Here is a 288,358-nt window from a genome sequence, read left to right as displayed (position 1 = left end):
TTGGTTAAAATTTACACTAAATTTGTAGGGAAACCTGGATGTAAGACTTTTCACCCCTTTTTCAACAATCCTACAAAGCGTATGTTATGTACATTTGTCTGTCTGAGTTTATATTCTACTCAGACAATGGAAGCTAGCAAGTTGGAAAATTAGTCACCAAATATTATTTTATGTTATCTCAAGGCCTGAGTTGCCAGGAACTCCCACATATTTAGTGTGGTGTGCTAGCTAGCGTTAGCCATTTATCTTTCGTGTGTCCAGTTATGGTGATAGCAAATGACCAGACTGTGAAAACGCACAGCAGTGAGTGTAAACTTAGCACTTTGTACATTGCCCTGTGATTTAGGGAGTGCTCACATCAAAGAAGGGACTAAGCTACAGCTAACAATGTTAGCTTTCAGCTGCCTGTGTGTGGGTGGATCTGTCTTAGGCTGTCGGGGACAAATTTCAGACTTAAGACCAGTTAATTGGCGGTGGCTTGTTCAATTGTGGACAAAAGTCGTGTCCCTAATTGGGAAAAAGCTGATTCTTGGGTCAGTGGTTAAGGTTAGGGTTAAGCAAGTAGTGGTTATGGTTAGGGTAAGTCTCCAGGAAATGAATGTAACTCCATGTAATGTCCCCAAAAGTGACCTAGGACAACGTGTCTCTGTGTCTGTGTGTGTGTCATTAAGTATTTTTAGTGCTTGCCCACACATATTGCACAAATCAATGACAGCAGCGTCAGTCTAAACCAAAAATTCACATACTTCTTTTTGGTAATACCAATTTTGACCTAATAAGTACACAAGTCAAAACAAACAACATGGATATGCAGTAAGCTATATACTGATTTCTTAGCTAAAGTTTATTTTAATTTTAGCTCGACTTTAAATAATGACTTTATTCATGTAGCACTTCTTCAAACAGAGTTATAAAATGATTTACAGTAAAAGCCAACAGAATAAACAGTAAAAATGCTAAAATAATTAGATTACAAGAAGTATTTAAAAGTACAACGCAGAATGAAACAGTAAAACAATGAGGGGCATAGAAAAATAAGACCAAAACAAATTAAAACAATAGTCATGATTTAAGAAGAGGCCATCCAAACTCAAACCTGATAGTCTCAGAAACTTCAAGTGATAGAAAAGTAGCTTTCCAGGTTGGATTTTCACTTCAGGTGCAGTTTAGTAGAACTGTACAGCCACTTCCTGAGGGACAGAAACTCTTCATGTGCTTTGTTACACTAAATCCCAGCTAAGACAACACTTCTCCCCACCAAAAATCTTCACATAATAAGATTTATCTTTGTCCTTGTTTTTTAGGTTCTGCATGGATTTGCGTAATATTTTTGGTATGTGGCTTTTCATTCAAAGAAACATCACTTCATAACAGGCAGTGGGAGTGGGGGGGGGGACAGTTAGCTTTGGGTTTTATAAGTAAGAGACTCTGTGCTCATCTCAACACCATGCTTCAGAAAATTACATTACCATCCTGGAATATAGATTTAAGATGGAATTAAGGGTTCTTCCATCTGGCAGAAGGAGGTTTTTTTTTCCATCAGTGAATGATGACTCTCTGTGTCAACAGTGCATAGATTCATATTGAATATATTGCCTTTTCTGTTTGAATAAGTCACACTGTATGTTCGCGTTTCTGTGTGTGTGGCCGCTCTTCATACCCCATTTCAATATGAGAACAATAAAACTGATTACAACACTCAAGAGCAGTGGTGTATGGAGGAGGGCAATTTTCTAAAAAACTGGATGGTGTTGACAAAGATTAGAGGTATTGTGAAACAGGAAATGTGTGTGTGTGTATAGACAATGTGAAAAGCTTCTGTGCTTTCCAAAATGGTAGATTAAAGGCTGATGATGCATGTATGAGCAAGTCTGAATGGTGGGTAAGTCTCCCCATGAGTTCATGTCTTTTGTTACCCAGACACTGGTCATCAAAATCTTTACATAAGCTTATTTGTCTTATTCTGTTTTTACTGTAGGATTTATAACTAAATCCTATAACTAAATCCTACCGTAAAAATAAAAAATCCTGAAAATTCAAAGGCCCTGAAACCTTTTTTCTCAATCAGCTTCTCACTATGAGAAATGTGGCCCTACTGAGCACAAAACTCTTTGCCAAAGTTAGAACAGTTTTGATCATTTTGTATGTTTTTGTATGTGTTCTTCTCGCTGGTTTGACGCAGGCAGGCTGCGTGTCAGTTCGAAAAGGTTGATGTCACGTACGTCAGTGCATCAATCAGGATTTATCAGTATTTGAATCAAAATGTGATGACGGTTTATGCCTCCAGGCCATTCAATCACATCTGATAAAACCACACAGTCCTGATGATGCAGATAAGCAGCTTTTTTTGTTGTTGTTGTTTTTAAGAATGTAATAATTAACATCTACAGATGTTTTTTGTCCCCCAAACTTGAACTCTGATCATTGTGTATTTAATCATTAATATTTATGGTTAGAGATAAATGCTCAAGATTCAAAACCCAAGTTTGCAGAAGCTTTAAGGCCCCTTTATGTCGCAATTTTGGGCTGTAACAGACAGAAGTTGACAAAAGTGAAAGAAATGTGGCAAAAATCTTTGGTCTTCAATCACTTTACATCAATGAAATTAAACTAGTGTCATTGATTTATTCATTTTTTGTTGTGATGTCTTTATAAACCTATTTTTATTTTTATTTTTTTCATTTCCAAGCACAATCCCTGTTTAATCCTTTAGCATATTTTTGTGTATTTTATGTTACCTGTGCATAAACTAACAAGGCCTAATTAAACTAAACTTAACTAAGCTAAAACAGTAGTCTTATATCATAATGGGTAAATTCACTGATGGCTGACTCAGAGCTTCAGCAACCAAAAATTGGCTGAATCACTGTCGAATTTAGAACCAAATTCCACAATGTGACAGTTGCTGTAACTCACAGTTAGAAACCAACCAATAAAAATGTTACACAATGCTACTGCTAAAAATAAAGTTACCAAAAACTCGATTTGGAACATGGGAAATGACAATTTCCCATGTTCACAACCGGTTTCACAATCTTCTTCGGGTTTTTTTTTTTATACTTTTATTGGTATTTCCATCATAGCGTTACAATTCACCAGGCATCCATCCCATCACATAATCTGACATGCCTCAAAACTGTGATAGTTTAATGTGATGCAGATTAAGACCAAGGCCATAGACCCCCATATCGTACAGTCTAAAGGCACCATTAAAGCAACATGTTATCTTTATTTAATTACGTCAAGAGACTCTGTTAGAGCTTCATCACAAGTAAAGTTCCTGAAAGTTCAAAATCCATGATGATAGTTTTGTTTACAACTGGAAAACAGTTTGTAGACAAACACACACCAAGTGGCTACACACTCTCTAAGAGAGCCTGTTGTTGTCCGTGAAGGGAGTGGAAACACAAGAGCCCTAAAGTTTGTGTGCGTGCGTGTGTGTGTGTGTGTGTGTGTCTCTGCTTGTGTACTTGTGTGTGAGCATGTATGTGTGTGTCTGTGTTTTGTTAGTGAGTGTGTGTGTGTGTGAGCCACTGGGGAGGATAAAGAGCCATTGTCTGCAGCTGGTGCATCCCCCACTCCTCCTCTCTGCAGCTGTGAGGAAATCAAACGCTCCTCTTTTCCCTCTCTCTGCCTCTGTCACAACCTGCTGATGCCTTATTAGGTCATTCATGGTGAAACGTAGCGATGACCCAGTGATGGTTTGTGTAATACAGCAGGTACACCAGCACCATTGAGTTGTTGTGAGTGGAAATGTGTTACATAACATCACCATGATACCCAGCATTAACAATAGTAATAAACTTTATCTATACAGACACTTTCATTGGAGAGTTATGACATGTTAGTTAGAAAAATGAAGAATGAGAGGGAACAGTATTTGCAGTTATCAGCATTTGATGCTCTGACCATTTAGCTTTTGGCATTTAGTTTAGCGACAGTACACACAGCTGTTGGCTAGGGCTGAAATAATTAGTCAATCTATAGAAAATGTAATTAATCAATGATGATTTTGATAATCTTCCAATAGTTTAAAGTCATTTATCAAGCAAAAATGGCAAACATTCACTGGTTCCAGCTTCTCAGATGTGACAGTTTGCTGCTTTTCTCTGTTTCATATCAGTTTTAAATAGAATATATTTGGGTTTGGACTCACAAAATAAGTGATTTAAAGACATCACCTTGGGCTCTAAGTACACGTGATGAGCATTTTTCACAGTTTTTGTCTTTTTGTAGATTAAAAGTAGTAGTTAATTGATTCATCAGAAAAAGTAATGGTCTATATGAACAGAAACACTGTGCCTGAACTGGTTAATCAGTTTAAAATATTATGTTAGAAAGCACCTGTCCTGCACTGGTTCAGACATTAATTCCTCACCAGTTCCAGTACCTCAGCTGCTGTAGTGGACTAGACTACCCAGTTCCCAGTGTTGAGGAAGGCCCTGTGGAAGCACCTTGAAAAAGTACACACACAAAGAGCTGAATGCTACCTGAAGAAGAGACTCATTTCCTATCCGCATGTTACATTTCAACCTGTGGTTTTCTTTCTTTTGCTTTGTGTGCACTTTGTTGTTTTGTGAGCACCAGAAGTACAAAAGAAAAAAGAAGAAAGACTCATTTTGCTTTTCCTCAAATATATACATATATATATATATATATATATATATATATATATATATATATATATATATATATATATATATATTTAAATATGGTATAATTTCATAGGCCTGATGATTTTGAAACAAAGTTCAGTTAAAATCTAAAAAAGACAGCAGCTGTTCTGTTACCAAGAGACAAACCAGAACAAACAAGAGTAACATTTGGCTCAGGTTTTCTCAGTGAGATAAAAACACAACAGTCTGTACAGACACACTCTTAAAAATTTTAATAATCGAAAAGATTATATGAGACAAATATGACTCTGAGACTCAATTAGTGTTGCCTAGTAAGTGGTAAAAAGCCAATTTTCAGTCAGGAAAATGTCCAGTAATAAATTGGTACATAAATTTATGGAAATGTATTTAAATTGTTTGTTATAGAGGAAGTAAAGGCTGTGAGGAGATAAGAGGAAAATGAATCAGAGTCATGTAGGCCGGTAAGTCTGAGCTTCACCTCTGTCCCCAAGTAATTTATTAAAACAGTCAAACATTGAAAATATTAAATGAACAGAATCACAATCCCACCTGAATCACTGGTAAACATGCAGTTTAGTGGTTGCTGAGGACGGCAGGATTACAACCACATAGTTGAAGTTACTGCTTATGAGCTGGTGAGCAATTTATTCATCGTTTCCTTGTCTGCGCTCTCAGAAATGATTAAACAAATTTTTGCCTTTTGGAGTTGTTTTGACACATATTGGTGAGCAATATAATCATGAATGGATTAAAGCTGCTAGGTGGCCCCGTGGAGGCCCCTGTTAATTCCCCCTCTCTGTGCCGTAGGGGTTCTACCGGGGACCAGGTTTGCTGTTTGGTAATTTGATTAAACACATTCATTTAGAAATCATAACAGTATCCTCTCAGAGCTTTAGGTTTTGACACAGGGCCCTTTTTAAGACAAGATAAGAGACCCCTATACCCCCTATATATATATATGATCCATCCCACATGAGATTACATGACATGCAATGATACGGCATATAAATAACAACTTCTGGCGATTGGCATCATGTGCCAAACACAAACAAATCCACCTACTGTATGTAATATGGGAGAAACATGTTTTACACAGATAAACAAACATATAAATATAAACACTATCTATATCAATCATGTTTTCTTGATGACCAGGTATTGCCCAAATACTCATGCAGAGCGAAAAAGTCAATTTGACAGTGTTTTCATGATTTCAACATCTTCCATGAGGAAGTAATTGTTTTTAGTTTTACTGAATAATCTCTTTGTGTTATTATAATACTGAAGGCAAAATGAAACAAAATTTCATTTCATTGTCTACATCATTTAGCTCACATAACTGACACCTGATGTCCTGTTTCCAAATGATACCCTTTAATGTCAGTTGATATTGTGCTTTTGTAGTGCATATTCACATATTCCTAAACCTGTTGGTAATCCAGCCCAATCTGAGTACAGCAATTAACTATTCTCATACAGTTTCTTAGAGTGACCATGATGTGAATGTATTTGGTGTTTCTTGTAGGCCTGCCAGCAATATAAAGCATCATTTAATAGTGTCAAACAGGTGTGCAGGTTTGGGAACATTGTTGTATTCTAGGTCTGCCTCAGCTACTCAGTGTTATTGCCAGAGTTAATAACTCTTATAGGATGTAGGAGGATGTCCCACTGAGCGCAAAATAAAAGTCATGTTTGGTTAAAATATACTTCCACATACCTCCAAAAGTGAAAGTTACAAACATTTACTTTAAGTCCCCCTATTTAGCATTCATAAGCGGCATACAAACAGTTAATAAATTGGTTTATACACGCTATAATGTAGCTGTAAGCGGATGTAAGTGCTTATTAGTGTATCTGTCAACAACTATGATCAGGATGATGGTATATAAACATTTAATGAATGACAAAGTAAAACACAGCAGCAATAATATAAGATGTGTCTTCACTGGACTTAAAAAAAAGATTAATGAGCCTTTGACAAAAAGAAATTAACGTAAAATTTAATTTTATAACATACTACTCTACATGTATTGCATGCTATTCACAATAAAATAAAAATGTCATTAAAAAAAAAAGACGTTTAAAAACTGAAAGGTGACTGTCATCTCATTAATCGTGATCATATTTTGATTGGGAGGTTTCCCAGAAGTCACATGTGTTATCTGCATTGAGGACAGTCTATCAGTGAATGGGCAGCAGGGCGTGAAAACAGGCTGAGCTGGTGTGAAGCTCTCGCAGCTCTGCACCTTTAAATCTCTCCGCTCCTCCCTCTCCTCACTGAGGAGGCAGAACCTCTTTTAATGCATCCAGTGGAAATGACAAACCAGAGGCGCTCCACGGGGCCAGCATGTAATAACAATAATCATGGGCTTTAGCGACAGCAACTCATCCGAAACTCACATCCTGAGACGCTAAAACGAGGCATCTCTGGGCCGGTCTGTCGCTCCGCGGACGCCAAATGGACGTCGATGGACTGGAATGAAACCTCCACTTCTGCCGGACTGAAGCTGGAGGAAGGAGGGAGAGAAACCTCTGCATGTTTAAGTTTCCTGCTCCGACCACAGGGGCATCGCTGCGTGCGTGTTGGATGTGTGTGTGGAAGTGTGTGTTGGGTGCGTGTGTGCGCGCAGCGGCAGCAGCAGCAGCGGCGGCGGCGGCGGTGGTGGAGGTGGTGGCGGCGGCCGCGGGAAGGGAAGTTTAGCGCCGTGATTTTTCTTTTCCTCTGTTCCGTTGTGTTGTTTTTCATGTCGCACCAGGGGACCGGCGGATTAACGTTTCCCTGATGAAAATTAACCATCTGTGGAGAGGCTCTGTGATCGTGACTATGATGATGATATCGAGTAAGAGCGTGGAGTGGCTGCAGGAGGAGCTGGAGTCCGGGGCCACCTCTCTGCTGCTGCTGGACTGTAGACCCCATGAGCTGTACGAGTCCTCGCACATCGAGTCGGCCATCAACCTGGCCATCCCGGGCCTCATGCTCCGCAGGCTGAAGAAGGGGAACCTGCCGATCCGCTCCATCATCCCCAACAACGAGGACAAGGAGAAATTTGTCAAGCGGTGCAAGACGGACGTGGTTGTGCTGTACGACGAGGCGACCTCGGAGCGGCAGGAGTCCGGGCTGGGGAGCTCCGTGCTGGGGCTGCTCCTGCAGAAGCTGCGGGACGACGGGTGCAAGGCTTTCTATCTGGAGGGTAAGATTAGAAACAACCGGCTTTTAAAATCTGAAGCTCTGGCTGTGTGTTCAACTCCTTCTAGGTTTTTAATTCATAAAAAAAATCTCTCTCTCTCTCTCTACTGACTCCTTCCTTTCAAACCAGTTTAATTTCACTCTGGTTCAATTGTCCCAGTTAGATTACATGTGTTGTTTTAACAGGCTCACTCTCACCACATAGTAGACAATTAAAACATAATTATTTATCTGGCCTGGGATAATTGAATTAATGAACACATTATTGGATTTTGTCTCCTGATGTCTGTGTCTGTGGCAGGTTTTGGAAAAATGTGACACATATCCGGCTCTACCAGTTTAATATACGTTATTATAGGTTATTAAATTGTTTTTATGGCACTTAAAGTGTCACACTGTGGCATGACTTTAAACAAATGAACCGTCTACTGAGTAAGTTTGACTTATTTTTTATTTATGTATTGTAACAATGAAGCAGCAGCGGCGGCGGTTCAGTCTGTGATGACATAATAGATACAGTAATAACATAATGTCACATACTGTCAGTGTGAAGTCATAATGAACTTTGACAGTTTCATTCACTCACTTAAATTATTGCCCTAATTGATATTCTTATTTTTAGGACAGATAATCACGTCAGTTATAAGCCAATCAAAAAGAAACCTACAACAATGTCTCGTGTCTTAATACATGAAGCTGGGTCAAATATGTTTTCAATTAAATGCTGCAAAAATGGCCCCGCCATGTTGTGCTCCTTCAGAAAAAGACAGGCGTTTTTTTTCATGAATGAACAGGGAAACGAGGAGACCATGACGCTGTCTGAATCAACACGAACAGAAAAGATAAGACAGCCAGAAACGGCTAAAACAAGTATGAAATATGGTTAACACTAGAAGGTGTGTGTGCGTGCGCGCGCGTGTGTTTGTGTGTGTGTGCGTCTCTGTGTATGTGTGTGTGTGTGTATGTGTGTATGCGTGTACGTGTGTGTGAGATCTGTAGATAAACACAGAAATGTTTCACGGGAGTCACAAGCCGAGCTGCCATTCACAAAAAGTCCACTGAGCAGAGTAGTGTGGTAGCAGAGCTGCTGGTTCTCCCCAGGGCTCAGCTTTTCTCAATGGAGCACATCTGTCCGGCATGTTTGCCTATTCATAATGACGTAATGTCACGTTATTATCCCGTTATATGACATATTGATGTGTGATGTAGTGGTACAGAAAAAGACATAACTATAGTTCAACAAAAATGTCTTTTTTTATTCAATTAAGAAGTCATTCATGAGATAAAATGCAAATTTAATACTTCTTATGATATATAACTCTTCATGTAGGTTAAAAGTAAAGTATGTACACAGATTTTATTTGGGTTAGCCTCCACTATACCCCTACCTGACTATAGTATATCATACTGTATAATGTACCATAATTAAGAAATAATTACCATGTTGTAAAATGTGTGTTTAATAGGCGAATTTACCACGACCATTGTAATAGTCCAAATGTATTAATTTTTCCTCTTTTTTCTTCTTTTGTTTCTAACTTATTCATTGTGGTTCAAAAGTCCAAAAGGTTCATTTCTAGTTATTCAGATTAGAGCTGCAACTAACAATTCATTTCATTATCAATTAATCTACCGATTATTTTCTCCATCATTCAATTAATTGTTTGTCTATAAAATAGACAGTCCAAAGGTTACATCTTCAAATGTCTTGTTTTATCCAACTAACAGTCCAAAACCCAAAGATATTCAGTTTACCATCACGTACAACATTTATCATCGCATATGAGAACCTTAAACCAGCTCATTTTTGGCGTTTTTGCTTTAAGAAATTGCTAAAATGATTATTCAATTATTAAAATAGTTGCCGATTCATATTCTGTCAAATGTGACTAATGGACTAATCACTGCAGCTCTAATTCAGATTCCTGACAGCCCTCTTGTATCTTGCAGACTCAACGTTCAGCTGCCATTTTGTAGTTTTGAATTACACATTTTGCCACACAGTCAGTAACCTGCCTGTCGCCATGTACTGGGCACATTTCATAAAGCCCCGAGTGTAATGATTTTCTTTGCTTTATTCTTATATTGACCCTTTTCTGGTCTTTTCTTGGGTCTCCAGGGGGCTTCAACAAGTTCCAGTCGGAGTACCCTGAGCACTGCGAGACCAATTTGGACTGCTCCTGTCCCAGCAGCTCCCCGCCAGCCTCTGTCCTCGGTCTGGGAGGCCTCCGCATCAGCTCCGACTGCTCAGACGGGGAATCTGACCGCGAGCCGGGGAGCGCCACTGAGTCAGAGGGCAGCCCGCTACCAAACAACCAGCCAGCGTTCCCCGTCCAGATCCTGCCGTACCTTTACCTGGGCTGTGCCAAAGACTCCGCCAACCTGGATGTGCTCAGCAAGTACAACATCAAGTACATCCTCAACGTGACGCCCAACCTGCCCAACATGTTCGAACACGAAGGCGACTTCAAGTACAAACAGATCCCCATCTCCGATCACTGGAGCCAGAATCTCTCTCAGTTTTTTCCTGAGGCCATTTCATTCATTGGTAAGTGGAAGAGGAGAGTGTTCAGATTTATGTGTGTGGTTATTTTCGTTTGAGTATCGATTAATCTGTTCAGTATCGTCTCAAATGATAAATCCTTCTGTCTATATAAAGTTAGAAAATAGTGAGAAATTCCCATTATAATTTTCCCAGAGTCAAAGATAACGTATTTGTTGTTCCAAAACATTCGATTTGCTAACATATATGACAAATCTTCACATTTCAAAACAAAACAACTTGCAATCTCTCGTCATCGGTTGTATGTCAGCTGTTATCAGTTCAACCAAGGTACGATTTTCTTTTCCTTTTTTTATTGGAATTACATCCTGAAGAAGGAAAAATATCCAGTAATTTAAAAGAAAAAAGCAAAGATTCGAGGGAGGTTTAAAAAAAATAACCATAATTTTTGTGTAGCATCATTTTTTACTCATGACCCCACAAATGTATTTTATGACCCCTTGTTGGGGGTCCCGAGCCCTAGTTTGGAAACCACTGGTTTATTCTACAAAATGTCAGGAAGTAGTGAAAAATGTCCTTCACATATCCTCAGAGCCCAAGATGAAGTCTTCAAACTGCTTCTTTCATCCGAGCAGCAGTGAAAACTCAAACTCGTATTCAGTTTACATCATTGAAAACAAAGAAAAGCAGCAAATCTTCATACTCAAGAAGCTGAAAACATCAAATGTTTTGTATTTTTCCTATAATAAATGAGTTAGACGCCATTATATTTCAGCATTAGTTTGTTATATTATATCTACTCTCCATTATTCGCTTCTGCTTTTATCCAAGATTTTAATCATAATTCACAAAAAACATCTTTCTGGCATTTTCATGGTTTTCTAAAAAACAGTTTTAGACAGAATTAGTGGTAAAAATGCGTCACTGAGCCGCACTGTGACATTCAGCTGCCTGTATTTCACTATCAATGATTAAATATGAATTCAATGTCACAAAGCAGCGTTATGAATAAAACATGGAAAGGGATTCTTTGAGAATGGGGTCATACTGAAACCACAAGAATTTACAGTCTCCCGCATCCTCTCACCCCCGTATTCAGTATTTCCCATCATTCCTTCTGACTTAATTCCCAGAGAATGAGTGAATTCCCTCTCCGATGAATCAATGAGAAACGCCAAAGCCTTTGTGTTTATCTTAGATCGTCCAGACAACTGACATTTCACTTTTTTCTTTTACTTTCTTCAGAGTAATGTTACTGTTTAGGTGGGAGGAAGCGTGACACATGCCAGAGCCAGAGGTCATGGCAGATTTGGGTCATACTGATGTTAAACGGTGCTGTCTGGCTGGCTATAATATACGGGGCTTACGTCACATCTTTTGGGTAACATCAGGGTAATTATGGTAAACGATAGACCCAGATGTGAACTCACGCTGTTCTGTGGAAAGTTGTGGATTCCTTAAATATCTGAATCGGTTGTTTAAACATGTTTTTATGTATTCAAGTATGTAGAAGAGGAAGGATATAATTATTTTCTGGCATTTTAACAGCTGGATAAATGGAAGAGTCTTGTTATTTTTATTAAAAGCAAAAGTAAAGTGATGTAATCTGCACAATCTGAAGATCTGTTAATTCGTGGATTAACTACAGAGGTTTACACGGTTACTTATTTGACGTCTGAGTCTTGTATAGTCGGGTTTGGGTTGTTCTGATGAGGACTTTTGGCCCCTTTTATAGTGGAAAGTGAGCACACATCACATATAAATTTAATTTGGCATCCGCTTGGCAGCTTGAGCTCGTGAGCCAACTGACCTCAATCCTACAACAAGAGATGCAGGCAGAGAGAGATAAAGGAGTGAATGAGAGAGAGAGAGAGAGAGAGAGAGAGAAGGAAGGAAAGAAGCACTTAACTCTCGCTTTAATGGCCTGTAGTGATGCAAGTGCAAGGACTTGAAACTGACAGAAGGTGGATGGATGTAACTTGTTAATAATGTAAGATGTGTTTTTTCTGTGTATGGAGAGCTAGAAAGCAGAATGAAACAAGAAAGAAAAAAAACCATCTCTATGACTTTCTGCTGTCATTGAGAAAGGTCGTTCTGGATTAAACATAAAAATAAAAATATAAGGTTTGTTTTCATGTTTCGAGTTGGGGTGGGCTTGTGTTCGATGGTGAATCCCTTTGAATTAGGGCTGCAACAAGCAATTTTTTCATTATCAGTTAATTGGCTGATTATTGATTAATTAATCGTTTTTTCCATAAAATGTCAGAATATAGTGAAAACTGCTCATAATAATTTCACAGAGCCCAAAGTGACGTCTTAATATCTCGTTTTATCCAACCAAAGGCTGTCAAAACCCAAAAGTATTCCGTTTTCAAGGTTATAAAACAGAAAGAAGCAGAAAATCGTCCCATCAAAGATGCATGTTTGCTTGAAAAGCAAGTTAAAATGAATAATTGATTATGAAAATAGTCGCCACTGACATCAGCTAATCAATGAATCACCTACTTGTTTTGACTCTACATATCATTGCATGATGTCATTGTTCCTCAAATTTCAGTTTTTAAATTAATAATTCTGAACTAGTTTTTACTTCAAAACTTGGCTGTTTTGAGTCATTACTTTTTGTTTTACATATATTAGAAGTTTGGTCCAGTGTAATGAATAACAGTGAAACAGTTCATTGCTTTGAACATCAGGTGAATGTTTTTTATGTGAATTTGCATACTTGCCTTACCATGATTTATACAAATATTGTGAATTTAATTTCAACCATATTACGTAACCCTACTTTAAAGCTGCTATAGTCAATATTTTTTTTTTATTAACAATGGATCAAGTGTCGCTTGTAGCTTTGAACCCACAGAGGATTATCACCGGACTTTGTGATCCTCTTTAGCTCTTGTGTTTCAGCATCTTTTAACCCGTTGTTTTGGTTTTACAGCCCGCAGCTCTCTCACTGCTCTCAGAATTAAAGCTCTAAAAACTCACTTTACGCTACCTGCCGAGCACCAAACAGCAGCTACTAGCTGGTGAACATAGTGGAGCATTTAGCAACTACGGAGCCAGATGTTTCCCTCAAGAGTTGGTGGAGACTAAAGCAGAGCAAAAAAGAATGAATATAGTAATGGCAGAAAGACAACTGTTTGCTAACATGTTAGCCATAACAACTTTCTAACTGTAGTTTTTAACACTTATCTAATCCTCTCTCTCATGCTTTTCTTCTCTTCTCTTCTCTCCCTTCACTCATCTTTCCTCCTCTGTCCTTCCCTCTCCTCCTCAGACGAGGCCCGCTCGAAAAAGTGTGGCATCCTGGTCCACTGCCTGGCCGGGATCAGTCGCTCGGTGACCGTCACCGTGGCCTACCTGATGCAGAAGCTCAACCTGTCGCTCAACGACGCCTACGACTTTGTCAAGCGGAAAAAGTCGAACATTTCCCCAAACTTCAACTTCATGGGCCAGCTCCTGGACTTTGAGCGGACGCTGGGCCTCAACAGCCCCTGCGACAACCACGCGTCCTCCCCGACACACGACCAGCTCTTCTTCACCACGCCGACCAATCACAATGTGTTTCAACTGGACACGCTGGAGTCCACATGAAAATTAAGGGAAAGGGGAGACTGTCCCATCCAAAGGGTCGAAGTGGTGTTGTTACCATGGTAACAAGTGGCTGCACTGGAGGGAAGCAGCCAGTTTTAATGAATGTTTTAGCCTCCAGAGGCTCGTTGTCTGAGAGCCTGGCCACGGAGCAGCTTTGAAGGGAGAGGGGAGGTCACAGATAAAGGGAATGGGGGAGTTTTTTTAACCGAGAGGGAACACTGACGGGTGGGTTTACGACGGCGTCCTCCTCGGAGTTCATTGAAATCGAGGAAAAAGCTCAACTTGTCTTGTAACGAGAAGCCAAGGAGACTTAACTGACTGAGAAACTGGGCGAAGTTCCGCCGCAGGACAGACAGCTTTATACAAAGATGGGAACACGGAAAATCTACCGTGCTCGACTCATGAGACGACATCATCCTCTCTGTCTTTCTGTCTCGGCTCTCGAGCTGAGCTGACTGGTGCCAAGTGGAGAATCTGGGATTTACTCGTAGGAAATCTCACTCTACTGAATGTAGAGTTTTTAAAAACCAAGGAATTAACACACACACGCACACACACACATAAACAAAGTATGTATGTTTGTACTGTATGTACTGTATGTATGTTAACGTACATAGCAGAAAATGTATGGGCAGTCCTTAACAAATTCAGTATGTCTATATGCATTTTTGTATATTTTTGTGTACATTTACGCACAAATCTATACCTTATATAAATATATACACATAGAAATCTTATCTTTGTCCAAAAACAAAGTAATCCAATCCAATAATGGCTTAAGAGATTGTAAAACTAAAGAAAGGGAATGAGTGTGGTGACGCCAACAAAGAGGAACGTTGTTGTGATATTCCTAGTTGTCTTTTTTTTTTTTTTTTTTAGTTTAGTCTTTCTTTTAGGTTCGTAATGACCTAATGCAGTTTGCACAGTGATGTAGCCATTGACTTGTTGGCACTCGGAGCCGGTGCTGGAAGCAGGCAGATAAAGAGACATTCAGAGAAGATGAGCGGAGAGGAGAGGCCAGTCCCAGGCTGCGACGAGTCCTGACAGCTGCACGGTGAAACGGGGAGGGAGCAGGAGCAGGAGCAGGAACTGGGCCCCGAGCAAAGGACGAGGTTCAGGGGTTCGGATTGGGTCAGGAGGGAGACAGCCTGCGGAGCAGGACAAGGAATTAGCAGTAGAAGTGTGGCTGAAGATACTACAGTAGATTTGACATTTGACCAACTGTTTGCAAGACTGCAGTTCCCGGTTCCTACTTCCTTCCCCATATGATTCATCAAGTTGCCTAACGAGAAGTACCAGTTGTTCCAACAGCTGTTTGATTATTTTAGTCGTTTGTTGCAAATCAACTTGGTTATTGGTTTTTTCATCACAGCATAGTGAGGTTTGCCAAACTGGTTCATAATGGCTCTGACTTTTGTACTTTGAGGCAGAGGCATGAAAGGTTAGGGTTAGCGTTGGGGATACCAAGACACCTTTTTGGGCAGCTTATCTTAGCAACCTTGTGGCAAAGAAGTGCCTCAACACTCTTGTATTACCCACATTGCAAACTTCTTTTTGCCCAAGAGGAAGTTGTTCAATTGTGTCACATCTTAGGTTCCTTTAAGGACCCAGTTAGAAATTTGCCAAAAAAAAAAGGACTCTGGACAGGACCAGGTGTCAGGGCTGAGATTGTAACCTGGTCTCAGTGTTGGCATCGCAGTGTTGTGGACTGGGACTGACCTCAGATACAGACTGCACTTACTTACTTCAATAGCTTCGTGTCCCTTAACTGCATTTGGAGAAAACGGAGGGAAGGTCTCTCTGCGAAGGGGATCAGCCATTTCATCAAAGAAAATTGTCTGAGTTGATTCACCCTTAAAGCCTTGGGTATATTATATGAAAGAAATATTAAACACAAATGGATATAAATATATATTATAGAGCTAATAGTAAACAGATCTATATTATTTTGTATACCTGAGCATGCTGTGGTACTGTATGCTCTCTAACAGCAGACTTAACCATGGGTTGGATGTTGCTTTACCAGGTGGGAAGACGAGCGATGAGGTCCGTTTTTTTAACTGCTGTTGCTGCTGAACACAGCGGTACACAGCGTGTGGTCAATGAGTTTTCTGGGACCCTGTTCACATCAGGAGCACTTCAAAGGCATTTTGAAAATGATTGGAATAGTATGTAGAAAAAAAACAAATCAGAAAATCCATGGAGAAATTTTCTTTTTAAATCCATGAAAAAATATGTTAAAATTCCGTTCTGCTGTCCTTTTAGTGTCCGTTTCCTCTTATGGGTGAAACAACACTGCAGCACATGGACTTATGGCAGCATCTATAGATGCACTGAGCCTCATGCAAGAACATTTTATCTTTACTTTTTTGCTCTTACTTTTTTCTGGAAGGTTTGCTCGTACGAGTGTTCAAAGTCAAAGTCAACAAACTCACTTGTTTCAATTTCATAAATACATCTGTTCATGATTTGGTGCACACTTGTGGGATGTGATCATTAGCATTATCGATGCCTCAAAAACAGCTTTGTAAGGCTTTGTATGTGTTCTGCTCCATTTACTGGCAAATTTCATTCACAAAAAAAAAAGATTAAAAAGCAGAACTTCACATTGCAGAGCCTGAAATTGAAAAGACAAAAACAACTAATTTAGCAGTGTCAGTAGTGCTATTAGTGTACCCAAAAAAAAATACAAAATACCAAGTAGGCTGTTACACTGTCACAGCAGACAAAAATAAAAAAGGGAACAGTTTGATTTGAAGTTAGATGCTAAAAAAACATCTTGCTAAAGCAAAGTGATCACTGATTTTTAAAGGTGAGAGCAGAATATTGATTAAGTTTAATTTTATTTATTTTGGTTGATGTCATATTTACATATTTAAATTATAATTCTTAAGTATAGCACCATTTGTACATGACTTGTACAACATCTGAGCCGATCATCAATTTTGTTCATATTTAAGAAAAAAATTCTAAATATGAGAAAATTGGTAAATCTGCTCTTAAATCACTTGTACGTGTCATATGAGAAGTAATCTGTTCCTAAAAGTGGTTCTTGCATGAGGCTCAATTGTCACAGCAAACTACAGAAGTGTGTTTTTAAAGTGGTGATGTGGACAGGGTCTAAACAGAAACAAAGAACTGGGTTTCAGAGGGGACAGCAGTTGAATCTGAACAGGGTTGGTTTTAGCTGGCCTTATATAATCTTTCTAACTTGTTTCTAATGCTGACTGTTCAATACTCTTTGTATCTCACTTTAGAAAAACATTGTGTAAAAAAAAAAAAAAAAAGATGAAACGTTTGTTATCTGTTATTTGAATCAGAACACGGTAATTATAGACGGCGAGCTGTCTTCTACCGTAACGGGTCACACAAGGTCCTCTTTGTTACTCTGCAATATATCAGAACACCTTTTTTGCAGTATTTTGTAGATCCAAGACCTCAACATTTTTAAATTCTTCTTCTTTTGTACTATATCTATTCTATATAATTATACAAGATCCAGCTCCATATGGCTTGTGGACTGAAGTAACATTTCACCTGGGGTCTCCAAAATGTAGGGCCGGTGAGCCCAGTAACAACACACACACATACATACATACTCACACACATACAGCCAGAGCTGTGTTTCAGCATGCCAGTTATGTTTCACAATAGATGATTACACCACCCGGCTTAAATAATGACAAGGTCTTTTTCCGTCTTGTTTTGATATAATGTGCTCTATGCTATTCCTGTGGCCTTTCAATATGAATATATATCTGAGTATATATATGTTATGAATTTATATGCAAAAGTTCCTCTCCTATTATAGCATCAGAGATGAAAATAATACTACCATGCTTGAATGGACTTCCCTTATCTGGAGTCATATCCCATCTACAATAAGGAAAATGTTGAGGACTTGATCACTTGCACCCAAGGATTGAAATATATTTCAGTACGGAGCTTTTCTATTTAAAAAGAATATGGTTGATTTCAAGCTGCTTTCTTGTGTTTTTTGTGTCTTTGTAACAATGAAAGAGAAATCAAGTCTTTTTCTCTGTTTGTAAATTTGCCAGACCACGGGAACGGCCGTTTCTGTGTCCTTAAACTTGTAGCTACATATTGGTAAGAATGTGCTCGAGAGTGAAAAACGTGAATGAGCAAAAGAGGAGTGGAAGAGGAGTGGTTGGCGGTGTCAAAAACAAAGTGAAAGAAAAAGTGAATGATTTAAAAAAAAAAATTGTTACCTCAGTGAGGAATTTTTCAGGGATTTTTTTGACAATGCATCTTGCATCGTGTTACAGCTTCAAACACACGTTGAATAGCTGTTTTGTATTGTGCTGTAAACAGTTTTTAAAAAAAGATGCAATCTGTCTGTGTATAAAACGGGGGCATGTTAACCGGGGCAGTTTCACCTTTCTGTCTACTGAAGGAAACACGATTGACCCTATGTATTGTACAGTATATGGAAACAACACAAGACATGTTTATACCGCAAATAAATATTGAAATATTTTTTTCTTTAACACCTGTTTCCTTCTTATTTCTTTCCACAACACATTAACATCAAGTGCTAAATCTTCACCTGCCAATTTCAATGAATGGTTCTGAACCTGAGGGCCGGGACCACAACAAGGTCACAACATAAATCTGACAGGTCATGAGATAATTAACAAGACATAGGAAAAATCATACCTTTATGTTTATTTAAACTTTCCTCTTATACTTGCTTTATTCTTGTGAATTACTGGATAGTTTTATCAGTTCAGGTCTCTATGAATTATTCAAATGAAACAGAAAAAATCACATTATCCAGTTGACATATGGTGTCGTAGGGTAGCAAGATGTTTTTTTTAAGAGGTAATATAATATAATATGAATAATTGATACGAATTCCTCTCAGATATTCCTATTTCCAATAATCTGGCTGCAAAATTACAGTTTGTCATCTGTTCTAGACTTGATGGTAAACAAGCCTTTCTGAAAGTGATTGAGTTTAGAACACGATAATACAAGTGCTGTTTCTTGTTGGGTTTGTTGGTTTTGCTATGTCTAAGACTTCCCCTTACTTTATCTTCTTCCACAATCTCAAACACACACACATACATAGGGTTTGTCTCATTGTGTCTTTGCAGTGGTTTCGAAGGCTTCTTACACCGAGATATCCGATTGCTTAAACTGAAACTCTGCCACTTCCCTTCCCATACACCCTGTCTGTTTGTGCGGTAGAAAAAGGAACATGCTGTTTGTGCTTACCATAAATAACTAGGAAAAAAAACAACCCACCTCTACCACTTTGATCACAATCTAACACTGTTTGTAGTGTAAAATACTACATGCTTGTATTTCAGTACACTATTAGGGGAAAAATTAGACTTATGGGAAATACACTTAAAATTATGTCTGTACGATAACTATTTAGTTTATATGGAGCCAACAGCCAGTTACCTTAGCTTAGAATCAAAGGGAAACAGCTAGACTGGCTCTGTACAAAGATAACAATATCTGCCTACCAGTATCTCTAAAGCTCAATAATTAACACTTAATATCTTGTTTGTTTATTAAATACAAAAACAGAAGTGTAAAAATGACAAAATCTTGGTTTTATGGCCGTTATGTATCCAACTATTTCTTGGCAGGGAGCAGCCACTTCCTGGAATCTTTACTGGTTGCTCGGCAACTGCTCCTAGCCAAGAAATAGTCTGGCACATAACCACCGTAAAACAGCAAATTGATAAATAACGCTATAGTTTTTATATGAATTTAGATATAATGTGTTAATTACAGTGGTGGAAGAAGTACTCAGATCCTTCACTTAAGTAAAAGTACCAACACAGAAATGTAAAAATGATCCATTAAAAGTAAAAGTCCGACATGAAAAATCCTACTTAAATCCTACAAGTACATAAGTATTAGCAGCAAAATGTAGTTAAAGTATTGCAGTAAAAGTAGTGGTTTGGTGATGTTTTCAGGTTTTGGACTTTTTCTCTAATCTTTGATTTTTGGTGAAATATTGGATCATTTGAACATTTATTGAAATGAAAGCATGTGAGAAGTTTAGAGGCAAAAATCAGTATTTGGTGGAGCTGTTAACAACTCATAGACATCTGAAATGTGACCCCGACTACACACTGCTTTTTGTAAGACGTCAAAAGCCCAAAAGGTTGGAAACCACTGGTTTCATCTTTAACAATGTGTTGTATTTTAAAAGCTTGTTATATTATCCATTGTGTCAAATCTTCATCCGTAAAGTAACTAAAACTGTCAAATAAATGTAGTGCAGTAGAAAGTACAATATTTCCCTCTGAAATGTAGTGGAGTGGAAGTATAAAGTAGCATCACATGGAAATACTCAAGAACAAGTACCTCAAAATTGTATTTAACAGTGCTTGAGTAAATGTACTTAGTTACTTTCAACCACTGGTTAGTTAGTTAACTGTAGGTGCTGGTAAGTGAATTTTGTTATATGTGGACATGTGGTCATGCTGTTTCCAACTGTTACTGTTAGTCTAAACTAACTGGCTTCTGACTCTATGTTCACCATACAGACATGAGCAGTATTCATCTTCTCATCTAACTCTTGACAAGAAAGCATATTTCCCAAAATGTTGATTCCTTTAAGTAAGTACATGATTATTTTTGTGGTAATAAATACCAGCAAGAGGTTTCTAATTCTATATATTGACAGTAGAAATCCAGCTGTACTGCAGAGAAATGAGAATAAACTCTCTTCCTCCGAGTGGTTTTCTGTCCGATTCCTGTGTATCCATTAACTATGCTACCAACATAACCTTTCCTGCCGTTTCTATCTTCTCAATTAGTGGGTACTAATGGCACATATGCACATGAAAGATGACAGTCAGGGAAGGAGAAACAGCTAAGTGAGGAAGCAAGAAGGAGGGTTGGAGAAAAAAAAAAAGGAGCATCTTAAAAGACAGTGCTGTGAGCTGAGCTGAGCCGGCTATAAATATCTCTCCTCTATCTCCTCGTCTCTTCCAGTGTTGCCCTCACTTCCTCTTCCCTCCCTCTACAATGCTTCTCCTTGGTTTTCGCTATGATTTTTGCCTGCTGTCACACCATCAAGCAAGCCATTCACCTCATGGTAATTCAGACAGGATATTACAGTGGCAGCGGAGGTGAAATAACGGAAATTAAGGCCCCACCCTGCTTGAAGAGAAAGATGATCGACACCACCGACTGATTACTCTCTGGTTTCCTGGCAACATGATGAGGGTTTCCCGCATGCCTATCATCATCATCATCATGAAAGTTCATGTAACACAGGAAATGCTTTCAGCTCTAATTTGAAATGATTAAAACAGAGTTTATCATGAACTGTGATAGTAGAGGAGTTAATCAACAGCTTGACGCAATTTCCAATGTTGTCTTTTCTGTTAAAGAGCTGAAAACATGTTCCACCCTGCACACTAATTAAGATATTTCATCCGGGTGTCCAGACATGTTGTTGTTTACAAGTTGACAGATAATTGCTGACAAGTTCTGCTACCCGACAAAGTCTCAGGCTTCAGGGCAGGTTTGGGCAAAAAAGATTCAAGTTTGGTTATTTTTAAATGTAGTTTATTGGGAAATTTCTCTTTTTTTCTCTCTGACTGTGCCAATCATCTGTGTTGGTGCATGTTATGTATTGCAAGTAGATATGCAACGCCAAGTGGGAAGAGCTTAGGAGACCAATGTGTTGCATTAGCCTGATAAGCTAACAGTCAATAAGGGATAAAATAAAGGAAAAATATAGCCTCCGGTCTCAGGTGAGGTTCAGGACTCAAATTTGGTAAGAATTGATTTAATAAAGGCTTATAAATGGAACTCAAGTACAGTTTTTTCTTTTTTATACAACTTTGAGCCCATGGTTCTCATGTTCAGAAAATAAATTTAAAAACTTAGCACTGAGATATAGGTGTTTCTGTGATATGTAGTATGCTTTTTATGGAAGGAAGTGATTATATATGACTGTTCATTGGTAGTAGTTTTTAAAAATCACATTATTTTCCTTTGCTTGCAATTTTTCTCAATTCCCACAATTTTACTGCAATAAGACAACATAAAACATCACAAATTGTGTTGCAATTTTTGAGAAAAGATGCTGCAAAGTCAAGCATTTTTGGCCGCAAAAATCACAAAAAACTCACAAAATCCTGGAGGGACTGATAAACACAAACATGGCATCGACTTTAAGTCTAAGACTTTAAATCTTAGTAACTAAGATAATTTCCAAAATGACTACCGGCACACTTATTAGAGGGTCTGAATTTAGCGATTGAGACCATAATGACTAAAATTTTGACATAATATTTCTAGAGGGAAGTTGACTCTTTTTGAATGTGAGTCAGTCAGAGCCAGAGATTTTTTGGAGCCAGCATCAAGCAGTCGTAGGTGGCATTGCACTTTAAAGTACTTCCACATTGTCTTCAGCCTCAAACCGCGGTAGTTGCTGCTTGGTCAGATCTTAGTACTTTTCTCCCATCTACTGTCACAGTGTTTCACATCATGACAGCAAGTATATTTGTGTATTTAATAGTCCCATTGTTTGATATGTATACAACCATTTTAGAGAAACCGTTACCACTGCTGATGATGATACATTACTGCGGTGACAGTGAGCTGAAGTTATCTCAAAGAGAGGTGTTCATTTTATTGATTCATTTATTTTCCAAAATATATATAAATAAAAGGTGTTGGCAGCAGAAAATCGTCTCTGTATCAGTCAGTGGTGACACCAGTGCTAAGAATATGCACACTCCAGGGTAAAATCTGTAAATCAAGATTATGCAACTATTTCTCATAGTGAAACTGCGTCAACCAAACTGTGTCTGTGAAGGAATGTGGTTGATTTCCACCAGGTGTTGCAGACAGTATCCTGGGGTGAGTGAAAGTTCACAGCAGAAAGGTATTTGATCTCAATTCGTCCTCCCCTAGAGAAACGGCAAGTGCCAACATGCCTCAGACATAAAACTGGAGAATAATTTGTCTATCTGTCTCTATATATGTGTGTCATTTGTAGCTTAAAAAACATGAAACACATATGTGTTAGCTCCATCATTTCTCTGTCAGCTGTCAACGTGCGTATAAAGACAGCAGGTTTAACACAAAGCTTGAATTTCCTCAATGTGAGACATTTTTATTCGCCTGAATGCAGCACAGACTTATTTCAGTAGTGGCCCTACTTTTCCATTTTCATTTAATAAGAATCTCAATGTGTTCTCTCTCTGTCTGAATGACAGAAATGAAACTCAGATGCAGATAAATTACATCTGCTACAGTCATGACATTGACAAACAGAGGGGTCCAGGTCTGGGCACTTTTACAACAGCTCCACTTTTGCTGGCTCCTTTAATGGGCTCAAATAATTGCAGTAAATAGCTGCTATGACTGCTGCTGCAGCTGCTGCTGCTGCAGTACTTAGTCGAGCACTGTCCTCCCACTGTGAGTGCTACTGTACTGATGCACTGTACTCTCTCAGCTCTCTTTCACAGTTATATAATGAACCAGTGCAGCACTCTCCACAGAAACGCACCACTTCAAGAGCATAATGAGAGGGGATCAGCGAGGGAGCGGAAGTCGAGGGAGGGAGCGATGTTCATGTTTCATCATGTCAAGGCCTCTGTACCTGTAAAATGGAAACTTTAAAACCAGCAGTAAGGCAGAGACAGACAAATGCTTCAGCTACGGTACTTATTGATCATGTGCCATGTTGTTTTCATCACTAGTTTACATTTTGAGTGTTACTGTGTGTTTGTTATCTATGTATCATTAGATTTATATTGTATTGATGTTAAATTTCCATTTTCCCACTGAAACAGCGTGTGGACCTGCTTTTGAAGCACACTCCCCATCTTCAGTGATGATTCTTCATTGGTGGAAGAAATACTCAGATCCTTTACTTAAAGGTGCTATGTGTAAGAATAGCCAAAGCCCGTCCTGTCTTGTAACTCCACTTTGTACCTCAAGATGCAATAGTGAGTCACTGTAGCATCCAGTCTGGCCTCAGTCTAACATGAGAGAATGAAAAAGTAGTGCTGCCCTGAGCAACTGGCGGCAATGGTGGAGATTTTGAACCAGGCTAAAAGCTGTTGTAATTTTTGATCTAGGACCATTAATATGTCACTTTATTAAGTTTTAATGTTTTCAGGTGAGAAAGTAACCATTTAGATTCCCAATATGTGGTCAGTTTATCCAAATAACATCTGTTTGGAAATTTGGTCCAATGTTTTCAGAGATGTGAGGAGCCGCTGGCCGGCCGCTAGCAGCCGGACTCCTGAGATGATCGGCTGGTTAACGTCCGTCGTCATACCAGGGAGAATATGATCTGATGAACTGAACTGTGCAGCTCTTTACCACTGGCTCTAATGTCTCTATAGCATTTTGAAGTTTTGAAGACACCATAGCACAGATTCACTGTGAACAGCAGGCTTCTTCATCCTCTCATGTTAGCCTGAGGGCAGACTGGACGCTACACCGACTCGCTATCACCTCTTGAGTTACAAAGTGGTATTACAAGACAGGACGGGCCAGAAGTATTCTTACATATAGCACCTTTAAGTAAAAGCTACAATACCACAATGTAAAATTACTCCATTACAAGTAAATTCCTGCATTTATGTTCCTACTTAAGTAAAAGTACAGAAAAATTCTCAGCTAAATTTACTTAAAGTATTAAATCTAATGACTGATATCAGCCAGGAAATAAGTTTTTATTCATTTTTCAGACTTTTCTCTAAACTTTTTCTCTAAACAGCTTAAACCAGCTGTTGTGAGGTGAAAACCTGTGTAGCCTTGCAGGTCAGTGGCACATGGCTAATAGCAGCTGGCGAATACACATCTTGTCAGTTCACCTGTGTCAGCCGGTGAACTTCCTGTACCGCAGATGGCTCATTAAACACAGACCTGAACGAACTTTGAACATAACAATTCACTGACATCATCTCAAACAAAGTGATTGCTGCCATAAAAGCAAAAAAAAAAAAAGACAGACATTTGCTTATAAATCTGAAACCACCCCCACCTCACAAAATGCTAATATTTGGGATATTTTGGGACTAAATCCATGTCTTCATTGTATGGAGCAGCGTTATTGAGGCCAAACGTGGCTTGCAGGTTGCTGGAGCTTACAGCAAAATCCAGATTTTTTTACACTATGACTTCAACCACCCTCTCAGAAAGTGTGTGTGTGTGTGTATGGGGGAGGGGGGAGGAGTTTGATACAAGTATATGCGCATGGGCAGCCACATGTGCGTATACATGTGAATGTTTGACTTTGATCCTCTCCTTGGTGAGCAAACATATTCAGTCTGTTCTTATCTCTTTGCCCCCTGTGACATTACCTAAGAGGCCACAGTTGTATTTGTTTAATTCTCATAATGTTGGATGCATTTCTGAACAGTGTCATGGTCACAAATACACTTTACATAACTCGCTGCTGTCAAACTGCATTATAGCATTATTTGATGATTATAACCATATATTTCAGTAACAATCACCATCTGTCAAAATGTTTGGCCACAAAGTATAAAATGGAGTCACCTTAGGTTGAAAAAATTTACCACCCAGTGAAATATGTGATTCAATGTAAAGTCTGGCACAAAATGACCATCCTCTCTGCACATGGTCTTTCAATCCATCCTCTCTGTCTTACATTAAACTTTCTCCTCCTTTCCTTCTCATTATCTTTTAATCCTCTTCCATTTTCTCTATCCTGTTCTTTCCTCTATCACCTCCGCTTGATATCTATTTCTCCCCTCCCTCACCTCTACCTACCCCCCTCCGGCCGCTGTAACATGACCTCAGATGAGGTAAGGGTGAGGTGCTCAACAGGCTAATAAAACGCGCCGCACATCCGCTCGCAAGTTAAAGAGTAACAAACAACAGGTGATTACCACACAGCAGTCAGTAACCATACATGAGTATTTTGGGAAAGAGTGACAATAAGTATATATATGTATATATATAAGTCTAAATCACTTATGATCCAAATATTTTTTCTTATCTATTACAAAGGACTCTCAAAAAAAAAGACTTCTCAGAATCTATGTAGTCACTTTAAACTGCAGCAGATCACTGTAGTAGAAAAATAAAACCGATACAAGCTCTCGCAGTAGAAGAATAAGTCATAGTTCATATTTTCTATATTTTGATACCTTAATGGCTACTTTGAGGAATAGAATATAACCATAATATGGTTATGTGTGACTAGTCTGTTAACTCTACAGCTGATCAGATAAACAACAGGTTTTCTCTTTTGTCATTTGTTTAAGGGTTGACAAAACAACACCAGGAAAACCCGTAGAATGAAATGCAATCCAGCAATAACCTTTAAATAACATTTTTTGATAGTAAATGGATGATAAATGGAATGTATTTATGTATACAGTGCTTTCACTCAAAGTGCTTTACAATTTGCCTTTCATTCACTCATTCACACTCACGTCAAGCATCAGGAGCAACTGGGAGTTCAGTGTCTTGCTCAAGGAATACTTTGACATGCAGTGATATTATATTTTATGTGGCATCCTTTAAATTCAAAATAAGCAGCATCCAGTTTCCTGTGCCATTTTTGGACTTTACAAGGTTGTACCCCAAACACTCGCAACATGTTCTTACTACTTTACAGGTACATCACAGCATGCGTTCATATCCATTCATTCATGTTGCTACAAGATATCCAGTAATTTTACAGCTTACAAGTAATATGCACCCATAAAATAATCAGCGACTAGACACACTCTTTGCTCTGGTAGTCATGAATGATGAATGAAATGTTGTAGTGTGCTCCCCAGAGCTGGATTAGCGGACCATTAGCACGTTGACTCCTTTTAAATTGCTGGATTGTCCTGGGAGCGCTTGATTGGCCTAAGATCATCTCAGTGCTCCTCTTTCACCCAGGCTGCTCCGCCAAGACAAACGGTTAGATTATAAATGACTGCCGGATGTGATACAGGCACCAGACACTTGCAGGAATGAGCCTCTTCATCATCTTCTTTACCCCTGAAATAATGGCTGTATTTGTATGTAGCTCATATATCAGTCAGACAGACAAAAGGCCACAATCCCCAGTCTGTTTTTCCTTGAAATCATTACGATTTTTATTATATCAAACCACATTTTTGCTAGTATTTCTTGCATTTGTCAACAATACCCACTCAATGTATTTACATAGTGTAATTACTTCTCTACATACTGCTTTTTATTGTTACTGGTACAGTCTTTTCTTTTCCAGTGTAGTAATAATGTGTGAAAATGATCAAAATTGAATGACTTCAATGGGTTTTGGTGGTTTAGATGTTATATTTTGCAAACAAACCTTGTCACTATTGGCTGATATTTTCAGTAGGTGTTCTATTGAATTATGGTTTCAGGCATGAAATTATTTTTTCAAGTCTGTCTTAAAACAACAGTCAGGAGCCCAAATGAACATTGAAAAAGGTTTTGCTCACTGTTCATTCTGACCATTACAAGATCCCCTCCTAATGAGTTTATAATGTAAGTGATGGGGGACAAAATCCACAGTCCTTGTTTTGAGCAAAAATGTGCTTAAAAGTTCATCTGAAGATAAAATGAGGCTTCAGCCAACTGAGATATACAAATAAAGTGGATATCTTCCACAGTTACAATCTTTTTAGTAACAAATTCCTTCTTTCTGTCACAACTGACAGCGTTTTCCTGTTCAGCTGCGGTGGAAGGATTGTAACAAAATGAAGGAATTTGGCACTAAAAAGATGGTAACTTTGAAAGATATCTACTTGATTTGACTTATTTGGATAGCTGAAGCCTTTATATTATCTTCAAATAACCTTTTTAATCCTACCCTTTAATATCATTTTTGCTGCGGTTGCTGTGGTTAAGAAGTTATTTATTTCATCGCTGCTTGAGGAAACACATCACTCGCCTATCTTCATGTTGTGTTCCAGTTGATACTGTAATGTTCATCCTTTGCTGTGTGTGTGTGTGTGGTTTTGTTTATTTTTCTGTATCTGAAGCTTTAAGAAAATATTTATACTTTTAGCAAGCAAGGAGCTTCCGATTGTACTTATCTCATTTTAACTTTGGTCATATTAAGTTGAAGCAGCTTCACACTCCAGCTGCACTGTGAGGCCTGTGAGGACACTCAGTCCCCTGGTTATATGAGGCAGAGAGATGGGGAAGTGGAGATAAAAATAATTTTTGCAGTCCGATCCATCTGATGACAACAGAGTTCTCCTTTGCTGTTACCATGGTAACCGGGAACAGGAAGGAAGTGAAATTGTTGCCGAGCTCAGCAGGACAGGCTGAACTACTGACAGGAACCAGAATAAGTGATTACAGCATGTGGAAGATGTGTGTTTGTGTGTGCGGTATACTAAAACACTACACAACTGGCATGCTGCTACTTAGAGGAAAGTCTCATATTACTGGGTCTTCCTTATAAGTGTAGTAAGATGTTGTGGTAGTAGTGGTGCACTATTATCATCGCGTTCTGGACTCTAGCCAGAGTCTTATCTGACCCCATTAGATTATCTATCAACTTGCATAATCAGCCTCTGCAAACTCCTACTGACCTGAGCTGCACTGTACTGAACCCAAATCTGCTGAACTGTGCACACTAGACTGTGTCCTGATTATAGAAGTGGTGAGCAGGGTGGCAAAAATGATTCAATCCCCCTTCACAGCTAACATGAGCTCTGCTGAAGTGTCCTTGAGCAAAGGGAATGAATCTCTACTTGCAGCATTGTTGTGTTATTCTGTATCAGAGGCTGTACTTTGATCTCACTGTGGAAGGGGCAAAAGATGAATTTCTTTGTCAGGGATCAATAGTGTAGCATAAAAATATCTATTTTCTGTATTTAGTAAGTAGAAAGACCCTGTAAAATCACAATAAATCATAAAAATACTATTTAGCAGTGACTACTTTAAAGAAATTTCACATTTCATTTTTTTAACAGGAGAAACAGAATATAGGAAGTGTGATTTTTACAGTGACCACATCTTTAAATGTCTAAACCATGTCTCTGACAGGTGTGAATCATTGCGAGAAGCCAAACCACTTCACCTCTGAAGACTTGAAAAAGTATGTTTCAAGCTGAGATCATCATCTGGGAGCCATGAATGTCTGCGCTTGACATGCAGACATTCATGGCTCCCAGATGATGCAACTGGATGTTTCACAGGATAAGGGTGAACTTCCTCGTCTGGGTTGAAAAGTTCCCTGAGTGATTTAAGAAACTACTCTTTAATCCTCCAATAAGCACTTCTCTCTGATGTGCTGAAGCTGAGGGAACATTCCTCTTCTGGCCTAAATTTTAAACTTCATGCTCTGTTCATTGTATGAAAGCTTGAACTACATTGAGTTATGTCACATAACACTGCGAGATTCCCTGTAGAGCAGTCTTCACACACAAGAATGTAAAAAATGCATATTTGTACAACTTCTACTAATTATTCAAATGTACCTTTGTTCTTCTCATATTTAAACACAGGAGGTTGAGTTTCATGCTTCTTGAATAAATGCATTTCCCAGAAGCTTAGATAACATCTTTCCTATCACATAAAAATCCTTGAAATCTTTACTTTTGTATAACATTTACCCTGCAGATTTGATCGAAACCTGGTTCTATGCTCTAATTCAGATACCTTTAGATGTTGTTTAATAACTGCTCAGAGTAACATAACACACTGACAGAAAGGCTGACCCTGAGCTGTGTCCTTCAGAAAGACTCACTGAAGGCTGTTTATTCATAGTGCTGTTTTAAAATAGCAGCTCTCATGAAAAGAAAGAAACGTAGTATTTCATAACCACCACTCTCTCAGCTCCACTGGCCAAAAAAGTCATACAATATGTAGATGGCTGTTAGACAGAGATTCAACCAGGGATATTCTCTGCCCTACAAGCAGCAACATGTAGAATTTGTCTTAAGCTGCTACAGGAGGAGGATCATGTGGAGGGTAAGTTTTAAAATAACAAGCCTGTATGAATAAAGTGAATTTAAAGGGGCAGTCCACCAACTATACATATCAAAGTCAGCCTGTGAAAACAGATGTTTTATGTCTTCTGTGGCCCTGGAGGAGGAAATGTGACATCATCAAGGCATCCAGGTCATTTTTGAGAAGGCCTATGTTACAAAATGGGGATGTGGTGTTTGAAAGATGACTGTAAAGTTGCATTGTGGGAAGCGCAGGATCCAGCTTTTTTGGAACTTGAAAAAGTGACGATATGTCAGCCCTTTTTTTTCTTTTCTATCTCTTGCAAATCCAATGCTGGATTAACCTGCCAGGGGCAACAGTTAGCTGCTGGCTTCCTATTCTATCCTATCTAAGGCCTTTAAGTCAAACCAACTTGAGCTCTGTATAAAGAAAAAAAAAAAGCAGCCTCCTCATTCATTTAAATTAGGCAAGTCCATTGATGCAGCGGAGGGCCAGTCATCCAACAAAAAAGTTTAACCTGTTCAAAGGACCACAACAACATCCACCAAGGCACTTTGGTGGCCGATCAAATATGTGCAGCCCCATACGGCCAAAGTAATCTACCAAGTATGTGCTGTTTTACAAATTTGTAATATAAGAGCAGTATTTTCCTGCATATTTGCTTCACTATTGTCACAACAAAAGAAAATATGATTGCCGCCATGATAACTTTCCGGAGTTGTAAAATCTTCATGTTAGAGTATTATAAACTGCTGAGCAGTGTTTTGATGTTGAATAAGCCTTTAAGCTAGAGATGTTCAATACATGTACGAACACATCTTTATCAACACATCTCGAAAGTGAACTCACAACACTGAATCACTATTGTCACTGACTGAATCAGAAGCTTTTAGCAGGACAGCTTCCCTCACTGGTGACTGAGAGCGATGTTGTCAGCCCAGTGGGGATTCACAGTGTTTTCTCCTTATAAAATCGTATTGAAAGACAGCAAAAGCTCTAGAAACATCCATCATCTGGTTACTCTGTTGTAAGTAACAGGCTGCAGAGCTATTAAACTTATGCACAATGCTGGTAGAGGATAGTTTTGAACTGAACATTTGAATGGTGATGTGTTCACTTACTGACGTAGTACATGCTGAAGTGTATTTGTACGGTGATTCAACTGCTAAGCTTACAAACGACATAGTCAGTGACTACGAACCTTTAAACTGAACAAAATGATTCGAATCAGCAAAGTGATTCATGCATTCCACCTCTTCTTCAAACTCATGGATCTATTATTCAAGCTGGACTTCCTGGGTTGTGTCACAACATCACGCCACCACTCGCTTTGATTTTAACACCCGCCCTTATGTCGGTTGATATTGCTCTTTAGTAGTGCATATTCCTGTCATATTACAAACCAATTCCTATATTAAAGAACCTGGGTTTTTAGGGGGGCCCTGGGGGTCTAAGGCCCACACACTGCTTAACCCAGTTGGTAACCAGCCATACATAAAACCCACAAATTTATGTAAGTGCAATATTAAATCGCTGGAGAATCATATTCTAAACAGCCAGTTTCCAAATTATATAAAAATGGCTTGATTTCAGTTTTATGAGCAATGTGAGACAAAAATAAATTCTAACTCTGCCTTTCTTGCTCAGACTAAGCAAACGTGCACAGACTGCATGTCAAGCGCTTTATTACTGAGAAGTACACGCTTTTCAGAATCAACGGGGATGCGAGCTCTCCGGTGGATTCAAAATAATCATGAATGTTCTTTCCGCATTGTAATCTCATTACGTGCTCACAGGGTGTTCTTATTTCATTCAAACGCTCTTAATTGTCTCTGCGGCTAATTCATCCCGTGTCTCTTTTTTTTCTCTCATGTTCTCGATTCTTTCTTTTTTTTTACACCGACCTCGCTCTTTCTTACTTCTTTCTTTTTTTTAATTTCTCCTCATCTGATGTCATCATCTCTACTCTTCTCCCTCTGACTCTTTGCTTCTGTCTTTCGGGGCTACTAATGAGCTACAAATCCCCCAGTCGTGTTGCGACCCAGGCTCCGTGTCAGTGCTACTTATTGGCAAACATGAATCTGGGCTTTACAGCACAGCAGCTGAGATGAGCGCATGTGATTGTGCACACACATACACACACAGGCACAAACAGATTATTTCCTATCATCACACTGAATGGGATCCCTTTAAGTAGAAGAAGGATTCCTGCTCTATAAGTAACATCTCAGTAAATTACACCTGCTAAATATAGCCGTGTAGAAAAACAGTTTATTGACTATTGTTTCTTAAAATGCAGATAACAGGAATGTGTTTCTTCCTCGTGAAAGAATTACATGAAGGAGAAAACAGGCTGACACTGAAATAGTGCACTGTGATCCAAGTAGTGAATGGGGCACAAATATTTGTGCTCACCTCAGTTAACCTGTGTTCAAGTCATTTGAACTGGCACTGTTTTTATGCCATGGCTGAAGCAATATCCTAACCATGTTGTTTCCCCAAAAAGGACCCAAAGAAAATCTAAAATTATGTATATTTTTGTGTAATATTTACCTTTTTTTTTGAAAAATGCTGTAAAATGTTGAAACTTTTATCTCTTCAGACCTCAGAAAATCACTCTTTGGAGAAATGCAACCTGTGATGAGGGGTCACAATTGGAAACATTGCTTCATTTTAAGGAGTCCACACAACCAAAAGGTTGGAAACCACTGTCCTACACACACATTAGGCTGTGTACCGTTAGTTAAAGTTTTTTTTTAACTTTGTTTATATTGTTTAATAACATAACATTCAAAAAGCTTGTAAATGGACTGTACTTGTATAGCGCCTTTCTAGTCTTCCGACCACTCAAAGCGCTTTTACACTACAAATCACATTCACCTATTCACACACATTCATACACTGATGGGCCACAGCCGCCACGAATTGTAAATAAAGCTTTAATGAAATTTCAGTGAGAATGACCTTTTCTTTTATGTTTTGCCATTCTCTGCTATTTCTTCCTGCTCTAATTTTCTCTGTCACTTTCGCTTTTCCACACTGTCTTGGTTGCTACTGTACATTCACAATCCTGACGTTGCCATATCTGACACAATCTTTCGAGCTATACAGTCCCGGAATACTGTTCTTCAAATATTCCGATTCTGTCATACTCCCCATCATCAACATGACCCCCAGGATGTTCAGGGAGATTCACAGTTTCCACCAACTCCATCGCCACCATCGTCCAGACCAGCTAATCTCTCCTTATTGGTCTTATTTTACTTTACTAAACCATAAACAGCTGGCGAACCTTAAAGTACTCCAGATGGCTTGATGTAACATTCACATAACACAACATGCAATATATGTTCATATTTCATGCTCATTTTGTGATTAGTTTTAACCCGAATGGCTAAAAATCAGAACCACAATGTGATCATCACTAAGTGGCTTTTACCACTAACAACAAACTACAGATGTAAAAATAGAAAAAGAAAAGTGAAATGTCTGGTTTTCCTGTTGACTCCCACACATTTTTGCATTTTATGACACATGTTGAATATGCTTTTTGACAGTGATTGAATCTAACACATGAATTCGAGTGTCTCTCATCTCTTTGGCAGGAGGGTTGAGGGTTGTGTTATCGTGTCTGCCTCTTCGTGTTAGTGGCGGCATGTGACAGGGTCAAGTCAAATCTGCCCTCTCACTCTCTCAGCTAACAAGCCCCATGACACTTTTGACAGTGACACATGGTGTGCTCTTTCAACTGAAAACAGATCATAATTGGAGGATTTTCTGTTGTAGGCAAGAGAGGAGAGGAGAGGAGAGGAGAGGAGAGGAGAGGAAAGGAGAGGAGGATCCATTTTTCCACCATCTGTGTCGTCAACTGTCACCCCGTCTCACCTTTTCTCTCCCAAATTGAAAATTATTGGCATTGCCACAGTTAAGTGGATTTCCACAGCAGGCTGTATAATAATTCAGATATAATTCAGAACATGTACACTACACATTAACTATACACTATACAACATACACTACTATATCAACTACATTACTATACTACATGTTATAATGAAAGAAAAGATATTGGAAATAAAAAGTGTGCAAGACAAGCTCTCCACATAGTCTATTAGTAGGTGTTCTGTAGCTGTCATTTGAACGTGATCTTCCTTGGCAGATGTTTTTTTGTTTTGGTTTGGTTTTTTTCAATCTTTTAGGCCAACATGGATGAGAAGTCATCAAAACATACAGAAAAATGGCAATTTTAACATCCAGCTCCATGACAACTGGGCAAACTTCTTTTTTTAAAGCTTTACTTAGCAAACTAAAATACAAACTTTCAGACAAACAATGAAAAATGACAACCCAACAACAACAACAACAAAAACTAAACTACTGCAGACTTTATGTGGTGCTTTTTCCATATGCTTCAGATATTCTTGACCTTTTTTTTTCAGATAATGGATTTCAATCCATCTTTGTATTAAGATAATTTTTTTTCAAAAAACTTGAGATTTGGAAAATTTCAATTCATGTATGCGAAAAATGCCTAATAATAAAACTAAATTAATCATATGTTTTTGAAAAGGAAGGAATTACAATCAACTGGGCAAACTTTATGTACTGTAGAAGGAAGTGTTGCTCTGTCTCTACCTCATGATGTTGGCAGAACTGACAGAACCGACTGTCTGTCTCTCTCTGTCTCTCTCTGACTAATTCTCTGACTGTGGGAAAGTCTTGGCCTGTCCTTGGCCCGGTGCGACAGATTCCACCATGTGATCGGAGGCGACAGATTCCCCACATATCAGACGACTCGGGTGTCCACGTCCGCTTCCTGCCCTCTCGGACACACGCTTACACACACACACACACACCCACAAGCACACACACACACACACACACACCCACAAGCACACACACACACACACACACACACACACACACACACATACTGGACACCTAAACCCCAGTGTCCAATCTGCCTTCCTGTCCCTGTGCTCAGGGCTAGCGGCCCAGTTCGGGTCCACACAGCTGCCAGCCATCTCAGGTTGCAGCACTCAGCCTGAAAATAGATGCTATGACCATTAACATCCAACATGCTAACCACGAGCTTCCTGTTAAAGTAATGATGGCTGCATAGGGTTACAGAGAGAGAAGAGAAGAGAAGAGAAGAGAAGAGAAGAGAAGAGAAGAGAAGAGAAGAGAAGAGAAGAGAAGAGAAGAGAAGAGAAGAGAAGAGAAGAGAAGAGGAACCATTTATGCTCCTTATGGTCAAACAGAATAGAACAGAAAAGGCTCATGTGACAAACGTTCACATAAAAATAAACAGATTTTTTTTTTTTTTTTAAAATGAGTGGATCAGTTTAAACTGAATTTCACCCAGCTTGTTTAGTTCCCACACGATCAAATGTTATTGTGTTTACAAGAGACTGATAACTGTATTTTACAGATGACAAGGTCTCCTTCTGATGACAAGCGCTGCTAAGAAAATCCTTCCAGTAACAGAGAGTGATGAGAAAAACAGCAAGATAACACAAATTATCTTGTCATGGTGACCAGTTCATAATTTTCTGCACCTTTAACCTCTGTTATTTGTCTGCCAACCGCGCTCATCATTTCAGAGACTGCTGTATAGGCCTTTTTCACCACAGACATTTAGACTTGTAGTTAGAAAAGCACAGGTGTTATTGATAATACTGTTCCAGTAAGCCATGAAAATGTGACCCCATTTACATTTCATGAATCCTGGGTTTATCAAACAGCCATCCAATCTCAAACAACATATAAATCAGATTGCTAAAACCATATGAGGAGGTGATTTTGGGCCCCGTCTCCCCCAAAAACGGACCTTTTCCGAAATGCTGGCTTGGTGTCATAGTATGTACAGGGAAAACTGAACTTTGTAGAAACGCTGTCATATCAATGACAAATGGGGGCAGTAGTGCAGCATTTAATTGGAAGATGAAGAAGAAAAAACACAACAGTAACTATAAACATGGTGGACGGCCTCATGTGAGCGTAGTTCTATCTGATAGCTTGTTTAGAGTTAAACGTAGCTATCTTCATAGCTATCTTGCACAAAAACGAAAATAGTATACCATTTCTTCTTCGCTGGTTTTCTGTGCCTGACTTGCTCATCTGTCCTCCGCACATGTTCAGTAGGAATAGAATTACCCGTTATGGCGTTTTAATGTATTTGCAGAAACAAGATGAAACTGCTGTGGGCGCGTGTTGCTTTTGTTTGAAAACGGTGTTTTACAATTTAGACGTAGTCTAACGATGTTGGTAAGTGTTCTGTGGAAATTAGTCACTAACAGGTTCCGTCTCCTGTGATAATGGCAGCTGAAGTTACACGATCGTTACTCACATGAGTCACATGAGACAAGGAGAAAAGCAGCTCCAGCAATTTCAATGCACACGATTTACAAACGGTAATACATTGTTGTATTATCTGATTCCTGATCAGATTGACCATTGAATGATATGTGTGATGGCAGTCGACAGGTGCTGTAAATTAGCGTTTCGTTACAAACACTAAATACATTGCATATGGTGCCTGTACATCACTGTATGTTGCAGTTCCAATGCTGTAGTGATGTCCAAAGCAAATAAAACAAACTTAACTTTTGTTCTGCTCGTAGTCCATTAATGGGATTCACCCATATGTTTGTGTTAGTTGATGGATAGTTATTAATTATCTAGCTTCACTATTAATGTTGTAACCATGAATGTAAACTGCTAAAGTTCACAAGTTATTCTTCTTTTTCAAAAAGTTTCAGATGATTTTCACAAAACACAATAAATCCCTTTTTTTTTTTTTTTTTTTAAAAATGACTTAAGATGGATGTTTTTTGCAGTGTAGACTAAATGTCTTGTTCAACATGCTTCACCTATTGCAGTTTAATTGCCTAGTTTAGTATTTTCTTCTGAAAGAAGTTTTAAAGTAGAGCATCATTTTGCAAAAAAGTCTGATCTCAGCTGGTTGATTCAGGGGGAGAAAATGAGTAATTTTTGAGTCAGAGTGGTCAGAGTGATTTTCAGTCTGGGGCTCAATGGAAAGAGGCTCTTATCTGGTGAGTAGGTGTTCATCAGGCCTATTTCTGGTTGGAGTGCCGACAGACGAGCTCAAGTGTTTCCTCTGTTTTGACATTTACACACACACACTAACACACAAAGTAACTCACACAAACTAATGTACACACTGAGACACACACACGCACACACACACCAGTGCTGCGGCAAAGCACTGATGAAGTCCTCACAAATCAACACTCAACACGATCTAGAGGAGGGTGAAGTGTAACAAAACACACACACACACACATACACATACACACACAGTCTCTTCTGTCACCCTGTCACTATGGCAACTGTGGCACAGCAATAACTAGTGGGGCATAGTGTGTTTATGTGCAAGAGTGTAAGTATCTCTATGCATGCACGGATTTGTTTATGTGTGTATGTCTACGTGTGTACAAGCACATGCTTGTGCGTTTAGGTGTCTACATACAGTATGTGTGGCAGTGATGATGGGATTAACCTTTATGGATAAACAGTGACATCTCACCCCTCTTTAAGCCTGTGGGAGAGATAGTTGAGGGGGTTTTTATTAGATACTCCAGCAGCTACTGTGGGAATCCTTTGATCCCACATGTAAAAAGATGACAGTCTGCTCTTTCTAACAGCTAATGGTGGTATTCGCACCCCAGGAAAGCTGGTCCCAAAGGTGAATAAGGCTCTTTACCTTACACTTTTAACCAGGCCTTGACTTTTGACCAGCATGTCAAGTGTTTGAGTGGCTCCTGCTTTTTATCCAATTGAAGGACAATTTAATAGGTACGCTGTATGCCAACCCCAGACAAAAATAATACTGAGTCATAATACAAGAGGTTCTCTGATATAAAATAAAGGAAAACAAAGTTTAAGATGAGAATCAGTCAGACAGTTGCTAGCCAATCAGAAACAAGTGTTTTTAGGGATGGCAATGCTAGTTGGTTGGTCAAAGACTATGGTCCAGACTAAAATATCTTGACAAATATTGAGAGGATTGTAAAGCAGATGAATCCTGATTTTGATGGTCATCCTCTGACTTTTCCTCTAGTGCCGGCAGTGGGTCAAAAAATTTAGTAATCCAGAGAAATATCTCGACATCTACATGATGGATTGGCCACGCCATGCGACATAATTGCAACATCCACGGTTCAGTTCAGGCAGCAGACCTTTGTTGTATGTCATTCTCCATATCTCTCTCCCCTTGTTTCCTGTCATCTCTCAACTGTTGCTGTATAATAAAGGCATTAAAAACAACACACACAAAAAGAAAATCATGTTAAACATAGCGGCTAGACATAAGCATATTAACATTGTTGTTGTGAGCTTGTTAGCATGCTGACTTTAGCATTTCACTCAAAGCACCACTGTGTCTAAGTTCAGCCTTTCAGAGTCACTAGCTTGGCTGTAGAGAGGCTGCAAATTATTTAAATCTATTGCTATTCTTTACAAAATAAGGGATCTGTTAAATAAGAAATGTCTGCATATATTGTATTGTTTATTTATAATGCCATATATGTCATACTGTGTTGAAGTCTGGGGAAATGTATATAAAACAAACATAGACCCTATAATAAAACTCCAGAAAAGAATAATAAATAAAGCGTGCTGCTGTGAATCCACTAATCCATTATTCATAGGGTCCTGCACGTTAAAATTCTCAGATATTGTATATTTAAAAACATTGGAATTACTTTTTCAAGTTAGGAATAAAAGCCTTCCCATTTGTATTCAACATTTTTTTAAATTAAGAGTTAGTGATGAGTTGAAATTGTATATCTCTCTGTTGAGTTTCAAAAAAGCCTTAAAATGTAAACTAATAAAGGATTATGATGTAAAATGATAAAGATGTAAAATAATTAGGATTACAATTTAGAGTAAATGCTAAAACTGCTGATATTCTGGGTTATTTTATGGATTGTATAGGATAGGCAAAAATAAACATTGGCTTCAGTCTATTCCTTTTTCGATCACTGATTGTGTGATTTTTTATTGTGTGAAATGGTATAAACATGTATGATGTTGTTTTCGTCAGTTGCATACCCACACAAATTGTTGTTTTGTTCCTTATTATGTATCACCGAAATAAACTATTCATTCAAACTATTCATTCATTCATAGACTCTCAGTCTTGTTTCCATGGCCATGGTATTATCTTGCATTTATCTCATCCAACTTGGATTACTCTAACTCAGTTTTACTTAGCAGTACTTCCTTGGATTGTTTTCAACTGGTCAGAGTGGAGCTGCCAGGCTTTTGACAAGGTGCACACAAAGGTCTCACATTACACCCATCTTAGTATCACTATCAAGGCTCCCATTTAATTTCAGGATATTTGTTTGTGTGAAAGCCCGTGAAGGGTCATGTCCTTGTCACTACACTTGCATCTCCTGGTTGGTTGGGGGTAGCTTTGTGGTGGGGAGGTATAGGCAGAAGTATGGCATGACCCTTGCCTTGTGTTGCACTCTGCCCATGAGCCCTTCGGCTGTCAGGTGAAAAGAAGCAGCTGGTGTCTCGGTCTTTTATAAGAGGAGACACTGACTATGACAAATTTGAGATAATATGATATACAGTATCTCTCTGTATCTACTGTATCCTGTCAGTCTGTCTGTTCAACTCAAACAGTAAGGATATATAGCAGTTTGGATGTGCATGGATGATTAAAGTTAAAATGGGTGAGAATACTGGGTTACAAGGGGCTCTCCCTACTTCATCAATAATCCATAGGAGACCAATTCACCTTCAGACAGCAGGAATACTAACTAACCTCACCCATCTTCTTCTTGCCATTCACAGACTCTCCCTTTTTATGTCTCTCTATCTGTGCTTATGTCTGTCTCACCTAATTTTGAATGTGTGAGTATGTGTCATCTACCTTTTTTTATCCTTGTGTGTGTGACTTTATAAATGACCTCTAGACGAGACGTGTCTCGTCTAGAGGTCAGCTGGGTGAGGTAGAGGAGTCTCCTGTTTGCCATCTAATAGGTTTGCTTAATTTAGCATGTGGCTGGTGTTGTCTAGATTTCCTTCACCTGTGATATGTTTCTTTTCTTGTATTTCCTAAAATGTAGGATCACATGAAAATATATTTAGTTATCACTCACTAAACTTTTATTAAATTGCATTCCTCAACTACTGAAAAAGTGATTTTGTAGATGAGTCATAGTTTAATCAATCAATGACATACATATTGTGCCTTTAAGGCAAGTGGTAGTAGTTGTAATAGTAGTAGTGGTGATACAGAATTCGTAGTATTATGTAAGTAGTAATAGTACCAATATTGTCACTGTAGTTGTTGTATTGGAAGTAATAATGGTAGTGGTGGTGGCAGAGTTCTTAACCAGTGCCATACAGTAATAATAGGAAAAAACACAGAAATAGTAGTATACTATAACAATGCTGATAATGGTATTTATTTGTGGTAATATTAGTACTAGTACAAAATAGTAAGAACACATGTTGTGTAATGTTACATTGCCTATATGTAGCGTATGTTATTAAAAGGGCTGCAACTCCATTTTCATCATCAATGTCTTTTTTTGATGAATCATTTAATCTATAAAATCACATTTTCAAATATTGTTTGTCCAACCAACAATAAAAAACCCCAAAATATTCTGTTTACAATTGTATAAATCAAAGAAAGCAGCAAATCCTAAGATTAGAGGCACTAGGAACAGTAAGTGTTTAGCATCTATGCCTTATGAATTACCTGAAGTATTAATCAGTTAGTTTTGTGTCAATTGATTAATTGATCTATCACTTGAGTCCTTGTTATTACGATTACCACTACCTATAAAATGAAGATAAAATACCATAATCCGAGTAAAAGTGATGAGATAGAATCATTAACAGGGATACACAACCAGATAGACCAATAAATCATTGCAAAAAGCTTAAAAACATGACATAACAGCATAGTAGTAGTAGTAGTAGTAGAAGTAGTAGTAGTGGTAGTAGTAGTGGTAATGGTAGTGGTATGTAGTGTATAGCTGCTTTGTGTGATTGAGTCTGTTTTGTCCAATTTCTCTTCATTAGTCCACACAACATCACCAGCATTTAAAACCAGTTGTTGTTGTTGACAAACACGTTGCTTGGCTTGAAGGTGCCCCCGTCTGTAACATCAGACTGGACTGAACCAATGGAGGCAGGATGACATTAATGATTCATGGCTGGGGTCTGGTTGTTGTCGGTTACTGGCAGAGCGCCTGATGTCCCTCCAGACAGGCTAAACGATGATGTCATGCTTTAGAGTATCGATTAAACTCTCCCTTCTAACACATCACTCTGTCTCTCTTGTTCTCTATTGTTCTCTGTTTTTTTTCTCTTCACTCTTGTCTCCCTCTCCTCTCCCCGCTCCCCCTACGCTGACCTCATCAAGTCCATCATGAGAAACCAGATGCGGCCACTAAAACAATAAAGCTCCCATACAGAGAGTCATAAAACACATCATAATCAGAAGGTCCACGCCTGGATCAATAATTTCCAGTTAGACCTGGTACCCTAGAAGGCAGTTTTGGATGCTGCAGTGGGATGCAGAGGAGGCTGAAAGGATTGATGGGGGCCAAGAGTTGGGTTACATCTAAAGTGCACCGGAGAATCGATAGTTTGTGGAGGCCTTGGCACACAGTCAGATTTATGGACTGGTCTCTCATGGGATCCGAAACACACAGGCCTGCTGTGCAAAACAGCCCTGACAAAAACAACAGATTGTGTTTCACTTTCAAAAAGCATTACACTCCTCATCAATTTGAAACATGGACAAAATGCTCTGACAAAAACTGTGATGGGCCATGTTTTGGATATGATAAAAGTAGGCTTTGTGATTTCAGAGACTGGCTATGATTGCACCAGATATTCGAAAATATTTTACTAAGTTTGTGTTACTTATGTCCTTTCTAAGTTATTAACTTCTAGCTAGTTTCTAGCTAGAAGCTCATTTCAAATGTTTTCTTCACTGGGTTGCACCTTAAAGTTAGGAAATTAGCTATAAAATCAGTAAATCAGTTGCTATGACTCCTTTGTAAATGTAAATATAACTATATGGCTGTATTTATACCTGCATACATGGAGAAATATTTGTGTTTCAGAGTTAGTAGTACTCATACAGTTTAGAATGCTCACCTGCCCAATGCCATTTGGTCATTGTGGCTAACGTTACTAGCATGTTTTGAAATCTGAGTATAGCCTACTGTGTCATTTTTGTGAAATAAAATTTAAATTCTTACTACAGTAGTTTACATCATTGTAGAAACAGCATGTGTCAGGTCTGATATGTCAACCATATTCCATTCTTTTACTATTCAATCTAAATGTGTCCTATTAGCAAGCTAATGTTAGTTTTGTCAGTTAGTTCAGTTAGCTACGCAACTTTTACACCTGGCAGTTACTGGGTGTTAATATACTACATATATATAGTAACAGCAAAAATCTATGTAAGATTTTGTTTGTGTTAGTGATGAATCGTTCAAAACAAACAACTCTTTTTACTGACTCAGGAGTGACTCATCTCCACTAACTTGTTCACTCGCCCCTCCTACCTCCCTCCACTGACTCTTATATTAACTGTATTTGTGGAGGTGTATCAAGTTAATTAATGTATTAACCTAGCCCTGTGAGAAAAGCAACCACTTTGGCACTTGGTGGTACATCTTGTTTTAATGTAGTGATGTGTTAATCTCCATTTAAACACTGTATGTTATAACTAACCATGTCTCAAGTTACAAAGAGCTGGTGTAACTGGCACTCACTAACATGGTCAAGGCAACATTTATTTCTGATGAGTGATTAAGTCCAAGATCCAGCCAGAAAATAAAGACAACGTGATACAGTCCTTCATGACAGCAGAGATAACCATGAGTTGTACAGAAAGAACGAAAAATGAAAGAATTTAAAAAAAAAAGAAAATGCATCACACTGGCTCTGTTTGTCTGTTTTCCAGATGGACCATGGCCTCAGGAAAAACTTGTACCTCTGTGCTTCTGCTGTAGTTCATGCTGCTTCTTTCACGATTTAACCTCCAAACACACACAACCCTCAGCTTACCAAGGCCTCTGTGGGATGGTGAACGACAATGTTAGCTGCCACCGTGTCTAAAAAAATATATGGTTACTTTCATTTTGCAACTTACTGTGGAGGCCTTGCACACCTCGAAACCCATGAAAAATATTATTGAGACGTTTTAGGGTTTGTTTGTTGTTTGTTTCAAGACTTAACAAAACTAAAATTAAAAATAGACCAAAAACCATGATAATCATCCCAGAATTTTCACCTTTACTGACATATTAAGGACATTTTAAGTAGGTATAATGGTTTTAACAGGGTTCTTAGGTCCATAGATGAATCCATTAACACAATATCCATTAATCCATTGATGTCTGGTAGTTCCCTTAAGAATCCCAATAAAATGCCTTAATTGCATCAATATTAAGGGGTAAATAAATTAGTTAGTTAATTGTAACATTTTGGTCATCTAAAAAAGTCTTGTCCAGCTTTTAGTTGTACTATAAGACCCTCAAAGGAGTCAGCCGGTCAGTTTTTCTGGTAAGTACATTTAGTTTTAATGTTTTTAGACCTGTTTTTCGCTAGCGAAATTAGCATTAGCATTATCACAGTTAACCATAGACTGTAAATGCACCGTGCTAACCAAGCTAGCAGCTAGCGCTAGGGTCAGCTCCACCCTCTCGTCCAAGTATGGTCACTTCTGGCTCCAAAAATGACAGATGGCAATGGTCAAATCCAAGATTGTGATAGTCAAATAGCTCCAGGTTTCAAAACAGCAGTCCACAAACCAATGGGTGATGTCACAGTGACTTGTCCAATTTTTTTTTTACAGTCTATGATGGAGAGATGAAAGACAGGCTATTTATTAAACATTGTCATTCTTAGATCCCTACTGCTACCAAGGCAGGTTTGGTCTGACAGTTGATGTGATTATTTTAGCTATTGAATGTTAAAACACTGACATTTACCATGTAACCCTCTAACATTTAGAACTGAATGTTTACATTTTAGAGCTTCAATCTGCCAACATGCTATGCTCACACTTAACATGTTAACATGCTTGTAGATAGCATGTTAACATGTTAATGTTTACTTATTTTTGCCTTATTGTGCCTTATTTTTACATGGTAGAAAGTTTAGTACTGTATGTTATCATGTTAGCATGCTGTTTAAGCATTAATCTCAAGATACAGCTGAGTTCTATGGATTTCAGTCATTAGTGTTGGACATTTTGGTGGCACTATGAAATATCCCAGGAACACAAAAGTCAATAGGATTATTAATCTAGTGACTATGGATGTCTGTACCAAATTTCTTGGCAATTCATCCAGTAGTTACTGAGATATTTCAGTCTAGACCAAAGTGTTGGACCCTCAATGAAATGTGAAAGATAAGAGAGGGTAACAGGTGCCGATGACCCATTTATGATAGATAATATTCTAATGGTTGAAATGACCTTAATAGTGGCTGAATGTGCTGCACATGGAGGGAAAAGATTTCAGCTCCACACTAAGAGATTTATATAGCAGCATTCACTCCAATATACACAACACATCAATGTACATTCATGATATTTTGCTGTCAATGACACTTTAAAAGTCATAGAGAGGTTGTTGGTTGAAAGCTTTTAGAATGAAAGTGAAAAAGTGGAAAGAAAGGAAAGATTTATGTCATAAAATACTTTACAATCAGACTAATACTATGGTTACTGCATTTTGAACTTGGGTTTGTACTGTTGCCTATTAGTGCCTGGAGACAGTAAAAGACAATAGTACAAACTCTCATTCTGTCCTGTAAAATCCAGCATTGTAGTACAATCCAAACATTTTTATGGGCTTTTTCTTCTTTTCTTTTTCCCTCTCCTCGTTCTTAATATGAGCCTTGCTACTGCTGGAGTCCTGACTACTACTGTAGTGTGTGCTCCTCAGAGCAGAACTGATCATGTGACTTTTCACAGATCACTGTGTTTCACTCAGGATGTTTGGACACAGCCAATGATTCTGCTCAACCACGACTGTGTGCTCGGGTACACAATGGAGGCCAAACCGAAGCACTTCACATGCACACACGTGCATACACACACACACACACACACACACACACACACACACGCACACACACACATACACACACACAGTGAGTGCCCTGCATTTGCCTTGCTGAACTGCACTGCTGAGCTCCATTCATAGTTAATCAATGGAGAGGAAATGTTGATCCTAGATTCTAATTATCCTTTGCAGTGGCCTCTTTCCTCCTATATTCCCTCTTTCTCTCTATCCTGTTTTATCCCTCTTCCATCCCTCGCTCATCTCTCTCCTTCCTCGCTCTCACTGCCCCTCTCATATCTCTTTTTTCTTCCGAATCTGTCTCATCTCGCCTCGCTTCATCTCTGTCAGCTCCACTTTTCTGCCTCGATCGCCGTCGTTCTCTTATCCCCTCCCTCCCCTGCACCAAGACTCAGTTTTAGTTGAATGATATATCAAACGGTAGCTAGCTGCTGAATGAGAGGGATTTGCTAACACCCCCTCCCTTTCGCACTCTATCTCTCACACACACACACACATACACACACATAGCCTATACAGCATTCTATAGTACAGAGTGATCTGTAAGAGGGGATCAAAGGGAGTATTAATTCCACTATACTCAAGACATACACACACATATATGCGAGCACAAACACACACACACTATACTGTGACCTATTCATTCATTAATGGAGCCACATGCTGCACATCTCAGTTTCACACATCAGTGGCCTTTAGTCAGTGAAAGAGAGGAAGCAACTGAGAGGAGAATGCATGTCTGCGTATACTCTCTCAATATGTTGTTCCTCCTGGTACGTGCACATGATTTTGTTTGCACATACCCATGAGTATTTGTGTGTGTGTGTTCACTCACAAGCACACAGAGATACATTAGCAAGCGCATGAATGCATGCATAATTGTGCATACATGCTCCTGTACATTGCTGTCTATGCACTTGCTCTCCGCCGCCTGCTTGTTTAGATCTGCTGTCACATGGCCTCTGCTCACGAGGCAGCAGCAGTGCAGAGGAAAATTATCACATCTCACATTGTCAGGATTCTTTTAACTTCTACACCTGTATGTGAGAAACCTTTTGGTGGGAGAGGGGGCTGATATACATCATTTTTTGTTATAAACTCTCTTTAGTTATAAAGGTGTGAGGGATATTTGGAGAGTAATGGGTCGGGGGGAAATTAATCAAGTGAAATAGTAAGAAAAAGGAAAGGAAATATGTGTTTCTTTAAATCCTGCACCCACCAGCTCCTGCAGGATTTCCGATCATCGCAGCCCAAACTCCTACAGATGCATCATCCCACTCCCACCCACTCCTGTGGAGATCCTGATCACTCCCACCCACATCACCCTTTGTTTTCTGCTGGAAGTCTGTCCACCTCACCCTGCAAGAAAATAAGAAACATGTAGCCCTGATGGATTATACTTGAAGCAGTGGGACCTAAAATTGGATAAAAATGTTATGGATTGGGTCCCTGTTTCTCTGATATTTTGTGCTGTTTCCCGTAGCAGCAGATGCAAACCAGATGCTGGAATGTCAGACTTCTCGGAAGCAGTGATAGTGTTTCTGTTTACAGATCAGATTTGGATAAGAGATGGCAATTTTTTTGGTCTTTAAATGAATTGTATGTAACTGCATATTGTTTGTCCATGTATGGAGCAGAATAGAGATAAAGAAGGACAAACTGAAAAACTTATTTGGTACCCTATTTTCAGGATGGCTTACTGGAAGGCCATGCATGTACATGCATTGTTGAGCCCAATAATAATGTCTTCTTATATTTTTATATATTTATTTTCTTGAGAAAATATAATTTTTGTCCTGCTTGCCTACTAACACCCCCATTAGAGTAAATACTATTCTGTGCCCGCAGCATTTGTGTCCACCAGCTTGCAGTGATAAATGTGCCTCATCCATCTAACAGGGGGTTGGTGAGTGAATGTAAGTGAGTATCTCTTTTTTCAATATTTTAGAGGGATTTTATGCATAAAATTAAAGAAACATTCTATAACAATAACTATTACAACTTGGGTCTTATTTTTTTATAGGTTGGGCTTTCATACCTCATTTTTTTGTGCAATAAGGGATTATTACCAATATTTTGGGCGTGCTCACTTTTGGTTTTACCTTCATATAAAATGGTTTAATACTCTGGATAAACTATTGGCTTGTTTGCAACCTGTCTGATCGCCTGACTGCTCGTTTTCCTTGCCAAAACCACATCACTATGTTCCCAGATCTCAACAAGTACACTGGAGAGTACAATGTTATGAAAATGATTAGAAACTAACTAAACTAAAGAAAATACTTATGAAAATAAGATCCCAGTTGTAATAAACTGGATTTATCCTTTAATTGACACATTAAAAGTGCAGGCATCTTGAAAACAGCATCATTAAAGAAATAAATACAGTAAATATAACCCTTTTGAATGGAAAAGCACTTTTTTTTCATTATTTTGGATGCATTATTGGCATGGCACAGATTATTCTATTAAATTTTATTTTTATAGCCCAAAATTACAAATCATAAATTTGCTTCCCTCAATTCAGATAAGGAAATAGAGAAAGGAAAGGGCAGGAATAAGATGGGTCAAACGTCCAATAGATGTCATGTGTACAGACTAGACTGAAACAAAACTAGTAAAATTACAACACGAAAAATCCGGGTGACAATATTATTGATAGATTGCAGACATGTATGAAGATTATGGATCTTGGAGAATGTTAAGTAACTTCCAAGTGGTGCCAAACAGGCAGGACCTGAGCCACACAACCTCCTCAAGAGGTCAAGACAAGACGTTTGGCTGGGTCTCCTAGAGGACAAAGATCCAGATCCAAAACATCTGGAATCTGGACACTGATAGCCAAAGGAGAAAGAGAGGTCCCAGGACATCTGAAAAGCCTCAGTGCTGAAAAGAGAGGACAAGGAAGAGAAACAAAGAGAGATTAGCACACATCTTGGAAGCTCATGTGTTTGTGGCAAGCAAACAAATATTAGCCTAGAAATTATTGGGGGGTTTTTTCAGGATTTTGAGTCAGCAAATCACATAACTTTGAAATTCTACCATGTAAAAGGATGGACCTGTCTAAGGATATTTGTGAATGTAAATCTAAGAATGCTTTCCACCACAAGGAAAAAAGTCTGCAGCAAATCACAACACAAATATCTCATAAGCAAAGAGTTCTCCCACAAGATTTTTGGACTGACCTGAAAATCCCCTCACCATAAAAATCATCAGGCAGAGCTGCAGCTCTCTTTTCTCTTAACAACGTGTTTAATCAACACCTTCATCTAGCAGCGAACTGCATATGTGTGATTAACAAGATGAGAGACCTACTTTTTCCCCATCACACAGACAGCAGCGGGGTTCCAGCTGTAAGCACCGCTCTCGTTCTGCATCAAGTGTGTGTGTGGGTCGACATGTACAGGCCAACCACCGTTAAGCTTCCACTGTAATTACACACACCCTGACAGCAGATTAATTCCTGCTATGAAAAAGAAGAGAGAGGAAAAGAAGGAGAAGAGATTCAGGCTGCTACCGCGTCTCATAGTGTAACAGATATGTGTGAATACATTATTGTGTAGCCGAACCTTGTTGCCGTTATTGACACCATGTTTATCTCCTGCACCCTCCACACGACCTGCCACAATGAACACTGAATAAAACCTTTCTCTTAAAGGCCCGCTGTGGAGATATTGACCATTAGTGGCACTGTAGAGCAATGTTTTGATGATCTGGTGGACATAATATTTGTATCACACGTTCTACCAGCTTGTGCTATTGATCATATGTGGCCTGCACATTTTTGCAGTTGTTCCATTTCCAGTTTTGTCTTTTAAGTTCTGGTTGCTGTTGCTGGATATTGATCTTATGTGATTCAGCACCAAGGAAGTGCTTTCAACTTCCTGTCTGCACCAGACGTGGGGATATGTTGTGTTGTGTACATTGCTGCTGGCGAAAAGATGTGTTTCAATTTATATTGAGAAATCAGAGAAATAACAGACCAATAAAGTAAAAACTAAAAATAAGTGACTATTTGCATTGTTCACAAACAATCACAAAACCAGCTGATTTTAATTGTACTTGTGATGTGAAACAACTTAGATAGAGTAAAAGTAGGTGGTGACCTAAATGCCAAGGTAATTTTGATGCAATTACATAGAGGTCTGAAAAGAATTACTTGGAAAATGGTTCAGTATGTACTGTAGGTCCTCGGAGAAAGGGTTTGAAAACCACAAATATACAGCAGCCCTCTGAATGAGACTGGCGAAAAGAAAAGAAGCAGCCCCATCAATGGACATGACTCAAGTCTCTGAGGAGCCTGTCCTTGTTAGAGAAGCTGTGTATTCTTTTTATTATCATTATTATACTGCATCTCTTCAGAGGTTTAGCAGAGAACACTGGAGGTCAGAAACAATACACACCAAGCAATGGCCATCAATGGAAAACAGTTTCACATAACAGCTCTTTCATACACACATATATATATATATATATATATATATATATATATGTGTGTGTGTGTGTGTGTGTATGTATATATATTTGTATATATATATCAAACCAGCATCTATCGGGTCCGATGTGACATTTGAATTATGTTTACCTGCTGTTTAATGTGCTGCAGCTGAGCAGCTAATTACTGACGTTAGTGGTGAATGTTTGTTATCATCAAGTTTTGATGATGTGGACAGAGGCTGTTTCATTCACTGTTTAAAAGAGGAAGGTTTCGTGCCTCATATTGCAATAACTGAGCATTGAATATTTTATATATTTTATTTTATTGTATTTAAACATTGGACATCTTAAATGTTGTTTTCATTTAAGACCATGGGCAAAAGTTCCTTGCTGTTCCTGTCTGTAAGTGTGTTACAGAATAAATGGAAAACAAAGTTTTATTTGTCTCCCCCCTTTTTTTTCACTGATCCTAATAATGATCTGATTTGTGACTCAAATCCGTGATACGATACGAGCGTGAGTTTCATGTTAACAACCCTAGTGTTAACATGTCAGCTTTGTAGACTAGCCTATACTTTGTATATAATACATATAGATAAGGGTGTGTAAGTCATGTATTTGATACATGCATTAATACTTTCTGATGTGAACCTACACTTTTAGATCTGTGAATGTTTTTAGTGTTCAATCTTTCTAGTATTCAGCACTGATCTGAACCTGTGTCACATTATAAGCTTTGTGCTACTTTATATATTTCTGTATACTAAGAAAATACATAGGAAACACGTGTAAATCATGTGATATCTTGTCTGTTTTTGATGAGAACATAAATTTGTTGTCACAATAGAACACTACTATAAATTTCACTTTGTTGGTAAAATGACACATTTGAACCACTCCATGGCTAAAATGAGCACTTCTTTGTTTAGAGACATTATGTATATGCTAAATGTCTTTAAAGAAGCAGCCTTTTCTCCACTCAGGGTTTTTGTTTTTGAAAGCAAATTGTTTTATTGACATATAAAATTGCCCCCCCACCCCTCCGATTTCATCAAGTGGGACAATGATATAGTTTGATGCAGTTTGTTGTAAGATTCCATGTTGGTTTTCCTCCAGTCCTCCCCAATTTTTTGAGTCACCAGCCGCCACTGATATATATATATATATATATATATGTGTGTGTGTGTGTGTGTGTGTGTGTGTGTGTATATATATATGTATGTATGTATATATATATTTAATCCAGATAATTAAGACACGGTGTCCAGCGACAAATTCAAAGTGGACAACATTTTCACTAATGCACAGTAATTCACAATATTAAATTAACTGAGGCTCACCATACGTCTCAGAGCAAAAACATGATTCATTTAACTTGTTTTGAGCTATCTAGTCTCATAGAGACAAAGTCACATCATTATCAAAAAATTAGCTGTCAGAGATTTCATAGAGACAAGCTGTTTTTACTTTTAGCCATTTGTCGCTGCTTTTCCCATGGTGAACTACTTTAGAAACACCAGTTAAGTGAAACTTCAAATACACATTAATTATACATTAAGTAATCCTGTAAATGTAAGCGCACACACATTTTCCTCAGAAAACTGATTAATTAAAGTTAATACAAAAACTTGTCTTATTACACCGTCATTTGGAAGGAAGACACATTATACATATAAGGACATGTTATATCACTTCCCATTTGTATCAGTGTGAAGCTGTGACAGTTAAGAGAAGTGTTATTTAGACTCAGGGTCAGTCAGTCGCTGAGGGTTTAGCAGCTCTATTATATGGAGGAGTTTAGGAAGTGGGCCAGGGTGTGAATTGGTGTTAAAGTGACGCGCATGCTTTGCTTCTGACATAATTGTTCAGCTATTTATGGCTTATTCTACATGTTTATTTTTGTTACAGTGTCACTTTGTGCAACACCCACCATCAAATCTTTCATATGAGTACAGTGTGTTGCTACGCTATACTTTATGTTTTCTGTAAAGTGTCACAAAGCTATGTTTGAAATGAATTCTCCTACATCACAACCCAATGCACAGGTGACAAAAATGTATCTGTTACATAAGAGTTTTGGCAAATGATTGGCAGAAACGGCACAGCAAGAGGAGGAGGTCACAGAAACAAGTTATTAAATGATGATTATATATTTAGACCATACATGTAGTTCCAACTATTTATGGTAAATGGATTGCATTTATAAAACGGCTTTCTAGTTCTTGTCCGACCACTTCAAAGTGCTTCACACTGCATGTCAGCGTTCACTCATTCACACACACATTCATGCGCTGATGACAGAGACCTCCGTCTCTGCCGTGCAAGTTGCCAACCTGCTCATCAGGAGATCTAATCTAATACTCATTCACAGACACTCACACACTGATGGTGCAGCCTTTGGGAGCAATTTGGGGTGCAGTATCTTGTCCAAGGACACTGTGACATGCAGACTGGAGGAGCCGGGGATCGTACCTGGTGGTATCTTATTCCTCGCTCCCTGGGTATCCTTTATGAGAGGAATAGTGAGTCTGAGGCTGAAGAGTGTGAGGAGAGACAATGTGTTACCACAGTTCCACAATCTAGTTTCTGTCTTAATAATCAGAAAACGTAATAAATGTTGTATTCCATCAATAATATACTTTACATACTGTAAGGTTGTGCTAGATTGTGAGATACTGGCACTGCAGTGTGTCTAAAGGTCTCATCACAGCATGTCTCTGTGTTACTGTTTAATTCAAAACCTGCTTTTCTAGAGCATTAACACTTCAAAATTATATTTTCATATCGCCCCCTCAGTGTTTTCTTTCTGCAGTGTTTCATTTTATGGTTGTTCTAGTATCTAGTCAGTAATTCAGTAGAAAAGCCCAGTGGCACAGATGATAACTTATAATCTTCATCTCTCTCTCTCTCTCTCTCTCTCTCTCTCTCTCTCTCTCTCTCTCTCTCTCTCTCTCTCTCTCTCTCTCTCTCTCAGGAAAGACAATAGTGAGTCGTGCCTGTTTGTGAGGCCAGTCTTCCCACCTTCCCACTGAGACAGAAAGCAGGTCAGAGTAAGACTGGCTGTCCCTGAGACACATATTGTATAACAGGCTACCCAACAACACTGTGTTCAAAAATACCCAATGCCGAGCCGCAGTGTGTGCAAGTGTGTGTGTGTGCGCGCGTAGGTGTGTTTTGAAAACACATGTATGTGTGTACTGTATGTGCAATAAATGTGTGTACAAGGTGTGAATTAGAAAGAGTGTGGCAGCGATACAAGTGAGTCACCAGAATATGATTAATACAGTTTTGGGTCTGTTATTTAATCGCTTTACGCACATCTTTGTTATCTGCGATAAGTCATGATGAATTTCTCCATAAATCACTTTTAAGGATCCCTTTTTCTTGTTTTTTTTACAATCTTTGTCTCATTGTAATAATTTTGACAATAGCCTAGCATAGCATTGCAGCTATATTACAGAGTCCAGTTCAGCCAAGATTTTCTTTTGCCTCAACAACATTTAAACAGTTAAATCTTAACCCAACTAACAAAAAGCTGCTGTTTGGAAATCTATTCAAAACAATCTAAAGGAATGTGAACATTTAGAGGTTGCAATATATCCAATAATCCATTCACAGCTTCTTTTGGGTCAGTGTCGCGATTAACCCAGTTGACATAGCTTGATGGTCTGTATATGGTCTACGAATAGTTTTGTTGTTGTTGTTGTTTAAAGAAAAGGCTTTAGGTTTGTCTTTGGATTCTGTTGTAAAGTTTCCAGCAGAGTGCAAGTGTCCACAGTCTCTACTCTGCAAGCGCAGTTTTATGCTGACCTGTATCAGCCAGAACAATGACAGTGGCACTCAGTTTGATAAAAACTTAAAGATCCCCACCATATGTTTTACATATACATAAAACACTCTGCTTTGAATAATAATTTGTGTGTGATATGATTTTTCCACAAAAAGTTTAACTGCTGGATACAAGATGTCTCCTACTTCCCTGTAAAGTCCATTCTCAGTGTTTGTGCACTGGAGGCTTCACATTTCCACATCACACTTGTGTAAGTTTCATACTGGACCATGATTGGCTCCAAACTAGTTGTGATGTCACAAATCATACGCTTTAAACTTGGATTTTCAATGAGCTCAGAGAAACTTTCCACCCTCAGCTGATGAATGTGAAAACAGTCTTCCAGTGTCAAACTCTGCACATACATCATTCTACACAGTGAAACTCATACATCCAACTAAAGGAACAAAAAGGAAAACACATTTTTTTGAGTGGAGGTGGACTTAAAATTTTTCTACAGCAAACAAGTTCATACTGGTGCTCAGACTATTAGTCAATTAATACAGTAGATTGATCAATTAACAGAAAATTTTCATACTTTGGGAAACTGTGATAGGCACTTTTTTGACATTATAAAGATTCAATAATGAATCCACTAAGTGAAAAAATTGTTTTTGTTATTATTAGTACTAGTATGTAGTGTGTGTATATTACAGTGTAGTATGTGTAGCCTATATTGCACATATATTACATGTAACACTGCTGTATACATTTTCATATACTGTATTGTATGTATCCTGCATGTATTATTCATACTTAAATACCTATATAATCTCATATGTTGTGTAGAACATACACTGTAACAACCTGTTTCTACTTCAGGATTTCTGAGTTGTACTGCTTGCACATGTGTACTCACACACATATTTGCACCATTTATTATATAGTCTATGGTATTGTGATGTATATGTTGTATTTAGATTTATTTGAATACTATTTCTTTGGTTTTAATATGTGAATTTGCCTCCTGGGGATCAATAGTCTTATTTTATTTCTCATGTGTGCATGTGTGTTTTAATACAATACTCTCTCCACCAGAAATAGAAGAAAGTAACTGAAACACTTAATAGAAAGAGGGAGAGAGCTCAAGTAACCTTTAGGTAGCAGAAAATAAATTAGTGTTGAGTCTCGCCCGAGTGTCCGATAATGAGACAGTGTCTGATACTCTGACATTGTCAAGACGCTACAGTGGAAAAGTCTCTGCCCCAAAGCTGTCTCTTTCAAAAATAACAATGAACATGTATCCTGTGAACAGAGTCGCTGCTGGCTTGTCGGGTGCGAGTGAATCAGTGACACATTGTGAGGTGAGGCAGTGTAATGCTTTGGTAGTTAGAGGCAGAACTTTGTAATCAATATGTGCATTCACAATGAGCCAATGAAAAGAGACTGAGATAATGTAATCATATATACTGGCTCGCATTCATTTTCTGGCTGCTGAGTTTTGAATTAGTTTGATTGAGAGTGGAGCGGGGACGCCTGCGATGAGTACATTACAGTAATTAATACTGGAAGAAATAACAGCATGTCTCAGTTTTTCTAGGTCATTTAAGCAGAGGAAAAGACTCATCACGGGTGTATTTCTAAAAATGTTGGACACGTTGGATATTACATTGATATTATTTTCAAAGAAAAGGTTAGATTTTTGAAAACGATTTGATTTCTGATAAATGAGTTATCAGGGTTACATTGAGCTCTGTCTGATTTAGCTTTGCATTCAGAGGGAAAAACAAAACTGTCAAATATCCATCTCTTCATATGTAAGGATTTAATATTTTTGCTTTTATTTCTATTTTAGGTTGTGTTGAAGCATTAATGTGCATGAGCATCAACATATTTTCATGCAAAATTACCAAGAAGGTATTACAGTTATATTTATACCAAAAATGCATTAATGTGTATTTAGTTTCCATCTTTGTTTCCACATTTCCTTACTGATCTTGAGTTTGTTTCTCTCTTCTGACTGATTTCTATGAGGTTCTGTTTGTGTTGTTGTACACTGTTTTAGGATTTCATAGCACATAATTACTGTATTAACTGGCATTTGTAGGCTGTCTGTCTCATGTCCTGGCTGATGTCGTTTAATATGGGCTGACATCTGTTGTTGTTTTCTTTTCCCAGAAGCAAATGGATGCACAAAGTCAAACATGATGTGCAAAGTCAAGGCCAAGAATGACAGCGAGTAAATATGTAAACAATGTAAAAACTCCAGAATAATAAATACTATTCTAAAATAGAATTTGGAAGAAAATGAGCCTCATAGGCTACTGTTTGTTACAGATTACTCTTTATTGCTCTGCATTGAACCTCAGTACTTTTTTTGTTATTGACTGAAATGAGCCTGTAGCACTGAGTCTCAAACAAGACTGCAGCCATGCTAGCAGCTCTGTGAGGCTGCTCTTAGACACGGGGACGCCTTTAGCTAAATGCTAACATCATCATGCTAACATGCTCACAGGTATCAAGTATACAAGGTATCAGATATATTACGATTCATCCTGTGGGGCACCTCAAATGTCATGGAAATCCATCCAATAGTTGTCAAGACATTTCACTCCAAACCATAAATGTTAACCTCATGGTGGCGCTATAGGAAAAGTCAGCAAATCACCAAATTCATTAGGCCTCATCCTCTGCACACAATGAATGTCTGCAGAATTTCATGGCAATCCATCCAGTAATTAATGAGATATTTCAGCTGAAGCCAAAGTGGTGGATTGTTCGACTGACGTTGCCATCTGTACAGCCATGCCTAAAAACATGGTGAGTATTTTAATGGTTGATTCAAGCAGTTTTAGACTCAATATATTTGAATTTGACTTATTTTAGACCATAAAACATAAAAACAAGCAGACAGATCGAATTCTGTGTTTGAAACAGACTTTCATTTTGAGAAATAGATTTTATTGTCTGGTCAAAATATTCTGAGGGTTGGGGGCTCATTTGTTTGTTTGTCCTTAGTCTTTTTTTCCCCTCTAAACTCTCATTTTGATATTCAACACATCTGTTGTTCTGTTCTGTAACTTGTACTGTGGTGTGTGTGTGTGCGTGCCAGCTGAGCCACAGCAATGCAGAGGATGGAGGGAGGAGAGACGGATGGACAGATAGATAGATGGTAGGACAAAGAGGGAGAGAGAATGACTCATACTTCTACCTCCTTCCTCCATCTCTGTCTGTTCCCTCCCTCCCTCCCGTCATCCCAGTGGTGCTTCATGCCCTGATGCTCTGTGACATCTGGCCTTCATTCAAATCAGCATCCTTTCATTCATCTCCTCCCATTAACCAATGAGGAAGCTCGATCTTAGCAAAGGCCACCCACTTCTCTTCTCCCAGCACAAATACACACACACACACACACACATACACGCCCTCTTTCTTCTTTCTCATTCGTTCATTCTCGTATGCTGATCACTGTCCTTCGACCGTAATGAATGAAGTCAGTGCGGCAAAGCAAGCGAGGAGTCAGGGACAGCGGAAATAGAAAGATGAATAGATAGACAGTGAGAGAGCAAGAGTATCTTGAGCTTTGTGAAAATGATGCACGTTCAGGACAAAACACAAGCTCATACATACACACATACACATATCCACACAGCAAGAGCCACAGAATCACTCAGTGAATAATTATCGGTGTCAGTTTGAAGAGGAAGCGGAGAGATTTTACAAGGACCTGTAATTTCTGTGAAGGAGGACAGTCAGTCACTAACAAAAATGAAGGCATGACTGTCATTTTTCATTTTTAACCAAAAGGGAAGATGTTCATCGTACGTGTAGCATCTGGAGAGGGAGGATTTACACAAACGCACATTCCTCCTGTTGAGCAGCTAAACTTGAGCAACTGGTGGTTCACTGTGTTGCTCAATAGCACTACTGCAGAAGCTTAGAGGAAGTCTAAGCAGGTTTTGTCACTTCTGCTATTTTAGAGGTGATTTGCAATCTAATTCTATGAAATCTGTTGCTTAAATCTTCTGTATTATTTTTTACTTGCATTTTGACATTTCCAATGAACCACTGTGACGAGAAAACCTTGGCATGCAGATAAAGCAATAAGTTGATCAAGTCTGCTGATTGTTAGGAAGCAACGAGAGATATGTATGTATGATTATCATCAATCTGTCTAGATTAGCTACCAATATTGTAATGGAAATATCAAGTAAAATGTGTATTATACTGTAACTTAAACCTTAAACCAATTTGTATTTTAGGAAATTAACATCGAATGGTTTAATTAAAACAACCGTGATAAACACAAAAATTAATAAGTTAGAGAATGGTGGGTTAACTCAGACTGTGTCCAAAATCATTGCAATCCGGTGAGAATTATTATACTCTGTATTGTGAAATTATTCCATAATGCAACATATAAAAGTAGTGTATAACTAATGGTCACTAATGAACAGCTAATGCTGTACTCATTTCATATCAGAGTTTCATAATTGCTTGCACATAGCGTTCATGTCAACTTCCAAGTTGTAATTGTGAATGGGAAGCCCTGATATATCTGACTTGAAGTGCCTAAAACCAAACAAACATGGACAACTCACATCCTCCGAGGTCTGTCGTTCGATTAATTATATTAAAACCACATTTACAGTAATGGATATTGTTTTATATTGTCAATGCACATTTTTTACCCTTTAAATGAGTAGCTGTAATCATATAACTGTCTTGAGTTGTCCAATGATATAAATGCTCGTTAACATGGGAATCTTTCCCATCTCTTCCGTCCATCCCATAAAACATGAACATGGCATAAATACCATCATGCGTTGTGAAGACAGAAAAAAAAGGTAAATTCAGACAACTGCTAGATGTGAGTAATCTGAGCAGTGTACAAAATTACAATTTTTTTTATTTTTCAATGTTAACAGAACAATCCAAAGAATTCCTATATAGGGAATAGAAAACAGTGATTAAAGGAACTATTTTGGACACAGACACAGTTGAGCGGCTAGCAAAGGGGCCCAGATATTTCCCTCAAGACTTGGTCCAAAACGGAGCTAAAGTGAGAGTGAACATTGACCTTAACATTCATCAGATGGCCAGAGTCACGACTCAATGCTAATGTTGTTCTGTGTCTGTGGAAATCAGCATTTTTTTGTCCCATTGGAGTAACAATAACAACTTGGTGGTTGCTGTTTATCTGTCAGCAGCCGCCAAGTTATTTTGACTCATTTTTAAGAATCTATGCACATCCTCTCTCAAAAGGGCACATTTAGTCACCTGTATCTGTTGCTCCATCATACTGTAACACACTATATAGGAAGTATGTCATGAAATAAGATTTTTCCAGTTTTTCTTACACATGCAATTGTCTCCAATGGTGGAAATCTCACAATTTAGTGTATTTCAGGCCTTCACTGAGCTGATTTACTGCACTGTTAAAAAAGTGACAAAGACAGCAATCATTCGACAGTAAGACTTGCAGTAGCTCCCTTGATTATTGTATGAGCAGTAAACAACATCAATGCTAACCACTGGTTTATGGGCTTGTGGAAATTCAACTCCTAATTTAAAGCCAAATAAAGAACACAATACATATTCATAACCACTGTCACTCTTCAAGTCCTCAAGATCCTGTTTTGTTTTGTTGTTTTTTTCATTCATTTGCACTTATTTATGTGACACTTAATGGATCTCTCCATGCTGTTTGAATGTGCCTGCCTATAATGCCTCCAAATCCAGCGACATAATAAGCAACCTCTTTCATGTTGCTGAGGTGAAGTGAGTCCCTTGGGGGACTGACTCTGTGCTGCTCAAAGAAGAGATTTCCTCTTACAGATGAAAAGGAAATGAAAGTGGGTGGGGAGTTGTGCAAAAGAGAGAGCAACAGAAAGAGAGTAGCAGGAGAGCAGTAGGGTGACATCAGGGGTAAAAGTGGGAAAGAGATGGGGGAGAAAGCAAAAAGACTGAGTCTGAGTGAAAGAAAAAGAGAGCAGGAGAAAGAGGATAAGTCATGAATGAAGGAGATAGTCACACCCTGTCTGGACTTTGTGTGTTCTTTGGGGTCTCCTGGTTTGCACTTCTGTTTAGTCCTTCTGGTCATATAGGTTTTCTTGTTATATTTGGGTGGTGGGTTTGGACTGCCTTTTGTTGTTTAGCCTGGTTTGTTGTTTAGCCTGGTTTGTTGTATACTTTAGTTTAGGTTCATGGTGGTTCTTGGACAGGTTGGTGTGGGTTGTATTTAGAGTATTGTGTTTTCTGGGTTTTAGTTTTGTTACTGTGTTTCCCTTGTGTGTTCATGTACTCCTCCTCACCTGCCCTGCTTCACCCTTGTTAGCCCTGCTCTGCTCTGTGTCTTCCCCACACCTGCCCTGTATCAGTCTCGTCAGCCGTGCCCTGCTTCCTGTGTTTCCCTCAGCCAATCACTCCCAGTCTGCCCTTGTGTCTCGTCACCTGTTCCCCATTCCCTGATTAGTTTAGTCTATATTTAAGGTCTGGTTTTGAGTTGAGTCTTTGTTGGATCATTTGTTTTGTTTCGTATGCTAGTTCTGTTCAGCTCTGTTTGCCTGTTCTTGACCATCCATGATTAAAGGAGATTTTTGTCAAATCTGCATCTGGGTCCACTCCTGCTACTCAACCTGACAGAGATAGAGGAGAGAGTGAAAGCAGGGTGGAGGTTAGAAAGAGGATTGTGAGAGAGATAACAGCAGTGGTGGCAGAAGTGTTCACATTTACATAAGTATCAATACAATTTGGTGTTGCTACCAACAAACTGACAAACATTTTACTTGTAATTACGTAAAACATTTGATTATAAGAAAAACTCAAGTTAATTAAACATGTTCTTGACTTAAAGTACAGAAGTGTCATGATTATCAGTACTATCATTATGCAGAATGGCTCAGGATACAGCAGCCAAATGGATTTTTAGCCACGCTAGCAGGTCAGTCAGGCCACCATCTCAGTCCAGACTGAAATGTCTCAACAACTGTTGGATGGAACAAGATGAAATTAGGTGCAGACGTCCACAGCACCCAGGGGTTGAATCTTACTGACTTTGGTGATCCCCTGACTTTTCCTCTAGCGCCACCATGAGGTTGACATTTGTGGTTTTGAGTGAAATGTCAAGACACTTATTAGATAGACAGATTCCCATAAAATGTGGTTCAGATGTTCACGTCCCCCTCAGGATGAGTTGTAATGACTTTGGTGATCCGCTGACTTTTCCTTGAGCTCCATCATCAAGTCATCATTTTAATCAAATGCTTTGGTTTACAACCACATACCTGCAAAACTAATATCATTCCCATCAGCCTCAGCTGGACTTTGTTTAATGCTAACATGTTAAACTAAGATGGTGAATATTACCATTTTTAGCATTGTCATTGTTAGCATGTTAGCATGATGGCCTTCTCCTAGCTATCAAATTGTCCTTGTATATTGATGTAGGTGTTGTTATTTTTTATTTTAATTGTGGTGATGTGTTTTTGGATTTCAGGAATTTTATTGTTCAGTTTTATGTTGAATGTCTTGTGCTTCTTCATCTTTCTTTGTCTTTTAACATCTTGGGACCATGTTGGAAATACATTTTTTTTTTTACTTTAACATTTTATCACTTGCATTTTGTTTTATGTAAATATAAATATACATTTCCATAAATAAATCATATCATATCATATCATGCAGCTCAATGCACTGCTGTGCCTAACAACAACCTCACAGAGCAGCTAAAGAATGAATTATTTAGTTGTATTTGTATAAATAAATGAATTATGTATTTATATTTACCAATTTGTTATATTTTCAAAATAAAAAATACTATAATATTACATAATAAAGCCATAAGATTCAGTTTACAAACCCTTTATTAACATGGTTAAGTGTGTTATAATTTGGAATAACTGAAGTATTTCTGGGTAGTTTATTCTACTGCAATGCATCATATTTTATAACATGTTTTTAATGTAATCTGCAAAGTCACTAATAACTCTTTATGTCAGATAAATGCAGTAGAGTAAAACATATTATATTCCTGCTGAAATGTAATGGAGTAGAGATATAACGTAGCACTTAATGGAACTATTCAATTACAGTATATAAGTACAAGTACCTTAAAACTGTTAAGTACAGTACCTGAAGTTACTTTCCACCACTTGGAGAGGAAGAGAGTTTCAGAGAAAGAAAGAAGGACAGTAAGGATGACAGACGCAGAGACAAAGACACAGAGAGGCAGCAGCATATGATGTCTTCTGTTCTTTAACAGCAACAGAGCGGAGCTGGTGGTCCCCTGTCGGCTTGTTATAGGGTTGAAATGAATTCTGCAAAAACCATCATTTTGTGCATACTGCAGCTTTAAGATGATACATAATCCTGACATTAGATCGTACTTTAGAGGCCTTTAAACATTTCTACCCCGAGCAAAAAAAAAGTAATTACAACAAACTGATCATGACTTGAAATGAAAATGCAAAGATAACTGAATTTTTCTTTGCTTGGAAATGGGCAAAGCAATATCAGGGAGACAATACAGAAGAATGTTTAATAAACATAAACGATAATGGATTTGAATATGAAGTGTTTTTTCCCCTCGTATGGAGAATCAGTTAAAATCTAAATCTGAAATAAGAGCTAATATCAGAGATCAGGTTAGACAGACCTTCATATTCGGTAATAGAATCAGTGTTTGTCCCTGGATTACTGTAAGTGTGTGTGTGTGTGTGTGTGTGTGTGTGTGTGTGTGTGTGTGTGTGTGTGTGTGTGTGTGTGTGTGTGTGTGTGTGTATTGTAGATATTCAGATAGACCATTTTAACTTAGGTACTTGTGCTTACTTTCCTTTCCTTGAGTATTTCCATTTTATGATACTTTGTATTTTTTAGCTCTACCACACACATGTTACTTTGCTAATTATGATTTTTGCATGATGATCAGATTATAAATGATGATGCATCATTATAGATTAAACCACACAAATGGAATATAAAGTAGTTAAAATAGCTCCATGCAACTGGCTACGACATCTAAATGCTGCTTGCACAGTAATGCATCAATATTACAATCCAATAATATCAAACAAAATAATATGTTTGGAGTTTGATACATTTTTTTAAGTACATTTTGTTGATGATGCTATCTATGATGATGCAGCTTTTTTTTGCAGCTTTATTTAGCAAAGTTATTCCAAAAAGAGCTTAACAAGCAAAAGGAAAACTCAGATTTGTAGACATTTACTTTATGAAAATGTTATAACTGTCAACATTTAATATCTCATGAGTTGTCAGGTTAGTGTGTGTCATTTGTGTAACAATGATATTTTGTATTTGGCTTCTTTTAAATATAAACTCAAAACATACTTTTATCAGTCAGCCATCCCCGATTTTACTTGATGCTCATTTTATCCTGTTTTACTATTTTTATTCATTGCTATTTTATGTTGTTCTTTTAGCTCTTTTATTATTTTACCGTTGTGTGTTCTTACCTGCATTTCTGTGTGGAGCACTTTGTAACTTTGTTTTGATAAGCGCTATATAATTAAAACAATTATAATTTCATATTTTTTATTTTTAATTGTAATATATATTGTAAATATAGATGTTTGCATTTCAAATTGAGAATGCCGTCATACAAGAATTTCATTATATAGATTCCTGTGCCTCCTGTTCAGATGACAATAAACTTGAAATTGAACTTGTATGTTTGTGGTCGAGATGTATCATATAAGTGGAGGAACCATAAGGAAAAGAAATCACAGAGGAACAGACTACCATCCACAAACATGAGCAAAAAAAAGCAATTTATAGCAATTTACTCATATTATGTCCTATATGAGAGAATACAATATTTCACTTCTTGTATAAAAGGTTTAAAAACATCTGAGTTTAAACAGTTGTAATTAAAATTCAGCTCGCTTAAGGAATTTTCTAATGTACTCACTTGTAATGAGAGAGTGGTGGTAACTGTGAGTCTCATGTGAACTCAAGTGAAATTATCTCGCCCCATTAATAAAGATTTCACACAGATAATACAGAGAAGAAAAAAAAAAGACATATTCAATTTTGCAGTATAAACTCACACTCCCACCTCCAAAAAAACTGCCATGTGTGAAAGATCTCACAGGAAACGGAAACCAGTCCTCCTCTTGACCAAAATCAAGATCAAGGAGGGAATATGACATAACATATGTACACAAATCTGTAATTGACTGAGCAGAGCCGAGCGCTGCGGAGCGAAGAGGCTCGTATGATCAAACGGGTCTAAATATAGGATTCTGCTGCATGATATCTTCTGCTTGAACAGGGATTCACCCAATCTCAGCTGAGGAGAAAGGAAAGGAAAGGAAAGGAAAGGAACGGAAGGCATAGGATAAGATAGGATGGGAAAGGAAAGGAAGGAGAAGATGTAACAAAAGAGGAAAACAAACCTAAGACAGGAAAGAGCGACAGCAACTACATGACTGAGAGGCAGCAAAGTAAAGGATGGAGGGAGGAGACCAGAGGTTAGGGCCATATTTAGAGAAATCTCTGTTTTTGTCAGTGTTTGATTGAGCGTTTATGTGTGTGTGTGTGTGTGTGTGTGTGTGTGTGTGTGTTTGTGTGAATGAGTGAGAGAGATGTAAACTCAGTCACATGTCTCTGCATCTGCTCCCGTCCATCACAAGCAGCACTGTAATCACCATGGATCTGTCTATAAATGCTGGCTGCTTTCCAATCTGTCCATCATCTCACTCACTGTGCCGGTCGCAGTGTTAAGGCCTCGGCTGAAAGTGACAAACAGAAGCGGTTGGTCTTTAAAAAGCATCAGGAATGACTCTTAATCTGTATCGCTACAGGTTTATCAGAAGGAAGAACATTTCCACCAGACTCCGTTCACATTTTTAGCAATTGAGGGCAATTTTGTGCTAATCCAGACTGAAATTTGTCCAGTGTGGTCTTCTATCATAGTTACATTGTAATGAGCCAAAGATGAGAATGAGTATGAGAGCTTTGATGACTCACAGATACACAGAAAATGCACACAGGAAAAGAATTTATGACATTTTTAGAAATGACAAAACACTTATGGTTAAATTAAGATTATGAGATCCTAAATTAGAATTATGAGATTATAAATCAAAATCTTGATTTACTTGTACTCATTTTGTTTCTTTGTGTTTTTGTCCATTATAAAAGGCAAAATTAATAAAATATTTGTCATAAAAAGTCTTGATAGACTCATCAAAATTGATAGTAGATAGTAGATAGTATAGTAAGCACAGTAAATCAAAACTTTGATCTCATGATGTTCACTTAGTGTCTCATAAATTTTACTTTTGTTGTTTTTGTTTAATTGTTTCTATCATAAATTTGACTTAGTAACTCACATTTCTCACTTATCTCAAAATTCTTACTTTATACCTCATAGTTTTTACTTGATATTTCATCATTTTGAGCTATGAACATTTTGTTTGTTTCTATCTTTACTTATAATTTATTTTTCTGTCACTCTTTTACTGGAACTTGGTTTACTGGTGCTTCCAGGTTAACAGCTGGAGACACAGGTGGTGGTGATGTCATCCTCTCAGAGGCCAACGCAGACATTAGTTGGGTCCCATTCACAGGTTTTCTTGTGTAAGTCTTGCAGTGGGTTCACGAGAAATTCAAGCTCTGTTGCAATCAAAGGTTAATATTTTTGTCCAAAAATAAAAATCACACATGCTGTTTGATTTTTGAACTACATGAAGTCAATTGAAGTGAAGTGAAGAGGCTAACATTACACAGCTGCACAATCCACGGGTGACATATTAACAGGAGTTATTCATGTAATAAAAGTGTAAAACCCTGTTAAGGTAATATGTAATCAAAAAATGTATTCAATGTAATTCAAAGGTGCTGCTGTACTGGCCATATTTTTGTTAGTAGTCTTCACTGTGGGGCACAAGGAGGCAGGATAAAAGAGTGAACAAGTGTAACAGAAAATCAACATTAATAGCACAACACACTCTATGTGGGGTTTTTTTCTATCGCAGTTGTTTTTTGGCTTGTGACCCTTCAGAATGAAGTAACATCTACAGCTGAACCTCATCACAGGTTTGCATTATGAGATATTAAGAGTTCAACCAAAGAGTGATTTTAGATTCAACTTTACTGTCATTACACACAGTAATTAGTACAATAGCATATGTGATTAGATAGTGCAAACAGCAGTAAAGTGCATATAGAGATACATACAGATACATGAATATGTTATACAGTTTAAACAGCAAATATAAACAACAAGCAGGTGATGTATGTACAAGGTAAAAGAGGCTATTATGTACAACATTTCAGAGTTCATTATAACCACAAATAAGTTTGTTCTGATTCATTTTTAATACTTTTAGTAACCTTATGAGATAAATCCAGTATTTCATAATACAAAAATAAACGCAAAAAAAAAAAGATGGCTCAAAGATGAAATCACAGCCTTCCAGGAGGTCTTGTCATTTCCACACTTTCATTTCTAACTAAAACACCAAGAATAACAGCCTTAACTTTTTGCACATATGACTCATACATGTGTGTGCGCTCGCATACACACATAGTCACGCATGCTTCATTTTTATCAAGTCAAGTCAGTTTAGTTTAGCTTTAGAACACATTTTAAAACAACAAAAGTTGACCAAAGTGCATTACAGAGACTGAAAAATACAATCAAATAAAAACACAGATATAGTTATGAGGATTGAGGGTGAAACTAATAAAAGTGTGGAATAAAAAAAAATAAAATTGGGATTAAATCCTGAAAACAGCACTGCACAGCAAATAAATACATGATGAAGAGAAATGCTTTCATGATGACTATTAAAAGCCTGACAGTGATGGAAAGTAACTAACTAACTTAAGTACTATTTTAAGGTACTTGCACTTTATTTGAGCGTTTCCATTTTATGCTACTTTATACCTCTACTCCGATACATTCCACAGGGAAATGTTGACTTTGACAGGTTTAGTTTCTTTACAGATGAAGATTTGACACAATGGATAATATAACAAGCTTTTAAAATACAACACACTGTTAAAGAAGCTGCTATAATTTCATGTCTGGAGAGTGACTCCCTGTGGCTCACGGCGGACTCTCACCTGTAATACCACAAACCACCAGCAGGCGACAGTGTCGTGGTTTTAAACCGATTTTTTCCCGCTTGACTTCTTCTCTTGAGCTCGGAGCGCTTTTCTTCTCTTCCTGGTTACGTTTGCTTTCTCTTCCGGTTGTCGTCCGTTCGTGTGGCAGGTATCTAATGTTTTCACCCCGGTGGACTTTTTAAAATCTGAATCAATCTTAGTGTAATTTACGTGTCCGCTCAGAAACAGCTACTTATTTTGATAAAGCACATCACTGACTATAAGTTCATCCCAGTATGTTGCAGAAATGATCCTAAATAAACGCTAAAAATGACACTGAAGTGCTGTTAGCTCTGTGTAGCAAAGCTACATAGATTCATAGCAGCTAACAGCCAGGCATTACATCAATATATGGCTGAATAATGACTTAAATACTTGAGTAAAAGTGCTTAACTTTTTGTTTGATATGTACTTTAACATAAAGTAGCTTTCACCTTACAAACGCAGCTTTGTTTACATGATATTTAGCTTGTTTTCTTGCCGGCTAACTAGCTCCTCAAACTGAATTATCTTAGCTAACATGAAAGTGATTTAAAATACAAGTGATACTAAATGCAGATTATAACGCCCCTCACTTTCTCATGTTTCCCTTCATTAGATAAACCAGAGTCGAAATGGCCAAGTCCAAGAACCACACAACCCACAACCAGTGTAAGTATGATTGCAGTTACCTGCTGGTTTCACTTGTTGAATGGCAATTTATCAATCTAATGCAAAACTGACAGGAGAATTATGCTCAGCTCTAGTTCTGCACAGACTGTAACTTGCATGCATTTGTTGTTTTAAAAAAGCTGCTTGTTAGTAATTGATATATATGCAGCTCAAGGGTTTTTTTGTGATTATTTATCCAGAAAAAGATCCTTTTTTGTTCAAATTAAGGACACTTTAATGTACATTAAGAAATGTGTACTTTGCAGTGTATGTGGTTACATCCATAGTCTATTTATTACTTAAATAGTTTGTTTACTTAGCTACTGTACATGATTTAAGCTTTAAATGTCTTTTCTTTTACTTTCCTCATTGTTCTTGTATTTTGTGATGTTAAGTGGCTGCTGTAACACTGTACTTTCCCTTTGGGATTAAGAAAGTATCTATTGTGAAAGGGATGGATGAATTTATATTTTCTCCATTGTTTTCCCTCTTCATGGACACAGCTCGGAAAGCCCACAGGAATGGCATCAAGAAGCCCACATCTCAGCGCTATGAGTCACTGAAGGGGGTACGTACATTTACAGCTTGGTGTTGACAGTATGTTGATTTTACATGTGTAAAACCAGGTGACTGCTATGCAGGGAATTGCATTATGTTCCAGTAGAAACCTGGTCAGGGTAAAATCTACACATGTATGCGTCAGATCAGTAGTCAGTTTCCTCCTCTACCCCTGACCTCGTTTTGACACCATGGTCTACTTACTTCATGAATATTAGCAATATGAGATGCTTTGTACTCTCAGTTTTTGTGTATCAGAGCATTTGGATAGAGGGGGAAGTTAGTTTTTCCTCAAAGTGCAATTGTGTCTGATAACTGCACAGATGTGGAAACGGACATGTTCAGACTTTCAGAGAAGGCTAGACATTATTTTGAATATGAAGATGGACTGCTACATATAATTTATCTTTTTATCCTGCCTCATGGTTGTCACAGCGACATTTTCCCTGACTGAAGTTACCTTGTGTTGTGTTTCTGTGTACGTAACATTTAAGAGAGCAGACAGCAACAGGTTACTTCGTTACTGTGTGACGAGGAGATCTTTAGTTCAATACAACCCTACACTTGTGGTTTAGAAAACACTTTGATAATGCAGCCTTACCTGGAAAGGAATCTAAGTTCTGTTCTTGTTTTAGCCGTTTTAAGAAACATTGAAATTCTGCAGATGCTATCATTGTTGCAGACACACCGGTCTCTGTTGCTCTGTTCAACTCAAAGCTACCATCATCTTGTCTCTCTATCAAAAGTTCATGTGGATTGAGGAGAGCCAAGAGCCAGAATTAAAAACACTTAAAGCATTTTTGGAGTTGATGCCCCCGTTGGGGGCTAATTATGAGAATTTTGGCTCATTTTTCAGAATTGTAGTTGCTGCCGCTGGTTGCTGTTTTGTTCAGGGTACAGTGTAGGAATGTTTCCAAAAGTTTAATACTGAGAACAAGACCCTCCGGATTCTCCACATTATAGACTGGCAGGAAACATAATTTGACTCTGATTAACAGTTTTCTTCATCTGAGAAGATTTAGTACGGGTAACTAGGGCTGCACTATTTATTGCAATACAGTACTCGGTTCAGGCATCTTGTGATCTCATTCACTGCACAAAGTTTCTCCCTGAGCTGCATCAACAAATGACTAGTGTGCATTACGTCATGTGACAACCTGCACAGAAAGAACAGGACAGATGCAGGACGTCAGTGTTAACAAATCTAACCTGAGAAACGTTGAATGAAAAGCTTTTTATAAACAAGTGTGTCAGTTGTGGAAACTCTGCAATGAAGATTTGAAGATGATGAGGTTACTTAGCAACCAAAAGTAACATCGCAAATGATTACCAAAACCTGAAACGTCACAAAAAAGGCCAGGAAAACGCAGTCGCATCCAGCGTAACTATGACAAGACTACGAAGGCCAGGACTTCTTACCTAAAGTGATCCAGAGATATGACTCTGTGTTTAGTTTGTCTTTTGTCCCTCATCTTGGCCCCATGTTTCTTCTGCTTTATTGCAATTCATGTTTGGTTACATTTGTAAAAAATATGTATCTTGGTAGTGCACCACATCCATACGTGTGCTCCTTTTGTTCACCTGATCTGCTCACTCAGTTTGTTTTTCTCTGCTGCAGGTGGACCCTAAGTTCCTGAGGAACATGCGCTTCGCCAAGAAGCACAACAAGAAGGGCGCAAAGGCAGCACAGAAGGCACAAGCGAAATAAGCAGCCATCCTGTCACCCCCGTGTCTGTCAGTGTTCAATAGACTGTGTTACCACCATCACAATAAAGCTATGCTTTGTTAACAAACACATCAGATTTGGCCTGTTTCTATTTTTTTCCTTGGTTGTAATATCTTCATCTCAGTCTGATTTTATTGATTGAATCACTTTAAGGTGTGTGTGTGTTTGGAGTCAGTCACATGAATAGAGGGAATGAAAGTTTAAAGCTTCAAATTTAAAAAAAATTGATTAGATTTCTTCATTCACAATATTATGACTTCTACATTTCCCTCGCTAGTTACATATAGCCAGTTAAATTAGGAGAATAAAGTTTTAAAGTAGCACATTTACCTTCTCTTCTCTATGACAGTTCTCAAAAACCCAAAAAAGTCAGTTAATTTTCTGTTTTTGTCTTGCTGTTCTCTCATACAGTTGCCATCATCACTAGAAAGTTACTCTGCTCTACTTGCCTGCACAGTGCAACTAATGTTAAACAAGTCTTACTGGCAAAGAAAAATAATGGATTATTCATAAAGCTGTATAACTGATTTGCTGTTTTTGGAATACTCTACTCTCACTTATTCATTTACAAACATGAGGTACAGATCAACTGGTAAAGCACATAGTCCACTATTGATCCCACAGTCTGTCTACTTTCTTCACAATCTGCAGCAGAATTCTTGGGGGTTTTTGATCCATGCTTTTCCAGCTTGTGCTTTTTCAACCAGCCCTCTTCCTGGACAATTTTACCACAGGAGTAGCTGGACAGGTAGAAACAATAAAGTAGAGATGGTACAAAGTGTATATGTGCCATGGGATGTAAACAAGAAGAAAGTACTAAATTCATCAGTACCCATCATTAAAAGCAGCATCTCTTTTTTCATACTTTATTGTAGGAGTAAATTTGCTTTTACCTCTTTAGTTTGAATAAGAAGTTAGAGATAATTAAGAGTATTCTTGAAACTTGAAGACTTAGAAAGTGATGGAAAATTTTGGCTGCTCAAGAGGTATAAACAAAGTCAAATAGTTTGCATCAACTGCATTTACTACAAAAAACTAATTACCAACATGCTATTAATTATTCTCTGCTTTTTTCCATTTATTTTTAGTCTCAATCAGTGGTGAAAAAAGTATTCAGATCCTCTACTTAAGTAAAAGTGCCAATACAGCAATGCAAAAATGCTCAACTAAAAGTAAAAGTACATAAGTATTAGCAGCAAAATGTACTTAAAGAATTAAAGTAAAAGTAATTGTTTGGTCCCTCTGACTGATGTATTATTATATATGACATCATCAGATTATTAATACTGGAGCATCACTGTGTAAACAGCATGTTACTATTGTAGCTGCTGCAGGTGGAGCTAGTTTCAACTACTTTATATACAGTTAGCTAGTTTAGTCCAGTGGTCCCCAACCTAGGGGTCGGGCCCCTCCAAAGGATCACCAGATAAATCTGAGGGGTCTTGAGATGATTAATGGGAGAGGAAAGAAGAAAAAACAAAGTTCTGATACACAAATCTGTTTTCAGTTTTTGGAATTTTTTCTCTAATCTTTGATTTTTGGTGAAATATTGGATCATTTGAACATTTATTGAAATGAAAGCATGTGAGAAGTTTAGAGGCAAAAATTACTATTTGGTGGAGCTGTTAACAACTCATAGAAATCTGAAATGTGACCTTGACTACACACTGCTTTTTGTAAGACATCAAAAGCCAAAGGGTTGGAAACCACTGGTTTCATCTTTAACAATGTGTTGTATTTCAAAAGCTTGTTATATTATCCATTGTGTCAAATATTAATCTGAACTAACTAAAGCTGTCAAATAAATGCAGTGCAGTAGAAAGTACAGTATTTCCCTCTGAAATGTTGTGGAGTGGAAGTATAAAGTAGCATCAAATGGAAATACTCAAGTAAAGTGCAATTACCTCAAAATTGTACTTAAGTACAGCACTTGATTTAATGTATTTAGTTACTTTCCACCACTGGTCTAATGTAGTATTCTCTCATACACAATTGAAATAATGTGCTGTACTGTGGCATACAGATAACTGTTAAATAAAGATGTATAATGAAAACCATGGGAGGAACAGAGTATAGTTTAATCCATGATTTAGTATGCTGGTCCTTTTTTCTAACCGGAAACTGCAACATAATTGCGCTAAAATAGACTACAGTTGGCTGCAAAAAAGTCCTTTTTTTTCTTTTTTTCCAATAAATTTTGGACAACAAACAAATGTACACAATACAGGTGACATACTGATACCATATATCATAATATAAAGTCATGATGCCTTCACACTAAAGGTCCAGTCTAATAAGAATAACATAAGTCAATAAAAATATTTGAATAAATATTAAACAGCTAAAACCAATGAATAAATAACAGAGAGTGCAGGTTTTCACTCAGTCCAGTTTGTGTACAAAATAATAATCAAGTAAATTTTATTTTCATGTAACAAATCAGTTTGCGTGTCTTCGTCACTTCCGCTCACGCTGACTCCAGCTTGCATCATTTCTCGTCTCTCTGGCAGCCGGGGAAAGACACCATGTGAGTATATCCATTCAAACAGAAAAATCACAACATAAAGGTTTGACTACAGCCACACCGCACTGTTCATCTGTGAACATATGTGAGTTTTTAAACGCTGCCTTTAACAAACGTTGCAATCCGTTTTGTTACAAGCTAACTAACTCAAGCAGTGACCGGCTAGCTTAGCTTAGCCTGCTAGCTAACAACAAGTAGGCGTCATTCTTGTGAAGTTGCTGCTGTGAAAAAGTGACTTATTGGACATAATTATCTAGTCTGGACAACATTTCTGAAATTCCACGCCCCATTTGGATATAATATATCAAATAGACTTGACCTTATATATAAAATATTAAAAGGGACTGTATGTTCTGTTGACAAACTACCGAGTAACAGACAGCTTTGACAGGTCCATAAGGATTTGTGGACGGTGACATTGACTGAGAAAAACGATTTTATAATGCTTATTGTCCATCTCACACAATTTAGGTTAATTTCCTTAACTTGACCAAAACTTAATTCAGTATTGTGGGTCAATTAAAGGCCGGGTTCACAATTTTTCTGTCTTGAGACAACAGTCAGGAGCCAAAATGAGCATTGAAATAGGTTTTTCTTGCCATAATTGTTCCTCCTGTTCATACTGGCTGTTAGAAGATCTCTTCATAATGCACTTACAATGTAAGTGATGGGGGACAAAATCCACAAGCTTCCATCTATGCTAAAATGTATTAAAAAGTTTATCTGAATAATATGAAGATTTAGCTGTCCAAATTAGTCAAATGAAGAAGATATCTTTCATCGTTACAGTCTTTTAAGTGCCTAAGTCCCTCTCTTTGTTACTATACTTACACCGCAGCTCATCAGGGAAACACTGTGCGAGGACACACAAAGAGGGAATTTGGTGTCAGATATCCACTTGATATGACTAACTCAGCCTGCTGAATATATATAATATATAATATATATAATATATATAAGCTTCAGATAAACTTTAAAATGCATTTTTGCACAAAATTACTGTGTGGACTGTGGATTTTGGTCCCCATCACTTACATTGAAAGCAGATTTGAAGGGGATCTTTTAATTGCCAGTATGAACAGGAGGAATAGTTACAGAAAGGAAAACCTTTTTCAATGTTCATATGGACACCTGACTGTTGTTTTAAGACAGACTTGAAAAATTGTGAACTTATCCTTTAATATGTGCTGAAAGTGAGATTTAATTCATTACCCTGCATCTACTGTGCATGGAGTATCTTCATTTTTTTGACTATAAACAGGGAAATATTTACGTGGAGGAAACAAAAGATTTATCATGCGATCTTTGTAAGTTGTTGTCTTTCTTCCTGCTCCACAAGTCTGTTAAGTTTCTTTCTTGTTTTTCTGTTCTCGGACAGACGCCATGGTGGAGCCGGTCCCCGAGTCCATCAACTTTCCCTCTGAGGAGGAGAAGATCCTGCATTTCTGGCAAGAAAAGGACTGCTTCCAGGAGTGCCTCAAACAGTCCAAGAACAGGCCCAAGTAAGTCCATCTATTACTGGTTCATGATTTTAAAAAGTCACACCACATGTTGTCAAAGCTGTAGAAGAGTGTTGTTAAATAATCTTTGTGTCTTAACATTTTGTTTTAGGGGGAGAAAAAGGAAAATCAATATTGACAATCTAATATGATACCCTATGCATACACGCTGACTCCTTTTAACCAACTTTTTTAAACTACCAGTAGTTTTCACATTTAATAACTGTTAATTATCATTTTAACAATTTTAGTGTATTCTATTCTGACATATCTTGGTGGGAAAAAGATTGTGATTAAAACAAGAGCATAGTCACATTGTTGAGTCTTCATTTCTGGTTAAGGATTGTTGTTAATATATGACACTTGTGCTGCCAAGTAAAGACGTTATGTTTCCTGGTCAACCAGTTGTCCTTTGGCTGCATTCATAACAAATCAGATGGTGCGGTGTTCACCGGTTTTCTTGCTATCACCGCTCCCTCTCTTCATTCACTCTCTAGCTCGCTTGACCACAGCTGCTCTCTCTCTCTCTTTCTCTCGTCTTTTTTAAAATAAGTCGGGAAGCCGACAGCAAAGTCTAACTTAACTAACGTTATCAAGCGAAGAGAAATGTCCTCCCCTCGTCCTAGTAACGTCTTTGTCCTCCCTCATGGCAGAGTTTACAACTCTTGTCAGTCTGATCTCCAGCTGTGATTGGCCACCGCAGCCACTGCCGAGCCGCACTACCTCCATTCAAATGAATGGGATGACTGACGTTTTCACCGCACCGTCTGATTTGGTGTCAATGCAGCCTTGGCTCCATTGTATAATTTATCTTAGGGAGTATTATTATTGTCTGTCCTATGAAAAAATAAAAAATAAAGAAACAATGGACCATTATAATCAGTTTTAATGTGTGTTAATAGCAACATTATGTTTTAAAAGTCAGTCGGCACAAACATTAAATGTTAAGTAAAAAGACAATATGGTTGAAGTTATTGAAGTAGGAAAAACTTAATGAACTTAATAATTAACCAAAAATGTATGAGAAAATGGTGTGAAGAAGCATCTACAACTTTGTGTCATAAGTTCTTCTTTATGTCATTGAAACAAAATTTAACATCTCTACTCACATCTAGCATTCAAATTGTAGCTACAGGGTCTGAACATTAATTATCCTTCAATTATTTTGTCTTGTTAGCCAACAAAGGCTCAAATATCATGATGACGTTTGCCAAACAGAGCAAAATCGCATTTGTAAAGAGAACCTTCGGTCACACACAGACACTCATAAGCATCGACTGAACAGGATATTTGTCTCATATTGTTTCTGTTCTGCCGCACTCACTCTTGACAGCGTTTCTAGTCACGATAGTCACCCTGTTATCTTATTTCATGTGTGACAAAATGCTGTTAACAGATTTTGGAGGAAAAAAAAAACACTGCCGAACTAGATTTGTTTTAATATTAATATTTTTGCTGCCCATTTCACAACCAGGTACACCTTCTACGATGGCCCTCCATTTGCCACAGGTCTACCCCACTATGGTCACATCCTAGCTGGCACCATCAAGGATGTTGTCACTCGCTTTGCCCACCAGAGTGGCTTCCATGTGGACCGACGCTTTGGCTGGGACTGTCACGGCCTCCCTGTGGTAAATATTTGTCTCAACTGTCTTTTCCCAGAATATTGTTCAAATCTAATATTCTGTGAAAATTCACAGAATCAATCATAACATTTTATTAAGTGCTTTTCATCAACCGTGTAGTTTTTTTATCATTTTGAGGTGACATCATTGTGAGTGTGTTTGTCATTCTTTGTTTATTTATGTGCCTTGCGTCTTTTGTGTCTTGCAGGAGTATGAGATTGATAAGACTTTGGGGATCAAGGGCCCTGACGATGTGGCCAAAATGGGCATCGCAGAGTACAACAAGCAGTGCAGAAACATTGTCATGAGATACTCCAACGAGTGGGAGGTGAGCATAAAGAAAAGAACAATGATGCTAATATAAGGAAACTTTGTATCCATACTTGTGAGATCAGTTTAGTTTTTGTTTTGTGTATGTGTTTCCCCTCAATCAAATTGCAAGATGTTTGTCTAAGAAAAGTGCATTGAATCTGCGCTAAAACATAGAATAGGTGCTCATGGTGCTGTCGATATGGCATCCGGGCATATTTTAAAGGAATGATATCGGCTAAAATAAAACTGATAAAAAGCTGATCCTTTCATTACTGTGTTTGGCACACATCAGCCTGCTAATGTTGCAGTGCTGCTCCCCTTTAAAACAGCCTACAGTGCAGACACACTTTCTCATTCAAGTATGTTGCGAGTGACTCTGAATTCTGAGGTCCTTTTTAGCAAAATACACAGATTTACTAAACTCCGATTCAGAAGTCTACAAAGTGTACAAAACGAGGAGCCTCCACCCTGTAACCCTGCTGTTAATTTTAAGTGCAGTGTTTCTGTAGTTCCAACAACTTCTCTTTAGTGGATTGCGTGACGTCTATTTCAAAAGTCGCATTCTGCAGTTAAACTTTCACTCATATCATATCAATAATTAAATAAGTTGACCAATTTAGTAGTTGTGAACCAAGACCTTAGGTATTTAGATTTAGAAGCTTGTGAAAAGTGTCTGCCAAACTCAGGAGGCTACTCCTGTTATTTCAATGTGAAGACACGTTAAATCGACATTGCATATCTTCTGCTGATATGTAAATATAAGTATTGGATCGGACTCTGTATCGACAGACTCGGATCAGGGTCAGAAAAACTTGATCATGACATCCTGACATGCTTATCCCACATGAGTGATGAATGCTTTTCTTTCATTGGAGGTGAATGTCTCCTCTTGGCATTATTGAGCCTTAACATACTGTCCTAAATATTACAGTTCATAAAAACTCGTTCTACAAGATTTTGGTATGCGATCGTCATGGTTTTTTTTTTTTTTTATTGTAACACATTTGAATGGCGTGTGTGTATGTTTCTTTTTGTTCCTAGACTTCAGTGAAGAGGATGGGCAGGTGGATTGACTTCAAAAACGACTACAAGACTCTCTACCCGTGGTTCATGGAGACTGTCTGGTATGTATGTCCAGAAAATTTGCGATCTTATTTGTAAAAATTTTAAAGATACATAGTTTTTACTCTACTTACTTACAAAGAATTACATTTTCCATTTTAGGAGGTTGTAGTAGTATTTCATATACTTATACTTGGATATTTGACATAATTAACATACTAGTAGTCTGAGTTCTCTTTTGATATGAAGTCAGGTATCTACTTCACCATATCATTTCTTCAGCTTGATCATTATCTTGAAGGACATTTGGTTTGCAGCCAGGCATTAAGCACATAGATCACATAAGTAAACAGATGACAACGTTAATTGGCAATCGACTTACAATAAAACACTTAAAGCAACATATAATGAAAAATGCAACACAAACCAGATTTGATCCGTCTCCATATTTATAGTTTTTGAATGTGTCTTTTTATTCTTCTAGGTGGGTGTTTAAACAGCTGTATGACAAGGGTCTGGTGTACCGAGGAGTCAAAGTCATGCCTTTTTCCACTGCCTGCAACACCCCCCTCTCCAACTTTGAGTCCCACCAGAACTACAAGGTATGCACACAAAACATGACCGCCTCACCCCTCAGCTGGTATGATACACCTCTGCAGTATTCTTTTCTCTAAGCAACATGATAAGATCACCAACAGCGATCTGACTGTAAAAACAAATCCATCACATCATATCTGTTTCGTTTTTGTCTCCAGGACGTTCAGGACCCATCGGTGATCGTTAACTTCCCGTTGGTTGAGAATGAGGATGTGGCTTTGATCGCCTGGACAACCACACCCTGGACACTGCCGAGCAACCTGGCCCTGTGTGTCAACCCAGAGTTCTTGTACGTCCAGGTCAAAGGTGAGAGACAAAACTTTCTCTAATGACGTCCTTGAAAAGTTAGGGTTATGTTGATATCAACAACTACTGATGCGCTGACTGGGAATGAATTTTTCTCTGCTCAGCTTGTTGGTTTGAAATGTTTTGTCCAGTTAGAATCATGGTTCCAGTCAGGATACTATCAGATTATTGCAAAAAGAAAAAAGAGGAAAAAGAAAAGAAAAGAAGGAAATATCTGCTCACACATCCTGCACACAAACATGTTTTTTGGCTACTTGAATTACCAGAATTGGTCATTTTGTTGAATGATGTTTATTAAATGCGTAAAGCCTAAGGCCAAAGTTTTCCCAATGAAAATCTTGTTTCCCATGTGGGTTTAGTGTTGTGGACCTCAGTATGAGCTGATGGCTGTTTTTTATTCAGAAGGAACAAACAAGAACAAATTAACACAAGTGCTGCCTCACTAAACTACACCCAGAGGAAGGGATTTTTTACTATAATTTGTCGGTGGACTCACCAGCCTTTGGCTATGTGTTGGCTGATAAAATAGAATGTTTTTAGTTGTTTGACAATGGACACTGACTGGAATACAGCTACAATGATTAGTCAATTATTTGATTAGTTAATCGACAGAAAATTAATCAGTAACTAACTATTTTCTGGTCTTGTTAAACTAGTAAACTAAATATCTTTGTGTTGTGGACTGATAGTCGAGACAAAAGAAGACATTTTAGGTTGCATCTTTGGGAAATAGTGACATTTTTCTCCAATTTCTGACATGTTAAAGACCGATTATTCGAGAAAATAATTGACATATTAATCAGTAATGAAAATAATCATTAATTGCAGCCCTAGCCTGGAATTTAGTTTTATCTACAACCAACCAGACACTCCACATTCATGAGCAGTAACTTGATGCTAAAGCATAACTGATGGTCATGTAGGCTCATTCAAAACATTACCTGTCCTCCAAGCATATGTAAACCATGTGAAATGGACCTCTCTGATTTAAACAATAGACCATTATATAGTTGTGTATAATGTAAAGGTGGAAATAACAAATCACTGCTGATTTAAATCGCTGCGTTCATTTCAAAGATTTATTGTCACTGATGCAGTTTGTTCACTTCATTCTAAGCGAGGCAATTGCATCACTGTTCAAATGCACTTCAGTATGCACAACACTAAATTAACACATAAATTAAATCAAACTTAGATTCAGTTCAGTGCAAAACTAGGCCCATACAGCGACTCAGCAGCCAGCTAGTACAGCAGTTATCGCATCACGATTGTTTCTGAGGGTCTTAATAAGCTTTGTAACGGTGAAATAACACACTGTGTATCACAGCTGAGCTGACAACAGTGCTTTCAGTCACCAGTGAGGAGCTCTGCTGCTAAAACCCACTGATCCGGTGGGTGTCAAAGATGATTCTGTACAGTCAGTTCACATAGAAAATTCTGTGTTAAAGATTTGTTTCTACATCTACTGAAGACCTCTAGTATAATGCTTTATATATAATGTGCTAAGAAATGTCTTAGCAGTACCTCATAAAAGGCACAATTTCAAACTTAAGTCTTTGTAAAGGCACAATCTGATCCAGAATGAACCTGGAGTCTCTGTCATACTGACAGGTCCTTTAATACACAGCAGACACAAACCAAATTTAATACCAAAGCAAAGTCAAACACCAAAGCAAATTCAAGACATTAAGTGTCCTATAAGAATGTTAAAACTGTTCCTTTATCAAGTATTTGTGCATCGGGATCACAGTTTAGCTACCAGTTAGCTAAAACACACGCAGTCTAACACCCCAAGCCTTCACTAGATCCTCCCTTCATGAAGATGATGATGTTCAGTTTTTGATGAAACTGTTTTTTAGAGGTGTTGATTCAAATTCATGGTAATTTTGGATGCTATAGTTTGTGGTGCTGTTAATTTGTATTGAGTTATATTGAGAGGTCTTTCTAATATTAGATTCACCCCCATTTAAAAAAAAAAAAAGAAATTATTGCAGGATTGATTGCATTAGCATGGTGTACCTAATAAACTGGCATCTTAGAGTATGTTACTTCCAAAACAATTAGTTTTGATAAACTTAATAAATGACAGTTTTGATAATCAGTTTATTGCTTAAATTATCTCAAACATGAGCATTTGCTGCTTTACATCATTGTAAATGGGATATCTTTGAATTTTTGGGCTTTTCAGACAAAGTAAAGAATCTTAAGACATCACTGTAAACCTTGTTGGGAATTGATCATCATTTGTTTTACCTTTTAATGATCAATATGTATAGTTTTTTATATGCTGTATAAATATTTCTCAACTATATAGTTTACAGTACAAAACTGCCAAGTTTTTGTAAATGTCTTTATTACCATATCTTTATATGGGCATATCTCATTTTTGCAGCAGACATTTTGTCTCGTCATTATAGGAAAAGCGCAGGTGTTACTAATAACATTAATGCTGGCTCCGTTACGTTCAAGTGTCCCAGTAAGCCATGACAGTGTGACAGTGAGCCGGCGTGCACAACACCAGGACCCTGAAACTGGAGCAGCTAAATGGAATTCAGTCTCATTAATTGTATTAAATATCATCCATGCAAAAAAGGCCTAATGCTGCAATAGTTTTGTGTGTGTGTGTGTGTGACTCAAACTTGCTAAATGTGATGAACCTCAAATCAGGTCACTTTTAAAAGTGTTGTCCTTGTTCAAATATGAAGAAAAAAAAATACCCCAGATAGGCGGCTAGTGTTTTTCTGTTGCCCTCCTCCTGTAGTTTTTGGTTCCCTGAGAGAGAAACTGGTGGGTTTTTAAAAGGATGACCTAGATTCTTGTCAGCTTGTCGTATCCCAGCTGATACTGCAGGGGGCACTGTTGAAGCACAGTCTGAACGAATCTGCCCTCCTAACTGCACCGCCTGTGCTATGCTGCATGGGAGACCGCCTTGGAATACCAATGAATGTTTTCTTTTTTTTTTTTTTCTATCAGCTCACTCTCTCTTTTTATCTCCCGTCCTCTCTCGCTCCATCTTCATCTTAATTTTTCCCCCTCATTTTCTTATCGCTCTCTTTGCCTCCACATCCACCTGTTTTTTTTTTTGGTTTTTTGTGTCCTTCGTCGTTCTTATTTGCTCTCTGTCTCTCTCTATCTGTGTCTGTCTCTTTCCCTCCATGCCTTTGTCGCTGTCGGAGTTGAGAGCTGTCAGCAGTGGCAGTTCTGAGCTGTGCAGTCATTTGTCACACCACTGAGGGGAAGAAACATCTTTTATTGATGCTGCTCCCCTTTCTCTGTTTTTGTGTCTCACCGTCTCAGGCCATTTGGTTTTTGCCCTCTTCACAACTACTGTCCCTGCTGTTCTCAGCCTCTCCACTGTTATTTTTCCTAAACTTCCCATTCGGCCATTTTTTTTTTCTCCCAGGAGGGCTCACATTCTCCAAATGTCTCACAGTTATCCTACATGAGGTGGCATCTTTTCCATAAGCTCAGTTGCTGGTTGAGTGGTTGTAGCTACATGATGGGGTCATTACCTGACCTTGACTTATGGCTGACTGTATTATTATGAAGCAGGACTTGCTCTTCTTGTTTAGCGGACTTATATGTAGCATAGCTAATAGTTATGTGGATTTGAACCATGTTTGATGTGTTGCTGGTTGAAATTCTGATCAATAAACATAAATCATAGACCAGAGCTGCAAAAAATCATTTCACCTCATAGTGATTAGTATCTTCACTCCCACGTCATTATGAGTACCATGAGTGTGGAAAGCTTAGCAGAAATAAACATTTTTTGGTAAATGACCAGTGAACATTATGCAACATTTTCTTGACCTCCAACTATATCAAAGACATAGAATGAAGACTTTGGGGGATCTTTGCTATTTTTGGCCTATTTTTTAGGTATTAGCTACGTTATCACAGCCAAAATTGCGTTTCTACATATTTACTAAATGGAAAATAGAAAAGCAGCACCACTGAAAATTGCGTGTTTGGACTTATGCAATATGTATTTTAAGGCACTCCTGTTTAGAGGTGTAAAATGTGGAAGGAGGGAATGGAAATTTATACCAATATCCGCAGCACCTGATTTATCACCGCAGACTGACCACTGCAGCAGAAGAACCTGCGTCTGAAATTTAACGTTTGAGAAAAGCAGGTTTAAAATCTGCGACACACAGAGGGTGAGAGACTATAGCGAGGAGAAACAGGGTGACAGAGAAAGACGCAGTTTAAAAGAGACATTATAAAAGCTACTTTAACAGATCAGTTACAGGTATCAACTGTTATATATGATTTATACACACATATATGATTTATATACAGGAACAGTCGTGTAACAATAATTTAAAAGTTTTACTAAAAAATCTCCCACTGTTTTTTCATAACGTGTTCAATCACTGATATTTTTGTTGAGCTGACATCAGGATATTTAATCATCTTCCAAATTCAACAGCAGAAAATACTTTTGTTTGTGCTCCGTTCCTTTCCAGACATCAGCTCTTACTTAGTGGTACTTTATGCAGATTAGATGCAGCTGGGCTCTTTTACATTTCAAATCTTAGTAAAAAGCCCACTAGATCAAAAGATTGCAGTGACAAAAACTTTTTTCAGTAATTTGCAACAGACTTGGTAAATATCCTTCTTTGTGTTTATCTTCATTGTTGCAGGTGAAAAATTATTTTGCCAATCCGTCCTTTACCTTTTCATGACCACTGTAGCTTTACCATCATGCTTATTTATTAAATGTCAAAAGCTTCTTCTGCCATTTACCGTTCTGTCTGTTTGACATCCTTTCAGTGGCCGTACTATGTCTGTATATTTTTGTAAGTCAGTGCAGAATGTAATATCAGTAGCCTGATGTAGACGCTTTGCATGAAGGTGTAAAAACCTTTTGTTACATCTCTCAACAGATGCACTCACATCTCTTTTCTCTGCGTCTCTCAGATAACACCACAGGCAAGACCTACATCATGATGGAGGCCAGGCTGGGAGCTCTGTTTAAGACGGAGAGTGAGTACACTCTCCTGGACAAGTGAGTACATAAGACCCTATAGTCACATATAAAACATGAGTGAAAAAGACTAATACTGTAAATGTAGATACTTTTGCCTGTTGGCAACCAAAATATAATTTCTCCAAAATGACATGGAAATACAGGTTTGTCCTATTGCATAAAACCTTTAGGGGGTAGACAGAATACTAAAATCACCACTGTAAACATAACTGAAAAGGTTGGAAATGTTATATTACAAATCACATTATCATAGTACAGTATCTGTCAAGCATTTTTGTAATATCCCTGTTGGTTAGTACCAATAAGATTACGTTCTTTTTGCCAGTAATGTTGATTTTATTTTTTCCAGTTGATGCAGCTGCAGTTTGATGGTAACATGAGCTCATCATGCTTTGAAAACTCATAAAAGCACTGATTGTCAGCTCTCCGCTATAGTTGTGTACTTCCTTTAAAAACTTTTGGTACGTTGTTGGAAAACTCATACCCAGCTGCCGCTCAGCGAGTGACAAACTTGTATTTCAAATATACTGTGACAGGATTTCTCCCGAGTTTTAGAACTTATCTGCCAGAGTTAAGAGATAAAGTTACTGACAGGAGCATTAGCAGAGCTCTATTTTGCCAGCTGAGTGTTGTTCTATGCAGCGGAAAAACAAATCAAATTCCCAATTTCCCAGTTCAGTGGATGACTATGGAGCAACAGAAGAGGGGAAAAAATGAGGTGAGATGAAGAAAACACCTCAGTGAATAAAGGATACAGAATGTACTGAGCCCAGATGGTGCACATTTTCAGGCATGAGTTATACCAACTCATCCCAAATATTGGACAAATTAAGTGGCAATAAAAATGACATGTAGAAAAACATTGTACTCTGGCAGGAGCTGTTCTTCCACGAGGACAAAGTCTCCATCCACAGATGCAAAGATGTCTTTATTTGAATGATTATTACAAAAACAGAAGATCTTTCATGACTGACTCAGGTGCCAAAACAAACTTAGACCTTTAAATAGAAATCTCAAGATATGCTGAGGCAGTTGAAATACATTTTCCAGGATGCTGTGGTGCATTGTAGGTAGATTTTTGTCACCTAGCATTTATTCAGCTTATAAAGTTAAAAAGAAAAAAAACCAACCAAAACTTAGTGTTTGAATTCTATATAGCTGATGCAAGTTTTTTTTAAATTTTTTATTTACACTTCAACAAGACAATTCAAAGAGTTTTACTTAAACATAAATTACATTAAGAAAAGAAACACAATGCAATATAAAAATACATAAAAAGAAGATTTCAAATAATATAAATAAAATAGGAGAAAAATAAAGTAAAATAGAATAAAACTGATTAAATATAATAAAGGTTATATACATATATGCAAATATGTAAGATGAAGGAGATAGCATTCATATACTTTGAGATTTTTTTCCTTCATTTCATAATGATGTGTTTTTAATTGATTCCTAAGTACATACTTTATTTAAGATAAATATTGTATGTGCGTCTTCACTAAAAAGAGCGTTGCTCTTACTGCCTTATCTAATATTTTATTGATGGTCCCCTGTAGCATCTTTTTAGGAGAATCCTGACTGTGAATAGATAAACTCTGAGTACTGTCTTCAGTCTTCCTGCTATGTAGCCTTGCAGAGGCGAAACCTGGGGCAAAGAAAGTCCTCTAATCGCTCTCTTATGCTCCTAAAGTGTGTTGCTATGAGCTAATAGTGAGTGAGTAATAACAGTACTGACATGTTGATCAAATCCTCCTTTCTCTCCTCTGGATTTTGACAGCTGGACAGTCAGAGGACACTGTTAAGAGATGGTTTTTTTTAATACTTTATTTACAGTTTTCAGTTTTACAATGACAATATATATTGAAAGGATGTACAAAACAATATAAAGAAAATACAACACCAAGTGGAACACAAACAGAAATAAACAAAACGGCTTCCAGACAGTTTACAAGATTACATGAATAGTCTTTCAAAAATATTGTCATGGTAGTAACAATCTCGGGAGCAACGTAAAGTAACATGAATCAAGTTAAACAAGACACCCACTCATGTAGCCAGGTGGGTCAAAGTCCTTATAGATGCACTGTGCCAAGACAGGTCCCCATATTCTCTCAAATCTATTGTGTATTGGGTTTGTTCAGACGGAGCATTTCCATTTGTTTAATAGACAACATTTCTTTGAGTCAATGCACAAAGCTGCGTGGAATTGTCGACTTCCAGGTCAGGAGAATAAGTTTTTAGCAAACACCGTTCCCAGGTTCAGAGCAATCTGTATGTTGTACGGCAGCTCAGAAGTCTCTGCAGAGCATCCAAAGGTGGCCAGATCGTAGTTTGGCTGAATGTCTCTGCATTAGGCTTTTGAGAGCCACTCAATAATTGCAGTCCAAAAGTTATAATGTAGGGCGTAAATAGGATTTTAAAAATTGATGTGGGATATATCCTCCCCCATCCCCACTGGAAATGATGCCCTTGGTAGCATTGTGTTAAGACACCTTTTTTGGTCGGTGTTTCTTTTATTTTAAGTGTTATCTGTATGTTGTCAAATGTTTGTGCGAGCCCCCTGCAGGTTTGTCAATGCAGGGGCGGTGGGAAGAATTATGGATATTTACACAAGGATTTTAAAGTGTTTTATTGTTTTTTTTAATTTTAGATTTCCTGGCAAGATACTGAAAGGGAAGAAATACAAGCCTCTTTTCCATTACTTTGAAAAGGTTTGTAGACTCTATGCTCTTGTTTCTGGCTGCTACACAGTTTCATGTATTGTTTGTTACAAAGTGAAGACAGACCTATGTCTCGCTTTAATGACCTGTCCGAACACAAATTGGCATCTCTGTTTACGTTCTTTAAATCTGTCTCTTAATCTCTCTCTTATTATCTTTGCCTCTACTACTTCTGCTTCTTCGCCGCCCTCATCTAACTCCCCTCGTCCTCGTTTCACTTCAGTGTGGGGAGAAAGGAGCCTTCCAGGTGGTGATGGATAACTACGTCAAGGAGGAAGAGGGCACAGGAGTGGTCCATCAGGCACCTTACTTTGGAGCTGTGAGTTCTTTTTTTTTCTTGGTCACTGTTGTAACTACAGAGAATATTCTCTTAAGTAGTGTCCATTACCACTGTTATCAATTATTATGTTAATAGTTTTTCCGATCAAGGGATTAATCCTTTGGTCTATGAAATGTCAGAAAATAAAAATACCCATCACAGTTCTTAGTTGACATCTAAAGACACCTTAAGGCATCTAAAAATATTTTTAGTTACAGTGACAAAATCAGAAAAAAATTCTCACATTTGAGAAGCACAAACTAGATCATGTTTAGCATTTTTGCTTAATAAATTACTTGCACCAAGCAAACCCCCCTTACTTCAGTGAAATGTCCATTTTCAATGTATGTACAATTAAGGTTTCACATTTCCATATTACATTTGCATAACTTGCATATTGAACCACAGTTGGCTTCCAAACTCAGTGTTTCCCCTGTATTCATTCAGCAGCGACGCACCGCCACTGCAAAATTATGAGCGCCGCTGCTAAAATGTCAGACGATCATTAATATCAACGGGCTACTAATGATTTTCATTCGCACACTGTGTGAGCACAATAACACCCTACGTTATTGTGGATTTTCTTTAGTCATCCTCCCTCTCTTCGTTCTTCAAAGGACATCTACATGAAAGGTACAAGAGTAGCGTGGCTCCGTTAAGGAATAAGGAAGTGCGTGTGTGTGTAAATGTGCGTGTGTTGTTGCGCAAGCGCAGAGGGCGAGCGACAGAAACATGACGTGAACACGAGCGGAGCAGAGGAAAAGTTTAGCAGTAAGTTGTCAGTCTGACAGTAAATGTACAGTACAGACTGTTTGTCAGTTAATAAATGCAGCAGCTCCTCAAGACAAAGAAAATACTCACCTATTGAAGGGGGTTAGCCCCGAAGTTAGCAACAACGCGTTAGCTTAACTTGACCAGGCTCACTTAAGGTGGACTGACTTTTAAGGCGGACCAGCAATTCTCATTTTAGTGTCAGTCTCAGCCGCTCTTTGACAGAGAGCGGAGAAATGTCTGGCTGATGAGTCTCTTCATATGCCCCCCACATATGACGACAACAAGCCCCCCGCCGCCGCCGCAGCTCCAAAGCAGTCAACCTGGGGGAAACACTGAAACTAGTTGTGATATCATGTTTGTTAAACTCAGATTTAACGTGAGCAAAGAGACACTTTCCTTGTCTGTTGTTGTCGCTGCTGATACATTTTCAGACTAGTCAGATACTAATGAATCATAGGTGTAATTTTAACAGTTTATCAGAAGCATCAGGACTCTCAATCGAGACCAAGACCAACCAAAGGCAACTTAAAGTCTCAGCAGGCCTGCCCTGCTTTAAATTATAATGTGGACCACTTCTTTGTATGATCTGGAATGAAGAGAAGGAAGAAATGTACCTGTACTTTTAAAACGTTGCTTCTAACAAGCTTGTTTATCCAGCGCTGCTGATCACATATAGCGCACTCAGGAGGAAAACAAGGTCACCTTTTGTCTTGTGCTTGTCAAGTGTAACTTCATGGATGGCATCACTACTATCCTATGGAGAAAAAGTCTTTTATGTCCTCCCTAGAAGCACTTCTTCAACACATGCACACGTTGGTTTATACATCACTTAAAAAAGGCGACCTAGCATTAAGGCTAATTAAATATTTTTTCGGCCAAAAGGAAAATTTTGAACTGTGGTCCCTTAACTTTAATGTAACCTTAAACAAGATTGTTCATGACGGTGACAATAACAGCCACAACATTTTTATTAATCGTTAAAAAAACAGGGGGTTCGAAACTTCAAAAGGTCAAGGCCAAGACAGCACTGATGAACACTGATGATGGCCTACGGGTCTTGAGTACTACAACCCTGGTTGACAGTTTTATTAGATTTTTGTCTTGTGATACTTTTCCTCTTGTTGTCTTTAAATTTTTTATATTTTTAATAAATGTAAAATTCAGTCTCATGTCTGACCATGTAGAATACTTTAGACCCTTCATGGGTACCAAGTTTCTCTTGTATACAAACTTTCAGTGTGTACATATTCATATGCTTATCGAAAAATATGTTATGAAATATTTGTATTGAATACATTATCTGTGTACTCTAAAAGTCTATAAGCCAATGTTGCAGTGCTATCAGAGGTACTGGGTCATTGCTAATAGGTTAGATGCCCTTGTCAAGGGCAGATGGATACCCCTGTGGCTGTAGCCAGCTGTGGATATATGCTCAGTCTTTCTCAGTCTTGGCTCTCTCTTCTGGCCTCTCTGCTTATTTTACTGAAGCTCGCTCCCCATTGGACTGTTAACGAAACCCTTAACATCAACAACTCACTGGCACTTGCATTTAAATTTAACAGCATTTGCATTTAACCGTTCCGTTATTTAGTGATCACATTTGCATTTATTCGTTGGTTTAAAATCTGAAACACAGATGCCTTTGCTCTGAAGACATACAGTCAGAAGAAATGCACTACTGAACTACATTTTTCAATTTTTATGTTCTTATGACTAGGTGTGAAATGTCCCTGTGAGCTATCTGTCTTAGATCTTGACAGGGTGTTTGAATACAAAATACATTTACAGCTGGACAGCACTCAGATCTTTCATGTATAGCTGTCACATACCAGTAGCGCTCGCTCCGGCTCTGCAAAGCCGAACAAGGAATTCAATATGGAGTCATAACATGTCTTTAAACTAGTGACACTGGCTGCCAAAGGGGTTAGAGTTTCATCTGTTTAGAGAACATTTTTGAATCAAATTACACAAATTTAAAATGAAATGGGTCACTGTATTAGTATCAAGATAATGTAACTTAATTACAAATACATTTTCAGGATGCAGTCATAGGCTACAGTAGATGACTTTGTTGCAATGGAAATTTTGCTGTGAATTACATCATATAATAAGGTACCTTTTTCTCAAGTCTCTAAACTGTATATTATCTCCCCTGTAGGATGATTACAGGGTGTGCACTGAATACAACATCATCCAGAGAGACCAGGCTCCTATCTGCCCTGTGGATGCCTCGGGCTGCTTCACTTCAGAGGTCACCGATTTTGCGGGACAGTATGTCAAAGTGAGTGACACACCAGACATTTACATGTAGATTAGGTTAGCAGACATTTCAGGCATTCTACCCCTGGTAGGAGCCACTGGTATGATACAGGGGATAAATCCCTCAACGGTATCGATAGCCGGTTTAATTCAGCATTTCATTTTCCGCATCCTGGGCTCCACTGACAGATGACTCCTCCACACGCTCTCGTATTGCTCTCCATTTTTTCTGTTTATAGCTAGGAAATGCATTTCCACCGAGTTTCCGTAATGATTTTTTTCCCTCTTTCATTCTGAATAATCTGCTCTGAAATATGCCATTTATTTTTTTTTATTATAGGCTTATCATTTATTATAGGCTTCTTTTCTTTTCTTTTTTTTAAGTTATGTTATGTGGTAACTGGGTGACACTTTACTTTGACCCCACTTATTTAGCATTTATGAGCAATATATAAGCATTTAATACATGGTTAATGACACATTATAATGTAGTTATAAGCACTTATAAGGACATTTATTAATGTACAGTATTTTGTCAACAATTATAAATTTTCCTGTGAAGACACATCTTGTATTACTAAAAGTGTGTTTTACTATATTTTCACTCAGTATCTGTTTATGGGTGCCCACAGGAAGAGTTATAGTTACAAATACATTAATTAACACTTATATCTGCTCACAACTACTGTATAATAAGTTATAAATCACATTATTAAATGTTTATATACTGCTAAAAATGCAATAGAGGGTAAAGTGTTGCTGGTAATGGGAATCAGAACATGAAATAGTAATCATGTTTTTTTCAAATGTTCTTTTTTGCTGCATGACTTGTTCATTGATATTGAGGGAGTTGAATCCACGTCAGAGCAGGAAAACCTGCTGCCAAAGCACATTGTCACTGTTTACCAGTGCACTGGTTGCCCTCTTCCTCCCTGTCACACCCAACTTCATTACCATTCTAAGTGGATAGTGAGTGTAAAATAGCAGTCATACATGATCAGATCACTATTTCACATCCTGGTGCAAAGGCCAGGGAGTGGGCTCGACCTGCCTGGCCGCTAACATTACAGCGTTATCTAATAACGGGCATGCAGCCACAGTTCTCTGAAAGTCTGTCATAGTCCACTTTTGAAATATGTAAAAACTAAGCGTGAGTTTCAAGGCACTCTGAGACATTCTTTATTGCCGCATAAAAACTTAGAGGTGATCTGAGAGCGTGTCAGTCGCTACGTGGGCTAAGCAAAGAGAAGCCGAGAGAGCAGCCGTTCCTCTCTAAACTGAAAAACCAACCCAGTATTGTAGGCAGCATGAGAGCCGCATCTTACACCCAGAAGAGCCTGCAGGTTAGCGGCTCTGGCGGCAGAGTAAGGGTTCAGAGCCCATCTCCGTCCCGATGCCGTGGATCCTCATACGACAGCCGCGGACGCACTGGTTTCCGTGGCACTGCCGTTGAGCTGGGAACAGAGATCCACCAGCAACATGCCAATGAGAAAGAGGAGATGCAGGAGCTCAATGTCAAGTTTGCAGGATACATTGGGAAGGTCCAGGCTCTAGAGCAGAGAAATGCTGCTCTTAAAGCTCAGCTGGCTGAACTGCAGGGCCGCTACAAGGGAGGCCCCGCGGGCATCGGAGAAGAATATGAGCTCAAGTTTAAAGAGGTGCGGGATCTGATTGAGGCCCTGACTAATGAGAAGGGAGCAGCTGATATCGAGCGGGGCTACATTGAGGAAGAGATTGAGGTGTGGAAACTAAAGCTGGATGAGGAGCTGGCACTCAAAGAGGAAGCAGAAATGATCCTGAGAGAGTTTCGCCAGGATGTCGACAACGCCACACTGCAGAAGGCTGAGCTGGAGAGGCGTATAGAACAACTGGTGGCCGAGATAGAGTTCCTCAAGAAACTGCACGACGAAGAGGTAGATGACCTCAGGAGGCAGATTGAGGACGCTAAGATTACTGCCGAGCTGGACGGAGATCGACCTGACCTAGCCGCCTACCTGCGCAACATGCGAGCAGAGATAGAGGCCGTCGCTGCCCGTAACGTCCAAGAAGCTGAGAAGTGGTACAAGAGCAAGTTTGACACCCTCAAGGAAACTGCTGGCAAACATGAGGACCAGATGAAGACCATGAAAGACGAGATCACAACCTTCCACAACCAAGTGACAGACCTGCAGAATCAGATTGAGGGGCTGAGGGCTCGCAATGTCGCCCTGGAGCAGCAGCTGGAGGACATGGAGATGTCCCACATGGATAAGGTGGGGAGCCTTCAGGGTGTCATTGCTCAGCTGGAGGCTCAGCTCTGCGAAACCAAACTGGAGATGACCAAGTATCTCCAAGACTACCAAGAACTGCTACACATTAAGCTTAAGCTGGATGCGGAGATTGCCACCTACAGGAAGCTGCTGGAAGGGGAGGAGCAGAGGCTTGGAATTGCCAAAGAAGTCTAGATGTCCATGGTGAGAAGAGCTGCAGGTCCAGAGCAGAGAAGACCAGCAGAACATCGTGGAGCGGAGAATACTCATAAAAATATTCTTTCCCTACCTTATCCTTCATAGTCATAGGGCTGGGTATTGTTGGACATTTTGTGATGCTTGTGCTGGTAAGACACCTGAGTGTGCCCTCTTAAGTTTTTAGTAACAACACCAAAATGATACTTTGTCCCAAACCTTACTTTTTATGTATAAATATTTTTTACTCCAAAACTTTGGTGTCTTTGACAAAAGAAGCCAAAGTTTTCAAATGTTGAATGTAGAAACACAAACAGCCATACAAAAACTTGGCCTAAATCTGTTCTAAAACTGACAAAGTCTTTATTTTAATAATGTTTTAATAATCTGACCAAAGAATCAGACAGCATGATTATAAATCTGACCAGACACTCATGTCAGTTTTCTGTATTTGACAGTTATTGATACTGAATGAATGAATACATTTTGCTTAGAACAAAAAAAAGAGCAAAGGTTCGATACCCAGCCCTACTGACTCATATCATTTACCTTCCCCACACCTTAACCCCATTATCCTCATGCATTTGCTTGCTTCACAATCCTTCCTCAGTCCTTCCTACTTGCAAATCGGACACCACTTTCTAAAATAGCCTTCCTGCCTTTCCCTAACTCTAGTACTCCTTTCACTCCTCCATCAGCCCTACTCTCTTCCTTTACTCATTTTTCCTACAGTACACCCTGAAAATGTATCTTCCTTCCTTTTCTGCCAAGTCAATCCCACACCTCTCTTCACCATTTCTGTCAGTTCCCTTTGCTACAGCTGCTCACTTTTCGCAGCCACTGCTTCTTTTGATCTAAGTTTAGGATCTGACCTCCTTCACAAAGAAACACGTTTGTTCTGCTGTGATGTGTCACATCTCAAACAAAGCAGAAAAAAAAAGAATTCATTTTCTGACAATGTCCCCTGATCATTACAAATGTTTGATGAGAAAACTATTGACCATTTACAGGAGTGTTGTCCAACTGTTCCTTAATAAAGATTGAAGTGAGTGCATACAACATAATGCATTGATTGTTTTTTCTCCTGTGAGTTGCCTGTTGCCCTCTTTCCTGATGTTTTCCTCCTGGTCTACTTTGTCTCCTTCTGTAATAACTTTATTTTTCCATGCACTCTTTATCTGTCTCTTTAACTTCTCCTACCCTCATTTTAAGCTACAGAACAGGAAATGTGGAGAGCAGTAGTCTACCAAGTGAAGCACAGTGAATTACATTTATTTCAGTATTTTGCTTTTTGCTTTGTCCTGTAAATAAATTCTAGACACTCTATGTGCCACGAAGGAATAAAATGGCTATGTGAATCGAGCATTACGTTGATATATCTTGATTATTTTCCACAGCAGGCAGGCTAGGTGTGATAGTTTTGCTGGGTTATTTCATATTATTAGACACAAGAGTAAAATGTCTGTTTTGGAACCAGTAACTGTGCTGATTAATTATTCCTTGTGGCCCAGAGATTCTAAAAGAGTCACAAATACGTGTGTTAACAAATCAAGTTACCCTTGTTTATACTAGATTGACCGGGTGGTGAAAAGGGTTGGTTTCTCTCAATGGGTTGCTGGAGCAGTTCCAATGAGTCTCTCCACATTACAGGTGTACTTTCATGTTTTAATGAGCTTGGGTCAGGACATAACAAAATTTCCTCCTGGCTGAGAAAGTTTAAAACCTCTCTCTTTCTACAAAGAGGTCATGACCAACAGTCTGCTGAGCACCTTGCTGAAAAGTCATATTTATGAGCTCGTGGTGAATTGCACTGTGAGCATGGTTAGAGGGAGATGAAATAGTGCGCGATAAGGCACAGGGCTGATTGCATATTAGATTGTTTGCCATAAACAATGAGCTGGATGACAAAACAGACAATTTCTCCCTACCTGTTTGGCGATATTTATCATAGCTGTAGGAGCAGAATCTGGCCTTGGCTGTGAATTGACCTTGTTTTTTCTTCAAGGTGAGCATAAAGCCCAGATGTGTTCATACCTTTTCGTAGTGATAAAGATATGGTAGGACAAATGTTTAGCTATAGCTTATGAAACACACTACTTGTAAATTCGGTTCATTTCAAAGATGCATAAAATGGTGTGATGTCACCAAAAAGTTATTTTTTTCCACTGCTGTGTTTATTAGTGCTGACCTGTTTATGGCAGAATGTGTAAGAAATATGATATAGATATTAAATGAAAAATATTATGAGCAGTAGACACGAAGAAAAAAGATGATAAAATGTAAAATTGTGTGTTTAAAGGATAAGGCTAGTGATATTCTATATTTTTGTTGTTGTCAATAAATCTAAAACTTCCCTACCATCTGTTGCACTCAGCCCCAAGCCCACTGGATCCTACTGAAAACGTAAATCTTTCAAAATGGGCCATGAATATATAATTTAATTTTTCTAAAAAAAGGAGAAGTAATTTCCTGAAACAGTTAGGTAATGTAGTTTTTAACGAACATTGATCGCTCAAGCAGCGGTAAGTAGTGCAGTCAGCAATGGATATGATGCACTAGTAAGCTATTAGTGGTTGTAGGACAGTGTATCGATATCATCATAATGAAGAAACATCCTACCCAGTGCACCCAGTGTGAAAAATTTAAATGACCAGCAGACTTATCCCTTTAAGTATTTGCTGAATGGAGGAACTGTTCTCTACAGCTTACAGCAAACGGGATCCACATATGGCAAGGACAGCTAGAATGCCCGAAATAGAAAGTGATGAGAACAATGTGGTGATATGCAAAAGAGCGTTGCGGTTATGTGGCAGATTATTCAGTGCTTAATTTAAAAAAAAACAAAAAAAAACGGTTAGGATGCAAATTTGATTATCTGGTTTTCACCTTGAGTTATTTTATTTCCTTTGTAGTTCATATACTGATGAATTCCCAGACTTTTTTTTTGACATTAACAACAAAGCAGCATTTGTTTTATAAAATCATGTCTAATATTTTGGTCTTCATTGTGTAGGATGCCGACAAGAACATCATCAAGTGGCTGAAGGAGACAGGCCGCCTCGTCAACGCCAGCTCTTTCAAACATAGTTACCCATTCTGCTGGAGGTGAGACGCAGACAGAATTTAAACTGAGACAGTAATTTTACCTCTGTGCCATTTTAAAGTGGCTCCTTCCAACTCATTTAAACTAACAGCTTCACTTTGATTCTTCCACTGAGGGCCTTTGAAACAGTTGTTATAGAATAACCCCATGTGCTGGAGATGAAGGTTAGAGATCACAGATAATAGGCCTGCACACATTAACTACTGTTTAAATACTTGCAGCCTTATTTAGTGGGAGAAGACACTGTACTAACATCCTATTTCTGTATCCTGTTAAACTATAGTGCAGTTGGTCAGGTGGTGTCTGCACAGAATAAATTCAAAAAGCCAAAGTCAGTGTGGTGGCACACATATAACCCCTCAAGGTCCCACGTTATCACATCGTAACTAACAGGCACACACACACACACACAGAGTTAATTTTTGAGTAGACTAAATCACTCTGTCACTTGGAGTAGCTGCAGCCTGACCTGAGCAGGATTAATTAACCTCAGTAAATATGCAGAGATGTGCTCTCTAAGCCACAGGCTCGTAGAGATGAAACTGTTGCGTTATTAACCCCTCAGCATCTGTATAGTTGACCTCAGCTGTGCTTACGACTAAAAATGGTACTTTCTTAAACCACAATTTGAAAAAGTGCAACAGGATTAAAACATAGCAGATAGAAGACAGCACAAAATACACAATATGGACACAAAAATATTTTGCACAAACAAAAGTGTTAAAACTAAATTTCAGGATAACTATTTAATGTTCTCATATTTAATACATATTAACCTCTTATCATAACCCTTATTTCTAGTTGTGCATCTTACAGGAATGTGTATTCTAACTAAAAAAAAACCTTAGCTTCCAACTAGAGCTGCAACAGTTATTTACATTATCGATTTAAACTTTTAATTATTTTCTCCATTAGTCGTTAGTCGATTAGTCGTTGGGTCTATAAAATTGTAAAAAATGTCAATCACTGTTTCCCAAAGCCCAAGATGCAATCAGGTCACACACAGTCCACATTTACTATCAATAGGACTTAAGAAACCAGAAAATATTGACATTTAAGAAGCTGGAACCAGAGTTTTTTTTTCTTTAAAAATTAATTAAAATTATTATTATTGAATATCATAACAGTTGGTGATCGTTGGTTTTCAGTCGATTAATCGATTAGTAGAATCGTTGCAGCTCTACTTTCAACCCCAAAATAAATGCTTGCTTTATGAATTAGAATTTGTCTTACAGATACAATTTTTACTGGTTTTGTTTATCAGTCAATATGTAGCAGCCTTATGTTTTATGCAATGTGTTCATGTTTATTTACTTCCAGGTCTGACACGCCGCTGATCTACAAAGCCGTCCCCAGTTGGTTTGTTCGAGTGGAGCACATGGTGGAGAAACTGCTAGACAACAACGGAAAATGCTACTGGTACGATGTTTTCTGAAACAAGTGATAACTAGCTTGGTGCTAGGTGCTTGTCACAGTTTTGAGCTCTGCAGCCATCACTGGGTATGATCATCTTAAATGGGAAGATATTAGATTTTAAGGATTTTTTTTCATCTGTCATGAAATCAGGTTTAAATTCCTCCTAGTAAATGATGCACATGGGACTGATGCTGTATAGAAAACATTAGCATGATGCTAATTTGTAATGGCAAAACGTGGAGTAAAAGTAAGCGTCAGCATGATGGCTTAGCTAAGTGGTATTACCCCTGGTCCTCCCTGTGCTCTTTTGTGAGCCACAGTAGCTGCCTCTGGTAATGGGACTGTCAAACTGAGATGAATGACTAGCCGCTAGGAAGGTGAAGACGCACAGACACACATGTACACAGAGACCCAAACATACACACTACTTTAAAGGCCAAATTCCTTATCTAAGGGGTAATAGTGTCACATGTAATTCAGGACTTGTTAAAGTAATTTACATATATTAAGCTCTTCTTGTGTTATTTGGAGTAGAATAGGACTGCAGCTAATAACGATTGATACTGATTAAACTGCTAATTTTTTTTGATTAATTGATCGTTTGGTTTATAAAATGTCAGAAAATAACTTACCAATGCTCCAAAACTCAACGATAACCAATTTACTATCATATAAGATTAATAAAATGAGCAAATATTCACATTTGAGACACTGGAATTAGAGAATTTTTGGCTTTTTTTTTGATTATCACATTTGTTGCATATGAATTTTCTGTCAAATGACAGCTCTAGATTAGAAAGCAAAGGAAAGTGAGATAATTGTGGAAATGGTGAAAATTTATGTTGATGATGCGTGTCTGAAGAATTATATAGTTTCCATAATGATGAATTTTGCTGTCATACTTCAGCCTTCAAACAGATGAGGAAAATGTGCATGTATACACACTCATGTTTCCTTCCTGTGTCTGTGTGGCTGATGCTCTTATGCAGCCTTCTAATTAAGCTTATTCAACCCTAATTATTTGATTTTGTTAAGACTCTTTTTGATTAGACTCACCACTTTCATACTTGAGTTTTGGTCCCAGGAATATTGTCTGTCGGGGAGGACTGCCAGCTCATCAGCACCCTTATAAAAAGCAAAACCCCCGCGCGGTTCAGTACCTCTATGTGAAGTTCATGTTAGCTGATCAGAGGCTTAAAAGAACCCTTCAGAAAGCAAAGTGCTAGTTACCATATTCTCAATGCGATTTGTTCATTTTATCTCTTTATTCAAATGGTGCAGTGGGTAGACGCAGGCTAAGTATCTATTGAGAGAGTTCAGACTGATTTCTCCAGATGTCTGTCTCTCTGAATAAATTAATGACTGAATTAATGAGTGCTCAAAGGGGAGCTGGTATCTTCAGGGGCAGGAAGCTCGGCCGCTGGTGCCTGATTTCAGCACAGTTTCTTGGCCACAAGGAAGAAGAAAATGTGTTGAGCACAGTGACTCAAGTTGCAAGAAGATCCCCTTTTCTCATGTTCATCTCTGTTTCAAACTCAATTGACTGTTCACTAAGCCCTGCCCCCCCCCCCCCGTAGTTACTGTTATTACGCCTGTCAAGCGTTCCATGTCTACGGTGAAAAGCTTGAAAGTCTTGGTAAGTTTTTGAAACAGTGGATATCTGAATTCAGACAGGAGTAGACTTATATACAGGCAGAATTTTTTTCAGTGAAATGACAACTGCCTGTCTCTCTCAGGCAGGTTTCATTATGTAGCTATGTCACTGCCCCAATTTGAACGGCCGGCCTAAAGATTTTGGATTGGTTCTACAATGCAAGATTTTCTGTTTTTTTTTTTTTTAAATCTCTAATTGTTTCCACCCAGTTTTAACAACAAAACATGCGAGATTGTTCTCACTCTCTATGAGATAAGCATTTAGAAAGTGACCTGTGAGTCTACAGTTGATGAAACATGTAGTAGACATGGAAATAAACTTACTAGTGTACAATATTACAGTATGGTAGTAGTATTATTGTACGGTATGACGATGGAAAAATATCATATTAGACTGTTATTTCTTTCTAACATAATGCTGTTCAGATGTTTACCATAGAAATACAAAAGGCTAGATTTGTACTTTTTTTTTATTATATAACCTTTACATGAGAAAAAGATTTGAGGATCTGAACAAACCAATTAGCTTAGCAAAGTCATCTCTGGTAAACTTCTCCAAATCTATTACGGAGCAAGACAGACCTTCTAATGCAAGCCTAAACTCTGACATAACATTTAGTAGCACCTGGGAGGTTTTTAAATATCATTTAAATCATTAACATGTCATTTTCTAGTGTAACATGTAACACCACATAGTTAGCTAATGATATGCTAACTCTTAGCCTTGTAAGTAAAGCTAGGTTACCATTGTAGGTAATGTTAACTGAACATGCTAATGCTAGTGAGCTGCTTTAGTAGCAGATAAACACACAATTTAAGTCAATCGTTACACTTTTGTTCTTGTATTTCTGGTTTTGGAAAGGCGACAAAAAAGACCTAACCCTCTAAACTCTTAAATGTCGAATTTAATTTCGCTCCTAATAGCCCCAATTGCCCCATGCACAATGATTACATTAGAAGAAAGCCTTTATTGTCATTGTACAGAATACAACAAAATTAGGAGCTTCAGCGTGTTTACAAATCCAAGGCTTGACAAACCTGCCGTGCCTGGTTACGGTTGCTAAGCCATAATTGGACAATTACTGATTGGGGGAGGGGTTTAGTTAACGGTCATTTGCCAGATTAGTCGCACCTTGTCTTCTTTTTCATCCCTCTGTTTTTCCAGTGTTCCCATCTTCTTTACCTTTTTGCCTTCTGCACACTCTTAATCAGACCACAACCTCTGTCCCTCTGCTGTCTCCCTCTTGTATCCATCCCCAGTGTCTCTGACTTATTATAGAAGCTTGTACATGTTAAATGGCTCCTCTGTGTGTCTCCAGCACAAGACAGCACACTTTAAATTCTACATTTAGCGTGAGCAGAGAGAGGAAGGGAGGGTGAGGGATGGAAGAGGGATCCGGGGGGGGGGGGGGGACGGTAGTGAGCTGCAGTGGCAAAAAAAAAAAAAAAAAAACATTAAATTGATATATTAGGGGCCTAAATAGAAACGCCTCCTACAAATGGGAATTGATGAACTCGTTGCTTAGTGCGTGGATCCTGACGACGATTTATACCCCCCACCAACCCCCCGTACTGTTCTCCTGAGCAACACGGCCTGGCACAGCAAGAGATGGGGACAGAAAAATTGAAAGGAAGAGGAAGGGATAGCGGATTAAAGCGAGAAATCGGTCGAGGCAAAATAGGAAAAGGGGGGAGCAGAAAAGGGGTACAAAGGAGGAAGATGCCTCGGAGGGAATGTTAACCTTTGCAGTTGAGCTTCTTAAAAAGAGCATCACAGTTTATTTTTATGGCTAAAAATGAGGAAGAAGTGGAGGCTCAGTAAAGGAATAATAATTATAAAATGCTTGCTCTTGTTGTGAGAAAAATGCATTGCCCATTAAATTAAATGTTTCTAGGGAGTAGTGGTGGTTGCAAATGGCTGTTAAATTTAAACATGACTGATGGGTTTGACAGCAGTATTCCTGTTGTGTGTCATTTCAAGCAAAAGTGGAGCAAAACAGCCACCTCCTTCCATGTAGGCTTGATTGTCCCTGTGGTCTGAATCATGTTTTATATGTTTACGAAAATAATTAAAACTAGAACACACACCATAATCTCTCCATCTCTGCAGGGTTCCAGAGTTCGTGCGTGAGAAGCGTTTCGGGAACTGGCTGAGAGACGCACGTGACTGGGCGATTTCGAGGAACCGTTACTGGGGCACACCGATCCCTCTCTGGGTCAGCGATGACTTTGAAGAGGTCAGGAAAACACACAAACACGCACTTGTGATACTTTAATGGAGTACTTAATACTTCTAATGTGTCTTTCTACTCCACAGAGATCACACTATTTGTCTGTGTCATGACCAAATACCAAGATAGTTATTCTTTTCACAGGGAGCTGATCACATCTTTGGCAGCGCTCACAAATCAATCTGAGCTAAGCGTGACAGGGCGTAATTGGAAAAATTGAACTCTGTGTAACTCATTTTTATTTACCATAGAAGTGAGTTTTGGCAATAATTTCTTGTGTCTCACCAAAGGAAGATTGGCCTACTGAGAGGGTACAGAAATCCAACCTTTTCTCATAAATTGGCATAGTGAAATTTTTTCTCGCTGACCTCCCTTTGACACACATATTTTAGCAAATCAGACCCCTTTTTTTTTGTGTGTGTGTGGAGGCTTGTGTAGGAGAGACTTTCTGGCATGGCAGAGTGGGGTGACCATGGTGTCAAACCAGAGAGCGTAGCGTGACTTTATACTGTAGACAGAGTCAGCTCCCCTCAGGCACCATTACCGAGTGCCTCCATAAACGCGACACATGAATGATTCATTAATGTAAACAGCAAATAAACATGAACCAAAATGTGTTTGGTTTTTGCTTCATACTGGTTAAGGCGACTTCAAAGGTCCTCAAAACAAACAGCAAATGATGGGGAGGAAAGGAAAGAAGACACATGAAAAAAAAGGGGGGTGGGGGCAGAATAAATTAGCCAGTGAAGAAAATGAGGAAGTTAAAGACATGAGAAGGAGGGAAAAAATAAGAGATGGAGAGAGGGGGTGGAAAAACGGACGGAAGGTAGAGAAGCCAGCCAAACTGTAAATGTTCGTCTTGTTATGAGTGTTGATTGCCAAACCAGGCTGAGTGCGTGAAGTAGACTGAACTGAATAGAAATGTCAGAATTAGGTTGTTTGAGCGTTTGAAAAATGAAGTGTTGGTCCCCCAGCTGAAAGAGGGACAGCTAGTGACCTGCTTGCTGGAAATAGCATTGTGACTGTATCCAGAACACTTGCGCTCCCTGGTGCCTCCCTCACACACCCCTCAGCAGCAAATCACACCCAAAACTAAAGCTGTACACGTGTGTCAGTCTGTGTGTGCCAGTATGATTTCTATCTGTCAGTATCTTTTCTTTATGTTGTCTCCCCTCTGTCCCCGGCTTTCTGGATATATTCCTTTTACTCTGTCTTCTTTGGATCTCACTTTGATGTATCAGACTCTATCTGGGCCATGTTACCTAGTGCTGTGGTAAAACTAGAGCAGAGCCTACAGGTTAACTCTCTGAGGAGACCAGATAACACACTTAACCATACTTTCTAAGGTAAAGTTACTCAGGAAGTGTGTTAAAGTAGGTCTACTTTTAAGTCCTGTGGTGTTGTGATAATCAAATACAAAAAAACGGGTAGAGAAATGTGATAGAATTATTGTACTGTAAGCCTAATCATTTTTTATATTAACAGTGGATCAAATGACTGTGTGTAATGTGAAACAGGTTATTTAAATTCAACTTATAAGGGAATAATGCCTCAATGTTAACAGTTTGTCATGCTGCCCCCAAGAGGCAAAAAAAAAACAATTATTGTAGATTTAAATAGGTATCTCTTAATTAGGGTAACAACAACTGGCTTGGTTTAAATAAAAGGAACCAGGAAAAAGGGAGGATCGAGTCCCCTAATGTACATTATCATCACAAAAGTTGTATTCGTCCCCTAAAATTTGAAGTTTGCTTTTGGCGCATTTTGCAAATTAACCCATTATCAATTTTAAAATGCAACTAAAATTTCTAGTAAATTGTGGATAATGCTTATTGTAATTTTCCAAAGACCAAGGTGATGTCTTCAGATTGATTAATCAGGCCAACAGTCCAAAAACCAATTTACAATGATATAAAACAGAGAAAAGCAGCAAATCCTCACATTTGTGAAGCTGTAGCCACATAATGGTGAGTATTTTTTGGGTGTTCCTAATTTAGGAATATGTTACTGTTAATGTCATCTTGTGATATTGCTTTTTTTAAGATTAGAGCTGAAACTATTGTCAACTGCTGTTAATGGTAATTGATTAATCTTTTTAGGTAATTTTTCAAGCAAAAATGTCAAATATTTGCTGGCTACAGCTTCTCAAATATGATGATTTGGTGCTTTTCTTTGTTATATATCATTGTAAATTAAATATTTTTTGATTTTGTACTGGTGTCTGGACAAAACAAGTAATGTGAAGACATCACCTTTGGCTCTGAGAAATGCCAGTGCCTGAGTTATGGGACTAAATTTCTTGGACTAAAGGATTCATAGAAAAAACTATCGGTGGATTAATAGATGATTAATTGTGTTTGCGTGTGATCTTGTTCATCAGGTGGTGTGTGTGGGGTCCATGGCTGAACTGGAGGAGCTGACCGGAGTCAAAGTAACCGATCTGCATCGGGAGAAGTGAGTCACTGATCAGCCGCTCAGATTATCAGGAAACCACTCGAACATGAACTCAGTGGTGTGTGTCTGCTGTGACAGTGTAACATCATCAGATTCACAGGCTGCATGTGCGTACAGGGGTGGACATGTGATGGGAAGTTAGTGATGTGGTTGTGTGTTGGTGTATAAATTTGTCCATTTAAAATCTGCCCCGTGTGCCTCTAATGTGACCTGTCTGCCTGAACCAGATGGGTGTTGTGGAACACTGATCACTTTACTCTTCCGATGTTCATCCGCTGATTACCTTTAATCACTTCCTTGGAGCTGGAAATCTTTAATTGATGAGGGAGGAAGAGGTTGCCTCATCCTGCTCCTGTGTGTTGAGTTGTATGTTCAGGGTTGCTATGCAGGTCTGGAGCACTTGGAAAAGCACTCAAAATTATTCCAGCTATTTTTAAATCTAGAAGTTTAAGAAAAATTAAACATGCCAAAGTAAAGAAGAACTGTTTAGCTAAGTAAAAGTTTATCAGATGTTTAAAATTGTAGTTTGAATGTTTACAGTGTTTGAAATTTAAAATTAAGGAATGTAGTATAAGTCGTTGACTATAAATTATTTCAAGATCATTAGGAAAAAAATCCATTACTGCAAATTAAGACATCACACAGCAGAAATGTAGCTTGCTTGGAATGCATTTTGTATTAAGTTTTAGCTCCTTAAACAGTACTTTAGGTTGGTTTGTAGAGGTATTTGTTAGTGTTAGCTAGCAAGCTGTTGTCCATTAAAGAAGCTAATCAAGGAGCCTGAGAATTGAGATTCCATCATCTAAATTGATGCTTAATTGTGTCTATAAGTCATTGTCACAACTGTACCTCGGAGTTTCTGGACTTAAGATGAATACTATTATTATTCTTTTTGTCGGTGTGGACAGGTAGTAAACAACTTCTGAAGGCAAAAGTGTTAAAGCTGTTCTGCAGGACCAAACTCAAAGGCGGGGTGAAAATCCTGCTGTCATAGAGTGTAGTGAGATGCAATAAGTCAGTTAGGGGTAATGGTGAACTCTCCACTCTTTCAGACATTCTTTCCTTGTCTGTGCACAAGAAGAGTGACGAAAGTAGATTTTGTGAAGTAAATAAAAAGCTTGACAGAAATTCAGGCCCTGCCAGGTTTCTGGTCTCCTCACACCCAGCCTATCACTTTGTGAAGTGGGCATGATTGTTGGATTATTGGTTTCAGAAATGGTTGGATGCATTCCCCTTATTCTGACGTCGAAAGGGTATGGGAGTAGGCGTTTCAGATGCTGTTCAACCATCCTACAGGCGTTCTGATGCTTTAAATGTTAGATTAGGAGAATATATTTAGTGCTGCAAGTTGAAAGACTGATCGACAGAAAAATAGTCTGCAACAACGCAGACAAATTTCCAATGTTGGAATAAAATCTTAAGGGACAAAATAATCTCAAAAGCAATCTAGTATTAGTCTTGCAAATAGTGACCCTGCAAGATCCCCAGTCTTTGCAAAATTATGACACATTGTCTTTAGATGTGAGAGGATGTCAGACTTTAGTCTTTGAAAAGTCTTTTCAAAGTATTCCAGTGTATGTTAGGTATAAGTGGATAAACTGTAATTAGTCCACATTATAAGGTGTGAAGTGGCCAACCCTTGACAATAATAGCTCTGCCTGGATTGTAGGAAAATGAACATTTTAGCTACAGTATACCTTGTGCATAACGCAGCAAAATGACATATCGAGCTACTGAAAATGTACTCAGCAGGTCTCTTCTTTTTGGTAAATTCCTGCTTAACACCCTCTTTTGCTCAATAGGCCCTCTTAAGAGCAACAGAGCAGCTTTAGTGGCCAACAGTAGATTACTAAAGGTGTAATTGGCAGTTTATAGACCTGAGTGCCTGTAATTGTATAAATGTGTAGCAGGTTGTTGCTCAGTCAACTGTCATATATGAGGATTTGATGTAAATTTAATGGACACATCATGCAGACTGACACCACAAAAGCAGGTCCATCTGTTTTCCACCAGCTTAAGTAACTTTTCTGAGGAAACAATTATTTTTGATCACATGTTGAATCTGAGCAAGTCGGTATACGGAGTAAATTAATCCATATCCTTGTGCTTGAAATTTATGACCCAAAGCAATAACAGACCTTATTCTAGTGGGTGTCAGCATAACATGAACACCACTGCTCTTTTCTTTCACCTTATACCCAGCAGTGAAAGACTATAAAATAGTTGTTTTGGACTGCGGCCATAAAGCCCATAAATCCATGGGCAAGGATCTATGTTGTATAAAAATGTTTAAAAAGTTCCTATGGCCCCAATAAAAGCCTAGAATAAAACCAAACTGGTCAAATTGTTTTTGCTGCCATTTGTCAACTGTACTTCCTGTCTATTTGTTTTCATCTTTCTGTCCACTTTTCCTCTGTCCAGCATCGATGCTCTGACAATCCCATCACGGTGTGGTAAAGGTGTCCTGCGGAGGGTCACGGAGGTGTTTGACTGCTGGTTTGAGAGCGGCAGCATGCCGTACGCCCAGGCCCACTACCCCTTCAAAAACAGGAAGGAGTTTGAGGACACTTTCCCGGCAGACTTCATTGCTGAAGGCATTGACCAGACCAGGGGATGGTAAGCTGAGGATGGATGGATGGATGGAAGTACTGGAGGGAGAGATGGAGAGAGGGTGACAGATGAGGAATAGAGACACAGAGACCTTCCCTGCTGACTTCTTTGAAGCATATTGACAAGAGCAGAGCGTACATGGGAGGATGGTCACATAGAGAATCAGGCAGATGAGCAGGAAAGATTTAATAATTCATAGTTTTTTAATTATCTGGATTAGTATCAAATAAACAGCAAATGACTGAATCAAAAACAAATTGTTAAAAAACTAATTTTCTCTTTTTCAATTACACTTGAGAGAAATGAATTATTCAGTCCCGGTTGTTACCCTGACCTTGTGTACTCTTTTTTTGTATCCTCCTCTGTAGGTTCTACACCCTGTTGGTGCTCTCCACAGCCCTGTTTGGCAAACCGCCCTTCAAGAACGTCATTGTCAACGGTTTGGTGCTTGCTAGGTCAGTCCATTGACTTATTAAACAATCCTTTGTGCTCTTTTTTCAGTTGCAAAAAAATGTATTTTCATTAAAGGATAAGTCTGTATTATTCTGTATATTCTATAATTAAAAAACTACATAATATTGCCAGTCTTACCTTTTAAGTCAACATGTTTCTAAGGTATTTTGTGTAGACATCTTTTTACTTTTCCCTTTTTTCCCTCTTCTCTTGACTGCCTCCACGAATTCACTCTTTGCCCTTCCTTTTTCTCAACATTTTTTTTTATTCATCTCGCCCTTCTTCACCTGCCCATTCATTTCCTAGCTTTTCTTCTGCTTCTCATGATTAGTGTGGTATATGTGCTGCAACATTTAGCCCTTGGAGCTGCTCCGCAATAGGGCTGCTTGTCCTCAGCCCTGGGGTCTAAACAGCACTGTGCTCACAGGCCTGCTGACCTGGAAGGACTTGACTAATTTGAATACCAAGTGCATGGTTACTAGCATGCACTTTAGTGCATGCATGCGTGTGTATGTGCATTAATGCCTTTGACTGTCCTATTCCCGCAGCGATGGACAGAAGATGAGCAAGCGCAAGAAGAACTACCCGGATCCGGGCCTGATAGTGCAGAACTATGGAGCTGATGCCCTCAGGTCAGCTCTGTGCTTGAATGTGAGCGTGTGTGTGTGTTTCTGAAGCATGAATGCTTGTTTGCCGGTGGCAGGGTTGTGTGTGTTAACCTACCTTATGTTATTAGCAAGCATGGTTTTAAAAGGTTTGAATCACTATCTACACTTAACTACGAACTGTCTCAGTTGTACATACAGTACTCACCCCATACACTATATACACGTGCATATACACGTTTTCCCTCCTCATACATTCTCTCCTTTGCCCTGAGCAATAAGAGTGCCATGGCCATATGGCCTAATGAATAAAGCACTATGCAGTTTCTCCATATGTTCATATATACACTGATGAAGAATGAGCTGTAGAGATAAAGAGAGAAAGGCGACAGTCTTTTTCTCTTCATGGCTTCCATTCACAATAGAATATGTCTCTTATGTTTTTTTTAAAAAACTGTAATTGGACTTTATGTGCTTCGCACTTTTTTGACAGCAAAAAATTGAGCCTGTGACAGTACAGACTGTGCTGGTTTTGAAATGATGAGCCTCTATGTACATGTTTGCTCATTATAAAGTGCCAAAAAGTATTTGAACAGTTGATGGTTATGTCTACTCTGCATTTATTTCAAATGTATCTTAGAGGCATTGCTATTAAAATTGCTCATGGCTCATTGCATGGAGTTGCATCATGTCAGTTTTCCTCCAGAATCATCATAAAAGCTTTTCTAACCTGACCAACCCAGTGTGGTGATGCCTGCCACAGACTATTATATCGATATGGATTATTTTGTTAGATTTTCTGTCATTGTCATGCCAACAGTGTCTCTGTTTTGCTTTAATGGAGAGAAGAGATTAATTTACACTAAGATGCTCGCTGTTGGTAAAATTAGGTTTTGGCTAAGCATTTGTACATTCAAAGTGGACATTTAGCCTGAAGTAAGTCTAATTTGTAAAGCTAATTCGATTCAGATATGTTTGACAACCGAATAGATGTGTACTAAAAAAATGCAGCCTGCTTTCATACGGTTCTCTTTCAACAGTTTCCTTTAAATGTCCAGTAGTGTTTTTTATAGCATCCATATAGAGAGGTTTTAGTCTCAGTCTGTTGTGGCAGCTTTCAGTCATTAGCGACACTTACAGGTGTCTTGAACCTGCTTAATGTCGAAAAAATAGAAGTCAAACAAACAAAGTGGCCTTCTTAAGGCCGAAGCAGCTCTGCTTGCTTTATTTGCTGATAAACGCTGTCAGTGCTACCGCGAGATGCAAAATGCATGATATTGTTCACTTGCTCAGTCTGTGCGTGGTTTGCTCACTTACAACCCTTTGTGTTGGTTCTAGTTTTTAACAAAGCTCAATGGGCCATTATTGACAGCTGGTGTACCCAGAGCAGAATGGTTTACAGTTTAATATACAGGAGAAATATACTCTGATCAGCCCAGATACTACTCTTGAATAGTGGCTTTGGACTTCCATATCATCATTAGAGAAATCAACATAAACCAAACAGTGACATTTAAAAAAATCCATTTATTAAACCACCTGCCTTGCCTAGATCTCTCAAGTACAGTTGCACAGAATCTAGTCCACTGCATCCCATACAGTATATCAGCCAGGGCTTCATGGTGCCACCTGAAGCTGTCTGTCATGGTGTGCATGCACAGACTAATAAGATGTCATGCCAACTGATTACTTTGCATTATCATGTATATATTTTATTTATGCATATCCCATCTTACAGTTGAATTTGTAAAGAAACAAATCATAACATTAATATTGAGTATTATGGCATTTGACATGTTTTCTAACCTTGAGGTTATTTGTTGCTATCTCCTCAAGAATGACATGATTTTCTTTTATTTCATTTTAAACCAGCTGTTTGGGTCTGTATGCCCTGTATTCCTGTAGAGAACATTTAAAGTAACTCTGGAGATATGAATGTGTAACTAGGGCAGTTTTGCAAAGTTTATTCTGACTACTGCTCTGTTTTTACGTGTCTCTGTCCCCTCAAGAGAAGCACATTTTCTTTTGTAGGTCCACGTACACATATAGCGAACACTCATATACATGCACACGTTTCTGCTTCTATGCTTCTAAGAATTATTTACCTGTGCACACAATGTATAGACTCTCACTCGCTTATAATCAATCCTGTCACACACTCTGAGACTCACCAACACCTTCACTGTCTCTCCCTGCAGACTGTACCTCATCAACTCTCCTGTAGTGAGAGCAGAAAACCTGCGTTTCAAAGAGGAAGGTGTGCGAGATGTGTTGAAGGATGTCTTCCTGCCATGGTATAATGCCTACCGCTTCCTGGTGCAGAACGTTCAAAGGCTACAGAAGGTACATATATAATGAACAGAATAAAAAGTTATTACTTTCACAGCTCCTGCAAATGTTCCTTTAGCTACCCCTGGTCCAAAAAGTAGACACATTTTTGATAGTGTAGCAAATTCTTACTGTTATTTATTTACTAAGTCATTGGTCATTTGTAGAAAAAAGGTAATTACTTGTGATAAATACCATGAAATAATGTAGCAAAAGGTGCAGCAATTACTTAGGCTCTATGGCATTGTTTAACTGATAACTAGGTATTTAGGTGCAATTTTAAAAAATTTAGAAATAGGAAAAAAGAAATTCCAGATTGCCTGTTGTGCACATTAAAAACAAATCCCCTGAGAACATTTTTAAAAGTGAGAATGTGTTCTTAGTAAGCTGCAGATTCTTGACAAAGAGGAACCATTCGGTCTTTGTCCACAACCAATTTTACACCTCTAGAACTGCAGGGAAACCCGCAGGTGCAAACCTGTCAGTGTTGCCACCTACAGGCAATAAAAGTGACATCTAGTGCAGATTTAGCTACTTGCACCACCTGCAGGCTATGCTTGTGGCAGTAAAGTAGCAAATGTTTTAAAAGATTAAATAATCATTTGTTTCCCTTTCTAAATGTTAATGACCAGGCTTATATCAGGCAGTTGACCATCAGATCAGGGAACATCGGATAGAAAGAATATCTTATTCTATTAATAGATATTTTATCAATAAACAACAGATATGTGAATTATTTTTACAGCACACACGTTTATAGTTATATAGAATATTTCGAAGGACATTACCTAGAAACACAAACATACAATACCTTCAAAAAGTATAAAAAAAGGGGAAAAAAATCATTTATAATTGCATAAATAGGTGGAACAAGTGTCCACCAGCACATCTCCATCTGATTCTTCTTGCTTATGTATGCTACAGGTTTCAGGTCTGGTTTTGGCTTCTTCACATCAATGATATTTTGTGTCATTGTCTGTTTATCAAATCAAATTGTCAGAGAAGTGAAAAAGTGTTCATTTGTGTTTATGTCTCTTTGTGCTTGTGTATTATTAATGTGTCAGGAGGATGACATTCAGTTCCTGTACAATGAAAACACAGCGAAGCAGAGTGACAACATCATGGACAAGTGGATTCAGTCCTTCACCCAGTCGCTCATCCAGTTCTTCAAGGCTGAGATGGATGGTGAGAAGACAAACATGCACAGCTAATCTTTACTTGCAGGATCTTCTCTTGATATAGACAGAGGCAAAGAAGATGACTGTTTCATAACTCGAAATCCATCCGTGCTGCTCGTATGTTCAGTGTAAATAAACTGACAGTTGTTCCTTGTTGCAGCTTACCGTCTGTACACCGTCGTGCCTCGACTGGTCAAGTTTGTGGACATGCTCACCAACTGGTATGTCAGGACCAACAGACGGCGTCTAAAGGTGAGATCACAGCTCTGAATTGGTGCTTGTTTAGTGTTAATGTTGTTTTATATGCAGGTTTTAGTTAGTAGCTGATGATTTATGGAGTCCTGGGAGTGCCAAATCTGGAGTAGTACTCTGATGAGTAGTAATAGTATAGTAGAAAAAAGTATAATAGTAAAGTAACTGTACACATAAAAGGATGAATACAGATGATGCAAAGATTAGTCAATTAATTGATTAGTAGTAGATGGACAGAAAACTAATGTTTTGATAATCAATTAATCATTTAAGTAATTTTAAGTAAAACGTCACGTTTCGTTCTCAAAGTTCTCAAATGTGAAAATTTGCAGCTGTTGTAACATTTTAGTAAATTTGATATTTCTTTGTTTTAAATTGGTTGGACAAAATAAGACACTTGATGACATCACTTTGCAATGGGCACTTTTTTTTTTTTTTTTTTTTTACTGTTTTCTGATATTATATAGGCCAAACGAATAATCGATTAAATAATCAGCAGATTAAAATGAAAATAATTGTTAGTTGCAGTCCAACAGATGATGCCATTCTTTATCGTTCATGTCATGTATCTTTTTCAGTTTTGTTAAACGCATACATTATTAATTTATTCAGTGGGAACAATGATTTAAACTACCAGTAGGTTTCTTGGCTTTCATTATAGCCTCATTATTTTTGGAAATTTTATAGTAATCAGTTTGTGGCCCTTCGATGATTGGGGGATACATGCTGTCTGTTAGGACACTTCTCTCTTTTCACTGTTCTAAGGGGACTAAGTGTATTGGTGTGTGTGTGTGTGTGTGAACTCTGTAGGGAGAGAGTGGCACTGAGGACTGCCTGTGGGCGCTGGAAACCCTCTTCAGTGTTCTGTTCTCCATGTGCAGGCTGATGGTGAGTCATACTGTTCCTGTGTGTAATTGTGTGTGTGACTGAGAGAAAAAGCGATTGTATGGAGGGAAATTTCTTGTGATGAAGTTTTGCTTTTGTGTATGCAAGACACAAAGAAATAATGCTGGTGTGTGTGTCTGTGTGTGCCTGTGTATGTGTGTGAGTTATGAGCTTGCATAGCTATGAATAATGCATGAGCTGTAGGAGTTTTTATTTTTAACACATTGAAGATGTTTGCATGTGAGGCGAGAGGCACACTAAGAGCCAGTTAGCCTAACCCAGATCAATGCAGATCAGCTTTGAGCTATACAAATTAATTAGCTGTGGTTGAAATGGTGGAGAATCACATTAGAAGTAACCTCACTCTGGCACAATCCTGTTTGAACTTTTATACCATTTGAGGAAAAAGCTGAAGAAAAAATGTGTTTTCTATGCTGATTTTATAGCTCCTTCTGACTTTTAGACCTTGATGTCAGAAAATGTAAATTAACTACAGTACTGTGCATCAAATAATCTTCCTCTCTTCTTTTTTTTCTCACTATCTATCTCTATTTGCTTTCTTCCCTCCTTCCCCTCAGGCTCCCTTCACACCGTTCATTACAGAGATGATGTACCAAAATCTGTGTCACCTCATCGACCCTGCCTCTATCGAAGAGAAGGACACCAGCAGCATCCACTATCTCATGATGCCCCAAGTCAGGTTGGAAAAATCCCTTTAATAAACTTAAATTATAGGGAAACTAACTGCTTCATGCCACGTTGAACAGCTAATATTAATGTTGTTTTATTAAAGGATTTGGCTGGCAATTTCCTATATTTTTCTTATTGTCAACAAACCTCATGAGCAGAGCCAAACCAACAATGAACTCATCCTACTGACAAGTATTGTGTGTGTGTACAAAGCCTGATATATATTTCTAAACCAACCAACATGCTGTCCAGTGCAGCCCAGTGCTCATTGACGTGTTTTTAATAGTTTTTGGACAATAACCGAGGTTATCAGCACAGAGGAGTAAGATATATCAGGCTTTGGATACACACACAATAATTGTAAGTAGGATGAGTTCATTGGTTTGGCTCTGCACACGAGATTTGTTGACAATAAGGAAAATATAGAAAATCACCAGCCAAATCCTTTGACAATGGGTCACATGTCTACTTGTATTTGAAAGGAATCGCTTATATTGACGAATCCAAAGAGAATCGTCACCCGACTCTGCATTTCCCCTCAGCTCTGCACAGCGTTTTAGCGTCTTTCAGCTCATTGTTTTGGTCTTCCAGCCTGCAACTTTACTGTTTTGGTTCAATCTCACCGCCCAGCTCATCATTATTTTTGTGCAGCTCATGAACATATTTGAGCATGTAGCAGCTTATGAGATATTTTTCCGTAGGAGTTCTGTTTCAAAGTAGCCAAAAACAGTTATTGCAGGATTAAATTAAAGTTACAATGATAATAAGCATTCATTGTAAATCTCTTCTGAGAAATTCCCTTGTTTGATTCCCTTTAATACACACCATCAGCTAGAGAGCAGCAACTCTAGATCTTATAGCCTCGTTTCTCATAGGATATTGACTGCTGATTCAGAGCCTTATCAGGTTCGGCCAGAGTGCATAGTCTTACGGCTTGATCCCATCATCTCTGTCTGTGTTGCGTTCCAGCTTCAACGCGGCCACCACAGCTGATCACAGCCTCTCTAGTCAATGCTTGTGAGCATCCAGTCAATTTTCAAAATAAAGCACCCTGTGCAGACCCCCGATCGTATATATCACATCACTACTTCAACATTACGTTATAACCGGGGGCACCAGGCCAGAAGTCAACCGGTCAGAGGATATTTGTCACTGTGGATGACAAGAGGTTCATCTTGGAAGTGGAAAATTACAAGATTTTATGACAAGATTTATGATTTTATGGCTTCCTCTTCAGGTAGAGGGGTGGCTCTCTTTTCTCTGGTGCTGCCAGAGCAAAACGCTCTGCTTCTCAAATGCTCCCGGTGGGGTATGACACCGTGCAGAGAACAGAACAAAACCGCGTTGCAGCCAGAACGCAACACAGACATGCCCGAAGGGATCAAGACATTGCTTTATCCCAATCATGTCATACTCTGAACTCCTCAGAGTAGAAGCTTTTGAAGCTCAAGAGTCCACGGTAGTTTCTAGATAACTGTCAGCCTTCACAGCAGCTGTTCTCTTTGTGTCTTAACCGTTCTTTCTCTTCATTCCCGCTGTTCTTTGTTGTCAGGCTTTTTTTTTTTCATGTTCATCCTAGTTTATATACCACCACTCTTGTTTTATTGTGGTTTTAGGAAATTATCGAACCTTTCGATTTTAAAGTTAAGTTTTGGATGAATTGGGTCTGTAAATTAAGGCTTTTGAGGAGTTCTTGAGCAGATTTTTGCAGCAAGCACATGTGTCAAATGCAATTCATAGCTCTTTGTTTCTGTGTGATAAAAGTGAATTGCAGATGATGCATTTTCCACAGCAGTACAAAGTCAGTTCCAACCAGCAACCAGGTCATCTGATATGAAGAAAACTTAGAGATTGAAATCCTTATGTACGGCCTCCCCTCCACTGCTATCTTCTCTAAAAATCAGCTATTTGTATTTTTTGGGTAGAAGCTGTTGATATCTTTAGTAAGTGAGAGAGCGAGAGGGAGAGAGAGAGGAGTGTGTACACTTTCAGTAGAGAAATACTCTCACAGAACTGATAGTCAGCCCTGCAAATGGATGTTGGTCATAAAATATGATCATCTCATTTCCCTCACTTCACTTACTTCAGTTAAATGTGTGCCCCGGTGGCTGATCAGTTTTGCTATGCCTGTGAGGAATTTCTAATTGCCCAAACTTAATTGCATCATCTTGAACTATAAAAAAAAAAGTTGTGACATGATTAAATATCCATTTGATTTCGCATAAGGAAAATAGTTTGTGTAATGGTTCATATAATCTCCCCTGTCACTTAGGCAGCACACAGTGCTGCTGCTTTATTAGCCGCTTGTCCTTCCTGCTGTCGAATGAGACTACTTCACCCCCTCCCAAAGGTCAGCCACCAATCAGGCGGTGGGAACAGCTGCTCCTCAATCAGCTCATTAAATGATTGGCTGTCCCCGGTGTCCTCTCCTCTCTCATTTCACTCCAGTGTTGTATGCACACTTGGGGAAGCACACTGCATGAGTAAATGAATAAGCGTTGTGCATGCACGCACACACACATTCACACACACACACACAGAGTCTGTGTTCCTGCAGACAGTTAGGGCTTATATCACTATTATGTGTGATTACCGGTGGCTGTGCAGCTCTAATTTGAATTCAGAGGAGGAAGTCTCAGTGTACCTTATTAGTGGATGTTCTGGGTTAAACTCTGGTGCTGATGGTTCTAAACTCTGCCTTTATTGAGATGTGTGGTACCAACCTTGTTGTGCTTTATTAATTTCCCTCAGCAGAAGATCCATTTAAACTTCCAAATCACCATTAACCAGAAGATGAGTCACTCTAAAAATGCTCCTATCACCCTGAAATCGTGCAGAATTTCTCAGAATACAGAATGTGTTTTTATGTTCCTCTCATCCCTCTGCATCTTCTCATTTTAAAAAGGCAGCACGGTCAGGTGGTACCTTTGCTATTGCTTTAAATAATAAAAGTCCCATGCATGTATAGAGTTTTGGATGAAACTTGAGAAAGTAGCACTTTACCACCTCATCCTCTTGTATGACTATGAAACAGTGGAGTTCAGGGGTTATTTAGACACTCGTGCTCTGACATTTTAACAATACGTGTTGACTGTGGTAATACTCAGGGTTTCTTTGCTCATCTCTCTGATTTACAGGGAGAGTTTGATTGACAAGCGCATTGAGAGCGCTGTCTCTCAGATGCAGTCTGTGATCGAGCTGGGAAGAGTGATCCGAGACAGGAAGACACTGCCCGTCAAGGTAAATCATCAACCTTACCCAGTTCACTTGTACACTCCAGTACATGAGGTACAGTTGACTAAAAGTATAGAAAACAAGGTCTTCAATTGTCACATTCAATCTGTGTATATTTACATTACATTTAAGATCATTGAGAAATGGGGTCTCCATTACATATTTTGTCCACTGGAAAGCACTGTCAAAGTCTTTTTTTAAAAACTGTAAAATGTCCAGTACAAACACAATTGGTCACAATTCCTTCAGGGATCCTTATCAAAAATGTTTGTGTATGTTATGCTTTTATGTAAAATAAACATTGGCTGATATATTGTTTTCAGATTTTTATAACTCTCAATTCTGCTTCAGAAATCAAGTATCTGTTTATGATATTTAATGGACTGCAGGGAGTTAAAGTTACAAATATATAACTTCTTAAAAATATGTGATTGTAAATTCAGTATTCTGGGTTTCCAATAACTTTAAGTGTATTTGGTTTTGTGATATTGCTGCACTGGGTCTAGTCTAGTCTAGTATGTATGGTTGTTGTGTTGATTATGACAACCCAGTTTTTTTGTACTTTTAGATAGTGTACTGTTGATCAACTGTAATGTTTGTGTATTTCAGTACCCACTGAAGGAGGTGGTGGTCATTCACCAGGATCCAGAGGCTCTGAAAGACATCCGATCCCTGCAGAAATACATCCTGGAAGTAAGTGAAGTGTCTTTTGTATTTTTTTTTTCACAAGGAATAACTTCTTTATATTTTTGTGATAATTGTACTTTTTGTGTACTTGAGAAATTGCAATTAAAGTATTAGTATTTGCTGTTAATTCAATTTACACAGTTATTGTACCAGTTTCAAGACAAGAGGTGCATCATCTTATCTTTCCCATGAAGTGTTCCCCTGAAATCTCACTTTGTTATTCTACTGTGCTTTGATTTGAGCTATTAAATTCATAAGTCAAATAAGGGGCTCCTTGATGGTCTAGCGGGTTTAAGGTGCAGTCCATGAACCACAACACCTCTGGCTCGTGTTTGACTACAGACCTCTGTTACAACACATTCATTCCCTCTTATCGACTCACTAATAGATAGGTTTAAAATACACTAAAAATGTTTGTAAGTCAAAGAGGAGAAACATCCCCTGATCGCCTTTGACACTTCAAAGTCACTACTGTTTGTTGGCTTGATAGAGGGGATGTAGAACAGGAGAACATCTTTCTTCATATGCTGTTTATCTTTAGCTGTGAAATTTCTGTCTGTTGCATTTAAAAAAGTTGGTGGAGCAGATGCCTAAATAAGAATAATTTCACATTTGATCTACCTCACACCTCATTGAATGTAGAGTGCAAATAGGAGTAGTATGTGTTTTTTTTCCGCTTTAGTACAGGAAACATTATATTTCTGTTGGTTTGTTTGCAGACCTCATAGTGACAGTAATATACATCATTGTAGTTTAACTAACTCTTCTTGCCCTTTCACATACTGTGGATTTTCTGTATGGAAAAATTCTGTCGACCACCGGGCGTCTGCTGTTTTAAATATGTATCATATAATGTTTTTGTCAAAGTATCATTATCACTGTATGCCTCTGCATTGAAAAGCGTAGATTACAAGATAACATTTATCTGTGGTTCATTCAAGTGCTGTTCAAGATTGTAAAAATGACGACTTGGACATCAGACAGACTAATTGTCACAGCCTTTTGGCACAAGAAGCCATTAAACTGAAATGATCCCTTCGTCTTTGCGTTTGATTCTCCAACAGATATTCCCACTACTGTCAGTATCAACCCCATTGTAACCTTTTCCATGCTTTACTTGGGAATGTTGCTGCTTTTGTTCTGACTAGAGCCACAACAAAAGATCTCCTGAGATGTATTGGGTCCCGAGCTGAAAATATTACCGATACACCTTAGATGAAAAGTTGATTCTTGCTCTTGTTCCCACATGATGCTGACCAGGAAAACTGACAGAGCATTTACGGATTAATGTTCGCGAGAGAAAAGGGCTTCTGTTGCAGCATTCTGTCGGACTCTGTGAGCTTTATCTTAGTTCTTGCCACTTCTCTGTTTCATTTCTGTTGGGGAAAACGTTTAACCTCACCACCTTCTAGCTTCTCTCCAGTAAACAAGGTTTATTTGATCAGAATTGAGCGCAGTTAAGGTCTCACAGCCCAGGGAAGAACCTTTAAACTCTGTGTGTAATGTAGTTTCAGTTGAGGGAAGGTTTTGGAGGTTAGGTTGACTAAGTCTGCCTAACCTCTTATTCAAAACTGTCCTTTTTATCTTTGCTTTTACTTAGATTACCAATCAATTAAATTTCTTTCAGCACTACTTAAATATGCATCAACGGGACACCTGCAGACAGTTTAACATTTCTATTCAAAATGTCAAAAATGCTCCGTGATGACTTTTAAAATAAAGTATTTACTTTTAAATCTTTACCAGTATCGCTGATGTCGACTGGGCTTACTGACTCGCTCTCTGGGTGAATTACTCTCTCATTTTTGATTGGCCCTTTACAGCAGGTCTGAGGTAATTAAAGTTTTTTAATTTTACTCCAACAGGATGTAACAAAGCATTTAGCTTAACTTAAGACCACTCAGAATTGCCTGTTGTGATATAATGAGTAGTAGATAGCATTGGTAGCAATACTAGTACTGACATGTTTGATGGGATTGCCACCTGGAGTGTTTGACACTGGACTTATGCAGTAGCCAAGTCTCAAATTGCAAACGTTGTGATATGAGACACAGCAAATGATCATTTCACACCAAGCAGTGGTGAATCCTGATTTATGCTGATTGAAGTTTCATTGTCTATTTCTTGAGGCAGAACATGCGTTAAACAAATTGTCTCTACATTCAGAAAGGAAGAGAGTAGGCACAAAATGTGATAGGCTGTTAATGGCCACCTATATTTTAGCTTTGGTCAGCTTTTCTTAGCGGACAAGCTTTTTTTTTTTCTTTTTCTTCTTTTTTTTGATGCGTCGCTGAATTCATTGTAATGCACCAAAATACTGTATATTGCCACTTTATTATGCATCACACACACACGCAGCTATATATGTCCTCAAGGTAAAAGAGATTTGTCTTGTGGACTTTGGCATAGATTCAGTCCTATTTTAAAACCAAATTCCACTCAAAACAGTAGCTCGAGTCGCTATTTTCAACCCCTCAAGCTGTTATTTTCAACACCTCACTAGCCTTTCTGTCAGCAAGTCAAATATGCTAGAACTCGGCAACAACCTGCAATTTTTCAGCGTGATTGACTGAAAGAAGCCGTGCATGGCAGGGCTAGGGTGGGTGTCAGTATGGCTAAAATTAGTATCAGATATGACTGGTTCACATATTTCTCCCTCTCCTTAGATTGAAGAATAGAACGTATTGAATTGAAAGGCACTGAATAGGAGGAATGGCTTGCAGGGTTACTGGAGACTTAAAGATCGATTGGCTTACTTGGCTTACTGACTGTTTGATTTCGTGGCTGACTCACTCCCAAAGAGAATTACTCTCTGTGGTCATATTTTGATTTGCCCTTTAGAGTACACGCTTGTGGTAATTAAAGTTTTCTCTTTCTATGTTAGATTGTGTTTTTATCTAGTTTGAATGGAGTTTTTTATGGACTCAAGTTTTTTTTTTTTTTCAGTGCATTTACAATTCAGTTTCACTTGACATGTTTCAGTTTTTATTTTGTTTCATTTATTGTATAATAATGAGAGAAAAAAAACATATGAATCCAGACAATGTTAGTGTAATTTATCACTATATTTCAAGTAGTTTACATTGCATTTGGTTGGGGTGGACAGGTATACATGCTGGGTGCAGGATTAACTTTTTAAATGTTTAATTGACCAATTGCATTTGTTTCACTGAACGTTTGAGGTGTTGTCGAGGAGAGCTTTACTGAAAATGTAATTGTATGCATAATTTAATTGAACTTTTGTTAGTTTTGCAGTGTTAGTTTCATTTTAGTTGTTTTTTTGTTTTCTTTTGTATTCTTTTTTCTGTTTGTCTCTGTTGACGCTGGTACTCATTCACTGACAGTTTCTGTTCGTACCTGGGTAATAAACACTCTCTACAGGCAACTACAAGACTGTGACTTTACCTTTTCTAAGACATACTGCGACTATTTTTCACTCTCCAGGAGCTTAATGTGCGTCAGTTGACACTGTCGACAGACAAGGACAAGTACGGTATCCGCCTGAGAGCTGAGCCAGACCACATGGTGCTGGGCAAGAGACTAAAGGGGGCCTTCAAAGCCGTCACTGCGTCTATCAAGGAGCTCACCAGCGAACAGCTAGAGGCCTTCCAGAAGACAGGTATTGTTGTGGGTGGCTGTTTGGTTGTCTGTGCAAAAAGTCTGTGAACTCAGGGAGCAAAGAAAATTAACAAAAACCTTTCAGCAATTTCAATGCACATCAGCACATTTTTACTTCTCGACACAAATGACACAACTACTTCTACTTATTTAGTTTATTGAAGGAGGTAAGTGTTAGGATTTTGCTCGCAATTACACAATTGTTGCATGTTGTGTCAAAATCATATTTTTTTTTTTGCCAAAAAGTAAATCATGAATCCTTGTAATGAAAACCTTCTACAGACAAACAGTCAGTTAGTTTATCCCCATAATGCTAACCCTAACCCTTCTGAAACTATAATCAGAGCTAGAGTCCGGATCAAAGGAGCGCAAGGTATCTTGTCTCTCCAATTATAGAAAGACGAGGAGAGCCCCAGAGTCTCTGGGGAAGGAAGCTGTGGAGGTCAGCTGGACTGTGGGAACTTAACATTTCCAATCACTTGGACGTTTGAAGTCTAGCCAATTGGAAGGAAGGAGTATGAGGGATGGAAGGAAAATGGTAACTGTGGTAGAGGAAGGTGGAAAAAATGATGAAGAGAGGAGACACACAGATGAAAAGGTGCACAGTGGCACCAAGTAATAGTTCATTGACTTGTGATTAAAGGCGAGATGTGATGTTTGAATAAACTAAACCCATTTTTTAAGGGGCTAAACTGTGTAATTCAACACCTTTCTCTGTTTTAGAGGACAAGGTTTAGAGATATTTGGGAAGATGGCAGAAAAAGGTGGAGTAAAATAAGACAAAACAAATGTCACTGATAATGATTATGATCCGTTTGATGGATTGTCTACTTCTATCGCCGATGCAGTAAAATAACGGAAAAGCTCACATCCAGTTGAGAGCCTACTTTTAACCTTTTGAGCAATTTCTAGCTGCAGAATTCACGAATCAAAACCTTTATAATTTAGACTTAGAAGGGTAGCAGTTTGGCCAGAAACTTGATTGTGGGTTCACAGCAATTGGTTGTATCATTCCTTACCTGTAATTTCGAGCCCATCGTTTTGACGCTGTAGAAAAGAGGTGACGAAAGAGCAGAGAAGTGAGGAGGGACACAGGAAATCAAAGCGTGGAAATCTGGGATTAGAGAGAAATGGAGTGACTGTTTCACCCGGCCTCTGGGTGTGGAGAAGTGAAGAGGAGAGAAGAAACATGGTCATGGTTTTTAGTCAGAACACAGACATGGGTAATTGCTGCCACTGGCAAAATCGAGATATAAACCTGACTAGATTGAGTTTGCTGTATTGTTTAAAAGCTCACATCTCATGTGAATGTGACCAGAAAGACTGCAATGTAAGGAATTTCAAAATGCAAGCAAACACTAGTCCACACCCCAACTAACTCAAAACAGAGCTTTGGTCTGCATGCAAGTTAGGAGAGGACTTTAATCTGAATGATTCAGTGTAATTGAAACCTTTTCTAGGATCTTTCTCCAAAGATAACTCCGGCCGAATGAAGACTAATTTCACACAATCAGCTGGCAATTATTCAAATTTAATGAGGAGGGTGGAGGGGAATTAAATTGTTTATCATCACATTTTCACTAAAGTCTGTAGCCAGCATTGATTTAATCATAATAAGCATCAAAAAGCCTGAAAGTTGTGTACAAATATAGACATCTCTCTACTTGCAAGAATTCGATTTTTCACAGGAAAACATCTGAAACCTTATACTCTTTATGTTTTCTTTTTGTAGTAAACCTCAACCATTTAGTCAAACACAAATTCCAAATATTGTTTGACAAATTGCATGTTTCATTAAGTATCTTTGATCAAGCTTTGGATATTTGCACAAATGATAGTAATATGTGTGTTTGGGTGTTGTGATTGATCTGAGTCCTAATCTAATCTAGTCCCTTCAAAACAGTTCAAACATTTCCCTGAATAGATCTCATTCAACACCCAACTCTCTTTATATGAGAGCAGTCCTCCTAATTGGCTCTCTAGGTCCTACAACATAACTTTGTCCTACATGATTGTTATTGAGAGTATCCCAACCCAAAAGGAAAATCCTAGTACAGTGATCAACCACTTAATGGATCAAAAAGCTTGGGACAGAATCATTCCTATACAGATGCTGTTTAAATAATTTGCCTGTAGTAATCAAGTAGTCTGCTTACAGTGTTCATTTGGGTCTTTTCATACATGACAACATATGGAAAAAAAATATTAAACTATGGTAATTCTATTTTTTTGACTTTACTGCCACAATACACGTATGATCTGCTGCAGCGCCATTATTACTTTGCGGTAACCCGTCAGCTTCTGGATGGCTACCTGAGACTGGTGCTGCATACACTTTGTAATCATCACAGGAAAAAGAAAGTCATTTTCTCTCAATGAAAAACATTCTATACGAAGCTAACGACAAAATACCAAAAACGAGCCAATGAGATGCAGCAGCAAAACAACAAGAGTTTAAAACAGCTATACTGTATTCTGAAACAATCAACTGAAGCTGTCTGTTTGATTACTTTATATTCATGTAATAAATATACAAATGTCAATTAGATGGCAATCTGCGTGAGAAATAACGAAAAAGAAAAAAAATTTGTTTATAATAATCATCTGCTTATAGTGCTCAATTTGAGCCAGAGACACTTGATCATTCTAAGCGGTTTCCACAGACCACAGAGAGTATAATTTATGGTAATTCAGAAATATGGGCTGATGGTGCTGAGATACAGTTGGGTTCCATGTTGTTGAATTTCGTATGAACAGCATGTTTATCATAATAAAACCACATTTTTTTCTATGAATTGATCAATGGTATTGCATGCAGCCATATAATGATGTGTATTTTTAGGTTCATATAAACAATTGTGGTTATGAATGTTTTCTTATTGTTGTGCTTAATTTTCAGGATGCATCACGGTGGACGGACATGAGCTTCATGAGGAGGACCTCAGGCTGATGTACACCTTCGACCAGAGCTCTGGCACAGCTGCGCAGTACGAAGCACACTCTGACTCGCAGGTATGCTTCTTAAATACTGCTTCTTTGCGTGCAAATTCAACACTATGATGGACAATGTGACCTTCAGGAAACATGGAGTCAAAATTAGATTTAATACTTAATAAAGGGACATTGTTTGCAAGACAGTATGGGACTCGTTCAGACAGAACAGCTTTCAGGCAACTTAAAAAAGGCCCTCTGTTGTAAGAAATGGATATTAAAATATTATATTCAGTCACTGGATCCAGTGTAAACTGTACAAAATTTAGAAATTCAGTCAGATTCATGAGAATTAATGCTGGTTCCTTAAAGGGTCTTATTACTGGTTAACAAGAAATTGGCTTTAATATGCATTTTATGTCTAAGGCCAGAAACATGCTCCGTACAAGTACACGAACATACACTCACATATTTAAACAACTATTAAGGAACCTTTCCACTTATGCAAACAGCAAGTTGACATTTTTTCCTTTTAGTGAAAGAATAAACTACTGGATGGATTGCCATGAAATGTCTTCAAAGTCCCGCTCAGGATTAATTGTAATCATTGTGGTGATAAAATCTAATCTAACGCCACCATCAGGTCAAAATTAAAATTTGTACCTGCAAAACTAATGACATTCCCATCAGCCTCAGCCATACTTCGTGTTTATTGCTAATTAGCAAATGTTAGCATGCTAACACTCTAAGTTAACACCTGGTAAACATTGTACCTGCTGAATATCAACCTGTTAGCATTGTCATTGTGTACATGTTAGCATGCTGATGTTAGCATTTAGCTCAAAGCACCGCTGTGCCTAGTTATTTTAACTGGTAAAATCAGCTCATGGGAACAATTTCAACAATCTCCATTATTTCCGTCCTTTTTGAAATTTTTCCTTTCTGTCTAAAATTCTAGTAACATAATGAATAAATTACATGTACAGTACATTCTCCCCTCTACTTGCCATCTTTCAGTCTGTCTCTTTACTGATAGATTACCTGCTGTTGTTGTCTAGATTGGGTTACGAAGTGCAATGTACATTAACTCGATCTAAGAAAATAAACACTTCTCTGCCGCTGCTCCTGCACCAAGCTGCCATATACCATAAATGCGTTTATGTGTCTTTACTAGGAGTGTGATGTATGAAATCATTTCACGGCTAAGTGGAAACCAGCATGTATGCGTTTCCCACAGGCCCTCTCTAATCAGTGCTCCTCCAACCGTATACACACCACACGGCTGCACCTTAATACCAGTTTACTGAGCTGGCTTTTTAATTCTCTCTGTTACACTCGCTCACTTGCACTGACTCCTCAGCTCCCATTTGTCTGCCTCTCTTTGTCTGTCTCTTTCTCTGTTGCCTATGTGTACTTCTCTCTGTCACCTTGTCATCTCTTTCCCTCCTCCTCTCCAGTGTTCAGGGCTGGCAGCAGCTCAGCCTTACACATCATGTCAGTCAATTTACTTTTACTGTAATGACTCAAACTGACAACAATATTATCATTATTACTGCTTGGCTGAAAGATTCTTTTTTTTTTTCGTTTTGTACAGTACAAACAAATGGTTCACATTACAAGACAGCTCTGTATTTTAAAGGTTGCACTTGTCGTCTCCAGATGTTAACCTACTTTCTTAAGATTGTAGCACATAGCTGAAGGAGTCTGTATTACCAAGCAAACTCATATCAGGAGATTAATATTATTTAAAGATCTTCATGTCATGTTAACTCTCAACTGCATGTTGCAGTAATTGTTGGATGTGCACGATAAGAGTGATTGAAAAACTGCTGATTTTTAAAACTCCACCTCCACAGGAAAATATTAGATTCATTCTTAACTTCAGCACTAAAACTAGAGAGTAAACAAACTTTTCTGACTAAGTGTACCAACCTGGAATTGACTCTTATTTAGTTGATTGATAAAAAAATAAAGAGAAGGAGTATAGGGTCAAATACTTTTTCAAGAATGTTTCTGAGCATTACATATTCCTTTCTGCCCAAATCAAAACTTTATGTCCTGAGGAAAAATCAATATTTGTGCTCAAGTAGCTGCTGAAACATTTCACCATGATTTATCCACTTAAAAGTTTAATGATAATGATTGCCAGTAATCTATGTTTTTCACCTTACATAAAGGATCTTTTGAAACTTTTGAAAACTAAACCTTCACTGACTCAAAATTCAACCTATTCTTGGTCAAATGTTGTAGCCAGCTTATGGCATTCATAAATGTAAATAAACTGAATGTAGTATATGATGCAGTCTTGTCTGTCAAAATGAAGAAATCCTTATCAGTCTTTGGAAACAGAATCAGAACAGTTCATCGCTCACATTTCTCATCAGTTTAACATTTAGCTTAACCTCCCCTGTTGTGTTTTAGGTCCTGGTGCTTTTGGATGTCACCCCAGACCAGTCCATGGTGGATGAAGGCGTTGCCAGAGAGGTCATCAACCGCATTCAGAAACTACGCAAGAAGGTGGGGCAATTATTTCAGGAGCACTACTCGCTGTGGAAACAAGAGTGACACCTAACACGCTACAACTGAATTTTGCAATCCAGTGCTTAATGAATATAATCTGACATAGTTGAAAGTGTTTGCCAATACATGTAATCAGGGCAGTGTCAGGGTGAGCTCAACATGCCACTGAGACAGTGTGAGGAGAGGTACTGGAAGACAAAATATCTTCCAAGGCTATTGTTTGCATGTGTAATGCATGACTGTTAAGCAAATTAAATTGAATATGAGAAGTATTTAGGGACATGACACAGTGGGATAGAAGGATTTACACTAAATTCCCCCATAAAAGGAAAGAAAAACACAAAATGCTGATAGCTGGTTTCTATTTGAAGGCCAACACTAACCTCCTGGCAGTAGAAATTCACAACAGATACAGTATATCCAGTAGAAACTAGAAGAGGTTTCGTTGTTTGATATCTTTAAATAATCCTATTTTTGTTGCCAGTCATATTGAGTATCCTTTTTACAGACCCTGCATTCATATAGTTCGTTCAATATAGTAGTTCTGATTAATCAACCAGCCCTCAAAATTATGGATGTCCTGTTGTCCCAGGGACAATAAAAATAGCACCTGAGACACAAAGATTCGGTGTCTGGGACAGTAGAGAAACTTATCGTTACAAGTGAAATTATTACATTTATGCATCATGGAAAATATCTAATTTTAATTGTTAGGTGTTCAAATGACAAAAAAACTACGTCACTTGAGCGCTTACACACACAAAATTAATCAAAGGGCTTTCTCAATACAAAGTACGCCAAATTTGAATTTCCGTACTCGCTAGTTTGGACTTGACACGTTTGAACTCAGAAGTACAAATGTCCGAGGACAGGAGGACGCAGTATGATCGTTCTGCAATTGGAACAACAGCATACTTGCTGATAGCAGCAGCTCAGCTTCAACACACCTACCTGACTGTACTGTGATAAAAATAATCTTAACTCAAAGCTCCACTAACACTGTTTTTCTCACAAAAAAATAACCTCATTGACAGAGAGATGCAGTAAATTGTTATTCAGTCTGTAATGTAGCTATAATGAAAATCCAAACTGTTATGTAGATTAATAAAACAAAATGAAATTTAATATAGATAATATATTAATAGATGATTATAATTAAGGGTACTATGAGATATGTTCAAAGTGTGTGTACATTTCCATCACCGTATACCAATCAGAAATACAAAAGGTTTGCATTTGCACTGCAGCGATGCATTTATTGATCAAACAGTTAGAAATAAACAAGAAACAGTAACTCAACCAATGACTAAAAGAATAATGAAAACTAATTGTGGCCAAACACCCAGGGCAATTTTTTTATTTAGATACAAGTGCAGGGAACAACTAGCAGAACTTCCATGGCGGAACAGAGTGAGTCAATGAAGTGATGCAAGTTACTGAAACAACGTTATTAAACTATATTTTTATGTAGAATGAAAAAAAATAACTTCAGTTTGGGACAATGGTTGTTAAATCTGGGATAGTTGAAAGTAGAATTCAAGACAGTTGCGGGACGCTGAGGAAAAAAAAAAAATATATAACTAAACTTTGATTTTGATTAATCAAGAGTAATCAATAATGAAACAAATTATTAGTTGCAATATCGACCCCCACAGCATAAAATATTTTCTGTATTTTTGTTACATTTCTGTCCCTTTGATCACCCTCCTCCTCCCCCCTTCCCTCGTTATGTCCCATGCTAATTTGGTCGAGGCAGTTTTGAAATCTTTCCACTGCAGCGTCACAGTTAGAAGTTTCTCCATCATAAGGCAGGCTTAATGGAAGCTTAATTACAGTCTGGCCCCTTTCAGATTCTAATGTTAGAGCTTTGAAGTGGTCTGGGGAGTAAAGACGGATTAGCCAACAGCCCCTTGTTTTCACAAGCAACAAACAGTTTTTTCCATCCCCCTATAGCAATGGTGTGCACTGGCTCCCAGCCAGGCTAAATTCCTCCAGTTATTTCGAACTGAGATCTGTTAGGAATTTTCCACCCCGGGGATGGGAATTAATTTTTTAACAATTCTTTGACATGTTTGGTAGTAGTTTTGTGGGTGTGCATGTGTGTCTTTATCAGTGTTTGTGTTTTGTGTGTGAGCATATGCAGGATTGAGAAACAGGGGTCAACATTTCCTTTTTTTTTTTTTTTCTCACAAGCTGGAGTTCTCTGTAGCTCTATCGTGTCGACGCACGCACACACACACACACATATACTGTACTAGCCCCTTCAGGGTAGGGTCAGTACCTTGACTTGGCAGGAAAAGCCTATAAACCTTCCTCCATTGATTGACTGCTCCTCTGTATCTAGCTAACGTTATTCCTCTGCCCTTGAGCCACATACTGCATTGGGAGTGTGTGTGTGTGTGTTTGCAAGTGTACACGTGTGTACTACACAACCATTATATGCATGTGTGTATGGCTGTGCACACGTGCACACGGCTGCACACTGCAGATTAGGATGAGATCAATGTGTTTGAATGTGTCAAGGTTAGAGGAGGCTGGCAGCACAATGCAATGCCAATGCTTTCATCCAATAAAAATCTTCCCTTGTTCCTTTCTGACTAATTTTTTTCCCTTGTACTGTCTGGTTTTTTGCTTTTTAATCCCTCTCTTCTTTTTTTATCCCTTCCTTCCTTCCTTCTTTCTTTTCTTCCTTCAGGTAATTGTTTCTTCCAGATTTCATTTTCTTATAAAAGAGGAAAAAGCATTGAAAATAATTGCTTGCGGCAAAATTGGGATTCCTTGCATCCTTGACAATCATTTTAATTGGATAACAGGTTTTTCTGAAGAAGTACAGCAGCACTTTTAGCATATTTACATGGCCAGTAATTCCAGTATTTTTTTTATTTATTTTTGAAGTAAAACAAACTCACTTAGTTTCTGGAAAAGGCTGCACTTGCTATTTGTTTACATATCTGCAAGTTGCCACTCAATCTCTTGTCCCTCAGGGCCATTTGGTGCCGTCAGATGAGATTACTGTGTATTACCGCAGCCAGCCAGAGGGGGAGTACTTGGCCTCTGTGATCCAGGCTCACACTGACTTCATCCTGGCTACAACTAAGGCTCCACTTTTGCCCTTCCCTGTCCCCAAGACTGCCAGCGTCATCATAGAAGAAAAGACTCAGGTAAGAAAGGACACCTGTGGACAAGCAAGATTATTGCTTGCTGTACTACTGTGTAGTAGAAGCTCAGTTTGACAAGCAGCTTGTTATATAGCACAGACTTTCCACATTTATAAAACATGCTAGTTGCAGACAGTCTGTGTTATCATAAGTGCGAGTGATTTTATACCGAAATTATCTTTTTAAATGATGAAGTTTATGTTTCTTTATTGCTTCAAAGTTTTCACATTCTTCTTATTACCACTCTGAATAAATTTGTGGGTTCATACAAGTTTGATTTTTAGTTTTAAGGACACTTTAGTAAAAATTATGAAAAGTCTGTCTCACTCTCTCTCTCTGTGTTTCCTTCTTTCATGCTCTTTATTTTCTTTGTTGTAGCTGAAGGGCTCAGACTTGGAGTTAACTATTGTAAAGGGATCTTCAGCTCCTCGGGCTCCTCTAAATGGACCAGCTTGCACCTACGTGAACCTCAGAGTGAAGGTCAACAACAAAGAACAAGGTAGAGCATGCAGGAGAATAAAAATTGATTGACTGATTGATTGAGGATGTCTGGCTTTCCAGCCTGAAATATTCTGACAAGAAAATGTAAAACTGTCAATAGAAGTTGCAGATAGGTTATTTTTGAATTTTGGTGTAAAGAAATCATCTGCTAATAGGTGAAATAATGAAATATGTTGAATGCCATGTTTTCTACAAAACTGAAAGTTCATGTAGCTTTTCATGTATAGAATGAGTTCCATCACCTCGTGTTATCCGTAATTAACTGTATGAACTGTTTGGCTCTGCAAGTAATCCTGTTTCTTGTTCAGAGGGGATGGTGCTGTTGGAGAACCCCAAAGGGGATAACTGTCTAGATGTGGACAAGCTGAAGAAAGTGTGCAGCAGCATCTTTGGAACCAATAACACCAAGCTCCAAATCTTCAATGGCGGGACTGGTGAGACCTCATTTGACCAGTCTGACAGAAATAAAAGCTCTTTCTGAACTATTTTGTGAGGCCAGTAAACCATTGTCACAGCAGACACCTCTGCCACGTTGTTACATGAGTGAATGTCGTTACCTTCTTGCAATTACCTCATAAAAACACAACTAGTAAGGGACATTTTTATAATGATTTGGGTAACTTATAAAACTCTTCCGTGTGTGTGTCTGTGTGTGTCTGTGTGCTGTCTGTGTACACATGCTTGTGTGCACGTTTGTGTGTTCATTACAGAGCTGACCAGTAAAACAGACCTCCAGGCTTTGAGTGGTAAAACGTTGTCAGTGACGTCAGGCTCCTCCTCCCCTGGGCCCGCCCCCACCACCGACACCCTCCTATGTCCTTATGTGAACCTTCTGCTCTGCAACGCACAGCCAGCTGGTGAGAGATGCAGGAATACACACATGATCATGCACAAATAATAAGTCACTTCCTAAAGTTAAGTTCTAGTATAATGCTGCCATTACTTAACTTTATTTATTATAATCAACACCTCCTCTGAAGTGACCAAAAACAACATTGAATTTGTCCTGCGAACAAGGTTAGTGTAGTCAAAACTATATTTTACTTAACACATATGGCATTATGGCCCCACATTTCTTTTTGTGTCATCCAGCTGGGTGTTCAAACTTGACATACTTATTACTGTCAATTTCTCAGCTGTTCTAAGTCCAAGTTATCAGAAGATAAGTAGCAGAAATAAACTATGAAAGCAGTGTAAACATGCAACAGCATCTCTGAGCCTTTGCAGCGATGTCTACCCTTTCCAGAGATCAATAATAGAGTCACTGTTATTAGATTATGAAGATGTTTTAGCATCGGAGCTCGGAGATCTTAGCAATACCACTCCATAAAAATGCTACGTTAGCATTAAAAGTTTGCTTAAGTATTAAGAGCAAAAGTACTAACAGATAATGTAGAGTATCATAAGTAATAGCAGCCTATTCAGAGTGTTATATTATTGGATTATTATTATTATTATTATTATTTCTCAGTCTTTACTATGTAGCATGTAATGTTGTTGCTGATTGAGATGGAGCTTATTTTAAATACTGTATATAATGTTGGGTAGTTTAAACTTTTGTAAGTGCATCATTGGTTTATATATAAAATCAGAATCTGCACAGTAACTAGTAACTGCAGCTGTCAAATAAATGCTCTAGGATAAAAGCTATAATAGTTGCCTTTGAAATGTTCTGGCGTTGAAGTATAAAGTAAGCGAAGTACAAGTATGTCAAAACTGTTCTTAGGTACAACACTCAAGCAAATGTACTTTGTTATTTTCCACCACTGGAAAACCTCCAGCTCTCATTGTGTGTTGAATTCAGTGTTCATTGTGCAGCCTTATCCTTGAAGTCATTCACACCCAGCCTCTTTAACCTTGCCCTTCTTACTTTACATTCACTAATTGATCAGCCGGGTTTTGTCTCCTCACTTTTCCCATGGCTAGGCTAAAGCTTGTTCCCATACCTTCCCAGGTCAAAAATAGCCAAACCAACAAGCAAACCATTCCTTAATTTGTAGAGGAAGTAAAGTCTGTCTTCTTCAACACTCTTCCTATCTCCTCCAGAGTGCCAGACAGGAGAGGTGGGCACGCTCCTGCTGGTGAACCCAGTGGGACAGAATGGGCTTGACTACTCAGGCCTGCTGTCTGAAGCTGCCAAGGTTTTCGGCCTCCGCAGCAGACGGCTCAAACTCTACCTGGACCAGGACCTTACCCAGGGTAAGATGAAAAGATGGTGGATATCATACCGACTTTAGAAGAACTCCTAAACTGAGTTAATGCCAATAATTCAGGGCAGATATACAGTGAGGAGAAAAAATCTGATAGTTTTTAGCTTCGTTATCTAAGAGGCCACTGATAAGAAAAGTAGTTTCCAGTGCAGGTTTGGAATTTAAGGAATTATGTTGTAATTCCTGGCGAAGAGAAAATGTCACATCTTAGCTAGTAAGTACCGGGGGATACATTAAAAAAGGCAGAGTCAGATCAGGTGTGAAAGCAGTATTTTATTTTATTTATTTATTTTAACTTCAAGATATGTTAATGTTTATGCTTAAATGATTTGATTTTTTAACTTGTTTTCCATTTGAGTTAACTTCACATCTCACAGTTTGTTTTAATTATATAAAGCAAAGAAAGCCAGGAGAGATTAAGTTTCTAACACAGGTTTTTTTCCCTAATTTAACCATCATTATTGATTAACCAAGGATCAGTCAGTGCGCAGGGTGAGATTATGGATATTTTTCATTAGAGTTTTCAACTGACAAAGAAAAATATAGAAAACACTTCATAACTTTTTGTAATAAAATTGTTTTCCTAGTAAATACAAAACATAAAATAAAATGTGACATTAATATATTGTCAAATACTATTAATCACTGATCAAATTGCTTTTAGTTTTTTATTCAGTCACCATGCATTAGCGTGGTCCTTTTAGACTTCAGTTCTCTGTTTCTCGCAACATTGGTTACATTTAAAATTAATGGATTACTAGAGGAGGGTTAGATGTAATCTTATCTTCAGTACACAGATCGGTGAGTAAGTGGCTACAATACGGTGGCACAATTAGCATCCAAGAATATCCCTTTATAACAGGAGTTGCTGAGATCTTTATTTATTATCGTATTTGAATAAACCTAAATAACTTTGGAGTTTAGGGTTTTGGGTTGAAAATGTTTCTCCACTCATAGTTTCTCTTTATGTTTTTCAGAGCTGCCATCTGATGCATCTGTAAAATCTCTAGACACCAAAACTCTTTTTGTGAGAGTTCTTCCCACTACAGCAGAAGCATAGATCCTGAGAATGAGAAGCCATCTTTAAGATCTTGGCGTCAACCTTTGTCTCTGATACATCAAAGGTTCCCTGAATGAAGTTTTTTTACCTCTGAAGTCACAACAACCCCATTGATGTACAGTGGATTATGACAACACGATGTGCGTCATTTGTTTAGATGCTTTTTTTGGAGGGAAATCCTGATGCAAAGCAGGCTTGTCTGTCAAGTTCATCCCATAGAATCGCTATCAGCTATGTCTTGAAAATTCTTAAGACGCTTTCAGGCACAAATTAGCATGACTTAAGATTTTGATGTGTTACAAGCATTCCAAGATGCTCTAATTAATCATCGTATTTAGCCAAGATCTCTGTCGTTCTCCTTGATGCAGTTTCTTTCCCTTGTTCTCTTTACTTTATCACCAAATGTAAGTGACAATTTTTTTCAAGAAAGCACAATGTGTTAGAAAGCTATATTTATTCTGGACAGTGAAGGGATTTGTCGGTAAACTTTTTACATTCTTCTTTAGAAAATTGATGCACTTCAAGAACAGAATGGTTGTTCAAACACAACAGCTGAACAGACCAGCTGGATAGATGTGTGAAATGTGAAAGTGTGAAGTGGCCAGTCATGGAAACTGGAAATCTACCAGTGGAAGGAAAACCAGGCATCGAATTAACCAGAAAGAAATGCCAAAGGTTCGTGTTTCAGTAACGTTGAAATAAGGATTCCAGGGAAGAGTAACCTGTCTAGCTGTCAGTATTACCAATGGATGTTTTTTTTTTTTTTTTCTCTACTATGCTAGTGATAAAAATTATGCAAGCTACTTCCCTTTAGAGGCTTATTTGAGGTGAGCTTAGTCCAGAGTAATTATTGCAGTGGCTCATAATTGGGAAACCAATTTGGCCTATTGTGCTTACACACCATTTTGAATTTAACAGATAAACCTATTCTGCTCATTGCATTGGGAATCCTTTGACAATTGTAAAGGCATTTGAAAGGTGAAATGGATTTCTGGGCTGCTGTACCTCGGGGACAAAAGGGTTCTGTAATAAAAAAAAAAAAAAGAGCAACAAATGGATAATGTACTATTATAAGTGACAAATGGAATAAATCAAAGGCGACTAAAAACCAACATGTATTTTTTTTTTCTTTCTGCTCATTCAAACCTCAGTTTGTCGAGGAGAGACTCGCTGTACACCGTGTCTGTGGGAGCCTGGAGTCGGACTTTTCTAACAACATGGAAAAATGTGTTTTGTCTTTGAACATTTTGACTGACTCATGTTGCTCTCTTAAACAGCAAGATCAGCGAACAAAAGCAACAAAATGGATTAAAAATACCTTCAGCAGCAATAAATGAATTTTTTAAGAATATTTTGATATTTTGGGAGCTACACTTATTTGCTTTCTTGCCTTGAGTCAGATGAGAAGATTGATACAGACGCTGTTCCTCTGACTAGTGATATTCCTCTGATTACATGTTGCAACACCAAAGCAGCGTCTTAATGTCTGCTGCAATTATGATAAGTATGCTAAATGTTCATTGCTGTTAACCATCTGAATCGAAGTAACCTGGGGACTTTTTAATGTCAGCGCCACACTGTCTAGCCTGACAGTGAACTCTAATTTCAGGTTTGAGCAAATGAAAAGCGAGAGTACTATCTCACATGTTCTGGTTACAGCTGACCCAGTAACTAGCTGTCCATGGAAAGATGTATTAATCTTCCATTGGGTCATCCTGCAATTTCCATTTATTATTTTAAAGATGCCTCAGTCCTAGTTTTTAGTTCTAGCAGCCAGTCAGTGCAGAAATTATTTACAATGAGAATTAAACTAAAAGAATGCCAGAAAAGTTTGACTGTAGACAAGAATACAGAGACATTGTCATTCATTTTAAAAACTTTAAAAGTTAATAAGGTCACTTGAGACTCCGTGTTGAACATTACATTATTCTCTAATAATGTGGGTGACCTTGAGGTCCGGTTTGACTGTTGAGGATTTAAACATAGCGTCAGGCTGACTTGGCTTTCCAGGGGATTTTTGTAGGGTACTGACATCCACAGGCATGGTGTTAATCTGTGTCTGTGAAACCTGGTTCCCACTGGTCTGCAGCTTGCCTCTGCAGCCAATATAGTGAGTAGTCGTGTGTGTGTGTATGTGTGTGTGTGTGTGTGTGTTGATTAATAAAGGGGCCAGGAGGGAGAGCTGCTTGTTGACAGTTGAGGTAACTCTCAGTTGGGGGCGCTGCTGCAGAATCTCTCTTCTGGTGATCTTTACTACACCGTGATATAAATTTACTACTAATTTGCATCCAAATTAAACACATAAGTATACAATTAATCTTATACTAGCCTATTAATGTTCATAAACATTTGCTCACTGCAGGCTGCTCTACCATCAGCACCGGCACAGGAGAGTAAACAGCTTCTGCCCTCAAACATTGTAAAAGCACAGCAATTAACCATGAATACATCAGAGAAGTACCAGCTCATCTGTGTCTGTTTTATCAGGGCTTAAGTATATTACTCACAGATGTGAAAGAAGAACTCAAATCTTTAACTTTAGTTAAAACAAAGAATTAAAATACTCCAAATGCATGTGAAAGTTCTGAGTTCAAAAATTAGGTTTAAGTAGAGGCATAAACAGTAAAATGTACATTGATGTTAAAAGGTGAAGTGTGGTGACTCAGAGAGTTTAGTTTTGTGCAAGGGTTGGCAATATTTATACAATTCTCTATCCTAGCATAATACACTAATTTTATATTATGGTAGTGACATACAGTATACTGTAATACAGTCAAGTTTCTCAAAATTCTGCAGTAATGTATTTTATTGGTTGATCCAGTGAACTGATTAAATGTCACATAAAGGTTCTTCAATTGAATTATATTTCAGGAATAGCTACCCTGGTATAAATGATAGGGCAGAATCTCACTTTTTTTTTTATTGTCTCACAGTACACTTATGTATTTGGGATTTTCATGTTGCTTGACTAAAGAGGGAAAGGAAGGAAGGAAAGAGAGAAGGATGGCAGGCAAGAATTTAAAAAAGGTGTAAAAAAAAAAAAAGCGTTTATAGTTTTAATTCTCTAGAACTCTTAAGATGTATCTAACATACACTATAACTTTTAAAATATTTGATATTTCGGGGTATATTTTTACCCAAATGCAGTTTCCCCCTGGAAAGTAGTGTAAAGTGTAACCTTTTGTCTCCTGAAACACCTCAAAATGTCAGCAGTACATTATTTGACACTTAGTTACTTTCCACCTGTGAATTCCAGCATCTCCATCATCAGTGTCACTTCGGTGTAATGATTTTTATCCTCCCCCTCCCTGGGTGGAGCAGCATGCTGCTTTACTGGTTAAATATTAAGCACATATCTCTGTCTCATCCTCCTCTCATCCGTCTCGCCCCATCTGCTCCTGCTGCTCCATTTGTGCCTCTGCACACAGCCCCGGCCCGGGTAAGAGAGCAGGTCAGCGACCCATCTGCTGATCGACATCACAGAGTACAGTATGCAGCATGGGTGGAGTGAACATGACCACTGTCATCTAACTCTAATGATCGACAACAAAACTCATTACAGAGTGATACACTGAGCAGTGAACAAAAGGTTTTGCCATAGTGCAGAGTAAAGAGGTGTGTTTTCAAGGATATATAGGCCAATAAGGGCTGTTTCCAACCAACCCACCCTGGCAACACGTGTGTAGGCCTACTGCGTAATGGAAAAATCTAAATCTCTGCCAGTAAATCAATTTTCAGCGCCCTGCATGTTGCCCACTGCAGAATGACAGCAGCAAATACAACCTCAAACAAGAAAGCACACTAGGTAAGAGGATGAAAAAAGTAGGCATGTTTGTTATTTTGGCTGTAGAAGTTGTGTGACCTGAAAGGCCAAATGAGTGGAATTCACTTGACACCCAATGCCAGGGAGGTATAGCCATTTGAGGCCATTTTAATTCACAAAGATTGTACATTAGAGCTCAAAGACAGAATGTAGTGAACAGGGCTGGCTTGAAAACCTAAATCTAGAATGGGTTGTGAAAGAGAAGTTATTTATTTTGTGCTGTTATTTATTGGGTCATTATTACTTCCTTTGTCTTTTACTTGCCTTTTTCTCATTATATAAACTCTTTTGAATTGCAACAAATATTTTCTCATTTTCTTGATCCTAGTGCTGCTGCGATTCTTGGCTTATTGTCTACTGAACTACAGAATGCCATATCCCCCTGTCTTTGCGAGGACAAGTTCATTTTCTCTTTTAATATTTTTTTAAGCCAGTTTGTCTACATTGCCGAGAACTGCCTGTATGAGCAGAGACCCACATAACATGACCTCTGTGCATTTCCATATGACATATGTTGCCATGATTTCATAAATTAAATCCTGGCGATTACTGGATTCAACTAACTTAATGCCAAAAATCTTGTAGCACCTTGTACTACACACTAGAGACTGACCAATAAATTGAGCAGGCCAATACTAGAGTACTGCAGATATATTGGTGTCGACATACAGGATGTTAGGTAATAAATAAGAAAATTAGTGGGTTACAGAAATGCCAAAAGATGTGTTCAAGGGTCCTTTTTTTATTTTTTAGAGACAGTGCTGCCATAATTTACAACATTGTAAAATGTCCTGCTCAGTACACATTGTAGACACAATTCTAAAAATAAGGGATCCTTTGGAAAATGTGTTTATATACGTTTATATGAAACAAATGAAATATGGCCAAAATATCCATTGCTAGGATTTTGGAAATATTTCCCCAATGCACTAGAAACTCTGGTGCACTGGATTTTTCATAAAACATATTTTTTTCAGTTTAGTCTTCATTTATGTTGCATTTTCGAAAAGCTGCTTCAAAGCCTTGTCCACAGTCCAGGAATAACATTCTCTTATGGAAAATACTGAATCATTATTATTATTTTTTGTTGGCCTAAAATATGTCAGAATTGGTCAACTGAGAATTTAAAAAAATACTGGAACCAGGCTATAAAAGACAAAGGTTACTAAAACTGCTAAATTTCATACATGACCTCTGAGTCCTCAGTGATAACTGCAGCCTTGAATATACTGTAATCATTTTTTTAGGGAGTAAAATATCAATATTGGTGTTTCTGTCTCAAATATTAAGTATCATTCAGGCTGTGCTACACAACACTTAAACGTTTTGACAGGTTCATTTATCTTGTTTTAATCTTACTTTCATTTTTGAGCATGTTGATGTTTGTCTTTTGAACAACACCAGCTGCAATGTTTTCTTCTCCTTGGTGTTTAATATAAATGTTGCATTATGGAGACATGTCTCCTCCGGCAGCCATCTCTATTTGCTTTAAGAAACAGACTCACAACTAATGAAAGGAGTTTAACATATTCATTTGGCAGCAAAATGAATATTTTTCAGTTCACTGTGATGGTAGAATCTCCGAGGCACCTGGAAATGTCTTCAAAACTGCGGTAAGTGTTGTTTATGAAGTTTGTCTTGGAGTTTATCAGATGCATAATAGCTAGCTAACAATGTAATTAACGTTACTTATCGAGCTAACGTTAACGGTTAATCACAACACAATAGTCTCACATCGTTAAAACGATGTTTACACAACAAACTGAGGCAAACTGTAGGTAAGTAAGGGAGTGACTGTTATTGGGGGCCTGATGAGGAGATATGGTGAACTGATAAGGTTGGGCCTCGAGGCAAAAAGTAGGAATTCACCAGAATCAAACAGCAAGTTAATGTTTATATACGTTAGTTAGCTTAACGTTTTATCTTGGCTAGGCTAACTATGCTGTCTTAAAGTTAGGAAACTGTTGTTTGAAACTCAAAGCAGAGAGGTAGTGGATGACAAAACTACCAAAGCTTAATTACCCCTCCGTTTAATCAGTTTAGACTTTATAAATCTAGAAAAATGTCAGTTGTATATTATGAGGATGTAAAAGGCACTGCAACTCACTTTAGCTATTGTTTGTCTCCATTATACTGAAGTCATGATTAAACCTTCCTTTAATTACAAAACCGGTTAGACCCCTCTCTGAATTTAACACAAGCAGGCAAGCTACAATAAACCCTCACATTTGATTCAGATATTATTGCACAATAACTGGGCTCCTGGTTCAGTTTGGTGCAGCTGTGCGCCAAAAGTCACCGCGGTGCGCAAAGTGACGGGACGTGCGTCGTGACTGGACGGCGGAGCACCACGTCCCTGCTAGTTACAGCACAAGCTCCATTTCCAACACGTTAACTCCTGATCTTCTAAATGCGGCAACTATCTTCACCCTGAAGCGCCTGCTCCTCCTCCTCCTCCTCCTCTTCTTCTTCCTCCTCTGCCTCCTGGAACAGCAGAAACAGGTATGACACGCATCCGATTTGGAAAATATCACCCACATATCCAGTTAGTTAGTGGAGGTGGTGGTGGGAGATAATTCTTAGCGTTCTAGCTTTTGCATTCCCTCTTTAGTTTGTCCATGTCGCGTGGTTGTTAGGAGACCGCTGTCAGATGAAGAGTCGGTGATAACGGGAGATGCCCTGGCATCCGTAGTGAGATGCGTCGGCAGGAATGACACACTGTTGCTACCCAGTCTGTCTGCTGTCGTTGCCACAGAGACTTGCATTCTGCCGCAGGTATGCAGCGGTACAGATTGGGACGGATGCAACCAATTAGTTTCTTATTCCCCACTTCTATTTTTGCGGATGTATCCTGCAAATGCAACGTCTTCTGTCTTCATGTTATACAGTTTGAGGACATAATGATTGGTTCATGATATAACAGGGCGACTCATTTTTAAAAAAAATTTTTGTTCTTTTTACTTTGCCCTGCCAACAGTACTGTACAACTCAAAGTAGTACAACTGAAGATGAAGTCAACGATATAGTGGAGGTTTACTTGTTTCTCAGGCTGCCATTACTTTATTTTATTTATATGATTAGCCTACTATACTCTAAAGCCGAAGTGATTTGAGATATATAGTAAGTTTATGATAATTGTTGAAGGCTTTCAGATGATAGACAACTTCACACCACTGAGTGTAATATAGCCTGGTTTGAGCCTCTCATGTATTGTCATTTCATTCAAGTTACAAAGCTAAGGATCCGATTAACAGAAAAATATCTTTGAATAAATGATAGGGTTTTTTAATAACACGTACCACTCTTTTGAATGTATTTCCAGAATCGTCTGGGCTCTACTGCATGATGGAAAAGATAGGTGAGGGAATCCCATGAACAACCTGACTTGTTTTAAACAAACCAATTGCAGTATATAACCACATCACATTTTCAGTTTTTAAACCAATTATTGTGAAGTGAAAACGAAGGTGGACACTGCAGCTGTATCCTTAACAATCTGCTGAAAACAACTGTGAAGCCTTGCAGAGTTATTTCCTACCTTTACCTACCGTACTTACTGTAATTACACACACATGCACATTCAAAATGCCCTGGCTGATTATGATGATCACTTCAGGTGTCTTCACTTTTGATTTCACTTCCAAATATGTGGCTTAGATTACTGGGTTGCCCACAAGAGTGATGGCCAAAACCATGAAAACAAGACCCAGTTTGTTGAATTTCCATCTAAGCTAACATTAAATATATAAAGGTCTGAGTTTGAAAGGCAAAATGCCATCTCCATAAATCTACCTCATAAACAGTAGTTCCTCTGGTACTGTGTGAATGAATAATGCATACATAATTACATTGTTTGCTTTTGTAAAGTAGTAAGAGCTGACATCTTAGTGTGTGTGTGTGTGTGTTTGGGCGTGTGAAATCTAAGTGGGCTGGGGAAATTGTTGCATGCTGGACAGCGCTGAGGGGGCAAACACCTTGGCAACAATTATGAATGTCTTATAGAGCTAGATTGGTTGAACGAATCTGTTTGCAGAAATGTGGCCAAAACAGAGCAAACTCGAAAGCAATGGACAATCAATTCACCATTTAGGTAAATCTTGAAAACAACAACAACAAAAAGCCCATTTAATTATGTTTGCACATAAAATACTTGATTATTTAATGAAATCATGAATTCTAATGAGCCATTTAAGACCGTTAATTACTGCTGCACATTCAGTGTTCCTTCAGTCTGTCATTTGCATATCATGGCACAGTGTTTGAATCAATTTAACCATGACAAATTCTCACTGCAACAATCAAAAACAGTACTGCAGGCGTGCGTTATGGTCCTCACAGAATCTCTGGACAGATGGATGAAAAATCAGTGTCTGATTATATTCCTTGAGTCGTTTCTTTCTGTTTTGTCTTCTGTCTCCTCTCCTCCTTCCATCTTGCTCAGTAGCTTGATTGAATGCACATGGTCCATGGTGTTATCCCAGGGTGATAAATGGGATTGTCATTTTGGCTGTCCAAATGTGCCAATTAAAAACTTGAGATCAGAGTTGTTTCATATCTGTCACTTCGAAAAAAATGTTAGTGTTCGATTTTATACTAGTAACTTATGCACTGTCAGTTTCCTCTTTGAAACTCATCTTTATAGCATTGGATAGGCAATTTAAATTGTTTACACTGAGGAGGCTTCTGTCTTTCTTTCTTTCTTTGTTAAATTGAACAATAATTTAGGCCTTCTTCAGTTGGATTTGTGTCAATATTGTGGCCACGGTTTTCACACGTACAGCCATGCAGTCTTAATTGGTAAAAAGCAAGAAGTCCCCTGTTCATCTGTCTATGTCTCATTAAACATTGTCATAGTTCCAAAACTTGAGGGGTACATATGTAAAATGCTCCCTGAAAGTCAAAAACTGAGGCTTCAGCCTGCTCTGAGCGCTTTGTGTGCAATTTTACCTCTATGTCCTCGACGTGATGACGTCAGATTGTTCACTCATGCCAACAAACAGCCGTCCATCCCATAGCCTCTATTGCTAAGGTTGTTGCTAAGGTTGTTCCATGGGTTGTTTGTGTTGTCCACTCGCATATTTTGGATTAGATAACGGCTCAAACATGTATATTTGACAAGTTTCCATTTTGAGCAAAGAATGAGAAAAAAGTGAAATCCTACTGGCACTGTTTATTTAGTGCTGAAGGGCAACTTCTGGAAGCTGGTCAGTCAGAATAAAATGGGCTTGTCGGGAGACAGGAGCCAAAATGGCCTGTTTTAGATAGAGGCTGAACTGAGGGGCTTCATAAAGGGTCAGTTTAAGATAAATATAGAGTTTTTGAACTGTAAATCATGCAAAGATATTCCAATAGAGCCCCAAAATATAAATATAGACCTGGAAATGTGCATTATATGTCCCTCTTAAAGAACAACTACTATGTGTTTTTTTCACCATTTAGATGTTGGCAGCTCTGCTACTAAAATATTTGGCTGTTCGACCTATAAACTGACTGCTGTTATGCTAAGAGCCATCCAGAAAGACTGATAGTGCTGCTTGCCAACAGTGCCCTTCAAATAGCTACTTTGGTGCAGTGTGTTTAATTGTGCCAATTGCAGCTACCAGATTGCACTATACCCTCAAATAAGAAATTATATTTTTTATTAGCCAACATTTTATTATGTAGTTCAGCTTTATGCTACTGTTTACCTTATTATGTAAGGAATATGTAATTATGCCATGCTGTGTCAACTTGCCTGATTTCTGAGTCTTGGCAAAAGTGGACATTCAGCACTTGCAGTTAGATAATCTAGACTCCAGGGTAAACCGCACATTAGAAGGCTTACAGTGGGCTGTTTGTATTGGGAGCATTCAGGTCAAGCCATTTGCTCAACAAAGCCTTCAGTGAGACTAAAGGGACTTGCAGCATTTCATTTTCAAGGAATTATGCATTACACCAATGTAAGTGACAAACTTTTGGATAACTAACTTGTAATACTTTAGTTCATATATTACTTTTGTTTGCTCTCTTTTATACCCTTAGGGTCATATGTTTCTGTTTCTCTTTTATACATGCATTGTTTTTAGGATTTTTTCTTTCATACTCCCACCTCCTAGGCTTAAAATTCCTGCCACGTATGAGGCACAGCAGGTACCTCCTGAGTGGTCACCTAAGTTCCTCCATGCTGACTTGCTGTTCTGTGTTACACTTCTCCGAAACAGAATTCACTGTGCATGACTATGTGGCATTAGAAAAGAGTGGGAGTTTTTTAAGTTGCATTGTGGGAGTGCACATCTTGTTTGATATGGATAACTCATTGCCAAATGCTCAGTGGCAGGAACTAATTAAATCACTCAAAATAGAGCATCTGCAAACAAAAATTCCTCTTTGTTTAGGAGTATGAAATAACAAATTAGGTCCCAAAAAAATAATACTAGGTCAAAACGTAGTATATGGCTGGACTGTATATGAAATGCTAGAGGGCTTTTAATTCAAAATGACGGATATAGTAAGTGGTGACATGTGGTGACCAAGCCCCCAGGCAGTGCACTGGGCTTTGACTAAAGCCAATTTGACATGGGGCCTTTCTCATATACCAAGTACTCTAAGTTTGGAATTGCGCACTTGCTAGTTCGGACATGGCAAGTTTGACTGAGGAGTACAAACTTCCGAGGACGGGAGGACGCAGTATGATCATTCATTCATTCATTCATTTATATTTACTTAAATGTGGTGATATCTGTACATATAGAGCCCCAAAGGCAGCTCTGTTGTTCTGTCCAGTAAAAACATGAAGCTTCACTTTACAAATTTCCAAATAGGCGTTACTTGGATAAACTGACCACATATTGGGAATCTAAATGGTTACTTTCATGCCTGAAAAAATATTAAAACTTAATAAAGTGACATATTAACAGTCATACAGCAAAAATTACAACAGCGTAATCTCTGCTATCGCTGCTGGTTGGTGTGAAATGCATTCTGGGATACTTGGCTGTCCCAAGATTTGGGGGCTTTTGGCCGTGTCACTTCATCACTCAGTCAGTGAGTGACGGACAGACATTTGCGTTTATAGAGCCTGTCCTTGAGGTCTGGCCAAAAACTAAGCTCCTCTGTATTAGCACTGATTGTATTCTGAAAAACTGGAAATTGGGAAACCATGTTAGCTGTGTTCTTTGAAAGTTATTTTCCATCTGAGCTGGAAAACATTTTTCTTGCAAGGATAGTTGACCTCAAGAGATCCATGGAGGTTAACAGGCAGTAGGAAACGCCTTTAACCATTACTTAAATGCTAGTGCCACTGAAGAAAGTCAAAAGAAGTTAGAAAAACAACAGTATTGATAACTTCACCAATCAACTATTTAAATTACCAATTTATTTCCTGTTCTGTATGATCTCCTTTGTTTCTGTGGAGAGAATAATATGGTTTCTTTTGTATATTAATTATAAAAGTCCCAAACATTATTCAACCAACAAACATTATTCCAGTATTCTCAATGAAAAACTTCACTGTTATTGAACACATCTTTTCACAGGAGCAAAATGAAAGTGTATGTTTAATTTGTCATGTTCATATTCAGTATGCTATGTTTCTCATGTCATTCATAGTAAGTAGCCCAATGTTTTGTAAATTGAAACTGTCCTCCCAAGAAAAAACACTGCACCAGTTATTTCAGCAAATGCCCCAAAAACACATATGTTCATGCTGAAGTGACAAAGCTCTCTAGCAGCCACAGGAATTATGACTCTTGTCCATCGGGAGCAAAAGAGGAAATAGTATGACGTTGTTATAGAGCCACAAAGTCAGCAGAGGGAGAAGGTCAGGGTGGTTGGATGGGTCAACGCAACAAAAAAATGAGAGACCACAGTTCACTTCCCGTTTCCTATGACAGTCAACATTGGTTTCTTTTAACCATGACCATGATTGTTCTCTTACCATAACCAAATAGGTATTATTTTAACAATGGACGTCACCCAAACTTGTGTAGCTAAGCAGTCCCAAGTAAATTTGAATAAATTACAAGCTAATGTTCCTTTAACTTTTTGGCAGTAATGACAGTTGACAAATATGCAAATATATGGCACACAAAGTGAATAATTACATAAGAGATGAAGAAGTTTAGCCTTTTGTGAACTTTCTTGTACCAACATTTTTTGGAAAACAGAGAACTAGTGTGTATAGCACATTGTAAAAACCTTAACCTGAAGCAAGCTGCAGACACTAAGAACTAGAATTCAAATGTCATGCCCATGGGTGAAGAGTGAGTCATCAGAATAAAAGGCAGAGAAAAAGTTTATCTTTCCCGTGCATTTTTCCTTTGAGTTAAGCACGGCTGCTCAAGAATTGGTTATCCACCTCAGCATGGATGGAGTAATGGGCTGTCAAAATTTTCACACCTGTGTATTGGCATCATATAGTATTTTTAATCTTAAAGATGTGTTGACACCAAGGTTGGAAGATTTACTGTCTGTATGTCCAATTTGTTGTAGATAGAAGTAATTTATCTCCACTTCATGTTCATTCATTATGGACGGCTTTTCATGATGCTGTTGGTAGCCTGCCACAAAGGTCATGAACTGGGATTGGGATACTGTATGGAGGATTTTATGTGGCATTGACAGATATGGTACTGCATCATTCAGGTAATAAAGACATATGAAATGGTTTTGAGTTTTTGTGTCAGTGTTATGCTGCAGGTCAAGGGCTTACCATATTAAAGATCGTTTACAAGGACTGGGGATGTGAAGAACCTTGATCTCTTGAAAAAATATCAGCTGCAGGAGTTCAGATTGAAACAACGCTGTGCTCTGTTGGTGTGTATTGATGTTGAGAGTAATAACCCCTACAACAGTAAGGCTTTTCAGTAGTCACAATCATTTGTCATTGTGTGGAATTGTTGTGGCATTGAAGGTGTCCTTGTGTTGTACGCTTTGTCACTCTTTTTCCAGAACAAGCTGTTCTGAAGCAGTGTAGCCATCATAGCAATACTACTTTTAAGATGGTGATGCACTGCTACTTTGTGTTGCTACTTTATAAATTGCATAGTATTAATGCAAAACAAATGCAGGTTGCAGAGAATCGTGTAGCACTTTTATGTTCACATAGTGTGTTACTGCATGAAGGCCCTGCTGATGCACCAATGCTTACTGACTGACACAGACTGTCTAAATACCACTAAAGCTGTGCAACAGGATTCCTGCAGAGTAAAGGGGATTCAGAAATCCATCTGTGCTCACAATACTCCTTGGTGATCATGTTCTCTTTGTCTTTGTCTCATGTCTTTATCTTTGTTCTCTCTTTCTCTGCATTTCCACCACTCTTTATCAATTAGCCGTCGATTGCAGATTGCAGATTCTTATAAATAATGTAGCTAAAAACCCATGTAAGAATCAAGCTTGTGCATTGACTATCTGAACAGTATTACTATTATTGTTGTTGTTGTTGTTGTTACTATTATAACAGTATAATTATATCAAGCATTTTTCTTTCAGAATTTTAAAGCTGAAATCTCAAAGAGGGCTACAACTAAATGTATTTATTTTTGGGAATGTTTGGCTTTTTTGCTTAAAAAATTACTCAAACAATTAATCGATTAAAGGAATAGTTGATTATTTGATTTTTATAATCAACTAATCTTTTCGGCTCTAATCTCAATTTAGGGATATTGTGTTCACATTGTTTGTGGTAAGTGATGATGTGTGGTGAGGACCATCTTTGTTTTGAATCACAACAGCACTCTAAGTGTGTGGTGCACCTGTAAAATGCCACACATAAAATAGATGCGATGAGACCGTTTATTTTTTAAAGTCATTGCAGCTCTGCCCTCTAACCCAAATGTTTTCATATTGTTATACTGTTATTTATTTTGTGCTGTCTGTATTCTGCAATGAATTTGATTGAAAATAACCTTTGTATCCTTAATTTAATCATTTAATCACTAATATCTGATATAATGATTATTTGAACCAAAGTAGTTATCCCACACAGTGTAGTCAGAAAGAAAGTATTAGGACAGATGTTTTTGATTTCACGTTTTTCATTGTTATGTTTTCTACTCCACATTGGATTTAAGTTAACAATGGACACAAGGTTAAAGTACTGAGTGTTTGAGGGTGTTCAAATCGATGTGTTTTTCAAACAAAGTCCCCTAAATTTAGGACAATGGTGGATTGAGGTCAATCACCTTACCTAAATTCACCAAAGCATGTGCTTCACTTGCTCAAGACCAGACTGAAGGCAAAACCACCCAAAACAAACAAGAATTGCTGGTAACTGCAGTACAGGCCTGGCAAAGCATCACCAGATACCAGCTGTTGAGAAGATAGCATCTGTGTGCCATAGACTGGCTGAATACAAAGAACTTGAAACCAAGTAACAAATATGATAACCACAAAGTTAGGCAAACTTGTTACTTTCTGCCCTCTAAAACTGTGCAGTGTCTCCTCTAGGTTGACTGCTCCGGGGTGGTGGCAGTGCCGGCTGGTGGGGAGGGGGGATGGCAGTGATGTGTGCTGAGCAAAACTCAGCGGCTACACTTTTCTCCATTCTCTATTCAGGAGCGGTTGAGAATGACACTGAAATGAGAATAGGTGGTTCACCTTAAAGGTCAGTCCACCTTAAGTGAGCCTGGTCAAGATAGGCTGACCCATTGTTGCTAACAAACTTTGGAGCTAACCCCTTTCACTTTTCCAGCAGTTGGAGAAACAACGGATGAAACTTTTCTTGGTCTTGAGAAGCTGCAGCATTTATTAACTCACACACTGTAGTCTGTACTGTACATTTACTGCCAGGCTAACACTTTACTGCTAACCTTTTCCTCTGCTCTGTTCACATTCACCGTCACCTTTATCCGTCACCTTTCTGCCACTCGCTCAACCACGCACTCGCTACACACACACACATTACGCACTGCTCTATTCCTTAAAGGAGCTATGCTACCAAGAGTTTCCCAGGCAACAACACAGAGGTTGAGTCATGTTTCAGAACAGTGCTACACAGAGGCCCCCAAACACTGTTGATTTCCAAATAAATTGATATTTGGCATTATTTTTAGTCTGATGTGGATTTTAATATCATCAAATGGAAGCTGCATTGTTTTATTTCAAATGCAATATGCTGTATAACAGGGCCAACACAGCAAAACAATGTATCACTGCCCTAATATTTTCTGACTGTACTGTGCTGTGAGCAACCTTTCAGACAGAGAGAGGGCGTTTGAAAATGTTGCATGTGACACTCAACACTTGTTTTTTTCAGATTAAGCAACACGCTGAGGATTTGCTGTCAGAATGAGCTGATTTTATGAGAAGTTGAGGACGGCTCACTGAAGATAACCTGTTTTTGTCCACAACCGCACACATATAGTCAAATCCACAAATTCACACACTAGTTATTGTGATCCCTACAAGACCTAACACACAGTTGTGCAAAGTAGATCAGTGTGTTAACTAAAAATAGTGTCATGGTTTTATTAAGGTGGTTTACCATCGGTTGATCACAACAAAATCATGGATCAGTGCTGTCATTTTACTAAAATTGTGTGTTTGAAAGCTGTATGTAGGGCTGCAACTAATGATTATTTTCATTATCGATTAATCTGTCGATTATTTTCTCGATTAATTGTTTGGTCCATTAAATGTCAGAAAATAGCGAAAAAAGTCAATCACGTTTCCCAAAGTCCAAGATGACGTCATCAGTTGTCTTGCTTTGTGCTGACCAACAGTCAAGAACTCAAACATATTCAGTTTACTGTCAAAGGAACCAGAAAATATTCACATTTAAGAAGCTGGAATCAGAGAATTTTGACTTTTTTTCTTAAAAAATTACTCAAAATGATTAATTGACCGTAGAAATAGTTGGTGATTAATTTAATTGTTGGCAACTAATCAATTCGTCAACTAATTATTGCAGTTCTAGCTGTATGTACTGTATGTACATATCTTCATTCCATATCACATGTGAAGTAGAAAAGCCATAAATTAGTTTATTTGCCTTTGCATTTAAAATTCTATCTCTTCAGCTACATTAGCAACATGATCATGATTCTGAAGCATTTTTTCCTGTTTATGGGATTTAGATACAGCCATCATTGAGGTCCCACTTATCCTACACACTCATGATACAGCAGCAAATGCTGCACTGCAGTACCCTTGTTTGAGATTAAATGTTTTGAAAGCCTCACAGTCTTCTCTAATGACAGAAGTAATAGTCAATCATTCATTTGATTGATTGGCGTTGTACCCACAAGATACTTATTCACTTCTACTAAAGTTCGCTTGAAAAGTTATAGGCTGCAGGACTACCAGCAAATAAATGCATAATGATGGGTACCACTGTAAGCAATTTACTGTAACATTCATGTGGCAACTTAGAGCAGACAAATGATTTTCTCATTCATTGCCTCGATGTCCTGTAGGCAACATGCTGTTCCTTTACTTCTGCCTCAATTTCTCTGTCCTGATAAACTAATGAACTAAACATTTTTGGAGTGCTTTTTGGCTGCAGGGAGATGATCATATGTCAAGACATCTCAGTGTCTGTGAATTTGGGTGTTTGCATGCACACGCGTCTTTCCACGCTACCTAGACTACAGGCACAGGGAACAATTACATCCCCCCCTGAAGAGCAATATCTCAGGCTACAATAATTCACTGTATTTTATTGTAGGTTGGCCAATCGCAGTGTTTTACACTGTAATTTACTGTGCAATCTTTGAAGTGGCTCACTCTTGACAAATAGTTCAATAAAACCTTGTTTCTGCTCTGTGGTATGGCTATTAGACCCCTCTTGACATATCATAAACTATTACTGTGATCTATTCGGACATTAACAATTACAGATGTTCCATGAGCTTGCCAGAGAGGCAAGAACCAGCACCGCATGTGGTGAACTCACATGCTTCTGTACTTTATCAAACATAAGCAGGCCAGTGTCTGCAAAAGTGTATTTGGCACAACTTTCTGAAGTTGTTTCTTTAAAAGTTAAGACATTTTACAGATATGATCTGCTATTAGTGAAAGGGAAAATGCAGCTCAGTCTCTGTTTAAGGAGTCAAGCTGATGTGCCCCATCTCACTGTGGTGAGAGACAGTTTGAGTACATGGTGGCAGGCCAGAGTAGACGTCTAAGTATAGTTCTCTGTGTGTACATGCATATGTGTTTGTGTATGCATGTGTGTGTGTGTGTGTGTGTGTGAAGTTTTTGGGGGTACTGTCTATTTACAGCTCAGCCTGTGGGAGATGTCCAATTCCAACAGAAAGGGCAGGGGGGCATGGGAAGACCTCCACTCTGCCTCATGTCATCCTTTTCTGTTAAGACTTTAAGCACTGTTGTTGTGTGTCTGTGTCTGTGTGTGTGTGTGTGTGTGTGTGTGTGCGTCATGTCAAGGTTGTGGAAAATAGTCTCAGTGCACAAGTAAAAGATTATGACACTCTTGTTTGCTCATGCACACATGATTGTTGAGGGGGAACAGTCTAAAAAGATTTGAATTTTCCTCGTGGCTCCCCCCGCAGCTGGTTGTTTACAAGCCCAAATACTTTCTCTTCCACTGATAGCTGTTCAGAATTTTCAGAAAGGGAGAGAGAGAGAGAGGGATAAGTAGAGAAAAAGAGATATAATTTAATATTTTGACTGAATAATCTTTAACACAATGTTCACTTACAAGCTTTTTCTGGAGCTTTTGACTGCATCTCAGTCTTCATTGCAAGATGGAGTTTGCTTTATTGTCAAGATGGCTCAGTATGATTAGCGCTGGTTGGAAGCTCCACAAAAAGATTGTAAGTACACCTTGAGTTAAAATGATTTTGTAAAACTACTATTTCCAAGGTCAAGAATAATTTTACTCTCAGCTATTGTTAAATTTTTTTTTTCGCTTGAATTTATAAATGTAAAATATGTTGTAGAAAATATAGCACCCAAATTCCTCTCAAAATGATACCCTGCCCACATTTTCTGTTTTACTTACAATGCTTACTTTACTTACAGAAGCTAAACATGCTCTAACTGCCTTTAAATGTCTGGGCATTCCCGTGAAGTTCTACTTGAGGATCCTGAGGCTCATCTTGTGGCTCTTTGAGTGTCAAAACATCTTCAATATCTTCATCTTTTTCTGCAAATTGACTATCATTATTCACCAACATTGCTTTGTGATGTAAACAGATTGTGTTATGGTGCGTAAGTAGAAATGATGTGGCAAGGCAGTCTATTCCCACTCCTCCATTGTAACCAAGTTGCAACCACTGTGGGACAATGTTGCAGACAGTGTAGACGTGCCTAAAGGTGATAGGTCCTCTAGGAGTGGATCCCCAGTAGCAGACTGTGCCTGATTCTTATTACACTCCTGACATTCTCGCAATCTTATTCCAGTCAGATTGCAAGAAAACAAATTTTGGCAGGAACTGTCGCCACCCTGCTGCAAGAAGGTCGGTGTCCTGCTATTTCCAAGCGTGTAGCCTCCTCAGTAACTGGTCCCATCTTTATGAAACATGAACCTACTCTCTAGGTCCTCTGCACCCCCCCCCCCCCCTCTCTCTTTTTCTCTCTCTTTTTCCTGCTATTTCTTTTTTTTTAACACATTTTAAATAGATGGCAAGAAGAGTGTGACTGTAGCACTGAACAATTTGAAGAATATCTAATGGGAATTTTTCTAAACCAGTGCTCTGATAGCAATTTAAAATGTGATTATTTTCTAGAAATTTAACCTCGGATCTAGTTAGCTTAATTTATTAATCAAATGTGTGAAAACGTTTTGTTTCAATAAGAGAATATTAAAACTTAAAGTGGGGTATGTTTGAGAGCCTGTGTAACTTGACTGACAGGTCCCTACGATCACATTCTGGTGTGGGGGTTACTGTTTGCTCGCACCACTTAGCTCTGCCTTGGCTTCACCCTGTGTGCTTTACAGTCTTTGATTCTAACTGAATTTCATATTAGCTTATCATGCTGCTATTTAAAAGGGTAACTGCTCTTATCCTTTCTATTGCTTTTGCGAACATCACACAATGGGGACAGGAATCACAGGTAGTAAGTGTCATGAAGCAGTGAGCTCAGTGGTAACTGTGGTCGTAATTATGAGTTACAAAATATAAGTGTGCTTTATAATGTTTTGCCATTGCAGTAAAAAACTAAAAGAAAAAACACAGAATGGAAACGAAACACACACTCATCTTTTACACCGTAAAAGGGAATCCCAAAGAATATCATTTCATCAGTAAAGCTATGCGTGTGTCAGTGTGTGTTCTCCTTACAAGAGGTCATGCTGGCAGGTCCTATATATACACAAAACTGGCTCCTTCCCTGCCTCCCTCTCTCTCTCTCTCTCTCTCTCTCTCTCTCTCTCTCTCTCTCTCTTCCTCCATCTCTCCCTCCCTCCCTCCCTCCTTCTCTCCCTCCCTCTCTCCCTTCATTTGTTCTAGGGACAGAGCCCTAGTGGGAAGCTTCTTGTTCTGTACTTTCCCGTGCTGTGCAGCTTTCCAACCGTTCAGAATGAGTTCACTTATGGCAAATACACTGTCCATGCGATGTGGAAAAGCCCGGTTTGGCCTGCTGTGTACTCTTGCTACAAGCTCTCTAGGTTATATTTAGTCTTGGACAGGCCACCCTGCTACTACAACTATCATCAGCACCAAAAAGGATATCTGGGGAAACTGTACCTAGCACCACCACCACTACATTTTCCTGTCTGCTGTTTCACTGTAAGTAAATCCTTTTAAAACAATGGCATTCTGTTGAATTTGAAAGGCTGATTTTGTCACTATGGTGAGAGCACAAAGGGATTAGGCAGTTACACTACACTTGACATGTATTGAAGTACTTCCATTTTTGTAATCCTTTAATGTCACCTTTTATTTTGTGGAATTGCTGTGGTAACAGTCAACTTCAGACTTCCTTTGAAGTGGTCTCAATACTGAAGAAAGAAATATGTGGTTGTATAGGATGTTAGTTCTTGCTTAAAAGCAAAGAGAAGAGACTGGCTTGTACTGTAAGTGGTTTTGTTTAAGCATATGTAGCGCATCAACATTTGTACTGGAATGACGTAGTCAATGTATGGTAGTCACGGTTGCAATAACTCTTAAGTCTTTATAAACACATCAAGTTTGCCCTTAATAGCCTCTGTTTAAGGCAAACTGCAAATTACCACCATTAATTGAGACTGCTGTTAAAACTATAATCAGATATGGCTTTTTTAGTTTGAGTGCTCCGGTCTTTTTAATCCTTATTCTTGGCAGTTTTTCTGTCTTTGACAACACACCATCTTTGCAATGTGTTTAAATAAGGAAATTCTACAGTTAAGTACATATTTGTCTGCAGAGAAAACATTAACAAACTTACTCATCAGTTACAGAGGGAAGGAAGGGGGTAGGATTTGGGTGAAGGTTGTGCTTGCATTTGACAGAGGAAGCAGACAGCAAGACATGGAAAGTTTAAAAGTGAGTTTCTCATCCCTGAAAATGGAAAGTCAGAGAGAAGGCAGACGTTAAAAAAAGAGAGAGAGAGAGAGGATGGTGGGAACATCTGGAGAAACAAGACCAGTGCCAAACCCTGTGACAACATGGAGGCACTGGAAAGTCTCCTGAGAGAGGCTTGAACACACAGTCTCACACACAGTTTGATGATAGTATGAATACATTGGCTAATAGCAGTGAGCTGAGTCTATGGCCAATGGACTTCTTTGGGCCACATTTAAATGCCCAAAAGTGCTTTTTTAAAAAAAATATATGCTTCATTATTATTCAAGGTGTCAAACATAACACATTATTTAATTTCTAAAAGCACAATTAATGCTCCAGCCTCATATTTCCCCCATGTAGCCAGTTGCCATGTAATTGGCAATATGGTGCCTAATTCACTGATAGCCTGTGCCTGCAGTGTTCTGCACAGCTCACCTGCAGAGCTCTACTGAGGAGACATCATGTGGCTATATGCTCTGTTTAAAGACTTTGTAATCTAATGGCATACTGCAGTTTTATACTGTAATCCAGTGGTATTCTGCAGGGGATATCCTCAATGGTAACCTTTAATCAAAATGTAATTAATTGCATCTGATGCAGTTGCGTTTTATCTGGGATTCCTTAAATAACAGGAGCTATTAAGGATTAACTTCCAGTTTTCAAGTTTTAAAAGGAAAGGTATTTGAATTACTTCCCTACCAGTTAGCTGGAATGTTGTCTTTTCTTTCTTTTTCTTTTTTGAGTGCCATAAAGAGTCATTGGTTAAGGACAGAATTGTGCAGTATAAGGACAGAGGGAGCTCAAAAAATGCAGCACTGAAAAGACCAGAGGGATAGGGAGTGTAGGAGACATAGAGGGCAGGGAGATGATGAGGTGAGGTGTGGGATCGAGCTGTAAGAGAGCACTGCTACCTTCTGGTGTACTGACAGGTTAGTTTTCATGACACCAATTACTTGCAGTGGAGAGTGTGTGTTTGTGTGTGCATGTGTGTCGAATTACCTTCAGTAAGTCATCCCCTCATCCTTTACTGCACGGGGAAAAGCTGCTTGATGGAGCACTCCCACCTGGATTCCCCCCTCTATATTTTTCTTACTGTTTTTCATCACTCACCTCCTCTCACTCCCACTTTCTCCTCTGCTCTCAGTATTTTTTTCTTTACCTTTTCTCCCTGTGTGTAGTTTATTCAGTTATCTAACTAAATTGATGTTGATGTTTTGTAGATACCTTCAGTATGCCTTATGGTCCAGTCAACAATAGAAAGAAATGCACTAAGACAGAAATCTGGGGATTTCAAATGGCTGAGTGGTATTTAGCATCGTCTTTATATGCTGTAGAATGAGTTGGGATAAAAGCGGGAATGATAAAAATGAGCTTGAAGGTTTTACTATTGACCTTGGAAATAGTCGTTTGACAGAGAATTCTTAGCACAAAGTCCACTTAATCAGAATATTCTGTAGTTTTTCAAAATCCTAGCTCAAGGTCCAGTTACTGGAAGTCTTCTGGAACTTTCAGCCACTTCTCATGGCCTTCATGAATAAAGATGAAGGCCATGAGAAGTGGCTGAAAGTTCCAGAAGATTTCCAGTAACTGGACCTTGAGCTAGGATCTTTTTTTTTTTTTTTTGGTCAAATAAAACAGATATTTTAGAGAACCATATATATTGTTGACATACAAAATAGCTTATTATCTGTGTTGAAGCTTGTGCATCATTGGTCAGTACACAGATTGGGCTTGAAGTACAGTTTACAGGTCAGTTTATAATTGAGGCATATAAGAGACCAACCCTCTCTCCTACAAATTGTAGTATAGTAGTTATATAGTAGTAATTTGTTTCACAATTGCGTTGTAATCGCAACGTAACCACAACATGGATTATGTTTACAGACGTTTTTTCATGCGAATGAAACACTAGATACTGTATGTACCACAGAGATGTCGTAGGGAGGGTGTTTGGTTTGGATGGAGAACATACAAAGCGCTGGACATCGACACCAGAGTCGGCCATTTGCATCCTGAATCCCGTGGGTGTTAAGGTTTAGACAACAAAAGCGCTTTGGTTAAAGTCAGTGAAAAATCATGGGTTAGGTTAAATGTTAATAAACACATCCTGTCTTGCGCTTCAAGTCACTGCAGAGTTTTTAATGTATTATTGTATCGTATTAAACCAAGACCACAATCTTTCCCTAACCTTAACCTCGTTATGCCAGTGTCTTAACATAACCATAAAAAAAATGTAATAATGCTGTAATTACTACGAGCATACTTTGAGCATACTTTCACTAAACAACAAAAGCAAATTAGTCATATATAATTGTAATTTCTGAGACAGGATTGAGGAGATACTTTTATCTACATGTACAGTGATTTAGATTTAGATTTAAAGTTGAAAGTATGTTGATAATTATCAATTTTACTCTGAACATATAACAGTGTGTGTGACTGTGTGTATTTTTTGTATGTGTGTAGGATTTGGGAGGAAACAAAACCTTCCTCTGGTGAGGTGGAATCAGTTGGAACCAAGCAGAGGGTTTACTGCCTAATGAGAGGGCCACTTTTTTTCAAAAGTAAAGCGAAACAGCCTCTTATATTAGCAATAAATAAATCAAAGCACAGTCACCACTTGCTCCTTGTATCAGGCAGTGTATAGGAAATAATGGAAAAACACAGCTTGCCATTTTCTTACACAAGTCTAAAGGAGTGAACGGAAAAATCCTGTTCGGTCAGTGGAAATAGCCCCTGAGAGGAAATAACTTGACCATGCTAATGCTGGGTCCAGAGACGAGTGTACCACGACCATTAAAGTGCCAGGAGAGAGATACAATCAATGAACCCACGCACTCAGTGCACCAAAGAGCAGTGCGGTACGAAGCTTAGCGAGGAGCAACCTGAATGCCCATGCTCGAGTTCCTGCTCCACAGAAATACAAGAACAGATATTCCTGTATGTGGTGGTTAACCAGATGTCCTTATTCCTGATGGGGCTGAGGGATTGTGTCCATTCTAAGCAGAATATCTCTATGCTGCCTAACCAGCAAACTTTTTCTAAAATAGCCAGCTGCCCCAGTCTGCTTGTGAGGTTACTCAGTTCAGTCATTGGTCTTAGTTAATTAGCTTCTTGTAATGATTGCAGCTAGAGGGAGAAAGAGGAGATATGTAGAAAGAATGGAAGAATGGTATGAGGGCCTGGTAGAGAAAGAGAGAAGAGGTTTGGGAAGAGCAGAGGGGGCAGAGGAAAAGCTTATGAAATGTTCATGTGTACAAAACTGGAATTCCATGAACATTGTCTTCCATAGATATTTTTTAGCTCTCCCTTCAACAAAATAATTGATTGTCCTTCTCTTTTGAATGATTTAGGATGTCGTCATACTAAAATATCCCATGAACCAATGATCATGTAGTCGTCCCTTGATTTTTATGAATATTTCCATACCATCTACATTTTTAGCCAGTATATGAGTCCCTACATTGTGTTTGTGAATTAGCTGTGCTATTTTTTTTTCCAGCCATGGGCCTGTGTGTGTATATGTGACCTCCTCTTTTAAGTTTGTATTTAAATAAATTGCCAAAATGACACCATTAATGCAGTTTTCAAAATAATGTCAAATTTTGATATTTTTCATTAAAGTAATATCTTAATTCAGCTTACATTTCTGTTTTCTGATAAAAGGGTTTATTACAATTAAGTTAAACACATTTTCTGAACTTATTTGAGTGTACTAGCTGAATGAAAAAAATTAATGCCAATGGTCATTATATCGACATTATTAATTATTTCTTCAGTGTTTTTTAATCTCTTTTCACTTTTTTGTAACATTATCTATTTTAGTCTGAGGTTCTGTATCAATACTGCATGTAAAACGTGTTCAGGGGATCACTCATCTCTTGCCTTTTTCAATAGCCTGAGGGCCAAACTGTTACCTACTAAGGACTAACTGCTTAAACAATCCAGTTGGTGTCTTGTCTACCCCATGTTTACCATTGCCTTGGAGGGTCGGCTCGCCCCTGTCAACGGAACCCCCGCCCCTCCTGATAGAAACAAATAAAAACAAATGGAACTTGTACTATGTGTGCTGTGTGAACCTAGCGAAGACTCTTCGGTCAGAGCGTGCAGTGTGCCCTCGCATGTTAGGTTCGCACAACACACGCAGTGTCCAAGTCCCGTGATTTTGTGTACGAGTTGCAGTTGGGTTGTTCACACCAAAAGCCTATTTCTCTGCACCGGCCAGTAGCTTTCCTGCTCTAAATGGCGAAAAAATCCCATGGAAACCGTTGTAGACTACTTATATTGCGCTTTATAGCCACCAAAGCCTTTCACTGTTGTCCTGTAGAAACTTGTCTTGTCTTGTACTTGTCCACATGAGGGATAAACTTTATATCTTCCATTTTCTTCATTTCTCCCTTTTTTCACAAACTCCCTCGTATTAAAGCAGCATCGTTTATTTGTTTTCTCAGCAAGTCATGACTTGTGATCAGCCAATAATTAGGAAAGCCTATGGGACCTAAATCTACCTCTCTCTCTCCGTCTCTCCCCTCCTCTCTCTCTCACTTTAAATAATGACAGGCCTAAAAAACTTAAGTAGCCTAAACATAACAACAAAAAACCTAAACATGTATCCTAGTTTACTTTTGTGGTAACTCAATAACAGACCGAATTTTCAAAAGGCAAGTGATACTTAAAACCAGATTGATCATCTTCCTACAATGTGTCAATTTAAAACTTGCATCAATGCAGATGGATTAATCAACAACAACAGTCAAGACCCTGTAAGTTGAGCATTTAATATATTTGTGCTTCTGTGGTGATATAATGGAGATATGACAATGGAGATCTGTTGTGTGTTTTGCTATGGTGTTTTCCTGTGAAATTCGCACTCCTACCAGGAGGTTTATTTACCTAATTTATGTGCACTTGTTTAATTTTGGCTCAATGTAGAGAAATATATCGAACAACCGCCTTATTGCGTGCATCTATGATGACACTGTTGACACCACTTATCCGTGATACGCCCGCCCTGTGACAACACTAGTAGTTTTGGGGGGGCCTACCAACCCCCCTGAAAAAAATCCTAGAGTAAACACTGCTACCTTTAGATCCGTTGACATAAAACTATCTCAAATCTTGATAAAATCTATACAAATACATACATAGTGGATGATCTACCTTTATGTGGGTTAAACTGAAGTTGGAAATTAGTGGATGGTTTGCTTTTCTTGTTTGTTTTATATGCTTGTCTGTTTGTGTGCACTGCATCCATGAGTATATTACATATTGTATTGGTGATTCGAGTTGAATATATATTTCTTTCATTTTACACTCGATTACAACATAAAATAGCTCTTCCCTTTAACAACAATCTGAGTTTCAAGCACTCAAAACCTGTACACTTTACTCAAATAAGCCACAATTATCATCATATTGCAACACACATTCCCTCAAACCTTTCCACAGTGAGATTGTTCCTCTGTGAGAGCAAGCCTCTCTTGTGTACAATGTGACTGTGCCTTTAAAATCCCTTTAGCCTGTTAACAAAAAATAATTTGTACTTTATCACAGCACACATTGCTAGATTGATTTTCTACCTTCCAGGCTGTCATGGGGTCCATTCATTTTGGTCACATGACAGTTATCTGGGAATAATCTTTGAGATTAGTAATCCATCACAGTGAATAAGTAGTTGTTAAAATTCTGTAATCATTGTGTGTTCATAATCATACTGAACAGTACATTACTGTTTATTTGGGAGATGAAAGTCACTATGGCGACTTTCTCTATAATTAAAGGATAACACTGGCAATTTTCTGTATTTTTTCATCATCAACAAATCTCATGTGCAGAGCCAAGCCAACAATGAACTGATCCCAGTTACAAGTATTGTGTGTGTATTCAAAGCCTGATATATCTGCCTCCGTTGTCATCTTAAAACTATTAAAAACACATCAGTGAGCCACACTGTTGCACTTGGTGAAATGTTCCTTCGTCATGAAGATTATAGTCATGGTAGTTCATTAAGAAACGGCTCCAAAGACTAATAACAGCGATCAAGCTTTCAGTTTCCAGAAAGTAGTTCTTTGTAAGGCAGATGCGGTGCCGTTTACAGAGCTTCACTAGCTTGTTGTGCTACATATTGCAACCTCTTGACTTGTTCTGATGTTTTTTGAGAAATTAACAATATACATCGCAGTATAGTGTACAGTCTAGTATGTTAAGTCATCCAAACACTGCTTGTAATCCTTGAGAACCCAATTAATATTTTCTTGTAAAACAATGAAAATCATGCCACTTACAGCACAATTCTCTGTCTGAGCCATGAGGCAACTAGACAGTCTTCTGTGGCAGTAATTCATTGCTAAGGAGATGTAAATAGGGATTACAAATAATCAGGGGTTAAATTGGGATTTATTATGCCGGGGGGCTCTGTGGTTTCAGGATTGCCATGAGTGTACATGTGTGTGCGCACAGACTTCAAAATCTGATTGATGTCATTTGACAAACTGTAAATAAAATATAACAAGATGAGACAACCCTCTGCTCTGAACACTAAAATGCTAATCAAAGTCATTCCAGATACTGTTGGCAGTGTGCGCAAAACTACAGCTGACTTAATCTTTCTGTAAATGCACTCTTCTTGACACTGTCACGAGAACTATCTGTGTTCCCTTACCAGTGTGTCCCTTGCTACACTTTCCCACCCTGGGTGCAGGTTCCCACCCAGGTGGGCATCTGCACCTGCAAATAAAGCCTATAGAAAGTAATAAATCAAACCCATCAATTACCAGGCAACCAACGTAATGTTTGCTCAACATAGTCCTCCCCATGGTGTACGGCAGCTTTCATAGGACTATAAAAAGTACCTGAGTGCCTATTTCACTGATTTGGTGGAGTGAAAGGAGTGATTTGGTGGATCTGTTAATCATAGATAAAAAAGGAGACAGTGAGTGGAAGAGAACATATTAGAGGAGAAGGAAAACAGACAAAATGGAGGAAAGGCCCTTGTGACTTCTCTCATGCAAAGGCGATGCCACCTTCCCCACAAGCCAGCCACAGCAGCACAGTAGTCTGAATCTAGCCCTGATCAGTTTGCAGTACCACAGTCAGTTGTCACAAGGGGACAACAGAGAGGGAGATGCAACTTTTGCACAACAAAAAGGACTGTAAAAGTAATGTTCTCTTGCAGTTTTGTATGTTTGAAATTTGCAAACCAGTTTGTTTTGTTTTATGACTAATACACTCAGTGCAGAGTTTATTGTGTACGACTGACAGAAAAGGAGGGCATGTGGTTTGCAGGCAGTGTTGATTGATGGTTTTAATAGTTATAATGAAACCTGTCATTCAAAAATGTTGTTGCGTCCTTTGCTTAAAAAATCATAGAAATAATTATGGCTGTTTTGTTCTCCTGTTTTAGATAACATGAGATCATAATTTAGCGTGATTGTTAAAGTATTTGCTTTATAAACAAATAGTGTCAAATCTAAAGGAAACACTCTCTCTGCTCTCTGATACATTAATGACGGATAAATCACCCATTTATTAATGACTCATAAGATATCTATTGATGCAAAATACATTATCAAAATTTGGGTATAGGGACTAATTATAAAGGGATACTTGAGCCAGGTCAAAAATGACCCGTTCCATATCATGAAGGGTCAGGTTATGAACAGTATGTAAGGGTTAAGTTTCAGAGGGGACTTTTGCATTGGTACATGGCATTCTCCTTAAAATCCCTATAACTTTGCTTAACACCAGAGAATCTCATTTTCAAAAGATTGCATAGTTCTATTACTTCGTTTTCCCCATATATTAATGGTAGAGAGCTTGGCCATGTGTTTTTATCCAACACATTGACTTTGTGAAAGAGTGATTCCTCTTCACTTATGACCATTCTTGTTTGCTTGCTTTTGCATAGTGCTTCATAGAACATTCTGGGATCTATTAACTTCTGCCTGCTGCCACTCTGTAGTGTTATGCCTTTAAAAGCACCTTGCTGCATAGCCTCATGCAGTTTTGTAGAAAGGGCCACTGTCTGGGTTCCTGCTCATGGTATTGAAAACATCTAGCTGCCTCTTTATCAGATTGACTGATTGAGACAGTCTAATGTCTCTGGACTGCAGAAGCTCAGACAGGTCTTTAAGCTCCTCAAGTGCGTCCATCAGCGGCCCAAGGTTTTTAACAAAAGCAATTGAGCTCAACTTTGCCGCTAGCCCCTCATACATTCATCTTTCACTTGAATTTCGGTTCACATCTTTACTTGCAGCTGTGAGGTGATTGTAGAGTACAGCATACATCATCCAAACAGCATTTACTGTTTTGAAAGATGAAGCCACCCACCTTTTCCCTAAGACTCGACCAATCCTTCTCAAACATACACCTACTTCAGAGACTACAGCATTAAGCTCTCTTAAGTTGTTTGGTGACTGATTATACAGACAGTATAACTTGTCAAGAAAAGCTGTGAAGTGGTTGGTCTCTGTGCCATGCTTGACTGCATCTGATACAGTCAGCACCAACTTATGGTTCAGAAAATGCCAGCCTACAAGGCCTGGGAACTTACTTTTCAGTTTTTAGTACACTTCATTTTTTTGCCTACTTTTACAGAGGCTCCATCTGAGCAGAATCCCACCAGACATTCTTCAAGAAAAGCATCATCAAGGCCATGATTCAGCAGGCAGTTCAGTAGTTCACTAGTGATTCCATCTGCGGTTGTATTCTCTAGCTCAGGAAGATCTAAGAAGAAGGTCAATGGCTCTGAGCTATCAACAAGACAAGCCGTTTTGCTTAACGAGGTACTTTCATCCACAGTAACAGTGAGCTTTGGTTAGGTCACTCTTATACTTGCCAATAATGCTTGCCTCATCTCTTTGGATATGAAACGTACAATGTCTGTACATGTGACATTTGAGTGAAGAACATGGCCAACATTTACACCATTTATCATCTGTAGCTCTATTAGTCCTGGATGATTAGAGTAAGGCTGGTTATTTTTGGCAACCTAGTACGCTGTTCTGAAGATATTGTGGGTTGAAACTAAAATTTCAGCTTGTGTTTTAAGAAAGCTTGATTCTAGAGCTTTCTCATCTTGTCTTTTCTGTATGTCTTCTGCTAATTTGTGACTGTGTGAGACACGGTGTTCATTTATTTTCTTTCTCAAAGATTTCATTTGCTTCTCCTTGTTGCTGCCATATGGGCCTACCCTACAGTTCTGCCATTCACTAGAGAATGTGTACCTCTGATTTCCTGTTCTCATTGCCCCAAGTAACCCTGCTTCCTTGCATGATTTGCATCCCAGTTTTTTAAGAAATGGGTAAGTCAGGTAAGTTATTACTTGCTGCTCCTACACTGCTGCCCTCTCTTGCTCTTCTCTTCTGTCCAAGCTGCTCTGCTCCTCTCTCATCACCTGCCCTGTTCTGCTCTGCATTTAAATAATGAGAATTGACAAAAGAAAAGGAAAATCTTAATATTAAGTGAAAGCACTGATGACAAATCTGACAACAGATTGAAAGTGCACCAAGGGACAATAAACTTGAACTAGCTTGGCCATTCAGTTTGGTGCTTTTATACCAAAAAATTAAATCATGATTGGATTACCTACTGAACATATTACAAAAGATACAAATGGCTTCTGCATATGTGCTTAGCTAAGCTAGATCAGTAGTGATGTCTGACGTACCTTTTGAAGAAGTGTGTAAGCTTCCTCCTCTTTGCTTCACTCATTTCTCTCTCATGTCCAAGCTGCTCTGCTCCTCTCTCCTGTGCTCCAAAAATACACACTTTTAACCCAAACCATGATCCTTTCCTAACCCTAACCAAGTGTTTTTTTTGTGTCTAAACGTAACCAGACCTTAACCACAGTGTTGTCACACCATAAGACATAATTATTTTTTAACAAAGAGAAGAAAGAAAAAAAAGAAAACATGTTTTAGTCATAGGTTTGGATTATTAAGACAGAAAAGTGTAAAAAAATATACACTGTTGAAGATGTGTGAAGTTAAGCATCCCCTGATGACAGGCCTATGTGTCCAATTTAACCTCTGGAAATAACTAACACCATGTCATGACAGTTTAATGGGAATCTAATGTAAGTATCTCCTCATTCCTAGCAACAGTTTGTAGTACAGCCTAAAAATCATAAATAAGAACGTGTTGCATCAAGCGCAAGCAACGATGTAAAGCACCTTGTCCTTTCTGACAAGCTCCCATCTCTTTATGGAATAAATGAAAACACCAAAGACTGTACCCCACAGTTTCAGTGTGTGGTACACTGTGATTGCATGGTGGCAACAGAGAATGTACCCTAATACAAAGTCTGTGGCAGCAGCCAGTGGTACAGTCAAATCAAATATTCCCAAATGCACCCTGCAATTAACTTGGAACATTGTTTGAATATTGAGTGTGGATGAATTGGGCCGCATCAATGCGGAATATTCTGCTTTACAAAACTAAATTCTTAAAGTCAATAATGTGAAATGAATTAATCCACCTGTTTATAGATACATGATATCTTATGTTTTACTTATTTACTAACTCAGTTATATCAAAATATAAACAGGGTTTGGTGATATTTGTAAGACTCAACCTCAATGTGCTGTAGCCTCCCAAGCAAGTTCAACATTTTCCCTTCAACAGTTTATTAATGTTTCTGTATACTGTCTTGTAGTGATTCTGCCCCTCCAACACCAGGTCATGAGTTTATGTGAGGCTTATCTGGCAAACTGTTTTCTAGCATCAAATTTCCAGAGCACCACAGTGGAGGGCACTCTACTTTTGAAGGAACAGGTGATTTTAATGGGCTCCAATTTGGTGGAATACTGATAATGTATTCTACCTAATCTCACCCCTTTTCAAGCACGAAATTACCAAAAATCTGTCACCATGCATTGTACACTCAGGCCATGTGTGCTTTACTGTGTGTAGTTGTGTTTTCCATTAATTATTAGAAGTAGTGTACATGTTTGACGGTGTGTGTGTTCATGAGAGAGAAAGAGAATGAGAGAGAGCTATGTATCACCCTATTCTGCTGCAGAGGTAATACTGGATGCCTGCCCAGTTTCTTCATGCACCATTGTTGGAACTCAGTGGTGGAGGGACTTTAACTTTCACACACACCTACTCACTGGTAATCCCATTTTCATGAAGTTAAAGATACAAATTTTCTCTCTTACTGGAACTGGAGTTCTTTTTGTTAATAATGAGAAAATTGAGATTAATCATTTTTAATGGATGATCCTCCGTCACACTTCCAGTTTCAGTTTAGGGTAGTCTCTGAGCATTACCTTAAGCAGGGGTCAAGGCCTATTAAGTCTCCTACATCTCCAGTCTGTTAAGTGATTCAAATATGTCTGGTGTTGGGCTCATTGGTGGCTGTTTTTGCCAGCTGGATAAACAATCAGAGCTTTGTAGGTGGGATTAAAAATGGGTACTTGATCTTCCAACATAGCTAGCTAGCTAGGTAGCAACATCCATGAAAAATGGCAACAGAAAAAATGGCTATAAAATGGCTATCAAAAGTCAAAAAAGATTTCATACTTTGTATTAATTTATATGGATGAGTGCAGAGACAGACGTTTCATCATAGAATCCTTCATCAGTGAGGACAAATCATATTACACCTCAGGTATTTATACCTACTCAGTGTGACCCGTGCAGGTGGTACTGATGACACTGATTAGTGCTGACTCATGTCAATTAGAGACACTTATGACAAAGACCAAACCAAACCAGTGAAAATATATAATAAATATAAAATGACTATAAAAATGGTTATAAACATGGCAACATTCACAACATCCTTTGATGTAGAAAAGCAGGGCCAGAAACTGAACCACACTCACTCTGTATCTTCATCTCATGTCAATCCTTTCTTACCTACTCCTTTATCAGTCCCTCCATAGACACAAAGCGCAACACCTGTAGCTAGCTAAAAAACATTCGTTTTCAGCATGTCAAATGATTATTTTAGCATCCTATGTCTACTAGAGAGGAAAAGGTCATTTACATTTTCTATGCTAAGATACAATATATGAATGCAAGGGCTGACAACGTCTACATAGAGACATAGCACCACTGTATAGCAAACTTCACTACATAACAGGCTGGCATGACACTTTTCACAGCTGATATGGCGACTACAGGTTGTTAACATAGGTGGGGAAATTACACGCACAGACATGTTATCATTTCCCATTTAGGCTTTTTTTACAGTTAGTATTTCAGCTGAATGCAGGTTAGATATTCTGTGAATATAAACGTCTATTCCAAACACCGCATACCTTTCACTTAAACAGCTGTTCTGTTTTTACTTTCATGTGTGTTCTCTGTGATTAGCAGCATGTCCAGGTATATGTGTTATTTTACGGAGCTTTTTTGAGCTGCAGGCTGTCTGTGCAGCTCAGGTCAGGTCTGTCTGTTACCACGCGGCACACAGTCCTGTAACGTTATCCACTTCTGTCTTCTTAAAGGCTCAGTTTTTCGCTTCGACAGCTTATAAAAACTTAGTTCTAGGTTCTTTACCCTGTTGGTAGTGCATCCCACCAAACAGCAGCTTTTAGGCATTTTTCTGTTGTTTGCTAGCAGACGGAAGTGACAAGGAAGCACCTTCACGCAATGCAAAGTAAATGGAGAGCGATGATTTGTTTTCCCCTTTGGGGAGTGTGGAACTTAATTGCGCTCTGTCTCTTTTCATCTATTTCCTCTATGTTCTCTATTTCATCAGTCCATTCACTCTAATCCATATTTCTCTCTTTGATATCCTTCTTTTATACCATTTGTCATTGTTTTCTTTCCTCACTTTGGTATTCTGTATGTAGAGATATAATGTGATACAGCCTTTAAAGCCTTTTTTTTTTTTTTTTTACCTAACTCCCCCTCTGTTTTCCCTCCCTTCTTTCTATTCCTCACTCCAACTTCTTTGTTCTTCCAGTTCTCGCTCTGTCGCCTTATCTAAGCCTCACTCATTCACCCATCCCTTCCTTTTTTCTGTACACTCCAGCACCATTCTTTCCCCTTCCCCTGTTCTCTTTGAACCTTTTCTCTGCTGCGAATCACCTGAAGCGTGCTTTAAGTGTGTATGATATGGAGTTGAAAATCAAACATAAGACATACGCACAAAGATGAAATGCATGTTATTGAAATGAAACAAAAGGCACCACCAGATCTAATGTGATGTATGATACATGATGTAATATGATGTAGCACCTCAGTTACACAGGAATGTGAGATGTTATCTGTCATATTCCTATTTTTTTATAGGTGCCAATGGAAACATCCTTTTAAAGGAATACTCAAACATTATGGAAAATATGCTTGTTTGCCATCTTACCCACAGTCAAATATGATATCAATTTCATCTCTATTTGTACAGAGATGGTGCCGGGAGGTATTTAGCTTAGCTCCAAGACTAGAAACAGGGGGAAACTGTTAGACTTTTTCAAAACGGAAAAGTACTTATTCACATTTCACATCCTAGTAGCTGGCAAGTAAATCATCAAATACACCTGGGCTGACTATGAGTTCTTTGAGTGAAAGATAAACTTAGGGAGCAACCAATGCTAGTAAGATGCTTCTCTAACTTAGTGCTGTGTATGTCTCTGCAATATAACATGGTTTCCATGGCTCAGTGGTTTGATAGGTTAAAGTAACTAGTATAATGTTAGCAGCAGACAACAACGGGTTACAAAGCTAATATTAGTTTCACACAACACTTTCAATTTGCATGGAGTAGCACTTCTTTGGTTTTTGACGCGTGCAAAGCCTTTCAACTAGAGCTTGACTGATAAATCAGCTGATATCAGCCGATATGATTTATATGTTAGCTGAAAGGTAACAAGAAATTACCTAATGGCTTAGATATGTTTGAGGTAGTTTGGAAACAGTGTCTCTGTTACATATTTCATCCACCACTAAACACTTACAAGTTTATTTTTCAACTGTAAAATGTCTCGGTCAGTACATATCTTGGTCACAGTTCTTTAGAATAAATATGTGAGTGCAACATCTGAGTTGGAGAAACACACAGCATTCTCCACTAAGCAAACATGGTACTTGCATACAGTATTTTGCAGGTTGTCTGTCTGCATTGAAACTCACCTCCTCTGGTATTGCCACAGAATGGTGAATTCATTTTATCCCCTTCAGTCTTGATCTTCAGATTGTACTGGTGTTTTTGCACGCATTATCCCTTTTAATGCATTTTGTATCTGTGGTGTGTTTATACTCATACTAGACGGATGATGAAAGTGACATACTCAGGCTTTGTCTGGGGCCATTACTAGTTGGTTCTGATCTCATATTTTCTCAAGTGTAATGCCACCCATGTTTCTTTCACCTTAGGTCACCCTCTGTAAGAGTAACATTTAACATATAAGGAAAACCTTACATAGCCAAAGGCATGTTCAGATAGTCATTCATGTTTTATGGGAAAGGTCCATATTACAAAGACTTGACTTCTGAGTCGCACAAAAAGCTGTGAATGAAAAGCTTGACTTGCTTTGGGCCAGACTTACATCCTTTATCCTATATGCTAAATGTGCTGCGTATCTAGCAGTATCTGCACCGTACTTACTTATAGTGTTAAAAATAAATATAGCCTTGATGTTAAAAGCATGCTGGTGTGTATTCCTTTTAAGTATTGGCATTATGAGGAGCTGCTCGTTGAGGTATGAAATGATGTTCTGATTTTATGAGGTCATGAAAGATGTGTCACGCAATGGGACACTCATAGCATTTAAATAATTTATATTTCTGATAGTGCTGTCTTCATTATGTTGGACCCGAACAGTTTTGGGCTTTGACAAGTACCTTTGAATCCAAGCAATAGAGCCTGTAGATCAAACATGCACTTAAGAAAAAAAATGCTTAAAAGAGCTTTTTTGTATGTTACTGCAGTGGTAAAATACCGTTGTGAAATCAGGGATTGGTGTATTTCTGTGGAATGCCTGTACAGTAGGTGCTTTGGATAGTGTGACATTGAAAACTGAACAACTAAATATGCACCATAGTTCAAATTCTCTTGAAAAAGATCTAGCGTGAAGTGAGGGTGTGAAGGTAGGTGATATAGTCATAAAATGATCCATAAGAAACTACCACATTTACAAACAATTTCCATTGGAGTTTTGCAACTTAAAAAAAAAATCATTACAGGAGATTTTGTCTAAAATGATCAAAAATGATTTGTATTGGTTATTCTAGTTTCAATGCTTGGTTGGGTATTTCAAAATACTTTCCTATCATACACAGAACACACACAGAGGGCTCGCATGCATGCTGACTTTTTCATCAACTAGATGAAACAACTTACGACACTGGGCTGCTTTCTTGGGATTATTCATATTCCCTTTTGAGAAGCTGCAGTTGTTATGTACAGTATGTATTATGTATGTGTGTGTGTGTGCGTGCGTATGTCAGAGTTTAGCAGGCACATGGCGATTTCTTTAAAGGTGTTTTGCCTCATGGTAAATGCTATGGTTTTCATCTTCCCTCTGATCTGCTTTTTTCTTAGTTCCACCTATTAATGAAATTGCTCTGTAATGTTTTTCTCTTTCTCTTTTTTCTGTCTTTAGAGAGCAACCCTGTGTAGGATGATTTGCTTTGCAGGTTCAGCAGTAGTTAAACTGTAACATCAAAGATGCCTTCATGTTGGGAGTTCTGTGTCAAGCTTTTGAAGATTGTTTGAGGATCTGGACAGCGAGCAGTAGTGATGGGAGAACAAGATGGGAGGAACATAGTTTACTAGCTGGAATCATACTGACAATGTTACGAGTACATGGCAGTAGAGGCTGACATTTTTTCGGGAATCCTGTGGGTCACAGGACTCCTGTGGGATTGCCGTGGGATGGGAGTCAGTTTCACTATTCATCACATGACTGGGACGGGACAGAAAAAAAAGTCAATGATAGTGGGTTGGACGGGAATCATAATAACAATACATCAGTTTTTATATATAGATGTGCAGTTCTAAAATGAATAAACACTATTTTTCTTTATTTGAACATAATGCTAGCTGTTCTGTTGTCTTTTTTTATTCTTATTTATTCTCTCCTGTCTGCTCTGGTGGCTGGTTGCTGGTTGGTTGCAGCCACCTGACCAGTGCATGACGTGTCAGATTCGGGGAAGACAGCGTTTCCACGCAGAGTAAAGGACAATGATCTGTTTATCACACTGACAGAGCTTTCGGGCAAGTCTGAAGTTTTAAACAAGTTGCTAAGAGTTGAGAGTGACGGTGTTAAAACTCCGTACACTGTTTGTAAGACGTGTTAAGTAGTTATGAAATACACCACTGACCTGGGAACGAGTGGTCTTCAGAGACACACTTGTAAAGCAGGTGGCGGTGAAATGCAGCCGAAAATCACCTCTTATGTGAAACGTAAGGTGCCAGTGATGGTCAAGTCTCGAGTCAGCAGAACATAAAATGATCTAAGAATAGGATTGCGAGAACATCATATCAAAAATCATTGCATTGCATTAAGACTACCCCCTCCTAAAAAAACACAACACGGGAACGGGATGGGATGGGAGTCATTCCTCTGGGATTTGGACGAGAAAGGAATTTATTTTTACTCTGTCATGGGACTGGAATGGGACAGGAGTATTTTTGTGGGAGTGGGATGGGACAGGGGTGAAAATCCACTCCTGTGTCACCCTCTACATAGCATGGGGCTTGGAAGCATGCCATTTGAGTTATGTTTCATACATTCATTAGTGTCCAGTGAGTGTGTTTGGGGTTAAAGTGATGAAAATGATTCAACAGATAAGTATGTATACGTGACCACACTGGAACATTGTTAACAATTATAGCCAGTAGATGCAAGAGTTCTTAATTTAGTATTGTGTGAAAGTCAAAGTTGCTTTAGTTGGAAATACAGTGCCTTTGAAATCCAGTCCTAATGGATTAATCAAAGACATCAGTAGGCTATTAATTTATTCAAGCATCATCTTGCTGCATCATTATCCTCATCAAAGTTCAGATCTTCTTCTTTCCTTTCCTTTCCCTCCTCCTTGTTTTCTGTTCCCCTTCTCTTGTTCTCTTCATCTTCTTTCTTTCTTTCCGTTTTTTCCTTTCCCTCTTCATCCTTGTCCTCCCTCTCTTTTTCATTCTCACTTCCCTCTCCCTCTAATCTGTCTTCTCACGTCTTCCACCACCTCCTCTTCCTTCTTCTTCTACTTCTCCTTCTTCCCTCAGTTTGCTGCAGTGCATCACTAGCAGGCACATTAACATCTCATCTCCATTACCCAGCAACGTCCTGCCCTCTCCCTCCGCTTTTTTTTAACACCCTCCGTCTTCCTCTCTCCTGCCTTTCTTCACCTGCACCATTTCCACCAGTCTTCCTTTAATTGTAATCGAATTTCCAGGCGTCATTTGTTGATCTTTTTTCTTATACACAATAACCTTAATTTATGCTATTTGTCGCTCTTCTCTCTGTACATGTGTCCTCTCCTCTCCTCTCCTCTCCTCTCCTCTCTTGTGATGAGCCGTGCAGTACTGTTTCAAGGGAGTGGATGCCCTTGGTGTGACCGTGAGAGAGATGGGCTAAAGCTCTGCAGTAGCAAGCCAGTGAGTGAGCAAGTTGTTTTCACTGTGAATGTGTGTCTGTGTGTATATTCGGATCATTTGTGCATTTTGTAAGCTGATATCTATACAAATACTAATTTACATCATTATGAATTGTATCTGTAACATGTAATGAGATTTTCCATGTCATCAATCACTTTCGGTTCAACAGTTATGTTTCATCTGTAACAATATAGTCTGATGTAGGGAACAAATGTGTAATCACAATAAAATAGCAGAATTATTGGGAGTAATTTGCATTTGTTTTGGAAATGTACTTAAAATCACAGCAATTTTTGTAAAAAGTTTAAGCATCCTCTTACTTACAGGCATGTTCACATGTTGTTTTATTCATCATAATAACACTGTTCTCAATGTGTCAATGTAAAATCTGTCAATATGTCTTGCTTTTATAACAAGGAAAGCAAAGCCCAGTCACAGGAGTTTTATAATGTACTAGTATATTTCCATGTAACAGATTTGGATATGATATGTTAAAATGATATGTGAAAGAGCACATAATGAAAGTAGCTGTTATTCAAAAGGCTTATTTAGTCAAAAACAATACAGATTAAAGATGTTTTGTTCGCGCTAGCTTAATAGCCCGATCTTTTTTAACAAGCACAGGATGTAGACTAAGAGCTGCTTGTGTGTGTGTGTGTGTGTGTGTGTGTGTGTGTGTGTGTGTGTGTAGGGTTGTACTCTGTGTAGCCTATGTGAGCTAGCATTATTCTCAGTGCCAGGCAGATCAGTTGCATAGCAACAAGAACTTTTTGAGGGCAGGAAATCTTTCACCAGTGGAATGTGTCAGGCACAAGAACAGTAAAAATGGAAAGAGAGAGATACATACACGGTACTGTACATACCCCAAAAATGACCATATTCAAGTTAAAGAAACAAACAAGATACAGTTTGGATTGCAAGGTTTGAAGAAATCATAATCTAACTGTTGTTGAAAATAAATGACAAGCAGAATATCTTGTTAAAGTAACATTTTGAAATTACATGACCACTGAAAATTTTCAACTAAAAAACTTGCATTCCTTTTACTGTCAGACTTACTGTGTATTTCCAAAACATTTGTGACATCATGAGCTCTCAAATTCTTGCAGAGGTGAGAAGTACCTTTCCATCAATTTTGCAGCTACTTTTGTATACAGTTTCTGCACTATGAGTAATTGAGATTATATTTAACAGCTGAATGCAACACTGTTGAATAACACAGTTGCAGTTACTGATGGAAATGGCCATTAGACTGTGTATAATTTTGTCTGTTAGGGTATAACTAAACATTCTTGGCATACATTAACTTTATTTAATTCAAGCACTGTACACTTTCTTCTTAGTCATATTCCTAAGTGCTTGGGGGAACATAAGTATAGTTTTTATGTTAACAAAAGCCATTTAGAGAGGGAGACAGCCAAACAAACTTGGAGAGAAGGCAGAGGGAGGTCAGCTTAAGTCTAAAATGCTAATTAAAATGCATAAAACTGTGGGACAGACTACAACGGCAACGGCAGGTTGCCAGACTGGTTAATCAAGCTGATACAGCAACCTGCAAAATACTTTTACAATAAATAAGTAATAATAATAATTTTGAAAATAACCTAAAGTAAAGAGTTTTCACAATCACCGTCATTTGTCAATTGTTTTATTGCTATTATATACACAATAGCATATTGGAAATCATGCTGTCAGATATACTTAAAAACTTGGATGTGTCCAAGTACTTACAGGCTGTATTTAAGTGATGTTCTGTACCGTAAAGCTTGCAGAAATGGCTGCAGTGAGAAGTGGTATTAATGACCCTGTAGAGTGCTTACCCAGCAGGAATGCTTTTGTGTGTGTGTGTGTGTGTGTGTGTGTGTGTGTGTGTGTGTGTGTGTGTGTGTGTGTGTGTTCCTTTTTTTTTGAATGGTGCCAGAGGTCAGAGCAGAATCCAGTTAAACACCTTGCTTCTTATAGATGATCCCCTCCCTCCTTCTTCCTACTGTATATCCTCCCCTCATTCTCACCTTTTTACTGTTCATTAGTGAGATTCACCAGTTGTAACTAGTGATGATATATTAAATGGCATCACAGGGCCTCTCACACACTGTCCTGTGTTTCAGTAGCACAGTTGTGCTTACAGTCTTTAGTAGGGTGTGAAAAGAAAGCCTTCTTTGCATATCTTGTGGTTACATTAAAAATGACTTGTTACTTGAGGTTTATTTCCATCACTGCCATTGGAGATCCTTTAAATGGGTGTAACCAACAGCTACAAAATGGTAAGAACAACAGAAAACTGTTCAAGTCTTAGATCTAAAGATGGTAAGAACCATGAATACCATGTCATGTATATCTTCGCCCTTAGTACACATAAATGTAATGGAAATTTTAGAGGCGATGAGAAACCATTATTACTGTGCAGAAAGTAACAAAATTAGCCAAACTGTGTCTCACTGCACAGTTAAGGTAACTTACTATAGCCTGGAGTTAGTCCCAGTCATGAAAGCTCTTTCTATCTGTTTTCTCTCTGTTATAATACACAGGAAAACATCTGCTTACTCTCAGTTTGTAGTCTCTGTATTTTTGTTTCCTTCCTTGACATGTTTGTTTCCCAACAGCTTGCTAACATTGTTAGCTGTTAATGTGACACCAGGTCACTGATTAACACATGCTACTGTATACATAATATATATGTTTTAATGCTGTGTTGTCATGGCTGCTGTATTTCTGTTAGAAGTCATTATTTCTGTGAGGCGTTGTGAGTGCTGCTGTGTTTCTTCTTTCTTGGCTGTTGTGTACAGTATATCTGTTTCTTTCTTCTTTTCAGAAGCAAATTCTAAGGATGTCTCTTAATTAACTTTCAAACAAATTATTCATTTTTAGGATGAGAAAATGGCTGATTGTTTTCCCATCATTACAGTTTCCAAGCTTTTTGCCTGTGAGGACTGAGATGTCTGGATACTTTTTTCCATCACACTACATCTTTTCCTCCTGCCTCTGTTTTCTTTCAAACCGGTGTCTTCACTCTCTCTCTGTCCACTTTGTGATGTATGGTTACTTTTTTGAGATGTTCTACTTCTGCACCAGAGCTGTTTAAAGCCACGAGTCACAACATTTTACTTCAAATAAAAATGTGTTTATGGATGTATATATGATGAGGAATTGGCGTATATGTGAGGGGGAATATTGGGTTTTTCTTGGATGGAAATTAACAGATAAAAAAAACAAACAAGATACAATACAGTGCTTAAAAAACAAAAACTGAGACAAGTTTTTGCCTTAACTAATTTAGAAAACTGCCCAATGCCTTTAGATTAACAGAAATGTGTGCTATTTGCTTGGTGTCAACTCAATCTTTGCACTAGTCATTTTCATTGTAGCTTGAATTGCTGGCAGCAGACCCCTGATAGTTTCATAGGTAATGTACAGTAACACCATCATAATCTACATTGGCACAGTTTTATTCATCAGTCATCTGAATAGTAAATATGTGTGACACTATTTTTGCAGTAATGCATTGCACACTGTTTTATATGGCTGTAAATTCACTGTTTTTCTTTGGTGCCTGTATATCTTAACAAGAGTCATATACAAGAGTCATAAGGTTTTTGACATGTTGCGTACAGTTTCATTGCACGTTCTCAACCCATACCAAACCATATTGCGAGCAAGCAAAATATGAAGGCTCACCATGTTATTGATACAGCAGTAGAACCGACTTGACATCACATTAAATTTGGGGGAGGGACTATAGATTGGCTTGTCTGCCTATCAATCTGTCACACACAGAGCTGACATGCCCGTAATCAAATTTTAAGACACCTCCAGGGAATAATGTATGTCATTATTAATTTCTGGCATTTTCTAAATTACACTGAATGGCCTAAGGGGCAAATGTTTATTTAATTTTCTATATGTCATGCTCAATATCTTGGATGTTTATATTGGATATTTTAGATACCCACAATCAGATTTTGACAAGACATAGTGAAATAATTAGCAATTTTCACAATTACACCAAGCTTGAGCACCACGATGTATGTATTATTGTCAGTACAATACATCAAATTGCGAACATATGAGGTGACATCTTTTTGGTTGGCGTTCCTAATATTTTGTCCACTCCACTAACAAACATGAAGAGGGCAAAATATTAGGAACACTTTTCAATATAATGCATTCCAGTACACCACCACCACCCACTACAACCTCAATAATAAACATGAAGTAGAATTATCACCTCTCTGAAAATGTCAACAAAAACAGAAAATGCATAAGCTTCATAAGTGTGGAATTTATGGCAGAGCTGTTGTATCGAACTGCATTAGATTGCACAGATGTACCTGATAAAGTGGCCAGTGAGTGTATATTTTGTCTTTTTGATTTAATCCACAATTCAAGGTACTCTTGATCATTTAAAAGGCTGATAGATAATTAACTAACAGGCAGACGGACTCTCTCTTTGAGGTTAGACAATAGACAAATGGATAGATAGGTAGATCGGCATTGGATGTGTTGGACTTGTCTTCTCCATGTACTTGGATAATCTGTTTCCAACTTCCTTCCCGTTCAAGGTCAGAGACAATCTGTGGAGGAGAGTTTTACCTCTCTGTCAGCACTCTTCTCTTCTCTTCTCTTCTCTTCTCTTCTCTTCTCTTCTCTTCTCTTCTCTTCTCTTCTCTTCTCTTCTCTTCTCTTCTCTTCTCTTCCGCTTCCTTGCGCTCTTCCTCGCACCTTTTCTCTGCTGCTCTGCTGTCCTGTCCTGCGTTGGAGAAGAGAGCTGGCAATTGTTCAGTGTAACTACTTGGCTCTGATTAATTGGCTTTTAAAAAAAAAACATGGTCCTTGAAAAGTTCCTCTCACTTTAAAGCGACTAATTTTAGATGATGTTTGAAGTGTGAAGGTGCATCAGTGTTTATTCATGGATAGTGAGCACAGTGAGTTCTCCTGTTAATTGTATTGGACAGCAAAATTGACGTGGTTACAAAGTGTTGTTCTCTGTCTGTACCAAACATAATCTTTCAAATCTCCTCGCTGTCAACCGCATGTAGCATTAAGACACTCTAGAGATGAGATAAAAGTATCGTATTCAGGACATGTTACCTCATAAATAAAGCATGTTTCTACACAAAGCAATTGTCAACCATTGGCCTGGTTTCCCGCAAAAGAAGACTAAGGTTGACCTTTTCATGGATGACAAACTTAAGCCAGTTTTCTCAGTGGCTGAAATAACCAAACATTGACAGGTGCACCCATTATTGTTTATGTTTGTCATGTTTTCCAGTGGCAGTCAAGAAATGATTGGTAGTTTGGTGAAATAGTCCAGATTGCTGAGCTAAACAGAGTTAAACAGTTTAACTGTATCTACTGTATAAAATGTTTCACGCTATGAGCTACCTTCTGTATAACTTAAGCATTTTATTGCTTTAAGGCAGTGATTTAAGGAGGCCAACTTGTTGTGAGAAACTGACACTCAATGCAGGGATGTAATGTGCAATGACATTATATTTGACTCACTGAGATATTTTACCAAAACCAAACATGTTACCTGTTACTAGTCTTCAAAAATCACCTCTTCCGAGTGTGCCTGTTTATTTGATATGCTCTTTCTCCCTGTATCTCTCCATCCTACTCTGTGTCTTTTTCTCTAAAAAAATGTCATTTGCTATACACCTTTGTCTTACTTTGTGCACCTGCAACCTTGTGGCATTTGTATCAGATGGAACGTGGAACTAAGCATTATTCTCAAAGGCTTCTCCTTTATGTGCTGTCGGCTTGGATTGTACCTCATTTATATGTCGTTTTGAATGAGTAAATGTAAATGTACAGTAGATACTATAGTAGTAATTCAGACTACATATGCATTTTTTAAAAAGATTTTCTGGGGTATGACAAAAAAGCTTTGCGTCTGGCATTGAATGGTAGACACTTCCATTATGTGATATGTTTCTTAACCCCTTGAAGGCTACCGGGGCGCCCTGAAGATTTGCAGTTTAATGGAAAAATGCAGTAAGACTTCATTAATTTTCCTTGTAGGACACTTTGATGTCAGGGTGCACATTTGGTTGCATGAAACTCAGGAAATATTAGAACTTCAGGGCAGATTCTTGTAGATAAGGGGTTTAAACCTGGATATACAGTTACAGACAGTATGGAATTCACCAAAGGATGAAAGACTAGCTGATGACTGTAAATTTCTCAACACCATATTGTTAAGTAGGGCAGTTTACAATTTTTGACAGCAAACTGGACCAGTGTTTGCTTTAATTTTATTAAGTTACATTGTCTTAGCATTGGGTTTATCTTTCCTCTGTGACTGAGTGAGTGAGTAGTTGAGTAGTGAAGTTACACCATTGGTCGGCTGTCCGAGTGATGGAGTTTCCCTATTGGCTGTTATCTTTCAATATGAACCGGCGCGAATAGTTTTCTGTCACATCCTAAGGGGGGCGCTTACAGCACTTCCTCTCATTGACTGCAACTCATTCCAAATTTATTGCACACTAAGAACGGAATCAAATCAAACATCTGGTTATGCACTGTAACAGTCTCCATGTGGGGAGCACACATGAAGGAGAGCACACAGTTAAAGCACCCCAAATGATGCTGCCTTCACATGGATTCAGGCAGGCAATAGATGGCAAACTGGATATCGTTTTGGTGGACGAGAGCGGGATGGTTAAATTAGATGAGGCTGGTAGAGAATACCGGCAACGATAACGGTAGACGGTATTGCTGTCAAAGTTAAAATATTTTAACTTTTTGCTGTCCTCCGTGATGAAATTTGTAACTGGATGTCACACAGCTCCCTCACACAAGGAGAAAACATGGGTGATCTAGACAACGAGAAGCTAATAATTTCGGTGCAACAACACCTGGAAATATACGATCAGAGCTTGAAATCCTTCCAAGATATTGCACCCTAAGAACGGTAGTAGGAGACGAGTAGGAAACGAAACAGCTCTCCAAGCGCCAAGAGGCATGAGGGAGAGCGCACAGTTAAAACACCTCAAATAACAATCACTCTGATAAAACACTCAGGGGCGAATTTACAAAGAATGACTTGACGCAATGAAATGTGCACCATTTGCAACCACTATCTGTCCTGTCTCAAGGTGTGATTCACAGAAGATATTGCGCTAATGATAGGACGGGGCAAACAAGACCATAAAGTTTTACAGCTGAGTGTAATTTACCCTTGTTTTGCGTCTGATTGAGTAAGTGGAGCGATTTCCAGTGCTTCAGGCTTTTCTCCACATTTCAGCACACAGATTGGTCCATAATGAAAATTGCAGAGAGCACAAAAGCCTCAAATTGCGTGTCTTAAATTAGCAGAGGCACGCACACACAGAGCTCTCCACAATCACAAACCAACCTTCATGTATTTTGCTTCTTTTACTTCTCTAGCATTTTGCATCTGTAACATAATTAGTGAAATGTCAAATGTCAAAGTATAGCTGTTAATGTGACTCAGGCAGGTCTAAAACTTGTTAGATTAATGTCTGATTCTTACAGTAATGTTGTTCAGGTGTCACTGAACGTATCCAGGATTTCTTAGCAACATCAGTACTGATGTTCTGTTTGTTGCCCACAGCTGGCTGCGTGTCACAGCTGGCTGCAGCATCACACAGTGGCTGAAACGATAAGTACAACTCCAAACTGAAAAAGAGGCTGTGCGCATTTATGTACGCGGCACAGCAGCGGTAATGTCATTAACACTGGATCAGTCAAGATCTGACGGTAATTAATATTCTGTGTTCTGCTACACATCTGCACAGGTTAGCTGTTACACACAGATTCCGGGTTTATACGGTGGAATTGTTTGTAATAAAGCAGCCCTTATGGACGAATCCTGAGCTTCATCAGTGCTGTCAGGATATGTCAAAGACAGAGAGAGAGAGAGAGGACTGAGTGTGAGTGTGCTGCAGTTACCACCAACTCTCTGAAGACACTAATAATTTCACTCTAACTGTGTGTTGCTATTAGCACTGGTCTTTGTGAATTGCACTGTTTTTGCAGTGAGGCTCATTTGCATAGAAAATTTTGCGCCAAATGTATGCATATAATCTAATTTACATATGTACAAGTAGCAAAGGAGCACTGAGACACTAACGGCTTGGCAAATCAGTTTGGGGTGAATTTCACCCTTCGCGGGTGCTTTGTGTATTACACGGTTTCTTTTTGTCTTGTTTGCGCAGGTTTAGTGGCAGCAAAACCGCACAATACTTTTGTGAATTCTCCTCTCAATAGAGTGAGTCTTAGAAAAATTAGACATCTGCAGATAGAAAAAGATGAAAGAGCAGGGGGAGTTAACAGATATTTAGAACAATTAATTAGAATTAAAATAAGTTCAGTTCAATTCAAACATCCCAAAATATGAGTGGAAAGAATTGTTCTTGCAAAATAATTTATAACCTTTTTTTTAGTCAGTACATTTTAACAACAAATATTACTGGGACCACTACAGAAAATTGAAGATGAACATTTAATATCCAGGAATTTACATTATAGCCACTACCATTGACTATCCCTGTAACAAATTGGCCACAATTTTACACATTGACCATACATGGTCCAGCTATATACTAGGTTTTGACTTAATCTGGTTTCTCCTGTGACTGGCTTCGAAAACCTGTCATTGCTGACTTCAACAGAACAAATGTTTTTCCTTGATGTAGGGGGACAGTATATTTCGCCTGACTATGTGATTGCTTTTTTTTTTACTTACAGAAAAGCAGTATGGGTGCCTTTAAATTCTAATCACCTTAACTTAGCAAAAAGTCGTAAGAGGTTGTTGATATCCTTATCTACTATCCTGTTACATATTAATTAACAAAAAAAAGTAGCTAATCACTCCTTTTAAGGAAATAATGTACACAAGCACTGCAACAAACAAATATTTAAAACCTAATTCACAATGTCTACTCTTGCTGGGAAGACGATATTGTATTCAAGTGAGAATGAACTGTATTCAATCACAGTTGGCTGTATCTATTCATATACATGATCCAGTCTTTTTATAAACTATCTAGAATTGTCCAGCTTACAGACATGCAAGACTGATTAATCCTCTGCCACAGCTTAATCCTCACTCCCACCTCAACCAGGCATTAATTTCCCCTGGAAATGGGGGAATAAGAACCGAATATATGGCTATTTAGGAGGGAGTGTGTGTTGCGAGAAAGACAGAGTGAGGGAAAGGAGATAAATGAAAAAAGAAAAAAAACGAGGAAGCTGGGGTAGATTAATTGCTTTGGACACCCAGCTTTTCTCATCTGTGCCTCAGTGAATCCCCTACCAGCTGAACAGATTTCAGAAGCATTCAGCTTTGTTAGATTATCAGTACAACAACATGGTTTTTAAAAAGTATTAACTCTGCTCTCAGGGGTCAGCCAGTCAGGAACATAGACCCCCACCAGCCAGGTGATGGGTTTCCCCTGCAAGGATTGGGGGCCTGAAATTAGTCTTTCAATGGAACCTACTATACATGCACAAATGGTTTGGAAAAAAAATCTAAAAACTTGCAAAGGAAGATGAATTTGGATTTTAATGCCAGATAGAGAGCTATATAGTGCAATCACAACTTATTTGTGCAACCAAGACTTAATGGTGTGCTTTGTAGAAAGTCAGTTACCGATATGATATAGAGGAGGAGGTTTGACACGGATGCCTCAACAGTGAGCCTCAGTCCTCCACCCACATGTATAATTACTCTTCACAAGACTCTTTACAAACCTCTGAAACCTCTCTGTTCACACTTGTTAGTGTTAAGAATGGACATGTGGTCATTCATTAATATTTCAGCACCACCATTAGTGCTGAGCCATCAACCTCTGCACAGTTTCTGGTGAACATTTTATTCAGATTTAACAAGGAACACACTGGCAATTAAAATAAGGTACCCTTTCTCAATCCTGTGAAATATGGATTAACTCATTATTACATTTATTATGATATGGTTGAGTTTTGGTAGCCAGAAGTCTGTCCAGGCTGCTATATCTTGTGTGGCACAAACAGTGTGTGAAACATTTTATTTCAATTGAATTTACTTTATGTAATGCTAAGAATTTGTTTATTAGCACCTTTGACATTACACTGGTTTCTAGATCAAGCGCGCACATTTAGTTCATATTGTTTTGTCATATTACTAGTTTGTTTAAGTTATATTAATTAATTTCTCTTTGCCTTTGCATTACCTGGCTGCTGAGTTCTCCTTCCTGATCTGACAAAAGATGGAACTGAGGGTGGAGCCTGGTTATATGCAGAGGCCCAAGCCAAGGACCAGACCAAGAGCTCTGACCACAGGGGGATGATAGTTTCTTTGTGTTGCGTTTTAGTTATTGCCTATGTTGTCCTCCCCGATGTGTGTTTATTGGTTTGATTAGCCAGTATATATGTTTCTCTATCGTGTCAAGACAATCTCTCTACCCTACATATTCCATATGTACAGACCTCCAAGGGGACAGCTGAAAGGGATACTCTTTAAGTACACCTGTGGTGGCCACGCACTGATTAGCAACACATGGTCGTATAAGCAACACATGTGCGTGGCCTCTCCCGATTCCTTGATTTCCACAATCAAGCAGTCAGATGTATGTATCTTGACATTTGAGTTGCGCATGCTTTAGCATGTGTGTTTGACATCAGCATTGTCCGCTTACCTAGTGAGCAGGAGAGCTGGTCTACAGGCCCCTCTCTGGGTTGCTGCATTGTCTTTTCTACACAGGCTGGTGGAAGTGTGATAGCTTGTGGCATTGGCTTTGCCAGTCTGCTTGCATAGCCATTGTCTCACGTGAAATCCAACCTTGTCAGTGGAGCACTTGTGTTTCCCAGCTGATTGCTACACCACCGTGGCCAGGTGTGGCTTGTGTGTATTGGCGGAAGTACCATCTAATGCCCACAGCCATAGTCCCTCGTGGAATCCGACCTAGGCGGAGGACGCGAGCAGGCATACTTTAGCTGCATGTAATTCCAAAGGGAAAACAAAACAAACAGGAAAAAGCCAGGTAACTGGCATGCATCCATGGTCCACTTGGGCTTCCGTGTCAGCATGTTGATGTATGAGGCCTAAATAGTGCTGCTGAGTGCATACATTCCTTTTCAGTTCACAAGCATTCACATATTTTTTGTTGTTCAGAGAAAATGGCAATCCCAATAGGCCACACCTGCCAGGACCCAGCCTCATGCATGAATTGTTTTATCCTGCCAGCCAGAGTGAGGGAGGCTAGGGCTCTAGCATTTTCTCGCAAATGTCCAGCCACTCTCATTTGGCAGCTGCGGCAGGCGAAGCAGCCAAGAGTAGTGGTTTGGAATGACCAAGTGGGGGTGGAGTCTCTATCACTTCATACCTTGGGTGTGGCTGTCAGGGAAGAGTTGGCAATGCCCTCCCCTGCGGCTACAGGGACAGCCTCATCTACTACCCAGCACCCCACGTCCACCCTGGGAGGGCAGGAGGAGCCCCAGATAGCAAAATTGCTGTTGCCCAGATCCAGCCCACACCTGACACTTTCGGCACTTTTATCCAGCCCACATACCCCATGGAATGATGGCACTTGAGCGGTCTGCTCCTGTCTCCCAGATCTGGGCCACAAGCAACCCATATGTCAACCAAGAACAAACCAGATAAACTAGAGCTGGCCCACATTCAGAATATACATACCTGAGAGCACCGCATCTTTACCACAAAAGGCCCATATTTGATCTGGGATATTTGGCCCATATTTGCTATTTTACATGTGGGCCATTTCAGGCTCACATCCATTTTGTCCCAGCCAGAAGAAGGCCAGCAGTGCTGCATCATTGCCTGAAGTGGCCCACTTCCGTATGCTATCTGGGGCTGGATCTGGTACACCCCATGTTGGATGTGTCAGATGAAGGGGAAATTTATATTCTGGGGTTTGACTCAGAGGGTGAAGACCTGCCCCTAGGTCAGGTGTGTGTAGAGACAAAGCAGAAAGCAGGTAGAGGAGGAGCAGGAGCAACCACCTTCCCTCTATCACCAGCTCATTACTTGGACTGCCTGGGCATTGGAAATTGAAATGCCAGCAGAGCAAGGCCGGAGGGCTTCCCGTTTTGATGATGAAGAGGCGAGTCAGTCGTGCTCCTTTTCTGTACCACTTCTTCCTGATTTAGGGGAACTGGCACTCACTGACGTTGCTAAACCATCTGAAGCCAATCGCTGGTCAGGTCTATGTAGATGGTTAGCAGATGTGCATGATCGGGAGAGGATTGGTTGGCTGTGGACCACCACCTCCTATAGATCAGGCCTTAGGGGCCTTGGTGTCCTCCACCAAGTCTGACTTGGGGAAGTCAAGCTGCCCAAGCTGCTTGTCCCAGTTCCATTCGGGGGCCAGGGTAACCTGGAGATTGTTCCTCTGCCTCTTGGGATTGATGGCAGCCACAGTGTACATTGTGCCCCTGGCTCTTCTGAACATGCGCCCAGTGCAGCGCTGCCTCCTGAGCCTTATACTTTGCCCACAGAGAAATCTGCAAGCCAGTGTTGGTGACACACAGACTGCACATAGCACTCCATTGGTGTGAGCAGCCAGCCAGCTTAACACGAGGCAATGCACTTTTGCGTCGCCAGGTGGTGTCATCCAACACCTCCCTGGTTGGCTGGGGAGCCGTCCACGAGGGCAAAGGCTTCAGTGGCCAGTGGCATGGACCCTGATTAGCAAGGCACATAAATCTTCTGGAATTGCAAGCTATCTATCTAGCTCTTCTGCACTTCCTGCCAGAGCTGAGGAGCCACTATGTGCTGGTTACAACAGACAGTACAGTGGCAGCAGTGTATATAAACAGACGGGGGGCCTGGATTCCCCTCGCCTATTAGTAGATTGGCTCGGACAATATGGGAGTGGGCACATCTCTCATCCCTCTTTTTCTCCATAGGGAGAGGCAATCTTCCCCCTGGGCATGGATGCAATGGCACATCAGGGTTGGTCCTCGGAAACTGGCAGAGGGTTGTTGTGACCTTATTGCTCAGTTTCTTTAAGGTTCTTGTAGGGTTGCTCCCTACAACAGAAGGCCAGCTGTCCCTCCACGGGAGTTTTAGGTGGTGCTGTCAGCCTTGCAGCATGAGCCATTCAAGGCCCTGGAAACAGTTGGGCTGAAATGGCTTTCTCTCTTGACAGGGTTCTTGTTAGCAATTGTGTCAGCTTGTGTCAGTCACTGTTGTGCCCTGTCAGGGCCTTAATGCTGTCTCGTCATCAGACACATCCCCACAGGACAACAGACTAGCTCTTTGTCTGTTACAAACCTAACTGCCTTGGGCAACCACTCTCTAAGACTAGGCTCTCTCATTGGGTTGTGTATGCAATCCAACAGGCGTATAAGAAGGCAGGAAGGCCTGCCCCAGCAGGGGTGTGTGTGCATTTTACGTGAGGCCTCGCTAACCCATGGGCCTTATGGGGAGATGCCCCTCTATCTGAGATTTGTACGACAGCCTCTTGGTCAACCCTGTCCACCTTTTTTAGGCTCTACTGCATGAATGTGGCAGCCAGCACCCCATTCAGTGTGTGTATGGGCTCAATGTAGCAAGACATGGCTTGACATACCATGCCTCTGGGACCACGGCTCTTACAAGAAAGGACCTTGGCTCGGAGTGATGTCTTTTTCTATCAAAGCTAGCCTTGCAACCTGGCAGGCTAAGTGGCCTTCCATCCATTTACGACTGGCCTTAGCGTGTGGTGGGGCCCGCTAAGCCTTGGTGGCGTCTTGCACCTAGGCCATGGGTGTGTACATAGTGTATATTTGTAAATAGTTAGCCTTTATCTGAGCACATGGGTGAGCACATGGGTGAGCACTCTGGTGGCGTTGACATCTTATTTGAACTCAACTGCCATTTCAGGCTCCCGCAGGAGCAGCTGGGTCTGCTTGGTTTCCTTGCGGTGTGTCTTACAGAGTCCCCGTACATATGGAACATGTAGGGTGGAGAGATAGTCTCGACACAATAGAGAACAGAAGGTTACATGTGTAACCCAGGTTCTCAGACTAGAGAGACAATCTCTCCAGCTAAAAGCCGCTCCAAAATGTGTTCCAATCAAGGTTAACTGGAGAGGCCACACATGTGTGGTGCTTATATAACCACGTGTTGCTTATCAATGCGTGGCCACGACAGGTGATGTGTCTTAATGCACACATGTAACCTTCCGTTCCTTCATGTCTCATTCGGTTCTGTTAGCTGAGTTTATGTCTTCTTTTGTTCGCCTTATTTTTCAGTTGAGTTATATTTTGTTGACCTCTTTTTAAAGGCCCTATAACTCAATTAATTTAGTTACCTTCCTTTATTTGTATTTATTGCTCTTTTTGGGAAAATAAACGCAGCTTTAAAATTTAAACCTGTGTTTTAATTGTGCCTCGACTGCTCGGTCCACGCCAACACATAAACTCATGTTAAGTACTCATGTTAAGCCTTAATTTCCATATTGATATAAAAAACTTCAAACCTTATGACTATATAATGCTTTAAAACACTTTTGTGTGCATTAATACCAATAGTCTGTTGTATTAGTACAAATATGTTGACATAGAAAGTCTTCATTAAATAATTGAACTCAATGATGAACCCATGAGTAGACTTACAGTTATAATGGCGATTATGCTGCTGCCAAGACAATTTTGAGAAAATGAATGAATGACATTTTTTGGGATATTGCCACAGTAAAAAGCAACCAGAACCATGGGAAGAGGATGATATGACAACACCCCTATAGTACTCAAACTGGGGATGTTGTACTTGCATGGCACAAGTCGTAGACTGCTGGCCCCCTTGAATAGACAAGTTCTAACTTTGTCTTTCTGAAAAAACTCCTTTGGTACAGCCTCAGTTAAAAAAGGTAGAGCGAGGGTTTGCTGCTGGTTTTTGTACTGCCTGCACTATCTTTGATTGGGTAATGTCACCCTCTCCTCTGCCTACCCTTGCCTCTGGGTTTGGTATGCAGGAAGCTAAGCTAAAGCGAATTTGACTGAGTTCACCCTAACTGTTGGACAATGTCTCCTTGTCTGCTGGCTCTGTGTGTGGGTGTGTGTATGTGAATGTAGGTGTCTTGAGTTTTTGTGCTACTATCAGACTTGTGTGTGTGTTTCCATTAGTCTTATGGCTTATGGCTGTCCTTGGGGAGTTAGATGAAGCTCTCCATCACTATCGGAACAAGGACTGAGAGGAGAGAAAAAGGAACGCAGCAAAGGAGAGAGAGGATACATGAAAGGAGATTCACAAGATGATTTCCAAAAATTTGAGATTTTTTTTTAGTTTTTTCTCTATTCTAAAACTATGTGAAGACAGTCCATTATGAATGTCTGGGACTTTTTGTATTTTCAATTCATTAAATTGTATTCTTAATGAAAGGATTAATCGTTTAGTTGATAAAATGTCCAAAAATAGTGAAAAGCACACATAATTTCCCAGGGCCCAAGATGACGTCTCCAAATGTCTTGGTTTGTCTAACAGTCCAAAATCAAAAGAGGTTCAGTTTACAATAATATAAGACAGAGAAATACAGCAAACCCTCATACTGGAGAAGCTTGAACCTTTTTTTTTAGTAATGTTTTTTTTTATTATTAAATGATTAATTAATGATCAAAAAAGTCAGCATTTGATGTGCTGTCAACAAACTGATTAATTGATTAATTGTTGCAGCTCTACAATATTTACCAAAACAAACAATTTTAAGATGTCACCTTTATTTCTTGGATATTGTGATGGCTGTTTTATAGGCCAAACAACATATTCATTAATCAAGCACATAATCAAGAGATTAAGCAATAATGAAAATGATTGTTTATTGCAGCTCTAAAATATTCATAATGCCACCATATACATAGATTCATAGGAGACTCCTATGTCATCCCAAGTGATAAAAAGTAATGTTTACTTTAGCTTTAATCTGGAAGTGGTTTGGTGGTGCTAAGGTGGGTATGATGCTGCATCGCCATCAGATAAGACCTGTATAGTAAGTTAAATATGGTCTTTGGTGAACAATGAATGTGTATGGGCTATTTATTTATTCTAATAATTTATTATTCTTATTATCTTATTCTATTCTTATACGGTATAGCTTAACAAATGGCATAGTGCAGCATGTCTGACTGTGGAGCACAAATAAAATGATTTGTCATCATGCAATTTGAAGAATGACAGCAAAAAATGTGACTGGATTAGTGATTTACATCCCTGAGATGCTATAAATTAGCTGCCCCCAACCACTGGGCCGTGGACTGGTACCAGGATGCAAAGCATTTGCTACCAGGAACAATATGATTTGTCAAATAAATAAATGAATAAAAAAACGTGAATATTAAACATATAACATTATAGGCTGTGTGGTAATTTCATTGAACTTGGCACAGTCTGTCTGTGCTGTACCTTTCTTACCTACAGTCTAGCTCTGAATGGTGTCACTTACATTCTCAGGCAGCCCCACTGGGCTTAAATTATACCACTCATGGGCCAGGCCCATAGAGCCAGACGTTCTGGGTGTGGGTGAAATACACCCCCCAACCCCTACCACATCCCAACCCCCCACGCCTGGGACAGCATGTCCCTGTGTAGCAGGAGTTGACATGGCTGTCCACACAGCAGTTGATAAATCTCCGCCAGCCAGTGCATTGCTGGCCAGTGCGGAGCTATTAGAATCAGTGTGTGGCAGTGCTCCTTCACTCTGGACAGAGTGGGGGGTATCAGAGCCAAAGGAGGAAATGCGTACAGGAGAATGGATGGCCAGATGTGCGTGAGCACGTCCACGCTGAGAGGCATACCTAACCCTCGCATTGACACAAACCAATCCACCTTGGTCCAGCTGTAACACATCCACGCTTGACTCACAATTGCTGGGTGCAGAGTCCATTCTCCATATAGTGGCATGCCCCTGGATAGCAGATCTGCCCCCAGGTTCAGAAATATGCTCTATGTGTTTGTATCCAGACGTTACTTAAATGTTATGATGCTATTGACTTATAAATCTAACCTATATTCCAGTCATGATTAAACCGGTCCGCGGTGTAAAAAAGGCTGGGGTCCCCTGCTATAAATCACATCAAAATCAGTTGAATTCTTTATGGAAGTTAACCATGTTTTAAAAGAACATAGTATAAACTAAGATTAGCTGCTTTTCTGTTCAGTACTACAATAACATCCACATTTATTATGTCCTCTTTCAAAAATACCCTCTCAGATTGTGATCTTTAATTCTTTAAAACATCACTGTGTTTCAGATTTTTAACACACTGTTTTAGAATTTGCACTGTACTTTAAGTCTTCAAAACTTTCTGAGATTATTGCTACAAGGAAGTACAAACATGCAGTGTGTGAGTAACATATTAGATAAGAAGGACGGTGTGTGATTGTGACCTCTCATAGAGAAAGGTTAGAGACCTTTGGGAGTCATCTCATTAACGTCATGCTTGTGTGTGTATCCACACACACACAGTACATGGTCCTGTTTTACTACTGCACTCAGGAGATGGTCTAAGGCTTCCGCAATTAATAAGGCTAATGGTTATTGGCTGGTGGCTAGTGACCAGGATATGAGATGTCTGATTGACCCGAGGTAAACATGGCACTTTATGGGTTAACAGATCCCTTCTGGAAGGAAATGGAGCTTTTACGAGAGGGAGGAAAGAGGCCATTTATAGACAGGACAGAGAGGATGAGGAGCATTATACTAATGTGTCTAATAGGCTTCTTGAATGACTGTCATTTAATTAAGATGGATGGCATAAATTTCTCTTAAGCTAAATATGTGTGTGTGTGTGTGTGTGTGTGTGTGTGTGTGTGTGTGTGTGTGTGTGTGTGTGTGTGTGTGTGTCTGTTTTCTTAGGTGCTCAGACGTGCTTTCAGTGTTTGTTTAAAATTAGCCTACCTGCAGCATTTTCATTTTAATGAGACAAGTGTTTCCAAAAAATCTAAAACGAGGTTTGGCATACTTTTTTAGCAGGAGGACTGCGCAACAGAACCTCTGTGAACATCTGAAGGCGTTAACAAACTACCTCAGTTTTTATATAAACCTTGGCTTAGATAATTGTACAGGTGAGGTCAAGGAGGAGAACCAAATAAGGGGCGATGTCACGATGTGTGAGGATTCATGTGGGCAGCACAGGACGGTGAGAGTTTGAGTGGATGGACTGGTGTGTATGACTGGTACCTCCAGGTTCTGGCTGCTTGTGATGCTATTGTCCTCTTGTGCTCTTTCTCACAGGTTTTGGTGCACTGCAGCCCTGAATTATCTCAGACATGCTGCATTGATATTCAAGGCCTGTTTCTGATCCCCATCACTGCTCTCTCTCACTCTCTCTCTCTCTCTCTCTCTGTATGGCTTCCTCCCTCAGAAAATCTCTAGTTCTCTGCCTTGTCCAAGATAAAGGGTCCTAACAGTTGTTCTTTAAAACAAATATCTTACATAACTCACCCTTGGTTACCTCAGTAAACTAAATAATTATATACAAACTAATACTAGATACTCAAACCAATATAATGCTCAAAGTTAGTGCAAAGTTATCAAGTCACCACAAATAATGTAAAACGTCTTCTACATGTCCCTAATAGGCAGTAATGTACTATTTTTGGCACAGGCAGTCCTGTTAAACAGCTGCACTTCTGTTCTATTCTATCTGCGTTTACCTGCATTGCTGCAGCTACTGTAGAAATCTCTTGTTCATGCTGAAGTCAAGGTGTCACTTGATGAATAATCTCCTTTTTCTCCAGCCTCCCTAAATTGGTCCTGATTTGAATTTGTATCTTATCAGATTAGATCAGAAATGTCCACAGTATCCATTATAAGACCATTTGACCTACACAGCATATATCAGAAGATATTGAATTTAACTATTAGCAAACATCCAAAAAGCACTGTCAATAGCAAGTAAGCTACAGTAGTTTCAGTTAACAACTCTGGTCAGTCAGTTGAAGGGCAAGTTCCTTCGAAGTGATCCTCTGCAGTAGTCCAGTGCAAGACATGGTGTCTCAGATCAATGCCAGCCACAACGGGATGTTTGCAGTAGTTGAGGCTTGCTAAGCAACTGAAGCAAGCCTGATCGCTTGACATTAACCTTGACAGATTCCAGTCTTTCCTCAAACCAAGCCAAAGCCAAACATGAGACCCCTTTTTTTCTCCTTTATGAAAGCATCATCCTGAAGGCTTCATTTCAGATAACTGAGGATGTGCTCTGAAGAGGAACAATTGTGCAGCAGTAGTGCTACTGTACGGCATGCAGTAAAATCTGAGTCTCTCTACGATACTGTAGGTATGTCATTACATACTGTATATTGTATCAGCTGTCCCAGTGTATCCTACATGTGCTGAGCTCAGCTCTGTTTAGCGTTTACTCATCCTAGTGGGAGTAGTGTTAAGAGGGGGAATTCTGCTAGTGATGCTGGTGCTGTCCAACATCTGATATTTACATAATACACCTGTGACACAACAGGAGAGAGAGAGAGAGAGAGAGAGAGAGAGAGAGAGAGAGAGAGAGAGAGAGAGAGAGAGAGAGAGACATTGAAAACAAGATGAAGGTGTGTGCGAAATTGTGGCCAGTTTGTTACAGGGATAGTCAGTAGTAGTGTCTATCATGTAAATATTAACAGATATTAAATGTTCATTGGCAATTTTCTGTAGTGGTCCCAGCAATGGATCAAATTCTGATAGTGAAAAGAGTAATTTGCGGCGGTTGCATGACGCTCAAAACAATTTTACAGCTGTAACTGTAGCAACGGAGTAGGCTTCAGCAGAATGTATGATGTAAGCACATGTCAACAGTGTTTTTGTAATAACTCTCACTGCCAGAAAGGGGAGACAAAAGTCCCGCTCTTCAGCTTTAAGCAACGTTTGAGAAAAAAAAAGGCTATAAATACAATTGCAAGAACAATACTTTCCACTCATATTCTTGGGATGTTTGATTTGAAAGAGAACTTATTTGAACTATTTTAATGATCTGTTAACACCCCCTGCTCTTTAATTTGTTTCTATCTGCGGATGTCTGTAAACATTTGGTCTCACCCATATAGTCTCATCTGTATGTTTAGGTGGGATTAGCATGCTAGGCTAACAGACTTTATATCTGTGCCGTGATGTCTTTCAGAGCACACAAACACCATAAACACACCTGTCACCTTCCACAGCATGGTGCTGTTAAACTGGAGACACCACAGCTACACCTTATTTTTATACAGTCTGTGGGCTAAACACAGCACAGCATGGCTATGCTAACGATGCTAACCAAGCTAACTAGCTGCTAGCCGCCATGCAGGCTGGTAATATGTCCGTTGCATCTCTTTGTATCCTCAGGTTGGTGCTGCTGTCAGTGTCGGAGCCTCCGTGTGAGATGGTGTAAATGCCCCCTGAGGATGTAATAGAAACTGTTTGCACCAATTAATTTTGAAAGTGAAACGGCCAATTGGGAAACTCCAAAACTGGGCCAGTTGACCAATGGTGTAACTTAAGCACTCAGTGAGTTAGTTAGTCAGTCAGTGACAGACAGACATTTGGGGTCATAGGGCTGGTCCGTGGCTGGTCCAGCCAAAAATAGACACTGACAAAACAGAGAGAAAATAACAGAAGAAGACAAATAACAGCGAGAGCGAAGGGTAGCAGTTTGACACAGTGAAGCTCTCATGCCCCTCGTCCTCCCCTTCTCTCCAAGCAAGATGTGACAGGATGAGATGTGGGATAGTGACGTGACAGCAACATGACACAAAGCTGTTACCCTCTCCTGTCGTGGCTGGCTTGCTGGATAGCCAGATGACTGGTTGGAGCAGAACAGGTGTGTTTGTCTATGTGTGTGTGTCAGCGGTGGATGACACATACACACACATACACCCATACATACACAGGCACACAAAAGCATTATGTCCTGCAGCCATCATGCGCACTGTGGTGAGCTGTATGCAAGTTTGCGTGTGTTGTACTGTGTGAGTATCGCGATCTGCACAAGAGTGAAGAATGAGCCTGACAACGATGTATGTCCTTGAAAGTTACTCTCCCCTCCTTTTTTCACTCAAGTACTCTCTTCTTCTCTTGCTCCACTGCTTTCTTTCCTTTGTACTGCCATCACTGCCCGCCTTGTTCTCTACCATCATTCTTCTCTCTTTTTTCTTGACCTCTCTTTTGTCTCTCCTTTTTCTTGCTCCTTTCTCCACTCTTGCTCCAGTGCTCCCCTTCATCTTCTCCTCTTAATATATATATCCCTTCTGTCTCCTTTGGTCCTTCTATCTTTTTTTCACCTCTCTTCCTTCTTCAGTCATTTCCATTTGAGGTTGTGTGCGTGTCTACAGTGGTCCTCCTGCTCTGCTCTGGGGGCAAAATGTCAAAGGGAGGGAGTAAGAGGGAGTCATGAAGAGAGAGAGAGAGAGATGTAGAGAAAAGATAGACACTCATATTTGTTCTTTCCTTTTCTTGTCCAGGTTGCCAACATTTACTGTCCCTTTATCTTGATTTTTCCATCCATTTATTTTCCCATCTATATATCTTAATCTCTGTATCGAGTCAGGAAAAAACCTTTGCAAGTGAAGAGCAGCCTTTCTGCTATGCAGCACTGTTCACATACACACACACACACACACTCCCGGACACACACACACGCACACACACACTCCCGGACACACACACACGCACACCCCTGCCGCCTGCCGACATGGTACAGGCTGTGCATTGAGACAGCCCCAGCTGAGGCAGTAGCAGTGAGAGTGCAGCTTAGCGAGTCTCCACACACACACGCACACCTACACTCACTCACACACACATACACACACACATACTGCACACCGCTGTGGTGGTTTGTCCGCTGCTGCATGTGCCGTTGCAATATCATTTTTAGGTGGGAGGATTTTCACATCACGGTGATGGTGGTGATAACCTTGCTGCCATGTAAGTATACACTGTCCTTGTGTAAAATGTGAATGAATGAACAGCTTATCTTTGTTTGCTAGTGTTGTTTCTTATGATTCTGTCGGCGTAAATCATCATCTGTAAACATTGTTACATGTGAGTCTGTGGTTTGTGGGTGTACAGAACATGGATAATATTGTAACCCTGTATCGATATGCAAGGTGGTTGAGGAGCAGGTGATCTGTCAGAGAAAGAGAGGGGAAGGAGGATGAAGAATGCTCTGTGCTAGAGTGAATTCTCCTGCAGAATGCAGTCATGTTGGGAGATCTGTTTGATCTGTGTGTGTTTATTCTACATATATGTGCATGTAGATATATATATATATTTACATGCACGTACTGTATATACAGTATATCATGCATGTTGTGTAGGTTGCCTGCTCTGCATCAAATTCTGACTTTTAGGAGAAATCAAATCCCCTTGTCTTGTCATTTCTCAGGATGAAGATGTTTTATTGCACACTGCTTCACTCAGTCAGGACGTCTGTAGGCAGCATGAAGTCTGCAGTTTCTCTTCTCTGTCACACTTACTGACTGGTTCTGTCATAGCAGCAGATTTTGCTGCCGTAACTGATCATGTGTGTTTGCTGGCTTGCTGTCTTCACTGCATTAGCTAACTAATTGGCATGGGGACTGAATTAATAGGGAACATTATCACCTCTCCTCTTTTATCTGTTGGCTGTCTGCTTTTCTGGATGACTGGTTGTCTGACTAGCTCTGTGGCTGACTGCTGTCACTCACCGATGAATTGGTAATTTAAGTGTCTGGTTACTTGAATGTTTTCTTTCATGTCTGATCAACTGACAGGGGGGGATCACTGGCCTGTTGTCTGGATGGCTGACTTGTCTGTCGGGTTAGTAGACAGCCAGTTAGTCAGTGTGCACACCAAAAAATTCAATTTCGAGAAATGTCAGCTGTTGGACAAGTCAGTCAGACAACCAGTCAGCCATTTGCTTAGCCACCAGTTCATTCACTCATTCAAGTATTCGTTTAGTCAACCAGTCGTTTGTCAGTTCATTCGGTCATTCAGTAAGTCAGCCACACTGTTAGACAGGCTGTCATAGGAAATTGATTGTGCCTCTGTTGGGGCTGGGATGACTGTGTGACCTCAACCATCAGCTTCACTGCACCAAGACAGTCAGACAGCTCAGAAGCAGCGTGTCAGTCCTCTTTCAGCACAATTTTCTCTGTGCCTTTCTCTCCTATTTCTTATTTTATGTCTTTATGTCTCCACGAAACATACAGTTGATGAGACATTCATGAATAATGTTACTAATAAATATTCACAGCATACAGGTTGAAAATGGAGGACAGAAGGAAAACTTGTAGTAAAAAAGAAAGGAAAAATGTGTGCTGGCTGTGTTGTTGTCATGTTGTTGTTGTTACACACAATTTTAGATTTCTAAAATTAAGTCTTTAAATCGAGTGAAGTTTGCACTTCCAAATCAGCCTAGGGGTAAACCTAATAAATACTGTGTAAGTAGCTTTGCAGTCTGTCACAGTTTGTAAATACAATGGTTCCCTCTTCCATATGAAGGTCCTTTTTGCATGAACTCAAAAATGCATATATTTATTATTCCTTTATACTCCTGAATTCATCATTACATTTCACAAGTGATTTAATAATAATTAAAATGAAAAAACACATTTTTACAAGAAAAAACAGCCTGCAGTGGAAATCCGTATGTTGCTCTGCCCTGTCATATCTTATATAGTCAAGAGAGAATCTGTTCGCGACGCAGTGCATTCAATTTTGCTGTGTCATCACCACCTCTGTGTAACATAGCGACAAACATAGAACAAAAGCAGACTTCACAGTCATTTTTCTACAAACTAGTTTTGTATAGAAGACTTGAGCCAAGGACAGGTACACTAAGTATTAATGCACAGTATCTGTCCTTGTCTTGTTGGTAGTAACAAATGACAGAAAATGATAGATGACGAGCTTTATAAATAGCTCATTTTGATTTTGTATGCTTGTCTACCAGTGAACAAATTCTTAGAGAGCAGATGAGAGGGAATAAAAGGAGAGGAGTGTGAGTATAGCAGTCAGTTAAGAGGGAGGCAGGGATGTCATTAAATCTGAGGGCAGTTTAAATACAGCTCCTATTCCTTTAAATCAGCCCAATATTCAAATGCAGTAAGGTGGGCCTCACTTCTGCGTGAAAGTACTCCATGTGCCTAATTATGTGGTCCTTAAACTGATCAGATTGTGCATTTTTAATAATCTTGTACACTGTGTTAACTCAAATTGCATGTTTTAATCAGTCTGTCTGCATGGCACTTTACAGATCAATTGACCAGCTATTTCCTGGCAGAGTTAAGGCAGTTAATGTCAATAATTCCCCACGAACTTGGTAACCAGTTATCCAAATATGGTATGTACCAAAATTTGATAAAGATTTGATGCAAAATGTTCTAGTCAATGTTAATGGGAGTGGTGTTTATCATACTCTCTATCTTGATTCAAGGAATATACAGATAAAAGATTTTTTTCTCTTAAACTGTGGTTTATGAGTAATAAAAATGCTTTCTAACTGGCCACATGGGGACACTAATGGTGCCATTTTTTAATAGACTGAGAGCAAAATTATAGGGACCTTGTGTACAAAGTTTGATGTCCTTAATAATTAGACTGTATTCAGACCAAATCAAGTGGTACGGCGAAAATGCCAGTCCTCTACTCCCATTCAAATGAATGGGAGTAATGTGTTTAAGCTGCAGGGCTTTTGGCCGCAGCATTGCTTCACTGGCCTGTAGCAAGAAAGTTTATCCAGAGTCAACTTTTGGAGAAACGCAACCTGACGTCACGCTGCAGTGGCCAATCACAGCCGGCAATCAGACTGATCAGAGTTGTTAAATCCTGCCATGAGGGAGTACAAAGATGTTACTAGGAGGAGGAGAAGACATTTCTCTTTGTTGTAGAGCAGCTGTGGTCAAGCGAGCTATAGAGTGAATGAAGAGAGGGAGCGGTGGTAGCGAGAAAGCCGGTGAATCAGATCAGTAAAACATTATTTTCTCATTGTTTCACAGTGGTTACGTTCTAGTGCATGAACACGCCCACACCCCCACACCTCTGCTCAACCCTGTGGTGGTGCGCTGCAACACCTGATTTGGTCGGAATACGGCCTTATAGTTTTTTGAAATATTGAATGAGAAAGACCTAAGCATTTGCATTTTCTATCGATACTGTTTTTTTTCGGGATTTATGTGAAGTCCATATGTCTGATCACTACTAAAGGTCAAAGCACACCGATTTTATATAGTTTCTGTGTGACTAGTCCAACACATCCTCCTAATTAAACGACAGTATAGGTCTAAAATTCAGCCGGCAAAAAACAACGTATAGTTATGTTACACCATCTAGTGATCTGCCATCTGCACTCCAGAATGACCCTTAATATGCCACTTTCCAAAACCGTTACAAATCACTGTAATTATGTTTTATGGTGTGACAACACTGTGGTTAAGGTCTGTTTAGGTTTAGGCACAAAAACTACTTGGTTAGGATTAGGGAAAGATCATGATTTGGGTTAAAATGATCACTTGAAACATGGTTTATACTTCCTTAAAGTTACTTTCTTAGTCAACAACGTTACAGTTTTTCTAAAAAATGTCCTGACTCACGGTTGGCAACGTGACACTAGGAGTTGAAAATGGGAAGTGAACAGTGGTCTCCCGCAGCAAAGTCCACATTTGCCATCTAACTATCTAGCCATCCACCCAACCTAAAAATCATCTCATCAAGTCACCTTAGATTGATGTCATCTGAACTGCGTCACCTCCCTGGGTCATAATTACTATAGCTGCTAGATGGTGTAAATGAAACTATAGGTCATCTCTGCTGGCCTCAATTTTATACCTGTACTGTCATTTTTCTTGTGAGGACGGGCTGGACTAGTCACACATCAACAAGACTATGACTAAAGCCAAACTCGTGGCTCTGAGAGGCTGTACTTCACAGCATCTCTTTGAGCTAAATGCAAATGTCAGCATGCTGTCACAATGATATTGCTAACATTCTCATATTTAGCAAGTTTTATGTTCACCATGTTCAACATCTTAATTTAGCGTTTTAGTATGCTAACATTTGCTAATTGGCAATACACAAACACAACACAAAGTACAGTTTGAGCTGAAGGGAATGTGATTAGTTTTCTAAGTATTTAGTCATAAAGCAAATTATTGGACAAATTAATTTTTTGACCTGATGGTGGTGCTTGATGAAAAGTCAGGGAATCCACAAAGTGATTACAAGTCATCCTGAGGATGACATAAATGTCTGTACCAAAGTTCTTGGAAATCTATCCAGTAGTAATTTCGCTAAAAGACACAAATGTCCACCCTAATGGTTGCACAAGAGAAAAAGTCAAGGAATCACCAAAGTCGGGAGGGTTTCATCGTCTGGGGACCATGAATGTCTGTACAAAATGTCATGCCAGTCCATCCAGTGATTTTTGAGATATTTCAGTCTGGACCCAAAATGGTGTACTGACCGATCAACAGACTGACATTGCCCTCCCTAGAGCCATGTGGCCAGCATGGCTAAAAATTTGGCGGAAGAATAATAATGATGAGAAGTATGCACGATTACAATAGTGACGGTATTTGCACCTGTTGTGTAAGCACTCCTAATTACCTCTCAGTGCCGTTTGGAGAATAAAACATGGTTTTAAAGAGAAACTCAGGTATATATTAAATTAATTAATTAATCTTATATTAAATTCGAGAGGCTAAAGGTTTCCCAATGCCTGAATTTCAGTGTTTCTGGGGAAAGCACATTCTACTGTATCTAAATTAGAATGTGTCCATAACATGGGATGAAAGGCAGGATCTAAGCAGCTGCATGCAGTCGCTTGACATTGACACCCACTTGCTTTCAGTGTAATGTCACATCGCCAGGACCAGAAATAAGCTTGTGTTGTTCTAATTGATCGTATCCAGGTGAAAAGCCTTCAAGTTCCAGTCACTCAGTATGTGAGAATCTGACAGCATGGAATGTGTTTGTGCGGATTTTCGTTTGTGTGATGCAGTGAGTCAGTGACTAATAGCTTTTATCTATTTCTAATCCTGACCTGGCAGTCATTATTGATGTGTTGTCTAGTGATTGGTTGACTTGTTTCACATGGTGTTCCTTATGTTCGATTTTCTTCTTACCACATTTGAACTATTCAGTCTGTATGGTTAGATACATTTTTTACAAGTTGATTTGAAACCTTTCTGTTGAGCAAGGGCAAAGCTATTGGAAGCAAAAACACAATCGTTTTTATCTAGTAGACATTTAAATACACATCAATTTTTAACGAGTTCAGTTGGAGATTAGTGGTTGCATTGCTGTCTGCCAGCACCTTTTTTGATGCTAACATTTGGAGTTCAAAGTTGGAAATGTTCAAGTCCTGCAATGCTGTATTCACAAACACACATTTATGTGTACAGTAAAATGTATTATTGATGATTATTCATGTATAATGATGTAATTGTTCACAATTATTTCACTCTCTCTGGTTTCCTCAGTGTAATAATTGAAAATTGATGTTCCTCTGCTTGCTGAAAAGAGAAAAAACAATAGCACAGTGGTAAATCCATTAAAAGTGGTGACATTACGCCATTGCTATCGAATGGCAGTAACTTACTTTTTGTATGTCTCTCCTCTCCTCTCCTCTCCTCTCTTCTCCTCTCCTCTTTCTGTCTTTCATCCTCCTCTAGGACACTTAGCCTGCATGTGTTGAATTTAATTAGACCAATAATTCCCCCATGATTTCTACAGACTCAACTGGAGCAAGGAGAGGGCCACAGCAGTGTTTTTTTTCTTTGTATCTTCCAGTGACCTTGCAGTAGGAAGTGAATTTTTGTGTGTGTGCATAGGAATGTGCACACAGTGTGTACATGTCTTGTGTATTGGATCTCCACGATCTCCCAGAATACATAAATATACATTTGCAAATGTATGTATGGTTAAGTGTATCCCAGTGGATAAAATATTGTATAAATATAACTTATAGCCTTCATCCCTACATTCAAAAAATTAGACAACATCAAGTTTTGCGGTCTTTTAGTTACCAGAATGCATAAGGTCAAGATCAGGACATACAAACTGAGTGTCACATTGTAATATGCCTATTCAGTTCTGGTTTGAAACATCAACAACATAGCGCAGCTGGTGCTAATTCAAGCTAAAAATGTGATAAATGTGTGTGTACTGGTGGACTAAAATGGCTACCGGTGAATCTTTTGTAAGCCCTCTCTTTTGTTCTATTAACAGTTAGATAGATGTGCTCTACTGCGTGCATACTGCAGCCAATATTACACCGTTTCAATTCCTCCTTATCTCCCTGTAGACAGCCGAATTCAAAGCTAGAATAACATCCCTGTGTCTCTATCTTCTATTTCTAGTCTTTCTTTCTAGGCCTTATGCCTGTTGTCCTATTTTTCAGTGAAACCTGGATATCAGTTCTTTTCTTCCTTTGCCTGAACCAACAATTGTTCTCCCAAAACAATGGTACACCTTACCAAGACCAGGTGTTATGCTAGCTAGTATTGTTGTAGATGTTAGGACCATCAGACAGATTGTTTACAGATACCAATCCCTCACATGCACATGTAAACCCCCATCCAGCGTAGGATCCTAACAGACTCCAAATGTCCCCCTGTAGGAAGACACTGGCATTATATAATGAACCACTTGCGGGCAAAGAGGCAAGCAGGCGTGCAGCAGGCAAGCAGGCAAAGCAGAATTTCAAAGAGAAAACAGACAGACAGACAGACAGACAGACAGGGCGGGTTTAACTAAATACAAATATGGAAAGTGGTAGAAATAGAGACATACAGTATGTAGAGTAGTTATAAGGTGAGACATTTCTTGTGGATTTAGTGTTGGTTCATCTAAATAGGCTCATGTTATGCAAAGTTTTGTGAGATTTAGGAGATGATGAAGGGGTTGGAACTCAATTAGTGTGTATACATCCTCTTTACCTTTACATCGGGTATATGTCCCCCACAACAAAGTCCTCCTTAAGTGCAGAAGTTCAAATCCTTAAGTGTGTGCTGTGTTTGTGTGTGTGAAAGATGAAAAACAAATGTCAGCATATTTAATATATAGTTTATTAGATTATTATTATTAGTAGTAGTAATATTGTATTTTATCCTATCCTATCCTATTTTATTCTATTGTTTTCTGTCCCTTGAACTGACGAGGCAATTGAGCGCCTTCCTGTTTGCCTCAGATGTCATTTGAACATACGTGCTCATTTAGCTGCACAGGAAGGACTTCTGTGAGAAGCTGTATCATGCTTCTCGATCCCTGGGTGTTTTCCGGACACAGATTAAGCAGCTTGTCATGCTGAAAAGCAGCAGAGCGCTTCCATGAAAAAAAAGGCTTACAAATCTAGGAACAGATGAGTATTCTCAGGTCAGGATCATGGCCCACAGGGAAACAAATGAGAGAACAGAGGGGTCAAACTCATTTACTTTGTAACAACTGGGTTTTGTTTTTGTTGACACAGATAATTGCTCTTACTAATTAGTTTACATGAAGGTAAAACCATCATGAGCCATCTTGTAACTATTTGTTTTTGAGTAAATGTTCAACCCACTACAAATGTTATCACAATCATTACGATAAATCTTGACTGTTGACATCAGTGTAATTTTTCATGTTGCCTAAAACACACACACACACACACACATACACACACATACACACACACACACACACACTGCTTGCGTTTCTGTATATGAATGCTTGTTTCTGTGCATGCTCACATTCATGACTTTAGATTTACAGAGTAGAACAAGTATTGCTGGAGTTCACCCTACTCTTCTCAACAACACGTACTGTAAACCACCTCCTCTGAATTGCATTTTTTGCAGTTGTATAACAAACAAAGGACTGAAACAAAGTCAACTTCTTTTGGCCTAAACCTCTTTTCATCTGAACCCCTACATACACTCAAGGCTTAGTCTAAGCCTTATTGTCATTATTCATTGGGCAATACAGCATTTTAGCACCTATCCAAATTCCTACTTACTCACATTAGTTGTCAGAACCACAGGAGCACCATTATGTCACAGCCTTCAACGAAAACCTGAAGTTACATATTCAAACTCACAGTTTCTGCCTCATTACACACAAGCTTTAAGCATTCAGCTTCAAGAATGATGATGGCTCATTATGTTTTGCAGGACCTTTCCTACGTTAGAGACCCTTTTGAGTCAGACTGAGAGGCTCAGGATGAGCTTCTACCCTCAGGCCACTACAATCCTAAATGAGATCATTGCCTAAGACTGCCCCCCCACCCCCCATCCAATCATACACACACACACACACACACACACACACACACACACACACACATATATATATAAAAATATATATTTATTTATTTATTTTTACCAATCATTACTTGATTAATCTATTTTTATTGCACAATTTGAAGGAACTGACAGGATTGCATTTCACTGTGATTGTGCCTGAATGATTGAATATGACAAATAAACTTGATTGATTGATACTGTAGTCAATTCCCCCTGAACATATTTGTCATCCACTTGTTTGATGCATTATTCTCCAATGGTGGCACAGATTAAAACAGACTCATTCTAGGTTCAACTAGGTTCAATTGAGTAAGGTTATGATAGATAGACGTGAGGAAATTATTTTAAACGGCAAAAGTGACAAGTTTGATTCTCCTACATTTTTCCCACGCTCTTCCTACTTAGTTTTGAGTCTACCAGGCATCGTGTTGATGATATTTTTCTCAGAATGTTCACAGGTTGTTTGATATTCAGATAATGTATTGCAGGCGGGGGCGAGGCAGTTTAATTTGGCACCTGTACCTGGCTAGCGGCTCTGTGAAGCTGTACTGCAAACACTAACGTCAGTGCTAATATGCTCACATTAATACTGCTAACATGCAAATGTTGAACAGGTAATGTTTACCTTATTCACCATCTTAGTTTAGCGTGTTAGCAGGTTAAACACAAAGTAGAGATGAGGCTGATGGGAATGTCATTAGTTCTGCAGGTATGTGGTCATAAACCAAAGTATTGGACAAGTTGTGGACATTGGCATCTCTATAGCCACACTGCTATCTGGCTAAAAACATTGATGTAGCTTCTCCACAATAAGTATTTTGACATTCATTTTATCACATTGTGTTCTGTTTTGTGGCACATATGCGCATTCATTTAGCCTTATTTGCGTGAAAGTTGATATCTTTCTTATGATGTTGTGAGGACTGTTCAACGTATCATCTTCCTGTACATGTAATGTGTTTGGCTTTGATTCATGAATGCTTAACTGGGCTGTGTGTGATTGTGTCATCGTTTGTAGCCTTGGCTCTAGTTATAGGAGTTTCAGGAAAGGCGTTACCTAGCAGGGTGATATCATGCAGACTACCCAGAACTGAACACAGCTTAGATGATTTTTTTTTTTCTCTCTTGATTGGAAAAGCACATGAGATCATCATTGATGATACTGTCTTTCTAAAACCATGATTTCACTTTTTTGCACAGGAAAAAGAGGATACTCTGAAGCCTTTAGTTTCTGATACCAATTTAAAGTTTTCTTTAACCGTTAATGCCACTCTGTCACCATCTACAATTTTATTCCTTAATTAGAAATCAAACTACACAATATCAGCAATCACTCCACTTCACTCCTCCTATCTTATAATTTCCTTAAGTTCCACTCCCCTGAGTTCTTGTACAAGGTGATTGACAGCTAGATACCATGCTCCAGGGGTGTCAGGCCGGGAGTCTAGTTTGATTGGAGAATTCATCAGCAAATAGCAAAACTGCTCCTCATTTAGAAGATGATCACCAACAGAGCCAAAATCACATCCTGTTAAAGCACCAGAGCATCCTCTGTGCTATTACACTAACGCTACACCACAATTTATTATTAAATCAATTTGTACTGACAATGTTTGGGTTAGCTACTTTTTCAGTCTTTCATAATGACCGTAAGTGTTTTTTCAATGCTGCATTTGTGTGTTATATTTCAATATACTTGGCAATAAAATGCCAGTATTGATTTGGTTGCTGCTTCAGGCAGGTTTATACTCCTACCTGACAAAGTTGCTTGCATTGTATGCCATTTACTTACTAAGTGCACCCAGGACAAAGTATTCAGGTGGCCAGGAATACAGCAGAACTCCTTACAACAGGAACAGAGACAGGACAAAGAAGGCAGTTATTTGTTGCAAATATCAAAGAATGAAGCAATGTTGATGAAAGGGTGTTCCACTGAAAGAAGAAGAGAGAGAGCAAGAGCAAGCAGACAGCAGGATATGAAGGCAAGCCGAGAGGAAAGGTGACATCTGTACACCAGCCAGGATGGACTTCAGCACTGCAGAAGCAGCGAAGCAAAGGAGGACATGCAGGTGGATATCGAGAGGAGAGTGGAGAAAAGATGGCACGCCTCAACATATGATTGAGGTGCTAGTTTTAGGAGAGGATTTTTCATAGATGTGAAAGACAGGGTCCATTAGAGCTTCTCAATTTGGAGCAAAAGCTTATATCTTTCAGTGCCTCGTTTTGTGTCTTCTAACCCAGTCATCTCACAGCTTCAGTGTATCATCACCAGTTCTCACTTTCTCACTTCTAAATCTCACTCAGCAGTGACACACAGCCACCCCTGCAGCTATCAGGGTTGCCTGGCCAACTGCTTTTCTTCAAAACCCCCTCATCATCTATAAGCTGGCATAGGCTAAGCACACATATACACATAGATGTATTGTATGTATTCGTACGTGCGTGTGTGTGTGTGTGTTTGTCTCTCCCCTACTCTCTGACTCATCCCGCTCCGTCTCTTTTTTTCCCTCTCTGCTTTATCTTCTCTTCAGCCTGATATGACTTGGAGCTGCAGTCCTTTTTGAGCTCCTGCATTAGTTTCAAAAATAACCTTATTCTTCATCAGACTCTGTCTGCTGCACTTAGCATGACAGCTGCTTTCAACCCAATTAGAGAACACTGATGGTGGCTGAAAGGAGGTGCTCCGTGCAGTTGTTATATAAAAATTCACCTCAGAGACAATGTCTGTTCATATGTCGCTCTCTCTTTCTGCTAATGTGTGTGTGCGCATTGGGATATTAGACTATAAGAGTTTGCCTGCATGAGAGCGCGCAATGCAGCTGCTGTCCAATGTGTGCTTATGCATGTGTTTGGGGATTCCCTGAACATTGTGCGACTGCTTCTGCTGCTTAACTGTTAATTTTTTATTTCCCTCATTTTCTTTGTAACTTTAGACAAATTAAATTTTATAGATGTTTTGCTGCAGAAAGTGCAGGTTACACACATCACATATTTACACAGCAAGCTACGTTTACTTTAGAGGTCACTGAGTTTATTCAAATTTTCAAACATCTGACGTGTGATCTTTGCCTTTCCAGCTGAGAGAGCAAGAACCAATCAGCTAATTCGCCTACTAAATCAGCAACTCTTCCTTTATAGGTTGTGATATAGGAGTGGACACACTGTCATCAACAGTCGTTTTTGTGAAGCTTATTTTGTTGCACTTTTGTCGAGACTGGCAGTGAGGTGTTGATTCAATCATTTTTGAGGCTGTACTATATTTAGTGGTGGTGTTGTAATGACTGCATTGCATTGTAAGGTATTCATGTTATTTAGTCCATTCCACATGAACACCATGTATTGTAAAGACCTCATATGATCGGTAATTTTGAATATGTGTTGAAATGAAAGTCTCCGTGTCATGAGACAAACCCCAGAAGCATCTGTAAACTCTTCATCTGACATTATAATGTCATATTTATAAACACGCAGGTGTGCAGAGCAGCTTTATCATCAGTGAAGTCTTGTGCAGTATTTTTTGTCACAGGCAGGGGGGGCTGTGTGTCAGTGCTGCTGCTGCTGCTGCTGCTGCTGGTGGTGCAGTGGGCACAGCTCATACCTCAGCTCTGCCTCACCGAGCTCAAGGACATTTTGAGACAGACACACAGAGAATGCGCACAGTTTCACTGTAGAGGACAGTAAACGACCCACTGCTTGTCAGACCAGGAACTTTTCATCATAGAGAAAGCAGCAATTATTCCAGAGCATCGTTTCATCATCAACACTTATTCTTTCTAATCACAGAGCAGAGCGGAGAGACCCCGCAGACAAAGCAGTAGGCACAATACAGACAGGAATCCAAAATTAAAGATAACATTGATGCTAAAATAGAATACACAATATTGCAAATCATAATTTAAATGTGTCAATGAGCGTCTCTCCTCAAGACGAATAGAGAAAGAGACTGTGGTGATGATAGTGATGATGTCATCAAGGCACAATTACATAAAATTGCTTAATGAGATTTGTGCTTAACAGCACTATTAACTACGGCCTCAAAACTGAAGCTGAAGTTGAATTCTTCAAGTCTTTAAAGCCTCAAATACTGTCGGTATTGATTAGAAAGGACGACCTTGTTACATAACACAATAAAATATATAAGGAGTGCACTTAAGAAAATACAGTGCCAAGTAACAACACTGTAATAATGCTGCAGGGCTGCTTAGTGGGATTGTAGCTTTTTTGTTCTTTTTGATGACTAGCTACACATTTGGCCATTTAAATGAAAAAGCAATGAATTACAAATCTGGTAAAGAAATGAAACAGTGGTTAGATACATTAAGTCAAACAACAATAAGACAGAAAAAGATATTTATTATCACAACAACAACAACATGTTATGCCCCAAATCATTGGCTGTGAAGACAACTGCTGTTTGGTGGAGCTGCACTGATGTTACGTTTTATCTCAGCAATAGTAGATTCCTCTCTGGTTTTTCAGTAGTTCATCATAAGGCAAATGCAGTACAGTATGGTGGTCAGATGGTCTTAGCATCTGGTCACGTTTGAATGTGGATCCCATATGGTGTTCAAGATCACAAAGCCCAATTAAGTGTTCTCGCACTTTAGGTAAAAAAGCTGTTAATTATTGCAAAATCTGCACTTTCTCTTTGAGTGTTTGATCATATGTTACTCATTACTCACTGTCAAGCCATGGGGAGCACGCCGACAATAATGCAGACAGACTGGCAAGTAGGCAGGGAGGAAGACAGAAGAATAGCACAGCAGGGAAGTGTTTTAGTCAGGTGCAGATAGACAGGTAAGAAAAGAAGACAACATAGAGATTAGTGGTGTGGTATGCAGACAGCGAGACAAGATTGACTGGTGATAAATGGAAATATTGGAGGCGGAAGGTTTCTGCAAGATGCTCACAAAGTCATGAAATGGCTCCATAACCTCAGCACTCGAGGAAATGAAAGTTGTTCAGCCTTTGATGTTCAAATTATTTAACAGGGAGGAAGAACCGTTCTGACACACTGCCTTCATCAGTGTTTCATCAGTGAATGCATATAAAACACCAACAATAGCTCTTCTCACAGCTGCCCTCCTTTTCCAAGGAAACAGGAAATCAATTCTGTGTACATATATGCATGGTAGTGTGTCTGTGTTGACGTTCTACAAAAAGAGGAACATCATTTGCTTTGAAGTTACTCAGCTCAGGCATCAGCAGTGCACTTCGCTTTTACTTTACCCTCTCCCTTGGTCCCTTTCAGTGTCTTTTACCACGATTCCATAATTCTGCATTGCTCTTTCAAACCATTCTCCTGATCTCTGCCTTGCTCCATCTTTCAACTTTTGTCTTCTATCTACATCTTCCCTCTCCCCCCTTCCTCTCTTTTATTTTCATTTCCCTCCCTCCCACATCTCAATCCCTCCCACTCTTGCGCATGTCATCGTAATTTAAAGATAGGCAGCTGCATGCCAGCAGAATATAACACCACCACCACCACCACCACCTAGTCACTTACATCACCGACATGATAATGTGAATCTGGAAATACACAGCCATACATGGTCTGTGATGAACAGATGTTGTGGAGGGAGCTGCACAGACATTCTGCATTAAATTAGTCATGAAACACTGCATTGCTATCCACAATTTTTTTTTTCTAAAAGAATTTTGGAGAGGATGAGAGAATGTTTTTTTATTAGCGCAGAGGAATTGATAAAAAAAAAAAAAAAAGTATATAAAAACAGACACTGCAGGGATTGTGCTGGAGAGGTAAGAAACCCCAAAGGGCTTATAGTAAACCTCCGCTCTAGGATTTACAATTTATTCTAATACTATGGATATTTGTTTCCTTAATGTAATGAAATTTAAAAAAAACTATTTTGTAGTAATAATGATAATAAAAAGACACGCAGAAAAGGTTATCAGCTGATTTTACTGCTTTCCATTTCCCCTTTCTTAGAGGGTACTATGGACAGATTTTTCATTGTTTTGTGGTTGGAACAAAGGTGATCAATACTCAGTTAAGGTTTCTTGGCATCAAATTATACATTTATTTAATTGTATCTTTTGTGATCATCAGCATTATTGGTTTGTAGGTATGCTGACAATCTGAAACAATCAGTGCTTCCTTGCTGTGCCAGCACACATATTCAACAGCCACAACCACTTAGGCAGTGGTTTTTGATCTGGGATCTACATGACCCAGAGCCCTGCTGGTTTCCATTTTACCTAGTTGTCTGACTGATTAACTGCAAAAGTCAAGCTGGTAGGATAGAGAACCAGCAGTACTTGTGATGCCGAGGTAGAGTGCAGGAACACCGGTATAATTTCTGATGGTGGCAGTGTCTGTCTCTCTCTTACAAGCGGTCCATCTGGTACAATCGAGAATTACCTGTGTGATGTAGTTTCTCTCCTCAGCCAGCCACTTGATTAACCATTCAGGCATACAAACACATACACACACACACATACACATACACACATACACATATAATTTCCTGGGAGAGCATTTGTTTGCTTTCATTTGACGGTTTTGGAGGATCTGGCCGGCACAGATGTCTGCCTTGGCATGCAGAGAGTACCGCCAACATTGATTGGACCTGATCGGCAGGCGAAGGAGGGGGACAGCATAAAAGGTTGGAGAAAAAACAAAGAGAAAGATGCAGTCCTGCTCCGTGCTGCCCTTCTTTGTTTTATAACCGGTGACACTATATAAAACTAAAGTTGGAATACTAAGTTCTATTATATTAATCTGTAGGTGGAAAGTGTTGCAACACTAAAAACAGTGCATTTGCCTGAGTTGGAATGCTCTCCCTAATCTGCTTTAGAGAAATATGTAGCAGGTTTGTTAGGTTTCACCTGTCCAGGTGACATTGCCAATACTGTCTAACTTTGTCACTTCAGTAAGGGCAGGTGCTCATTAACAGACAGGACTGGTTCCTGTGGACACACAGATGTGTATTCACATGTTGGCAGGGTCTCTCACCACCCTGCTGTGACAAGGTCAGGGTGCCGCTGTTCCCGAGCACAGAACTGTGTCTGGAACTAGTCCCATCTGTATCATCATGCTTGATATTTGCGACTTGGCACCTTGCTGATTGTGTCACCAGTCTAGCCAATTTGAGCTTGTTTGTTTGTCACCACTACCAAGAATCTGAGTTATTTCTATACCCGAGTGTTGCTTCTAAGTGAGGTTTATGTTAATTTCCATTCACATTATATAGGTAACAAATTGACAAACAAAAGTTGTTAGTTTTGGTTTAAGCAGGCCTTGTACATTTGTTATGTGGTATAAAGCAAAGTTGAACCCCTGTAGTGAAGACTGCACCCTAAAACTCTAATAACTTTCAAAGAGCGAGTGACCAAATCACCCAATTTTTAATTTCATTGTTTATGAATGGAGTGGGCATCCATGCAATCAATGTAGTAGTTGATTGCATGGGTGCCCAACCCTGTACTTCCAAAAAAAATTAAAAAGTGCATAGTTAAGAAAAAAATTGCATTTAAGAATGGAGACCTTGTGGGAATGAAGAACATTCAGAGATAACTATCATAATTTAAGGGAGGCCAGGAGGAAAGAGAAGGAGAAATTTGAAACTCACTGCTCTTCAATCAACACCAAAAAACTGGGGGATTCTATGACGACCAGCAAGTAGTACAGAGACCAGGGCACAAGACTAACACCAACCACCAGCCAAATGCTGGTAAAATATGCCAGTGGCTGGTAAAATTGCTTCACTCACCAGCCAAAAAAATAATGGAAATCTATTGAGTGGCTGGTAAAATTTGAACATTCACTGGCCATTTGGCTAGTGGACAAAAAAGTCAATTTCGCACCCTGACAGAGACTGTTATCACACAGCTGCCCCAGGAAGGCCTTTGGCCCAGTCGGCATCTCTGGGTTCCTGCTGAAATCATGCAGTGATGAGATGAAGAGATGGCAAAGGCCTGGTGCCCCATCTACCAGAGGACTTTGGACTTACATACTGTTCCATCTGGAAAAATTCTATTATTATTCCTGTTCCTAAAAAAAGCATGCTGTAAGGAAAATAATAACTATCGACTAGTTGATTTGACTTCTGTAGTTATGAAATGTTTTGAGAAAATCATTATCAACCTATTGAAAATAGAAGCTCAGCTGCTCACTAGATCCTTCCCAGTTTGCTTACAGGTACTGTACAGCCACATCTATTATTAGGAAGCTGAATGTCCACCCTCTCATTATTAGATGGTACAACTCGTTTTTTGACCAACCATAGACAACAGGCCAATGTTAATGGTATTCTTTCAGTACCCTGAACCTTGAACATAGGGGACCTCCAGGAGTGTGTTAGTTCACCTTTCCTTTTTACTTTTTACACTGATGAGTGTAGAAGCCCTAATAACTACATCATTAAATTCTCAGATGATACTGCCATTGTAGGTTTAATGAAGAAGGACAATGACATTTCAGAGTATTATTTAGAAATACAAAGATTTGTAGCATGGTGTGATGATAACCACCTGGTCTTTAATGTAGAAAACAACAGAGGAGACGGTGTGTGACCCTAGGGGAGTGGGTGACCACAGGCCTGTGAAAACATCTCACAGGTCTCCTCATACAAATACCTTGGTGTTTTTATTGATAGCTCGCTGACCTGGAGCACACATGTTGACGGTCTTTGTAGAAGACTACAACAACATCTGCACTTCTTGTGACTCAGAGTTCATGGTGTTGATTAGAAGTTTATGATAGTCTTTTATCAGGCAGTCTTTGAGAGCCTAATTAGATACAGCATCACAGCTTGGTTTGGTAACCTCTGTGTGCAAGTCCAAACTAGTCCGACTCATGCAGACTTCATGGAAGATAATAGGTATAAGACAGCATCCATCCCTGCAGTCTACCAATGAATAGGCTGTTCTGAGGCAAGCCAACAAGATAATAATCAACCCATCCCATGTGCTACATGCTGAGTACTAGCTACTGCCATCAGGGAGGAGGTTTAGAGCAACATGCTGTCGATTGAATGGATTTAAAAATTCTTTTATCCCTACTTCAATTAAAATTTTAAATGGTGGCAAATGAAATAAGGATGAAATTGATATAAAAACCAGCAGAGCTTTATTTTTACTGATCAATTGATAATTGACTATTTTCCAGTTGTAGCAACTTTCTGCACTTTTTTCTGTACCATAGGTTTTTATCTATTTAACATCAGTGTATGTTTTTTTCTGTCTTTTTTCTGTATGTTTTATTATTATGTTCTTCGATATTTTTCTTGTTCCCTGTAGCTGTTTTACACTGTCTTTTATTTATGTGGAATGTTTTTTATGGATGCAGCATGGGTGGGAACCCGATCCAAATTTCCTACAATGTGGGACGATAAAGTGAATCTTGAATTTTGAATCTTTTGGCAAACTTTGCTCTTTCATCTGACTTTAACTGAATGTACAAAGTGTCTTCTTGAGCCTTGAGGATGTCTCTGCAGTATTAATACTCTGCCTTGCAGATAGTGTGGAGGCACTAGAGCCACTCCAATTTTTTGTACTTCAGTGTTGATTTATTGTAGCATTCAGCATAATACGATACAGTGGCACTTTGATTCCAGGTCTCCCCTTTAGTGGATGGGTAGGGATGAAGGGCAGCTGTGAGCCAGAGGTTTACTTTGGATAATTATATTAATGATGAACCTCATTTTTGATACATCTAGTTAGGGTTGATCAATTTTCCTCCATTTTCAGTCATTGATCGAAAATGGAGGCACTCTTGTAAATCATTGGTGACAGATAAATAGTGTTTTGTGCATTCATTGTGTACTGATATTATGTATTTGTGTTTGTGCGGAGGTGACTGGTGACTTTATAGGGAATGTCGATGTTTTTCTTATTTAAAATAAATTCCATGAAATGACCAAAACCAGCAGTGAACTGATTCTACTACTAACAAGTATTGTCAGTGAAGCCAAAGCCTGTGTACTGTAGCTTATTTCCCTAGGCCATAGAGGTCCATTGTTGTCCAAAAACTATTAAAAACACATGAATGAGCCACACCGTTGCACTGGGCGTATTTATTTTCAGTCCTTGTGCTGTAAAAAACTCAGTCGAGCACCAAATGTCTATTAAACCACGGCCGTTTGAGTAATTTTTGCTCATAACTACAGTGCCCAGCTGTTGCAACCTTTTTTGACTGAAACGACATATGTGATCAGTTTTTAAATTTGACATTCTCAGTGGGAACAATGAGTGCCACAGACGACGCAGGGAAGCCAGAAGTACTGAAAGATGCACTAACGCATTGTTGGTTTTGTTCTTTTCTTGGTATCTTGTCAAGCTGTATTCAGTTTTTTTTGTGTCATGGTGTTGCTTTCCTTTCAGTTGCTGTAAAGTGGTTAGACTTTGAATCATCATAATGTAGTTAATTGCAGTCTGCTGCTCTAACACTGCAGAAGTCTCTTCTCCGAGCTGAGTGTAGCTCTAAGGTGGGAGGGTGGGAGACATGGAGCGAAATCATTAATGCCAGCTATTACAAGACAACAGGCAGAGAGGAATTTATCACTGAGATAGAGTGACTGCATAGGAGAGGTCACTTACTGTAGAATGAGAGAGAACTAGTGGTGAGACAGCAGCAGCAGCTTTCTAGCTCAGCCCATCCTCCCTGTGACAGCGCAGCGTTACGTGCTGCCTCTCCGCTTTGTCGTCAGAGCAGCCCCAGCCTCCCGCCCGCGCACAACTCCTCTCTGCTCTGCACCAGAAAGGAGCATCCTCTCCACCCTCCCTCTCTTTCATATCCTCTCTCTCTTTCTCTCTCTCTCTCTCTCTCTCTCTCTCTCTCTCTCTCTCTCTCTCTCTCTCTGTCAGTCGGCGTGTCCTCAGAATGAGGTTAGCAGCACCAGTAGCGGCAGCAGCAGCAGTAGATAGAGACAGCAGAGCTACAGTTACTGCAGCAGCCAGGAAAGGCTGTCCTTCAGCCGTGCAACATCTACCGCTGCATTCACCCCTGCCCTGAGAACGCAACGCTCATCCTTGTGCTCTCTTTCTGTGTCTCTCTCTCCTCCTCCCTCACCTTCTGTCCTCTTTGAATTCATCTCTCGAATTCGTCTTTCTCTCTCTCTCTCTCTCTCCCTCTCTCTCTGTAGCAGTGATGGGGAAGACCACCATGTAGAGACAGAGAGGCAACGGAGGCAACAGCAGAATAGCAGCAATGGGAAGCCACACATGGAGCGGGTCTGGACTGCAGCCGTGGTGAGCCTGAGACCTACAGGACTTGCAACCACCATCATTGCACTTCTCAGGACCTGACCACTGGGGCTGTCCGACGCTCACCTGGATGCTCCCAATTTGTGTTTCGTCATCCCCTCCTCTCCTTGTTCTCTGCTGCTCTTTCTCCTCTTCTGTTTCTTCACTTCTCTGATGGTTTTTGGTCTGCTTATATCTGACAGTCTCTCCTGAAACAGAGAAGCTGCTCATCAATTAATCCCCTTGGATCCCCCCCCCCTTTTTAATATCTCAATCTGCCCACTTAACCTACAAGTGGCATTCTTTTTCCTTTTTTGGTTGTTGTTGCCTGCTTGATTCCAATTTTGGATTTTTATTTTGGATGAGACTGAGCTCATCTCTCTGTTGTGCAAGCTTTTTGATTGATCTATAAGCAATAACAAACACTAATCTAACTGACCTGACTAGCTGACATCATGGGGGACATGTCAAACAGCGATTTTTATGCCAAGAACCAAAGAAACGAGGGCAACCATGCAGCGGGCTTCGGCTGCTCGATCATGGATCTGCGCTCGTTGATGGAGCTGCGTGGCACAGAGGCGGTGGTCAAGCTCCAGGAGGACTACGGGGGCGTAGAGGGACTGTGCAGACGACTGAAAACCTCACCCACAGAAGGTGAGTCCCTCTGCTTCTCTGTGTATGTGTGCGTGCGTGGGTGTGTATGTGAATGTGTGTGCAGTGGTGTGTTTCATATGCGGGATCTCATCTTGAGGAATGTGTCCTACTATGTTGTACCGTACATAAGACTGATGGTAGATTTTCATTGGATTCACTATTGATTTGGGTTTGTATTCATTATTTACTTGCTACACCTGCTTTATTTGATATTAAAATCATTGTTAAGAGCACAGACATACACAAACCTTGTAAAGCACCTGGAGAAATGCATAAGCACAGCATCAGAACAGCAGACAGGGGAGGGAGTCCCGTTTGAAGGGACTAATGAAAATTCTTCTCAGCCGGCTAGTGTTTGACCTGTTTAGTATGCATAGAAATCTCTCTGGACAGTTTAGCCCCCCCCCACTCCCCCTCCTCCACTCAAGCCCCCCCACCCTCCCTTGTCATTCTCCTGTCCCGTCAGCCAATCAGCCGTAGCTTTATTAAGGAGCAGGTCTCTGGGGCAACACGGTGAAGGTTTTGGCCACGTGGGATGTTCTGTGGCGTCTGCAAATATGAACTGGGCATGAGTGGAATGAGAAAGCAAAAAATCCAATGTCATACCTGTCTCTTTTTTATTAATTTTCATTTAAAAATATATGGTATATGTTTCCTTACTGCAGTGCAAATGCACTGCCAATGCCAATATCTATTTATACTTTTTCTTCCTAACAGTTGTAGGTTAGTTCAGCTGTATTGAAATACAGCATTTTTCTTCATAGAGAAGATTTTCAATAAAAAGATGTGACAATTGCATAGCAGCATAGCATGTGGTGGTGTCAGCCCGTTCATCTACCACAGAATACCTTGAATACACCTTTTTTTTATCACATACTGTACATACCTTAGCTTTGTCATAATATCCTCTAGGCAATTCAAACACTTACACATGCATCTATTATTTAAATGCCCCAACCTGTAATATCTACAAATTGCATTAAAGTAGGATTTTCTGTTGCTTCATCCCCAGCTGCTATTAAAGGGAGAGCACCTGTGAAGCAGCAGCACAGCAAACATACAAAAATTGGACCTCTCTAATGCTTTTACATCTGTGTATTGAATATTTATGACAGCGTTGAAATCATCCACCTCCTCTGGGGTAGGGATCATTGATCAGTATTCATGTAGTGTTACCTGTGTGACATCAGAGGTAACCTGTAACCTTATAGGCTGATGGTCACGGAAGATTGTGTTTCCAGGTCTTCACATCCAATAGCACCACTTCTAAGTAATACCTGCAAGGAGACAACATCACAGAAAACTAGATAAATTCAGAAAATCTTGAGAGAGAGTTGAATAAAAATGGGATGGAATAGAACACTGGCATTGACAGCGGATAGAGTGCCTTTTGCTCATCACCATATTTGCAACACCAGAGTAAAACATGCCTGCAGTGTTACAGCGATACTGAAATGAAACTAAATGTGAACCAGCAATAAAATTATCATAATGGACATAAAATTATAATTTCATTTTTCTCACGAGCATCCCGATTCGATACACAAACATTACATTTTATCAGCATGCTGAACACTAACTGAGAATCACAGCCTCCAGACTTGCAATAAAACTAAAATTGAAGTAATTTAACTTCTGAAATAGAAACAGGAAAATTATAATTATTAACATGCTAACTGCTATTGGTAATTTTTTGCTTTCAGTTGTTGAGTCATAATTACTCGATGCAACACATTTTAAACATTTATTATATTCTCAAAACAATAATTTCTTATTGCAAATTAGGACTACCATGCTTAAGTTATTCTGTATCACAGACAAAAAAAAACTTCCTTTTTGAAATGTCCAATGGGAAAAATAATAATAGTAAAAGAACACAGAAGAAAAACAGGAAAACATTGCTCTAAGGAGCAGTTCAGAAGTAAGTAAGTAATTAACTTTATTTATGTAACACCTTTCAAGAGCAGAGACATCACAAAGTGTTTCACATAGGAAATAAAGCATAAACATACATACAGACATAAAACACAATAAAAAACAGAATAAATAGAAAATAGAAAATTACCCAAAGACAAATCTGAACAAATGCTTTTTAAAGGTGTCCACAGTGTTTGTTTTAAGTTTACTGGTTGTTCTAGGAACAACCAGAATGTATCTAAATAATATATATATATATATATATTATCTAAACATTACCACAATTGTGCTCCATTAATTATATTCAGATATGTGAAATTCATTTGATTTACATATCATTGTGTGAAGATTTTGGCCGCATGGGATGGAAAATGAAGAACATAAATCTATTATGTTTTGGTAAAGATCTTTCTCTACTGCTAACAAGCAGGATGCTTCTCTTCTCTCATCCCTGGTTATAATTATTAATTGTTTTACTTAATTATTTTATCTCTCACTGGAACCTGCAATAAGTGGAAACTGAGTAATGGTATCTGGTGCTATTTGCATTAGTGATCCCAGGTGTTTCTATGTTTATGCCGTGTGGGTCCTCTAGTGTGCTGTGTGTCTGTGTGTGGTTGCTCCACAGAACATATGTTACCTCAGAAATATGATCGTGGTAATTATCCTTGAAGGTATTCTGTATTGCTTGCTGTCATCATGTGTGTTGTGTGTAATCTCTATGTGTCCCAGGGGCCTGTGTTTGATGGTAAGAGGCCCTGAGCACGGTTGACCTATTAACCCCACATACTATAGCCTATACCAGCCCTTTCACATGATACTAACAGTTCATGAATGGCTATAGCCCATTATGCAGCATAAATGCATAATGGCTCTGTAAGTATAGAAATGCAACCAACGAAGAGGTTGCACTCTTGACTACATGCATTTAGACACACCAGGCACAAGGCTACCGCCGCATTGTTGCTTAGGTACATAAAACTGTAAAAATTTGGTCCAGCAGTGAGACATTTGAGAACCTGTTTATTTATCTAATAAGAAATTAAAGTTATTAGTAAATAACCATACTCTGGCCTTAGGGTTCGAGTATACAGCGCTCACTACATTTCTAAGCAGAGCAATAGGAGAATAAATGAAAGACTGAGGACCGCTACAGCACAATAACTCCCACACATGATACCTACTGAAATATGTACATGATAATCAGAAAGGAAACAGTATAGCACATACAATATAGTAGCCACGGTTTGGGGAAACATGTCTCTATTGTTAACAATTAGAACTTTTTTAGGAACTAGAAGCTTCCTTCTACAGATTAAGGTTTAATGACCCCAATGGATGCATAATTTCTATAACCCAAAGAGGAGAAATGTCATACATAAATTAAAGATTAAAAAGTAAAAATCCTTTTTTAAATCAAAATCGCATGAGATAGCTTGATACACCCTGATGATGATGAAATGAATGCCGATTAAGTGGCACATCTCAGCATGCAAGGATTCTCTGTCTCTTACCCTTCAATTTTCTCAGTAGCCTGGTTCCTTGTACTGTATACCTGCACCCAGGATGTAGTTACCTATGTGTTGCCTTGTAGGTGACTGCAGGGTGAAGAAGCTAGCATTTCCCTCAGGCAGCCAGCGGGTGAATAGTATGAGTCATTCAGAGGCCAGATGGGATGTCAAGCTAAAGCTTAGTTTCCGAGAAGAGACGCCAGGAAGCTGCTCGGGGTATGACCTGCTTCTTGTGAGATAGGAGAAAAAAGACGTTTGGTGCTGACAGTACAATTATTTTCTCAAGAGACGGTAGAAAGCTTCAGCACATCAGTAGGTCCTCCTGGGTGGGGAGCAAGGAATTGCGAGAGAGTGCTCAGGACGTAGCTGTTCCTCGAGGGCTGGGAGGATAAAGAGGTGCTTAGGGCATTGATAGTCTTTGATGTTGTGAGAACAGGAGGGTAGGAGGGTACTTAGCAAGACGTTGCCGGTAAGGAAAAATAAATATAGGTACCACATTGGGAAACACATTATATACAAGGAGTCTGTCCACCTCAAAATGCCTGCAATTTTTACTAAAATAACATTTAAAATATGCATCACTACAGCATGCATACTGAATTATGGATGCAGATTATTTATTTGTCTCATAAAGGAATTACAACAGTTCTGTGAATTTTCACTTGTGAACAGAGTGTCCTATATCATCATACAAAGTAGAAAATCAAAAGACACCCCTAAAAGATGAAATTCATGGCTATCATACCTTTTTATAATTTCAGTTCACTGTCTGAAGAGTTGTACATCGGTACGACTTCTCAAACCAAGGTGATGGGCTGAATCACTATCTCATGCATGAGAGACAGTGCTAAATACTTACTATACAGCAGGACCTTTAAATGGCCAATATGAGTTACAAGTTGTTTTTTTTTAATAACTTATAATATAGACTGATCCCTCAATGTCATATCCTCACCCTTGCACATTTTACTTCTAATGTTATTCTTTGGCCTCTAAAAAATCACCAGGCTTCATTTCAGTCTCCCTGCTACTTCAGTCTCCTCTCCATCTCCCCTTGGCCTTCGGTTCATGATTTGATTCCCACTGCACATAGGCACACCTCCTCCACCACCTACCGACTGTGAACACCAGGAGTTCTGATGAAGGCTGTAACAGATGTTTACCGTTACCTTAACCAACACCACATCAAAAATGTAATGTTTTAAACTAAAAGGGGACCTATTATGCTCATTTCCAGCTCTATATTTTATTCTGGGACTCCACTAGAGTAGCTTTGCATGATTCACCGTTCAAAAAACTCTTTATTTATCTTACACTGGCCCTTTATGTAGCCCCTCAGTACAGCCTCTGTCTCTTAACAGGCAGTCTTAGCTCCTGACTCTTTAAGGCCCCCCCTCCTGATGAGCCCACTATGTTCTGATTTGCCAGCTTTCTGGAAGCCTGCCGAGGGGCAGCCATATCAGAGTTGTGTTAAATTACCGCCGATGCAAACCTAACATTTCCTGCTTTACTGCTTCATATTAAAAGCTTTTAAATGACTAAATAATGGAAGACTTTTGTTGTGAAGAATTCACAGGAAATGAAACGTGTTCCTCACCGAATTAGCAGAGCTTCATTATGGTGGTGCTAAAAACCAGTCAACACAACAAGATATGGATATATTTGGAGCTCTTTGTTCAGCAGATCAGTTAGAAATAATGCAGGGAGGAATAGTAAAAGCAGAAACAGCCACAGTGAGATGTTTGATGAAGAGCTGCAGACGACCAGCATAACTCCCACTTATTTTACCCCTGCCATGCTGTGTAATGGAAAAACACACAGCTTGCCAGCTAGACTCGGGTCATGGCTCTGCGTGACTACTCCTAAAACAATGGAAAAATGCGATAATGTTAGCAGAGCAGAGCAGTGAACTCTTGTGCTGTGTGGGGAGCAGATGACCATGTACAGAAGTCCATCATGAGCCGATGTTGGCTTGGGCTGAAAGTTGAAAAAACCATTGGAAACCGAGTGTTCAGAGCAGTCTGAAGCTGGTGCTTTTTGCTCATAGGGATTACTTCTACATATGTTGACCTCATTATTTGAAACTTTGGCCACATTAAAATGAACATCTGACATTTTAACATTATATATATGACTGAAAATAAGGAAAAGCATAATAACATTTAACATAACCTTGAAAACCTACATTTAATCATGTAACCCTGAATAGTGACATCTCCATCTCATGTCTCCCAAATTTTTTTGCTCATCTTCTTCACCCCATAGATTGTTTACTTGGAAGAGTTATTTCAGGCTCATGTAGTTCTAGAAGTAAAAGTTGAAGGAGAATATTTATAACACATCACATAGGTGCAGGGCTATTAAAAAGTAAAATCAATGAAACGATAACGCCTGCACGCTTACTCCAAACCACAAAATTTAACCTGGACAACGCTTTGATCCTACGCGGATCTTCAACAGGTCAGAATGACTGAACAACTTTGTGGGCAACTTTGTGAAATATTCAGTTCTTTGATTAAAAATTCAAAGGTACATGTCTGTGTACATAAAAATGTATGGACAGAAGTTAACTATGACTCATACTGCGCATTTTGTTATGAAACATGTAATTATCGAGTTAGAATTCTGTTGCGTGTGTTGCTAATGTCGAACGGAAGCTAAAGTTTACACTTTGTAGAAACCTTATAATAAATTTAGCAGCATAAATCAGTTCACTCTTGGATCCTCCATCAAATTTGGATGCATTTGGCAACTATGGTACCAGTTGTTGTTACCAATTGCAACAACTAAACATTTTGAATTTGCTACAGCTCTGATGTGAGCCTCTAACTGGCTTTTTCTCCATTGCAACGGTGGCTGAAAACGTTTTTGGTCAGAAAGGTAGTTTTAGTAGTAATAAAATAGAAAAAGAATAAAATAAACATACATACAGACATTACATAAATCTATAGGATGGTTAAATTATCCATGATGTCTGACTTAAAGCTGACGTGTGGAGTTTTCTCATAAACAAACAGAAATTATGTTTAAATTAAGTGTTACCAAAATGCATCCCTGAGGTCTAACAAACATATTGAATTCATTTTCTTCCTCACAAAACATTTGCAAAGCTGACTTTTGTTAAAAGTTTAAAACCTGCATTGTTTACATCCATGTTTACTAGCTTGCAGTCTTTTTCTTCCCTGCCTTTTGTTGGCGCATTGCTGCGTTTCTTGGCACATTAAAGCCACCTGCAGATAATTGGAATAGTGTGAAACCATTGGCAGTGCTGTGTATCACGTGTACATGAGACAAACAAAACGGGGACCCTCTCATAAATAAACAAATGAACTGCTCTGCAGGGCACCTTTAAATTTCTCTCACTTCCTCCCTATCTTTGTCCCCCTCTACCTCTCCTTCCTGTCCCCTCAAGACCTCGTCCTCATCAACCCTCCCACCTCCCATTTTTCTCTCTCACCACACCTTACCTCTTCTCCTTTCTCTGTCTCCTCTCTGTCCTCTGCTCCCATTTCTATTTCTGTGTGCTGGTCGGCTGCTGGTATCCCAATGGGCCACTGTACAGCGTAGCCTAAATAGACCTGCTCTACATCTATAACCTTCATCATCTCTCTCTCTTCTACTCTCACTTCTAATTCTCAGTTAGTAACATTGTGATAGTGCTGCAAAAGTAGCACACCATTTTAAAAGATTGATATGTTTTAACTTTTGTTTGTACCTAAACTGGTGGAAAATTTTATTAAAAAGATATAGATGTTGATTTTTGATTGATATTAATCAGATTATCTTTGTTGAAAGAGAGACAATATTTTATGATGATTTTATCAAAGACAATAAAGATAATAAATAAAGATAATATTTTTTACCATTATTAATCATTCAATTGCAGCAATATAATACGTGGTAAGTTTTGACAGGTGGAAAAAATGGCTTGCAGAAATGCAGGTCACTATGAATTGATTGAGGACAGTTGTGTTTATAGCAAATCCCATAGGGGAATGCTCCTACATTGCTTTTTGTGGCAGTAATGACAGTGGTGGATGGTGGCCAGATGATACATAATACACAATACTTGTATTTCTCCTGGGAGAAGCTTGTTGATGGTTCTTGTGTAAACAGTCCACTCATTGACGTTAACACTTGACTTGTTTATCAGAATTTGATTCAAAACCACACACTCACCAATCCCCAAATGCCTCCACACAAACACACTTACAGTACAGCATCGGGTCTCACACAGAAATCTATTGATTTGTAACCAGTGATTTGGATGTTTACATCCATTTTTCTTAAGTGACATTGCCCTGATTCATGTCCATTGCTCAAGGACACAGATGTAGTGGTGTGTATACGTGTGTAGTTGGCAGAAAATGTAGACAGAGAAGTAAAAGAAAATGAATTGGAGGTGTAGCAGGAGAAAGAAAGAAGATTTGATAAAATAAGGATGACCAAGAAACATTATTCCTGCCTCTTTCTTCATGTCTATGAAGCAATGCCAAGGGTCAGATGTGTATAAAATTAGTAAACTAACCCTTAATTAGTCTGTTTATCTTTCTATTTCTCTATTCTGCTGTTTGTTTGATAGCCGCCTCCTCCCACAGATGCGGTTGTCCACCTAGTATCATTTTTGTAGTTCCCCTCTTTAATATCTGTACTGTGCTATGCTGCTATTACTCTTCTTATTCCTCCTACATATCTCACTGTGTTCTGTACTGGTCCCATGACGAGGCCTTTATGAATTCTATACATAACTCGGGAAACTGTTTGCCCCACTCATTTTATCCACCTCTTCTCACCTTCTCCTTTCGAGTTTGGTTTATACACCCTTTCTGCTCTCTTCTTTTCCTTTATTTACACCCATCTTTTTCCTGTTTTCCTTCTAATCTTTTGTCATCCCTCCCTTGAAATAAAGTGTACATTTCAGTCTGCGTGCTTCGACATTTCTACACATCGTATTCTCGACCCTGTTGTTCCTTCTCCACCTCTCCTCTGTTCTTCTAGTCTGTTTATCACTCATCCTACCTCTCCTCCTTGCTCCCTTTCTTTTCCACCCTCCCTCCATCCCTCCCTGATGATCATACTAATCGCGTCCTCCAGTCACAGCACCACGAGCGCGTTCCCCTCTGATGCAGTCTATTTAATCTCTGTCCCACAAGGGATCTCTCACATGGAGCTGCTGTCTCTTTAATAAGGACAATTTCTCCTGCTCTGCAACTCCTCTCCTCCTCTCCTCTTCTTCTCCTCTCGTTTCTGCCCTCCTCTCTCCTCCCCTCCCCCAGTGGCTCTGTAAAAAGGATAGAAGAGGTAGAAAAAGAGAGAATGAAATAGGAGGCAGTGAAGAAGGGAGATGGCTCTCAGAGGACAGATTATAAATGATACACAGCCATTTTGCTCTGTGAGGGAGCAAAACCACATTGTAGGTAGACACACACACAGACACAAATACACACCACTACTCACACAGGTGTTCTTCTGCAGTGTAGTAGCAGTGACCTTGAGGCAGGCTGAAGCAGCATTATGGCTCATCGGTCAATCACTCTGCAACAGAACTCTACCGATCAGCCACAACATTAAAACCACTGACAGGTGAAGTGAATAACATTGATTATCTCGTTACAATGGCACCTGTCAAGGGTTGGGATATATTAGGCAGCAAGTGAACAGTCAGTTCTTGAATTTGGAGTGCTGGAAGCAGGAAAAATGGGCAAGCATAAGGATGATTGACTTTGACAAGGGCCAAATTGTGACGGCTAGACGACTGGGTCAGAGCATCTCCAAAATGGCAGGTCTTGTGGGATGTTCCTGGTATGCAGTGGTCAGAACCTACCAAAAGTGGTCCTAGGGCGTTTTAGGCTTACTGATATGCGTGGGGAGTGAGGGTTAACCCGTCTGGTCCGATCCCACAGAAGAGCTACTGTAGCACAAATTGCTGAAAAGTTAATGCTGGCTATGATAGACAGGTGTAAGAACACACAGTGCATCCCACTTTGCTGCGTATTGGGCTGCGTTGCCACAGACCAGTCAGAGTGCCCATGCTGACCCCTGTCCACCACCAAAAGTGCCTACAATGGGCATGTGAGCATCAGAACTGGGCCGTGGAACAATGGAAGAAGGTGGCCTGGTCTGATGAATCACATTTTCTTTTACATCATGTGGACAGTCGGGTACATGTGCGTCATTTATCTGGAGAACATAAGGCAACAGGATGCACTATGGGAAGATGGCAAGCCAGCGGAGGCAGTGTGATGCTCTGGGCAATGTTCTGCTGGGAAACCTTGGGTCCTGGCAGTCATGTCGATATTACATGTACATGTACATGACATGTACCACCTACTTAAACATTGTTGCAGACCAAGTACACCCCGTCATGGCAACAGTATTCCAGGATTGCAGTGGCCTCTTTCAGCAGGATAATGCGCCCTTCTACACTGCAAAAATTATTCAGGAATGGTTTGAGGAACATGACAAAGAGTTCAAGGAGTTGCCTTGGCCTCCAAAGTCCCAAGATCTCAGTCCGATCAAGCATCTGTGGGATGTGCTGGAAAAACAAGTCTGATCCATGGAGGCCCCACCTCACAACTTAAAGCACTTAAAGGATCTGCTGCTAATGTCTTGGTGCCAGATAGCAGAGGACACCTTCTGAAGTCTTTTAGAGTTCTGTGTCAAAGGGTCAGAGCTGTTTTAGCAGGTTAGGGTTTTAATGTTGTGGCTGATTGATATATGCAATATTAAGAAGATGTATTAGGGAAAGAAAGTCTTAAGGAGCAGTTCAGCTGATACATTTCTTTGATATGACTTTAAGTTGTCACTCTAAATGTTAGTTATTGTGAATTCATTTGTTAATGTTTTTAGATCAGTTAGTATAATTCACAAATGAAAATAACTTGTAAGAATGTGGGTTACTAGAATGTAAGCACACAGTTGAAAGAATCTCTGGTTGGTGTTTATCCTCTGCCAAAGGACTTGCTTTGTCTTTGTAGTTTGATCTTTAAAGCTACAGTCCATAACTTTCTGCAGGTTCAAACTAAAACAAAGATGACAAAGTGTCTATTGTTGCTTTTTTTTTCTTTTTGGTATGCAGAGACAACAGTTAAATGGAAAGAAATGAAAGTTTGGCATCTTGAAGTTGACAGGCACAAGCAAACAAACCTCATTTTAACTGTGTCGTCTATGTTTTATAACACACCATGGTAGAGATGCATAAAACAATGTATTAATGCAAAAGCATTACAGATTTTAGCTTTAATTAATCATAAAAAACCCATCCCACAGAGTAATTCTACCTGTCATCAAAAAAACATGAGGAAAAATAACCTTTTAGTGTATGAATGATTTACTGCACTAACATTTGAATCTGCAAGCTTGATAGCTTACTGTAAATTGAAAAGCCTTTCATCCTTCATCACTGACTTGCCAACAATTAAAACTGCAACATTCATGGCTTGATATAAAACAGAAAACCAAGAAAGCTTTCCCAACCTGTCAACCCAAAAGGTAATTTTGTTTATGCAGCTTCCTACTCATCTACTAAGCATTAATAAAGAATTTATTCACCAATGATAACATTTTTAGTGACAACCTATGAACCTTATGTATACCTAATTGCAAAGTATGCCTTGTAGCAAAGCTGTGCCAGTGTTTTTTAATGTGGCATATTACAAAAAGATGAGCAGGTGTAGGGAAAAAATAATAATGGCTTGTGAACATTTCCACTGGGATGTGTTGTGAAGTGCAATCACTTCTCAGATGCTTAGGCTTTCATATCAGAGTTTGATTACTGTCTCTGGAGAAGTACACAGTGGGCTGGTTTCCCAGACAGGGATTAAACAAAGTCTTGGACTAAAACAAAATTTATATCCATTATTCACTGAAATGCATTTTTAGTCTAGAACTAGGCCTAATCCTTGTTTGAAAAATTGGTCTTGAATGTACAAAATATGAGGAAACTATGCCTCTTTTTTTATTGAATACTGGTTGATATCAATTTAAAAGCCTTATGACAAAGATACAAAGGAGGGAGAATCAAACAAAGCTACAGAGCTTTTACATGTTGTAACCATTTGCATATTGGTCAAGGTCAAACAGCAACACAAGCAAGCAACAATATTATTTATGTAATGCATGTTTTGTGTAATATGGTAGTTGTTTTACTGAGGCAGTGAGAACTTTCTCCTAATAAATCCCAGCTTGTCAGAGGGACCGTTCGACAGACGGATATGTAAGACAGACAGACACACAAATTCTGGACATGGCCGGCAGTGAAGTCAGCTGTCCCAAGAGATGCCTGACTGAATTAAGAGGACAGATGCCAAAAACCAGACTCTATTGGCCTGTTCCCATGGAGCCCGGTGCTGACTCACAGCAGTATACAGTATGTCTGCCTGTGTGAGTGTATACTTTAGTGTACAGAGTGAAAATGTAAAAATACATGTGATTGTCTTGGTAACCCAGTGCTGACAAAACAACATACTGTATGTGCTCAGTAAACTTTCCTTGTGCGAATCTTTAAGCTATACTTGAATTTTAAGGTTTTTTTTAGATCATTTGAGATATTAAATATGCAGTTATTCCATGTAAAACAATCCAGTTATCACTTCACATTACATATGAAATTACAGATTATCATGATGGTCCAGGCATTTCACATCTGGTCTAATCATGTTATTATGACCATCTTTTAAGCATGCAGGAACAGTGATTGACATGTGCAGTGAAATACAACATTTTTCTCTTGGCTGCCCTGGCTTTGAGATGCTTGGTGATGTAATGCTAAAAACATTGTTATCAAGGCCAGAAATTAAATCTGCCCTTTTCATATTTGCTTGGAGTGGTATGATTCTCTCTCCATGTTTTTCATACTTTAAAGTAATTTTAACTACATTTTAGCTGAAAGTCTTAGTCAGAGGAAAGGTGTCTTGCTCAAGGGCACTTGAGGGACAGGTGGCTGTTGAACCTGTGACCCCCCAGTTCGAAAACAACTTCTCCACCACCAGGCCACCAGACCACCTCATTATTTTTTACCAGCCTGCCCGGAAAGTCTGTTGTTAGATAAGTGAGTCACACAAACACACAGTGCCGGAAACTGACATCTCAAAACTCTTCCTTGTCCCAGGTTGCTGTCATACATCAACATCCAGCCCTTGTCCTCTGAAATGTCCTGAATCTGAACTGGCTGCTGGAAGCCAGCAGTATGGATAGCGAGTTGACAGGCGTGGCGATACTTTTAGCTGGATATGCAGAGTCCCAGGCTATAACAGGCTTGTTTCTCTCCATGTCAGCTCTTTTCCTGAGTTGACCTCTCTCCTCTCTCTTCTCCTGCTGTGGGGCAGAACAAGGGTGGTACCAGTGCTGCCAAGACAGACAGACAGCGTTTCCTTCTCAAGGGCACATGAATAGATACAGTCTTGGACCAGATCCAACCCTACCTTGCTCAAGGGCACAAAGCAGCTATCTTTCAACTTAGAGTTCACGCATACTGTATAGCAGAAGAAATTAACAGGAACATGGATACTGTCTTTTTCTAACTTTATCTTTTCTGAACCTTTAAAAATCATCCTTGGTGAAGAAATACTTAACCCTTGCCCGATGGCATCAAGGAAACACAAACTATAAGCCCACAGGGATACTGCTACAGTGATAGTCACCCTTATCCAAGGACACAGGATCCAAGCACCAAAATCAGACACTGCCTAATGTGCAAACACATCATTCCAGCTTCTACAGTATCTACAGAACTTCTCTTGTGACAGTGTTATTCAGCTATTGCAATTTTGTCCAGTAAACACATACAGTGCAGCAGGTTTGGCTTTAAAGAAATATGCATGGGGGAGTTTTTTACATAACCTTTGACCAAACACTGTAATTTAAGATGCAATTAATGCACTTGGGTGTGTTAGTTGCTTACACATTTTTTGTATGCATAGAATAAGTTGAATTTCTGTAGTAGTGCTGAAACAATTAATCAGTTAATCAAAATTTTCAAGTATCAAGTAAAAATCCCAAATATTTGCTCATTCTTTCTTTCTTTGGGTTTTTGACTATTGAAAAAAAACAAAACAAAAAAACCCAACAACAAATAAGTAATAACAAAAATGTCTATCACAAATATTCTAGTATGTTCAGTTTACTTAACTGTGCATAAATATAACCTTGCCAACACCAAATGACTAGCCTTACATTAGTGGCATGTGGAAAAATCAATTGTGTTGAACACTGCGTAAGTACATCTGTTTTATGTCAGGAGTATTAAAGGAGATGCATCCATTTGTGCAGCAGATGGAACTTTTTGGATGGGGTTTCATGGGCTCAGTCACATTACAGTTCAATCAATATGCTACTGCACAAGTACAGTTCAATACTCTTTCCGCTCGCCGCTGTAATTTCCCTACAGTGTTAGTGTTTGTAAGCTCCTATACTGTAGCAAGAGCGTGGGACGAAAATAATTCTAACATGTTTTTATCCACTGTACGATGTGTTTATTAAATTGTATTGAATAATGTAAAAATGATGAAAAACATCATCATTATTGTTATTGTAAAATATATAATTTATCATTTAAAAGCATTGTTTTAATTCAGTTGGCTGTTCTCCTGACTCCACTCTATTTTTCCTACAGTTCAAGGCAGACAGACAATAAGGGGCACATTAGAGTGTGTAGATTTCCCTTACCTGTCATGACTATTTCATGACTCTCTCAGGTAGTCTGAATTTTAATAGCTGTCCCTATTGTGTCCGGAGCTTATCTGAACCCCTGGGCGAAACCAGAGACTGACACCCAGATGGGAGACAGGAGATAGACCACTGTCACTCTCCCTTTCAGCCTCTTGGCCCTTGCTGCTCTCCCTTTTCACTCCCAAGGGGGAGGGAGGGGAGAGCGATTTGTGTGAGTATGCATGCTGTGTTTGTGTGCAGTTTGGAAATGTTTGTGTGTGTGTGTGTGTGTGGGCATGAGGGAAAATACAACAGCTTCTTATTGGCAGGGAAGGCTAAAGCCACGCAGTGAGAATTACAGTGTCAGGGTAATGTTAAATAGCACTCTTCAAATCTTGATTTCTCTCCATGTGATACAATAGAAAACCATTACAGTCCTCTCAGAGGAATTATTTAGGAGGAGTTATTAAAAATTGAATAATAACTTGTGATTCTGACAGTCTGACTGGCAAATGCACAGGAATTTATAAGCTCTAAATCTTTATTAGTGTTAAAGCTGTCAAAATGTTACTATATTACTGCAGCCATGAATACATTACAACTGCTCCTCTATAACTCTACTGACAGCCATACATAAGTCATACATGAGAGGAAAAGGGAACAGGTGTGTTTCCTCCACGTACCCATGTGTTTGTAAAAGAGAAAGTGAGATACAGACAAATGAGAAAAGGAGGGGAAGAGTTGTTACAGCTACTGGACAGTGACAGCTCTTTGTTTTTTATCACAACAATAATAATAATAATAATATAATGATAAACTTTATTTATATAGCACTAAAACAACAGTTACAAAGTGAAAGAGAGCAGGAAAACAGTTGCATCCAAAATCACAGTCATAAAACAAAATAACACATAAAATAAGTAAGTAATAAATAATGATAAAAATAATGGATAAAAGTAACACATGAGAGTAACAGATAAAATAAGTAACAGAAAAATAAGGTAGAAATAAGGTCCTCAGGTAAGCTATTCTAAAGGGTTGGAGCCCTGACATGTTTTAGGACATATAAATATCCTCTGCTTTGAATAACAAATTGTGTCAGGAATTTTTTTCAGTGTAAGTGCACTGGAAGCTCAAGTTTCCTTGTCACACTTGTCTAAGTTGAATACTGGCCCTCAATTGGCTCCAAATTAGTTGTGATGTCACAAATCATGCTCATAGGTACGCCCCTTTGACTCAGATTTAAGGTGAGAACAGAAGAACTTTCCAACTTCAGTAGATTAATGTGAAAACAACCTTCTAGTGTCAAACTCTGCACATACAGCATTCTGCTCAGTGAAGCTCAAACATTCAAGTGAAGGAACAAGAAGAAAAACACATTTTTGACTGGAGGGGGACTTTGACTTAAATACAGATTCAATACCAATCACGTTTCATCAATTGATAGGAGGACTGAATTTTGAAAAACAGATCCACAAATTGGCTGAATTAGTGTTAAGCTAACAATTAACTTTATAACATAGATGGATGGATGAATAACAGACAGACTAATGATGGATGGATGGATGGATGGATGTGTGCATGGATAGATGTATTGATTGAATGAACTTTTGAACAGTCATTGCGGGCATTGCAGGATGAAGTTACTGACCCCATTACACTTTGGCCTTATCACTAAGCAGTTGTGTCTAAACACACTCGTACACCCTCTCTCTTTCTCCTCTTTCTCTTTCTTTCACACAAACACATACACACACACACACACACACACACACACACACACACATATACCTCCCCGCACACAGAGGCTGTAAACAGATGTCTCATTAATGTTGTGTCCACATCTAGGGCAGTTGAGCCAGCTAACGTTACAGTGTTTGAGGCTCACATGGTGGAAGTAAATGACTTATAAATTTATATTTTTTCCATTGTTCTTCCACTTTTGACTACTCACAGTTGGTTGAATAAGCACATTTCTACATATACATGGATGAATACACGCACATGATTTCGGTCGACTGTGGGTCACACCCAGGACCGCACAGACAAACAGATCTTTGATATGAACTACAGTAGACCTCAGTTATAATTTTGACATAATAAACTGTTACAAGGACCATATGCACTAAAGCCTTCATTCCATCTGAGTCACTATCAGCTTGTTTCTGTTTTTTTCCCTGCCGTGCTGCTCTTGATATGTTACTTGCCAGGCCTCCAAAAAGAATTTTCTAAGAGGTGTAAATTAAACCTTTGGGTATTCAAATTCTGTGATATGAGCAGCATACACCAACCACATCTACGGGTTTTGGTTGTTGTTTTGTAATTGTGGAGGCCTTTTTTTCCCTTACAAACATTACACAATCAGCTTTTTTCACACCATTAAAAAAAACAACCTGCAAGAAGTATCGTCATAGAAACAAAAAAGCCTGTGTACTTTGGGTCAGAGCATTTAGCTTATAAAATTAATATGGGATGCATTATTCAGTCTTTAAGACCCGAAAATTTTGTTTATACAACCATTATCGTCCACTTATCTCTGTACAGAATTCCTCTTAACATGTCGATATATACTGTAAAGAAGGATTACTAAGGAATAATCAGTTAGCCCATGGAGTGAGTGGTTTGTGTGTTTGCATGCATGTATGCATAAGAGAGAGAGAGCTGTGTTCTCTCACTCCACTCTGCCATCTCTTGCATGAGTCAGACTCACAGAGCACAGTGCCTGACAGCTAAACTCACCCACTTGTACAGCTGCCCCCACAGACACACACACACACACACACACACACACACACACACACACACATTGCATTGCATTTTTTTTTCCGTCGTTGCAACATACATTTAATTTAAAAACTGCATCTGAGCCTTCTTATAGAAAACCCAAATATACGACATCAAGGAACAAGATGCCCTAGCTTTGTTGTCTTGATAGTGAAAAGCATGAAGAAGACTAAGAGGTGCTCAAAGTGTTTTAAAAATTACAAATAATTCAGTTTTGGCAGATGTGCACTACATTTTGACCACTTGTAAAAGCTGCAACCATAACCACAGCTTGTCTGAGCATCTTTGCTGCCTGAAAAACATGAAAATCTGCCGCCGGTCCTGTTCCCAGGACATTTGCCTTATTAGACTGATCTGTCGCACAAGCAGAAACATACCATAATAGGTTGTAGAATGGTGTCATGACACCCGCATACATATGAACATACACACATATACAGTGCACTCATGATGGGAAGGACATGGTGTCAGAAATTGCTCAGTGTCACTTTCCAGTCCATTACCTTTTAGATGGGGCTGTCCGTAGGGGAATGAACGATAGATCTGCCTCTATCTATGTGTGCGTTTGTGCGTGCAAGCATGCATTCGTGTTCGTGTGACCCTGTGACTCCTCGTGAAACGAGAGAATTTATTTTCTCAGCTGTTTGTTTACATACAGTACAGTATGTCTGCTTGCATGTTTGGCCTGTGAGAATGTGACTGCTCAGTGGTCTGTACATAAAAGTGCAAGATTGCATGTGTGTTACTACACTGAAGATATGCCACATCAGTGTGTGGACCGAACAAAGAATCAGTGCACGCAAAAACCACATTACAAGATGAGCAAAGAGGCCAGTCTGTGAAGCCAAGACAACACCAGATGAGACGATGCTAAGACAAAACAGTTCTTCAAACCCTATCTGAACACAGGGTGGAGGTTGAAACTCCTCTTTTCCACTGTTTTAAATATGCCACACTAACATCAGTTCCCTGATGTTTCCATAAACAAGTCCAGCCCCACTGTGTTCAAATGAAGATGAGAACTCCTTTCTGGAAATACCTCATTTAACAGTGGGTGGACTTGCTGTGCTGCTGGGTGTGGTCCCCTCATGGGGATAATTAGTTTAGTTTTAATCTAATTTTAATTTAATTTATTTATATCCCCTACTAAAGTCTTAGTATAAGTGCTTGAATGAAATGCCAAGTGTTTTAATCAAAATTTTAGTACAATGTCTTGGATTAAAATTTCTACAGACATTGCACAACTTGGTTGACTGAAATGATAAGTGTGTTTTGCTTTACCGTACATACAATTTGGGGTAAATCAATAGGAGTGCAGTGGCACTGTGGCACAGAGCAGGAATTCTCCTTCTTTGCAGTTTACAATGTTGTGTGTAAATCAGGTTTTTACTTAAAGTATTATTAATAGATTTATATGTCTAGTTGGAGGTCGCAGAACAAGCTGTAAACACGGTGCTGACAAATGATCAACTAATAAATTGATATGGAAAACATGTTAGCTAACCGATTGCTCAGTTACACATCCAGTAGACAAGCAGCAACATTAGCATAAGGCAGCATACAATTGGTGTATCAGCTGATTGCTGCTGCTGGAAACAGGGTTGATAAAAGAGATGAAAGTGAACAAAAAGTTGGTAGGTTGTGGGCTAGAAAAACAAAACAATGAGCTGTATGATACTAAACGATCTGTAGAGCTGAGAGGAACTGCAGAGTTTTGAGATAATCGTCCCAGATTTCACCACTACAAGCCTCACCTTTCATATTACATGATGTCATTTAATTCATTGTTAATATTAAAATATCGATTAGTGCAGCTTTAATTCTGTCTTTCCCCTTATTCGCTTGTGATTGATGACTGCTTAATTATTTCATGTTCTTTAATTGATATAATTTAGGTTATAACATCTAGTTTTTAGCTCTATTACTACAAAGTCTTAAGTATATTCAGTACACTTGATAACCTTGGAAACTGTACTTTGGGTTAATATACAGTAGCCTATAGTGAACATTTTCAGTAAACCATGAGACATTTGGCAACAATGCTGGTACATATGTATCACAAGGAAATAGAATCAGATGCAGCTTTATTGTCTAAATATGTTTACACATAAAATGAATTTGACTCCAGTTTCCAGTAGCTCTCAATGCCACATACAGTGCAAGGAACAAATGTACAGAAACATAGGCAGCTGAAACAAGGACAAGAAAGTACAACCTTCATTTAAAAGCTTCCAATACTCTTCCTCACCTGAACTAGCACCATAATTATATAAAAAAAAGCCTTTTTACAAAAGGTGTAATCTTCTACCTTGTCCTACATAACAGACACAAGCCCACCACCTTGTTAAGATGATCCAAGAAGCGGTAAAAGGTTTCTGTGTGTTCTTTTCTTGTCTTTGAGTGCACCTTCGTGTTATTGTCTGAACCTTTTCACACTTCTTTCCATCCCACTCCCTCCTCCTATTTATGTCTTTTACTTACACATAACATAATTTTTTTAATTCTAGCTTTAGCAACATCTGCCCTTTTAGGCTATTTCTATTATTTTCTGCCTTTGTACATACAGTAACAGCCCTTTCCTCTTTTATGGCATAAAATGGTGTCATTATCATGGAGGTCATTCTCAAGGACACTGTGACACATTTCTCCATCACTCCATCTTCTAATAAGAGCATGATAATTATCCACCTTTTAGCTGCTGATGGGTTATTATTCATAGAGTTACTCTACATCCAGCCTACTCTCATTCTCTGTCTCTCTCTTTTTCTCTCCCTCTTGTGCTCTCTGAGTCACACTTCAGCCCTCTCTGTCTTCCCTCTTTATTCCTCCTCTCTCTTTTTTAAAATGGTGAGAGCTGAGAATACATGTTGAAACTATTGATTCGCTGCAGAAAAAAAGCATCAATATTTTGCGTCGTTATGATGATGATCATCATCATCGTAAAACCCTGTTGCCATGGTGACTTGTTTTGGACACTGTGGTACACGGTATTATGAGGGGGGAAAAAAGTTCAGACAGACAGACAGGAAGACGTAAAAACAAACAGGAGGGAAAATGGATACTGCTACGACCCAAGAACTATACACATGGAAAATTATGTAGTTCAATCCATCGTGTGAAGATGTGAAAAAATGTAATATGCTTGCTGCTCTACTAACATGTGTCTTTTTTTTTTACAAGGACATTTAGAGGTCAGCACGTCTTTTCATTCTTTAGCGTCTTTTCTTTGGTGGAACATACCTGTGCACACGCATACATATGCATGCATGCTCTTGGACACAAACACAGTCATCCAAAAACACACACACATATTTAATTCACACATTCTCCAAGGTTCAGAGTCGTGGGTATTTCCACACAACGAATGGGATGCATAATGTTTCCATGGAGATCTATTTTTAGCCCCTGACAAAAAAAAGGTTTAAAAAACTGTTAAAATATGCCATAATGTTCCCTCTGAGTGAAAAAAAATTCCATTTCCTCTCATGTAGAAAGGATGACATAAAGTTTCTTTTTTTTTCTTTTTGTATGTCCCTGTCTTCTTGTCTATTTGGAAACAGGATGTGAGGCAGGTACCATTTGTCGATGCAGATTCAAATCACAGATCCTGCTGCGTTTGACAGATCAGCGCCTTACTAGCCATAAATTATAGAGTAAGAACAGCACAGAGGAAGGGGAGAGAAATTCAATTTTATCCTCATGAGGTTTAAAAAAATATCTATGAATCTTTGGTGAATCTTATATAATATTTCTGTAATCTTGTCAATCAATTTGTCAGTTGAAAACCTTTGGGCTGTCGGTCACACGAGGCAAGCAATATAAAAATGTCTCAATTTTTTTCTGACATTTTATAGATTAAATGGTAATTTGGAAAAATAATTGATAGATTAATCGATAGAAAGAACTACAACTACTAGTTCCAGCACAAGTGTAATAAGTCTCTTTTTAATGATATAGTATCTTATTATAATAACATTAGAGTGTTGTCACTATGCCAGACTTCATGGTCAGGTTTCTTGAATGATCAAAGAGTACAGAGGCTCGTTTTAGAGCCAATTTGTCTGTTACATTACAGAGGCTGGGGCAGCTTTTCTTGGCTCTGAACCCAGAGGGCCAAAGACGCCCATGTTGATCATTTATGCCACTTCATGATTAATAACATAATCATATGTTTTCTCATGAACATTAAAAATTCTAACTGTAGCTCTCTAATGCACACAATCTAATAGGGCCAAATGTGGTTTATTATGGAGCGTGCTTGCTTAATTATCTAGTATTTAGTGGAAAGTGACTGAAAATATGGAAGAGTGATTTGATGGCATGCAACCAAATTCATAACTAAGATTAAACACAAGATGCATTGCTGGTACAATAAATGTCTTTTGCCTTAATCTGCTGAGTCACCAGGATGCCCACTGTTTTTAAGTCCATCAGTTTGAAAAAGGAACTTCATTCCTTTGCTAATGATTGTTAGTGCACATTTCTAATTTTTCATCGGTGGACTCAAATTTCATTTAAACCTTGATTACAATAAGTGCAATGCATAAATTATCCATTTAACCTATTCTCATCTACTGTTGATGTACTTTCAGTGTATATTACTGTTTGCCCAGATTTCACTTCTTGGTAATGAACTGCAGCAGAAAGACTCCTTTGCAATCAGCCTTACTCCTTTCTGAGATTGTTGTGACTCATCTGTGTATCAGCCCAGTTTTTCTGCCCTCTCACTGCCTCCTCAAAATCCACTGCCAGAGCAGTTAGGTGGGCTGACAGTATTTAGCCTACAATATTTCATAATCGGCCAAATGAATCTTTTGCAGTAAGCAGCCATCAGCAATCCAGGAAGGAATCATAAGCTAGCAGAGGATTTTCCAGGAAGCAATGAGTATTTAATGATTAGGGAGATTGATTACAGCATAGCTCACATCTCAAGGGCATTTAAGGAGAACACAGTTAAAACATTTAACAAGGTTAAATGTCAATCTGAACTGGTGCACCATCTCATGCAGTCGTGTCTCATCACATAGCAGAAAGACTATGCAGTATGCTGTATCTTAATGTGAAATTATTGCTGACCTTATGCAGAATGGTGCATTTGCATGCTATAACTAGCTCCCCTGCCTCTGGATGGATACACGGGATGTGGAGTAGAAGGATTAGCATATGTATTTGTTGTTTTTACCACAACAAGAAAAAAAATCTGTGGATGCAGTACTGGCTAGAATATGAGTGAATGCCATATTTCTCATGTGCACCTGATCTATCTAAAAAGATAGAAAGGGCTCATCATAAGCTGAATGTGTATATGTAAAAATATGTACATCTGTGCTTGTGTGTATATCTGTGTATCTAACCAACTGAAATTGGCTAAAGCCTGATTATATGAGCTCTACTTTTACCGTATGATAGTGCAAGCAACTGCAGGCATGCAAGGCCAGCCTTGTTACACACACACACACACACGCACGTGCCGGCGGTCACGACTCATGGAGACACGCACACACAAACACACACATGCATACACACGCAGACATGTTTGTGTGTGATGTGAGGTAGGGTGCTGTGGAGATCAATGGGAGAGCATGCTAGGTCCTCTCACAGAGACAATTAAAAGTGAATGGATAATGAGGCTATTTATAGACTGATCTATTTGTAACCAGGGCATTCTCCTACGTAGGAGCTGGGAATTGTTCTGTTTTCAGCCTGCCCTCCTTCCGTCCTCTTCTTCTCCCTCTCTGTTGCTCCCTCTCTCTTTCTCGAGCAAGTGAAACCTCTTTTTTCCCAGTATCTCAACATTTGCTTTTTACACAGCAGCACTGTAATCCTCCTCCTTTGTTCTTCCTCCTCCAAAGTCAGATGCAGATGCATTCACAAGTGGTTCATGAGTTATTTTCTGCAGATGTTAATAAGTCATCACACAGTCATATGTATTCACATGTGAAACAGTGTCATGCAGCCGTGATGTTATCAGGTGCAATCCAGGGCCACTCCTGGGAGACCCAGTGACGCACCATGCATGACATAATGCTGTGGTAATGTCTGTGGTTGTGAGACACACAGAGAGAAAGAGAGACGGTGAATACACACTGCTGCTTGTGTGTGTGTGTGTGCTTAGCAACCAGATAACCGTACTACACTGAAAAGTAGCCAGATATAAACCAGTGATGCGGCTTGAAAGAGATGTTTATGAATAATTTGAACTGAGGATACAGAGCATAAATTTGCAATGCAGTTAGTGCACTTAATGCCACCTCCATAGCTTTGTGCAGGTTTGATGCAGATATACTGTAGTTTACAGTCCACAATTTCTGATATACCAGTGATGCAGATTCTTCTTGTAGCTCTAGTGAAAGATGATTTAATATATGAACATGAATTAACAGAGTAAGTACATTTTTGCCAATTTAGGTAAAATAGACTGAATAAGCTCTCCATGTAAGACTGGAATACAGATATAGAATGAACCACAGTACAATTATGTCAAATGGGGTTGTAATTTGATCCCCTGAGAAAATCCATAAAATGGAAACCCTACAGACTTTTAGTCATTGATCGTGATGTACTATTCTAAATTGCCCACATTTCAATCTTACATAATACAATTGATAGAAAATTAATTGACCACAATTTTGATAATTGATTAAGTCTTTAACCAAACAAAAATTCCAAACATTTGCTGGTTCTCAAATGTGGAGATTTTCTCCTTTCTCTTTTTAATATATTTCTAAGTTGTATATTTTTTAGGTTTTGGACTGTTGGTATCTGTCACCTTTTAGCTCAGCATTTTGCACTATTTTCTGAGTTAACAATTAATCAATAATTCAGAAAAATAATATAGAATATTTTGAAGTTGTTATAAATCTGATTTAATATATGGACATTACTTAATATAAAGAACAGTTACAACCCTAAATGAAACCCATATTCAGCATAATGTTGACTGTAATGCACAGAGAGCAATGTTCTGTGATTCTAATTAGTCCATAATTTAAATCTTATATAACCCATCTTTAAAGGAAAAAGTATTAATAAAAAGGATAAGTTCACAAAAAAGCTATTACGGTAACTATTTATTTAGTTTAGTTATTTGCTCCTGTATGAGAATAGTTTTGAACAGTATTCTAACTGTAAATTGTGCCTCAAGCCAGTACAAAGTTCTCCAGATAAAAGAGCGAAAGATATTTATGTACAGTCGTTCATGGTGTTTGAGGAGGTGGATGAGGTCAAAGCACAAGGCCTGCATCTCTTGAGCAGAATTATATAAGGAACGCAGAGCCGAGGAGCAGAGCCACTATGACTCAAACTGGTAATTAGAGATGGTTTGTGTGTGGTTTGAGAGTGAGAAAGACAAGAGAAGAAGAAAGCAAGACAACAAGATGGATTACAAAGCTGAGTGCTATTAACCATAAGAAATAATTCTGTTGAAAAAACATTTTTAACAAAATTATTTAAAAAAAGACTGCTGTTTCCTGCTGTGCATTTAAATAAAGTTTGTGTTTAGGGTTAAAAATTTGGATTTTCTTGCTGTTCTTTACCACTTGGATCAAAAGAAAAGTTAAGTTTGATATTGTTAGATGTTTGTTACTGTGATGTGAACCATTTATATATACAATGTAATGGCAATACATCAGTAAGAATATCCTACACACATACTGTAGATGATCCTTTTATAGTACTGAGATCTGTGCTGGACTTTAATGTTCTATTAAGAAATAACTCTTAATTCTGTCTCCCTCCCTCTGTATGTTTCTGTCTCTCAGGTCTCGCAGGTACCCAAACTGACCTAGACAAGAGAAAAGAAACATTTGGGAAAAACCTGATACCTCCAAAGAAGCCAAAAACCTTCCTGCAGCTGGTATGGGAGGCCCTGCAGGACGTCACTCTCATCATCCTGGAGATCGCTGCCCTGATCTCCCTGGGCCTCTCCTTCTACCACCCTCCCGGAGAGAGCAGCGGAGAGTGTGAGTGAAGCAGCTTCTGTGACATCACTTCCTGTAAAATGCTCTCTGTTATTCATTTCGGGGTCTTGAAACAGACATATGTGCACAAATGTACACACACACACACTATGACAGTTATCTGTGCCATCTCCACTACTGCAGGAGGACAGCAAAGGGCTATAATTGCATTGGCCCACTGACATCACTTCCTCTGACATTACTGGCACTCGCTGACACACTTACACATACATGTATGCACACATGCTTTTTAATTGGTGAGCCAGGTCACACTTTGTTTGTGACCTGCCTCAAGAGGTCAGATGACTCATCCAGCACAGGGGTAATTTTTATGCGTGTGTGTGTGTGTATGTGCACACACATTATGTGTTAAATGTGCGCATAAAAGGTACTGGAAAGGTTAATGAAGTGTTGAGTAGAGAAATAACCTTGAGCTCCCTGTGCCCATACATCAGCCCTGTGAGCTGTGAAAAAGGGAATGAAGACAGAGACCATAACGAGGTGCTGAGTCAGCAACATCAGTCATTGCTCACAGCATTATCACAGTAATGGAATTCAGTTACCCTGCCAAAGGGACCAGTCATCATTTTAAGGGGTCTAAAAAGTCTTATGCAGGTAGAAAGAAGAGGAAGAAGAAATAGCTACCACTGTCTTACTTGCATGGTTAGTTAGTTAATTATTCTGAGTTATTACATTTTGTAGTGGGTTGGTTAAGATTAAGTGGGAGGGGGGTGATTGAATAAATATATGATTTTTTTCACTAACCAAATTATTGGTTAGTTTGAATATGATCATCAATTAACAATACTTTTCCCTGCTTGCTTCATTTTTTGCATCCTCTTTCTAAATGCACTCTCTGCATCACCAAGTCCAAGTAAAGCAGTGAAATGCCAAAGGAATCATTATGCTAATAATTGCATCCATCTGCAGAAACATAAACAGGCTTCCCTTTAACTAAAAAAGGCAAAAAAAGGTGCCAATATACAATCGTCCCCTCAGATTTGAATGATATGAATACATATGAATCTAAATCAGTGCATAAACTCCTGCAGATATGAGTAGATGTGAGTAGCAGTGATTCAGAAAGATATGAACGCACACACCTTTGAATCACCTTATTCAGAAAAACATCAAATGGGTTTGTGTGCTACAGAGAGGGAGTGCAAGTAGAGAGATGGACAAAAACAAGAATGATATTGATACATTTTTACAGAAATATTTTGTTAATATAATCAAACTTTTCTGGTACTGATCCCTCAAATTTGGTTGTTAAAGAGTTGTGACAAAGATGTAAACATTAAACTTTACTGTCATGGGACTCCCTTAAAAATATGATGACACATCTCATGAGGTTTGTCCTAAAATAATGCATTTTCACTAAATTTGACCAAATGAAACACTACATATAAAATGTAAATTAAGAACAGTAAACTTGTAAAATAAATAATTATAAATGACTTTAAACACACACACACACACTGCTTTACTGTTCTGTTTATTAATAGATGAGATCAAGCTCGACAGTCCAGAAATAGAAGGTGGTGGGGTGACTTAATTCCCATTTACATATGAAAAGGCCTGGCTGCAGTTGAATGAGGAGGCTCTTAATTGCGTCTGTATCAAACAAACAACATGCAGCAGCACAAAACCCTGAAAAAATGCAAAGAAAATACTATGAATAGACATAAAATGTAACGTGGTCTGGCAAGGTGACAAAATCAATCAGTTATATTGTTTTTAAAGCTTATGGAAATATTAATTTACATGCCACCCAATCTAAAAAAATCAGTTGCAGCTGCATTAGTTAAAATATTTTATGGTTTGTGTGGCTGTACAACTTCTTGGTTGGCACTTCAGCACCATGGACAGCTACACATTTGCTGCATGATGGTGTGTGTGTCTTGCTATGACAGAGAGAAGCGAACAGTTAGTGCACACAGCTGCATTTACTTGTCTGAATACTAAAAGCAGTGCAATCAGAACCATGGACAGCTACTGTACTCACTGTATTAGTGTCAGCGCAATGCAGTGATCAAGCAGGACAGGCTGAACACATCCAATTAAACTGTCTCAAAAAATCTGCTGCACTATTGTATCCTGTCTAATTTAGTAGATTTTAGTTCTTTCGCTAAAAGAGAAATATTGTAATGATTTGATTTACATGAAATCTATTTTGTTTTACATTTGCATCTTCTTAAGAGGCCTTGTTAAGCATTAGTTTTAGCAAGGTAGTAAAATAGTTTCACATGAAACACCCTGTCAGCCTGAATGTAGCATAATCTTTCAGGAGATCTAATTACAGAGCTGAACTTGTCAAAATCTCAACCTAACATAACCAAACATAAGTAACTGAAAAAAGTGACTTTTTTCATAGGATAATGTAAAAAAAGCAAATAAATACATACAGACAGGTAACATAAATTGAATTAAATTAATAGTTTAACTTGAATGTATCTTTCTTTGTGCTAAAACAACTGAATGCATTGTATATGTGTGCACTGTATACCCTGTAACCAGTTAATGATCATTATATTGATTGGAACACATCTGCACTGCACCAGCAAGTCCAAATTGCTTTTTGGAGTCTAGTTCTTGGTTAAATCCCTGCATATGTAATGACTATAATATGGAGACTGCACAAATTCCCACGTGAGCCTCAAGTATTATATAGTCCAAAGCAAATCACCCAACCCAGGGGCTTTTGAAGTCAGCTAGCCAGGAGTGTATAGCACAATAGCTCCCAGAGGATTACATGACGCAGAATGAGGAGAACGGGGAATAGGCCTTGTTTCATTCCCAAATACACCACAGTCTTTCATTGTGCAGCCAGCAGACTGCGGGGCATTCATTTGAAGCAGAGCAAATGAATGAAGAGGAAAAGAGAAGTGAATTCTCTGAAGGTCATGTCAGCCAGAGTTCATTTCATTTCAGAGTTGTCTTTTATATTGCACACCTTGCACATATGCATGTATTTACACACACATATTACACACACAGTCACAGCTGTCTTTGTCCAAACCTTTTCAGTCCCCGGTGTGAGTGTGAGCTTTGATTACATTTTTTTCCTTGGATCTTTTATTGCGAAGTGTGTACATGCACCTGTGTATGAAATTTGTGAGTGGATATACAGTGTGAGTGTGTGTACAGTGTGATTCAGTCTATATTAATTTACTCTTTACAGCACAGTATGCTTGTAAACATCTATATAATTCTCCTCTTCTCCTTCCTGTCACCTTTACCAAACTGTAGCCTGTGGCGCAGCAGCAGGCGGGGTGGAGGATGAGGGCGAGTCAGAGGCCGGCTGGATCGAGGGCGCAGCCATTCTGTTGTCTGTGGTGTGTGTGGTACTGGTGACGGCCTTCAATGACTGGTCGAAGGAGAAGCAGTTCCGTGGGCTGCAGAGCCGCATTGAGCAGGAGCAGAAGTTCCAAGTGGTCCGCGGCAGCCAGGTCATACAGCTGCCCGTGGCTGACATAGTTGTGGGGGATATCGCACAAATCAAATACGGTAGGTATGAAGAGATTGTCAAACTAGCAAATACCATCATGGTGTAAATTCATAGTGCTCTCTTTGGTGCTGTTTTCATATATTCACCCCTCAAAATATACTAACATATACTGCTCCCCTAAAACATGGGCAAATATTAACCAACACCTTTTTAAAGTTACTAATTAAGGAGAGGATCTTCTGAATTAATGAAATTATCTTTCCTGCATTTTACCTACATCTTAATGCATAAAGGTTTAACTGGAACCTTTTCTTTTTCATATAGTCCGTCGTGCATTTCAAAGATCACATGTTCTTTTTGTACCGATATGCAAAATATCTTCAGTCATGGCAGTTCTATGTGGTTGATTTTATATTGTTTATCAAAAGATTAGAGTTATTTTGTTTCTTGTTCTGTGACATGAATAGAGACCAAAATAGACCAAACTTCCAAGCACACCTTGACAAGTTTAGTTTGGTTTGTGCTCGTGCCAACTGACTGTTGGCTTTGATTGGCTTGTCTATTGTTCTGTGTCAAGTAATTTTCATGGTTCAGTAGACTTCCACCTCATTTCCAGAGGGGGAATAAAAGTTATGAAGTCCACCTTAAGCAATTAAATATATTTAAGCTCCAGTATGTTAATGTTAAGAAAGTAATTAGCTGCAGCACACCTACACACACAGCAACAGATGCACATCCTCGCTCAGTGTCCCCTATTGACAAGAATATAGTATACCACTGTGATTTGCCATCTATCTTGTCTAACGTTAGCTGTAATCCTGATCTCTCTGGCTACATCTGTGGACTACCAGGTCACAGACCAAAGGACTCTTAAGAGTTTTCTGAACTGCTCTGTTGTGTGAGGCCATTTCCAGGAATGTAAATAAATCCACTGCAGATAGCAAATCCAGCATATATATTGTTGCAGGTGATCTGCTTCCTGCTGATGGAGTGTTGATCCAAGGCAATGACCTGAAGATTGATGAGTCATCACTGACTGGAGAGTCCGACCACGTCAAGAAGGCTGTAGACAAGGACCCCATGCTGTTGTCCGGTATGTTAACCAGTTGATGCTCTCTCTCGCTGTCCTGTTAACTGCATGGAACTGGAAGAAGACTAGAGTCGCATGAGTGAATACTGTATGTCACTGTCATGATTTCCTGTACGTAATGTTGTAGTGTAAAGGAGAAAGCGACATAAAAAACAGAGATGGGGACTCGACTTTGAGACTGAGGACTATACTTTTTCTCTTACATGAAAATGTTAATCTCCTCTATCAAAATGCCCTTCTGTTAATGCCCTCAACTACAAAATAATATTGCATATGTTGAGTTTTTTATATTTTAGGCAATGAATGTCAATTTATTTTTGATTTTGCATTTTGGAATTAATGAATCTCTTAAACAAACCTAGAAATACCTTTCTAGCATTTTTCCACCAGTGGGCTGGTGCAGATTCGTCATCCCACACCAGAATTGAACATGAGTAAATAAAGTGGGCTGGTTTATTACACCTACTAACCCAATGTCACAACCTTTTATTTCTATCCATTGTGTGTTGTTGTCCTCAAATATATTATGGATACAAAACAAAATAAACAAAGAGGGTTTCATATCAGTAAGATACATCTTATGATTGCTTCTGAAGCAACCATATAACAACTTAAAAGCCTCAAGGAGATGTTTGGAGTTGTTTTTATATTAAGGTTTGCCTTTCATTCCTTATCAGTCCTAGGTTTGCTGCCTAGTTCCTTTCATATAACTTATTGTGAATAAAATCTAATGTATTTTAACTCACAGTTTTGGCATTACCTCAGACAGAAGTCAAAAGGTTGTTAATTATAATTTGAATATCAATGCGGAAGGAAATGCGTCAGCTGGGAAAACACTATTTTTTAATATAGTTTCCCTCTTTATTGGTTTATTAATTGCTGCTGCAGAGACACCAGAATCTGCGGTAGTAGGATTCTTACAAAGGGAGAATATCACAGATAACAGAAACGTGGGTTAATCTGATCTCACATTTAGTGTTTTTTTCCTGTGGATAATTAGCTGCGTGCCTTTTTGTTGCCTTTTTTAATTAGCCTCATATTCACCTACATCGACTTACTCTCCCAAAGGTTAATAATATTCTCTGAATGCTGTACATATATGTACACATGCAAAGATTTATAGTGCAGTCCAAAGTATTTACTCCAGCACATTGGACTTTCAGCTTTGGTAGTGTTCGAGTGTGTGTGATGAGGGTCTCATCCACATGGGTGAAAATGTTGGAATTGTAATGCTCTTGATTCATACAGTAGTTTGGTTTTAGGACAATGAAACAGGACAGTGATCCTAAGTATAGAACCTAAGCAAACTGTACCTTTTTCAGGGGAGTGTTTATGATTGACATAGTCAATAACCTTGAGTTGTGTGCATAATAGGGGTGAGTAGTTTTAATATATACAGTGATATGAAATTGGGACATACTGTAAGCCAGTGGATACTTACTTGCCATCACACTTTACAAAAAGATTCAAAGGCATATTGTGTTATGTAGGGAAAGAGCATACAGCCATGCTAGTGGCTCTGTGATACTGTACTTATCGTCAGCATGCTAGCATGCTCACATGCTCAAAGTACAACTAAGGCTGATGGGAATGTCATTAGTTTTGCAGATGATATTTTGTCATAACCAAACTATTAGACAAATGGTCAGGTCATCAAATTTTTTGGCCATTTTATTTTAGTTTTTAGCCTGATAAAAGCAGTAGACGAAAAGTTCAGAGATCACTAAAGTCAGTTCATCTTGAGGGGGACATGAATGTGTGTATCAACTTTAATGGCAATACATCCAGTATTTATAGACATTTTACTCAAAAACACAAATGTGAACCCCATGGTGGCATCAGAGGAAAAGTCAGGGGATCATCACAGTCAGTAGGACTCATCCTCTGCAGACCATGAATGTATGTACAACAATTCATATCAATCCATCTAGTAGTTGTTTAGATATTTATTTTAGTATAATGTATTAAACTAGACCAAAGTGGTGGACCAACCCACCAACATTGCCATCTCTAGAGCAATGCTGCTATTCATTCCTTATTAGTCCTAAGTCTGCTGCCTAGTTCCCTTTATATAATCTATTGTGAATAAAATGGCTAAAAACCACCATTTGGTGTCTGATTTGACAGTTTTCATGATGGTTGATAAGTTTGTTTCTATGAACATAAAAGCACACTCTCACACCAGACACACAAGTACAAAATGAAAATACTGTTGCCTTTTCAGCAATCACTGAATACATGTAATCTAGCTATAATACCTTATTGTAACACTCTACTTTTCTCTCTCCAGGGACCCATGTGATGGAGGGTTCAGGGCGCATGGCGGTGACTGCTGTCGGTGTCAACTCTCAGACTGGAATCATCTTCACTCTGCTGGGGGCCGGTGTCGAGGAAGAAGAGAAGAAAGAAAAGAAAGGTAAGATCAGTATACCATTAACTCATCTTTTTTATAAACGTGACCAATAAGATTTTTCTGCAGTTGCTTCAAGAGTATTGAGGTACATTTTTTAGGTACATACATTATTTGTCAGTGTTGCCCAGCAACATACCTTTGAAAGAGCTTTTCTCATTTCATTACCTTATGTGCTGAAAGTATCTGTGTTTTATCTGTGTTCTTGTTATCAGAAGGCTTATAAACAATAAACTCTCAACTCTCACCTGTTGAACTCATGTGACATTACCTTTTGTAAATATTGGTAGTATAGTACCTGACAATAAGTCTCTGTGCACAGTTGTCTTTGCTGAATGTGTATAAATAGTGTATAAAATGAGTATTGGTGGTACAGTTGTGAGCTGCAGTATCCAGGTTCTGTGGGTTCAGGTGCATTATTGTCATTACTCTCTTATCGTTCCAAATTCGCCTCGAAGGAGGGGCAGTGGAAGACGGACACCAGAATACAGGTAGAGTATCACCTTTCTCTGACCCCTGGGAGTGGTACTTGATCCTTTTGACCTTGAACCCCCAACGATCCCCAATAAATCACCGTTACTCTTCACCCCTCTCAGTAGCCAAGCACCCTTGCCCCAGTTTAACTCCTCACTTAAAAAGAGAAGCCTCATCATCACAACACTGCATCTTTTTAAGTGTTGACAGATGACACATTTCACAATGCATAATCTTCTCCCGTTCTTACAGGCACTGCACTCATCAAACTAACTAGCAAGCATTCAACATCAGTTCTGTCTCTTAGATGTGTTGAATGCCATAAAGACAGGCTGTCAGACTCATCTCATTGCTGTATTACAGAACAATGACATGAGAGCAACAGCCGTGCAGGTGCACAGCACATGTACCAGCAGTAGAGAGTGAAGTAGACAGAACAAGGTTTTGTGAAATGTTATTTTTACACCTTTCATATTTACACACATCAGTATTGATTTGTTACCACTGTTACCAGTGCCACTGCCGGCAGCTCGTTGGTCTCAGTGAGCAGGTACCCCAGTAGCCGGCGTGAATAGCATACTGTATGTTGTGAAGTGTTTTGACTTGGTGCTGTCTTAGAATTTTCAATTTGTAAAGATAACAGAAACACGTCTTCCCCTGTGGATACTACTATCCTCCTCTGATCTGAAAGCTAACAAACGCGACAGTATATGTAATCTTATTTTGAACTGTAATTGTAGTGCAGTGTAAGACGCATTATTTTCTCAGGTTTTATCAATCTGATCAGATCGATTAACTTGTAAAAATAATCCCACGTGTCTGATCAACCAACAAAAAAACTGTGTTACACGTCACTACACCAAGGAAGTAGTCCACAAACTATTCAAATTCACTTTAAACTGTCATTGAAGCCCTTTATGTTAATACATCCTTTGTCATTCTTGATTCTTTGACTCAAAATTGTTGTTTTCATAGTTTCACTGTGTGAAATCACTGGGGAATTTCTGTCAATATCTTACCAAAAATTCTGCACCCTTTATTTGTACCATATGTCTGCATTGCCTTATGAGCTCCATACTCATGTATGGCCAGCCAAGTTAAAACAAATCTGTTTGAGTTAAGACTACATATATAGAAGTTGTTAAAATGAGGGTTAGCTTTAAGCAGCTGAAACTTTTGTAAAAGGTCACATCAGCCATTTAAATAAATTTAATATCGATCAGATGGATATACAATAGTGCTGACAAAACACTGCTAATAAGATAATGCTAATGAGATAATAAATGAAGTGCAGAATTGAAATAAAACTTGCAGACTTAGTAAATGTATTTTTGTTAAAGCTCAAGATAAAGAAAAACAATTGAACACAAGAAAACAATGTGACCTTGTTTTGAATGTTCTTTTTCCAGTACTCATAGTTGATGTGACTGCTCTCAGAAGATGGTTACTACAAACTACCAATCAGGGGTTAAGGCAATACTGTGTTTCACTTCTCATATTTACACAGATTAAATTCACTATCCCCATAATGTAACTGGTTGGCACATGTGTTTTCTCCCCGGCTAATATGTGGACCATTTTAACTTTATTTACTTTGCAATGAAGAAATTCATTTTAGATTGGCTATGCAACACTTTTTATGTACTTTTTTTTTCAGTTTTTCTGCTGAATTATGATTTTGTTTTGCTCAATATTACATGAATAACATGGTTTAAATTAACCTCACATTTCAACTGAAAAATGCAAAAAATGACTGCAGTTCATATATAATACTTGTTAAAAAAAATCACTATTCTTAATCATATATGCAAGATTATATACAGCACATACACACAAGTAAAACAAATAGCTGTTTTGTTAATTGATCATACAGTAGGTTTACCTTTTTGTAGCTCTGGTTTCAAATTTTGTTATATTATTTTCTATTTATGTTCAGATTTCATGTTTCATGTCTGTCCAGTGTTACACTTGTTTGTTTTATTGACATTAAATTTAGTAAACCACTGTAGTTACATACATATACATGAATAATAGACACAATACAAATTTATAATCCTCACTGATCACAACACCAGACTTTAGTCTACAGATGCTGAATCTCTTAAATGTGCTATAACCATGTTATTTCTGTTCATTGTCTTGTGTGTGCATGTGCGTGCGTGTGTGTGTGTGTGTGTTTACGTGTGGGCGCATGCATGTGTGTTTTTGTTAATTCATGTTCGGCCCTCATTGTTACTGGCTAGACTGCTCCCATCCTATCCACCCCATCGCCACTATAGCCACGGATGGGGCTGCAGGCATTAATGCCCCTGGCAGTGCCAGCCTAATTAATGGTAGGTTGACAAAACCTCTGATCTCTTTCTGTCGTGACCTTTGACTACTCCTACCATCTCCATTTTTCAACTGCCTCCTACCACGAGTGTTCACCTTCTGCTCTGCTCTGTCTTCTCTTTTAGTTGTGTTAGACCCTTTTTTTACCCATGCTCTTAATGCATGTCCCTTTTAGGTGTAGAAGGTGGTCTCTCATTTCTTTTTTGTCTCTTTATGTTATCTTTGTCTTGTAAATGTAAACACCACTACTACTAAAATTAAACAAACAAAACATGCCATCATTAGGTCTCTGTAATGCTTACAGGTGGAGAAAATGTTTTGAGTCCTTTTGTATTCCTATTCATTCCTTAAAGATTTTGTGAAGGATAGCTTTTGTGAGCTCTTACAGCATTTGAAAAAGGACGTCCTTAACAGTGCTGCAGGAATATTATTTGTTTTGGTTGTGTAGTAAAAGAACTCTTAGCATATTAATTCATTTTTGTGACAGCAGACAGGACGCTGGCTGAATAGTGGTGGCAAAATCATACTGTAGGGCCATCTCCTTTAGTTGGGTGTCCTCTGAGATCACTTAGTGTAAATCCTCCATTTTTGTGTCCGCTGGACAAGATGCAAAAAGATTAACTCCGTTCGTTGTGGCACTGGATTCGCTCTTATCTTTGTCTCCTTGGAGAACAGCCCCAAAGTGTTTGTACTCAAGGCAGATGGGGCGTGATTTGTAATGGTGACCTTGTGCTGTACTGGGCTGGAACAGAGCGATTTGTCATCTTCAGCTTTATTGTGACTCCAGGGAACTGGCTAATGTGGAAGTGGAGGTGAAATGAGCCTTATTCTTCACATACAGTACATGCAGAAGATTCTCTGAATATGTAGCTGTACCTTAGTAATTTTCTCAGTGACATTTAAGCACAAAGCACTGAAAGACAGACTTAAATTGTTGTTGTTGTTAAATTTCTAGTCTGCCTACTACTGAGACGAACAGTGTATGTCTCTATAATTATATCCTGGGTAGATAATGGGATCGACACAGCAGTGTATAATAAATGCTTTCTTAATTATATTCTTATTTTTTAAACATTGTGTGCACATTTGGTTTGCAAGCACACGTTGACTTATTTTTATGCTTAAAAAGCTTTCAGAAAGATATACTGTATATGTACTTCTAAGAAGAAGGCTCTATTACACTACTGGCAAGATGATTCTGTGATTTAAAGCAATGCTGTTTGACTGAAACGCACATTTAAATTAAGTTCTTTCCTTGTGTAAGCAGAATCCTACAGCATAATAAATCCACTGTCCCCGAACTTAGATTTCGATTTTCCTCCAGTTGTTCTTATGTAACTTCATCGTGTGGGAGGCTTTTCCTTCAGGCTCTCTCTCTCTCTCTTCCTCTCTCTCTCTCTCTCTCTCTCTCTCTCTCTCTCTCCGTATTGTTCACATCTCCAGTCTGCTTCACTCTAAGTGTGTGATCTTGCATGTGCTTTCTGAATTTTCTCTTATGCATGCCGTGTCTTTGTTCGTGTGTACTGTACGCGTGTGTGTGTGTGTGTGATATGTGTGTTTTTGTGGTATACTCTCCCTCACCATCAGTGTTCAATGTAAATGCTGTATCTGTGTCTTGATATCCCATTTTATAGCCTGATGGTTTGACTTGTATTGTTGATGATATGTGTGCGTGTGTGTGTGTGTGTGTGTGTGTGTGTGTGTGTGTATGTATAAAAAACAGTATATTACTCCAAACAAGAGTGTGCAGTTTTTAAAAAAAAAACATGTTTACCATAATATTATGTCACACTCAATATACTTTGATGTCAAAATATTTTTATTTCAGTATGGCCCATCAAGCATTTTTAATTACCTGATTATTTGTTTATGTAATAAAATAACATCTATTAAAATCTCATTTCCTCCCATTTCATTACAAGAAGATTTGCACACTGTAGTACTTGTCTCTGATTAGTGTTAGAATAACTCAATTAAATCTTGTTTTATTAACCCCCTGCCAGTAGGTGTAGCTACCAGTTACATTACATCACTTACATATCGCAAGCCTTTCTATGTGACTGTCGCAGAGACGTTGTAATAAAAGTCATTTTCCTGTCTCCCTGTTTGTGATTTTTTGGTTCTCACTGTGTGTGTTTTGTCTCTGTGGTGATTATTTGTTGACTCATCTGCCTTGGTTATTTTTGTTGTTACTGTCTTGTATGTCTCCATCATAGGTAAAATGCAAGATGGCAATATGGAGAGCAACCAGATTAAAGGTAACCAAACCATATCTCTCACTCTCTCCTCCCCTGCCTCCTCTTTTCCTCCTCCTCCTCCTTCTTCTTCTCATCTGTTCCCTTCTATGGTGTGCAGTGTAAGCTCTGGGTCAAATGCAGGTGGAAAAATCCTTCATTACTTTTTTCAGTCCACATAATATTCTAAACTCTTAATACCTCACCATCTCTCAAAGGATTGCGCAGTACTAATTCAGAATGGATTCCCATTGACTTTCAAAAAGTCTACATCTGACTAAGTCATTCCCAGGCAATTAAACTGCTAGAACAAATCAGACTTTGCAGTATATTTGACCCTGGCTTGACCTGCAGTCGTATTAGGTTAGAAAATTTCCCTCCCTTCCACTCTGTCTGTCACTGATGTGTTGTCCCTGGTCTGTTGTTCTGTTGTTGTTCTTGTTGTGTTGTTGACTTGTCTTGTTCTCTCCGAGAGAACAGCAACCTGTCCCTAAACTACTGCATCCGCATCACTCGGGCTGCCCTTTTCCACCAAAAACACCAAAACTGTCCTGTTAGTACTCTGCCCAAGTTATATATTCATAACGGTTTCCCTTTTTCCATCTTTCATGAAATTTCTCTCAATCTCATAAATTTTCAGCGTCTCACAATCTGACATAAATTGGCCTGGGAATAAAGGGATACTGTGATATCTTTGATGGTGTCTTTTAGAGGTGTAATAAATGTTTATTTTTATTTTTGTTAATTTATCAATTTAGTCTATGAAAAGTAAAAAGAATGACAAATAATAGGTTACCAGAGAGATGTCTTCACATAGTTTATTGTGTCTGACCAACACTCAGAAACCCAAAACGTCAATTTTCAGTGATATAAAACAGACGAAGAAAGCAAATCTTTGCATTTTAGAAGCTGTAATCATAAAGTGTTTGGTATTATTTGTTCTTACAAATATGAATACATTGTGATTAATCACCAACATTGGTAAATTATCTTTCATTAAAGATACATTTTATTTTATCAACTAATTGATTAGTTAAATCATATTTTACAAGCAGGGTTTTGTCACATCAACAGACACATTTTTTTTGTCATCTACAAATTTTATCCTGGAAATTGTTGGCATCCTCACCACTTCTAGTTTGGTTTCCAGTTGGACTTTTAACAGCTCTACCAAGTCTAAGCAGTCATGACAAAATATTTTCTTTTGACACAAAAGCATAATGACACGCAATAAGAGACACAAGCTGAAAAATTCAAAGTACACAACCAGAGAGTATGACAAATGATCAACATTACAAAGATTTTTCATGAGCATCAAGCACATGCCTCATTGTCATTAGGAAACTGGGCTAAAATGATTCTTAGTAATGGGTTACATTAACAGAGAAGCACTGTACAGTTTGTGTGAGTGTGAGAGGGACAGAGAGATGGAGACAGAGTGAGATAATTGAGGATTGGTTTTACAGCCTGAACAGTATTTTTTGCAGAAGATCTTAAGAATATGAAATCTTTTGCCACACCATAAACCAGTCCCATTAGTATGGAGTAGACAAAAGATCAATTAATCTCAAAATGTGAAGATATATTGCATGTTTGAAATATACAGTACATGGATGATTATGTATCCTAGCAAATGCTTTGGGTTTGGACGTTTTAACAAGTGGAAGCCATTTTATTATATTTTATTTTTTGTGCAGGACAAAGAAGGTTTGTTTCAGTAAAATCTATGATCACACTCATACACAAGGTTTTACTATTTGGAGATTGCTTGTCATTATAATTATATGAGAGTAGATTTTCAACAATGTGAAGTTTGTTTTTAATTCTGTTGACTGTCAGTTTAATGATGATATTATTGTCAGTGTAGAAGTTGAACTTTCTTCATCTTATATTTCTGCGCTGTCTTCCAGTTTGGTATAAAACTGATTTTAAAGCATTGCTGCTTGTCTATACATCTGTACTTCATGGTCCATGAATCAGTCAATGAGTTAATACTGAAATATATTTTTGGTTCATTTTTAGAATATGAACTCTCCAGACCTCTAGGGTCATCTGACAATGGTCTACAAAGTATTCCCAGAGTAAAAACAAAATGGCAAACTAAACATCAATGTTTAGTTATTATGCTACACACTGGAAGACTTGAGACTATATTTTATTTATGCATTTAAAATTTGCTTTTTCACTTTATTCCTTTTAATTTTTTTGTTTCTTTTCTGGCTGCTTCGTATTTTTAGTTTTTTGTAAAGCACATTGAGTTTCCTAGTGTGTGTGAAATGTGATATATACTGTAAGGTTTCCTTTTCCTCACTTTCTGCAAATGCTTAGCAGGTTTCTAAATAATCTGTGAACATGGCCTGGACCTCGAATGTAGGACTACTGAATTATTCATGGCTTACTGCAAATATGTGTTTGTGATGAAAAGATAGCAAGAATGATAGGACACAGTGTTTCCCTCACTGTAGCAAAAGAAGACCTACAGTATCATACAGTTTTTGTTTTCATATTCTACACAGTAAGATGGCTCACAGGCCCTTTGATCTTATCAAGAAGACAATGCAGGGACAAACATAAGCAATCCTTATTATGGTATGTGGAAGCTTTATCCATACCAATTAGCTCTCATCTTGTCACGGGATGACACAATGATGTCTCCTTGGTTTTAAATCTTAATTCTACGTCCTGGAGCTAATGGAACACCTGGGTGTTAAATCCTGACTCCCTTTTCTTCCTCATTTCCTTGGTCTAATCTTTATCTCTAACACTGCTGTTGTCTGTTTTCTTGTGGTGTTTACAGTAAAGAAGCAGGATGGAGCAGCTGCCATGGAGATGCAGCCTTTAAAGAGCGCCGAGGGTGGAGAAGCCGATGAGAAAGAGAGGAAGAAGGTGTCCGTTTCGAAGAAAGAGAAGTCTGTGCTGCAAGGGAAGCTGACCAAACTGGCTGTCCAGATTGGCAAAGCAGGTAAAGCAAATTGCACATGGACAAGTCCATCACTCAGTCACTCAGACAGCTAAATCAGGGACAAGAAGGTACTGAACCATCATCCTGTCCATCAAAGCAAGATGTTGCACTCAGTTAAGACTCACGTCTCGGTCGCTTAAAGCAATCAAAGCAGTTTTAAATAAGGCTAAAGTGTGTGTTAAGGAACTGTTGAAGAGTCTTTGCACTTTTTTTTTTATTACCTGCTCTCTAAGAACTTTGTGAATCATTTACGCTGGCATTGATACCTTTTGCTAGTAAAGTGGGAATCAGTGGAATATAGTCGAGTTCTTGTGTCCGATCCACTGAATTTAAAAGAACGACTCTATCACACCACAGCAGTTTTAATGTTGTCTTATTGTCTCAATAGCTAGTTAGCTAATGTAATACATTAGCTAGCTAACATTAGCTCTCTCTCTTTCTCTCTCTCTCTCTCTCTCTCTCTCAGTCCTGTTAAAGAAAATAAATGTTCTCAAACATCATAATTGAGGGGACCTATTATGCTCATTATTATTATGCTCTATATTTTTATTTTCCACTAGAGTGGCTTTGGATGATTCACAGTTCAAAAAACTCCTTATTTATTTTATACTGGCCCTTTATGCAGCCCTTCAGTTCAGCCACTTAGCTCCTGTCTCTTTAAGGCCCCCCTCCTGATGAGCCCACTCTGTTCTGATTGACCAGCTTTCTGGAAGCCTGCCGAGGGGCAGCCGTAACAGAGTTATGTTAAATTACTATCGATGAAAACCCAACATTTCCTGCTTTACCGCTTCAAATTAAAAGCTTTTAAATTACTAAATAACAGGAGACTTTTATGGTGAAGAATTTACAGAAACAGCCACAGTGATGATGTTTGATAAAGACACTGGTGCCGGAATGGGGGCACAATGAGACTCTTTGTCCTCCCACTTTCAGGTGTTATGGTAATAAAATGGTAATGTCTAAACCAGGTATTACAGTCACAGCGATAATGTCTAAGCCTACTCTACCGACCATGAGTATTATGGCTTCCAGTTCGGACTAGTTTAAATAATTTGACCAAAACTACAACATTGGGCCCTATTTCTCGTGATAGTGCAACAAAAAGTGCAAGCAGCACACGGGCTGTTTGGTATTTTCCTAACTTTCAAATTTGCTTTGCCTGTCTGTTTGGTATTGTGGTGCCCAGCACTGCATGCACAATGAACTGCTGCGAGGAGACATACATATAGGCAGCGCAATGCAAGTTGGTGGTGTTTTTGTGGAAAATGGGTGTTCAACATCTCAGAACCACATCTGTTTCTGGAGCAAAATAGTCCCTCTGCTGCCACTTCTTGATTTTTATCAACAAGAGCAAACTAAATACTTGCTGTACTGCAATGTACTGCAATAATGGATTAATACATAATCTAAAATATAATATATATAATAATATAAAAAAATATAAATAAGTTATTTCAATTATATACTCTCCAACTAGAATCGGCACAGAAAATAATGTTTAATGTGGTTAAAGCATCTGTATTGATTTGTAAATGAATGTGGGTGATTCTTACAGTATCTGTTGTCCACAGTTGCTTTATACTATATGAGAAGCTTCTCCCTCAGTTCATTAAATCCCTGCAGCATCTGAAGGCAGCAGGACTGATATGCTGATAAATCTGCAGCCTCTAAGAAGTGCCGCCCCAGAGCGTAGTGCCGTTATGCATGGCTGTTCACTGTGTTTACCTTCATTAAATCGGCTGAAAACAACACCAGGCTTCCGCAGAATAAACACACACACCTTTATACACATCAGACTGGTTGGTTATAACTTGATATTCTACCTTTTTATGAATAACACATTGAGTTACCAGGGCTCATCATAACCTCTTTTCCAACTTTCTTTTCTGCAAAAGTAGCATCTCATGTTTTATTCTTGAGACACATTGCAGTGCAAACGCTGTTGTGTAACATTAATTACTAAACTATGTGACCATTTACAAGGTGAGATAGGCTACATTAGAGTTATGGCTGAAATAGCATCGTTCCCCCCACTTCAAAACTCATTCTGGCGCCGCTGGCTACAGATGACCAGCACACCTCCAACAGATAAACAACTTATTTTACTTTGCTGTGCTGTGTAATGGAAAAACACTCACAGTGGGCCAGCTCGATTCGAGTCATAGCTTGGCGTGACTACCCCCAAAACAATGGAAAAATGTCATAATGTTAGTGCAGCAGAGCAGTGAGCTTGTGCACTATGCGTAGAGCAGATGACCATATAAAGAAATCCATCACAAGCTGACATTGGCCCAGGCTGAAAGTAGAAAAAGCTGTTGGAAACCAAACATTCAGAGCAGTCTGAAGCGGATGCTTTTTGCTCACAGGGATTACTTCTACATACATTTACCTCATTATTTGACACTTTGGCCACATTTAATATGAACATCAGACATTGTAACATTATATATATGACTGAAAATAAGGAAAAGCATAATAGGTCCCCTTTCAACAGTAATTGCATAATTTTGATTGTAGGCTTCGAACTTAATAACCATGCTACTAGATCTTCGTCAATGACAGCCTACAGACAGGCCTCCCTCCCTCTACTGTGACAGGAAGGCATAGCAGGTATAGTTATGAAAAATGAACAGTGTATCTATATCAGCATCTTCTGATTGCCCGTTATTACTGAAGCAATTATGCCTTCTATGAAGAGGCGGTAAGAGATGAATATGGAGGCGAGAGAGGCAGCCATGCAGCTAGAGGAAGTGCATCTTTGTCAGCAGTATTAAGCTGAGCACCTGCAAGTGAGGATGTCAGTCAGAGGGCCACAGTAGGTAAGAGTTGGGTTGGTTAACATATGAATTTAATATGAGAATTTACTGAAATATACTTAATTGCATGTATCATTAATTAACTGTCATGTAGCAGTGTTTGAACCAACCTCAGTCACGGGTTTGTTTTACATACAAATGTTTTAATATCCCTTTAACAGTGTCTCAAAAGTAGTCATTCCAGGCATATATTTATTTAATTATTTGCAAAAATTACCTTTTATGAACTTGGGCCCCTGCCCCTCTAACATCCTCTGCACGTCCCGGTCAGAACAATGAAATACTGTGGATGGATTAGCATACAAGCAGCACTGTAAGATCAGATGGCATTCCTGCGGGTCTGGCAGAAAATGTTTGGACTTTGTTCACTCCAGGGCCTGAGACCATCTAATATGTGTGCCTGTTTTTATGTTACTATTGCTTATCTGTTCTCTGTGCACTTTACCTGACACCAGGTGTCTCTCATTAGTTATCAGAGAAGGAATAAAGACCCCAAATATACTTGTCAAAACTTGTATAGTTGACTGTGACTGAGGTGAGTAACTGAGGTGCTGAGTTTGAATCCGTCTAGAGCTGTCTTGTGCTTTTCTGTGTGGAGTTTTGTTTTGCATTGGTTACTTCCAGGTGCCCTAGCTTTCTCCAATACCAACACACATACATGCTGCAGTTGAAATTAGTTATTTTTCACTATTGGTCTGGTCTAAGGCACAGGCAAAAACTAGAGTTGCTCACCAAGTGCTGCACTGATACTATAGGTCAAATGCAGAGGGCAAATTTCTCCATGTAGATCAATAAAGTGTAAAATAAAGTTAAACTCCACTCCACTGTTTCAAACACGCCCCCCTCCATACCCAGTTTCCAGTGACAACATTTAGTTTTTAAATAACATGTTTCACTTTTAATTGCACAACTGATACCTTCTGTACCTTTTTCAGGTTTGCTCATGTCGGCCATCACAGTCATCATCCTGGTCCTGTACTTTGCCATTGACAACTTTGTGATGCAGAAGCACCCTTGGAGGCCAGAGTGCACTCCCATCTACATCCAGTACTTTGTCAAGTTCTTCATCATTGGTGTGACTGTGTTGGTGGTGGCCGTGCCGGAAGGGCTGCCATTGGCTGTCACCATCTCCCTGGCATACTCTGTCAAGGTGAGGAAGAACAAACACATAGAGTACATACTGTACATTGTGGAGCTGCTGTATGTGTGTTGTAAGGGCTGTCCACTCTGTACACATTTTGCATTGTAACTTGATTCTCTCCTTTTCTACATATCTGTATTGTTTTCATTTGAGTTTGTGTGTGCAAACTTCTGAACCTCACACAGAGTGTGATTTGCATGCATATATAAGGATTGTGTGTAGTTAATGCTTGCACTGTGTTAAAACACTTATGTGATTCACAGCAGCAAACAGAAGCAAATTCTGATTAGGGCCACATTCAGAGAGCATATTTTTCTTTAAGTGTTGCAGACATCCCTTTTTTTGTATTCGTAAGCACAACAACAGAAGTTTACACCGTGCAAGTGCATGATAAGCTAATTCAAGCATCCACCTAGTTCTTAAATTATTTCCAAGCATTTTCAAATGTGCATTGCAATGTGTCGTGATCATGATGTTGTTTCCTACCAACAGAAAATGATGAAAGACAATAACCTGGTTCGTCACCTGGATGCATGTGAAACGATGGGCAACGCTACAGCCATCTGCTCTGACAAGACAGGCACGCTGACCACCAACCGCATGACGGCTGTGCAGTGTTATGTTGGAGATGTGCACTACAAAGAAATCCCGGATCCTGGAGCTCTGCCACCCAAATCACTGGAGTTACTGATCAATTCCATCTCCCTCAACAGCGCCTATACCACCAAGATACTGGTAAGCCACCTGTAATGGTAGTAGAAGTCCCTCCACACCCATGAATGTAAAGAAAGAGACAAAATATTACTGCATAATATTATGTCATGTAAATTTTAATCATATACACCCCTTCCATTTTTTATATTGTACAACAAATGCAGCACTTTGTCCCCTAATCACAATATTTAAGCTATTCTACTTTATTATATCTACTTTATTATACTAAAGCCTATTTTAATAAAACTTAAATATGGGGGCTGGGCTGCATAGATTTTAGTTCCCTCTGTGTGAGTGGTGAAACCATACGGTGAGAGCAGCCCTGAAACAGTAAGACAGTTCTGCAGTGCCTTCTTTTTAGCAAAGCAGGCAGTCAGTGTCCTTGGCTGCTGTTTTAGATTCATCAGGCATTCACTCAACTTGTCACCTTGAGAACGGTTGTGTAATTTTGTCTTATCTGATATTCAGAGCGTAGCAGACTGTAATTGAATCCAATCTGTCTGAGTGCTGGAGATGGTCTCTTGTTTACAGTGAATGCAGCGAAGAGAGATTTTCTCTAAGCCAATTAGACTTGCATGCAATAAGAAATAGATAAATATACAGACAGACAGACTACAGAAACAGAAACCTGTTGGCATGGATTTTCATCTCTGAAACATTATTTCCATCATGAAGCATTTGGCAAAAATATCCTAAAATATCCTAAAAGCAAAGATTGCCAAGATCAGGATGTCTTTAGACTGTTAGAGCAACATGCCTGAGTAATCCTTTTCCTGGCATGACCACGTACACTTACCTGCACACACACACACACACCATTTGTGCCTGTCCGTGTGTCACTATCCCTGTAAACCCCAGTAGAGTACATTCATTGATGGCTGACCAACTGACAAATACCCTTATGGAGTTTGAATGGGGAATGAGCTGAGCAGGCGGGACATCTGCGATAGAAGGATCCCACAGATTTCACTTCCTACCCCTCAAGGCATGATCGCAGTCTTGGTGAAAACAAGAGTGTTGGTCACTGGGTTTCTAAGATGGACTGCTACAAATCTGTGGCTACTCTTGTTTTAAGTTTGGTTCCTTTGGCGCACAGTAGATACACTTGAGACATACAGGTACTTCTTAGTTGTGTTGCTCCCAATCTTTATGCTAAATTAAATTTTGTCATTTTGATGTCAATGTACAGAGCTCACATGTAAATATGTCCATGTTTAACTTTTGTCATAACAAGTAAAGTAACAAGTAAAATTTCACTCCTCAATAATGTACATGATGTAAATATTCCCATTTAAGCCAACTCTTCCCTGTGTCATCTTGAATGCTCTAGTGTAACTGAAGGTTTCATTGTCACAGCTTGGTCAAATCTGATTCTCACACCACACATGCTGCAGTTTCTGTCTGCAGTCTACTTACAAATATCCTTCAATTTGCACAGTTCCATCTTTCCCCCACTTACAAATACCACATACTGTCTCTGTGTGTGACGCAGATCAACAGCACATGAGATATAGTTTAAATCTATTTCCACATGGTTGAAATTATGAATCAGTTTTGTTGTTGGAACTACTTTCTGATGTTGCCTCAGTTTCCCTTTTCCCACCGTATTTCGCTACTAAGATGTGCCACATTAACGAGATGTTATCCCTTTTGAAAAGTCTGGAGGAATGTTTTGCAGCATTACATCAGACTGTTGTACCTCCATAGCTGCTTAGCTCAACGGAATTAAACACCGGCAGAGTGCGGCTTAGACTTAGTGGATTAAATAGCACATTTAGTCACATTTTTTAATCTTTTCATTCATAAAAGAGGTTACCTCATGCGCCAAAGTAGGCACCCTTGAAGTTAAACTTACAGTAAACTTGAAATGAGACCAGTTTACATATCTATAGTATGATGTCTGATACCTTACATCTATATTAATTACCTACAGCATGTACTGTATGTATCTTGCTAACTGCTTGGCTACCCACCTATTCAAGAAAATGTATATCACATCCTTCTACTGTATAAGTGTATCCTTAGCTCATCCATGCATGCATTTGCACGTAAATAGTATGTCGGCATGGATGTATTTATTTACTGAGAGCTCTTGAATGGAAGAGAGGAACAAAGGGAAAGCAAGATAGAGAAGGACAGACATAATTAACGAAGGAAGGGAACTCAGAAACAGAAATTTCTGAGGAATATTTAGTTCATCCCTCCCTCCCTCCCCCGGCCGCCCCCACTCCCTCAGCACCACTCCAGCCCTGCAGTATGTTGGCTGGTGTGTTCTTATATAAGAGGCCAATCCTGTGGGATGCCAGGATGGCTATGGAAGTCTTTGATGGCCACCACACAAAGGCACAAAGGCAAAGAGGCAGGCTTTGATACCCATATCAGTCCCCCTACTGCCTCTCTGGCTTCATAATATAGCCACTGGTATAGCTCTGCTTCCTCTGTCAGCACATACAGACTCTAAAGTGGAGAAGCCTCATCCTCAGGGGAGAAATTCACACACATTTACACAATGAACCCATGCACACATACAGTATATGTGCACTTGTACTGTACATGCTCATAGATGTCGTATCCATGTGCACACGTATTCTTATTCATATATTCTGAGAAAGATATGTGCACACATGGATACAACAAGCTCACAAGCAGTTTGTAGCATGTAGACAAGTCATGCATGCAACATAGCAATTTGTGAATGGCATTCAGTGACGTCAATATGCTGACGTTATTTCAAAGGAACATGCGTCATCGCTAATGGCAAGAGCCCCATAGCAAACATTAGCCGCATAGAATTATCTCTGCTTTTATTCTTGTCCTTTTCTTTAACTTCACGTTTTTAGATTTTTTTTTTTCATAATGTATAAGACATATTAACATTATTCATAAGAACACTCTGTGCGTGTATATAAACTAAAACTAGTCAGGTCCAGATGCACATACAGGTGCACACAAATATTACTCCTACACACATCTGTCATATCAGACATACTGCCACTGTAGGAAGTATTGAGATCACAGGTGTGTGTTCTCACAGCACAGTGGCGTGTGTTTAGTATGGCTGTGTGAGTGTCCTGGGAGCCCAATCTCATGTTGCTTCAACCACCTGCTCAGGTCATTATTCCGGTCAGGACAAGAGACACACACACAATTGTAAAGTATAGGTGGTTGGGGAAAGGGAAGGACAGTTACAGTATAGTAGCTCACTATGTAGCAAAACAGAATGTGATGTTGAAATGTAGATGATGAAAAAAAACAAGATTCAGTTTATGTTTAGTAGGCAAAATTCCATGCGTTGCTCCACAATGAGCAGTTTATGGTTTGTAATTCAAATTAACTGCCTCGTTATCATTCGGTAGTGAGTAGTGAGGTCCTAATATAATTGGGTTTGGCTCACAGTGCTTTTGTCATCTGGACATTGTGTGCTTGTTTGCACAACGTTGGAGGAGAGATGAGAATGTCTTGGATGTCTGTAGCTTGAAGCATCCAGTGTCCCTATGTTTGGAGTAGCTTTGGCCGCTGAGAAGGAGAAAGAAACAAACATGGATCGATGAGGCAGGGACAGAAACATCCACAGCAGAATTATGTACAAAAGACACTCTTCTCTTCTCTCTTCTGTTTCTGTGTTCAGCACTTGCTTACAGACTTGACAGTGTTGCTGAGATGGCAGTGAAAGAGAAGGCGTCATCACATTAGAATGACAATGCTTTGATGTTTCACAGGCACCAAGCTTAATGGGTTCCCTGCATTTCCTTCGCAGGACATGTTAGATTTCATGCTTTCATTGGCCATGTTATTGGTTGACTCAGGAGACTAGTACCACTTAACACATACATTTTATTCAGAGAATGTGAGGTCAGTTATAATAAAACTTATAATCTGAAAGACTATTATGTTATAAACAATTCCATTAATACTTATCCATGGTTTGTTTCACAATAACCAGTTCAGCCTACATTGTAGTAACCAGACATCTAGATTAAATTGGGACAGTCTGGATCTTGAAGCATTTTTCCTACCATCTGGACAGAGATGCTCTGATAATTACCCTAGAGTGAATTTAAATGTTTTAAAATAAATGTTTAAAAGTGATATTTGTTAAACCCTTTGCCGAGACAAAATTAAAGAGCAGCTTAATATACGATTGTGTTTTTTCTAATAAAAAGATAACTGCACATGCGATGTGCTGTGCAGAGCTTCTAAAGTTACACAAAATCTCAAATAACTGTTTAACCCAGTAGTTATAATCAAGCAAATCCAGATGCCAGAATGACAGAGAAGTTTCTATTACATTATGTGAATGAAATCAAGAAGGTCACGCAAACAACCCCAAAACTCCCACAACAATGAATCCATGTGGCTGAGGTTGGTAAAGAAAACCACCAGATTAAAATGAATCCCACAGCCATTAAAACAAATAAGCGTTTAATTACATGACATGCAATTTACAGAGCGTTCAACTCAACAAGTACCTTAGTAGAAAGTTTATTCTCAAAATGGCTACTGTATCGGACCTGAGGTTATGAGTGACTCACACACAATCAATCTAACATTCATTGTTCTCTCATAACTAGCTAATTAGTAATCTGCCATTCTCACATTAAAGGTGGACGCCTGGGGTAAAGCAATATTCCATATTTGGAGCTTTGCATGACGAAACAATTCACAGCTGTTCAAAAGTAACAAGCAGGGAAGAAATGAAATGATTGCAAGAGCACCAACAAAATTAAAACTTATGTAGATACAAATTCACAATTGTAGTTTTATTGTTAGCACTTTGGACAGGTTATCTCATCAGACAAGCACAGATTTTATAATAGTAGTAATAGAAATAATGTGATGTATTTCTCAAATGTTTTTATTAACTAAATTGTGTATTCAGTATATGTGTATTAATATATAGTTAAAATAATATTATACAAGGAAGGCTTTATTAGTATTTTCACTGTTACATGGGGTTATTGAAACTAAGGTGTTGCTGTTAAAAATATGCCCTCCACACACACCACAGACCTTCCGCAAACACATACAAACAGATTTGAAACTACATGTTTTGAAATGAGATTTGGTTTGAATTAGAGACTTATTTCTTGCCCAATTGTTTTCGGGAAAATCCGGTGTCTGCAGTAGAAGGGCAAATAAAAGGAGATTATAAAACAAAAGAAGGAAAATAAAGGAAAGAAATGGTCAGAGATGGAAGCTGAAAGCCAGTGGAAAGGGAGGAGGGAGAGAGAAGCAAAGCAAGAATTAGTGCAAAAAAAAAAAAAGGATGAAAGAAGATTATACATAAGGAAAGGAGAGAGAAACCATACTCGCGTGACAAGTGTCCTCATCATGGACTGGAAGACTGTATCCCTGCCCTCCAGCATGCCTCCAGGCCTTAGCCCAGTTGGCTGGTACAGTCATGTGGAGAGCTAGAATATCATCCACTCCTACATGCAAAGAGGAAAGGAGAGGGAAGGCGGAGGCGGGGGGGGCGGGCGCCTTTTAAGAGACTGGGGACACTGATAGCGAGGTAGATGAAAAAATCATCTTAAGTAAGGAAGGTGGGATAGGGATAGAGGAGAAGGAGGGAGAGAGAGAGGGAAAGACAGGAGAAAAATGTAAAATCAGGGACATAAAGAGAAAGACGAGTACTGTAAAAGGGTGGGTGGAGTGTGAAGAGAAAGAGGAAGAAAAGGGAGAGATGGAGAAGAGAGAGGGAAGGAACAGGAGGGATGGATTAAGGAGAGCCCCAGGTGGAATAGGAAGTAAAGTTGCCAGCTCTCCCTCTGGCATATGTCCTTGCCTGCGGGAGCACCCAAGGACCAGGGAGAGGGCAGCTGGTCCTTAGCCACCTCCAGGCCAGGACGTGCCAGCCGTAGCCTAGTCATGCCAACGGTGGGCATCCCATGCCAGCAACTGTCCCTGTGCGTAGAAACCCACGTCAAGCTGAACCTCTGCGGAATCTCTGAGAATAAAAGGCAGTGGTGTTGCTGTCTGCCTTTTGTTTATTTTCTGTTTGTTCATTTCTCTTTCTCCCGCCTTGTTTTGTTTTTGCAGGAGCTACAGTATCTGTGTTGGTGTTTTTCTACACAGTTCTCTGATTATAGAAGTTGTTCTACCAGCCAAATTAATTTCACTATGTGTTCTGACTTCAAAATCTGTTTTCTGATCCGAACTGTGCGATCTGAATTTAGATTTTGTGTTCTGAAGTGTGTAAACTCAACATTGTTAGTTATTTGTATAATTTTAAAGAACATTAATGTACATATGCTTGCTTTCTTCAAAATTCTGTTTTATCTCCAATAAAACAACTCACAGATGGCTTTCAGTGTGTGGTAACATCCAAATTCCATCCAATGGAATATTATATTCCATATCTACCAAGTCTGTTCTACTAGATGACACTAAATATTACGCACTTTACCATTAAGAAAAATAAAGCTTGATGTGTCTACATGACTTGTTAAGAAGGATGCAGTTTGCAATGAACTGAAAGTCAACATATTGTCAGTTGAGTTTGCTTTCTGAAATGAAATCTGTCCGGTTCAGCACACTGTGGAACTACTGAATCATTGTTCATTAACAGTAAGATAATCAAATCATGCAAGGGAAAAGATTGTGCTCAGGATCTTTTTGATATATTCTCTAAACCAAAAAACAATTTTAATGTAAGATTCATCATTTAAAAGCTATAATACATCCTGCATGGTATTTTAACCGCTTATTTACTTTTAGTTGTTTAGTAGGGTGTTTTTCTGTTGCTGGGAGCCTATTCTCCTAAACACGTAGCAGACAGTGCAGATGAGGCCATTTGTTCCATCCCCTCATTAGCCAATGACAGGCAGTGTCTCCCTGATGTAATCATTGGTCATTAGGAAAAGGCATTAATTCTGTTATTTACCGCAAACTCCGTATAAAGTATTTATACTCCTGTCTGCATCTGTGAGACACACAGCTGAACATTAACCAGATATGTCCAATTACTAGGTGAACATGGGCCAGCACTCTGATTGGGTTTTAATGATTAATGAGATTTTAGATGACTTTCTCTCTAACCCTCTCAGCTGGAACCCGTGGCTCATAGCAGCTACAGCTAAAGGGACATGTAAATATGTCTGAGCCTGAGTTAATCAATATTCATTGTGCCTACTAAAATTGTAAATATTGAGCTGCTTAAGCAAACATTAAAAGCAGATGAAGTATCCCTTCAAGGTGTTGGAAGTATAATTTGATAGAGGATTTCCCGAAACCAGAACTACAAAACACTCATCAAAAAAGTGAAACCTTGACATTGTTCATCTCAACCCATTCAAGTCAAGTCAGTTTTATTAAATTGCCCAAAATCACAAATTTGCCTCAAAGGGCTTTACAATCTGGACAGCGTAAGACACCCTCTATCCTCAGACCTTCTGTTCAGAAAAGAAAAAGCCCGCAAAATAGTTGTTGTGTGTTTGAGTAGACATAGATAACTGAAGAAGTAGAGTTCAGTCATATTTTCTTTCACACTGCATGGAAATCTATTTAAGCATATGTCTGTCAGCCACCTTAAAAAGGCAAATGAGCACAGTTTATTAGCTTTATTCTCTGTCAAACCCTCGTTAGCAGGTGGACAAGAGCAGTCATTAGATGGAGAATGTGAGCGCACCAGTTCCAACAAGCCATTAATATGATTAACTACGCTGCCGATACAGAATCTTTCATGTAAAATTCAAAAGAAAGTACAATTCAAAACGTCAAAATGTTAAGCTATCCTTTTAAATCTTATCTTGGTTGGAGTCTTGTTTAGATGCAGAACAGCAAGCCAGCAGTCGATCTATTTTGGGGCAAATGGCACAGACCGAAGGTGTCTGCTTTGCAGCAAGTCAGAAGCATCATGTTCAGTGTGCTTTTGACATGCTGTGAGGGTGTGTGTGTGTGTTTGTGTGTTAGTGAAAGAGAGTGTACCTGACAAGCTGTTCCTTAGCTGTGAGTGTAGGTGTCAAGCGTACTGTAGGTACTATATAGCAAGACCCCGGGGAGACTAGCTGTCACCTCAGTGCCAGCTAATAGGGACCCAAATGAACCAAATGTAACATGTTGTACAATCAAACAGAAAAAAAACCAACAACATGTGACTCACCGGATTCGATGATGGGAGACTGTATCTGGGGGCTGAGTTGTGAAAGTGATTTACAGTATAATTGTAAATCTTAAAAACCTTTTGTGTATCTTTAGTATAAATACATGTTAATTTTGATTCATGTGTTGTTTTTTCTGACTTTATGTGAATGAAAATGTGCAAATTTGCCTGTTTTCCCATTGGAAATAAGTGCATTTGAAAATATCATTGTCCAGGTCACAAAAGCAAAGTTTGAAGGGAAAAAATAGCCATTTTCTATACTTTTTAAGCATAAAAACTTAAGGAAATAACACTTACTACTCAGGAACAATTTCGTTATTTGTAATTTTGTTAAATAGTGTTGTTAGTTGTAGTCCTATTTCCTTGATTAGCAGTGCTCAAGAGTTAAAATGAACATCTCTTTTATCCCTACATGTGTTTTGTTACATTAAAATGAAAATTAGCTTGAGAATGTGTGATTGTTTGAAGAGGCATATTATGAATAATGACAGTAAAGATTGCACACTCTCAGATGTGTCCAGACTTATGAGCATCAATGTCACTACAATGGTCAGTGTGTATAAGTGTGTGTGTAGGATATTGACGATAATGAGATTTGTTCTATCACACTGGCTGATTTAGAAAGTGGTACATATTCAAAGTAAAACAATTGATAGCCACACTGTATTGCTTGTATTTCTGTGTGATAATGACAATTTATTGTGGGGAACAGAGTGAGTAAATGGAGTGAAGCTCCACAGAAATACTAATAAATAAGGATGGCGGAAGATGAAAAGGGTGAAGAGATGTGTGAAGTGAGATGAGTGAGATTCCTGGTAGAGAATCAGAGCCAAAGAGTAAAAATCCCCGAGTGGCAGAGAGCACCCTTTCTTTTCCCAAGTCTCTCCTCAAAGTATGCTTTGCCCAGTGTTACCATGGCAACGCTGAGTCTTCCACAAGCTGACCACATGCACGGCACTCAAATACATGCTCGTGCACGTTAAGTGTGCACACATATACTGTAGCACCTTAACAGCCTCATGCAAAGATTTGAACAGTTATCACACACACACATAACCTGCAATAAAAGGCTCTGCTGTTGGCTGATAATAAACACTCTCCAACCCTGAGAGGAAGAGAAATTGATCCTCTTCCAATCGCACACAGTATATTCCCCCACTACTCAGAGGAAAACACATGACAGCTTAGTTGATTAATCAGTTACTTGATTGTCATAAAACAATAAATCATAACAAAAACTATTTTAATGTTCAAGTAATTGTTTGTCATTTTTAGCAAAAAAGTGGCTCAGTTTTTTTTTAAATTCAAAGGTTTGCTTTCCTTCTTTTTTGTCTATTGTCTATATCCATATGAATATTTTTGGGTTTTGGACTATTGCTCAGGCAAAACAACAATTTGAGGACGTCACTTTGGGCTCTGGGAAATTATTTTTTGCTATTTTCTGATATTTTATAGATGAAACAATGACTCATTTAATCAAGAAGGTATTCAGCAGGTTAATCAATAATGAAAACAATAATTTGTTGCACCCTTAAATGTCACAACCGCGCTTTATACCAACAAATTGTATGCAAAAATCCAGATCACATGCTCTGTCTATCATTCATGATCCATGTAGTCATGTGGAAATGTGGATACTGAGATGTTTGCTGAACTGGAGAAAAACATGGTTCCAGTGTGTAATTACAGATTGCAACAGGTTGAGCCGCATGCCTGAAATAAGAGCATCCAAATTTGATTCCATCTATCTCATCTCCTGCCCTCCCACACAGAGAAACCCTTTCACCTGCTAGCTGGTTAATTATCACTAGCAGCTATTTCAAGCCTTACATTGGTAAGGCACATTGCACTGCACAGAGGAAAAGAGAATCTTGTTCATTGAATAGAATAGATCTCAAAACAAACAGTATATTTGTTCTTCGAATGTGTTAAACTAAAGACTTGAGAGTCATTCATAGCAGGATTATTTTAATTTCCCATATGACAAAACACAACTGTAGATGGACTAAAAACATAGAAGAATAGGGTAAAGTGATGGCATAGGTTGAAATAATATAAAAGACAAACTTAAGTAAATCACTCATAACTAAACTAAATAAATTAAGTGAAACACCACATAACCACAGGTAGAAAATAAGCACATATTTTACTGTATTGCAGCAAATATGAGGCTGAAAACAGAAATGAGATTGAACATCTGACAATCTCTCTTTCTCCATATCTCTCTAGCCCCCAGATAAGGAAGGCGGTCTGCCGAAGCAGGTGGGCAACAAGACAGAGTGCGGTCTGCTGGGATTGGTCCTGGACCTGAAGCGAGATTATCAGCCAATAAGAAACCAGATCCCAGAGGAGAAGCTTTACAAAGTCTACACCTTCAACTCTGTCAGGAAGTCCATGAGCACTGTCATCAAATTGCCTGACGGGAGCTTCCGCATGTACAGCAAGGGAGCCTCTGAGATCGTCCTCAAAAAGTAAGTCTTGTTTTGTGACTAAAATGAGACAAATGATAATAATAGTATCACATACAGTAGGTAACTGGTTGAAAGGTAATATAGTAGAAAGTACTGCATTTTTTACCAAATGTACAGTGAATTAAGTTCAAGTGCAAAATGTACTTGAGGCTACAACCCATTGAATGTGGGTTATGACTCCAAGGTCACGTAATTGTGACACTTTGCAGTACATTAACAGGACAGTAACCAACAGTAACCAATGAGTATCTGAGAAAAACATGAGAGGTATTTATGAATCTCCCAAATACAGTAGGAGCTGAAATTGTCTTTTAAGAATGAATACAACTAAAATGTATCATTAAACTAAAATTAAATAATGGTGTTTTGTAGTTTTCTTAGTAATTACTCTGCAGACTTAACACATTTTAAATGAATACAGCTACAAATAGTTTCATTTTGAAGTATGATAAGTTATATACACATTTTTGCCTAAAGTTTTTGCCAATCCTGAATAAACATTTGTACAAATTACAGTTAATTTGCTTTTTTAAAATGGCTTACAGCAATCAAAGTCCAGCTCTTTGTGTTTGGCTATATGCCAGTACACCTATTTTTCTTCCCATTTGTATGTTCATTTATTTGGCTAATGAGAAATCCATTTACCGTAGATCAAACGTGGATATCCTTTGGTGACAGTAAAAAAGTAGACCATTGCTTCTCAACCAGGGGTCCGTGAACCCCTAGTCGTCTGTGGTGTAACTTCAAGGGGTTGTGAACTAATGAAATATATATTTTCAAAAGATTCTATGGCCTTTGCAAACATATGGTATTTCCTCAAATAGTGACCAGGGTCTTCATTTACCTCACCTGCAGAAGGTAACAGGCCTGTATTTCTTATTCCCTCTGTTTGATAAGTATATTGGTCATATTTTAGTACAAAGCCTTGTTTTGATCCACATCGTTTGCCCTGTTAAAGTTACTGTATTATGCTGTTAATACAAACTCAACACTTCCTGCCTCAGGACTGCTCAAAATACGCCCTGGTCCAGTACTCATGGTTGTGAACCACTGATGTAGACAATGTTTTGTCTGTGCTGTTAGTTCTGGTGAATCGGTGCATCAAGCACTCCTGAGCTGTTGGACCATCAAGGATCATGCATCCGTAACCAATTACAACTTGTATACATTCTCCTCCATGCATGGATATTAAGAAATTTTATTAGCAAATTAAATGTATTTATTCATCTTTGACCACATATTATGGCCAGGGAAATTACGGTTTGTATTTTACAAAACCTCACCCACAACGTCTATTTCTCAGCTGCTTTCCTGAGATTTTTTTTTTTTTGGAGTACTTCAAGTTCTTCTCATTTATGTTGGCTTAAAAGAGGTTAAAAGTTTATTCTTGACCTTGGAAACAGCAGTTGACAAAACAATCTCACCTCAAGGTCAATTTCATCTACCTTTTGTTTTGTTTTCCATGTTGGGTCATATTGGCTTTGCACAAAAACTGACAATACCAAAGTTACAATACAAAATTCTAAATAATTCCACTCCGCACCCCACCCTTAACTACAGATGCAGCCATATTCTGAATGAGGTGGGGGAGTCGAGGGTTTTCCGTCCACGGGACAAGGACGAGATGGTGAAGAAGGTGATTGAGCCCATGGCGTGTGATGGCCTGAGGACCATCTGTGTGGCGTACCGTGACTTTCCCAACAATCCTGAGCCCAACTGGGACGATGAGAACAACATCCTCAGTGACCTCACAGCCATCTGTGTTGTTGGGATAGAGGACCCTGTCAGGCCAGAGGTAGGAGAGTGTGATATACTGTGCGGAGTGGATGTTGGGCGGGTCTATACATGCATGCTACAGTGTGAGTCCTCACCAAGCAATGTCACCTAAGATTTAAGATCTTCTGTCCTTTCAACACTTAATTGTGTTTATACCCTCTAGATTTAAAAAAAAAAAATCCAATTATCTCTTCTGTGCTACTTGTGTTTGATTCTGTAACAATGCTATTCTTCCTTCAAGTATTAATTATCTATCAATCCATCAACCTACCTTTGTGTACAATATCTGAGACATTTGACCGAGAGACAACCTAGAAATGATAGACAGCGAAGACAATTATGTCCTGCATGTCAACATTGTGTTAAAAAAACTCTGGAGAGGTGGTGTGTGGTTTCAAATGCGGTATGTTTGTACAGTGTGCAAAGACAGTCTCTATGTGTATATCTTGTACCTTATCAAGGTGACAAGAGTGCTAATAAATGACGGTATGGTGGTATAGCAGAATACACTATGTACAAACCGTCTGACAACAGCATATATATTTTTTTCTTTTTTTGAGTAATAGCATGGAAGATATCTTGTTACAAGAGGAGACATACAACTGTTCAGTATGATAAATAAATTGTTTGACATGAAATGAGATATTGTATAGATATAGATAGATAAAGATTATAATGTCATCAAATTAGATTTTCTTTCATAGAATTTAAGAGTGGAATTCATTGAGAGGGTGAACGGTTTTCCCACAAATAAGTGAACATAAATAAAAAATAATTCAGAGATGGCTGCAGGCTGGGAGAAGGGAAGGTTTTTCATGTAGTTCAGTTTGATGAAAATATTTATAGAGAAAAGTGACTCAGACCCCTAATTATATAAGCCTCTTATAAGAACTCTGTATGCTTGAGATGTTGAAGACTTAAATCAGCATTTGAAGTCTTAATTGACAAACTATGTATATACAGTTAAGGTAAAATGTCACAATATGAATTGAATCTTTGACAGTGTCTATCAAAATGTCTTTGATATATACTGTGTTTAAGCTACCACCTAGAACTCTGTTGGAAGTAAGTTTTCAACATGTTGTTTTGGACCAGCCTTCACTTACCTCTTTTATGTGGGGTTACTGGAATTTTCCTGGATTTCAAATCCGAGGATTGTTAATAAGGCTCTATTCACTTGGTCAGGTTAATCCATTTTTTTCCTAGAAAGCCCCTAAGGTTTCACATTAACAGCTCTGTTTATTTTAGTTACATCAGTCCAGCTCATGTTGTATGATCACATGACACATATGATCCATGACATCCTTGTTTACATCAGATTTGAAAAAATGTTTGAACTGAACTGAAATGTTTGAATCTGATCTTATTTCAGTGAGGAAAACTCACCTATTTATAGTTGGACATTTATTAATGGCTATGTTACAATATTATTAATATATTATAATGATATATTATTAATACTTTTATTCTGTCCACTTGTGTGTATTACACTCTGCTTTGTACTTTAATGAAAAAGCAGGTAACTTCTGTATAGATTATAACATCACATATAAACAGGTGGAGCAGTGGAAACAAAGGGTGAACAAAGCAGCAGGAGTCCGTTGACAGTAGGAGCCTTCACAGTAAGCTATCAGAGAGGGATCATGTGTCATTTGAAAGGCTTGACATTAGGGTGTGTGTATGATCAATTGCTTCACTAATGATTGCCTCACTAAATGATCATTGATTCATGAAATGCACACTTCAAACTGGGCCAATCAGCTTCAGCCAGCTATAGATTTCAGTCTGAACGTGCGTTATTCAGTTTTTGTACATTGCTGATATTTTTGTAACATGTATTTGCTATTTACTCATGTTATAATGAGTAAAGTATAATGTCATATATTGTAATTGTAGTGTATTATATAAATGTTTTATATATATATAATATATTAATATATTGTATTAGGTCCTGAAATATGCAGTTTCTGGGTGAGACAGTTCTAGACCAACACTGTGTAGATATCTAGTGAGATACAGTGCTGGATAATGAGCCATCAACCTATTCAAACAAAAAAGGCTTCCACTTTGGTCTGAAAGGGATCAAACTCAGGTGGCAAGTACAGTACCTAGGCAGAATTATTTTAAGTACTATACTTTTGTTCAATTTTGAGAAGTATTTCCATTTTATACGTTTACTCCGTTATAAGACAGAGACCATTTTTACTCTACTACACAGTAACATATACAACAGTCTCTCATTAAGCAACATAAATAAACATTTCATGACCAAAAAGGAGTAGGAAAAAGCAACATGCTTGTCTAATCCTGTCCCTATTCTAAATGAACTGAAACACAAAGTAATGAACTTAAAAAACCCCAAATTTGGTGATTCAGTCTAAGGTTTGTACCTCCCTACTCCCTCCAAACTCCCTTTCAGCAATAAAGTACAGTATTAAAAAAACTGTACACATGTTAAGGCATCATTTATTAACACCATTCTTCAGATATTTAAAGATCAGACATGTTTTAAGATGAGTTAAAGTTTTTAAAGATAAGTTTCCACATCACACACATCATGTAAGTTTAATATTGGACCAGGATTGGCTTCTAAACTATTTGTGATGTCACAAATCATGCTTAAAATCGAAACTGAACTTTCAATGAGCACAGAAAACTTTCCACTTTCAGCAGATGGATGTAAAAACAGCCCTCAAGTGTCACACACTGCACATACATCATTCTGCAGAGTGGAGCTCTCAAACATCCAACTGTAGGAACAAGAAGGAAAACGTATTTTTGAGTGGAGGGGGATTTTAAGAAATAAGTGATGCATTAAGAAATCATTTCTTAAGCTGTACTTCATTTTTATAAGGATTTCACTTGAAGGAAAGGAGAGACTATAATTGGGAGAAAGAAAGTCGGGTGGAAAGAGGTCTGTGTACAGTAGGAAAACTGACCTCACTTTACAGCTCCTGTGCAGGTACGGGGAAGCAGGAAAGTAACTCACTACTGCATTATTCAACTTCTTCCTTTCATCTCTTTTTTTCCATCCCCCTCCTCACTCCCTAACAAGGTCTCCCATTCAACCCCTTCCCATCAAGTTTTCTCCTTTCCACCTCTCTCCATATTGTGGACTTGACTTTCACCATGCTCATTTTCTTTTGACTTTCACTGCACCTATCTTTCTCTCGCTCTGTGCCTTCCCCTTTCTTTCTGTCTGAAGCCGAGTTATGTAAGCATCTAAACAGACCTAGATAAAAAAAAAAAATAAGTACAGGGAGAAGAAGGGGAAAACAGAAACCATTGTCCTCAAAATGAATAAACGAGAGGAGTTAACAAGAATCCGCTTTTGTATCACGTTGTTGTTTAAAGTTATATTTTTGTGCAAATTGCAGAAGGTCGTCCTGATAAAAATACAGAATAAAAACTCCCAAATAGTAATGAATATATGCATTGCTCCAAGACTGGAGCAGGTGGAATTTCCCTTTTCTTCCACCACAGTCACTTAACATCTAACATTTTTAATAATCGAAGTGGAAGAGCAGTGCACTGTACAGTAATATATTTCCAGGCATCTTAGTAAGGCTGGCTAATATTGGAAACAAGATGACTTTCCCCTCTGCTAAAAAGGTCACATAGAGTGGTAAACATGTTCCTGGTTTGTTTATTAGTCTCTAATTTCATCCTCCAGAATGTGATGTTCTTTTAATAACTGGCTGCTCTGTAGGGTTGCCCCAGAGAGACAAGAGAGGAGAGAATGAGAGAGAGAAAAGAAAAAGAGAGAGAGATTGAGACCAAGAAACATAAACAGATTCAAAATCAGATTCATGTCAGGGGGGATGACAGACCGCAGGAGGAGAGAGACGGGTAAGGAGAGAAACGGAGGAAAACGAGAGTGTAACCAGATCTGTATTAGAGACACAAGAGGCTTGTTTTTCAGTCTCACCTACTAGCCTCCTACCCTCTTCCTCTGGCGGGCCAGATTGTATTTTTAATAAGCCTCCACTCTTCTCCTCTCCTCTTCTCTCCACCTCCTCTTTCGGCTGACCAGTCAACTAGAGCAGTGGGAATCCAAATGAAAAGAAAGTAAAGCAGACAGCAGAAATGACAGATAGACAGATGGGAACTTGATATCTCGATAATAATGACTTGGTGAAAGAAGAGAAATGTAAAAACTTTCCCTCCTTGCCACAATATTTACTATAAGCACTTCTTTACCTTGTCAAATCCTATTACTACTAATGAATAAATGTATTTTGTGCTTTTTGTTCTGTCTGTAAGTGGTTACTGTTAACACATTACCAACTCAGCACATGTACTGTATGAATACTGATGTTAATAGACCTCTTAAGTGCATATCGGTGAATAATATTGTTGTTATTTTCAGGATATATTCAACCTCCTTGACCCTTTCCTCATTGGGAAATTGGTGTTACAGACAGAATATTTTACTTAATATTTTATTTTACATAAATGAACAAAAAAATTAAACAAGTCGGCCTTAATATCGAAATTAAGGCTGATTGTTTTCCCTTTAATTATTTCTACAATTTGACTGGTGTCCGTTTAAAAACAAATTTAATACTTAAAAGTAATTAATTTTTTTTTGATTAATTTGTAGTACTTTTTTAAAGCATTGCACTAAAACTATCAATGATACAACTGAATGATAAGATGTGAAATTACTAGTAGAATGAAATGATATCTATTCTGTTTATTTAACCTCCAGCTCATTAAAAACATGCCCTCCTCTGCTGTACAGATTTACTTTGTAAACTGATTCCTTTAAATTAGTTGAATCCTTTGTGTTTACATGCATGAGCAGCTTGATTTGGCAGTTTAACGTACATTATGTGCACGCATTGCGTTGGTGGATTAATTTGGTTTTCATCCTATGTTGTATGTTTGTGAGTACAAGCATGCTCCCATGTGTACTGTATGCGCAATATGTTTATGAGAGGAAAGGATACATATTTCTGCCTCCGTGTATTTGTGTGTGTGTGTGTGTGTGTGTGTGTGTGTGTGTGTGTGTGTGTGTGTGTGTGTGTGGGTGGGTGGGTGGGCCTGCGTCTGTGCGAGTGGATGTGAGTTGCTGCTACTGTATGTGCACACTTTTGTTTATGTGTGGGTTTTGAGAGCAGTGCTCGCCCACACTGACCTTTGTCAGGAAGAAGACGTGTTTCTGAATTAATACTCTGCTTTTGCTAGCTGGTGCTACCACAGATCAATCTACATACAGTATATATCCTAGTTAATCTACTAGAGCACTGTCTGGAGGGAAATAATAATTATACATCTTGCTTAATTATACATCTCGTTATTACAAAACAGACAAGGGCAGCAGAATACTGTTCAGATAGAAGTTTCATTGAGTTCTATCTTTGTATATTTGTGTGTTTGTCTATCAAGGATTGCAATGTTGTTGCTAATGGTATGTTCTTAAGTAAATTGTGTGTGCACTAACTACAGTATGTTGATATCTCTGCAGCACCAAATCATTTTGCGCATGTGTTAATCCGTCTTGGTGTAGGTTCCCGATGCCATCCAGAAGTGCCAGCGTGCAGGCATCACAGTGCGCATGGTAACTGGAGACAACATAAACACAGCCAGGGCCATAGCCATCAAGTGTGGTATCATCCATCCCGGAGAGGACTTTCTCTGCATCGACGGCAAAGAGTTCAACAGGAGGATCCGAAATGAGAAAGGAGAGGTAACAACTGTCAGAGTGAGCCGGACAGTGAGAAAGGCTTGAAAAGAAAAGGAAGTCACTCTTAACCTTAACCACAACTATTTGACCTTCTATTTCTATTTGTGTGTGTTTGTGTGTGTCCGTCCAGGTGGAACAGGAGCGTATTGACAAGGTTTGGCCTAAACTCCGAGTTCTGGCCAGATCTTCCCCGACCGACAAACACACACTCGTCAAAGGTGAACATGTTGCATTATTTTATCCTTGTTGATCTAAATGAACAGAACTTGTTTTGACATACTGCATTCTTGTATGACATAAATACAAAGTGGGGTTGTGTTGCCTTTCCTTTCCCAGATTCTGTACACAGAGTACAGTATGTGCACTTCTGGCGTGTAGCTTTGTTTATGTGTGTGTATGTGTGTTTGATAGGCATTATTGACAGCACTATGGCAGACCAGAGGCAGGTGGTGGCTGTGACAGGAGATGGGACCAATGATGGACCTGCACTAAAGAAAGCTGATGTCGGCTTTGCCATGGTAAGAAACCCCCTTTTTTTTCTGTTTGCCTTTTTCCTTCTAGCATGCTTAGATCAATCTCACTCAACATCTGCAGATATCTTCTTCACCTCTGCAGTATTTAGGGTTTCTTTTCTCATTCTGCCACTGGCTGTGTAGATTAGGAGCGCCCCCTAGTGGATGTATGGTCACACAATTTCCTTACAGTAGATTGCTCAGACATTTCAGGACACAGACTATTAACTAATGAACAAAACACTGCTTCTATTCCTTCTGTAAGTCATTACTTTATATTTATTTGCTCTTTGGCTATTTGCTCTTTTCTGCTCTCCTCACCAATTAATTAATTTGGCTCATGCACAGCACAGTTTCCTCCCCGCTCCAATAATTTGAGTGAACATAAGTTATTCTCAACTTTTTTGTCTGACGTGGCCCCGCAGCTCTATCACATTAGCTCAAGTAGCCCCTCATCTGCACAGTACCGCACATCATGTTCTAAATGTGTTCATCTACTGTGATTTTATTCTGGTTGTAATTTAATGCTATTATTTCTGCACACTTACTAACTACTTTTCACACACTCTTAATCACAGCATGTGGTGTTACAACTGACCAAGTGTTGTGTGTCCTGTGCAGATCCACACCAATTTATAATTGTATTTCTGTTTTTTGTTTTTTGTTTTTTTTATTTTTTTTTTTCTAATTTCTGTTATTTCTTTGTAATGACTTGGGCTATTCCACCATTTTTCACATGCCCACCCATGGTAGTAGCTACAAGGCTGACCATGTTCTTAAATATTCTTTAACATTCAGTGTCAAATTTGTGTCTTCACAAGTTTGTCTGAATGTGGACACTTTTTACAAGGTATTGTACTCTGCCACTTGTGCTGAGACTCAGAAAACATGACAGAGTATTAGGAAGGGTGTCCTGCCCCTCCCATGAATTTGGAGTCTTTACTGGCTGCCTCCTGTCATCAAACCCCCTACACACACTGATTCCTTTATTAGTCTGCATTCTCGTTGTCCATCATCAGACTTGTGTCCAGTTTTATGTGGTTGCTGCAGAGTTTATTTATACATTTTCATTAGTTTTTATGCGTCAGGTAGAGAAATTATGTAATGTGATGCGATAGATGATCAGCAACTTTAGAATCAGCATGGCTGTGTATATAGGAAACCTTATTTTCTTTCTAACTGCACCTTGTCTGTGCTCCTTCAGGGTATTGCCGGTACAGATGTGGCCAAGGAGGCGTCAGATATCATTCTGACTGATGATAACTTCAGTAGCATCGTCAAGGCAGTGATGTGGGGCCGGAACGTCTATGACAGCATCTCCAAGTTTCTTCAGTTCCAGCTTACTGTCAATGTTGTGGCCGTCATTGTGGCTTTCACCGGCGCCTGCATCACACAGGTCAGAGGGGCGTGAGTGTGTGAGTGAATGTGGGCATATGATTGTCATAATATTATGACAAATCATAAAACACAGTCTTAAACCTTTTATCATTAAACAAAACCAGAAAATAAACTATAAAGAAACCATTGGCAGCATTTCATCACACAGATGTTAATGCAGGAGAATGTAGTGCACAGTAAAACATATAATACTGCATCACAGGTTGATCCTTTTACACAAACTTATGATATTTAACACTATTAAATATGGATAACTACAATCCAGCATACAAATTATAATATGAAAAATGTCTTTAATCAGAAAATTTTAATGTTTGCACCTTACTATCCTGGTAAAATCACCCTATGTTACGGGAAAAAGAGTAGTAGAAAATATTTATCTAATAAAGGTTAATAACACAGTTGAAGTAAAAGAAAGAATACATTGATTTTTACCATTTTACGATGATTACGCCATTTCAACAAATCCCTCTACGGTTCAGTTGTGCTCTGAAGTGGTGACCATCTTTTTCTTACAATCATCATCTTACATTTTCAGCAATTATATTATGTGGGAAAAAGGTTCACAAAGCAAAGTCATAGCTGGGAATGTTTTTTTAAAATAATAAATCATTAATACTGTATATCCACCTTTAGGACATTTACTGTGGCTTGATGCTCTGCTAATGATGTTGTCGTGGCTTGTTGCGTTGCACCTGCTCTGATTGACAGTGCTGCTGTAATGTGATACTTGTAACACCATGTTTGCATTTTCTGGTGTCAAAATTAACCGTAAGCCCAAAAGTATCACACTTCACATACTTGAGTATTTTCCAAGTTTTGCAATGGTTGATACAAATTACTGTAAGAGCAGGATTCCACACAACCACAACTTCAACTTCACCATCTTTGATGCTACAGAGCATGTTGAAATGGAAAATCCTCCTGATTGGGTTATGCTATTTTAACCGTAGTCTACTCTATATTGTAAAAACAGTGTGTGAAAACGTTAATCTACTAATCTAAGTACTTGTAATTAGTTGTCATCCACCCCTGGTTGTGATGAAGGTAATATTTAATGCAATGGCCTTTTCATTTCTTCAGGACTCTCCCCTGAAGGCAGTGCAGATGTTGTGGGTGAACCTGATCATGGACACGTTTGCATCTCTGGCCCTGGCGACAGAGCCTCCTACAGAGTCTTTGCTGAAGAGGAAGCCATACGGTCGCAACAAGCCCCTCATCTCCAGCACTATGACAAAAAACATCCTCGGACATGGTGTCTACCAGCTCGTTATCATCTTCACACTGCTCTTTGTTGGTACGGACTGTAATTTTATCTTAATGTTGTGACACAATATGGGTTCATAGTTAATAGCATCAAACTAATAGTCCATTTTTTCTCCCCTGCAGGTGAGCAGATCTTTGACATTGATAGTGGCCGTGACGCCCCTCTCCACTCTCCTCCGTCTGAGCACTACACCATCATCTTCAACACCTTCGTCATGATGCAGCTCTTCAACGAGATAAATGCCCGCAAAATCCACGGAGAGAGGAATGTCTTTGATGGTATCTTCAGGAACCCTATCTTCTGCTCTATTGTTTTTGGCACCTTTGCTGTGCAGGTAAGCAGAGGAAAATTATTTATTTTCATTAATTAACTATGTTCTTTTTATTTTTTTCCTTTGTATTTTCATGGTATTTGAGTCTGACGTGTGCTTTGGTTTGTGTAGATTGTGATTGTGCAATTTGGAGGGAAGCCATTCAGTTGTCAACCTCTGGACCTGGAAAAGTGGATGTGGTGTGTTTTCCTCGGACTGGGAGAGCTTGTCTGGGGACAGGTAATGTGCAAATTCATCTGTTTCTCTGTCTTTCTATTACCCCACCTTGCTTATGTTCTTGCTTTCATTCTAGTTTAGCATTTCATTTTACTCTACAGAACCTTTATGTGTCTCTACTGTATCATCTTTCTTTTTAACCCAATTCTCTGTCTTCTCTATGGGTTAGGTGATAGCCACCATACCCAACAGCAGGTTGCGCTTCCTGCGGAGGGCAGGCCAGTTGAGTCAGAAAGATGAATTACCAGAGGAGGACGTAAATGAAGAAAATGAGGAAATCGACCATGCAGAGAGAGAGCTGAGGAGAGGTCAGATTCTCTGGTTCAGAGGACTCAACCGCATTCAGACTCAGGTGAGAACCCAACTTCAGTCCTAATGTTGCAATTTACTGTTTCATTTCACAAAGAGATCTAAAAAAAGAAAAGAAAAGAAAGTAAGTGGTTTTGATTTAAACCGCAAGCCCTTATGTCATTACTTTGATGGAAATGCAGCCTTTTGTTTAGCTGATTAAACATCAACAAGGTTAAATTTCACCTGTGACCACTGGTGCAATCAGCTTTTTTCTGACATGTTTTTTCTACTGTTTGTCTGTCTTTGTCATATAATCAGTTTTCAGTAGGAAGTCACCCCACCTCAGACATTATCTGAGAAGCTTACCGCTAAGAAGAAATGCTAGACTATGTTCTATGTTGTTCATGTTAGTCAGAAACAGTCTTAAAATGATTTTATCTCAAGATGACTTACTTAGGTACATGGAAATGCGGCTCTTGGTCAGTGGACTGTGTGGACCTGTGGAAGATCAACGGTCAATCCTCGGAGTTCAAAACAACTGGAATCAGTTCTCACTGTGACAAACTCTGCAGACCGTTATCACTGTGACATTCAAGATAGTTTTGCCTGTGTGTTTAATGATTTCATCTTGCCAATGTATCACTGATGGTCCAGGGTGAAGTTATCCCACAACATGGTAGCATGGACCAGCATCCCACAGAGGCAGCCAAACATGGTTCAAAAACAGTAGAAATCATTTGAGACCAGGGTTCTGCTGGGGTTGGCTTAAGGAGCTTTTCAGTATTGAAGAAAAAAATACAGTTTATTAGAACTTGAGTTTTACTTTCATAGCTATATCCATTGGTTCATATGATAACACTGAACACACCAAGGTCTCTAGAAATAGGTTCAACATGGCAATGAACACGAGCAGTGAGATGATTGGACAGGTTTCAAACAAACCCAAACAAACAAACAAACAAAAAGGTCATCTGTCAAAACTACTAGTTTGTTACTACATGTGCTGTGTTGGACCTTTTTTTGGAGGTGCCACCAAGATCTTTTCTTAAAAAAACACTTAATACTTCAATGAGTACAATGTTATCATAACCAATAGATCTACTTACCAGAGCAACAAAAATAAAAATCCATCTTTACCAACATGGATGATGGCTGCATCTGTATATGATAACATCATACATCTACTAGCTAGTCTTTTAAAGGGTCAGATCAACCGATTCACTAAAAAACAAAATTTCTCACTTACCTCTTGTGGTATCTTGTTATGCAGATTTTTGTTGTATTTGCCCAGGTTTGGTCTCTGAGATTTCTGTTTCCTTTTAGTCAGTACAGTGGAGGTGAGTGGAATGTTCTTGTGGTTCTCACGACATTGAAAAATTATACCTAAAAAAAAATCACCAGCAGCGCATCTTTCCAGAAATCTTTCTCGAAGTATCATTTAATCCACCAAATATACTGTCCGTAGTTTTCCGGAATATTGTTTCTGGAAAGACACTGTGCTATTTCATTTTTTTTGTATTTTTTAAATACAGTGAGTGCCTGAAACAAAATTCCAATTACCATCATTTTATCAGGATGGAGGCAGAAATCTGAAAATCCAACACTATCTACATGACTCGCTACCACTAGAGGTGGATAGCATTTTTTGTTATTTGGATGAGCCAGCCATTAAAGTTAAATCCACCATTTTGTTGAGGGGATACTACACCCTGACCTTTAGCTGTCCCCCCATCGTGTCATGATTGAGACACTTTGTACTCGCTTTATCACCAAAGTCACCCAGCCAGTCAACCTGTGTTGCCATTTGGTCTCTGTCACTCTGAGCAGCCATTTGTCCTCTCCTGTCCCGCTCTCCTCCCACAGATTGAAGTAGTCAACACCTTCAAGAGTGGTACCTCCTTTCAGGGGGTTGGAGCTCTGAGACGCCAATCATCCACCACCAGCCAGACCCAGGATGTAACCAATGTTTCTAGTCCTAGTCACGTGTCCTTGTCCAATGCCCTTTCCTCTCCTACAAGCACTACTGCTACTACTGCTCCTTCCACTACTGGCCGTGAGTCAGATCTCTGTCAGTCTGCTTCTTTGCTCTCTTTGCTTCAGGGATGCCATCCTGTCTTGAACAAAAAAGTATTTTTTATCTTCCTCACATTGTCTTTTTATGTTAAAAACAAATAACTGTGCTACTCTTCAGTTTTTGGGTTGGCATCTCTGAAGATTTGTCTTTTTCTCTCTTGCTATCTGCTTTTTTTTTATTCTCTTTCTTCTGTCTTTTTGCTATTCATACTGGATTTCAAATTCATCTTGATATCTCCTCCCATGTTTGGGTGTACTGTCCTCTCATTGGTGAATGTGTGTTTGTTTCCCCAGAGTGCTAGGAGCGCAGGACTAAGGGTGATACCCACGGCGTGACATTTCAGGTTGTGAGTTTGTCTCCCTCTGCTCATCCCCCCACATCCCATCTTCCAATCCTTCCATTTTTATGTCTTGACGGACATTAATGTGAACTAATTCCTATCAACTCACCAAGGGACTGGGTAAACATTCAAGTATAAGTTGCAATGTTCTCTTATTTTATCTGTGAGTTTGCTGCTGATGAGGCAAATCACACTGAATTGAGCTGAAGCAAATTTTACAGGCTGTTTTGTGTATTCTTCAGCTGACGGATCATCTGCAATGACAAAAACACATAAAGGAAGCTACAGTATGTGTGGAAGTGAGGTTTTTTGCCACCTTGCAAACTTTCAAACAAGTATTCGTTTCAACTCAAATGGGGATCCCAAATGGTGCAACCTAAATCTACCCACAAGGGGCTACGAACTATCTCTACTTATTGCGTTTGTCCACCTCCATCTTCTCTTCTCTCTCTCTTTCTTTCTCTCTCACTTACACACACACACATACATACACACTTTTCCTCTCTCAATTTCATCTGCTTGACGAAAATCAAATGTAAAACTCTGCTCAGGGTGTGTCGACAGGAATGGAGGGGACAGGAGAGCCACCATAAAGCAATGCTGTACCAATAATTCATCCCGTCTTGTTGCTTCATACTGTCGGTGTAGTTGACTGTCATGTTGCCATAGTTACAGACATAGATCCTCTGCAGCAGCAGCAGCAGCGACGTAAATTCAACCCCCACCCTTTTTCTGACACCCCATCAGTGTTACTTGTCAGACATCCTGTCACATGCACTCATCCAGACAGGCTCCTCTTATTTTTATTTTTGTATGTTTCGTCTCTTTATACCTTCTCCTATTAGAGTAGCAGTTTTACAATTTTCCACCATTTTCTACTTTGACAAATTTGACAGTTTTCTACCCTACATATTTTTCACTATAAGCAAAAAATACACAAGAGTGCATAATATGTGATTATTTCTTATATATTTATAACAAGAGAGGTGTAGCTTTTCTTTTAGTACAACCTCCCACGGAAAATGGAAAAATTGCAATATTTTCTAATATTTTACTGTATGATCAGAAAATATTTTGTTCCCACTTAGAAGAAATTTTGATTAAAAGTATTAAGTGCTGAAAAGATTGATGAGAAAACTATTTGGTTAATGCAAACAGTAAAAAAGAAAGTAAGTAAAAACAAAACATTCAGTAGTTACATTTTCTCAAATGTGAGAATTTGCTCACTTTTCTGTGTTTTATATCAATATAAATGTAATACTTTTGGGTTTTGGACTGAACAAACAATCAATTTAAAGACATTTTTCTCTATTTTCTGAAATTTTATGGACTAAACATGAAATCTGAAAAATATCCACTAATGAAAATAATCATTAGTTGCAGGCATTAGGTTCACTGTAAAAACTTCAAATAATACCCTTTTAGACTTGAAATGATTCTTGTAGTTCCTAAATTTCCACATGTTGATGACATTGCACATGCAGACAGAGTTTTCATTAAACAATGCCCTCCCTGATTTTACAAACTAAAGAAACTGACTACTGTTACTGCTTTTCTATTCTAAAGTCTCACATAGTTGTTTGGGGCCTATACTTGAGTGTTTACTTAGCGGTGCATGGAGTTGAGAACATGCTTTGACCGTCAGACTTCTGATAATAAAACTATTATTTTCATTATTCACTCCCATACGTTTTGTGTCAGCAGTCTGTGTGCCGATGTCCACTTCTTCACCGTCCTGTTGTCTTGTTGCATGTAGTTTGTGTTTATTTCTTGTTTACTTCCTGTTATCATAATATCTTAACCTGCTGTGTTTGACCGTTGTCTAAATGCCACTGTGTCTTTTTTTTTTGGATGTGTTGTGAGTTTTACACTGCAATGCTTGTGTTGAACCAGCCTCATGCAGATTTGAGTTTGACTCCCTCCATTGCCCTGTTTGGGACCATGCATTCCCCACCCTGTGCTATATTTGTGTGTTTGTGTGTCTCATTCAGAGTCTGTGTGGATATTGTCCCAGACAGTGCTCTCGTACCTTCAGAAGTTTTTAAACCACCTGATTGGATCTCTCAGATCTAACCTCCTTCCTTCTTACTGACCTCGTCCACCAGATTTCTTCAAACTTGCATGTGATATTCTCCTTTAATTTTTTCTGTGAGCATTCCATTTATTAACGTGGCTTGTTTCTAGGTATACCGCACATTGGACTAGCGTATACTTACAACGAGCGTTTGTGTTGCTTTGTTTTCCTTGAAATGTATGATTTTGTTGTGTTTTTTTTTTATGATTGTGTTCCTCACGATTTTCCTTAGTGCACGCCAAACTTGAGTGACTTATAAACTGTAGTCATCTTGTGAAAGCAGAACACAGACTGCAGTTGCCCTCTCTCTTGCTGCTCCTTCACCTTCTCCTCCTTCTTTGCCTCATTTTTATCAACCTCCCTCCTCAAATGAGAGGTTCCCTCCTTCCCCTCTGTCCCTTCTCTCCTCCACTTCCTACTTTTCCTCTCATCCCAAGGGTCCCTCCAACCCTTCCGTTTCATCTCTGGCGTCACGCCTCTCATCGTGTTTCTTCTCTTTCCTCCCTTTTATGGCAGATCCGCGTTGTGAATGCATTCCGTAGCTCCCTCTATGAAGGCCTGGAAAAACCAGATTCCAGAACATCCATCCACAACTTCATGACACACCCCGAGTTTAGGATAGAAGACTCCACGCCCAACATCCCCCTCATTGATGACACGGACGATGACTCTGCTCGGAGGAGGAAGTACTCCAGCCAGCCTTCGTCCCCTAACAAGAATAACAACGCCATTGACAGTGGCATCAATCTCACCATCGACACCAGTAAATCAGCCGCTTCCTCCAGCCCCGCCAGCCCTCTGCACAGCTTGGAGACCAGCCTCTAACCCTGATCCTAACCTCAGCTCTAACCTTTAATGTCGTTTCCTCGCAGTCTGGAGGGGGGGGGGGGGCCCCTCCTCCAATCCCTCCAGACCTTTAACTGTAACCTTCAACCTTGTCACCCCCAAAATTTCACCCAGTCCAGCTCAATTCCCCATCCTCCAGCTCCCCAAACGCCCATTTACCCACCCACGCAGAACACATCCTGCTGCAAAATGTCCACCACCTGCCACCCCCCTCCTGTTCCCTCCCTCCTTTACTCCCCCTTCAGCTCTTAAAGCTCTCTGTTCCTTTCAAAATGGAGAAAATCTAAAAGTAATATGGCAAGGTGAAAAGAAAAACAAACTAACATACAATCAAAAAAGCGCAACAAAGCCACAAAACCTACACAGCCATCCTGCTTTTGTGGTTGTATGTGTACGGTAGCGGCAGCGGTGTGGTGTGTAATGACCATATGCGTGTTAGCATGTACTGTATAAGCGTGCCGCTGACTGCACATATGTATGAACTGTGTCTTTAGTGGCACCAGGAGGAGGACGATGAGGAGGGAGACACTGCTGAGGAGTGAAAATCGCAAAACAGGACAGACTTTAAAACTCCCCTTACACTCCCCCTCCTCAACAATAACATTGTCAATACTGATAATAGTTTAAATTAAATTGAAAAACATTGTTATTATTCTGATTCTGATTCTGATTATTATTGTTATTATTATTATTGTTGCTCCTGCATGAATGTACATTACCCAAGTTTTATTTAAAAGGGTTTTAATTTTATTGGAATTCTTTCGTTCTGATAGGCCTCACGGCGGACTACTATTTTAAAGACAGCTTCTCTGAGTTCCCGGCCTGCAAGTTCCCTCTTCTGTGTGGCATGAACATGTACCCGACTGTAAACATTTATTTCATCCATAAAAAGGAAATGTGTAACGAGGTGGTAGGGCTCAACTTGCACAGTAGTTTTGCACCTGTCGGAAAAGAGGAACGCAAAATAATAATGATGATGATAGCATTTATGGGATATATTCTATAAATATAAATACATATAAATATATTTAGAGAGAGTTTATCTTTGTTTGTCGGCATGTTGCCTTGTTCCTGCTTCAATGGCTCAAAATACTTTGACTTATTTATGTCTTAAAGAGAATGTAATTTGTTTACAACCTCGTAGAGATACTTCCTGGTTTCTAGAAGGAGGGAGGCGAAGCTGAAGCTCAGATGTACCTGGATGGATCAGAGCTGTGTTGGTGTGTTATTACTGAAAAACCATGTGCTGGAATTTGCCTGCTATCTTGTCAAATATTGTAGATATTTTTAGAGGATTAACAAACAAAAAGAAACCAAAATATAATGGGATACCTAGTAAATGTGGAATCTTAGTATTATTCTATATGATTGTTGGGATCAAGTTGGAGTGGCTTGCCTTTGGTTTTCTAAACGGAGGCCTCCTTTTTGTGACAGAGGGGGAATATTTAATTCTTTTTTTCACTACTTCTTCTTCTCTCTTTTTTTTAAATTGTGTTTTATTTTTTCTGTGCTTCAGCGCTGGCCTGGGGTCAGGGCTCGAGTCAAAGGCTGATATCAGGACCTTTACAGTGAACTGTCTTCTAGATAAACCTGCTTGTTCAAAAGGACTTGATGTTTTAAAATATGTGTGACCATCAAAAGGCTGCAATCGAGTCATATTAGAAATTTGCAAAGTTATATTTGGCTTATCTTTACCGTACAGAAATCAGACTTTTTTTTTTTTGGTTTTAAATCTGGGATATATTGTGTTGTTTATTTTTTATTTAACTCTGATTCATTTTGGTTCAAAGGATTTTACTTTTCCTCTTACCGAGAGACACACGCAGCCCCAAAAAGCTGTTGGCATTTTTAACATCTAACAAAAAAAAAGGAAAAACTGAAAAAAAAAACAACAAATTACAACAAAAATGGAATGTTGCTTTGACTCTTTTTCTATATATAAAAAAAGACGATCCTTTTCTGCACTATCTGGTTATGAATGAAAACTTCTGTGGTGTAATTCTAGATGTGCTTTTGTGTGTTTTAACCGAGCTTGTCTTCCTGCCGTCACAGAATATACAATACTCTAGCATCTCAACTGTACTCACTAGTTGTAAACTATTTATTGTGCTTTGACCAATCAGACATTACCAGAGAGAAGTTACATAAAGAAGGCACATTTACCCAGTCTTATTGCACTCAGAAGGACAAGGCCACTTAACTAGCCTGTGCTATTGTTATTTCTATTACTAACCGAAGTAATTGGCAAGCATGACGTGATAGGCTCATTATGCAACTTGAAAAAATTGACGATTTTTCTACTTAAAAAAAAAATCCTATACACTACTACAGTATATACAATCATTTATCTGAGCGGTTCTATCTTTTTAGTTTTTATATCCTCCTCCTCTGTCATTTCCCAGTCGATCCGTCCATCTGGAGAGGGTGCACAAGCTTTACCAGTCAGCTCAGGCGTGTTGAAAAAGTAACATGGACCATTTGAATAAATCTGTCCTATTTAAGTTGGAAAAAAAACAGTCTGGATTCTGATATTCTGCTTAGAAGCTGTTGATTTTTTTCCCTTTCCAATGTTTTACTTAACTTGACAATTTATTTGTTTATTTGTCTGTAAAAAAATTAAAATAATAAACAAAACAACAAAAAAAGACATAATATCAGTAAGAGCAGCATTTTCAATAAAAAAAAACAAAAAACTTTTACATCCAGGAGGACATTCAGCTTTAAGAGGATGCAAAGACACCGAGTTTTAAAAATAATCTTTGTAAATACAGCAATGAGTCCACTGAGGACAGAAACTACTCCATGCGGACTGGTGTGCAAACGGGAACTCTTCCTGACTACGTCTACCATCATGCACCACTGCAAGTCATACTGCCGACACAGCTGTTGGGCTGTATGTAATCAATCACTGCTCCTGTCAGAAACACTTCAAAAACATCGTAATTACATCCAAATGAAAACACGTGTTGTAACAACCAATAATTATGTTGATGATGACAACGACGCTGATGATGATGATGATGATGATGATGATGATGATGATAATGCTGATGATAATGATAATGATGATATCAATGATACTTCTTGCAATATACTCTCACCTGCCTCGATGTACTGTATTTAGCAGCATGCAGTTTGTGGAACAAAGAAAAAGAGAAATGCCAACAGATAACTTTTTGGCATACTTAGCCATTTATGGGTAAGTGATTTAAGTGTTCATCTTGTTTTTATGATATTTTTTTTATCTATACAATAATTGTAAATAAAGAACTCAATGTCTTTGTTCATTTAATACTATGCAAAAAGTCATGCTTTTCTGATTGTTACCCATCCTTAATCCTAGAGTGTGTTGCTGGAATGTTTGTGGTCTCAAAAGTCAGTAAAACAATGTGATGTAAATTATTTTCTAGCTTGAGGAAAAAGTTACATGATGATGACAATTATTATTATTATGATACCGTGAGGAGGAGGGTGATGATAATGGTGGTGACAGATGATGATGCTGATGATGACAATGATGATGATGATGATGAACTGTGACTCTTGCTGCTTGACTGTCCCATTTACCACACTCCTGACAGGAGCGCAAGTGAAAAAACATAATAAAAACAAAAAATGAAAAATCACTAAATAAATCTCCCAGAGCAGCATGACCCAGCATGGTGTGTCCTGGCCCCGTGTAACATGTCCTGTTCTGATTCGTTGTGCTTCACCAACCGGTGTCAGCTATGACTTTTGATTGTTTTTCCATCTTCTTTTGTTTTGATCGGCTCTGCTCAGAGCAAATGTTTAAGGTGTGCTTCCAGTTTGATTTTGAAACAAAGCTGTTGATGTAATCCTCCTCCTTGACCGTCACCCCAAACCACTGGTTTGTGATGATGGTCCCTTTAACATGAAGCACTGTTTCTACTGTTGACTTGTTCCACCAAAGAGTGATGCTCAGATTGTTACAGTTGAATCATTTTTAGAGGCCTGAAGAGGGAAAACTATCCCTCTGAGAAAAGTCCGAAAAATAATATAATTTTGTGCAGCCAAATCATTTTTCCCCCCTATACTCTTAATCATCTCTTGAGCCCTCAGGTTTATCTTAGAGGGGTCCTAACCCTCAGTTGGGAACTGCTGCCTTAGAGGATAAAGGTGCAGTCAGACCTAATTTTGCTCTCCATTTTTTTCTTTGAAAAAATGGGAGAAGACATATTGGCCTCCAGCTGCAAAGTGACAGGCTTCTTTTGCTGAGCACAGTCTCAATCTGACTGAGCTTTGACACATGAAACCTTTCCAGTAGCCAGCCAGTTCAGAGAGACCTGCGCTCCTCTGAAAATAACTTAAGTTCCAATTTGAGGATCTTGAAACAGTTATTAACCATTCTCTTTTTAGCATTTCTACTGCTGCAATGAATGACAGCCTTTAAGAAATAATGAAACACAACTGCCCCGCCATCAGTAGTTTTAAAAATGTGTGACTCTGCACTGGTTAGTCTGCTTTTTTTTTTTTTTTTTGCCAATAATAGCATGACTAGTCTAGAAATGTGCAGTATGTTTTTTTATGTATATATGGGCTGCTTTCGTGTGGTGTTGGTTTGTGCTCCTATGTGTAAATTGTGTGTGGATTTGATCTCCAATGGATTCACAGTGATTGGGCTGCAAACTGGTACCAGTCCATGCAAAGTTGGCTACCAGCCCTTAAAGATGTTATCAGACTAGATTAGATTCTCTTCCCCGCTGCCACCTTCCTGGTCAGCCACAAAAACTAAATTTTGGACTAGACAATCAAAACCTAACAATGATTCTGCAGTATGAGAGACGTGCTGTGAAGAAACAGGCTCTAATGTCTCACTAAGCAGTGAGTTATATTTTTGTATTTCTCTTTGTAATATTAGATATAAGGAAGCGGCTGCCACTTTCTCCCCTCCTGAAGATGTTTGTGGTTCTGACACATTTTATTTGTTTTTGCCACACCAGGAGAGTAAATTTCACCAGGTGAAATCCACACAAAGTCTGTTGAACCTCTGACCACATTTAATATCACATCTTGTATGTGATGATGTGGAAAAAGCATTTTGTCCCCACTAGATAGCCGTACAAGCAGGATTATTAGACTGGATGCAGTGACTCTTCAAAAAAAAAGAAGAAGAAGCTATTTGCGATGAGTTCCACCAAGGAGAGATTTTGAGATTGTTGCATTTCAATCATTTTTGGAGGCCTTTAAGAGGAAACACTATCTAGTATTTCATATGAGAAAGAAAAAAAGCACATTAGAAAAGATTACATAATTTTGTGTAGCAGAACCATGTTTTTTCTTCTTTCACCCATGTTAGGAGACATTGACTTAAACAACAAAATGTTCTTTTTAAATGTTGCTGCAGCATGCTGGGCATCTCACTACAGTGATTATATTGAAGGTGTTGCAGTCATTACACTCCTAAAGTTGGCACATACTACACTAAGCTCGTCATACACTACGGTCTGAAGCTTCTCTGAGATTTTCATGAGCTGTGGTCGTATAAACTGCATCAACACAGTAAATTTCTCCCTATGACTTAACATTGCTGATGCCTGCAGCACGCTAAAGTAGCTTTCAAAAGGATTGATCCCATCCAGTCTTGATGGGGAGGGGGTGATGGTGTCTTGAGAACATCATAGCACTGACTTAATCTTCTTTTCCGTTTAATTTAAAATGCCTGCCAGTATCAGTTTTGATTTCAGACTCTGCGGTTGAGCATCATCTGAAGTGGGAGAGGTATTGCACAACTCTGCTGAGCACTTTGAGCTGGCTGTATGTGTTCCAAAAATGATGACGAGCCCAAACTGTTTATACGAGAGAGAGAGAGAGACAGAGAGAGAGAGAGAGAGACATGTATGCATGACAACCAAGTGCCACGTTTACACCAAACAGCCTTGCAGTGAAGACATGATCATTGAAAGGGTGGGTGACAGATGAGACACATAAGATGCAGTCCACTGGAGGGCAGTATTTCACTAGAGATAAAAGAAGACACCATTACATTCCTGTTCATCCATATGATAAAGTGTCACCTCTGCATCAGTTCTTTTATCAGAAGGCAAAACTCATCATGATTCAATCTTTCTGTCATCCTGAAGTGTAAGGTTCATCTTAAGATTCATGTGGCTGAGAGTGAAACTGTTTGCTAATTTGCTTACCATTCAGTGTTTGTTTAAGGTTGTTAAATTTGAAACTGAATCGGAAGAACATCATGGGAAATTTGTCTTGAGTGTTTACTTCATTGTAGTTTGAAACATAAGTTTGGAATTCAGATTCTACATACAATTAAAAA

The 288,358-nt window shown here is 38.8% G+C and overlaps 5 protein-coding genes across 14 annotated transcripts; all 5 read left to right on the top strand.

Moving 5' to 3' along the window:
- Positions 1-6,682: 6,682 nt before the first annotated feature.
- dusp7 (dual specificity phosphatase 7) lies at positions 6,683-18,432 on the top strand. The gene is made up of 3 exons (XM_042407365.1): positions 6,683-7,828; positions 9,944-10,372; positions 13,608-18,432. Exons 1-3 carry the CDS (start codon positions 7,420-7,422, stop codon positions 13,922-13,924), a joined length of 1,155 nt encoding a protein of 384 aa, XP_042263299.1. The 5' UTR covers positions 6,683-7,419; the 3' UTR covers positions 13,925-18,432.
- A 47,866-nt stretch (positions 18,433-66,298) lies between these two features.
- On the top strand, positions 66,299-69,268 carry rpl29 (ribosomal protein L29). Its single transcript, XM_042406473.1, has 4 exons — positions 66,299-66,371; positions 66,861-66,913; positions 67,417-67,481; positions 69,090-69,268. Exons 2-4 carry the CDS (start codon positions 66,877-66,879, stop codon positions 69,177-69,179), a joined length of 192 nt encoding a protein of 63 aa, XP_042262407.1. The 5' UTR covers positions 66,299-66,371; positions 66,861-66,876; the 3' UTR covers positions 69,180-69,268.
- Positions 69,269-71,639: 2,371 nt separating this feature from the next.
- iars1 (isoleucyl-tRNA synthetase 1) lies at positions 71,640-131,765 on the top strand. Its single transcript, XM_042405882.1, has 34 exons — positions 71,640-71,724; positions 73,100-73,223; positions 74,695-74,851; positions 75,054-75,173; positions 76,199-76,281; positions 76,704-76,821; positions 76,975-77,122; positions 82,049-82,136; positions 84,772-84,832; positions 85,065-85,160; positions 88,093-88,215; positions 93,651-93,742; positions 95,061-95,159; positions 98,920-99,046; positions 101,421-101,494; positions 103,916-104,110; positions 104,473-104,559; positions 105,106-105,189; positions 107,361-107,505; positions 108,555-108,675; positions 108,829-108,920; positions 109,731-109,808; positions 110,384-110,505; positions 113,633-113,735; positions 114,339-114,422; positions 117,861-118,035; positions 120,934-121,046; positions 123,387-123,482; positions 126,470-126,646; positions 127,022-127,142; positions 127,453-127,578; positions 127,855-128,001; positions 129,191-129,343; positions 130,332-131,765. The coding sequence occupies exons 2-34, from the start codon at positions 73,105-73,107 to the stop codon at positions 130,412-130,414; spliced, it is 3,807 nt and encodes a 1,268-aa protein (XP_042261816.1). The 5' UTR covers positions 71,640-71,724; positions 73,100-73,104; the 3' UTR covers positions 130,415-131,765.
- On the top strand, positions 88,768-91,682 carry LOC121893806 (vimentin-like). Its single transcript, XM_042405884.1, has one exon. It carries the CDS (start codon positions 89,501-89,503, stop codon positions 90,635-90,637), a length of 1,137 nt encoding a protein of 378 aa, XP_042261818.1. The 5' UTR covers positions 88,768-89,500; the 3' UTR covers positions 90,638-91,682.
- A 3,500-nt stretch (positions 131,766-135,265) lies between the features above and the next one.
- Positions 135,266-285,702, top strand: atp2b2 (ATPase plasma membrane Ca2+ transporting 2). 10 transcript variants are annotated; one of them, XM_042405952.1, is made up of 25 exons: positions 135,266-135,850; positions 136,509-136,739; positions 137,560-137,595; positions 209,487-210,240; positions 234,860-235,060; positions 238,307-238,564; positions 239,473-239,598; positions 241,886-242,011; positions 242,464-242,496; positions 244,723-244,812; positions 247,027-247,068; positions 249,842-250,006; positions 253,758-253,972; positions 254,456-254,698; positions 265,008-265,249; positions 266,810-267,044; positions 272,538-272,717; positions 272,845-272,932; positions 273,126-273,232; positions 274,431-274,622; positions 275,708-275,921; positions 276,014-276,225; positions 276,334-276,441; positions 276,608-276,790; positions 281,734-285,702. In XM_042405952.1, the coding sequence occupies exons 4-25, from the start codon at positions 210,042-210,044 to the stop codon at positions 282,040-282,042; spliced, it is 3,768 nt and encodes a 1,255-aa protein (XP_042261886.1). In that variant the 5' UTR covers positions 135,266-135,850; positions 136,509-136,739; positions 137,560-137,595; positions 209,487-210,041; the 3' UTR covers positions 282,043-285,702. The 10 variants fall into 10 exon arrangements, with proteins under 10 accessions (XP_042261886.1, XP_042261884.1, XP_042261892.1 ...); XM_042405950.1 differs by having other exon boundaries at positions 135,266-136,015; positions 136,475-136,739; XM_042405958.1 differs by adding an exon at positions 278,593-278,685 and having other exon boundaries at positions 135,266-136,739.
- Positions 285,703-288,358: the final 2,656 nt, after the last annotated feature.

The sequence above is a fragment of the Thunnus maccoyii genome, chromosome 3 (assembly GCF_910596095.1).
Source record: "Thunnus maccoyii chromosome 3, fThuMac1.1, whole genome shotgun sequence".
In the NCBI taxonomy this organism is placed as follows: domain Eukaryota; kingdom Metazoa; phylum Chordata; class Actinopteri; order Scombriformes; family Scombridae; genus Thunnus; species Thunnus maccoyii.
Note: the sequence above shows the minus strand (reverse complement) of the source record. Positions and strands in the feature narration are given on the sequence as shown.

What these genes read in the sequence shown, in the direction of transcription:
- dusp7 (XM_042407365.1), top strand. Translation starts at nt 7,420, where the DNA reads ATGAAAATTAACCATCTGTGGAGAGGCTCTGTGATCGTGACTATGATG. An exon ending in CAAGGCTTTCTATCTGGAGG is followed by an intron (nt 7,829 to 9,943) that starts GTAAGATTAGAA and finishes TTGGGTCTCCAG; the next exon opens with GGGGCTTCAACAAGTTCCAG. An exon ending in TGAGGCCATTTCATTCATTG is followed by an intron (nt 10,373 to 13,607) that starts GTAAGTGGAAGA and finishes TCTCCTCCTCAG; the next exon opens with ACGAGGCCCGCTCGAAAAAG.
- rpl29 (XM_042406473.1), top strand. Translation starts at nt 66,877, where the DNA reads ATGGCCAAGTCCAAGAACCACACAACCCACAACCAGT. An exon ending in CCACACAACCCACAACCAGT is followed by an intron (nt 66,914 to 67,416) that starts GTAAGTATGATT and finishes TCATGGACACAG; the next exon opens with CTCGGAAAGCCCACAGGAAT. An exon ending in GCTATGAGTCACTGAAGGGG is followed by an intron (nt 67,482 to 69,089) that starts GTACGTACATTT and finishes TCTCTGCTGCAG; the next exon opens with GTGGACCCTAAGTTCCTGAG.
- iars1 (XM_042405882.1), top strand. Translation starts at nt 73,105, where the DNA reads ATGGTGGAGCCGGTCCCCGAGTCCATCAACTTTCCCTCTGAGGAGGAG. An exon ending in TTGCGGGACAGTATGTCAAA is followed by an intron (nt 88,216 to 93,650) that starts GTGAGTGACACA and finishes TTCATTGTGTAG; the next exon opens with GATGCCGACAAGAACATCAT. An exon ending in CTTCAAGGCTGAGATGGATG is followed by an intron (nt 108,676 to 108,828) that starts GTGAGAAGACAA and finishes TCCTTGTTGCAG; the next exon opens with CTTACCGTCTGTACACCGTC.
- LOC121893806 (XM_042405884.1), top strand. Translation starts at nt 89,501, where the DNA reads ATGAGAGCCGCATCTTACACCCAGAAGAGCCTGCAGGTTAGCGGCTCT.
- atp2b2 (XM_042405958.1), top strand. Translation starts at nt 210,042, where the DNA reads ATGGGGGACATGTCAAACAGCGATTTTTATGCCAAGAACCAAAGAAAC. An exon ending in GGACCCCATGCTGTTGTCCG is followed by an intron (nt 239,599 to 241,885) that starts GTATGTTAACCA and finishes TTCTCTCTCCAG; the next exon opens with GGACCCATGTGATGGAGGGT. An exon ending in CCGGCGCCTGCATCACACAG is followed by an intron (nt 274,623 to 275,707) that starts GTCAGAGGGGCG and finishes TCATTTCTTCAG; the next exon opens with GACTCTCCCCTGAAGGCAGT.